The sequence below is a fragment of the Podarcis bocagei genome (assembly GCF_964188305.1).
Source record: "Podarcis bocagei genome assembly, chromosome: 17".
Classification (NCBI taxonomy): domain Eukaryota; kingdom Metazoa; phylum Chordata; class Lepidosauria; order Squamata; family Lacertidae; genus Podarcis; species Podarcis bocagei.
Genome location: NC_138143.1, coordinates 11,996,465 through 12,268,566, shown reverse-complemented (window position 1 = coordinate 12,268,566; position 272,102 = coordinate 11,996,465). Strand labels below are relative to the sequence as shown.

Here is a 272,102-nt window from a genome sequence, read left to right as displayed (position 1 = left end):
TTTGTTCAGAGTATATCACACCCATACCATTCTCAAATCCTTGGCCTACCCCCATCCCATGAAGATTCTTTTTCATAAAACTCCAAGAAATATTGTCAAAGGCTTTCTCCGCGTCCACAAAGATCAGCACTGCTTTGGTGTTTATTTTCACCTCTAGTAGTTCCAAAATGTCTATTATATTCCTTACATTGTCTGATAAATGCCTTTTTGGGAGAAAGCCTGCTTGGTCCTTATGAATCTTCTCCATCAACACTCTTTTAAATCTTTTTGCCAAAATGTCTGCAAAAATTTTATAATCCACATTAAGTAATGATATTGGGCGGTAGTTCTTAAGTTGAGTCTTTTCAGTCTCTGTCTTTGGTATGAGTGTAATCTAAGCTTCTTTCCACGACTCTGGTGCCTTTTCCCCCTCTAAAATCTCGTTGCAGACTTCCTTTAACGGTTGAACCAACCACTCCTTCAAAGCTTTGTAGTATCTGGAAGTCAGTCCATCTGGTCCTGGAGATTTGCCCAGTTGCATGTCCTGAATGGCACCCTCTATCTCTTGTTCTGTTATTCTCTGATTTAAATCCACCTTACTTTGATGAGAGATTTTTTGTAATCCATATTTATTAAGGAATTCATCTATGTCCTCTTCATTTTGTGGCCCTTGAGAGTATAGTTTTTTAAAATAACTCAAGAAACAGTTTCTAATCTCATTGGGTTTAGATATATTCTTTCCATCCACTTCTAGGCTTGTAACTGTATTTAGTTTCTGCCTTTTCTTCAATTGCCAAGCCAGAAGTTTGCCACATTTATCTGCCGACTCAAATGTCTTTTGTTTCATTTGCTTTATCTTCCACTCAATCTCTTGATTCATCAATTCCATATATTGTGTTTGATATAACTTAATCTCTCTTAAAATCTCCTGGGACTTTGGTTTTGATCTTAATTTTTTCTCTCCTTCTTTTATCTTTTCCAAAATCTTTTCCTTCTTCTCATTCTGGTTTCTCTTTTTTATTGAATTTTGTTGAATCAAAAATCCTCGCATCACAGCTTTGCTTGCGTCCCAAATCACTCTTTTTTCCACATCGGCCTTTAGATTTATTTCAAAATAGTCCTTTAAAGTTTTTTGGGCCTTCATGTGGATCTCCTCATCTCGAAACAGGGTGTCATTCATCCTCCATCTAAATTGACCAGTTGTTGTAAGTTTCATTTCCATCTTCACGGCGTTATGGTCGGAGCAAGTTTTTGGGCAGATTTCTACCTTCTTAATCTTAGGAGCCATCCCACTAGTAATCCAAATTTGATCAATTCTGGTCCAGGTCATCATTGCTTGAGAGAAAAATGTTCCCTCTCTCTCAAGAGGGTTCCTCGTTCTCCATATATCTATTAAGTCCATATTTTCAGTCATTTCAAAGAAGGTCTTCGGAAGTCTCCCTTCCTTGGAGATTGTCAGTCTTTGTGCCTTGTCCATGTTTGTAGAAACCACACCATTCATATCTCCCATAATTATTACATTGTAATCCAAGTAATCCATCAGAGTTTCATGAAGCTTCTTAAAGAATTCTGCCTTGCCTTCATTTGGTGCATAAACTCCAACTATTAGAAATTTTTCTCCTTGTGCTTGTATTTCAACTGCCAGGTATCTCCCTTGTTCATCTTTAAACATCATTTTTGGAGCCCATTTCTCTTTTACATAAATCACAACTCCTCTTTTCTTGACTTTGTCCGATGAAATAAATTCTTGTCCTAATCTTTTGTTTATAAGTAATTTCCTGTGTACCCTGGTTACATGGGTTTCTTGTAGGCAAATCAAGTCCAATTGTTCTCTTTTCAAAATATGAAACACTTGGCGTCTCTTCAAAGGCATGTTCAGCCCATTACAATTCCAACTAAGGAATTGCAGGGCCATCTTGTTACTTTTCCGTTACTCCTCCAACCGCTCCAAGTTGTTGCTCTTCCTCTGATGGTGGTGGGTTAAGTCCAAACGGTAGGTTCAGAATATCTAGTGCTCTCCTTTGTTCTGCAATTGGATCCACCGTTCCCTTCTGTAGGTCCTCTTGGTTGCTTTCCAAAAACTTCTCTTTGTCTTGGATTGTCTTTATTTTCACCTTCTTTCCCTTGTAGTTAAAGGACAGTCCTTGTGGAAACTCCCACCTGAAGAGGATGTTGTTCTTCTTCAGCAGGTAGACCAGATCCTTGTAGAAGGTTCTCACCTCCAAGATATATTTAGGGATGTCTTAAAAATTTTGTATAGGTGAATTTTCAATTTCCAAGGCCTTTTGGAAATGTAGTTTTAATATTTTGTCTCTTTCTTCCTTGGATCTAAGGGTAATCAGGCAATCCCTCGGGGTCCTTCTGTTCAATCTCCTGCCCAATCTAAATGCTGTTGTTATCTTAAATTCTTCCTCCTCCAAATCTTCCCAAAAATCAGCAAACTTTTGTGTTAGGAACTCCACCAGGCTGTCCCCTTCGCTCTCGGGAATTAATCTTAATTTCAGGTTTCTTTCCTTTCTCTGTAATTCCATCAAAGACAATGTTGCATCATGTTCATAAACCTTTTTAGCAATCGGTTCTAACTTCTCCTGTGTCTCTCCAGCAATACTTCTGGCTTCCTCTGCGATTTTACGTGTTGCAGAATTTTCTTCAATCAACCTGTTTATAGATTCTGTATTACTTGTCACACTTTTTGTGTTCAAGTCCAATCTCGCTGTTAGTTCTGTTAATTTCTGTGTATTTTCTGTACTCTGCTTTGTCAAAGTCTCCAAAGATTGATTTATCTTGAGTAACGCCTGTGTCACTGACTCCATGGAGGCAGCTGTCACTTTTTCTTGTCCTACTGTTCCTGTAGGAGTTAAACCTGAAATTGAGCCTCTTTTCTTTTGTTGCTGTTGTTGCTGTTGTTGCTGCTTAGCTTTGGCTCTGGTAGTTATCTCTTCTGCTGAGCCACTCATGTCCCAAGGACGTTCCCACAAAAACAATTTCCTGATGGAAAATCCCACTGTCTTAAACCATTGCAACCGTTACTTTCAGCCCTCTAGGGGGAGCAAAACAAAATGTCCAAGTGAGGAAACAAAGAAGTTGGAAACAAGTATATCAGGAGGCTTGAAAATATATGCTGCGACACTTTTTCCAGTAGATACTCTTTCAACACACTCCAATATACTGTAGCAGCAAAGTCTTAAAACTTTGTATCAAACAAAACTTCCACCATGTAACTTTCCAAAAAGTTTAAAGACAGTTCAGTGCCCTAATGTCTTATTTGGCAGTCCGTTTCAGGGTATTAAGACAGCGGAAGGCTTTTTTCTTTTAAATAAATCATGCAGGTTCTTAATGTCCCTTTTTCCTCCCCTCTGCCCTGCTTGCTAGAGGGGAAATCTAGATCCAATGTCAGGTTTAAATAATCGAAAGATACTTCATACGGATGCAGCTTTAAATTTCCGTTGCTTTAGCTGTCATGCAGTCGGGGGAAGGCAGACTTCCTTAATTTTCACCTTCCCCGTTTTCAGCCGAATTTCAAGTTTAAAATTTTTCAAATTGACGTTCAGTCTTACTCACAGGTTTTTCAGTCCCAAATTTACAGGAAGGAATCGGCGCTCTCCGTTCATGGCAACACGGCTTCACTCTGCGGGCTGGGTAGCGACTCTCAGCACCGCGCTCTCCCGATGCCGTTCCGGAGCCTTTAAAAAGGTGCCCACCGAGTCTCCTTGTTCACAGGCTTCTGCGCCTGTGATTTTAGGGGTCCCCCGCTTGCCGTAGCGGGTCAGACCCGAACTCGCAGAGCAGTCCTCCTCCGGAGCTCGGAAAGAGGACCGCCATTAACGCTGGCGCCGACCGGAAGTCGATAATGTTCCTACTCTCCAGGCCATAGGTGATAACCGCCCTGAGACCTCCGGGTATAGGGTGGTATATAAAATATTATAATAATAATAATAATAATAATAATAATAATAATAATAATAATAATAATATCAGCAAATCAGCAGGAAGGTGTCACTATTGGAATCAGTTGGATGCTGGAGGGGTATCAGGTCTGAACTAGCCCTAAATGGCCTTGGCCCAGTATACCTGAAGGAGCGTCTCCACCTCCATCGTTCAGCCTGGACACTGAGGTCCAGCGCCAAGGGCTGGTTTCCTAACCACAAGAAGCGAGATTACAGGGAACCAGGCAGAGGGCCTTCTTGGTAGTGGCACCCTCCCTGTGGAACACCCTCCCATCCGATGTGCCGGCTTCCATTCCCCTGTGGAAACACAAGCAAGCTTGCTGAGAGGCGATGATGGGCAGAACCAGTGCTTTTTTTCTGGGGGGGCACAGGGGTACGCACAGCCCTAAACATTTTGTGAATCTAACGGGACAAGAAACTAAACATTTTAAGGAAGCACCAGGGCTCTGGCAGGATGCTGGAGCCTTAATTGGAAACCCAGGTGGTGTTTGGGAAGGTGGCAGGAGGGCTCTTGGACCTACCAGACACCATAACGCCTCCCTCCCTAAGCTGGGCAGAGGTTTCCTGGGCTTTGGGAAGGAGGCGCCAGGGGAACATTTAGGGGACCAACCTTGTTCCCCTAATCCACTGCCAAGATCATTTCATATGAAGCAAACACCCTTTCTTGGACACTCGCCAGGGTGGGGTGGGTGGTTTATCTCCCTGGCAGAGAACACGTTCAGCATATACAAGGTCCCAGGTCTGAACCAGCTAAAATGATCAGTGTTCATGGAGGCTTCTGCCTGAGGCCTTGGGCTACCTTTGAAGGTGACCCAGAAATTACAACTAATCCAGAACCAAAGAGTGCTTGCCCCAAGCCTGGATCTCAGAATTCAGGAATTTTCCTTATTATATAGTGCTATGAATTTGGGGTGTACACATAATAGTTTTCTTTCTCTTAAGGCCAACTGACAAGAAAACAGTACCACTTATGTGATTAGAATACCATTTTTATATATATCTGATCCAAATGATTCAAGTTTTCTTTCCAAATGGAATGGTTCACGATGGTGGTTGGTATTTGCAATGCAGGAGATAGATTCCAGGACGATTCCTCCATCCCCATCCTCATGCAGGCATCTTTCCCATGTTATTTTTGGCTTTCTGCATGAAATTGCAAAAGACAAGAGATCCCATTATCACAGCAAGAGGTGGGGGCCTCGGCCCATGGAGAAAACCCACAAAAGGTTGCAGTTGTATTCCTCTGGACTTCTCTGCTCCTGGTCATTTAACAAAAGCCTGATTTGCCAATGTTTTCAAATGATAATGTTCCTACTCTCCAGGCCATAGGTGATAACTGCCCTGGGACCTCTGGGTAGAGGGTAGTACATAAAATCCTTATAATCTTAATAATAATATCAGCAAATCAGCAGGAAGATGTCAGTGTCAGATTCAGTTGGCTGCTGGAGGAGTCTCAGGTCTGAACTAGCTAAAATTATCAGTGTTCATGGAGACTTCTGCCTGAGGCCTGGGGCTACCTTTGAAGGTGTCCCAGAAACTACAACTAATCCAGAATGTGGCAGCTAGACTGGTGACTGGAAGTGGCCGCTGAGACCATATAACACTGGTCCTGAAAATCTTCATTGGCTCCCAGTATGTTTCCGAGCACAATTCAAAGTGTTGGTGCTGACCTTTAAAGCCCCTGGGACACGAGCCAGCCCCACCCCTGCCTGTCCCCCGGACCTGGAGCATGAAGCTCCGCCACTGCCTTAGATGTGTCTACTCATGAGTAAACACCACTGAATTCAATAAAGCTTATGACCTCCCAGGTAAGTGTGCAGAGGACTAATTATCTTACCTTTTCCATGTCTTCTTATATACAGAGATCTGTGGATGAAAAGAAATGCTGTCAGTGAATGAGCAAGATGTGGGATTGGGTCCAGGGAACAGAACAAGTTAAGGATGATGATGATGATGATGTTCCTTATGGGCCGTGCTCCATAGCCAACAATAAACTGGCTCTCAGATATCAGTAGGGTTTCTCTTTTTTAAAGGATCCATAATGCTTATCTACACGTGGAGAAAACCTTCTCTTGATAAAACCTCAAGGGCCGCTTTTCTCCACATAAACCAACCTGGATCCTGCAATCATCATGTGAGGCCTTTCTTCATGTGCTTCTTCCACAAAAGGTCTGATGTTTAGTTGGAATCCCCTTTCTTGTAATTGGAATCCACTAGTTCAAAAGCTAGCCTCCAGAGGAGAAATAATAATAATAATAATAATAATAATAATAATAATAATAATAATAATAATAATAATAATAATAATTTATTATTTGTAACCTCGCCCATCTGGCGGCTTCAACAAATACCAAAAATACACTAATATGTCATACATTGAAAACTTCCCTGAACAGGGAAGAAAAGAAGCTAACTCCATCTTCTGTGTGACAGCCCAGGAGACATTTGAAGAGGACTATCCCATCCTCTCTCGATCTCTTCTGCTCCTGGCTAAACACCACCCAATTCCCTCAACTGTTCCTTATCAGGCTTCATATCCAGATTCTAATAATACCTGGTGATCTCTAGAGTCCAAGCGGCTAGCATCATCACCACCATACCTTCAAACCAGGGCGGAGAAAATCTTAAGCATTAATTGCCCTTACTATTTTCGGATACATAGGCGATTGCTTCTGGATCGAATTGCAAATCTGTGGCCAAAGTTTTAAATTTTTCTTTCACTTCATCTGACACAGTCTGTTCCCTGCCTTAAGACACAAACAAGGAGTTGGCATTGAGAATCAGCATCATAGTCCAGGAGGATAGATCATAGAATGGTACAGTGGGGGTCATCTAGTCCCCTGCAATGCAGGAATCTCAGATAAAGGATCCATGACAGACAGCCATCCAACCTCTGCTTAAAAACCTCTAAGGAAGGAGAGTCCACAACGTCCTGAGGGAGTCCATTCCACTGTTGGACAGCTCTCACTGTCAGAAAATACTTCCGGATGTTTAGTCCGCATCTCCTTCCTTGTAACTTGAATCTATTGGATTGAGTCCCACCCTCCGGAGGAGAAAACAAGCTTGCTCCCTCTTCCATGTGACAGTTCCTTTCGATATTTGAATATGACTATCATATATTCTCTCAGTCTCTTTTGCAAGCAAAAATAAACACTCCCTCAACCATTCCTCATAAGGCTTGGTTTTCAAACCCTTGATCATCTTGGTTGCCCTCCTCTGCACACATTCCAGCTTGTCAATATCCTCCTTAAACTGTGGCACCCAGAACTGGACACTGTATTCCAGGTGTGGTTGGACCAAGGCAGAATAGAGTGGTCCTGTGACTTCTTTGGATCGGGACACAATAAATCTGCTGATGCAGCTGAGATTTGCATTAGCTCTTTTTTGCTGCTTCATCACGCTGTTAAATATCTTAACAAATACCTCTTGTGTGACTTCTTCCCTCCCCGTCCACTGTTTAAGAACAGTTTCAGAAGGAGGAGGTTTGAAATCAAAAACCAGAAGTGTAGGGCAGTGTTCCTTCTCCATTCTGAATTGTCCCATCCTGATGCAACCCTCAGGGGCTTGTGAGGCACATTTGCACAGAGCATGCCACCAGCACCTTAAGCTCCCCTGCCTCGCAGGGTTGGCGTGGGGACGAAAATTTGAATTGCCAGTAGATTACGGCAAATTTGTTGTTGACGTTTTATCGTGATGCTCCAATTATTCTGACAAATCTAGCTGTGGGGTGGTGGTGGATTACTCTATTGGCAATTAGTGGTGGTGTTTACATATCCCTAGACCAGGCATAGGAAACCTTCGGCCCTCCAGATGTTTTGGCCTACAACTCCCACGATCCCTAGCTAACAGGACCTGTGGTCAGGGATGATGGGAACTGTAGTCCAAAACATCTGGAGGGCAGAAGGTTGCCTATGCCTACCTTACACAAACTGGGAGGATGGGTGAGATTTTCAAAAGCTGACAGGTGTGCCCATTGTAGCCAAGGGCACCCAAAGAAGCTCCGGACATACCATAGAGCTGTAGCATGCCCATATGCTCCATTAGGAAGTGGATGATATGGTAAGTCTCATAATCTGTATCCACAATGTGTACTGTAGTCTTCTCATCTGTTGAAAAAAGAGCCGCCAAAGATCCATTAACAGCCATGAGAGTCACTTACACAGATGCAGAAGAAATGCCGTGCATGTGTTGATGGAGATAATGGAGAAATCTATTAAACTTACCTTCAGTATCAAATTCGGCCCGCTTTATAGGGTACAGAACAACTTTTTTACGCTTACAATCTCCATTTCTGGAAAGAAACGCAGGGTTGTCAAGTTGCTTCCCCACCCAATCAGCTCGCCCCCCTCCCCCAATCTCTGCACAAGATTTCACAGGGGTTCCAGGTGCTCAGCCAGCGTCATGTTTCCTCTGAGAATCAAGTTGTAGTTCCTTTAGGAAATATGGTTTCCTCTGTCCCAGCCTGCCAAGATGGTCCTGACCTTTGCACCCCTTCCCAGCACTCCCCCCCAAAAGAACAAATTTTCCTGTGACATCATCCCCATCAGCAGCTTGGAGTTGGCCAGTCCTGGAGTTCTGTGAGGGCCATTGCCCAGTTTCAGAAGAAGAGGGAGTAATGGGAAGCTGCCCAATAGACATTCAGAATCTCAGCTGATGTAACTGACTTTTGGGGATCAGGGATGCAGCTTAGGCCGGACCCCTGGGTGTACGACCTAGACTCCCTGCTGAAAGAGGCAGGGGTAGGTAGGCAACAGGCCAAGCCTCAGGACCCTATCCTTTATACTGTGAAGGTAGATAATGATCATAGCAGTGGATGCAGACTTACTTAGGAACATCAATTTTGAGGACCAGTTCTCCATTCTTTTGGGGCTCCATTAAATAGCCATAGACTTCTCTCGTCTGTTTGTCATACTGTACTGTTGCAATAGGAAACCACTTACCAGTGAGCTAGAAAGAAGAGGTTTGTTTGTGTGTTATTGAGAAAGACATTTTAATATATATTGTAGACTGGTAGCTAAAGTAGCATAGTGGTCTCAGACTTCCCACTCTGGGCCCCTCTTTCAGAATGGATTTTTTTTCAAGCCACATCTAGTTTTTATTATTATTATTATTTTTTTATTATTATTATTATTGATAAGAAATACATTGCAAAATGAAAAGAAGCAACTCCTAGCAGTGCTTGATTAAGAACACAGAACACAACTACTTTATAAGTACAGTAGCACCTTGGTTCTCAAACTTAATCAGTTCCTGGAGTTTGTTCGCCTCCCAAAACTGTTTGAAAACCAAGGAGCGGCTTCTGATCGGCTGCAGGAGCTTCCTGCAGTCGAGCAGAAGCTGCATCAGATGTTCAGCTTCCGAAAAACGTTCACAAACTGGAACACTTATTTCCAGGTTTGCAGCGTTCAGGAGCCAAAACGTATGAGTACCAGGGCGTTCGAGAACTAAGGTACAGCTGTATAAAACAATGCTATATATACATACTACACTGAAATGTTTAAACGTTTCTTTATTGGTCCTTGATTCTTCCTGCTAAACTTGCCATCCTCTCCTGCCACACCAGTGTAGCACAACACAGCCTTGGAGAACCACTGGGTTAGGGCATGGGAGAGACCAGGATTCGAATTCCTGTTCAGCCATGAAGCTCACAGTCACTGCCTCTCAGCCCAATCTACCTCATAGGGTTGTTGTGGGGATTAAATGAGGAAGGGGAGAACCATGTACCTTGCGCTCCATGGAGAAACAGGTGGGTTATAAAGAGGGCACAGTCAGCTTGCAAAGTCTGTAATCAGGTGAACAAGGCTGTGCAAGCTCGATTATTGATAAATTTGACACCATCCCTCGTTACAGTGGTGCCCCGCAAGACGAAAGCCTTGCAAGACGGAAAACTCGCTAGACGAAAGAGTTTTCCGTTTTGGAGGTGCTTCGCTAGACGAATTTCCCATGGGCTTGCTTCGCAAGATGACAATGTCTTGCGAGTTCCTGCGGGATTTCCCCCCCCCCTTTTCTAAGCCGCTAAGCTGCTTATCAGCTGAGCCGATAAGCCGATAAGCCGCTAAAAGCCGCTAATAGCACTAATCCGCTAATCCGTCAATGGGCTTGCTTTGCAAGACGAAAAAACCGCTAGACGAAGAGAATCACAGAACGGATTCTTTTCGTCTTGCGAGGCACCACTGTATAAGTGAAGGAGAAAAATGTTGCTGTTTACCTTCTTTAGATTCAAGTCTGGCACCATCGGAATGGGTACAGGAACCTCGTACTTAGGAACTGCTGAGCAGGTGCCAGCAAACACAATAGTAATCAGCACAATGTTCATCCTTGCAAGGCTTTGCAGCAGTTCAGGAACGTTTGAGACTTCTGCAGAGACCTTGGCTCTTCAAGCGATGCCTGGATTTATATCCCTCTGCTTATGTCCCCAAATTTCATCTAATGTAGTACAGCCCTGCCATTAAAAGAGGTCATGGGGTGTTTGAGAGAGGGAACCAGGTGATTTTCAGAACTAATTGTTATCCGTGGTGAGCACATTTTCTAAAAACCCTGGAACACTCTGCCCTTCGATGCTTGTTCTGAAGGACTCCAAGGCCTGTGGCCTCCCCTGTTAGTTGTGGGAGGTGGTTTATGGTGAACTTCACCACCAACGGAGGCCTGGGCTGCGATCAAAAGGAGCCGAGAGCCAGTTTTAACTAATGTTAGAATAAGGTTCGCATCTCCAGACCACATTCCTCACCTGGAACATCCCTGGGGCAGGTATTGTGGGAACAAAGGAAATTCAAGTTGCGTTGGCCTCTCCTTTTGGAGATAGCAGGGGTCCATCTGCTCCAAACTCCCAGGACTAATCTTTTGTTGTTGAAATCATGTCTTGCTATGGGCATAGAGACCCATCCAAGTTAAAATACAGTACAGTGGTACCTTGTTTCTCAAACGCCTTGGTACTCAAACAACTTGGAACCCGGGGGGGCCACCAGGTGGCTCGTTGGAAGATGGCCGACAATAACATCTCTCTGACCCATACGAGGTAATTAAGGGGCTGCTATGGGAAGTATGCAGTCTTCCTACCCCCCCCCCAGGAGACGGGGGGGCGCTGCCTTTGCCAGCAGTGTTCACAGTGCACCCCCTGATCCGAGAGATGGGGGTGCCGAACACTTGGCACGAGCCCTCGGTGAAGTCAGATCTTCCTGACGCCGATTCCAATTAGCGCATGCTGGTTAGCTTCAGCTCGGAATTATAATTGGAAACATATGATTGGAATGAAGCTGAAGCACATACATCAAGTAATGTTTGAGGATAAGACTGCTGATTTATGGATCTCTGTGACCAGGAGTGACGGATGGATAAGTAAATCTTCTGATGAATCACCACTAGGAGACTGTATGTTTGGAATGAAGGGGGGGTGGAGGAAAAAACTTTTTTTTTCTTTGCACGATGTGATATTAATAACCCTTCACCCCAGATAGAAATAAGATTGTTGCGTTTTTATTAATCACAATCAGGAATTCAAGAACTGTGTGGGATGGATTATAACAGGAGAGAGGATTGGTGAACGGTGAGAAAGAAGAAAATTTTTATCGCCAAGACAGGCTTGCCGGAGAAAGAAGGACAGGGGGAGGAGAATCAGGATCGTTCGAAAGAGAAGGAATGTTGGAACGCAAGCTTGATCTGACAGAGCCTCCTGATTCATTTGATTTATTTGGCAAGCCTGAGAAAAGTAAAGGACAGACCGAAGATTAATTTTTTATGGAAGCGTTGAACAGAGGCTGTCCCTGAGCAATATGATCTTTGAAGAGTACAAAACCCACACAGAGGATGCCTGTTTTCAATCTGCTTGTGAAAATTATCAGAGATCGCAAAGAAAGGAATATACGATAACAACAAGAAGAGAAAGAAAGTAATAAAGGACTATCTAGATTGAACTGGATAGAATTGTCTAATTAAAGCAGTAATATAAGTGATGGTTGGACTCGTGCGGAGTTTTGGACTCGTGCGGAGCTTGATGTATGGGTACCCCCAACAAAATTTAAAATTTGGCTGTATAATTTGGAACTAATGTGATTTGGATAATGTGATGTGATTGGCCTGTTAATAAAAATTATTTAAAAAATTATTAAATTAATAATTATAATTATAATTATAATTATAATTATAATTATAATTATTATAAATTAATTATTATTAAATTATTTTTTTAAAAACAAAACAAACAACTTGGAACCCAAACACCGCAAACCTGGAAGTAAGTGTCCCAGTTTGCAAACTTTTTTTCAGAAGGCGAACGTGCTCCATTTTGAGTCTTATGCTTCTGTTTTGAGTGCCACACGTCCGTTTTGAGTGTTATGCTGAGGTCTGTTTGTCTTTGTTATTTATTTTGCGTTTTTGTTTTTGTGACTCTTTTTTGGTTTTTGGAACGGTGTGGAACCCAGTTCAGCTACTGATTGATTGATTGATTGTGTGACTGCAGTACATTGTTTATTGCTTTCATTTTATGGATCAATGGTCTCGTTAGATAGTAAAATCCATGTTAAATTGCTGTTTTAGGGCTTGTTTTTAAAAGTCTGGAACGGATTAATCCATTTTGCATTACTTTCTATGGGAAAGTGTGCCTTGGTTTTGGAACGTTTTGGTTTTGGAACGGACTTCCGGAACGGATTAAGTTTGAGAACCAAGGTACCACTGTATGGAGTAAAAATTACAGTACCTGAAACGATAGTGTTTTTCTAATTTTACTATTACAGTCAAGCCAGTTGATCTCTTACATGCAAGGCATTTAGGAAACAGTTATATTCCTGCTCAGTGGTCCTCACAGCACACCTTGAGTCTGAATTGCTCCCCTATGTCAGTCACCACTCCTGGCCAACTTTTGTTATTGCTGCTGATCTGTGCACCAGTCAGGGTCAGTCTTCTTCAAGCAGGTCTGACAGACTGTTTTTGTTTATTTTCTGAGAGCATTTGTTCCAGGCTTTTCAACAAGAACAACAAAAATGGTTCCCAGAGCAGCTTGCATACTATCAGTTAAGATAAGGCAGCCCTGGTCCCTGCAGGCTTGCAATCTAAAAAAAAGAATGTGATGCACAAGAGGAAAGGTGCAGGGGCAGAAAAGGAGGGTAGTAATACTTTGGCACCAATTTGGAGGCCTTCTGCCTGGTTCCTTGTAAACTCGCTTCTTGCAGTTAGGGAACCAGCAGAAGACCCTCAGAGGAGGACCTCAGTGTCCGGTCTGAACAATGGAGGTGGAGACGCTCCTTCAGGTATACTGAGCCAAGGCATTTAGGGCTTTAAAGGTCAGTACCAACACTTTGAATTGTGCTCGGAAAGGTACTGGGAACCAATGAAGATCCTTTATGACCGGTTTTATATAGTCTCGGCTGTCACTCCCGGCCACCAGTCTAGCTGCAGCATTCTGGGTTAGTTGTAGTTTCCGGGTCACCTTCAAAGGTAGTCCCATGTCGAGAGCATTGCAGTAGTCCAAGTGGGAGATAACCAGAGCATGTACCATTTCTGGTGAAACAGTGTGCAGGCAGGTAGGGTCTCAGCCAGCATACCAGGTGGAGCTGGTAGACAGTTGCCCTGGACACAGAATTGACCTGCACTTCCATGGACAGCTGTGAGTCCAAAATTACTCCCAGGCTGTAAACCTGGTCCTTCAGGGGCACAGTTTCCCCATTCAGGACCAGGGAGTCCCCCACACCCCTGTCCCCCCAAAACAGTACTTCTGTCTTATCTTGTCAGGATTCAACCTCAATATGGCTAGGGGTAGGCTTTCCGTTACTTCCAGGTAGCCGTGGACCACAACCTGAAAATGCTCAACCTGAAGCAATTTCAACCCAAGGTATGACTATACTTTCAGAGGTTTGGGAATGGGCAGGGGCGGAGGAAGGGGGGCAGTGGGGGTGGGACACCCCGGGTGTCACTACTGGGGGGTGACAAAATGGCAGGCAGCACTCATTGTGGGGCCTGCAGCGTGCCCGAGCCATGCATCTCTCTTGGGAGTGATGGATTGGCTTGACTGCCCGCAGGTTCCTCACTGCCCCAGACAGTCCGCCATCCGCCTCCCCCTCAGCTGTAGATCGCTGAGTGGGAGGAGGCAGGCAGGCTTCTAGGAGGCCCAGCGGAGCGTCCTGCCCTGACTGGCCCCGCCCTGCCCTGTGGGTGACTGGCCCCACCACTGGGCGCAGGGCATGTACGCCAGGTGCCTGATTGGCTTGCTCCGCCGCTGGGAATGGGAAGTCCTTCACTGTGCAGAACTGGTTATGCTACTGTCCACTTCTTTTGCCCTGTGATGCCTGCGAGGCTTTGCTTTACACTAATGAGCACATCATCTTACATCAGAGATAATAAAACCGGGATGTCACGACTCAACTGCAGGTCATCGGTCCTGGGGTTGGTGTGTATGATGCAATATGACACCGTATGGTGCAATCAGGAGTATGAAATGCAACGTGGCCAAATGAAATCATGTACACAATGTGGACTGGGTCGTTTATACATGACCATCTTTGTATCTCCTCAACAGGAGCCAGTCAACAAATTTTATTATCATAGTTGTGTTCAGCACCTTGAAATTAGAAAAAGAAAGAGGCTGTTTAATTTCAGAGGCATTTTGTGAATTGTGAAATTTAGGAAGTTCCACTACTTTCTAACTAAGACAGGTTTTACTGCCTATGCAATTTTCTGAAGTCCATGAACCTGGCCTTTGAAGAGTTCATAAGTAAACTATGTTTTATTTTCCAAGCTTGTGGTCTCCTTGGGGAAGAAGGAAACTTTAGAAAGGTTTTTCCCCCCCAATGGGGACATTTTGGAAATCACTGTAGAGAGCATATTTTAAAGGTCCAACAACCGATATTTCCATGCTTTACTTTGCTGTGTATTTTGTGATCTCGACTGGAGTTCTCTCACCAGAGTGCTTGCCCCAAGCCTGGATCTCAGAATCCAGGAATTTTCCTTTTTATATAGTGCTATGAATTTGGGGTGTACACATAATAGTTTTTTTTCCTCTTAGGCCAACAGAAGAGAAAACAGTACCACTTATGTGATTAGAATACCATTTATGAATATATATCTGATCCAAATGATTCAAGTTTTCTTTCCAAATGGAATGGTTCACAATGGTAGTTGGTATTTGCAATGCAGGAGGCAGATTCCAGGATGATTCCTCCATCCCCATCCTCACGCAGACATCTTTCCCATGTTATTTTTGGCTTTCTGCATGGAATTGCAAAAGACAAGAGATCCCGTTATCACAGCAAGAGGTGGGGACCTTGGCCCATGGAGAAAACCCACAAAGGTTGCAGTTGTATTCCTCTGGACCCTCCGGGTATAGGGTGGTATATAAAATCAATTAATAATAATAATATCAGCAAATCAGCAGGAAGGTGTCAATGTCGGAATGAGTTGGATGTTGGAGGGGTCTGTGCCGCCTTCCATTCCCCTGTAGAAGCACAAACAAGCTTGCTGAGAGGCGATGATGGGCAAAGCCAGTGCTTTTTTTCTGGGGGGACACAGGGGTACGCACAGCCCTAAACATTTTGTGAATCTAACGGGACAAGCGACTAAACATTTTAAGGAAGCACCAGGGCTCTGGCAGGAATCTGGAGCCTTCCTGCCTGCCTCGGAATCCCAGGTGGTGTTTGGGAAGGTGGCAGGAGGGCTCTTGGACCTACCAGAGCACCATAACACCTCCCTCCCTAAGCTGGGCAGAGGTTTCCTGGGCTTTGGGAAGGAGGCGCCAGGGGAACATTTAGGGGACCAACCTTGTTCCCCTAATCCACTGCCAAGATCATTTCGTATGAAGCAAACACCCTTTCTTGGACACTCGCCAGGGTGGGGTGGGTGGTTTAGCTCCCTGGCAGAGAACACGTTCTGCATATACAAGATACCAGGTCTAAACCAGCTAAAATTATCAGTGTTCATGGAGACTTCTGCCTGAGGCCTGGGGCTACCTTTGAAGGTGACCTGGAAATTACAACTAATCCAGAATGCGGCAGCTAGACTGATGGATGGGAGTGGCTGCCGAGACCATATAACACCGGTCCTGAAATACCTACATTGGATCCCAGTACGTTTCCGAGCACAATTCAAAGTGTTGGTGCTGACCTTTAAAGCCCTAAATGGCCTCGGCCCAGTATTCCTGAAGGAGACGTCTCCACCTCCATCATTCTGCCTGGACACTGAGGTCCAGCTCTGAGGGCCTTCTGGTGGTTCCCTCACTGCGAGAAGTGAAGTTACAGGGAACCAGGCAGAGGGCCTTCTCGGTAGTGGTGCCCGCCCTGTGGAACGCCCTCCCATCAGATGTCAAGGAAATAAACAACTATCTAACTTTTAGAAGACATCTGAAGGCAGCCCTGTTTAGGAAACTTTCTAATATCTGATGTTTTATCATGTTTTTAATATTCTGTTGGGAGCTGCCCAGAGTGGCTAGGGAGACCTGGCCAGACGGGCGGGGTATAAGTGCTATTATTATTATTACACATCTTGTATTTCAAGGATATTTAAAGCACGCTAAAGAATCCTGGGAACTGAGATTTGTTCAGAGTGCGTGGAGTTGTAGCTCTGAGAGGAGACCACAGTTCCCAGGATCCTTTGGGGTGGGTTACGCAGCTGGGATCTCCCCAAGGGAGGGGTATCGCCTTTCAGTTGTGACCTGAAACCCTTTTAAATGTGCTTTAAGGTATGGTGTCCTGTATATGACCCTGCAGAGCTGGAGTCAAATCAGAGTAGGGTGCTTCTTCCTTGGGGACTCACAGCACAACCTTAGATGTGTCTACTCATGAGTAAACACCACCAAATTCAATAAAGCTTATGACCTCCCAGGTAAGTGTGCAGAGGACTAATTATCGTACCTTTTTCAGATCTTCTTATGCACAGAGCTCTGTGGATGAAAAGAAATGCGGTTAATGAGTGAGCAAGATGTGGGATTGGGTCCAGGGCACAGAACAAGATCAGGATTATTATTATTTTGTTCCATAGCCAACAATAGACTGGCTCTCAGATATCAGTAGGGTTTCTCTTTTTTAAAGGATCCATAATGCTTATCTACATGTGGAGAAAATCTTCTCTTGATAACACCTCAAGGGCCGATTTTCTTCACATAAACCAACCTGGATCCTGCAATCATCATGTGAGGCCTTTCTTCATGTGCTTCCTCCACAAAAGGTCTGGAAGGTGGCAACACAAGAACGGACCTTTTCTGCAGTGGCTCCCCATTTTGCGGGCATTCTCCCCAGGGAGGATCGTCTGGAACCACCCTTATATCTATTTAGACACTGGGCAAAAACGTTCCCTTCAACCAGGCCTTGGGCTGATGAACAGTCTATGTCCTTTTACATGTGTTTGTGGGAGGGATGGCTTATGGCAGGGGTGAGCAAGGTTTATCTTGCCTGGGCCGGTTCGGTCCCATGGAGATCTATCTGTGGGTTGGATTCTGCATGCACGTGAGCAGGCACACCCATGATTTTCAGCGTCTGCATCTGCGCAGATGTGATTTCCGGCATCTTCGCATGCGCAGACGCGATTTACAGCACCGTGGAAGTGAGTCCCTGCACTGCGCCGGTTTAGCGAGTGGGCAGCTTGGTTCGGGGGTGGGTCGTGGGCCGGTCAAACAACCTCCACGGGCTGCTTCTGGCCCATGGGCCTTAGGTTTCTTAGGGTTTGTTTTGTTATTGTTCTCCTTTTTATTATGTATTTTTATGTTTTTATATTGTATTTTTATACAGTGGTACCTTGGGTTAAGAACTTAATTCGTTCTGGAGGTCCATTCTTAACCTGAAACTGTTCTTAACCTGAAGCACCACTTTAGCTAATGCAGTCTCCTGCTGCTGCCGTGTGATTTCTGTTCTCAACCTGAAGCAAAGTTCTTAACCCGAGGTACTATTTCTGGGTTAGCGGAGTCTGTAACCTGAAGCGTCTATAACCTTAGGTACCACTGTACTGCGAACTGTCCCGAGATCTTCAAATTTAATAAATCATAATAATGTAAGAAAGTAGTTCCTGATGTTTAGTTGGAACCCTCTGTCTTGTAATTGAAATCCACTGGTTCAGAAGCTAGCCTCCAGAGCAGGAGAAAACAAGCTAGCTCCATCTTCCATGTGACAGCCCAGGAGACATTTGAAGAGGACTATCCCATCCTCTCTCGATCTCTTCTGCTCCAGGCTAAACACACTCAATTCCCTCAACTGTTCCTTATCAGGCTTCATATCCAGATTCTAATAATACCTGGTGATCTCTAGAGTCCAAGCGGCTAGCATCATCATCACCATACCTTCAACCAGGGCGGAGAAAATCTTAAGCATTAATTGCCCTTACCAGTTTCGGATACATAGGTGATTGCATCTGGATCGAATTGCATATCTTTGGCCAAAGTTTTAAATTTTTCTTTCACTTCATCTGACACAGTCTGTTCCCTGCCTTAAGACACAAACAAGGAGTTGGCATTGAGAATCAGCATCATAGTCCAGGAGGATAGATCATAGAATGGTACAGTTGGGGTCATCTAGTCCCCTGCAATACAGGAATCTCAGCTACACCATCCATGACAGATGGCCATCCAACCTCTGCTTAAAAACCTCTAAGGAAGGAGAGTCCACAACCTCCTGAGGGAGTCCATTCCACTGCCGAACAGCTCTCACTGTCAGAAAATACCGTACTTCCGGATGTTTAGTCCAAATCTCTTTTCTTGTAACTTGAAGCCATTGTTTTTGAGAACTACCTTCCAGAGCAGGACAAAACAAGCGTGCTCCCTCTTCCATGAGACAGCCCTTAAGATATTTGAATATGACTATCATCTCTCAGTCTCCTCTTTACCAGGCTAAAGATACCCAGCTCCCTCAACCATTCCTCATAAGGCATCGTTTCCAGGCCTTTGACCATTTTGGTTGCCCTCCTCTGCACACATTCCAGCTTGTCAATATCCTCCTTAAATTGTGGCACCCAGAACTGGACGCTGTATTCCAGGTGTGGTTGGACCAAGGCAGAATGGAGTGGTCCTGTGACTTCTTTGGATCTGGACACAATACTTCTGCTGATGCAGCTGAAATTTGCATTAGATCTTTTTTGCTGCTGCATCACGCTGTTAAGCATCTTAACAAATACCTCTTGCCTGACTCCTTCCCTTCCCCCCTTTTTAAAGAACAGCTTCAGAAGGAGGAGGTTTGAAATGAAAAACCAGAAGTGTAGGGCAAAGTTCCTTCTCCATTCTGAATTGTCCCATCCTGATGCAACCCTCAGGGGCTTGTGAGGCACATTTGCACAGAGCATGCCAACCAGCGCCTTAAGCTCCCTTGCCTCGCAGGGTTGCCGTGGGGATGAAAATTTGAATTGCCAGTAAAGGTAAAGGGACCCCTGACCATTAGGTCCAGTCACAGACGACTCTGGGGTTGCGGCGCTCATCTCGTTTTAATGGCCTAAGGAGCCGGCGTACAGCTTCTGGGTCAAGTGGCCAGTATGACTAAGCCGCTTCTGGCGAACCAGAGCAGCGCACAGAAATGCTGTTTACCTTCCCACTATTTATCTGAACTGCTAGGTTGGCAGGAGGTGGGACTGAGCAACAGGAGCTCAGCCTGTCGCAGGGATTCGAACCACTGACCTTCTGATTGGCAAGCCGTAGGCTCTGTGGTTTAAATTGCCAGTAGATGGTGGCAAATTTGTTGTTGACACTTTATCAAGATGCTCAAAGTATTCTGACAAATCTAGTGGCGGGGGTGGGGGTGGATTACTCTATTGGCAATTAGTGGTGGTATTTACATCTCCTTAGACAAACTGGGAGGAAGGGCAAAATTTTCAAAAGATGGGCACAACAGGTGTGCCCATCATAACCTATGGCACCCAAACAAGCTCCCATGGGCCAGTCTCCAGACATACCAAAGAGCTGTAGCATGCCTGAACGCACTGTTCTGAAGAGGATGGTATGGTAAGTCTCATAATCTGTATCCACGAAGTGTACTGTTGTCCACCCATCTATTGAAAAAGAGCCACAAAAGATCCATTAACAGGCATGGGAGTCACTTCCACAGATGCAAAAGAAAGGTGGGGGGGGGTAGAGAAAGCACATTTTCACTCAGCCCATAGTTAAACTATGGAACTCACTGCCCCAAGAGAGATTTGTGGAGGAGGAGAGGGCTATCAATGGCTCTGCCTCCACAGTTGGAGGAAGAAATGCTTCTGAATATCAGTTGCAGGAAACCACAAGAGGGGAGAGTTAATTAAGGAAACATTACTGCAGTTTGGAGACAGAGGAAATACCTACATTGGCTCCCAGTACGTTTCCAAGCACAATTCAAAGTGTTGGTGCTGACCTTTAAAGCCCTAAACGGCCTCAGTCCAGTATATCTGAAGGAGCATCTCCACCCCCATCGTTCAGCCCGGACACTGAGATCCAGCTCTGAGGGCCTTCTGGCGGTTCCCTCACTGCGGGAAGTGGGGTTACAGGGAACCAGGCAGAGGGCCTTCTCGGTAGTGGTACCCGCCCTGTGGAACGCCCTCCCATCAGATGTCAAGTAAATAAACAACTCTCTGACTTTTAGAAGGCATCTGAAGGCAGCCTTGTTTAGGGAAGTTTTTCATATTTGATGTTGCCGCTTTTTTACTATTAATATTCTGTTGGGAGCCGCCCAGAGTGGTTGGGGAAACCCGACCAGATGGGCGGGGTATACATAATTGAGAGAAGCCAAATATTCCATTCAGGCCCTTCTAGCTCTCAGGAGAAATCCATCTAACTCAATCCAGAAAGGAAGAGAAATCTGCTTCCGTTTCTGGTAGCGAACTTGGAAAGTTGCTCTCCCAGGTTCGCTGGAGCTTGAGGGCAGGGGGTGGGGGGTGGTGGCTTGGATGGAGATAATGGAGAAATCTATTATACTTACCTACAGCTTCGAATTCGGCCTGCTTTACAGGGCGTACAACAACTGTTTTACTCAGACATTGTCCATCCCTGGAAAGAAAGTCAGGGTTGTGAAGTTGCTACCCCCCCCCCAATTCAGCACGCCCCCCCCCCCAATCTCAGCACAAGATTTCAAAGGGGTTCCAGGTGCTCAGCCAAGGCCGTGTTTCCTCTGAGAATCACACTGTATTGCCTTTAAGAAATATGGTTTAATTACACATATTTACACCTGAGTGTAAATTTACACCTGAGCTTGAATGAACTTTATTACGGTCACAGACCAGGATTAAAAAAGCATATAGATAAAATAGCAGTTAGGATTTTTTGACCGATAATTGTTAGGGCAAATGAGGACAAGGAAACAGGCATAAAACATCCTAATAAAATACAAGATTAAACTGCCCAATAAAATACAAGATTAAACACAGATAATGGATGGATAAAAAACTAATAATTAAAACAGATAAGAGCTAAAAACCAACAAAGACACACAGTTAAAACAACTGTAAGAGCATAAGAGCTAAAAGACTCGCAGATAAAACAACTATAAGAGGCTGCAGAGTAGAAGCCTCTTAAATAGAGTTTAGATGGAGTTAAAATGAGTTTAGATGGAGGAGTTGCAAATCTGACCACACCGTCATCTCAGAAGGAGGCTTGTTCCCCACAGTGGGGCAACATTGGAATCCAAGGCATCCTCCCAGTCATCTCTAGGCCTCTGTCCCAGCCTGCCAACATGGCCCTGACCTTTGCACTCCTTCCCCTTCCCAGCACCCCCCCCCAAAAGAACAATTTTTTCTGTGACATTATCCCCATCAGCAGCTTGGAGTTGGCCAGTCCTGGAGTTCGGGGGGGGGGGGACATTGCCCAGTTTCAGAAGAAGAGGGAGCAACTGGAAGCTGCCCAATAGACATTCAGAATCTCAGCTGATGTAACTGACTTTCGGGGACCAGGGATACAGCTAAGGCTGGACCTCAGACAAAATGACCGCTCCCCACATTAACTGGGGGGTGGCTTTTGCATGGTTGGGCACAGTGCCCCCCCCAGGACTACAGTGGTACCTCAGGTTACATACCCTTCAGGTTACATACACTTCAGGTTACAGACTCTGTTAAAGCAGAAATAGTGCTTCAGGTTAAGAACTTTGCTTCAGGATGAGAACAGAAATTGTGTGGCAGCGGCGCAACAGCAGCAGGAGGTCCCATTAGTTAAAGTGGTGCTTCAGGTTAAGAACAGTTTCAGGTTAAGAACCGACCTCCGGAACGAATTAAGTACGTAACCAGAGGTACCACTGTACTAGACCCCCCGGCAAGGTAGTTGGCTTCACCGCTCCCCCCCCCCAAGCTGGATACCTGGAGGTTCCCGCCTAGCCTCGTCAATCAGCCAATCCTGGCTGGGGGGGGCACGTTGCCAAGGGAATTGCCCAGGTATAGTTAGGACCACCCACACTCACAATAGACGGTGTAACTTACCTGTTGGTCCTCCTGAACTTCTCCCACCCTGCCCTCCCTCAATTTATGCCTTCTTTCGCAGTTTAATCTTCTTCTTTACAGCTATGCAGGCACCGCTGCGGTCCTAGATGGTCACCGTTGAGGGACCGGGAAGGAATTCCCCTGCATTGGCAGGTTTCGCCTTCCCCGTAGCAAAACGTCACAACTTTGTATGCCTTGGGCAGAATCCTTTAGTCTATCTTCCCTCAATTGGGGGTGGAGGCGTGAAGCGGTGACCCACGCCCCCCCCCCGCGCCGGAAATTCCAGGGCTCCCCGTTAAAGGAGTTATTTTGAGGGGAGGCACTGGCCATAGGCCAATGGGTTGTCAGTGCTCTCTCCTACAACGCGGCGAAATGGGGGGTGGGCTCTCTGCTTGAACAGACGTTCTCCAGAGTCTGCCCAATCCCCACACACTTTGGATAACCCTGATGTTCCCCAGATCCCCGGCTGGGGACTGGGAGGGATAAACGCCCAATGCCTAAGCCAAGGTCTTCCTACGTCTGAGAATTTAATAAAATTGTAGCCAATTTTAATCCCATAACATGTTGTCAGGTGTCATTATTCCTCCCGGGGGATGCCTGGGGCTTGGGGGGTGTGTCTCTGCATGTCCAGGTAAAGTCCTGGGTATACGACCTAGCCTCCCTGCTGAAAGCCTCAGGACCCTTCTCTTTATTCTGTGCTGCGTGAAGGGAGATCATGATCACAGCAACGGAAGCAGACTTACCATGGATAATAAATTTTGAAGACCAGTCCTCCATCCTCTTGGGGCTCCATTGAATAGCCAAAGAATGGTCTCTTTTGTTTGCTATACTGTACCATTGCAATAGGAAACCACTTACCGGTGAGCTACAAAGAAGATGTTTGTTTGTGTGTTACTGTTTTTGTGTTGTTGAGAAAGACATTTCTATATATATTGTAGGCTGGTAGCTAAAGTGGCATAGTGGTCTCAGGCTTTCCACTCTGGGCCACACTTTCAGAATGAAAATTTGCTCAAGCCACATCAAGTGTTTTTTTTTTAATTGATAAGAAATACATCGCAAAACAAAAAGAGGCAACTCCTAGCAGTGCTTGATTACTAACACAGAACACAACTACTTTATAAGTACAGTAGCACCTTGGTTCTTGACCTGGAGTCCGTTCAAGTCCCAAAACCGTTCAGAAACCAAGGAGAGGCTTCTGATTGGCTGATTGGCTGCAGGAGCTTCCTGCAGTCAAGCGGAAGCCACGTCAGACGTTCGGCATCCAAAAAACGTTCACAAACCGGAACACTTATTTCCGGGTTTGCAGCATTCAGGAGCCAAAACCTATAAGTACCAAGGTGTTCGAGAACTAAGGTATGGCCATATAAAACAATGCTACATAGGAACATGACTCGTTCCCAAAATATTCTTAGAGTAGTTGGGTGCCACCCCACACTCTGCCAAGCAGGTTCCAGGCACTCACCTAGGGTTTGTGCTCCTTAGGAGAACTGAAGATGCTGTGAAAATATGATTTATTCACATATTTACTCCTTCAGTCTGCATGGAGGGAGTCCAGATCTTACAGCATGGTCATTTCAAGAGCGGCTTGTGCCCCACAGGGGCGCAGCCCTAGAGTCCAAGGCATCTCCCCAAGCCAGCCTTCCCAAGATGGGTCCCACTCTTTCTTCTTCCTTCTTCTTCCCAGAAAACCCTGCTAAAAACTCTCTTTCCCTGTCACCTCACACCCAGTTACCCTGGCAAACTCTCCAAACGCCCAGTCTCTGTTCACACCTCACGGCAAGGCAGGAGGACATTGCTTTTGCATCGCCAATGACTCTCAATGGCCCTGATATGCTTCTTAACGGCCTTGGCTTGGCCAGGTCATTTTGCATAGGCTAGCTCAGGAATCTCTTTACAGCTTGTAGTTCTCCCTTCACATCCCAAATAATCAAAATCCCACCATTTATTAGTTTCTAGGGTTTGGGGGGGTCCCCCCCCGGGGGGTCCCCCCCCAATCTATAACAATATAATTATAAACGAGCCTCTTACATATGTACCTTACATATGTTTACAAACTCAGTGAGAGGTGTGAGCTTGCATTTGTTTGGTAATCTCATTTTTATTAGGTGTAACATGAGACAAACAAACTCTTATTTCGTCAACACAAAGAAGCACTTCTCTTTTCTGAACTTTCGTATTTGTCAGAGTTGAAAATGTCAATGTTTCTTAGTACAGAAAGTATTGATCTGATGTGTAGAGATCTTTCCTATTCTGATTAGTTCAAGAGGGTTCTAGAAGGTTCCTTCCCTTTGTGAAAGAAACCGGCAGAAGGTTTTTGTTTGGCTTATTCCTTCAGAGAAGCTGGGTACAGCTGGTTGAAACTGGTTCTGTTATCCTTTTGTCAAGATAATACTGACCATAATAGTAAGACCAGGAGGAGCCTGCGCTTCACTCGTTTTCTCTTTTCTATCTGTTTAGTACAGTATGGTGTTCTGTATGCTGTAGTATTAAGGTTTAGACTTATTATAAGTTTGTAAGTTTTATTTTAAGTGCTGCAACTGGATATTTTTAATGGACTGTGCCAATCCTGAATGTTCTGGATTTGTGACCGTTATGCTTATTTTCCTTCAGCATCAGTAAATCTCTGCTGGATGCAGTACGATTGCCTCTGGTCTATTTTTTGGAAACTTTGCTATGTTTCTAAGTGTTTTCCTCCTCCGGTGCTGGCGCAACAGAAAAAATATATTTTGGAGATCTATAGAGTAGCCAAAACTCTTGAAGAGAGGTGTGGATACTGTTTTTGGTTTTATATTCTCTCTCTCCCACACAAACACTACACTGAAATGTTTCTTTATCGGTCCTTGATTCTTCCTGCTATTGCCATCCTCTCCTGCCACACCAGTGTAGCACAACACAGCCTTGGAGAACCACGGGGTTAGGGCATGGGAGAGACCAGGGTTCGAATTCCTGTTCAGCCATGAAGCTCACAGTCACTGCCTCTCAGCCCAATCTCCCTCATAGGGTTGTTGTGGGGATTAAATGAGGAAGGGGAGAACCAGGTACATCACCTTGCGCTCCGTGGAGAAACAGGTGGGTTATAAACAGGGCACAGTCAGCTTGCAAAGTGTGTAATCAGGTGAACAAGGCCATGCAAGCTCGATTATTGCTAAATTTGTCACCATCCCTAGTTATAAGTGAAGGAGAAAAATGTTGCTGTTTACCTTCTTTAGATCCAAGTCTGGCACCATCGGAATGGGTACAGGAACCTGGTACTTAGGAAATGCTGAGCAGGTGCCAGCAAACACAATAGTAATCAGCACAATGTTCATCCTTGCAAGGCTTTGCAGCAGGTCAGGAATGTCTGCGACTTCTGCAGAGACCTTGGCTCTTCAAGCGATGCCTGGATTTATATCCCTCTGCTTATGTCCCCAAATTTCATCTAAGCCAGTACAGCCCTGCCATTAAAAGAGGTCGTGGGGTGTTTGAGAGAGGGAACCAGGTGATTTTCAGAACTAATTGTTATCCGTGGTGAGCACATTTTCTAAAAACCCGGGAACACTCTGCCCATCGATGCTTGTTCTGAAGGACTCCAAGGCCTGTGGCCTCCCCTGTTAGTTGTGGGTGGTGGTTTATGGTGAACTTCACCACCAACAGAGGCCTGGGCTATGATCAAAAGGAGCCGAGAGGCAGTTTTAACTAATGTTAGAATAAGGTTTGCACCTCCAGACCACATTCCTCACCTGGAACATCCCTGGAGGAAGCATTGTGGGAACAAAGGAAATTCAAATTGTGTTGGCCTTTCTATTGCCTTTCTTCCCCTCCCCCCCCCCCTGCCTCTGCTGCTCCTTGTCCTCTTCATGGAGTAAAAATGACCAACACCTGAAACGATAGTGTTTTTCTAATTTTACTATTAAAGTCAAGGCAGTTGATCTCTTACACGCAAGGCAATTAGGAAACAGCTAGATGCCTGCTCAGTGGTCCTCACAGTGCACCCTGAGTCACGTGGGGAAGGGGAGCGATGTGGAATTTAGATTAGGCACATTACCAGTGAGACCATCAAACTGGTAAGAGCCACTTAAGGAGGAACCTAACGACTTTCCAGTTGGTAGAGCATGAGACTCTTAATCTCAAATTGGCAAAAATGTGTAAATTTAAATCAAATACATGTTGCAAATGTCAAGTGAAATAAGATTCTTTTTATCATATGTGGTGGTCTTGTAGTAAGGTTAAAGCTTACAGTGCTACCTCAGGTTAAGAACTTAATTCGTTCCGGAGGTCTGTTCTTAAGCTGAAACTGTTCTTAACCTGAAGCACCACTTTAGCTAATGGGGCCTCCTGCTGCTGCCGCGCCACCAGAGCACGATTTCTGTTCTCATCCTGAAGCAAAGTTCTTAACCCGAGGTACTATTTCTGGGTTAGCAGAGTCTGTAACCTGAAGTGTCTGTAACCTGAAGTGTATGTAACCCGAGGTACCACTGTATTGGGAAATGATATACAGTCATGCCTCGTGTTGCGTCCGCTTCATGTTGCGTCTTTTCGTGTTACGTCCCACAGCAACCCGGTAGTACCAGAACGGGTTGCTTCCGGGTTTCACCGCTCGTGCATGCACAGAAGTGCCAAATCGCGCCTTGCGCCTGTGCAGATGCGGCGCTTCAAGTTGCGGGCTTTTCATGTTACGGATGGGCCTCCGGAACGGATCCCGTCCGTACCATGAGGTACAACTGTATAATGAATTGGAAAAGATGTTTAAACTAATGTCTGTAAAAAAACCCAAGAACCCAGAAGCTTTCCTTATGTGAATTATAGAGAGAGAACTGCTCAAATTGTATAGAAATTTATTTCTGTATGCTACTACAGCAGCAAGAACGTTACTTGCCCAAAAGCGGAAAGAGGCAGAAGTCCCAATAAAGGAAGAATGGATACGAAAACTCATGGAATATGCACAAATGGTGAAAATTACCAGAGGATTAAGAAATAAAGATAACAAACTTTTTATAAAAGAATGGAAATGGTTTATTGAATATTTACAGATAAATTATAAACAGATAAAAACATTAGCAGGATTAACAACCTGCCATTTTATAAGAGTATATATCTATAGCTGATAAAGAAATGAGTAAGTTAAATGAATTTGGATATGCAGAAGACAGAAAAAATGAATTTAATGAACCGCATAAAGAGGGGGAAGGAAGTCAAAATTTGAAATCTTAAATTGAAAGGGAGGGTAGTAATACTTTGACACCAATTTTGTGACAGTTTTCTTATAATGTCCAGCTGGCATTATAAGTGCGTTCATGGGTTGGAGGTGCATGATGGAGGTGGTCTTTTGGCAAAGCTGATGCTTCCTCTCTCTTCCACCAAGGCACTTGAGGGAGAGGAAACTTGATGGAGGGTGTCTGTCACAACAAGAGCCAGCCCACCCATAAGCCAATGCAAAGCGAGCGCCTCAGGCAGCCGGATCCAGATTGGCAGCAGATCCTGTGCCCAGGGCAGCTGTCTACCAGTTCCATCTGGTACGCAGGCTGAGACCCTACTTGCCTGCAGACTGTCTCACAGGGGTGGCGCATGCTCTAATTATCTCCCGCTTGGACTACTCACAGGGATGTCCAACAGGTCGATCGCGATCTACTGGTAGTTCCCATGGAGGTTAAGGTTGATCGCAGTTTCTTGGGAGTTGGCCACCCCTGGACTATTTCAATGCGCTCTGTGTGGGGTTACCTTTGAAGGTGGCTTGGAAACGACAATTAATCCAGAATGCCGCAGCTTGAGTGGTGACTGGGAGTGGTCGCCAAGATATAACACTGGTCCTAAAGGACCTATACTGGCTCCCAGTATGTTTCCGAGCATAATTCGAATTGTTGGCACTGATCTTTAAAGCCCTAAACAGCCTTGGCCCTGTATACCTAAAGGAGTGTCTTCACCCCCATCGCTCAGCCCGGACACTGAGGTCCAGCTCCAAGGGCCTTCTGGCGGTTCCCTCGCTGTGAGAAGCCAAGTTACAGGGAACCAGGCAGAGGGCCTTCTCAGTAGTGGCGCCCTCCTTGTGGAATGCCCTCCCATCATATGTCAAGGACTATACAACTTTTAGAAGACATCTATCTGAAGGCAGCCCTGTATCGGGAAGTTTTTAATGTTTGATGTTTTGTTATGCTTGTATATGTGTTGTGAGCTGCCCAGAGTGGCTGGGGCAATGCAGCCAGATGGGCGGGGTATAAAAAAATAAAAATATTATTATTATTATCCAGCCTCTAAGGAATGCATCACCTGCTGCTGCCACCATGGTAGCAGCAATGCCTCTGGCATGAAGAACAATAAGAACAAGATTATAAAATAATTTTTCTTTGCCTTTGTTTGTGCATGTTCAGTAGTAAATATGGATAAACTGTCAAACTCAAAAGAACCCCCCCCCATTTCCCCCTCCCCATTCATTCCATGTGTACCCAAGAAATAACAAAAGCCAAGTTATACAAAAATACATACGTACATTGCAAAAAGGGTCAACTGTGAGCAATTATGGCTTTTAAAGCGGCAGCTTCTACCAACCGCATGACTTCATACTGAAAACAAGGAAGGCCTGAAACATGAGAAAAGAGGCCCCGTGGAAGGGGAGGAAAGAGAGGAAGCAAATGCATTTTTCCAGCTGTTGGGCTTAGGAATTTCATGTTTGGGTGTGTAATAGCAGTCAGTAATCACCACCGCCCCACAGACGTACATTGATCTGGAGGTTAAATCAGCAGATTTTGATATGGCCAGAGGTTTTCTGTAAAAATTTTTGGCTACAGTTCAGCTTAGGAAACAGAACTTAATGGAATTCCAGGAAGTTTTATACACCTCTACTGAAGGCATGGATGCGGGTGGCGCTGTGGGTTAAACCACAGAGCTTAGGACTTGCCGATCAGAAGGTCAGCGGTTTGAATCCCCGTGACCGGGTGAGCTCCCGTTGCTCGGTCCCTGCTCCTGCCAACCTAGCAGTTCGAAAGCACGTCAAGTGCAAATAGATAAATAGGTATTGCTCCGGCAATTGCTCACGCCGTTTCCATGTGCTGCTCTGGTTCGCCAGAAGCGGCTTAGTCATGCTGGCCGCATGACCCGGAAGCTGTACACCGGCTCCCTCGGCCCATAAAGCGAGATGAGCGCTGCAACCCCAGAGTCGGCCACGACTGGACCTAATGGTCAGGGGTCCCTTTACCTTTACTGAAGGCACCTCAGAAACAGAGGCGTCACATGGACTCTAGTCCTAGCTCTACCTGACTAAACTCCTCTAACTGCCCATTTGGCCAGATAGCCCTCGTCCCCGAAGACCTAGAACGGCTGGCTGAAGAAGACTTCTTCAGAGCCTCAGGACAAGGTGCAATCCGGTGACAGCAGCTTCACCACTACCCAAGTCAATGAGGGGGCTTTAAAAGAGAGATAGACAAATTCATGGCTCATAAGGCTATCAGTGGCAGCCAGGTTCTACCACCGCAGTCTCTGAATGCCTGTTGCTGCAAACCACAGGAGAAGCTCTTGGGTCCTGTTTTCAGACTTTTCGTGGCCATCTAGTTGGCCATTGTGAAAACAGGATGACGGACTAGATGGACTATTTCCCTGATCCAGCAGAGCTTTCCTTATGTCTTTATGAGAGCTAAACAAACCAACCCCTGTGCTGCAAAATATGAGTCAGCAATATCAAAAGCAACACGAAGGCCAGAAACAATAACAATGTGAAAAGTTTTATGGAAGAATTCAAAACATCAAAACTAAAAAACTGAAGTCTCTGAAAGTCTCTGAAAGTCCTTAAATGAATCACGGTGCCAGACTTTACCTGGCAGAGAGCAAGCTGTGAAGCTTTGTATAATCAGCAAATGTCCAATTCTGATGTCTAACTCTGAACTCTGCTGAACAGTATTTCCGGATAACAACTACTGTTTCGTTGAATTCTTCATCAGCCAATTAGTTCAACACTTGTAAGTGAGCATGAGCACTGTTCCAGAGTATTTTTCATTATATCTGTTCAAAAAAAAGATTGGTTAATGAAGAAATTACATATCTTTTCACTTTCCAGTTTGAATTATACCATAAAGATTTTCACATTGTTATTGTTTCTGGACACTGTGTTGCTTTATGAGAGCTAAAACTGACCCATGTTGCTGGCCTCTCGTTTCATGCTGTAACTGTGGGACTGATTTTTAAATGTATCCCAACAAACAAACAAGGCAAAAAAAGCATTAGCCCAGACTTCTCCCTGACATGTGGTTTTCTTTTCTTTTTTTAACATGTAGGGAAAATATTATAAGGGAACCAAGTCAAATCTTTCCCAATTTGCAGTGTTAAACAACACAGATTCGGGATTGCCATATCTGTCAGTTTCAGTTTCTCAGCTTTCCAGTCCCAGATTTTTTTGTTTGCTATATTTCTGCATCAGTTCTTACGATTTCCCTCCAAGCATTTTAGTGTCCATTTCTCCTATTTTTTGCAGGCGATATTTCCTAACACAATGCATTTTTATATGTTATTTTCACTTACTACTAATAACAACAATAACAACAACACTATTTTTTATTTATTGTGTCCTGGCAGAATGATGGGGGTGGAGATGCTCCCTCAGGTATACTGGGCCGAGGTCGTTGAGGGCTTTAAAGGCCTCATTTTGCTTTTTATACACATTTTCACCTGGTATATGTATTTTTGTAAACATTTTTTGGTTGAAGAACTGGTCTCAAAAAATTGCATAACTGACAGTTTGATACAGTGGTACCTCTGGATGCGAACAGGATCCGTTCTGGAGCCCCGCTCGCATCCTGAAGCGAACATAACATGTGACTGTGCATCTGCACGTGCACGGGTCGCGTTTCACCGCTTCTGTGCATGCATGTGACATCATTTTGAGCGTCTGCGCAAGCGCAAGCAGCAAAACCCAGAAATAACGCATTCCGTTACTTCTGGGTAGCTGCAGAGTGCAACCTGAAAACGCTTAACCTGAAGCATATTCATCCCGAGGTATGACTGTATTTCAGTCCGTTTGTTAAAATGCCCACCAAGCTGAATCTATCTCACGCCCCTTGTACAGACAGAGACCACATTGGGGTTTTCTGCTCTTCTGTTTGTGTCTAGTCTCATGGGAGTCATTTCTGAAATTCTTCACATTCCCTTTTTCCTATGTGACAGGAAGTCTTCCACGTAGCTGTAACTTAGCTGTTGTCCAGATGAGCAGATAAACCAGTTGGAGAGAGCGAGGAAGTGAACGGGTTTCACTCCACTGAGGCAATGATAGCCAGTTCAACCAGCAGCTGTGGTTATCAAACTATTGGCTTGGGGAGGCCTGGAGCCTTGGAAATACTGTGAGGTGGGGCGACTGCTGTCCCATTTGTGAAGCAAACAGGCCAAAATGCTTCCATCTCCTCCTACCTTTCGGCACATCTCTGTGGGCAACCTTTCTAGGTTCCCTCAGGCAACAAAACAGGTTGTGGATGTGTTTCTTTGCTTCTCCGAAACTGGCAAATGGTCCTTGTTTTGTTTCCCCATGGATGAGTTTTGGTTTTGCTGCCTGAAGTAGTTGCTGCTGTCTATATGATCATTTAAAGTGTAGATTTGTGTAAGTCTACCTAGAACTTGCCGATAATTCCCAGGAAGTGGCGTTTTCCAAGGCCCAGACCATATACCTGACACAATAATTCCATCAGCTCTGCTGAGGGACAAGCTCCACTAGGAATCCTCTTCCTCAAATGCCAGCTGGGAGCAGCCATTCCGTCAAGTCAAGGTGAGATTAAGTTGGGCAGGAGGCCCTGGTGTGGTTCCCAAAATAAGTTTGTCCCTGCTTCCCTCCTGCAAAAAGAGCAGGCAGGGGCTTCACTCAGCGACATGCTAAATTGCTGAGTGAAGTATCGTTGCTATATGTCCTGAATTTCCCAGACATATCCAGAATATTGCAGTTGGAAGCACTGTCTGGGCAAAAATTGCAATAACTTCTGGGAAAATCTGGATGTATGGCAACCCATGTCGGCAGTGACGTGTTTTTTTTATGATTTTCAAAAAAAATACATCAGATCCTTTTTTTTTTTTTTTTTTTGCAAACAAAAGCTCAACATCGTTTCTGTCTGGATTTTCACTATTTGAAATATTGCAACCTTAAGGTGAAGGGCCTCTCCCCTCCATTAAACCTTGCTGCAGGCATGCTTAATGGGGGAGAATTCCATTACATGGCTGTTGTAAAGATTTGAAAAGTGCTATAAGATGGCTGCAAAAGGGAACTTAGCACTTGTACAATGGACATCAAATTCAAGTTTCTTTAAGCAGATTGATGCAGCTTTGTTTTATAAAAGGCTTGTGTACAGTTCCAAGGCATCAACCAATCTTAATCTGGTCTGATTATTGTGTGTTTTAGGTCCCCAAACTCCCTGTAAAACCTCCCCCCCCCAAAAAAAAACACCTGCTCCCATTTTCCACTGTTCTGCTCTGGAAATAAGCAAGCCTAATCAAATGCATTTCAATCCAAGGACATTCAAAACCCACATTCAGGGATGAGTTTTAATGGATGAATACTAGTCTATTCCTTTTCAACTGAACAACCAAATACCAGTTTCTGTCCTTGGGTGGTGGTGGAGTGGGTTGGCTTTAATTATGGATTTAATTTCATTATTATTATTTTCACTTTCCTTTTCTCATTTCTTTCATTTCATTTTTAATGGCAGCATTTTGTTACAAAGAAAGTATGAGTGGGAATGCATAATTCAAGTTCCTTGCAGGAACGGAACTGTGTGAGTAAACACTATAGGGACATTCTTGGGATGCTTCCAGATTATGGCTTCATAGCGCATTTATCTGGATTTGTTTACAGGGAAAGTAGACAGAGCTGGCAACTTAATTAGTATTCCTTCTCATTTGTATGTGGGGAGGTTACATGCTGTTGCATCGGAGCAAGTGTTACCTCACACTTCCAAGCACATTTCCCCATCACGTTCCTTATTGTAACAAGCCTAGTTGTGGGTTGTGCAATACCTCCATATCAGCCTTAATTGCATGACCACAATTTGCCGGCTTGTGATGGAACCCCATTCCAAAATAGCAACAGTCTAGAAGAGACCTCGGTCATGGAGAAGAAGATTGCTGAGAAAATGCAACACTATTTGGAACGTATATGGAAGTTGCATTTTAATTCTGGTTCCAGGTACTGTACTTGCGAAATAGCAACATCTTAGCAGTGCTTTAGGGTTCTAGTGTGGAAGTAACTATACTCAAGCCCTTATTACCAGGGGGTCAGCAAACCTTTTCAGCAGGGGGCCAGTCCACTGTCCCTCAGACCTTGTGGGGGGCCGGACTATATTTTGAAAAAATATATATGAACAAATTCCCATGCCCCACAAATAACCCAGAGATGCATTTTAAATAAAAGCACACATTCTATTCATGTAGAAACACCAGGCAGGCCCCACAAATAACCCAGAGATGCATTTTAAATAAAAGGACACACATTACACATGTAAAAACACGCTGATTCCTGGACTGTCTGTGGCCCGGATTTAGAGGGTGATTGGGCTGGATCCATCCCCTGGGCCTCAGTTTGCCTGCCCATGCCTTATTACAGTCCAGCTGTGAATGTTCAGTCCCCATAGAGCTCTCCGTTTTGCATCCAAAAGCACAATTCCAAAAGTCACGTCTTCACATCTGTGAAAGGACTGAGCAAAACACAGGCTTGACTGCCACATCTGCACTCATGCTAAATATAGTCTGGGCATGGTGCCAATTTCTGTGCTCTCCCATCAGAGACAATTTTGAGCAAATATCTTCAGCGTAAATATTGTTCCAGGTGTTTTCTGAGGTTCTCTCGCCCCCTGGTGATAAATTGTTAAAACTGTGCTGCCCCCATTTTTCTCTCTCTCATTGCACTTTCTGTAGACATTTCCTCCTGCTTGCCCAGGCTTTAAGATGTAATATTTGCCTTCCCAAAATGAAAAGAGTTGCTGATTCTTTTGAATCCAAAGTGAACGTATTTGGATAAGAAAATTCATATATCCCTAAATAAAAAATTGTATATAAATATTTCCAGGAACATTTGTGCTAAAAAAACCCAAATTTCCTCCTGCTTGTCCAGGCTTTAAGATGTAATATTTGCCTTCCCAAAATGAAAAGAGTTGCTGATTCTTTTGAATCCAAAGTGAATGTATTTGGATAAGAAAATTCATATACCCCAAATAACAAATTGTATATAAATATTTCCAGGTACCTCGGGTTAAGTACTTACCGTAATTCATTCTGGAGGTCCATTCTTAACCTGAAACTATTCTTAACCTGAGGTACCACTTTAGCTAACGGGGCCTCTGCTACTGCCACACCGCCGGAGCACGATTTCTGTTCTCATCCTGAAGTAAAGTTCTTAACCCAAGGTACTATTTCTGGGTTAGCGGAGTCTGTAACCTGAAGTGTATGTAACCTGAGGTACCACTTGTACTACTTTTCCAAAAAAAAAGCAGCCCCAAGAAGCTGTAAGAGAGATTGTCTGTTTGCAAAAGCATCATTGGTTTCCTCACTGCTCAGGTTAAGGAAAAGAAAGAGTTTGGTTCATGTCTCAGCTCAGAGATTTTCAGAGATTGTGTATTTGCAGGTAGTGAGGCAGATGATGCTGGTGATGGTGAGATTTTTTAAGGACACAGCTGTACGCACTATCAACTTGCTATTAAGCGCTCCCAAGTTTGGCCCAGCAGCTACTGGAAAGCTGAAAAGTTGACATCCCTTTATGTGTGCAGTGTGAAATAAATAGTCAGTGCACAAGCACCTTTCAATGAGAGTTGCACAGGAGAACTTCTTGTTGGATTATGACCCACTTGGGAGTATGGAACTATCAGCATTTTTCTGGCACCAAAGTGTCACTGGACAGCTCTGTCACCTAGTGAACCGATAGAGGGAATTTTATGCTGAGTATTAATGCTTCCGAAGTATGTGGAAGCTAGTTGCTGTAGCAGCACAACATTAAATATTGAAACAGTGGCTATATTGGGTCTGATTCGACCAAAAATAAGCTGGCATGCACGAGAGAAACAGATGCTTTGCCGCCCCCCTCCTTTCCCCTTTTAGAGTACACATACTTTTAAAGCAACAGATCAGCATTTTACAGCTGCTTAATGTTTCACATTATAAAGCTCTTTCGGAATCGGTGCATCGAGAGAGGCTGAGAGTGCAGTTCTGCTAATGCAACCACAATAACAGATTGAGGCCTTCAGTGAAAGTGCTGCAGTGCAAGTCTGTGGAGAGTCTTCCAAGCATGGTGGGTCCATTGGACCGTAGGTAAGCTGCTTGCAAAGCTATTTCTTCATAAGGATGAATGTCAGCTGTGAAACCGCTTCTGCTTTTAGCGATCTGTGCCCTCATTCCTGAAGACATGTGCCTCTTTCCCCTGCCCACTCCATATCTTTGAAGGTCCCACATCTCTCTACTTTCTCCTCTTGAATCACCTTACTGCTGCTGCTGGAGAAGAATAATCAGGAATGGGAGGAAATAGACTATGTTTATGGGAAATGTGGACTTTTTCAACTGGGAAAAGGAACTCATGGCCATTGTTGCTTTTAGGAGCTGTGTCCAGTCCACTTTTATTTCCTCAAGCATTTTACAATTTGCTCTGTTCAGTCCTCATAGGCATACTCACACAACATTCAGAGCCAAAGTGTCCATTATAATTCCATTTTGGCACCATAAACGTGTTATCCAGGACCTTTCAAAGTTTTCTATTCTTCAAAGAGCTATCTATGCTATTTGCTGCCCTCCCAAATCCACACTCCACACACACCTTTGCTTGAATTCCTCATGCTGTGATTCCTTCTAAAGGTAAAGGGACCCCTGACCGTAAGGTCCAGTTGTGGCCGACTCTGGGGTTGTGGTGCTCATCTCACTTTATTGGCTGAGGGAGCCGGCGTACAGCTTCCGGGTCATGTGGCCAGCATGACTATGCCGCTTCTGGCGAACTCACCCCGTCGCGGGGATTCGAACCGCCGACCTAGAAGAAGCAAAAGTAATTATGCTGAATATGTGAAAAATTGCACAATTTTTACACTTGCATAAGGCAGCTTTTTGTGACCTAGAATGTGGGTTGCAGTGGGCAAGTCCACCCCTCTTTTCTTTAGCTTAAAGTACACACAGTCCCTCATTATAAACCATCATTTTAACTGATACAACAAGGGGCTACTAGTTGTTATCAGCTTGGGTAGCTATTATCACCTTGTCCCAATTGAGGGACCCTCCATATGTCAGCTTTCTTGAGAACTAGAAGGATGTACCTCAGCTTTTGGTGGACCTAGGTAAAGGTAAAGGGACCCCTGACCATCAAGTCCAGTCGCGGACGACTCTGGGGTTGTGGCACTCATCCCGCTTTAATGGCCGAGGGAGTTGGCATTTGTCCGCAGACAGCTTCCTGGTCATGTGGCCAGCATGACTAAGCTTCTGGCAAACTAGAGCAGCGCACGGAAATGCCATTTACCTTCCTGCTGGAGCAGTACCTATTTACACTTGCACTTTGATGTGCATTCGAACTGCTAGGTTGGCAGGAGCAGGGACCGATCAACGGGAGCTCACCCCGCTGCAGGGATTCGAACAGCCGACCTTCTGATCGGCAAGCCTTAGGCTCTAATTTGCAGACAAATTTGCAGGCAACCTCCGCATTGGTTTGCAGACTCTCTTAAAAGGCAGCAAGGAGATCTTCTCCCTTGGACACTTCTCAGAAAGTTTTCTGAAGCTCCGTAAGGTATTGCTTGCATCACTTTGTAAATCTAAAGAGACAGAAATAACCAGTTTAGCTATGATGATGTCCTAGCAACCTTTTTCTAAAACTGGTGTAACCTGTCCAGGATGCCAGAACTTCAGCTTTGATGGGACCCTTCAAGGTTAATTATCACCCCAAGGACATTGTAAGGGAAGAGGAATGGGACTGGCAGAAGCCTTGCTTCAGCCAATGTCAGGGGCTGGCTGGATTAGGAATAGTAGTGGGAGCTGCCTACCCAAGAGTCCCCCAGGGAAGGCACAGAAGAAGACGACTTAAATCCTGGATCCTGGTGGTGGGAAATTGGCCACACCTCAGAGAAGTGGACAAGCTGGGAGGTAGTAGAAGCAGGAAGAATGAGGGGTCACAGAAAGGCAGAAGTAGGCAGGTGGCCCAGCCCAGGGAAGGGTGATGAGGTTTCCAGTTTGGATTCAGACTCTGACAGAGACAATAGAGGGGAAACAGATCCTTCATCTCTCCCACAGCTCCCACAGGACAGCCTCTCTTGCCCCACTGACTCCCAGAACACGAAGGATATTACATGCTGCTGAGGAACAGGCCAGGCAGGTACATAGAGAGGCTTCTGGGGTTCATCGTAGAAGACTATTACAGAGGAGGAGCCCTCGCTAAGGAGCAAAGGAGGGGCTGGACGCCAATTTGAGCAACTTCTTCACTGGGAGGGTTGCCTTTATGAGCCTCCTTGCCTTTTTTCTGTTATCCTCACATCTCCTCTCTTACCCTCTCTGAAGGACCTGATCATCTTGTCAGCGCCTTGACAGCCAAGTGAAGAGAAAGGTCCTAAGAGTACCAATTTCATAGTTCTACAAGAAGGAAGGGATTTACAAATGTACTTACTATGCCAAAGATGTTTATTTTCCCCTCTGTTTTTAAGGGTTGGCTAATAGGTTCATTGCTTGATGAATGAAGAATCAAATGTGCATGGGCGAATGCACCACCACAGATCTAATACAACATTGTTGTTGTTGGTTTCTACTGATTTATTGGTTTGTTTGTTGCTTGTATAGGATATTTTGTTTTTTAATATTTGATGTTTTGTTGTGTTTTTATATATGTTGGAAGCCTCCCACAGTGGCTGGGGAAACCCAGCCAGCAAGATGGGCAGGATATAAATTTAAACATTATTATTATTATTATTATTATTAACAGAGATCTGGCTTTTGTGTAAGCCCAAACACAAGGATTTTCAGTGGAGTCAGCTTACCTATTTGTCTATTAATCATATAAAACAGGTTGACTTGTGTTACATGCATCACTTGCTTTCTTGATCCTTGATCACTGTACCCTTGAAGATGGGCATCAGAATGTGTGAGCTAACTAGTTGAGAAAAATAACTACACAACTTTTAGAAGACGTCTGCAGGCAGCCCTGTATAGAGAAGTTTTTAATGTTTGATGTTATATTATGTTTTTATATGTGTTGAAAGTCACCCAGAGTGGCTGGGGCAACCCAGCCAAACGGGCAGGGTATAAATAATAAAATTATTTTTATTAAAATTGTTATTATTATTAGGGTTTACTCCATAGCCTTTTCTTCTTCCAAAGATATGCTGTAAGGCAGGCATGGCCAAACCTGGCCTTCCAGATGTTTTGGAACTACAGCTCCCATCTGTTGAATGGTTTCTTTAAATTTTAGGTTTCATTATTGTTTCACAGGATGTGTTTGTCTTTAAGGGCCAGAGCAAATAATGTGACCTAGTTTTACAGCTGTGAAGCAGTATAGCAGATGCTGTTAAGTTGTGTTAATTAAGCTGTTGGGTATGGTATATAAAGAGCAGCATGTAGCTCTCTCAGTACCCTGGTGAATGGGTTTCCCAGCCACTCTGGACGGCTTTCTGGGTGACTCACAGCATATATCAAGACATAATAAAACATCAAACATTAAAAACATCCTGATAGGGCTGCCTTCAGATGTCTTCTAAAAGTCATATACAGTGGTACCTCAGGTTACAAACACTTCAGGTTACAAACGCTTCAGGTTACAGACTCCGCTAACCCAGAAGTAGTACCTCGGGTTAAGAACTTTACCTCAGGATGAGAACAGAAATTGTGTGGCGGTGGCGGTGCAGTTGCAGCAGGAGGCCCCTTTAGCTGAAGTGGTACCTCAGGTTAAGAACAGTTTCAGGTTAAGAACGGACCTCCGGAACAAATTAAGTTCTTAACCAGAGGTACCACTGTAGCTGTTTATTTCCTATTGGTCTCATCCACTCAATCTGCCAAAGCCTGTCTTCTCATGCAGGGGAAGTCCCTAAGTCACCAAGGATTTGAGACCCATTGGCTCCCCTCACCTGGCTTCGACAGGAACATGTAGCTGGGCTGAGAGGAACATGTAATTGGGCTGAGAGAATTAATTGGCACCTGAGTATTGTCTGTGAAGGGTTTTCATTCAAAAACAACCACGGAATGCTAAAGTCTTTGCTAACAGAACATAAAGGTTTCAGCAGATTGCATAAGACGTTATCGGGTTGGCATTTCTGCAAATGATGCCCATTGAAGCAACCAAAAGCATCTACAAAGAAGGAATTGTGTCTGACCTATTGAACATGCAGGCAGCTTAAGTTGCATACTGAAATGTGAATTGGAAGCCTTCAGCCGCTGGGTGACTTTGGCTAATTTTAATGCAGCAGAAATGATTGGACCTAAATGCCAAAGCACAGACCACACAAACACCTGATCCTCATCTAAAAGTAAACAAACAATGGCTCAGTCACTAACCCCCTGAAATAGTAGCCTGCAGAAACAAGTCCTCAGTGATAAGTGAAAATGCTGTTGGTCAAGAACTCTATGCAAATTCTTTCACATCCCACCTATTAATGTAACCTATCATTTTCTCTTTGAGGGAGAGATAAAACACTGGCCTCTGTTTTCTATGGTGTCATTGGTGCAATCAGAAAGGTCATTCATTCATTGAATTCCCTCATGCATAACATGCGCTGCTCACTACATCTATTTAGGAGAGAAACCAGCCCAGGACCCAAACAGGAAGGCTGGGGGGGACGAGTTATGCTTTGCCAAACTAAAGAACCGCGATCTGCATATCATAATACAGTATATAGGCATCAATTTAGAAATAAATACTATAATTTGAATAGTGGGGAAGGCACCAGGAGATCCCTGTGCCTGCTTAGTCTGTTGACCAGACCTGGACTGAGCAAATAGAGAACACCTTCAAATAGAGGACCGCCCTCTGTAAAGTGGGACACTTGGCAGGCACATTAAAAGACCTAGTGCCCTTCAATCTTAGCCACAGGCTGTTGGAAAGTACAAGTCATTTTATTCAGTAGAAATAAGGTGTGTGGTTTTTTATACATAAATTTATTTAATTTTCGAATTTTCGAATGTACAAACCATCATCAAGCAACCAAAACAAAAAGAGAATTCCATAAATTCCCATGGACTCTCTTCTTCCCCTTTGTGGGTCCTTATGTTAACTTTTTGCTCCTACATCTTCTCTGCTGATCCAATTCTCTTAAGTCTCCCTTATAAGCATAGTCCAACATCCAACCACAAAGGTCATTTCAATCCTACTAATAATTTTAATTGTTTACAGTGAGTTTTAAGATCAATTATATCTTTCCCCATTCCTTATTAAAATTTTGATCTCCCTGATTCCTAATTCTTCTGGTCATTTTTGCCATTTCTGCATAGTCCATCAGTTTAATCTGCCATTCATCTCTGATAGGGACTCTGTCTTCTTTCCATCTCTGGGCCAGTAACATCCAGGCAGCAGTGGCCGCATACATAAGAAGTCTCTTCTGGTCCCTTAGTATTTCCTAGAAGAAATGCTTTGGGGGGTTTTAAGAAAAGGTTATTTTTTAAAAAAAATTTCCATTTCTTTATATAAGGTAAAGGGACCCCTGACCATTAGGTCCAGTCGTGACCAACTCTGGGGCTGCGGTGCTCATCTCGCTTTATTGGCCTAGGGAGCCGGTGTGCAGATTCTGGGTCATGTGGCCAGCATGGCTAAGCCGCTTCTGGCGAACCAGAGCAGCGCACGGAAGCGCCGTTTACCTTCCCGCTGGAGCGGTACCTATTTATCTACTTGCACTTTGAAGTGCTTTTGAACTGCTAGATTGGCAGGAGCAGGGACTGAGCAACGGAAGCTCACCCCGTCGCGGGGATTCGAACTGCCAACCTTCTGATCGGCAAGTCCTAGGCTCTGTGGTTTAACCCACAGCGCCACCCGTGTCCCCTAGTTCTTTATATATCATCTCCCAAAATTCTTTTACTACTTTACAGGTCCAGCACTTGTGGTAAAAGGTGCCCTCTTTTTCCTTACATTTCCAGCATGTATTTGACCCAGTAGAAATAGGGTGTTAACAGGTGTGTGTCTGAACCCACACATGTGTCCTGCACTCATGTGCATTCCTGCATGCACAACTAAGATGTTTAGGACCTTTTGCTAAGGGTTATAAAATATGTTTGTTTTGGATATGTGCTTGCCCTTAACCTTATTCCCAGAAGAAGTTCACTCACAAGAGGAATAAAGAAAGGTTGGCTTATTACGAGAAATGAGTGTGACAGAATACAGTCATACCTTGGATCCTGAACACCTTGGTACTAGCACGTTTTGGCTCCTGAACGCTGCAAGCCCAGAAATGAGTGTCCCGGTTTGCAAACGTTCTTTGGTACCCGAACGTCCGATGTGGCTTCCGTGGCTTCCGATTGGCTACAGGAGCTTCCTGCAGCCAATCAGAAGCTGTGCTTTGGTTTCAGAATGTTTTGGAAGTCAAATGGATTTCTGGAACGGGTTCTGTTCGACTTCCAAGGTACGACTGTATATGGAAGCTGCTTTGGACAACAAAGTGATAATATAAGCAGGTAGTAACTCATGCTTGATTCAAAGAGTAGAAGAAGCACCTCTATCAAACACCTAAGGAGAGAGTGAAAGAGTTACATTTGTCGGAGCCCTCACACGAAAAGGAAAACAAGGGCATACCTGTCCTGAAGCAAGGCATAGTGTCAGGTGGGCCTTGAGACCTTAGGGTGAAAAGGGGGTCCATGTTGGAGCTGTAAGAGCAAGCCCGCCATTGAACATCTAGGGGTTTTGTTCTTCCATGTATATTGCATAAACTTTTAGACCACTGCAGTGCATAGGTGTTTGCATGCTCTGAAGGAGAAAAGGGAAAGGGGCATGATAGTAAGCGGCCAGGCCAGCTTCTCAGGACACACCTGCCTCTGTCCCAAAGCCAGCTTCTTTCACACCTGCTGTATTTGACTTTCCTTCCCTGTTCTCTGTGTGAGCCTCAGGTGGCGGATCATATTTCTTAAACACTGGGCATAGAGGCCACTTAAGAGTCACACGCCAGGCAGAATGAGGATATAAAATGAGGATCAGATAAGCTGAGAAGCAAGTTAAGGGAGACGTAGAGTCCTCCCTCTTCCAAGTTCCTGCTTGGACATTTGCGGTGCCCTCTGCAGGCAGGTCTCCACAGATATGTGGCTCTTCCTCATTCTCAGTGGCCTTGCTCCCTTCCTCGAGTTAGCTGGTGCAGATGACTCCATCCCGTAAGTTGTTATGTGGTTGGAAGACCTGTGATCTCAGGGAAACAGAATTATAGAGGACATGACTGGGAGGGAGAAGCTGGTCCTTATGAATTCAGAGTTGTGAGGGCCATGAAGAAGTATATTGAGCAGGGGGAGGGGGCTGTTAGGGTGAATGTATCACTAGGGAAAAGAACAGATGGAAATTTGCATCAGTGGTTAAGAAAGGAAAAGCAGAAGGGCTGAAGGAGGCACCTGCCTGCAAGGGAGAGTGAAGGAGTGAGGTTCACCTAGAGGGAATGCTAGGTAATAGTTGCTGCTTTTCCTGGAGCAACTTACAGTCTTCTGAGAGGAAGCTCAAAGTGGAATTTTATTTGTAATGTTTAAACTTTAATAAATATCTTTTTTTAAAAAACAAAACAAAGTGGAATTTTATGATGAAAAAAAGTAGCGTTGCTACCAATTTTCAGCTGTTGAAACATTTGGAGGCAAATTTGGAGGTTCCCATTTGAGTGAAACGTTAGAAGACTTTCTGAGGGAAGTCAAAAGTTGTAATGGAGATTATCAAAAGAGGTGGGTTGTCCATTATGTGTTGTCCAATCATGTAGCTGCACCATGTTTTTCAACCTTGGGTCCCTAGATGTTGTTGGACTACAACTCCCATTATCCCCAATCAGCTTAGCCAGTGGTCAGGGATGAAGGGAGTTGTAGCTCAACAACATGTGGAGACCCAACATTGAAGAATACTCCCAAGGCTGGAGAACAGTGATGTAGCAAATAGGCACAATGCCAGAGACTCACTGGGCTTTTCCACACTTCCTCTTGTCCCGCGGGGGAAACTGCTCTTTAGTGCTCAATCAGAGCAAACAGCAATTCACATTTTCCTGGTTTGCCATTTGTTCTGATTGATCACTAAAGAGCTGGTTTTCCCTGGGAAACGAATTGGGTAAGGGGAAAACCACTTGGACCTGTGCTTACTAGGCACAGGACAAGCAGGAGTGTGGATGAGCCCAATCAGATGGACCCCTGAGACAAAAGCAGTTTCCTAAGCAGAATTCTAATGAAGGGACAGCTTTGTTCATTTTCCACTTCATTTGAACACATGGAGCTGCTTTATAGCATCAGACTGTTGGTCCAAGACAAGCATTGACTACTCTCATAGCAGCTCTCCTCTAGAGCCTTGGACAGGCACCGGTTCTTCCGCAACTCTGCTGCACAAAATCTGTTCATCTGGAGAGTCTTGCAACTAGGAAAGTACAGATGCTGTTGCTGTTCTGTTTGTTGTTGTGGTTACACTTACAATTATTAATTATCCTGCCTTTCAGAATATAAATCCTTCAAAGGTGACTCATAAATTATACTGAGTACCACTCAAGTCTTGTGATGCTGTAGTTTCACAGCGTTGCTCATATATTCTGCTACTTTCTCCATTCTATCATGCTCACAGAAATTCAATAAACCCTGTAGGAGTCAGAAGAATTTAACCTCTCTTTCAGCATGAGGATCAAACATTTGGACCCACTACTTTTTAACCTTACTATGCCTGTATAGTTTTATCTGTGAACAGATGCCAATGTTATGTTTTGACCCACATACTGTATTCCTGTTTTCTCTGTATGCCTGTAAAGGTTGAGTTAAATTAAAATAAAATTAAAAATTAAAATACAATAAACAATAATCAGCATGTGCAAAATCATCATAGGAAAACATGAAGCTGCCGTAGACCAAGGCAGAGTGTTGGATTTCAGGCAGGAATGCCATTTAGAGTGCAAATAACTGGACCAATTGCCTGCCAATAATCTCTCTCTCTAAAGAAAGGTGTGTTCTTGTTCTTGTTCTCGTCTCTCTCCCTCTCATCTTCTGCATTCAGGAAATACATGCTGGTCCTTCCAGCCCGTCTGAACTACCCATCCAGTGATAAGTTGTGCATGGACCTGGGTGATGTGGAAACATCTGTAGTGCTCAGCATCACCTTGGAGACTAAGAACAAGACCCACGTTCTGCTGGATGGATTCAGATGGCATGAGAAACAGCTGAAGTGCCTGACTTTCACAGTGAGTGATGTATATCAGCAGTAAATCTGGTCTGGATACATGAAAAATAATAATAAAGTACAGAGTATAAATCAGAATCATCAACTGTGCTTGTGCAGAATGGTGTCCTTTGATCTATACCATGCTGCTTCACCTCTGACACTGATTAGCTGAGCTGGTGTGATGTCATGGAATGCACAAGAACATTCCACCTGCTCAGGATCGTTTTTAGAATTTTTGTAGTCCAACTTCTAAGAGGGCAGAAAAAAGTTGTCAGTTTGACCCAGAGTAGTGGAAACACTAACCTGAGGAAAGGAAGAGGTGGCAGCCCTCTGCCACTTACATGCTTCCTCCTGTAATTATTTGAATTGTACCCCATTTTATAGACTGTAGTCTCCTATCACTCCAGTCTGTGCCTGCCTGAACAGATGCTAGGAGTAGGGCTTTTTAATTTTATTTTATTTTATTTTATTTATTTTATTGTGGGGTGTTCCTGCCACAGAGTAAATGTGTCCTTGCTGCTCAAAGAGTGTCCCTTCAAAAGGGTTCACTCTTTCTTTTCCACACCCAGTGACACAAGGCTCAACACAAACTAACAAAAGAGGCAGAACCAGCAGATCAGCCAGACAACTTTTGTTATTGGGTGGTATATAAATCTTATTTATTTATTTTAAAAATATCTTTATTCCTCTGTGTCGTAAAAATATATATCCAAGTGGTTTACAGGAATGAAAGCATAAAACCACTGAGAGGTTAAAAACAGACATCAATTAGCCATTGTGGAAGAATGTATTCTTAACTGCCTGCATAAGTCTGGTGGAATAGAAAAGTTTTCAGCAGGAATGTGGAAGTTGGCGCAGAAGGTGCACATCAGTACACACTGAGAATGAATGAAACAAGTTTTAAATTAAAGGCACAGTAGCCCTTTAAAGCATGGAGTGCTTTGTCTACCACACAAAACACTGCAATTGTACTTTAAAAATCACACGCGGAAATGCCTTTTGTGATGGCCAAAGCCCTGTCCATTGGGGAAGTCATTGTGGTTTGGTGTTAAGGGTGTTGCTTTTGGCTGTAGATGTGTCCGGTTCACAGCTCTTCTCATCCATGAAATACATTGGGTGGTTGTGGGTCAATCTCCCTTCCTCTCAGCCTACTTGACAAGGCTAAATGGCAACAACCCCATAGATGCTGCTTTGAGTTCCATTCAGGGATGGAACATGCAATAGTTAAATCATGTTGCCACATGGAGGTCCAGTGTTCAGATTACTGGATCCTGCCTATTCTCTTCCTGATATGGTCTTTCCATCATGCTGTCCTTTGTTAGAAGTCCAGGACAAGAGGAAACATCTGTAGGGGGTTTGACCTATGTGCGTCACTGCCCTCCACCACCGCCCCATTCTCTCCATTTTCCAGCTCTTTCATTCACCCTTTCCTTTCAAATGCATGCATTTAATCCTTCCTGGATTGGGGAATCCTGTTAACGCTAAGTGACTTGTGTAAACCAGGTACCACCCCCTGCAGATGGCTCGGAGGAAGTTGCTGCCATCCGACTTTCTGATGCCCAGGGGAAGATAGATGAGCAGAAGCAGGTTCTTATTCAGAAAGCGGAAAGTGGCACTTTTCTGCAGATGGACAAACCCATCTATTCTCCAGGACAACTGGGTAAGGAGAAAAGAGTCCCTAGGGCTGGTGGGCTGGCTCTTAATATGTAAGCAGGGCTAGTGGCAGGCACTTTTGATAGTAATGTGATAGTAAAAGAGGGCATACCAGCCCTCCTTCATTTTGGGGCCATGACACCACTGGTTACTGCAGAGCTGTGCGTAATCCTAATGTATGTGTGAAATGTACTCGGAGTCCTGTAGTGATTTCATGCTCTTTACTGCAGCTTGTAAAACAGTGATTGACTTGCCTCCCAAACCTCAGGCTTTTATATACATTATTTACACAATGAGTCCCATCTGCCTGCCTGACTCTGCTTCCCTCCTGGAGCCTGATTGGTCTTTTCCTACAGGCCAATCAGTTGTTGCATTCTACGATCCTACGATCCTACCAGCCTAATAGGCTGAATAACTTCCTCCTGGAGCCTGATTGATCTTTTCCTGCAAGCCAATCAGTTGTTGCATTCTAGGATCCTACTTGCCTATTGTTTTAGGATCCAAGCTTAGTACATAACAGTTTATATATCTCTCCATTAGAGCATGTTACAGATATGAGGCAACAGACTCTATTAGGGAATTGTAGAAATCAATAAATGGGCCACTGGCAATGCAAGAGAACTGTGCTTGCCCTTGTCCTGAGTTATGAACAGAGACAGGTGATTTGGCAGGTTGTTGGGTTAATTGGGCGTGATGTCCTTGGAAGAGTTTGGGGCCTTAACAGGAGACTTGGGGGAGCTGAACAAAGATGAGAACAATCTCGGCTGGCAGATGGCAGGCTGGGAGAGACACCTTGGGCTCCAGCACTGCACTGTTGTGGGGAACGAGACCCTCTCGTAAGATCTGCACTTTAAGAGGGTCATTTTGTGCATTTGTTCTGTTGCAGTGCAATTTCGAATCATCACCCTGGATGAAGGATTTATGCCGTTGGCTACTGAGGTGAGAAAGGGGTGCGGAGGAGGGGGTGCGGGGAGGAATAAGCAAGACAAGATGGGCATGACCTGGGCTGGGCACTTCTCCTCCACCATTTATATTTCTCCTCACCTGAGTACAAAAGTATTTAGTGATGAGTTCAACAAATCTGTGCGTAACAAAACTCTTGACAGCCGCTTTTGTTAAAGGAAGTCTGCTCTGAGAGCAGCTTGCGCTTGCATGTAGTGATCGATGGTGCATTTAGGAGTTCCCAATCCACAAGATTGGGGGGATTTTTCAGAGCTTTTATTTTGGTGAAAGAGAGAGCCCAGCTCTTTCTTGCAAACTTTCTTTCTGGCCTGGTTCCAAAAACAGCAAGATTGTAGGTTTTTTTGGTAATCGCTAGAAACACGAGCTGACAATGTGCTCATAAGTGATAGGAATGAGAGGAAGGCTGAACCAACCTCCCAAATAGCTTTTATTTTATTTTATTTCCCACGCACCAGATGTAGAATCCGTGGAGAAATGGTTTGTTTGCACTCAGAACAGGTAAAAAAAAATAAAAAAGCCCCAACAAAGTTCAACAGATCTTCTGCACTCAGTTTTCTGAACACCTGGCAGCTTTGGGGAAGCTAAATAGGGAATCTTCAGTTGCTTGACATGACATTGTAGCTATGGCAACAGTATGGGATGTTCAGGAAGTTTCTGAATGGCTAGGATTTATTGACCCAGAGGGCATAAAATCCCAGAGTGTAGAGGCTGGGGTGCCATTTCATTGCAGATATTAGAAGCGGAGGAGCAAGAATATGCCTTTCCTCCTCTCTGCCTGCCTAGCAAAACGCGTTTGCAAGAAAAAAAAATCCATTATCTGCAGTTAAAGGTATTTGCTCATCCTTTGCATCTGCAGGAGTGAGCAAGCTGCAGCTCTCCCAATGTTCTTGGACTCCAATTCCTGTCAGCTCCGGCCAGCACAACCAATGGTCAGGAATGGTAGGAAATGCATTCCACCAACATCTGTAGGGCCACAGATTTTCCACCCCCTCCCCTAACTTGATGAGTTGCAGGATGGGAATTGTAGTTGGACGCATTACTCCTGCTGGAGACTAAAGGGATTGCCTTTTGTTTTTTTCTTTAGCATCAGCTGGTGGAGTTGCAGGTGAGTACCCTCACGTTTCCCAGGGATCTTCTTCAGATGTAATTTGAAACACACACACCAATGTGGGGTGGAGGGCAGGGGAGAAGACTGAGGATGTTGCAGAACTTCCACCCTTTCAGAGATGCTTCCTAGCCCTTCTGCAGGTATGTGCTGCAATAATTCATGTGTTTTATTTTTTATAAAAATATGATTGCAGGATCCTGCAGGCAACCGAATTGCACAATGGAATAATGTGCAACCAGACAATGGGGTTGTGCAACTGTCCTACCAGTTGGCTGCTGAACCAATGCTGGGGGTCTACAGAATCATTGTGGATCATGGGAAGGCTTTCTTAAGCTTTGAAGTGCTTGAATATGGTATGAAATGAGTTTTGGAGAAGCATTGTCTCTTCCATTCATCACTAGTTAGAACTCAGTTTCTATCAACAGATATTGGGGACAACATCTGCCTCAAAACGCTACCCACTGATTTGGGAGCCTACCTGCCTGATACCTGGTGAACAAAGCCTGTTTAAAGGTGGTAATGTTCCATTGGGCACACCTGGTACATGTTAAGCCATGGTTCTAGTTCAGACTCTGTTGATGCAGGATGAAGTTCTGTTTTGTAGAGTCCTTTCTACCTCTGCAACACAGCCTCCATAACAGCATCATAAAAACCTCCCAGGTGAAGTAATCCAGTCTCTGCTTATTAGAAAATGTCAGTTTGGAAAAGAATGCATGTAAACTTGTTAACTGCCTCTGTATCTAAGTTCGTAGTGCTTAGTAGAGCCAGTGTGGTGTAGTGGTTAAGAGCGGTAGTCTCATAATCTGCTGGGTGACCTTGGGCTAGTCACACTTCTCTGAAGTCTCTCAGCCTCACTCACCTCACAGAGTGTTTGTTGTGGGGGAGGAAGGGAAAGGAGATTGTTAGCCACTTTGAGACTCCTTAGGGTAGTGATAAAGCGGGATATCAAATCCAAACTACTACTACTACTACTACTACTACTACTACTCTTCTTCTTCTTCTTCTTCTTCTTCTTCTTCTTCTTCTTCTTCTTCTTCTTCTTCTTCTTCTCATAAGTAAAAAGGAAAGGCAACAGTTTGAATCAACCCACTTTAAAACATGCCAAATGCCAACACACCTTCTCTTCAAGCTGATTCATGGTGTACCGTGTAACAGTCTCTTCTCTTTCTTCTTCTCCAGTGATTCGCAAATTTGAAGTGGTGGTGGTACAGCCTGCTATCATCTATTCAGCAGACAGCAACTTTCCTCTAAAAGTCTGTGGCAGGTATACATATCAGAGCACTCATCACTTTATTTAGGAGGGCAGAGCAGAGCTCATGACCTCATTTGAGCGTTATTTAGCTGTTTATCTACTTTTTCTCTGTTGAAATGAGACTGGAGTAGTCCACACCTGCAAGTATTTGAACTTATCTATGAGGAACAATTTTGGTCTTTCCCGTTCATTCCCTTTTGTGTTTGCCCCTGTCTTTTGGTTTGTTGATTTTGTTATGTCGTCTAAATGCCAATAGGGCATGCAAGCTGCACATGCACCTTGTTTTGTTTTTTAAATTCCCAGGAAGTGCACAAAAGCACACAGTCAGGCAATTGTAAATTCCCAGCACACACTTTTGCAGTTTCCCGGTTTTGTGCAAATCTGATAGTTGCACATGCTCCCCAGTCTCTGAGCAAGGAGCAACTCCAGGGGTTTCCAGTGCTTTCCAGGGTCCAGTTTCCCTGGAATGAAGCTCAGCAGAGACTGTGATGTTTTTAGGATATATGGTTTTATTTACACATATCAACAACCTGAGCCTAGAATGGAGGGACTCACAGCATTAACACCATGGATGCAGACAAAGGAGCTAAGATGAATCTAAGCAGTGAATACAATTAACTACAAAGATCGAAAGTTTGATTCCTTTGGAATAAGGTTTATAAATAACTAAGAATGTTATTTTTAGCTGAAAGCAAAATAGTGGGTGGTTTTCAGGCTAAGTGGAGAAGTATCAATTAAAACACTGTCTGTGGAAATTCAAGGAGTATCACGGCATAGCTGAAGTCTGTGTGAGTGGCATAGCAGGGCAGAAATCAGATTATCAGCACACACACCCTCTGAAAAGGTACTCGTGTACCTTTAGCATTTGCGTGACAAGTACAAAATTTAACCAGGGAAGATTTCCCTTGCATTAATATAAAGCAATAGGGAAAGTTGCTCATCTTAATTTTCAGTCTTGATGCTATTAAAGACATAGGGGACCTGCCAAAGAAAAGCTGGCGACTCTAGGCTGGTGTACAGCACATAGAAAAAGGAAAATAAAAAGTAATGGCTGGATTTATCTCTACTCCCTGCCTCCCCCTTTCTAGGTACACATACGGCAAGCCGGTCCAGGGTTTAATGCAAATAGCCTTGTGCCAGAAAGCTTACCGTTATTTCTGGAGGTCACCAGATACAACAGCTCCACCGCCTACAGACATCTGCCAGGATTTCAAAGGGCAGGTAATGGTGATCAAGAGGGGTTGGTGGCATAGCTGTCAACTGTCCCTTATTTGGCGGGAAAGTCCCTTATCCCAGCGCCGTGTCCCGCTGCTGTCCCTTATTGATGATGTCCCTTAAATTTCCCGGGTTTCAAAGGAAGCAGGTCCTCTCCCTCCCTCCCTGCTGGCCAGGGAGGAGGGAGGCTCCAACTGTGTTGCTTGGCTGTGTTGCTCACCCAATAAGGAGTCTAAGAACGACTGGGGGGTGGAGCTTGCATGCTTTGTGCCGATCAAATCAGCCGTGTTGCCTGGGGACTCGCCTTTGCTCAGCGCTTCCCAGCAGAGAGGTGACAGTGGTTTTCCTTGCTGCATCCCCTTTGCCGGGTTGCTGCACTGTGGGAACCACCGCTTGAGGCTTCGTTTGGCTGCTGGTTGACTAAAATCCCTTATTTTGGCTGCTGATCCCTTATTTTTGAGGCTGGTCCCTTATTTTCAAATCTGTAAGTTGACAGCTATGCCAAGTTGGTGGTATGACTGGGAGAGAAAAAGCTCTAGGGCTGGACGACAGTGGAAATGAGGGGGCTCAGGAATAACCTGATGCTTCCAAAAATCTTAAATGTGCCATCCCAGGTGAGGCCCTGGCTTGGAAAGGAAGCTTATCCTGTATTTTTCCACTGGCCTGAAATTTTCTCTTCGGTACTCCAATTATTAGCTAGATTCTGACATTCATTAATTTCTACTATTCACTAATAGACTCTAGTACCCCAAATCTGTAACAACCTTTTGAGGAGTAGGAGGAAGGCTCCATGAATGTGTGTTCTTTCCCGAAGCCAATGATTGGCATCTTAGCTACCTTCACTGACTGTTTATTTCAGACTGACAGGACTGGCTGCTTCTCTGCTGTTGTGGAATTGTCACAGTTCAGACCTTCGAGCTACGAATACAGCCACAGCATAGATGTGGAGGCCTCCTTGGAAGAAGCTGGAACAGGTAAGCTCTGGTGTTTGCAGGGATATGAGGAGCGAGGGCTGTGTGTGTTGGAGTGCAGGTGAGAGACTGAGCAAAGGAAATGGTCTCCTTTCAAATCTGCTTGTGATTTGGGGAACACCCTCACCCAAAAGAGAGAGAGAACGCGATTAAAGGAAGGCAAGGTTATCTGTGGAGGTGAAGCCACAGGGCCATGTACACCACTCAACTTCAGGAGAAGAAAAGGCTAAGGAGTAAACCCCACACAAATCTGGAGTGGAGTCCCTAAGGCGGTCAGATGGTACCTTGTACACCTCCTTTTGGCAACTCCTGAAGCCAAGCTGGTGCCAAACGTATTGCTCTGATTTCCTTTTGTTGTAAACAAAATCTGCCCTTTTTCCCTTATGGGGTATCCAAGAGCCCGTATAGAGTCCTTACGTGGGTTCCGTATTGGCAGGAGAAAATAACAGGCCAACCAGAGAATATTGAGAAGTAAAGCAGCTAGTAAGCCTGATCTTTATTGAACTGTTGCAACAGGGTGCTCCCCTCACATGCAGGAAAGGAGGAGGACCCAGAACCCAGGTGTGCCCGCTCTTATATAGACATTTTAAATTCCCTGCCCTGGAGCTCAAGACCACCCCTCCATACATCATACCTACATCACAGCAGGGGTGTAACCCAAGACCACCCCCCACAAACATCATACCTACATCACAGAAAAGGTGGTCTACAACAGAAATTTGAATGCTGTTGTTTTTCCTGTCTGTCAGGTTATCTGATAATGCCTTATCTGAATGCCTTTCCTGGTAGTCTGGCCATTCCTTTGAGATGGTGATTTCCCAATTCCTGAGACAATGGGAAGGTTCCTTCACCCCCTCCCTCCTTGCAGAGAAAACATTTGGTCAGTTTGGGAGTCAAAATGGTTTCAGGTCGGTCTTCCTGTGCTGATCTATGTACGCGCTTGGTTGGTACATTTATGAACATTTATGATATATATAAGACCTTAAACTTTATTATTACACTTTGCACCACAACAGCAAGACCGAGAGGGCAGTCTTGTTGTCTGGGCAGACCAGGGTCTCCATACACACTGTCCCAGAGATGTCACTTTGGTACTGCTAACGCCGTGGTTTACTTCACCTCTGACTATTGAGACAATAGGGTGCCAACAATGAGTTGCTGGCCCAAATTGGGCATTTGTCTTATGCATTGAAAAGGTCCTGCTATGTTGCACAGTGAGCCTCCTTGTGTAGAACAGGCTCCTCGCTGGGCAAATGGTTGCCCTCCAACCCATGGAGCAGGAAATGGCAACAGGGGGTGGAGTTATCAAGCTTGTCCCTGCTCTCTCCCTTCCCCCACCCTCGTGTTGATTCAACACAGAGAACGTATGCCTGAATAGGGCTATTGACAAGAAGTGTTCTTTCTCCCTGTCATCTGCAAAGCCATGTCTTAGTTTCTGTTTCTTGGTTGCACAACAGAATGCTTCGAACCAACCTTTTTAAAAAGAGGAAAAAATAACCATACGTTGGCATCTACTGAGTGCCAGTACTCCGAGGTCTCTACTACCTATGGTTGAATAATCCACCATCATTGACTAGTTCTGGTCTGTATCAGTTAGGATTGCAGAGTATTCTGGTTAATATTGGAGCTCATTTTTTCCCCCAGGACGATGTGTGCATGCTGTGTTATACTTTGCAAAAATATCTGACACTACTAGGCAGGGTTTTCTGTGTTTGTTTTTTACAGGAGTACAAGCAAATGTTGCTCGTCAATTCTATATGTCTGATCAAGCTGGATCTATGAACTTTGTGGAGACAGATGATTACTACCATCAAGGTTATCCCTTCAGGGGAAAGGTAATGCCTATAATTTTTAAGAACTTCCTAGTACTCTTTGGTGCAATATTACAAATGAGCTCAATTGAACACAGGATTTCAAACAAACACTCTCCTGCCAAACCTCCTTGCCCTCCCTTTACACCTGGTGAAATCAGCCATCCCTTTATTCCTTGCCAACCCTTCATACCTCTCCCTTTACATCTCACCTGCCTCAGAACTTGCCATACTTCTTCATCTTGCCTGGTCTGTGGTCCTGGGTCACTTCCCTGCCTGTGTATCCATCCTCCAGTTCCCTCCTCTTCATCTCACCTGGGTCTGCATCTCCATCTCTCATCTCTTCTTGCCACACCTGTGCCATCCGCCCTCCTAGCAGCTCAGCAGCTCACCACACTAGACTTTGCAAAACCACCTGTCTGTGGCCAAGCAAACTGCAGTGTGACAACATCATTGCAATTTTATATATTGGAGAGAAAACCCATCTTCTCCCCCATTTTGGGAAGATTCTCTTTGCTCTGAAAGTCCTCTTTCTTTTGCATCTGATCTACCACCTAAACCCTTTAATAGAGGACTTGTTTTCTAAATGTTTCTTGAAGACGATGACGGATGTCATGAGGCAGCTGAGAAGCAACCGTGGATAATTTCAGTGATGTAAGTAAATCTCAGCTCTCTTCCTCTTTCTCCTCACAGCTCAAAGCCCTGCAAAGAGACGGCTCCATCATGAAGAACCACAATGTGTTCTTAGTAATTAATTTAAATAACAACCAGACCAACATGCTGCTTACTACTGACAGCAATGGCATAGCTGAGTTTTCGTTAGACACCGGAGCGTGGAATGGGAAAGGGGTCTCTCTGGAGGTGAGGATACTGCTCTGCATTCTGTGTACACCACATAGCAAGAAGCAAAGGCATGGCTTCAGAACAAGACTCCAAAAACATTCTCTCCAGACTTCTTTGCTTCCATGAGAAACCTTGAATGGAAAAGCCATGCTTGGAATTTGCTCCAGCTCCTAGACTATAACACATAGTAAAGTTTGATGGACAAATGGCTTTTTTCCTAGCTTCTCCTTCCAACTGCCTATTAATCAGCAGAGAACAAAGTACATCTGGAGGATAATTAATGTAATGCAGTTAGGGTGGTAAAAATTATTTCTATGCCACTTTTCTGCTATAGACCACCCCTCCCCCAAATCAGAATGTGTATGGTTTAAAATACAGAATAAGCAGTGATATCAAACTTTCATTAACATTCTATAAACCAGGCTTGTTCAACTTCCAAGAGACTGCAATCTACTCCCACTATAAAAAAAAACTGGCAGTGATCTACCCACTGGATTCTGGATTGAACAAAATTGTTGGCCATATAAACCATAAAACTCTGACCAGTTTGCCTAGCAGTAAGGTGGCGCTGTGGGTTAAACCACAGAGCCTAGGGCTTGCCGATCAGAAGGTCAGCAGTTTGAATCCCCACAACGGGGTGAGCTCCCATTGCTTGGTCCCAGCTCCTGCCAACCTAGCAGTTCAAAAGCATGAAGTACAAGTAGATAAATAGGTACCACTCTGGCAGGAAGGTAAACGGTGTTTCCGTGTGCTGCTCTGGTTCCCCAGAAGCGGCTTAGTCATGCTGGCCACATGACCTGGAAGCTGTACGCCGGCTCCCTTGACCAATAAAGTGAGATGAGCGCCGCAACCCCAGAGTCGTCCACGACTGGACCTAATGGTCAGGGGTCCCTTTCCCTTTACCTTTAAGGAAGCAGAATAAGACACAAGTCCTCAGCAGCCATACATGAGACAAGCATGGCGGGTGGAGCAGAGTCCACTCTGGATATATTAGCAGGGGATCAGATGCAGGAAGGGAATCACTAAGAACTGGGTGGGAAAGGAGGAGAAGCTAGGAACAGGAGCTGATCGTCTTTATATATTAGGCTTAAATTGCCTGTAAGCCGCTCTTGTGGTGCTTTATGGAAGAGGAAGCAGATGGGAGACATACTGTGAAGGAGCACTCTGTGCAACATGGGTCTTGCATTGTCAATACAATACAAAGCCATTTTGGAACAGAGATGTTCTAGGCCTGAAGTGTGATAGTGGCTGTATCCTCTTTCAAGACATAGAGGATCAGTTCTGCTTCTCCCCACTTCCCACCAGATGGTAGTGTTGCATCAAACATATCTTGAGTCAAGACAGCTGCTAATTTAATAGACACAAGCAGGGCTTTCTGCAGCCAGAACGCATCGGAATTCCATTCCAGCCCCTCTCAGGTGGGCTCCCCAGTCGAAAAGAATGAGGGAGGTGTTCATAGTGAGTTCCGGCACCTCTTTCTCTAGAAAAATAGCAGTGGACGCAAGCATCTAACTACGGCTGTCACCTGAATCAATCAATTAAATAACCCTGTATACAGTTACACATGAATAGAAAAATAATTTTGAAGAAAGAAATGCATACTGAATTTGGCTTTAGGTGCTGCTTGCTGCAACATATGCTCTCCTAATCTTAGGTCTTAACTTCACATGCCAAATGGTTAGCAATAAAGTTGTGATTTGATTTTTATTTTATTTTTTGTAAATTAAAGACCAGCATCATCCCCCTTACCCCAGATTGTTGTCACAATTGCAGCATATGGAGAGGGGAGGTTTAAACCTTCCCTCCCCATTCATTCCCCCCCCCCCAGCACATTTATCTTTCGGGGATCCTCCATTGGCACCAATGTATGGGGTGGGGATTCAGAGATCATGGATGGGGAGGGAAGCACTTAAATCTCCCCTCTCCATGTGCTGTGCTCCTGATAATAATAGGGGAGGGAAACCTAGAATTTATTTATTTTTTCACACACAACGTGATTGTTTTTGATTTGAGTTTCTACTGAAAGGAGAAGTGAAGGATAATGCCTCTTTTAAGAGAGTGAAGGATAATGCCTCTTTTAAGACTTTTAATATTTTTAAGATGAAAATTAAAGATTCCACATGTCTCCTGATTTCTTAGGGAGTCTTTTTGTTGGTAGTCAAAGTTTTTTTGATCAGTCACTTTAACTGGTTGTTTGACCAAAGGCTGCAACTTTATCTCTTTCCCAGGGAAGACTCCATCTGGAGGATCCAGTATATGAACCAGGGAAAATCAATCAGTACCACCAGAACGCTTTCCTCTATCTACAGCCTTACTACACCACGGCAAAGAGCTCTGTGAAAGTCCGGCGGGTGCCAGGAGTGCTGCCTTGCAATCAGGAGCAGGAGATTCAAGTGGATTACAGCATTAAGGACAGTGATCTAGACGAAGAAGGCAAAGCGAAAGGAATCACCTTCTCTTATTATGTGAGCATCCTGACTGAGGACAGAAGGCCAGGGTTGGCAAGACAAAAAAGCAACAGCCCAAAACTAGCTGGCCAAAGAGAGAGGACAGGACTTCAGTTTTCACCTTTCCTGGTTCAATTCCTGGAGTGTTTTCCAGGAGAATAATAATAATAATAATAATAATAATAATAATAATAATAATAATAATAATAATAATAATTTATTTGAACCCTACCCATCTGACTGGGTTGCCCCAGCCTTCCAGAATATATAAAAACATAGTAAAACATTAAACCTTAAAAAGTTTCCCTATACAGGGCTGCCTTCAGAAGTTTCCTAAATGTTATCTTCTTCCTCTTCTTCTTCTTCTTCTTCTTCTTCTTCTTCTTCTTCTTCTTCTTCTTCTTTTCATTCATTCATTCCCTGACCATCTGATGGGTTTCCCCAGCCACTCTGGGCAGCTCCCAACAGAATATTTTTAAAAATGGTAAAGCATCAAACATTAAAAACTTCCCTAAACAGGGCTGCCTTCAGATGTCTTCTAAAAGTCAGGTAGTTGTTTACTTCCTTGACATCTGATGGGAGGGCGTTCCACAGGGCGGGTGCCACCACCAAGAAGGCCCTCTGTCTGGTTCCCTGTAACCTCACTTCTCACAATGAGGGAACCGCCAGAAGGCCCTCAGAGCTGGACCTCAGTGTCCGGGCTGAACGATGGGGGTGGAGATGCTCCTTCAGGTATACTGGGCCAAGGCCATTTAGGTCCTTTCCTCTACTGCTTCCACACTAGTGCCCCAATGTCTATGGCATCAAAACATCTGCCGCCTGAGAAATATGTCTCTTAAGAGTGTCCCTTTCTGGATGTTTTCATTCTGTATATGCCTCTTCCTTCCCCAGGTGACAGGAAAGGGGAAAATCCTTATGCATGGACAAAAGAATGTGGGTAGCGATGGTGAAGGTAAGTCTATCTGTCAAATGCCTCCCCACTTTTGCAAGTTTGACTCGCTCACAACTGGGTATACATGTGGCACTGGGAAATAGTTAAATCAATCAATTTAAACTGCAAAAAGGAGCTAAGTCGGGGGGGGGGGGAAATGGCCTGAAAATAATGGGGAAACTTCAAAAATTGTGTGAAAAGAGTGGGGGAAATGGCTAGCAATCCCAAGAACCTTTGCAACTGCAATTCCACTAGTCTTTGCAGCAACCTTTGAAGCCTGTGGAGAGCTGGAGTTTCAGAAAGGAGGTTTGGAAGACCAAAATTTTAATAAGAAAATATATAATTTACCTTAAAAACCATTGTAAACAATTAAAAATTTTATTTGTAAGATTGCAATAATACTTGTAGTTTAATGTTGAATTTCGGGTATAATGGAGATTTAAAAAATTTGGATAAATAGACAAGATGCAGGAGGAAAATTTTAATATAAGGACCCACAAAGGGGCGGAGGGAAGTTCAGGAGACTTTTCAGAATTCTCTTTTTATGTTAAATAAATTTATTTTATTTTATTTTATTAAACTAAATAAAAAATTAAAGAGAGAGAGGGGGGAGGTTTGAAGGGAGCGTTTGTGATAGAGTTTGGTGGATTTCTGTGACTTTTTGGCAGAGTTTGGCTTTTTAGATGGTGTCCCCGCTAGACTACAGTATTATAGGGACAATACCTGGGAATGTAAGTGGAGAGAAAAAAGAGTGAAGGAGGAGAAGTCTGGGGTTTGATGTGGATTAAGGAGTCATACTGATGACTGAATTCTCCACTCAGAAACCTTCCTCCCCTCTTTCAGGTCTGCAAGGAACCTTCTCCATTTCGTTGACCTTCACCTCCGACTTTGCACCACAACCATCCTTGGTCGTTTATTCTCTCTTCCACGATGGAGGCGCCATTGCAGACAAAGTCAGCTTTGAAGTGTCCATGTGCTTCAAAAACCAGGTGAGCTGCAAGGCCATGGTTCCTAGTGGCAGAGTACTGGCAAGAAGGAGAGTGTTAGAGTTAAATGCCTGAGTGGATTCAGAATCAGAGAGACAGCAGAAATCGTTCCATCTAGCCTAGCAGATATTTTGCAGATGAGTTGTTTACTCTGGAATTATCACTCACTATTTATGAGACAGCCAAACGATGTCATCATCAGATTGTTGACCTTGAGAATTTCCCCTAGACTGCCTGTGTATTTTAGACCATAGAAAATATCCCCGCCCCCTTTTCCCCAAGTCCAATATCTCTGATGTGTGGACAGTCAGAAGCAGAGTTGAGGCTCTTGACGCAAAGGGCAGCAAGCTGTTAGTTATTTACGATATTGTTACTGTCTTTTTACTGCCAAGGAAGGGGAAGAGGTGCTTGTGGGAGGTACTATGTATCTTCTTGACTTGGGACACAATTTGCTTCCTCGGGCAGTAAAATGGCTTGAACCAGTCCTAGGAAAACCCAATAAGTAAACATAGGAATCGGCTATAGAGCTGCAAATAAAACGTTTTAAGTGTGTTGAAAAGTTCATTATACAAATGTGACACTAGATGGCGATGGTGAGCTATAGTAAATTCAATATACTTTTCAAAACTTTTTTTAAAAAAGCATTTTCACAACATTTTAAATATATGTCTAGATTCCACCACAGCCTGTTATGCATCTGTTAGTCACTACTGATGGGGAAGCTTGCTAGTGTTTATTTTGGGTGGAGAGTTTGTCACACGTGACATTTTGGTGGTTAGCCTCTAAAACCACACCCCTATTTCCAGTTGCTCCTCACCTGAGCACAAAGGAGCCATTTTGCATCCAGTGGCCTCCAGTACAAAAGGAGGGGGGAACTATTCCCATTGGTTGCCTCAAAGGACTCAATATGTCCCAGGTTCAGTTCCCAGAATCTCCAGTTAAGGTCAGGAGAGACGACTACCTTAAAACTCAGGAGGCCCACTGCCAGTCAGTGCTGAACCAGATAGACCTAGTGGTGTAACTTACTATAAGGCAGCTTCCTGTATTCATGTACCTGATTCAGAGGAGATTTTCTCTCAAGATCTGCAAACCGTAAACATGAGAGATTATCTGAGAGGCAGTAATCCCAGCCCATACATCTGGCACACACACACACCCTTGATATTGAGATCTTGCACAAGACCTCTTTATCACTTTTGCACTCTTGTGCAAGACCTCTGGATTATTTTTTTAATGAAAAACAAAGGGTAGCTCTGTTTTTTAATCCCTTCTTTGATAGCAGAGCTGATCTGAGTGTCCTATGACATTACAATTTCCTGCTTTCCTTTGTGTGAAGGGACAAAAGCCACAGACCAGGTACATTCCATCAAGACCCACTTACTGGTGTGGATGGCAAGCAGCAGAACTGAATGTCATCAGACATGACTGGGGGGAAATAACCAGAATATGTGGGTGTGACGTTAACATATGAGAGTGCTGGAGGTGAAATAGTTAAACAGCTTAACCAATCAGAACCCAGGGGGTGAAGTCAGATGGACTATAAAACCAGCTCTGGAAGGGGCGAAGGGGGGAGCTTGTTGGGAGTTGGGTGGTTGGTTGGAGTGGGAGTGAATTGGGATAGAGTCTGTGGGCAGGTTGAGTTAGTGTAGCGAAATAAGCTGAGTCAGGAACAGTTAGGGGCTAGGAAGACAAGTAAATATCTGAGAGGTGGTTTATTGAGTGAGAGCAGGAAACAGAAGTTATAGGTCTGGATAGGCACCCCATGAAAGTAATTGACTGATACCGTTTATGAAACCACATACTTGTTAAACTGCAATAAATAAACAGAAGTTTATGTTCCAATTTAACCCTGACTGGATTCAGTATTGTACCAGGTAGGGCCTGGGTGGTGGTAACGAGAAATCAAGTGGTGGCACAGGGATCAATAGACAGTGAAACGTCCAGGGACCCTGTGTGATCACCACAGGAAAGTGGCTCTCATGCGCCAATCACGTACCCAGACAATGGGGGGGGAGATCCGAGGTACCCCTTTGCAAGTACACCGCTGCCTTGAAGCACATGGAAACTTGATTTTAATTTTTTTTAAAGGCAGGGCAGGGTAAGGTTTTTGAAAAGTGGTGCTCAGGTCAGACGATTTATATCCTCCCCTCTCCCACCCACACATGTGTGTCACATCCACTAGTGTGGACAGAACATAGCAGGATGTGCAGACTCACAAAGTACGGTACCCCCAGCTGTGTGGAAAGTCAGTTGCAATTCCCCATGTCTCATACAGTGGAAGAGCAATGAATGGTGTTAGGAGCTACCATCAAAATTGGAAGAAATATTATTTGGGATTAATACACACACACACACACACACACACACAAGCGAGGAAGGAAGTAGCTGGGGCTGCCATACGTCTAGATTTTCCCAGGCATATCTGGGAATTGGGTTCTGAAAGTGGCGTCCGGGTGGATTTTTGCCAAATTGGCAAAATGTCTGGGATATCTTGGACGAATGGCAAGTAGGGTGATTAAAAATAAAAAAGCTTTAAAAATTTAAAAAGCCTAAAAACTTAATGAGGGGGGGGGAGAGATGTTCCCCTCGAAAAGCTCAAAAACTTTGTCCGGATTTTCACTTTTGGGAATATGGCAAACCTAAAGTAGCAGTATAGAAAATTAAGAGTTATTAAAGGGAGCTTATTGGGGGCAGGGAGATCTGACTTCAGGGACCTCCCTGAAGCGCATTTTTCCATGTGAGTAAACAGTAAAAATAGTCTATCCAGTCTTAATCTGTTAGTAAATGTTATATTTTCTTCTTCTTCTTCTTCTTCTTCTTCTTCTTCTTCTTCTTCTTCTTCTTCTTCTTCTTCTTCTTCTTCTTTATTTATATCATGCCTTTTTTCCAGACTGGAAGTCAAGGTGGCTTACACAAATTAAAACAACACAGATAAAACACACAGAGCTAAAATGGTATAAAGGATAATTGTGAAAAAGAAATTAAACTCTCATAGAATTAAAATAATATACAAATTAAATACATATAGTTAACACAACGTTTAAAGGTCAGAGAAAGTTTCAAGCACCAGTGCCACAACTGAGTCAGACAGATGTTTTCTGGGTTGCCCATTCTAAAATATGATTGTCTGCTTGGTAAATACTTGTCTGTGGTTTTATGCCCCCTGCTTTGTTTTGGCGCTTCTGATTCTCAGCATTCACTTCTGCAGGTCAGCCTGGGATTATCTCAGCAGCAGGAGCTTCCCGGAACAAGCATCAACCTTGAACTGAAGGCAACACCTGGGTCCCTGTGTGCCATTCGGGCTGTGGACCAAAGTGTCTTGCTCCTCAGGAATGACAGAGACTTCACCAACACAACCGTAAGGCAGAGAGAGAATGAATGAAAATGAGATATGATGGGCAGGGCTGGGCACTTATGCACTGTACATGTACTCCCGTTACACACAGAGAGACTCACTAACATAATTGCCATTCATAATAAAAGGGTGAACTGTTCACAGGATGAGAGAATAAACTTCTTAAGAAAACAGCTGCTGAATTTTCCACCCCAGTTCCTGGGCATTTGTGCATCAGGTTCGTTTGAGAGGAGCACAGAGAAAGGCGTTCTTGAGAAATTTTCTCAAGTTTTCCAAGAGCATTTTCCTAGCCATGGCGGTCTTTCTCCCCGAAGTCCTTTTCTGGGCAATAACATATCACTTGCTAGTGCATTCTCTTGCTTAATTTGAAAAAACCTCACTTGCACCCACTTGCTTTCCCCCCTGTAGATGGCTGGAAAATAAGTGTCTGTGTATTATTTTGATGTAGTGCATCGATTTCTTCTTGGGCAGCCTTTCTCCATAAATGAGCATTTGCTGAATTTCTTCGCAATCAGAGGATTCATGAGGCAGCACTGTCCTTGCACTGTAGGGCAATCTTACTAGTGGAATGCCATTACTAGTGCCTGTCGGGATGCTGTCAGCGGCTCCCGGCTGGCTGGCCCAGGAAAGTATAAAGACAAGGAAAAGTTTCTTACTGTCCTTTTTTATTTCAATCTTTACAGAGAGAGGCCATAGAGCCCAGCCTCTTGGATAGTGGCCTTGTCCCGAGTGAATCTCCACCCCCTTCTCTCCCACGTCCTCATTCGTCACTTCTACGGGTGCTGCTACATGCCCTCTGTCTTTGAGCTCTTTGCTCTCCTACTTTTAAGGCTTGCCGGGTTCTGGGAGATGGAGGGTCTAGAATGCTTTTTAGTGGCAACGTGTCAGCCAGCTGCCACTCTGATTCTGCCTCCTCCTCCTCCTCCTCCTCCTCCTCCTCCTCCTCCTCCTCCTCTCCCATTATTTCCCAACTTTCCCCCTCATCTGCCTCTGAGTTGTGACCTCCTGCAAACTATTGTAAATCTATACTGTCTTCCTCTTCCTCCTCCCTGGAAGGGTCAAGGTGGGGAGGTGGTCTCCACCATTCCTCCTCTGCCCAGTCCCTGACAGCGCCTGATATCCAGTTTTGAAACTGCATCAGTATCCTCATCACATTCAGAGTTTGGCGTTTCCCCATCCTGTTGTCCTTTGACCCCGTCATCATTACCGCTGCTGGGAATTTGGAGATCTTCTCCTTTCTTATCTCCAGATCTACGTGGGTGTAACTTTGGAAACTGAATTTGGTTATTCAGTTGTAAGTTTTGGGAAATATATGAGAACTTGCGATTTATTCTCTGATGGTTTAGAATTGTCAGATATAGATCCTTTCACATCTACCCTCAGCAACTTAATTCACATCCTTTTGCTTGACATGCCATGTGTTCCTTTGCAGGTATATGACAGGTTCTACTTCCTAGGAGGGTATCCTTATCAAGTCACCGAGTACGATCACTGCGATGGACTAGGACCAATCGGCGACCCTATGCCACTGGCACGAAGCAAGCGCTACAGCTGGAGGCCCTGGTTTGATGATGGTGGGGTAGACTTCTTCAGTTTCCTCAAAGTAAGCGCCCTTTATTATGCAGTTTTCAACTGGAATAGGGGAGTTAGTGTAGAAGAGGCACTGAACAGCATTCAGGGATTCCCAGATCCAGATTAAATTTAAGAAAAACCAGGCTGGCATTTTGATGATGAACCTGTGTGAAAATGGCACGTGCCAGCTGTTGAGGTTGCCCAGCAAACTCCCTTTTGGAAACAACCCATTTTTCATTTCATATCCCTTTAAGAAATCGTGTGTGTCTCTAACCCTAGAGAAGGGGAGAAGGAGGGAGGAAAGGAAGACATGAGTGCTGTGTGGATAGATGGAAGAAGGTATAAAAAAAGCTGGCACCATTGACCTGCACAACTAATGTGATTCCTTTCCTTGGTCTCTCTCACCACTGACAGGTTATGGGGCTGAAAGTCTTGTCAAACAACAAAATTAAGAAGCCAGCAACATGCAGGCACCACTACTCTCCCTATGGCATGGTTGCTTCAAGTAAGGAGGTTTCCAATTCCAGATTATTGGTGTATGTATCTGTGCTTACCATGTTGAAGGTGGTTTGACAGAGGGTTTAGCCACACTTATCTTTTGCCCCACACTTTCAAGGCAGAAGTCTAAGCATTTCTGTTTTGTTGGAGCAGGGTTGCTTGGAGGAGGTTTGCAGTCAGGGAGTAGACCGGCCCTCGCATCTGAATCCCGTCCTTGGTTGTCTGACGCAGATGTCGATGCTCAAGTCCGTCAGAACTTCCCTGAGACCTGGATCTGGAAGCTGTATAATGTTGAGTAAGTTTTGATTAATTCCTGAGCATGGGCATAGCCTGGGGGGCAGGGAGGGGCAGCTCTGTTACGATATAGTTCCATTCCACCTTAAAAGGGTACAGGCATGACTGTTGTGTGTCACATGCCCGTTCACTTCCAGCACAGATATTGCTGGGAACTTCCGTTTGTATATTGCTTTTGTGTTACTGCTGTTTTGTTGGAGACGAAGGGAAGCAGACATGTTTTCCTCTGTTCCTGAACTATGCTGAATAAAATGCTGTACAGTGGTACCTCGGGTTACATACGCTTCAGGTTACAAACGTTTCAGGTTACAGACTCCGCTAACCCAGAAATATTACCTCAGGTTAAGAACTTTGTTTCAGGATGAGAACAGAAATCGTGCTCCGGCGGCAGCAGGAGGCCCCATTAGCTAAAGTGGTGCTTCAGGTTAAGAACAGCTTCAGGTTAAGAACGGACCTCCGGAACGAATTAAGTACTTAACCTGAGGTACCACTGTACATTACGCTTACACATTTCTCTGTCCGCCTCTTCTGCTGTGAGAAGATTTACACACTCTGCTGACAGAGCATGCACGGGTCTCTAAATGTATCTGAGGCTCGTGTCACTGATTGATGCTGCTCCAAGGGAGACAGGCTGCCGGCCGGTGGCTGGAGCCAGCTGGGGGTCTGCCTGATGCCCCCGTCTCCCCGGCAGTATCCCAATAAGCTCCACCCCCAATCAATTAAAATCAATAAAATACATAGCAAACTGAGGTTCTGCCCCCCCCAAAGACCTGCCCCGACAACAAAAATCCTGGCTACGTCCATGTTCCTGAGATGGACTCCTCCCAGATCTTGCATTTAAATTACCGTATTTTTTGCCCTATAAGACGCAGCCGACCATAAGACGCACCTAGTTTTTAGAGGAGGAAAACAAGAAACAAGAAAGCAACGCAAAGCCTCTTGAGCGAAGAGGCAGGAGCGCTCCCGCTGCACTCAAGAGGCTCTGTGTGGCTATCCCTGAAGCCAGAAGAGCAAGAGTGATTGGTGCGCACCAATCCCTCTCGCTGTTCTGGCTTCTGGGATAGCTGTGCAGCCTGCATTCACTCCATAAGACGCACACACATTTCCCCTTACTTTTTAGGAGGGGAAAAGTGTGTCTTATAGAGCAAAAAATACGGTACATTTCTCCCAGTTTTAAGTGAAATAAATATGGCAACACTAACAGCAGCCAAATATATCACGCAATACTGGGATTTCTACTCGCATTTCTATTCAATGGTACATGCTCATGGTCAGTGCTTTTTTTTCTAAAAAAAATGTTTAGGGTTACTCTCATTTTGACTCAAGAAAATCACAATTTTCTAGTTCAAATTGGGGGAAATAAATACAATAAATGGACAAAAGTACAAAGATGCACAAAATGTTTAGGGGTATGCATACCCCTGCGTCTCCCCAGAAACAAAAGCACTGCTCGTGGTACATATCAGGAAGGAAGAAGAAAATACGAAGGTGACACTCATTCTTCTTGCAGCTTGTCCTAACTCCGGAAAATACTAAGGCCTTACATGACGCTAAATGTGCAGCTGCCAACCACATTTGAGGTTTTTGGTTTGCTTGTTTATTTAATAGAAAGCATGGAGGGACTCGGTTTTTATTGGGACTGCAATGCATGGGGAGGTTTTATCCTTCCCTTCCCCTATTACCAAATGCAGCTAAGGGAACTTTTGCAAGGGGCTTGATCCAGATTGGGGTTCTGCTGCAGCCCAGGATCCAGACCAGCCTCTCTGCCCCTGCTATTTCCATTCAGTTGTTGTGAATGGGAACACTTCATTCAAATAGCTGGAGAGGGAGGGGTAAAGGGTTAAATCATCCACTCCCACCCACCCTGTCCTCCCACGCCAGGTTCCTGACCTTGCTACAAAAGCCATTCATGCAAACACATCGAGTTTGGCAACGATTTTAGACTGCCCTTCAGTAAGACGGAACCTGATAAAAGGGCAACTTAACATTCAGTGCAAAGAAAAACGTATTTGCCTGGAACCAAAAAGTCAGTACAGCTGGTACTTCCAAATAGGTATACCTGGGGTGGACAGGGGTTGCCACCATATCAGTGTCCACCTCCCACCTGTGAGGTTACCCATAATTTGTCAAGGCCAGCCCTACCAGGTAAAGGGAGGTGGTACATTACAAGGTGGCAGGTTTCGGGATACCCCAAAAAGGAAGTGCATTGTCACCGATTCAATTTATCATTATATTTGACCTTCCTGAATGACAAGTGCCATTATTTGCCTCAAGCCTCAAAAGGTCTTATGCGATCTCTGGTCGTGTTCATCTAAGGGCCAAATTACATGGACTTTGACCATGTGCCCAGCTGCTTTTCTTCAACCCCCCAGAGTGGTGAAATGAGGAGGCTTCAGCCTAGGACTTGCCGATCAGAAGGTTGGCGGTTCAAATCCCTGTTCCTGCCAACCTAGCAGTTTGAAAGCAAGTCCTAGTGCAAGTAGATAAATAGGTACCCCTCCAGCGGGAAGGTAAATGGGCGTTTCCATGCGCCACTCTGGTTCACCAGAAACGGCTTAGTCATGCTGGCCACATGAACCAGAAGCGGTACGCCGGCTCCCTCGACCAATAAAGCGAGATGAGCGCCACAACCCCAGAGTTGGTCACAACTGGACCTGATGGTCAGGGGTCAGCATGGAAGAAGCAATTTAGTTTTTCCTATGGACAATCATGTTTTTGTTTGTTTCAATTATGCAAACAATAATGCAAATAAGTTGACACATCTTACACTATTCCCCAAACATATCAACAGTAAAAAGCAAGCAAGCAAACAAACAGATAGATAAATACATACCGTATTGGCCGGAATATAAGCCTCACTTTCCCCCCAAATTCCAACCTTGAAAAGTTAAAGTACGGCTTATATTTGTGACCTTACGGTATGCTGCCAGGAGCGCAGGGCAAACAGTGCCAGGAGCGCAGCAAAATGGTGGCGCCCCACGCATAGTCCCCCATCCTCTCCCCCAAGGCCGGGAAGGGGGAGAGAGAGTGCGAGGAAGGGGAAAGGCCGCTGGCAACACAGAATGGCTCCCCCCCCCGCCAAGTATGCAGCCAGGAGCAGCGAGGAATGGAGTGGCTTATATTTGGGTCTTTTTTTCTTTTTTTCCTCCCCCCCCCCTCCAATTTTGAAGGTGTGGCTTATATTTGGGCCAATACGGTATTAACCAAACGTGGCCATGCACTTTTGAAATGCACGACCTCTGTTGGGGCGGGAGGGGGGGCGGGGAGAAATCTCCCTTTTGCAAGGCAAACTGCCATCTCCTGCCCTCACTTCCCACATTCTTTTTAGTCCTTCAGGTGAGAAGTCAGTGGCGCTCACAGTTCCGGACACCATCACTGAATGGAAAGTCAGTATGTTCTGCGCCTCCCAAAGCAGTGGGTTGGGTATTTCCCCGCCGGCGAGGCTGACGGTCTTTAAGCCTTTCTTTGTGGACGTCACCCTGCCCTATTCCGTGGTTCGTGGAGAGTCATTTCCAATGATCGCCACCGTCTTCAACTATTTGAAACACTGCATGTGGGTAAGGAAGATCTTCACTAATTCCCCACGCGCTAAGAATTCAATTCCTTGTTAAGTAGAGCAGGTGTATCGCCTCTTTTAAGTCAGAGGGTTGACCAAGTTCCTCAGTGATAGGAGGGAGGGCAAGGGATGTGTAAGAGTTTACAGTAGCCCAGACATATTATTTTCCAATTTTGATAGCTGTTTTGGGATTTATAAAAAAAAATTAACAAAGCAAAACTAGATACAGGTATCGTTTTCATCTAAACCAAAAAGCTAATGAATGAATGAACAAATTATAAAAATGCTAATAGATACAATGTATACACACACACACAAATATATTATGGTATAAGCTGTTGTGGACTTCAAAAAATATTCTGAGTATTTGGAATTCCACATTTTAAACTCACTTAACTTATTGATTTTGCTCACTTCCTTGAGCCAGCTACCAGAACTCTCAACCTAACCTACAGTAGCTCACATGACTCTCAAAATATGATGTATAAGACCGCTGCAAAGAGGGAGTTAGTGCTTGTGTTATTGGCATCAAATTTTGATTCCTTTGCTTTCACGGGTTAAATAGTAAAGAAAAGCACAGAATCAATATTTCTCCTAATTGTTGAGTTTTAAAACGAAAATAAAACCTTCTCTCACTATCCTGTGTTCTGTCCCAATATCAAAATCACTGAGATAACAAACATCATTTTAGGGCGCCCTAAACCTGTTCTTGGGGGTTCTCCTGATCCTCTGGATCTGATTTGTGGAGGGTGGGGGCGGAGAGGGGAAGAGGGTGTTAAGTCGCATTGTACCAGCTGAAGTCATTCTGTTTAGGGTCTTGGGTATTGCAGGCATGTGCCCTGGTAAACTTGCTCCAATTGCACCATTATAATCCAGCCGTGAGCAGAATCCGGAGTAAAACGTCCTTCCCTCTTTCCTTTCCTTACTTTTGCATAGGTCCAGGTTATCCTGTCCAAGTCTGAAGATTATCAGGTGCAGCCATGCAAGGACTGTGAATACACAAGTTGCTTATGTGCTGGTGAAGCGAAGACTTACTCCTGGAATGTGAAGGCCTCTAAACTGGGTGAGGTGGCCTAAGGAGAGATGGGCAGAGAGAAGATGAATGCACCTGGTCATAATGGAGTTCCACCTTAAGCAATATCCCCATCTCCTTTCTGTATGGCAACCATTATGTCTTCCCACAGTCTGAGCCATTCCATCTGTGCATCTGTCACTAGGCTACATTCTGGAACTCAGAATTCCTGCATCCCTTATCTAGAACTCCTTTGCAAAATCTGATGCTGGAGGAGGGGAATGAAGAATCAGCTCAGCTGCAATAGCACCTGGGTTTCTGGGTGTTAATAGTTTGTTGCAATTGGGGACTTCCTCCTTGATTCTAACAGTTGTAACTTGGAAGTCGAATGGAATCCGTTCTGGAAGTCCATTCCACTTCCAAAACTTTCGGAAACCAAAGTGCGGCTTCTGATTAGCTGCAGGAAGATCCTGCAGCCAATCGGGAGACAATTGGAAGCCCCATCAGATGTTTGGGTTCAGTCAGAACACTCACTTCTGGGATCCAGGGTACAACTGTATTTGTTGATGTTCTGTGCCTCTCGCCCAGTGGCACAACAAAAGTACTGAATGGGGGAACAGGACAAATCCCTCAACAATCAGTGTGAGATGACAACTACTTTGCAACTGGGTTGTAATGGCCAAGCCCAACCAGGGCTTAATCTAGACGCATCAAAGAGGTGATTCAGTTAAACACGTTGCAAACTTCATACAGGGAAATCCTGTTGGCAGAAAATGGGACTCCATAGCTCCATCTGGTGTCACAGTGTTATAACACATGTAAAATGCTTTATCTTGACCAATGTAGCTGATTCCCAGATTCCTGTTGTGTAGAGCAGCTGGGACTCAGCTATACAGCTGCAAGTAAAACGTTTTAAATCTATTGTAAAGTGCAATATACAAAGGTGACACTAAATGGCAACAGTGAGCTATGCAACAGTCAATGTATCTTTCAAAACTTTTTTTTTTAAAAAAAAAAGTTTCACAGTATTTTTTATATATGTGTAGATTCCACCTAGGGGTCTGGTTCTGTCAGTCTTATTTTGATAGAGGGTTTTCCTGGCATGGTATAAGCAAGAACAGGTTGAGGGAAAGTCTCTTACACTCTCCTCTCTCTCTCAGACCCTTTACCAGATGACGTTGGTCATCACAACTTCTGTCTCCCTGAAACCAAAGGAATTTTAGCTTGTAGTTTCATTGACTTCAGTAGGACTGAATCATGGCTGACTCTAGATGGATTGGCCCTATATGACTAATGTTATAATCACTGGGCCGCTTACGCAATAGGCAGGCACTTCACAGGGAATAAATCCCATTTTTTCAGAAGTGTGTGCCTATTTCATGTGTGTTGGTAACATTTATATAATTACTACAAATTTTTTAAAAGTCACAATGTATAATTTTTTTAAAAAATGCCCCGTATTTCTTTTTGCCCTTTAATTTTGAAGTGAAGCAGAAGTGGAGTTATTTGCCTCTCTGTCTACTGAAATCTGAAATTACCCCCATCTTCTTGGGCTACAGTGTGGATAGTGTTATTATTTATTTATTGAATTTATTTACTGTCCTACACCCTCAAGGTCTCAGGGCGGTTCACAGAATAAAATCAGAATATAAAACCACAAAATACATAATCAAAATAAAAATAAAAACGACAAGAATTCTTCCCCTGCTTCCACAATAAGCCTGCTTCCATTGAGAAGCAATACCTTGCTGGTAGCAAGTGATCTGGTGTTGACTGGGAAATGACAACTAATCCAGAATGCTGGCAGCTCCAAGGGCCTTCTGGCGGTTCCCTCACTGCAAGAAGTGAGGTTACAGGGAACCGGGCAGAGGGCCTTCTCGGTAGTGGCACCCGCCCTGTGGAACGCCCTCCCATCAGATGTCAAGGAAATAAACAACTGCCTGACTTTTAGAAGACATCTGAAGGCAGCCCTGTTTAGGGAAGTTTTTAATGACTGGTGTTTTAATGTATTTTTAATATTTTGTCAGAAGCCGCCCAGAGTGGCTGGGGAAACCCAGCCAGATGGGCGGGGTATAAATAATAAATTACAGTGGTACCTCCGGTTATGAACTTAATTCCTTCCGGAGGTCCGTTCTTAACCCTAAACCGTTCTTAACATGAGGCGCGCTTTCGCAAATGGGGCCTCCCACTGCTGCTGTGTCGCCGGCACGCGACTTCCGCTCGCATCCCAGGGCAAAGATTGCAACCAGGAGCATCTACTTCCAGGTTAGCAGAGCTTGTTACAAAACGTGTTCATAAGGAGGACGGTACATAACCCGAGGTTCCACTGTATTACAGTGGTACCTCGGGTTACATACGCTTCAGGTTACATACGCTTCAGGTTACAGACTCTGCTAACCCAGAAATAGTACCTCAGGTTAAGAACTTTGCTTCAGGATAAGAACAGAATTTGTGCTCCGGCGGCAGCAGGAGGCCCCATTAGCTAAAGTGGTGCTTCAGGTTAAGAACAGTTTCAGGTTAAGAACAGACCTCCGGAACGAATTAAGTACTTAACCTGAGTTACCACTCTATTATTATTATTATTATTATTATTATTATTATTATTATTATTATTTATCACAGACTGTAAGACAAAGCCCTCTGGATCAGACCAAAAACCTATCTAGGTCCCACGTTCTCTTCCCACAGTAGCCAACCAGAAACCTCTGAGAAAGCCATCTGACAGCTTATCCACACTTACCACACTTTTTATTTTATATTTTATATTAATAAAATTACTCCACAGAGGGAAGCCTCTTGAAGCAGTCTATCACCTATCAGCAATTATGATCTGGGCTCATTAGGAATTATCAAGGAGATCAGGCAGGGAGGAGGGGACCTTATAGAAATTGTTCCTGATTTCTGAAACAGCGTGTTTTTGCAGGGATGAACGCATTTTCTGTCATTTGCCGTCAGGTGTGATGAACTTCACTGTCACCACAATGGCACTCAAAAGTGAGAAACTCTGTGGTGGTGAGCAGACCGCCGTTCCTGTAAAGGGCCGAAGTGACACCTTGATCAAGTCTCTCCTTGTCCGGGTGAGTCTATAATACAGCATTTCTTCCTACCTCTGCAAATCCCCCTCCCCGTGACTATATGGATAGCTCACCTGGTTAGAGCATGGTCTGATAACGCCAAGGTTGAAGGTTCAATTCCCATATGGGAGAGCTGCATATTCCTACATTGTAGGGGGTTGGACTAAATGTTCCTCAGGGTCCCTTCCAATTCTACAATTCTGTGATTCCCCCGACATGAGGCTACTTGAAGTATGAAAAGTGGGAAGTGACCTAATAATAATAATAATAATAATAATAATAATAATAATAATAATAATAAATTTTATTTATACCCCGCCCTCCCCAGCCAGAGCCACGCTCAGGGTGGCTAACAACAGTAAAATTACAGTAAAAACATAACAGGGAAAAGAAAAAGAAAAAACCCAATTTAAAATACAGGTTAAAATGCAATTTAAAATGCAGCCTCATCAAAACCATAAGGGGAGGGAAACATAAGGGTCAGACTGAGTCGGAACCGAAGGCCAGGTGAACAGCTTTGTCTTGCAGGCCCTGTGGAAAGACTAATATTCATTATATATAATACTCTCTCCCTCTCTCTCTCTCTATATATATAATATACTAGACTAGTATTCATGACTACCTGTGCTTCACCTGTTCTTGTGAGAAGGAGGACATGTTCTGAATGTTCATCAAGAGATGTAAAAGGGGGAAAGCGATTATTATTTTTGGAATGACCCCTAATTTCAGGAAAGAGCCTTTTCCTGGGGTTCCTTGGAGAAGTACTGTACACACTCAGAAGTGAATATATTTATTGTCAGCTCACAAGCAGAACTTGGCCGCAGAAGCATCAGAGAAGCTTGTGTCCATTTCCTTCTCAACTGCTAGCAAAAAGAATACCATCTTTTTATTGCTGCTTTCCACTGGCTGACATTCTTCCACCTTCTTGCACAAGGTGTCTGGGACTAACACTTCAGAGGAGCACATATTACTCTGCTGCTTCTGAATGACAAGGGTGAAGGGAGGGACCTTTTGACACCCCCCCCCCCGCATGAACACACCTGGTGTTTCAATCTGAAGGCTATGTGAATATGTTGATGGTTTGAAAACTGATTTTTTCTCTCTCCCCATCCCTGGCAGCCTGAGGGCGTCCTGGCTGAGAAAGCTCATAGCTCTCTGTTGTGCCCTGAAGGTCAGTAGCACCTAACACCTTTTAACCTAAGCGCCAAAAAGAGGTTTCAGGAATGAAAGGCAAGCTGCATTCACCACCACTTAGGGCTTATCCACACGTGTGTGTGTGTGTGTGTGTGTGTGTGTGTGTGTGTGTGTGTGTGCTGGGGGTGGGGAGTGCTCTTTAGCACTCAGTTGGCAATTCATGTTTCCCCTGAATCACCACTTTTTCTGATCTGTCACTAAATAGTGGGTTTTCCCTGATTAGGAAACAAAACAAAACACCAAATCGCTGGTGTAGGGGCAAGGACTGAGCTGGAACAGGGCAATGGCCTGGGCGGGGTTGAGGGAGAAACTTTGCCCTGCTGCAGCCTTACCCCCACCTCTGAATTGTTCCTGCCTAACCCTGCTAAAGGGACGCAGGTGGCGTTAAACCACAGAGCCTAGGAGTTGCCGATCAGAAGGTCAGCTATTTGAATCCCCGCTACGGGGTGAGCTCCGGTTGCTCGGTCCCTGCTCCTCCCAACCTAGTAATTCGAAAGCACGTCAAAGTGCAAGTAGATAAATAGGTACCGCTCTGGCGGGAAGGTAAACGGCATTTCCGTGCGCTGCTCTGGTTCGCCAGAAGCGGCTTAGTCATGCTGGCCACATGACCCGGAAGCTGTACGCCAGCTCCCTCGGCCAATAAAGCAAGATGAGCGCCGCAACCCCAGAGTCGGCCACAACTGGACCTAATGGTCAGGGGTCCCTTTACCTTTACCTTTTATCCCTGCTAAGCAGAATGAGAGGAAAGGCCCCACTGTTGCCAAGGGAAGAGCAGGAATGAGGACTGGGGGCGGTGAGGAATTCCACAGCGGTCAAATTTGGCTTTACTTGCAGAGCTTTCTGTGTGCACTTCTGTTACCCTCAAATTAACTACTTATTCATCTCATTGTTCGGCGGTTCTGCTTCAGATTCATTCTCCTTGGAGCTTCCTGAGGATGTTGTGCCAGATTCTGCCAGGGCCCAGGTGTCTGTTCTTGGTAAGAAATCGAGCTGGTTCTGCGCGCTAAGTTTTCAGCAGGTGTATACATACCATGAACAAATGTGGTAGATATAAGGAGATAATGAGAAGAGGTGCAATGAGTCTGTAGTCCCTGTGCACGCATTCCTCATGTGCAAGGCATAATTGAGTAGAGAGTGGATCAGGGCCACACACTGTCAGTCCTGGCTCTGGCGTCAGAACTTCTTTCTTCAACAGCCAAGTGTTGCATGTAGTTGTATGGTAAGCCCAAGAAAAACTTGTTCACAGGCTTCCTTCAGTTAGGAAATTGGCTGCTGAAGAACGAAGACTCAACCTTGGTGGCAGGGCCCTGCTCTTGTCTGTACAAGGTGCTGCCTTCCATTCAGCGGCAGAGCAAGCCGATCAAGTGCCTGGGGCGGCGTGCGTGTCCTGCGTCCAGGGGCGGGGCCAGCCACCCACAGGGGCAGGGCCAGCCACATCAACCCCAGGAATGTGGTGGTGAATGGTGGAACATATTATTATTATTATTATCATCATCATCGTCGTCATCATCATCATCATCATCATCCCTTCCTGCAGACTTGTAGGGTGTTATGTACTGAGTTGAATAGGATTCAGAATGTAGCAGTCTGATTGGTCCACAGGAGCCACCCAATCCAGCTCCATGTGGAAGTGAATCCGCAGCCTGATTGGCCTACAGGAGAATCCCGGAATTAGCCAATCACGTGGGGTCCATTGTGTAAATAATGTATATAAAGCAGACATTCTGGGGGAACTTCCATTCCTCCTCACAACTATGAGCTGAATAAAGAGCATGAAATCCACTCTCAACTCCAAGTATATTTCATAGGGCAAAAAGATGGCTGCCCCCAGGCACATATGGCAGCCATCTTCCTTTCATACAAGGATGCTGTGAGCTGCGTATTAGCCAGCCCAGGGAGAGAAAAAAAGCCTATTTAATTAGAGAGTGTTTATCTGAACTGCACCTAATGTGCTTTGCAAAGCTCTCTGGGAATCCATTTTTGTACATTTTCCAAGCCTAGTAGCCATGGTGTTGTGCCATTCAATCACTTCCTGGGAGCATTTTAAAAGGGAATCCCCTCTGCGTGACCACAGAGCTGCTCTAAACAGCTTGAAGTGTTTAAAAGTTCAAAGAAAGAAGGTTTGATAGAGCTTCTCCCCAGCTACATGATCCCAGCTAATGAGGGATTACACTGTAAACAGAAAATCTTACATTGCAAGGCAATCAAACCGAGCTGGTTATGTGAGGGCCATCACTGCAGATAAACACAATCAGCTGCAGACCCTATTTTCCAGGGACAATCCCAGATTTACAGAAGACATCCCGGTTTCTGATTTGATCCCATAATTTCCCCCTTTTCCTTGGGACATCCCAGTTTTCATTGGAGAAATGTTGGAGGGTATACAATTATTTTGCCCTCGCTGTGAATGTGAGGGAGGGAATTTATCCTTAATGCTGACGGCTACTGGGCTGATGCTCCTTCTTTTGCCACAATGTGCCGAGTAGGCACATAGGATGCTGACTTACACCGAATTACCATATTTTTCACTCTATAAGATGCAATTTCCCCTCCTAAAAAGTAAGGGGAAATGTGTGTGCGTCTTATGGAGTGAATGCAGGCTGTGCAGCTATCCCAGAAGCCAGAACAGCAAGAGGGACTGCTGCGCTCCCTCTCGCTGTTCTAGCTTCTGGCTTAGCCGCGCTCTGTCCCTTCCCCCACCTCCCGGAAAAGCCCGCAAGAGCCGCGCTCCCTTTAAAGAGCTGCGCGGAACGTGTGTGCGGCTCTTGGGGGCTTTTCCCCCTCGGGGAAAAGCCTGCAATTGCCGCACACACGCTCCACACGGCTCGTGAAAGGGAGCGCTGAACAGAGCTCTGCTCAGCACTCCCTTTAAAGAATATTTTTTTTCTTGCATTCCCCCTCTAAAAACTAGGTGCGTCTTATGGAACGAAAAATACCGTAGACCAATGGTCCATCTAGTTCAGCATTGTGTACACTGCTTTCATGGGTTCCAGGCCAGGTTCTCTCTCAATACAACCTGGGAATGGAAGGGATCGAACCTGGAACCTGGAACCCTCTGCCTGCAGAGCAAATACTCTACCAATGAGCTATGGCCCTTTGCTATTGGTTTCATGAAACTTTGGTCTCGTTGCCTGGCGACGGGATCAGAGTTCCACCTATCCTGCTCCTGAACATCATAAGCATTTCCACTTCCTTTTGCAAGGGGATTATTTTCGTTTGTGAAAGCTTCAGTGAAAATGCCTATGCCCTTCTTTTTATTCAGGAATACAGTACAGGGTAAGCGATGCGGGTGGCGCTGTGGGTTAAACCACAGAGCCTAGGGCTTGCCGATCAGAAAGTTGGCGGTTCGAATTCCCGTGACAGGGTGAGCTCCCGTTGATCGGTCCCTGCTCCTGCCAACCTAGCAGTTCGAAAGCATGTCAAAGTGCAAGTAGATAAATAGGTACCGCTCTGGCGGGAAGGTAAACGGCGTTTCCATGCGCTGCTCTGGTTCGCCAGAAGCGGCTTCGTCATCCTGGCCACATGACCCGGAAGCTGTACACCGGCTTCTTCGGCCAATAAAGTGAGATGAGTACTGCAACCCCAGAGTCGGCCACGACGGGACCTAATGGTCAGGGGTCCCTTTACCTTTACTTACAGTACAGGGTCGGTGAATGAATAGTGTGGCAATGGAAGCAAAGGCCCCTGAGTTGGGTGCATGCCGTTGGTGATGGGGAGGGGGCATTTGGAACAAATTCTGGGATAGGGTTCGTCTTTTGTGTCATGTGACCGAGGGGGGCAGAGCAACATCCAACCAGTCGGAAAGAGGGTAACTTTGCATTCACATCTGGCCAGGTGATATCATGGGGACGGCACTGCAGAACTTGGACAAACTGGTTCAGATGCCCAGTGGTTGCGGGGAGCAAAACATGGTGTTGTTTGCCCCCATCATCTACGTGCTGCAGTACTTGGAAAACACAGGACAGATGGATGAGGAGCTGAAGACAAAAGCGCTGGGCTACCTGCAGTCAGGTCTGTCATTTGCTTCTCTAGAGTCCTTTCTGTTGGGTATAATTCAGACTGAATTTCCCAGGTGTCAAAAAAAGGTTATTTGTGTATGCCACTACTGCAGCCCATGTTTTGTTAGCCCCCAAATGGAAAACGAAAGAGGTCCCAAAACAAAGAAGAGTGGCAACTTGACAGAATATGCACAGCTTGCAGATTTAACATATAAAATAAGAGAACAAGATGGAAGATGAAGTTAATGGACTATGCAGAATTAGATAAACTAACAGGAAGGATTCGAAACTGGCGAGACCAGAAATTCACGGAAGACTGAAGTAAATTTACAGACTATTTGAAAAGTAATTGTGAAGAACAGATGACATTTGTAGGGGTGCAAGAAGTTTTGTGAGGAGTATTATGAGAAGTATTGTAAAAAAGGACAAGGGGGAAGATGATTCGTTAAGAGATGTAAAGGCAATATAAAGTTAAGAAATGCATAATAAGTGGTTAAAACGGTGGATCATCAGAGGTGCTGATGGAAGTCCAAAAAGATTGTATAAGTGATAAGTTTTGTGGTGCATTTTATAATTTATATGTTAAAATTTAATTAAAAAAATAATTAAAAAATAAGAGAACAAGAAAAACATACGTTTAAAGAAGACTGGAAAATGTTTATTGAATATATGGGAAATAAATACAGCTGGAAACACTGGCAGCATCAAGATAAATTCACCTGTGTAAATAAGCTTTGATAGATGCAATAATGGAATACTGAATGGTATAGTTTTTGTAAAATATGCAGGGATTTATGATATGTAAAATGAACCATGGAAAGAGTTATGCTGCACAGGAAGCTCATGGTGCAAGCTCAGAGTTTTGCATCAATGGGCCTATATAACAATTGTGGGGCTGGGTGTGTGTTGTGTGTTGCGCAGATGTCCAAAGTCTTTCACCCTCCGATCCTCAGTTTTCTTTTTCTTTTCCCCCCACAAGGGTACCAGAGACAACTTCAGTACAAACACAGGGATGGTTCTTATAGTGCATTTGGAGAGAGTGATGGGCAAGGCAATACCTGGTGAGTCATAGAACTGTAGAGCTGGAAGGGACCTCATACAACTCCCATCAGCCCTAACCACCATGTCCAGTGGTCAGATATGATGGAAGTTGTAAATTAAACTTGTATAAGAGGGCAGGAAAACTTGAGGCAGCTGGAGGCGGTCACATTTGTGAATGGGGATAAACAACCTTTGAAAACAACCCAGCCATTATTTGCTTTCTCCATCTCTCCTCAAGGCTGACAGCTTTTGTGATCAAGGTTTTCAGCAAAGCTGAGGAATATACCTTCATAGACGATGAGGATATCCAGGCTGCTTTGTGGTGGTTGGCAAGTAACCAGCAGCCCGATGGCTCCTTTGCCAATGTGGGGAAACTCTTCCACAGAACAATGAAGGTAAGAGTTCAGAAAGGTGCAGTCTTTAATGAAAGTGCTTTCATTTGCCAGACATCAATGTACAGTGGAACCTCGGGTTATGTTATGTACTGAAGTTCTCACCCTGGGCCAGCAGGGGGATACTGTAGATAGTTATGCAAATGAAGGATCAAAAGTGACGTTCAGTGATTGGATAGTTTTAGAAAGTTGTTACAGTAACAAGGTACTGGAGCTCTATATAAGCAGGCTGACTGAGCCCTTCAGTTCAGTTCAGTTCTGACCTCAGAATAAAGAAGAGCTGTTTGAAGAATCGCTGTGTCGTCTGATATGTTCGCCCACAATTTAACAGGTTAAGTACTTAATTTGTTCCGGAGGTCTATTCTTAACCTGAAACTGTTCTTAACCTGAAGCACCACTTTAGCTAATGGGGCCTCCTGCTGCCGCCTCGCCGCCGGAGCACGATTTCTGTTCTTATCATGAAGCAAAGTTCTTAACCTGAAGCACTATTTCTGGGTTAGCGGAGTCTGTAACCTGAAGTGTATGTAACCTGAAGCATATGTAACCCGAGGTACCTCTGTACAATTCTTTTTCACAATCACAGTTGCTGCTCACAGCACACACTGTGTAGAATACAATGCCAGATCACCCTTGTATTGTGGTACATGCTGCTGCTAAATGCAATAAAAAGTGCAGTAGGTCATGTGTATCATATCTCTCTTTTTTTTAATCCCATGTATGTGCACCCCTCAGGAGTTAATGCAAGCTAATGAAGCAATACCTCTGTTAATTTGCACAGGGGAGAAGAAGAAACTGGATCCACAGAAATGGCTAGATAGGGAGCAATCTCTGTTAGAGAGAGGTGTTTAGAAGAGAGATTCCTCTCCCGTAGCAGAGTTAAGCATAATGATGATTGCTCCAAGCACATTGAAACTTGTTTAGATTTGTATCTGCCCTCAGCCACCTTTAAACTAATGTTCCCCACACAAAAAAACTTAGGCTAGAATAAATCACAGACACTTAGCTTTGCAAATAAGTGAATAGTTAACTCACAGAGTTTCCAGATGTTACAGCAGACAAGTCTCCATCCATTGGCAGTAAAATGAAGATGGGAAAGGTTCCAAGGATCATGTAATCTCTGAGGTAGCAAGATGCAGGCTATGAAATCTCCTTTTAGAGAGATTCAGATCACATGCAGGGAGCCAAGGACACATTGCTTCTTGCTTGTTCTAAGAAGCAGGAAGAAAAAAGGATTGAGAAGGGGTTGGGAGCAAAGTCGACTGAGCGCCTTCTAAGCCACACCCACTTGCAACCTGAGCTCTGGGCTGAGGTTAACTCATTAATGCATACAAGTGTGAGTCAATAACTGTATAGTACAACAAATTGTCTCCCACTCCAGCAAGGACCCTGTTACCCCAAGGGTCTCTGTGAGGGGCAGGACTTCACTTACCAAGGTGCCCTTCCATTGTAGCAAACATTTAACCTTGCGGTGTGGTTGTCACTCCTCCTTGCCACAGGCCTCTCTCTCTCTCTCAAGTCCTTTGCCTAAGGACAGCATATTGTACTAGACTAGGTTGAGCACTATAAATACTGCTGTCCCTACTGACTCCTGAAAGACCTTAGCATCCATGTTAATTGCTGTTTCATTTTTGCCCTTCATGCAAAAATCATCTCACGGTCTTGTTCCATCTTTCTCTCTTTTGCCATGTGCTTCACAGGGAGGTGTAAATAATGTGATCTCTCTTACTGCTTATATCATTGGTGCGCTCCTGGAGGCCAAAAAGCCACTTGAGGTGAGTGTTGCTCAGTCTCGGGCCATGTGCGCATGACCATTTGCTCAGTCCCACCACTGGTGATTGAAGCCAAGTGCACATGACATTAGCTGCAATCCATATGTATCCTGTAGATTCTTGAGACATACACTTGTCTGATGCTTTCCCCCTCAAACCAGCTCCCGTACAATTTGAAAATGCAAGTTGTGTCTTAGCTGAGACATGCGCATTTGAGGCGGCCATTGTGCATGGAGAGCTGACGGCATCCTTGAATATGAGTTCCATGGCTTGCAAGGGCAGGGAAATAAATGAGGCAGTGTCAGGGGCACCAACTCCTAGGAGCTGAGCTCCTTTGAGCTTGCTCCCCCCCCATATTTGTTAGCAGGGGCTAGGCCCCCTCAATGTTTGTCTGAGTGGGATGCCTTGATGTGACACTGTCACACATGATGCCTGGACTTTGCATGCTTGTGCAGGCCAAAAATGTGTCAGCTCTTTCTCCTCCTCTTCCTCTTCCTCCTGCCATGGCCGCGGCGTGAGGAGGAGGAGGAGGAGACGCCAGCCATGGAAGATGAGCTGGTGCATGACACCCAGATGTCTCTAATAATAATAATAATAATTTTTATTTATACCCTGCCCTCCCTGGCCAGAGCCGGACTCAGGGCAGCTAACACCAGTAAAACTACACTAAAAACATAATGGGGGGAGGGAACCGATTTAAAATACAGGTTAGAATGCAATTTAAAATGCAGCCTCATTTTAAAAGTAGCCCATAGATCAAAACCATAAGGGAAGGGAAACATAAGGGTCAGACTGAGTCCATGTATCATGGGCCATGTCCAGCATCTGGGTGCCACTGATGAAATCGTGACATTGTGTGTGATGCCCCAATATGACATTGTGTTGTTGTGCATGACATCAGCCCCCCCCCCATTTCTTTTGGAGTTGACAAGCCTGGGTAGTGTGCATTAGGAAAAGACACCCCCAGCCCCTATCTGGTGTGTGTACAGTAAGCGCAAATGCAACTTGAAATACAGTGGGTCCGGGAGGGGGTGGGAGAGCGACCTTGCTGTTTTGCTGTTTTAATCCTGACCAGTAGGGTGTTAGTTTGCTTGCAGAGGCTAAGAGCTGAATGTTTCGCTTCCTTGGATGCCTTAGAGCAGACATGTTCAACTGGTCGACTGCGATCGACAGGTTGCTCCCCGGGATGTTCCTGGTTAATCGGGGGTGTTCCTGGTTGACAGTGGGATTAAATAAATTGTCAAAGGAATGCCTTCACCACCACCACCCCCCATGCGAGATCTCTCTGCTGCCATGGCAGCAGCACAGGAAGCTGTGTTCGGCAGGAAGTGCAAGTAAGCGTGACGCTTCCAAGTGGAAGCACTAGTCAGGCTGATGATCAATCTTTTGCATCCTCCCCTAAAATTAAAAGCTAAGGAACCCTGCCCCCCCAAAAAAGCTTAAGTACTCTGAGCAACCCTCCCCCCAAAAAGCTCAACAACTTGGGGCAACCCACCCCACACATGCTCCTCCTCCCTCCAATTACAATGGCTAGATCACTTTCAGTTTTTTTATACTGGGAGTAGATCGCAGTGTCTTGCCAGTTGGACGTACCTGCCATAGAGTAAACAGTCTATTCAAATGCATGGCAAATTGACAGTCAGCCGAGACAAAAACAAGGCAAAACAAAACACTGCTTTCAAGATCATTGGATGCAGTCACTTCCCTGAAGTCTCTTCTGACTGGATACACGTAACAAAACGGGAATATTGAGTTTTCAGACTTGACATTTGGATGTGCTCTTTCTCATAAAAAGCTAAGGCAATGATCAGACATCGCCCCAGGGAAGTGCCACCCCACGCTTGTCCACACTTACCTTTCCAGGGCACAGGTCTGCTCTTTAAAGCTGAAGCGTAACAAACAGCAATTTGGGTTTTCGGCAGATTGCCATTTGCTCCCATTCAGCAGTAAAGAGCGGATTTTCACAAGGAAAGCTCTGAAGCGGGGAGAGGGGGAGAGAGTGTTGCAAAAGAATGGACCATGACTGGAAAGCACAAAGGAAAGGAGAGCGTCGATAAGCCTTCCCTTTAAATGAAGAACTCACTTTGCTGTCTGCAATCACAACTGAGGGCTTGGCCACACTTCTTGTTCTGTGCTTAGAAATCATGGTTCCAAGTGGCGCTTTGTTTGTCCTCCTGCTTCCCCTGGGGAAACATGCTGTTTACTGCTGGACAAGCGTCAGTTGGTAATTCTGCCCATTGACGTTTGTTCCGGGAGAAGCGGAAGTATGGACGAGGCCAGGAAGTGGAGTTCTAACAAGTGGCTGCCCTTGGGGTTTGGTGCAGTTCAGCAGATTCTACTTTGTCCTAAGGAAATAGCTGGTGTGAACATGCCTAGTGTGTTTTACCTTTCCAGTGGTCCACAATCATATTCAATCACAGCTACAAGGACAGGTCTTCTTAACACTTTGCCCTGCTACTTGTTTCTTTCTCTTCCAGGATTCAGTGGTGAAGAATGGCTTGGACTATCTCAAAACAACTGTCTCAGACACAGCAGATATTTACGTGCAGGGATTGTTGGCATATGTCTTTACATTAGCTGGAGATGTAGCCATGAGACAAATGTTGCTTACCAAGCTAGACCAGCAAGCCATCAAGTCAGGTACTGAGGAGAATATGATGTCAACAATCATGTTCTAATCGTTTGTCTTCAGATTGAAATTCAAGACACAATTCATACGATGCACTATTTCTGATTGTGTGCGTGTAGGGGTGAGTCCAGTCCTATTTTTCTAGAAAAAGAGGTGCCGGAACTCAATATGAACACCTCCCTTGTTCTCTTATAATGGCAATAGCGCCCACCTGAGAGGTGCCGGAACTGAGTTCTTGCGAGTTCCAGCTGAAAAAAGGCCCTGGGTGAATCACATATTGTGTATCACTGTCTTGATATTAAGTACATATTAAGTAAAGTGTGTTCTGTTCACCGGCTAGATACAGTGAACGCTCGGGTTGCCAACATGATCTGTGCAGGATGCACATTCGCAACCCACAGCATTTGCAACCGCAGCGGCACATCTGCGCACACTCGGGTTGCAATTCGGCGCTTCTGCGCATGCACAAAGCGCGATTTAGCACTTCTGTGCATGCACAACCACCGAAACCCGGAAGTAACCGTTCTGGTACTTCCGGGTTTTGGCGCGTCCGTAACCCGAAAGAATGCAACCTGAAGCGTCTGTAACCTGAGGTATGACTGTACTTTGTTTACAGTGCATTAAATAAGCCTATTAATTCCGAGCACAATTCAAAGCACTGACCTAAATGGCCTTGGCCCACTATACCTTAAGGAGTGTCTCCACCTCCATCTTTCAGCCCGGTCAGTGAGGGGGGGGGGCTGCCTCTGAAGGCGGTTCGGAAACTTCAGCTGATGCAGAATTCAGTGGCCAGGTTGCTCCCTGTAGCCAGGGGCAGAGGAAGGGGGGTCCGGTGGGTGTGGGTCGTCCTGGGTGTCACCACTGAGGGGGGGTGACACAATGCCAAATGGCACTCACCGTGGGGCCTGCACCGCACCAAAGCCATGCGTATCTCCTGGAAGAAACGCAGCGGCTTGGGTGCGCACAGGTTCCGCACTGCCCAAATGGTCTGCTCGCTGCCTCTCCCTCAGCTGTAGGGCGGCTGATTGGGAGGAGGCAGGCAGACTCCGGAGGCCCTGCAGTGTGCCTGCCCTCACCCCACCACTATGGGCGGCTCGCCTCACCCCTGGGCATGCTACCCCAGGCACCTGAGCAGCTTCCTCTGCTGCTGCCCTTTGCAAGATGGTTTGAGCATATAACCCAATCCTGTCTCAAGACCACATTACCTCAAGGACTACCTCTCCCCATGTGAACTGACCTGGAGCCTGTGATCATCATCTTTAACCCTTCTTTGTGTGCCTCCTTCATGCGATGTCTGGAGAGGAGAACAGGCCTTTTCATTGTTGGCTCTCCACTTGTGGGATGTTCTCCCCTGAAAGGCTTACCTGACGCCTTTTCTTTAGGTGCCAAGCAAAAGCTTTCCTCTACAACCAAGTCTTTGGCCTTAAGCTATCTGTGGCCTTTTAGAAGTGGGTGGGATGTTTTAAATATTTTTTTTCCCCTCTTGATTTTAATGTATCTATGTGGGTTGGTTGGTTTGGCTGGCTAGTTTTAAGCTGCTTTGGATTGCCCTGGGCAAAATAAAGCGACTAACATATTCAATAAGATTCAGCAAAATAAAATTCAATAAAATAAAATATTAAGAGTTTTCCCTGGATTAATCCTAGCATGAGGAGTGGGTTTAAATTCCATTCCTGAGCGCAGCTTCCCAGTGTCAGTGCATGTTCACAGGAGTAACTACAGGGCATGAGCTCGCCCTTAACCCAAAACCCATTTCACCAACCTCAGATTGGCTCTTCCAAACATACAAGTTTCATTTTTCTTTGGTAGGAGGGCAGATCTATTGGAGCCCCAGGACTGCCCCAGCATCCACCGAGAATCCTTGGTCCCAGCCTGAGTCTGTGAGTGTGGAGCTGACAGCATATGTGCTTCTGGCTAGGCTTTCGCCCCAAAATGTCAGCAAAGAGGATATCAAGAAGGCCACAGACATTGTGGCCTGGCTGGCGAAGCAGCAGAATGCCTATGGAGGCTTTGCCTCAACTCAGGTAATGTTTCCTCTCTCACGGCTGGAGCCTGTATATCCACTGTGACTTCCCCACCACATCTGGCTGCCTCATAATCTAAATTCTAGACCCACATCAGCTGGGTTTTTTAAAGTTACATTGCTGCTTCCAACCCACCCCATTTGGATTGAAGTGGGGAGTCACAGTGGATCATAAAATCATGAAATTGACCCTGAGGATCATCCAGTCCAATCCCATATGAAGCTGCCCCGTGCGGGGATCGAACCTGCAACCTTGGTGTGATCAACACCATGTTCTAACCAATTGAGCTATCCAGGCAGTGTAGGTGACCCGATGTAACAGAAGAAAATTGGCCAGAAATGAAAACATTTTCCTCATCTTAACAACAAGCCGCACCTGCCAAAATTCCCTCTTCCAAAAGACTCAGGATTTTCTTATGACAGTTTAAGTCCATCTATCCTCCAAGGAGGTGGCAGTTCATCCCATTTCCAATAGCCCTGCTCGGTAGGTAGGTTAGTCTGAAAGATAATTATTATTGTTGTTATTTATAAAATTTGTACATCGTCCTTTGCCTGAAGATCCCAGTGCAGTTCACAATGGAGCAGCAGATTAAAGCAGTGGCATTAGGACTAGGGGCAGAACTCTTTCCCCCTGAGCCCTTTCCCCAGCGAGTTCTCCAGCGAGGTGTTTCCAGATACACTGCAGAAATGATCCCTCTGCAGGATACATTTTAAGAAAATGCCAGTGTTCCTGAGAGGCTGGCCCTACTGCAGGGTGATAAAGCTGGGTGGGTAGACCCAGTCTTGCTTTCGCAAGGCAATGCACTGGACCCTGTGTAGTCCACTGAGACCCTACTTGCCCACGGACTGTCTCACCAGAGTGGTGCATGCTCTGGTTATCTCCCACTTGAACTATTGCAATATGCTCTACATGGGGCTGCCTTTGAAGGTGACCTAGAAACCACAAATAATCCAGAATGCGGCAGATAGATGGTGGCTTGGAGTGGCTGCCAAGACTACATAACGCCAGTCCTGAAAGACCTACATTGGCTCCCACTACGTTTCTGAGCACAATTCAGAGTGTTGGTGCTGACCTTTAAAGCCCTAAACGGCCTTGGCCCAGTATACCTGAAGGAGCGTCTCCACCCTCATAGTTCAACCAGGACACTGAGGTCTAGCGCTGAGGGCCTTCTGGCGGTTCCCTCAATGCGAGAAGTGAGGTTACAGGGAATCAGGCAGAGGGCCTTCTCGGTAGTGGCACCTACCCTGTGGAACGCCCTCCCGTCAGATGTCAAGGAAATAAACAACTACCTGACTTTTAGAAGACATCTGAAGGCAGCCCTGTTTAGGGAAGTTTTTATGATTGATGTTTTTAATAACTGGTGTTTTAATGTATTTTTAATATTTTGTTGGAAACCCAGCCACCTGGGCAGGGTATAAATAAATTATTATTATTATTATTACTACATTGCAACTGTTCTCCTTTCCCAGGACACAGTGGTTGCACTCCAAGCCCTCGCCAAATATGGATCAGTCACATACACTAGATCTGAAGACCTATTGATAACGGTGAAATCTGGCAGCAGCCAGTCATTCTTCCAGCAGTCATTCCATGTGGACGACACCAATCGGTTGGTTCTGCAGCAGGCTACCCTCCCAGATATACCTGGGGAGTACGCCATGCAAGCCTCTGGCAAAGGCTGTGGATATGTCCAGGTGAGTGATGGTTCTTCAAGGAAGGCAAGGCAGCAATTGGTCCTCCAGAAATAGACTGGAAAGAGAAGTTGCTGAATTGCAACTTATTACCAAACTTAAAACCATGGAGAGACCTGATCTGAATAGAGGCATTGGATTCTTATCTCATTATACACGATAAAGCTATTTTTAGCCATCTCACCCCTTGCTTTTTCCTGTAAGACCAATTGCAGTCATTAACTGTCATCAACAGGTTTACCACACCTATCAGTCAATCACCCATTTCCACCACCCTTCTGAGTAATACCCCTCTCACTATATATAAGGGTCTGGTGACTTCTGTTTCAATGTATCTGAAGAAGTTTACATGCACATGAAAGCTCATACCAATAACAAACTTAGTTGGTCTCTAAGGTGCTACTGGAAGGTATTTTCTTATTTCTATGTGTGCCTAATGCAGAATACTCAAAACTACAAACACAGTAAAAACAGAGGTAGGTAAAAACAGAATAACTTTTCAAACATGGGCACACATTGTTTAGAAAGCTTTGCAAAGATGCTGGTTTGTTATTTAAAGGAACTGAGAGGGACCCTTGCCTGAAATCATAAAGGATTTCACTGTATCCGAAAAGCTTTTATCCTGATGCACTGAGGGGTGGAAATGAGTGACTGGTAGATGCAAGGACCCTAAAACATTCCTAAAAGGCGTGAGCTTTTGAGAGCTCCAGCCAGACTGCATGTTATCGTTATGCAACTCTGCAACTGTTGTGTTTTTGGTGCCTGTCCCATATCAGGCAGTCTTGCGATACAATATCCCTCCCTCGAAGAATGAAGACACCTTTACCCTGGATGTGAAAGCAGTAGGGAAAGGATGTGAACAAGAGGCTGCCCCTCACTTCCTGACCCTTCACATCAGTGCAAGGTGAGAGGCAGCGAGCCTGCCAAAATTCATGTATGCCTATAATAATAATAATTTATTATTTATACCCCACCCATCTGGCTGGGCTTCCCCAGTCACTCTGGGCTGCTTCTGACAGAACACCAAAATACAATAACCTATTAAACATTAAAAGCTTCCCTAAACAGGGCTGTCTTCAGATGTCTTCTAAAAGTCTGGTAGTTGTTTTTCTCTTTGACATCTGGTGGGAGGGTGTTCCACATGGTGGGTGCCACTACCAAGAAGGCCCTCTGCCTGGTTCCCTGTAACTTGGCTTCTCGCAGCAAGGAAACCGCCAGAAGGCCCTCGGCGCTGGACCTCAGTGTCTGGGCAGAACGATGGGGGTGGAGACACTTCTAAAAGTCTGGTAGTTGTTTTTCTCTTTGACATCTGGTGGGAGGCAGGGGCGCCGACTTATAAAAAATATTGGGGGGGCCCATACCGGGGTCCTGCCGCTGGTTCGCTCGGGTAGCCGGGAGAACGCAGTTCGAGGTGGCGGTGTTGGGGAGAGACCCTCGCTCAGGGCGCCACTAGACTTGGCGGCCGGCGGCCTATCTGGGGGGTTTTGGAGCGTATTTCGGCGGAGCGATTGGGGAGGAGGGGGCTTGTTGCCGGATTCTTCAGCTGGGCCGGAGATCCGCTGCTGGGGGGTCCCTGGGCCGAGTTGTGAGCACGGCCTGCTGAAGGGAGATCCAGCCGATTGCGCGACGGGGACGGCCGGGGCTCTCCGGCTAGGGCGCGCGGCTGGCTGGCTGGCGAGGGAGCAGGTGGGGAGGAGGCGGGGGTCCTCACTCTCTTAGGAAACGCACCCGCGCGCCCGATTGCCACGAAGTCCGAAGGGTGCGTGTGTGGAATTAAAAAGCAAAAACGAGATACGGGCAGGGCAGGCAAAGAGTTTTCTGCAAGAGGATGGAGGGCAGGTTGAAGAGAAAATCACTCAGGATGAGACAGTCAAATCAGCCATGATAAAATGGGCTCAGGATATTGGGTATAACATCATGTTTGAGGACTGGGAAAGGTTATGGACCACCGGAATGAAATTCACGGCATGTAATGCCTTGAAGGAAAATATTATGAAAATGATTTATAGGTGGTACATGACCCCAGTCAAGCTTGCAAAAATATATCACCTGTCTGATAATAAATGTTGGAAATGTAAGGAGGCTGAAGGGACATTCTTTCACCTCTGGTGGACTTGTCCAAAAGTGAAGGCCTTCTGGGAAATGATCTATAATGAGTTAAAAAAGGTATTTAAGTATACCTTTCCCAAGAAACCAGAGGCCTTCCTCTTGGGCATTGTTGGCCAGAAAGTGTTAAAGAAGGATAGAACTTTCTTTATGTATGCAACTACAGCAGCAAGAATACTTATCGCAAAATATTGGAAGACACAAGATTTGCCCACACTGGAAGAGTGGCAGACGCAATTGATGGACTACATGGAACTGGCTGAAATGACTGGCAGAATCCGAGATTTGGGAGAAGAAACAACGGAAGAGGACTGGAAAAAAATTAAGGACTATTTACAAAAACAATATAAGTTGTATGAATGTTAAAAATTTACACGATTCAGAAACTATAGCTTCAGCAATTAGATTTGGGAAACAGGAAATTATATTTTAAGTAAGAAAAGGTCAAAATCTAAGGTAATACTATGTTTAATTTAAGATATAAGTAACTGATGAAAAGTATGTTAAATTTAGAGGTATAGTATTTGAAAAGTACAAAATAAGGTACGAAACAAGGTAATAATTTGCTGATATCTTTATTATAAAGAATGCAGGGTAAGGGAGATGCGAGGAAGTCCAGTTAGTTATATAAAAAATGTGTTGAATGGTTGGTTTTCTTTTCTTCTTTTTCTTTTTTTCTTTTTCTTGTTCTTTTACTTTTTTCTTCAGTGTATGTTTCTAACTTTGTATTTGAAACCTTAATAAAATATTTATAAAAAAAGAAGAAGAGAAAATCCTTTCGCTTTTCTGGGGCGCAGGGAAGTCTCAGAGCCGGAGGTTGGGGAAGGGACCCCCTTTGCTCTGCCCTCTTCTCCCGTCTTAGATTCGCATGGGGGTCCCCGCCCGAGCTTGCCTGGCCACCGGGCCACACAAGGGCCGCGCTCTACGCGGCACACCTTGCTAGCCGCGCAGCTGTCCTCCGCGGCTGCGGAGCGGCCCTGCGCCGGTGCCCAGCCCCTCTGGGCGCCCGCTGCGCTGCCAGTGACAAGCGGGCGACGTCGCGGGCGGGGAAGGCGTCGCTTTCTTTCCCGATCCTGCATCCTCCCAGTCTTCCAGCCCTTTTTTGGGTTGGAAGCTCGTCTCGTTCGCCCTTCTCCTTTCTTCACCCTGCGCGCAATTTTCCTCCCTCGTCTCCCTCCCCATTTCTCCTTCCTTCCTGACTGACTGACTGACTGACTGACGGGCTCGGGCTCAGGCTCGGGCTCGGGCTTCGGGTAGGGCTCGGGCTCGGGCTCGGGCTCGGGCAGCCTGAGCTCGGGCTCGGCGGTGTTGGCGATCGGCGGCGCGGGGGGATGGCCCTCCCGGGGGAGCCGGCGCTGCTCAATGGGGTTGCCAAGGAGACAGGCCGGCCGCCCCCCTCCCCCCGCCGCGCCGGTGCCCGTTATCGGGCGCCCTATAAAAGCCGCGGACGCGCCCACCGCCGCCCGAGATTATTGGGGGGGCTGAGCCCCCCCAAACGAATTTTTGAGGGGGCTCGGGCCCCCTCAAGCCCCATGGAGTCGGCGCCTATGGTGGGAGGGCGTTCCACAAGGCGGGTGCCACTGCCTAGAAGGCCCTCTGCCTGGTTCCCTGTAACTTGGCTTCTTGCAGTGAGGGAACTGCCAGAAGGCCCTTGCCACTGGACCTCAGTGTCCGGGCAGAACTATCCCTGAATATAAACTTGTTCAGCTGGTAATGATCAGTTCGACTTCAAATTGAGCACTGTTTACCTAGAAATCTTGCTTGGGTTGTAATCAAACCAGGCCTTGGGCTGATTAACATTCTGTGGCCTTTTAAATGTATTGTGGGAGGGGGATTGTTGGTTTGTTTTGTTATTTTCCATTATCTTTCATTCTTATCTTCACCTTTTGAAGACCGGTGGTAGGCAGGAATCCCCTTTCTGATCCCCCAGAGTCTCTTGGGTAGGGCGTGTCCCCCCGCCCCGGGAGAATGGGTGGTGGGGGTGAGGGGAAAAGCCTGGAGGAGGAGGCTGGCTGCTTGCCAACGCCTTTGGACCTCTCCTTGCCACTCTGCAGAGGAAGAGGGGCTGGATGCATTATCCTCTGTGACCCACTTTGAAGAGCTTGCGGAGGGCAGGGGGAAAGCCAGTCAGGGTCTCAGTCCATGGCGGTTGGTAGAACAGCCCCCTGTTTGACCTGAGAGGTGCCGGGGGTGGGTTTTTTTCACCTTGTTGAGGTATGGGATGTCTTGAGAGGTGCTAGCATTATGCATTTTGATTTTTTTATATATTGCAAATTTATGTTGTGAACCACACTGAGATCTATGGGTGAAGAGCGGTATAATTTTTAAAATAATAATAATGCCACCGAATTGTAAGAAATGTCCATTGGTTTTTCTGCAGATTGCTAGAGAGAGAGAAAGAGAGAGAGACTGAGAGAGACTCTTGAGTAAGGCAACTTCTAGAAGGACCTGCTTATTGAACATTCAGCCTGATTTGTTTGCAGATAGATTAGGCTATTTAATGAGCACCCATTCTAATTTGCTTGCGGGAAGGATAGATGACACTGCGTCAAGGGAAGCGTTTGTTGGACTATTCTAAAAAGACTCAAAGAATTGATCTTGAACAGGTTGCTAGGCAACCGAAAAATCTACCCAGCAACAGGTGCCTTTATTAAGGGCATGTGATCAATAAGGGTCAGTGTAAAAGTGTCAGTGTATAAATGAGCGTGAGTCAGCATTAGGTCTCTGGCCAGATGGCCAGAAGAGGAAAGGATTGTGTTATTTGTATTCAACCAGTGTTGATTTTTGTAAATAATAAAGATGCTCATTTAAAAAAGTAAACTCTGCTGCAAGTCTATTCAAAGAAGAAAACCCAAGAGTAGATGCTGCACACACATCAACAGTGTTCTCCCTCATGTTCCAGGGACTGAATCCCACCTGAAAATAGTGACAGCCTGGAAGTGCCCTAGAAGTCAACAGTGCCATGGGGAAGTTGGTGGCTGGGACTTGAAATGGCTTATGTGCAACTCTCCCTTTTCTCTTTACAGTTATGTGGGCAGCCGTGGCACCTCCAACATGGCCATGATAGAGGTGAAGATGTTGTCTGGATTCCATCCTGTCCAGGGAACTAACCATGATGTAAGTCAATTTTGCCAGCGGCGCTGTGGGTTAAACTACTGAGCCTAGGACTTGCCGATCAGAAGGTCGGCAGTTCGAATCCCCGCAAACGGGGTGAGCTCCCGTTGCTCGGTCCCTGCTCCTGCCAACCTAGCAGTTCAAAAGCACGAAGTGCAAGTAGATAAATAGGTACCGCTCCGGCAGGAAGGTAAACGGTGTTTCCGTGCGCTGCTCTGGTTCGCCAGAAGTGGCTTAGACATGCTAGCCACATGACCTGGAAGCTCTCTGCGGACAAACGCTGGCTCCCTCAGTCAATAAAGGAAGATGAGTGCCACAACCCCAGAGTCGGTCACGACTGGATCTAATGGTCAGGGGTCCCTTTACCTTTTTAACTACCGGTACCTCTTGTCTGGGGATGAAGGAGAAATTTTATTCAGTACACATTCAAAATCAAATCCTATTAAATATCCACTTTCCCCAAAAAAATATGTGGACCGGAAGGCAGCTATTCTTCAGTTCAGTTCAATTTATTGTGTTTAGCGAGCAGCCATTATAGATATAAAAATAATAATAACAAGAATGCTGCTACTAATAGTGGTTTACATTTCTACTCCCTGACCTTTACCGGATAAATGATTTCCCATTCCCCCTTTAAATTTTATTACATGAATTTGTAAAGCCTTGGCAAGAAAACTGGATGTTCTAAAATATATATTATTCTCTAGATCAGACGACAAAAAACAGGTCTTTGCAAGAGACATCCTTCCCTTCTGCGATCTTAACAATGGTGGATGTGATTGTTTCTAAGGTCATTTTAAAAAGGTCATTCAAGGAGTACATGAGTTATGTCTTCTATTGACACCGTTGCAGCTGCAAACTCTACCCTTCTTAGGAACTCCTTTATCAGCTGTTCTTCAAAATTTGCACATCTGAATTTTGCGATGCAGTTCTCCATGCAACCAAAGTTTACAAACTGCACATTGTACAGGAAACTGTGCCTAAAAATGAAGATGTTACTGAAAATAACATACAAAAAATGCATTGCATCGGGGAAAGCTGCTTGCAAAAATGTGTACATGAGTCAAAACTGCGTGTAAAATGTGTTTATTAGGAGAAATCCATACCAAAATGCTGGTGAATTTTCGTGAGGATTTTTAAATTATTATTTTTTAAAATTTGCAAATTGCTGCAAAATGCGAGAAATGAATTTAAGATTGGTAAAATGAGAAACAGAGAGAACCAAAACTGAGAGATCCTTCCATCCCTCTGTCCCTTTCCTCCCCTACGTGACAGAAATCAGTTTAGAAAGACAAAGTCCCTTTCGATGAACATAGCAGGTTTCAAATAATGTATTGAACAGGAGGAGGGGTGGACAACGGGGACAACTTATTGCAGATAGGACTGAAGCCAACAATAGGCTGGGCCTGGTACAGGGTCAAAAATGGGTGGGGCTTTCCATTTTCTCTCTCTTTCTAACTCCATTTCTCTCACATTCTTTCCACTATCCACCATCCTCTCCCTCTCTCTCTCATGCACACATACTCACCTGTTCCTCTACTTAGTGGGCTGCTGAGAGAGAGAGATCCCTCTTACCCATGGTCTGAACAGATTGCTTGCAGAGGGATATCAAAATATACAATTTTGCAAGGGGCATAATTCCTGATCCCCTTCTTTCAAAGATTTGCCACTTATTCCTCAAACAAAGCAAGCAACGAAAGACCTACGAAACCTCCCTTTGGTGACAAAACTGGCGGCATGTTGGGAAGGAAGCCTTAATTCTTTCATTCTGTATCCTCAGCTTAAGCAACAGCCCCTTGTGAAAAGAGTCGAGATTGGGGAGGAGCACCTCACAATCTACCTTGACCAGGTCAGTACAGGGAAAAGAAACACAGCTTTGTAACAGGCAAGCACACACATCATTCGACAACTGGGCCCAATGGCACTGCTTCATTGTAGTGGCCCCCTTCACAAGTCGCCTCGCCAGGCAAAAAAGAAGACCAACGGTAACAGAAAAGGGCATTTCAACAGGTCCAGCTTGGCAAGTAAACAGCACTTTCTCGAATTTCCTCTTCTGCTTGCAGCATTCTTATGAGAACAATCCAGGCCTGTTAATAAGGAGAGTTGTTTAAATTGTCAATTTAATTATTGATCTAATTAATAATGCATTAAATTGTCACAATGGAAGGAGGAAGAAGAGCAGCGAAATGCGGATCAAGGTAACTTTTCCATCTGTTTTTTGCTCCCACGCTCTGGTGTGAGTCAGTTAACCCACAGTACTGCTCGGAACCAAAAAAATGTGTGGCTTTTGGCCCCGCGCTCTGTCGCGGACAGACTGCAGGAGCAGTCTATTATATATAAAATCTGTTTTTATTCTATGAATGTTTCATTGTTTTTATGATGTTTTTAGTGAATCTTGTTTTTATCTGTAAAACACCTTGAGTCTCCGTCGAGGAAAAAGGCAGGTTATAAATAAAAATATAACAACAACAATTCAAACAGATGTCCTCTGAAACTAGAGCCATGGATTTTCTGTTACTCTGTTCTCATGCAGAAACTATCCTATCTAAGCAGCCAGCATATTTGTTTCTGCGGTTTCACCTCCGATGGAGGTGATTGCAGGATGGCCGAACCATTTTGTGCTGACCTCAACCCCACCTTGTCCTCAACTTCTCTTTACATCCAAAGTCTTTCTCTCAGCTAGGAAAGGAGAGGCAAATGTATACCTTGGCCATGAGCCAAGACATTCCAGTGAAGGACCTGAAGCCAGCAGCTGTCAAAGTCTATGACTATTATCAGCCAGGTAGGTTCTTCCTCATGTTGAAAAATAGTAACATTTTTAATTCATTGTGTTTCTCACAAGTCTGTGCAGCTTGTGACCTGTCCAGCCAAATATAGCCCACCATCTATGTACTGTGGCCTTCAGGTGTTCTGTAATCACCCTGTATTTACAGTCTCAGTCAATCAGCAAAAATTTGTGGGCCATCATAGGTGCCTTCAGCTTAGGGGAGACCACACGTTATGACGTCTAAGTTCCAGTTTGGTTGATGGGAAGCCAACAAAGTTCTAGGCCTAATAGATGGAATAAGGTAAAGGTAAAGGGACCCCTGATCGTTAGGTCCAGTCGTGACCGGCTCTGGGGTTGCGGTGCTCATCTCACTTTATTGGCCAAGGGAGCCGGCGTACAGCTTCCAGGTCATGTGGCCAGCATGACTAAGCTGCTTCTGGCGAACTAGAGCAGCGCACAGAAATGTCGTTTACCTTCCCGCCAGAGCAGTACCTATTAATCTATTTGCACTTTGACGTGCTTTTGAACTGCTAGGTTGGCAGGAGCAGGGACCGAGCAACAGGAGCTCACCCCATCATGGGGATTCGAACTGCCAACCTTCTGATCGGCAAGTCCTAGGCTCTGTGGTTTAACCCACAGCGCCACCCGCGTCCCAATCGATGGAATAGCAACCGGCAAATTCTTTGTTCTGGGTGGTCTCCATCCAAGAGTTCTCCACGAACTCAAATGTGATCTTCAAACAAAAATATGCGTCAGGAAGTGGCTAAAGTAGCAGGAAGCAGAGTGTAGGAAAAAATAGACAGCTCTCCTTCTGGAGGATGTGGGAAACAGAGTTCCCCAAGGTTTGGTATTGGGACCTGTGGTTCTTAACTTGTTAATGATTGATCTAGAGTTAGAAGTGAGCAGTGAGATGGCCAAGTTTGCTGGTGGTACTAAGTTGTTGAGGGTCATTAAAACAAAAACAGATTGTGAAGAGCTCCGAAAGGACCTAAGTGAATGGGCTGTAAAATGGCAAATGCTAAGGATGCTGTCCCACCAAGAATTATCTTGGGTCTCTCCAACTAGTTGCTTCATGTTGCCTTTCTGCATTACAGAGGGTTGGACTAGATGACCCCCAGGATCTCTTCCAACTCTACAATTCTGTGGTTCTATGGAAGAATGAAGAGAGGCATAAGGAAGTGAGGATATCGTGATTGTGGCCAGTGCTGAGTTTAATGATCTGCCTTAATTTCTTTCAGATGAACAGTCCACAGTGGAATATGAAGACCACTGCTACTGAGGTGAGTCATTCATAGGCCTGAAGTCAGACATCTATGCTTTAGGCCTCTGTGCATATAGCGGTTTTGCCTTCCCCACGCCATTTCCTCCTGGAAAACCCACTCTTTAGTGCTAAATCGGAACAAAGAGCAATCCACAGAAAACCCCATTGCTGTGTGTTCTTACTTGGCTCTAAAGATCAGGTTTCCCCAAGGGTAATTGGTGGGGCAAATGGAGGTATGGACAAGTCCTATGTCTAAAATGCTCTGTGATGCTAACAATGAACTTCTTTATTTATCCTAGGCTAATTTGCATTTCATATAGTGGATGAGATTTCAAAGATATATAAGGCCTTTTCCTTCAGACTAGTAGGCAGTCCTTCAGACTATCCGGATTTATTATGTTCCCCTCCCTATTCCAGGAGAAGAAATGTGACTTCTATGTGCCCTAAAAGGATCCATTCCTGCATCTCCCACTCTGGATTCCATATTGAAGAGAACTTACATTTCTTTTTCTTCTTCTTGGTTTAGATGGAGAAATTCCTATGGTGCAACAGGTACAGGATGGGAAAGAAAAGGAATTCAGATGAGCCATACTTAAGGAGCTGGGAACTGTTTGGGGAAAAAGTGGCCCTGTCTTTTACAACATGAACCATGCAATGGAACTCTAGTTCAGAAAATAAACAGAAACTTGAATTGCTTCTGTGGTGCTTTCTTCTATCAGATACCTTTGGTTAACTATTCCCTCCACAGGTTTATATAAAACCTTATAGACTGCAATTGCCTCATCACTTAAGTTCTAGTAGCCTTGCCAGCTATTGAACCCTGACTGTTCAAAAGCTGATGCCAATCTCAATGTACTATAGGTAGTCTGGCCAGTCACTGACCCACAGATCGCTCTCCCTCCATGTTTACCTGTCCTTCTTAGCATGTATAAAGTTCACTTTGAATCTATTCCGTATCATTCAAGGCACACGTACATGCAGTGTCATAATCAATCAATCCATCTGGGAGCCTCCTTCCCGACAGGAGGCAGAGTACAAACAAGCCAGCTGAGGGGGCCTGAAACTATTATTCAGCACGTCCAGTCCTTGCAGTATGCAAACCACATAGCCTGAGCTCATTTTTTATTGGTTTCTCCACCCAGAGGGGATGGAGAAATAGTGGAGGGTTTGCATCCAAATTACACAGACCGTATCTTGAGCACACATTTTGCAAGAGTTCTAAATAAAAGGAGATAGTAGAGCTTGTGCAGGTGTTGTTATCTGCTTAGCCAAGTAAGTTCTATCAGTTCTGGGTAGCACTCCTGCAAGCCAGGGTATCTTTTAGTTGTTGTTTTAAAAAGAAAAAAGCTCCCAAAAAGAAATATGGATAGCTTTTTTGGAGTCTGAAGGACATTTGGCCATCTGTCACGGATGCTTTAGCTGAAATTCCTGCATTGCAGGGAGTTGGACTAGAGTTGGACCTCTACAATTCTATGATTCTATGAACATATTGCCCTACCCTTTTGATTCCCAGGCCTACAAGGATTTCCCACAGTTATCCAAGCACTATCTAGCCATTGAACACATCATATATCTCAATAGGATGATTCTTGGTTTCTGAATATCTTTTCCCTCTCCGGGTGATGAAATCACAGAAACACTGTAGGCCTGTGGAAACGGGTATATATGTGTTGCCATTTGGTTGGCCTTCCTTAGATTCTGGTTTGATGTTGTTGTTTAGTCGTTTAGTCGTGTCCGACTCTTCGTGACCCCATGGACCAGAGCACGCCAGGCACTGCCTCCCGCAGTTTGGTCAAACTTATGCTGGTACCTTCAAGAACACTGTCCAACCATCTCGTCCTCTGTCGTCCCCTTCTCCTTGTGCCCTCCATCTTTCCCAACATCAGGGTCTTTTCCAGGGAGTCTTCTCATGAGGTGGCCAAAGTACTGGAGCCTCAGCTTCAGGATCTGTCCTTCCAGTGAGCACTCAGGGCTGATTTCCTTAAGAATGGAGAGGTTTGATCTTCTTGCAGTCCATGGGACTCTCAAGAGTCTCCTCCAGCACCATAATTCAAAAGCATCAATTCTTCGGTGATCAGCCTTCTTTATGGTCCAGCTCTCACTTCCATACATCACTACTGGGAAAAGACAAGACAATCTGCTGTCTTGTCTCCATGGACGAAGACAACAGATTCTGGTTCACACCATTTCTAATCCCTTCTCAGTTTGCCTTGAAGGCTGGCAAGGAGTGAGTGGTCTCTCTTTCATCTGAAGAGTCACAGCCATCTCCCTGCATGGAGTTGAAGGGAGGAGCCTCAGGGACATACGGTGTTTACTCTGAGGAGGAGGAGAGTCAATATTGACTCAGATGAAATTAAGTTCATGCGCCTCGTGGGTGAACAGAGGAATCACTGGGCGACTATTTAGGTCTCTACACCAGCGCTGGCTGTTCTGAGCACCAACGGAGATCTGGTCTCTGCTGCCCATCGCAGCTCCAACTATGGGGGCAGCTATGTTCCTCTGGGCCCTGGCTCTGCTTTCACTCACAGCTCCAGTCATTTCAGACCCGTAAGATGTTTATTTTTCATTTCTATTTCCTGGGCAGATTTTTAAGTGGGATGTGAGTATTCCTCTAAATACCACTTGCTGGGGATCACAATTGGAGAGAATGCTGTGGTGCTCGGGTGCTTCTTCCAGGCATCTAGTTGGCTCCTGTGAGAACAGGGTGCTGGTCTGGAGGGGCCTTTGATTTGCCACAGTAGGGCTCTTCTTAATAATAATAATAATAATAATAATAATAATAATAATAATAATTTTATTATTTATACCCCGCCCATGTGGCTGGGTTTCCCCAGCCGCTCCAGGCAACTTCCAGAAGATATAAAAACAGAATTATTGTGGTCTTGGGTGGTTATTATGAAATTGCTACTCTTTGTTTTCACTTTTCTTCTGGGGAATGTCATCATCAAATTGTTTCCCTGGGCTTTTCCCATTACTTTTCGGAGCAAGGCTGGAGCTAGACCTCGGAGGTGCCGCTTACGGGTGCCTCACCCTCACAGACAAGGCAGAGCCCTTGCCCGCTACCACATGCAAAGGCAGCAAGACCCCCACTCCCAGGCCACCCCACCTCCCAACACCCATGACAGGAAAATTGAGATGACTGCTGCTGTGCACCATCCATTCCTCCTGCTGGGATGACAGATCCATAGATAAATGTACAGATTTTATAGATCTACAGCCTCAGTATAAATTGATCTATATATGTTCTAGGTCTGCAGTCCGAGTACAGTGGTACCTTGGGTTAAGAACGTAATTCGTTCTGGAGCTCCGTTCTTAACCTGAAACTGTTCTTAACCTGAAGCACCACTTTAGCTAATGGGGCCTCCCTCTGCCACCACGCTGTCGGAGCACGATTTCTGTTCTTATCCTGAAGCAAAGTTCTTAACCCGAGGTACTATTTCTGGGTTAGTGGAGTCTGTAACGTGAAGCATCTGTAACCTGAAGCGTCTGTAACCCGACGTACCACTGTATAGAAACACGAGTAGTTAATGGTACAAGTGAGAATAGCAGTCTCCTTGAGCCTACTCGGAGTATAGAAACATTTCTCATTACATCATTCAAAGAAGCAAGCAAGCTATTGCTGGCCAAAAGACATTTAGATCCATTTTACCTTGGCACGCTTGTGCTCAGCTTAGCATCCTGGCATATACGGTAGCTTTATTCATTTCTAGATACATTCAACATTTGCAGTGTCTGCATGTCCTTGAAGATCTGTTGCAAACGCTTATTGTGCTTTGTGCTCTGTACCATGTATTTGTGTGCTAGCGTGATAAGGATTTTAACTGTTCTCTGCCCCATTGGGGCGATGGGCGCTTGCAAAGTGAAAGGGATTCTCAGCAGTTCCTCAAAGCGATGTTGTTGTTGTTGTTTAGTCGTGTCCGACTCTTTGTGACTCTATGGACCAGAGCATGCCAGGCACTCCTGTCTTCCACTGCCTCCTGCAGTTTGGTCAAACTCATGCTGGTAGCTTCGAGAACACTGTCCAACCATCTTGTCCTCGGTCGTTCCCTTCTCCCATCAGGGTCTTTTCCAGGGATTCTTCTCTTCTCATGAGGTGGCCAAAGTATTGGAGCCTCAGCTTCACAATCTGTCCTTCCAGTGAGCCTCAAAGTTCTTCAATGGCCCTTTCTTCTTCTCTTGCAGCCACTATCTATTGACCTTCCCGGCACTCATTCACCATCCGGATACTGAAGAGTTTTGTGTGCTTCTGAGCAACCTCCCGGAGACAGTCCACCTGAAAATAACATTAGAGATGACGTTGCAGAACCACACCCTGCTGGAGAAGGATGTGGAGAAACCAGGGACCTATGAATGCAGCAGCTTCCAGGCAAGTTTCATCCATTGCAAGCAACTCAATGGCTTCCAGCTCCCGTCTGCCCCAATTAGTATGGATAATGATCAGGGATGATGGAAGTTGTAGCCCAGTGATATCTGCATGGCCACACTCCTGCAACAAGGGGAGCTCTCTTTCACATTATCTTTGTTTTTCAAATTATTCTTATTAATTTTCCAAATTATCACAAATCAAACCTAATGACTTAAATTTAATACAATTTCTTAAAATCAAGTTTCCTGCTCCTGTAGCAAACATATGTTGATCATTTCCTCCCGTAGCAGCATCATTTCTTATTTAATGTCCAGTTTTTATCCTTCACTTGCCATTAAACCATTCTTCCAGTCGACCGCTTTTTCCTCTTTACAAACAGTGCCTCTGTTACATCTTATAAATATAAAATCCATTTCATGTGTGTAGTCTGTTTCACATTTTCTTACTTGTGCATAATAATCATGAGCTACCATGTGAAGGCTGCTGGGAATAGCCTTATTATTATTATTATTATTATTATTATTATTATTATTATTATTATTATTTCCATTTGTAGACCGCTTACTAGCCAAAGATCTCAAAGTGGTTTACAATAGATAAAATACAATAAGTAAGTAAAAATGCATAAATATATACAAGCATAATAAGTGCGATAAAAAACTATGTCAAATGATTTGCATTAAAATAAAAAATGCATAAATAATATCAATATATAAACACAATATCAATATAAATAAAGTCAGAGAATGGGACAGCCATGTCAAATCAACCCTACATCCTGGACTACCTGCAGAAGGGATACCTATCCACAGTAGTGCATGCCCCTTTCTTTTACCCTCTTGTACTCACTGCCAATAAGAGATTAAGAGATCAATTATTTGCCAGGCTGCCCCTTACCAAACAGCCTACAAAATTTCCCAGGGGTCTCTCTGAAACCTCCTTTGTTGTTGTTTAGTCGTTTAGTCGTGTCCGACTCTTCGTGACCCCATGGACCAGAGCACGCCAGGCACTTCTGTCCTCCACTGCCTCCCGCAGTTTGATCAAACTCATGCTAGTAGCTTCAAGAACACCATCCAACCATCTCATTCTCTGTCGTCCCCTTCTCCTTGTGCCCTCCATCTTTCCCAACATCAGGGTCTTTTCCAGGGAGTCTTCTCTTCTCATGAGGTGGCCAAAGTATTGGAGCCTCAGCTTCACGATCTGTCCTTCCAGTGAGCGCTCAGGGCTGATTTCCTTCAGAATGGAGAGGTTTGATCTTCTTGCAGTCCATGGGACTCTCAAGAGTCTCCTCCAGCACCATAATTCAAAAGCATCAATTCTTCGGCGATCAGCCTTCTTAGGTAGAAACCTCCTTAGGTAGGGTGAAAGTAAAACTGCAAGTGTTGAGAGTATTTGGAATAGTCAAAGACCACACAGGAACAGGAAAATAGTGTATAGGATGAATGGGAGCAGCAGGAAGCGATGAAGTATAAAACATGCAAATGTTACAGAGAAATTACAGAATATTCCCTTTGGAGCAAAAACAAACTAAAATTGGTTATATGCAACCCACTTGCCCTAGTTGAAAAGAGTCCCTAAATTCACTAGGCTCTTAGTAGGATTCCTTGTTCATAGGTAGGCCTTTGTCCCTTGAAACCTTCCTCCCAAGCTCAACAAAAAGTTCTGCAAGTTACCCGAGGCCACTTTGATCTACTCACCTCCTAGGTATCTATCTTTCCCCCCTAGACCTTCCTTGTCAATCATGTGCTCCTCCCCTTGGAACACCTGCTCAGAGAAGTTTTCAGATTTCCTGTCTTTGGAAAGAGAGAACTGTGCACTTAGGCGCATCAGCAATGGTGGACACCTATGCCTTGGTTTTATGAACTTCAGGGCACCAGCAGACAGGCAAAAATATGCATTCCCATTTTATACACAGGCGGTCCAGAACATTAAAGACCACATCCTTTACAGAGAGCATTATGTACAGCTGGAGCAAAATTCCCAGACAGAGCTAGTGAAGAGGTGGATGTGGGAATGGGTCTAGGAATGATGGTGGGGTGGGGAGCAGGGATAGATTTATGGATGAAGCCAATGGCCTCAACTGAGCCCAGGACTAGATGGCCAAACTCCTCTATAGCTAAAATGTATTCCATGCCCATGGTAAAAAGCAATGGTTCCTCTACTAAATCATCTTTATAGGTTAAATCTACCCAGTTTTCACAGATGCTTCTCATATGTTTTCTGCTTTAATCTCTTACCTTTGTTGTACTTAACCCCTTTTCTTCCATCCCTCCTATGGGATATAATCCATTGGAAGTCAAGTGCAACACTCCTTATTTCCCTAGAGTGGACACAGGCAAGGGGATGTTAGTGTAACTTCCTGTTCCACTGGTCTGGAGCATCCTCCACCTGCATGTGATCTGGGAGATGGGCGTGGCCCTGGCTGATTCCATAAAAGAGCCGAGTCACGCAGCCATTTTCTCTCTCTTAATGCTGATCTCTTGCTGCCATGCTGCTCTCCTGCAGCCATTTTGTTCTCTTAATGTAATTTTGCTGTCTGCTGGCTCCCAGCCAGCAGCACATGAGCTCAATCTCCATATGAGACAAACTCAGACTTTGTTATGTAACTACTAAGTAAAGCCTGCCTTTCAGGGATCAAATCGTGAACTGAAATGTGAGTAAACTTCTTGTTACTTTTAAAGGAAAGACTCGTCTCTTTATTCTTTTAAGAGGGATAAAAGGGGACACCAGGAATAATCCATCTGGGCAAACCAGATTGGATTACTTAACTAAAGAGATTCAAATGAATCTGCAAATTAGCTTCCTGCTATATTGAGGGGTCCGTATAGTTAAAGCTATGGTTTTCCCAGTAGTGAAGTATGGAAGTGAGATCTGGACCATAAAGAAGACGAGGACGAGATGGTTGGACAGTGTTCTCGAAGCTACCAGCATAAGTTTGACTAAACTGTGGGAGGCAGTGGAAGGCAGGAGTGCCTGGCTTGCTCTGGTCCATGGGGTCACGAAGAGTCGGTCACGACTAAATGACTAAACAACAACAACAACAACAATATTGAGGGGAATCTGCTCTGCTACATCACTCAGTAGCGTGAGTGAAGGAAGGATAATATTTATTCAGTATATCATTTCCTACTATCCTTAACATTCCCACACCTCCATCTTGCCCTCTTCAGGTACCAGCCTTTGTTGCCCGGAAAACAGAGAGCTACTATCTTCCATTGGTAAGTCTTGCATTTCCCAATCATTCCCTTTCTTTCATGCACCCTTGGCACTAGGAGAATTTAAATTAGAGAGGAAGGGGGGAATGAAGAGGAAAAGAAGAGAAGGGGATAGAGGAAAAGAAGAGAAGGGGATAGAGAAGCGGGTGGAGGTGGAACTGTACTGAGAGAACATGGATGAAAGAGAAAACCAAGATGGACATGCAAAGAGAGAGAAGGGGGTGTGTATCTATTGGGAGGGGGAGTAATAAATGGAAGTGTGTGTGTGGTGTTGACTCCCTGATCCCTAGGGGAGAGCGAAGTTGGTAGAAGAGCAAGGGGCAGTTTTTGAGACATACCCTCTCTACTGCAAAATACTTTTCTGTTCTTGGTCCTCCTGCTAGAACATGTTTTGCTTTTCTCTTTGGCACTGTGAAGGAAGGAGAAATGGCCCGTGTTCACATCCTAGTCCTACAGGGTGACAGCGTAAGCTTTAAGGGCTCCAAGAAGGTGCAGGTCAAGAGCTCTCCCACAATTAACCTGATGGATCTAGACAAGCCCTTTTACAAGCCTGGAGAGAGAGGTGGGTATCGGAGTGGCCCTGGAACCGGGAGGATGACTGCAGCTTCTGTCCCATCTTTGGGGATGGAACGGTGTCCCCGGCAAATAGGAATCAAATAAGCAAACTCAGTGTTCCAAGAACTAAGCTATTAAACCAAAGCCGAGTGCCTTTCAAGAGCCCAGATGCTCTACAGATCTGCATACAATAATAAGTTGACATCAACAATTTGCCTTGCTAATTCAGCAGGGGGTGAAAATCTAGTCCTTGGTTTTAAAATGCAACAACATGAAGGAAGTATGTGGGAGCAACAACAAAAACCAGAAATGAATAATCTCTCTGTTTCTTTGTTTCCCCCCTTCAGTAAAACTTCGAATTGTGCAGCTTGATGATCAATTTAAGGCCCGCAATAAATCTGTAAGTATTGGTCTCTTATTATGATCGCAGACTATCAATTCCTCAAAATGTCATAAGCCCAGGAAGGTCTCCTTACTGGACCCAGAGACAAATACTTTGTTATTTCTCAAGTGGAGGAACATCTTTAGGAGTTTCTCATGCTTCCATTCGCTTGTGAATTGGGCCCAGAGATTCTGCGGGACATTAGCTCTGTATTAAAATGCACTGAGGAGCATTGCAGTGGTGATGAAACACGAGGAATTAGTACCCAAACTTCACTATGCAAACTGCAGATTCAGATATCTCAGGCACGTCCAACAGGCAGATTGTGATCTACCGGTAGATCACTGGCAGATCACTGGCACCCCCCAAAAAAGCTAAAACAAGGTCCTCCTCCCTAAAAAAAGCTCAACAACTTTGACCTGAACCCCCCTGATCCTGATCACTGCCAGTTTTTAACTCTGTGAGTAGATCGCAGTCTCTTGAGAGTTGGCCATCCCTGAGATATCTGAACAGCCAGATCTGTGTGTGGTGCTGTAAACAAATAAGCAGCCTTAAACAAGCCTTACTTTTTTGTGTTTTGCTGGTTCACGACAACCGTTTCACCATAAACCATGTTGGAACGAAGGGGAAAGGTCCCCCCCCTTCTTTCTTTATCTTTCCAAGGGTTTTCCTATTTTCCCCTTTCATTTTGGGGTCAATATTTCACGCATTGGAAATTTCCCCATAGGAATCAAATCGTCAACTTGTTATGTGAACGCTTGCCTAAAAAACGATTTCCTGAGTTTGGATAGTGGGACTTGTGTGGTGCATCCACCAATCAGAACCCTTTCATTACATGCCCTCTAGTGGTCACATGATCAATATCAGCATGATGGGGGCTGGTGCTTGAACAGATGTTCCCACATACGTAGGTCTGTAGGGGCAGGTACGGTCTCCCTTGGGTAATGTCAGTTCGAGAGTGCAGGCAGGACAGAACTGTCATTTCCTTGGCTGGTTTTACAGAATGCTGGGGGACTTGGAAGCTGCTCTGTTCCTCATTGACACTGACATTGTCCCTCTCTTTTGTCATTTGCAGATCCCTTTGCTAGAGCTGAGAGTAAGTACCAGTAACTAGCATTGGTCGTGATGTTTTCCTTTTGTTCCCATCCTGTCCTTTGAGACCACTTGAACATCAGGGCATGTCTACACTACACATTTAAAGTAATATGGTTGCAATTGTAAACCTAGGAACTATAGTTTTGGCTTGGAGAGGCTGCTGGACAGGGAAAACAACCCCAGTTGTCCCTTCTGTGAGTTGCTCTTGTTAAAATAGATTTGCTTTTGGCTTGAACTTAAGTAGGCATACCATCAAAGAGCAGTGGGTGTGAAATGTAGGTCTAAGCTGCCCCTTTCTATGAATATTGTCATTTATTAAGTACTTACCACCTGTTAGGCTACAGGGAATCCTATCCCTCCCACGGTGGCAGTCAAGAAGCAGATAAACAAGAAGAGTTCTTACCAAGTAGTTTAGTCAATATTCACAGAGAGAGACGCAGGAATACGGTCTTTCTTAGATAATGGTTTTGCTCCAAGTAAAGTCCCACCCTCTCTGTCTCTCCTATTCTATGTCATCCCTGCTCTGGCTGATCTGTGCTTTCTGCCTCTGAGCTTTCTGTTCTACTACTCTCAATGCACGCCAGGTCCTGGGAGAAGGGGAGTCAGGAATGCTTTCCAAAGACACTGAGTCTGTCAGCTGTCTCTCCCCTGGTGGTGCTTCTTCTTCTTCCTGCTGTTCCTCTCCCACTATTTCCCAGCTTCTCCCCTCTGCAGCCTCTGAACTATGCCCTTCCATAAACCACTGTTGCAAATCTATACTGTCCTTCTCTTCTTGGGAACGTTCATGTTAAGTTGTGGGTGAACATATCAGACGACGCAGCGATTCTTCAAACAGCTCTTGTTTATTCAGAGGCCAGAACAGAACTGAGCTGAAGGGCTCAGTCAGCCTGCTTATACAGAGCTCTAGTACAACGTTACTGTAGCAACTTTCTAAAACTATCCAATCACTGAACGTCACTTTCGATCCTTCATTTGCATAACTATCTACAGTATACCCCTGCTGGCCCAGGGTGAGAACTTCAGTACATAACAGTTCAGGAAGGGGAGGCGATCCCCACCATTCCTCCTCAGTCCAGTCCCTGACATCACCATGCATAGATATTCACATGATAAGCCAGTTGTCTATATTTCCCTGCCAAATTATGAGAACTGAGCCATACACCTGTACTTCTGCATTCTCCTATTCATGGGATGCAATACAATAGTGGAATTATCCTCAACCTGTCGTAAGACTCAACAGAAGGTTATATGCCCCCACTGTGGTAAATGTTAATAACTATTTGGTCAACGGTTGCCTGCATTCACCCCAACACCCGCCAGCAACTGCTAAAGCAATATGAGAAGTGCCACAAGAAGATGCCAATTGCCTTTCTGAATTGGCCCCCAAACTATTGCAAACTAAATGTGATGTTAATTGCCTGAATGCAATCAAAATGTACATTTTTACTATATAAATGGCAGCCTCAGGACTGTGAGGATGGAGGCAGGGAGCGGGGGATTTAACTTTGTCACCCTGCCAAGTTCCAATAAAAGAAAACACCTCCCCAAAGCCGCTTTTTGGTTTTCAAGGGAAGATTCCATTGGTAAGCGTGGAAGCGTCATTTGAAATGCAAATATAGCGCACCTGCATCATACATGCATATTATTAGCGTGAATTCAGCTGTGGCAGCAGGAGGAAGGGGAGGGACCAAGGCAGAAGGGAAGAGAAAGAAATCTGTCTTTTTTGGCTGCAAGACGAGGATGGAAGAGAGTGTCTCCTGGGAAGAGAGATTGCCTGCTAAATGACTCTGGGAATGGTAGCTCTGTGAGGGGAATAAGGGGATCTCATAAGGACTCTCAGCACCCTTAACAAATGACGGTTCCCAGGATTCCTTGGGGGAAGCCATAGTGGCATGATACTGTTTTGAATGTGTTATACAGGGGTAAGGGGATTCCATTGCAACAGAAAAAATAAATATCTGCCTTGCTTTTCTTCTGCTGGTTATAGCCTCCATGCCTTCTTCTCTGGACTTAGGGGACTCTGAGCCCCTTGGGGAGTTGGGCTGTAAAGGCCACCCCCCAATTTTGTACAACAAGTATATGGTGCAGACATGGGTGTAGCTAGGATTTTTGTTAGGGGAGGGAAGAAACTGAGCTATGCATTTTTATTTATTTTTTATTGATGGGGGGCAGCTGCCTCTCTCTGGCACTCCTGGGCTATGCCAAAGGGTGCAAATGGAGACAAATCCATTCCGTTAGGAGAAATTGCTTTGCCAAAGTGTGCATGTGTGGAGAAACTTGCACCAAGATGCTGATAAATTTCCACAAGGGCTTTAAAATCATCCCCATCATCTAATGTGAAAATGTAAAGAACTAAAGATCGGGGAAAGTTAGAAACTGAGAGGATTCCTTTATCCCTACCCCAAATGCAGCTTAGGACTAAGATGGGTCTCAGGTTGGAAAAAGTTGAAGACTGCTGCCATAGAGGACTGTCCTGTCATCTTTGTTGACTCTACAGTCATACCTTGGTTGTCGAACGCCTTGCAACTCAAACGTTTTGGCTGTCGAATGCTGCAAACCCAGAAGTGAGTGTTCCAGTTTGCAAACATTCTTTGGAACCCAAAAGTCCGCCACAACTTCTGCAGCTTCCAGTTGAGTGCAGGAAGCTCCTGCAGCCAATCGGAAGACGCACTTTGGTTTTCGAACATTTCCGGAAGTCAAATGGACTTCCGGAACGGATTCTGTTCGAGAACTAAGGTATGACTGTACTGCCAGTCTAGTCAGCTCCTGCTCACGGTTTGCAGGGACGGGAGCTCAGGCAAGAGCATTTCTTGGGATAGCCCAGCCTTCTTCAGGATGTGGTTCATCTGGTTATGTGAACATTGCTATTGCTGCAGCCAAGGGGACGAACCTCACAGTCCTTTTGGTCTTATCCCAGGATCCTAATGGGAACCGAATTGGCCAATGGGTGGACGTGAAGCCTCACCATGGCATTGTGGATCTGTCTTTCCCTCTGGCCTCGGAAGCGGCCCTAGGATCGTACACCTTCAAAATGGGAGAGGGCTACAGAAATAGGAAAGAATTCACTGTGGAGGAATACAGTAAGTTTCTGGGGAAGACCACATGGCTTGTGAGAATCGTTCTAAGAATAAAAGGAAGCATATGTTCAGGGAAGTTTTTAATGGTTGATGTTTTGTTGTGCTTTTAATACTTTGTGGGGAGACGCCCAGAGTGGCTGGGGCAACCCAGTCAGATGGGTAGAATATAAATAATAAATTGTTATTGTTATTGTTAGGTTCCATGTCTACGGGGCTGAGGACAGCTCAGCCCTACCCCAAAGTATGTGGGGATGGGCCTAAGTCCTTCCAATCTTGAGTGGCTGAGCCCCGTCGGGCCTCCCCACAGCAGCAGAGGGCCCCATCGTCCCTCCCTGGTGTGGCAGAAGGCCCCATGTCGGCAGGATTCAGAAGTAATGCCCTTTTGGGGGAGAAGAAATTACTCTAAGCAAGGAAAGGGTAGTCAGAGCCACATCTGTGGTTGGCCTAGCACAGATGCTTGGAGGCCAGTGGCTCAAGTCTTGAACCAGCTGACCCCGCCGGTGTCTTGGGAAGCCGAGATAGCTGAGTTTGGACTGCCAACTCCTAATGCCATGCTTAAATGCTTGGAGGCAGCAGGAATGGGAGAGAAAGCGGGGCAGGGCTTGGATGGTTTTTGCTGACTGCTCTCCGAGATGTGTGGCAGGAATTGGAAGCTACTTGGAAGAAAGGTCAACAGCTGGCTGGCAGGGCGCCCATAACGTCATCCGTATCAGCAACTCCTCGGAATACACATATCTTCCGGATAGATTGCTCATATACATGGGGCCATCTGCTGTGGTAGCAGGCCCCGCCTGGCCTCCCCATGCTGGTGGAGGGCCACATCAGGCCTCATGGCTTCCTTCCGATGTGCTTGAACTTGGCGCTTCTGAAAGGAAGAGAGATTTGCCTGCGCTGAAGTCCCTTTCAATACTGCCGTTTTCAGCTGTTCAAAATGCAGAAGGCAAACACAACAGCAGGGATCTCTCTACACTTTGGCCGTTAGGTCATAAAAGGCTCATGAAAAGACTCATGCAGAAAAGACTCATGCCTGTACAGTAAGCCTACAGCTTACACACATTTAGCTTTTGCACATCCAGCTTTATGTGCTTGGCAAAAAAATTAAATGGGGGGGGGCAGAAAGGGGGCAGGTGTCCGGAGGGGGGCGGAGAGACTTTCGCGATCCCACCCACCATTGAACCCAATGTATTTTGACTAGATTTGATTTTGGTTTGGGGCTGATCACTGGAACATAACCCCCGCCATAAGTTGAGGGCTTACTATACAACTGTGGAGGGGGGGTCAGGGGGGCTCCTGCTTGTGTTGCCCTGTGCACATGCTCATTCCCCATGCTAATTCTGTCTAAATGTTGTGAATGGCAAAGTTAGTAGCTCTTTAATATGTTGCTGTCTTTCCTGGAACAAAATGCAGCAGTGACGTTCTAGAGAAAAGATCTAGAACATTTAGCTGATTGTGTGTGTGTGTGTGTGTGTGTGTGTGTGTGTGTGGACGCGGGTGGCGCTGTGGGTAAAACCTCAGTGCCTAGGACTTGCTGATCGTAAGGTCGGCGGTTCGAATCCCCACGGCGGGGTGAGCTCCTGCCGTTCGGTCCCAGCTCCTGCCCACCTAGCAGTTTGAAAGCACCCTTAAGTGCAAGTAGATAAATAGGAACCGCTTACTTAGCGGGAAGGTACCGTATTTTTCGCTCTATAACACACACCCGACCATAACACGCACATAGTTTTTAGAGGAGGAAAATTCGTAGGCATGCCACCCGTAGGCATTCCCTCCATAACACGCACAGGCATTTCCCCTTACTTTTTAGGAGGAAAAAAGTGAGTGTTATGGTGCAAAAAATACGGTAAATGGCGTTTCCATGTGCGACGCTGGTGCCGGCTCGCCAGTGCAGCTTCGTCACGCTGGCCACGTGACCCAGAAGTGTCTTCGGACAGCGCCAGCTCCCGGCCTCTAGAGCGAGATGAGCGCGCAAACCCTAGAGTCGGTCACGACTGGCCCATACGGGCAGGGGTACCTTTACCTTTACCTTACATAGAGAGAGAGCTACATTTATATCCTACCTTTCCTTCAATGAGCTCAAGGTGGCATATATGGTCCTGTGAGGTAGGTTAGGCTGAGAGGCAACAATTGGTCCAAAGTCACCCACCCATGGCGGAGTTTGGGGGCGGGTTCAACTCTGGTATCCTTGGCCCTTATCAAACACTCTAAGCACTGTACTGGCTCACAAATGCATCTCATGCAATGTCCCAGTGAACACGGTTGGTGAAGAAATGCATACTAATTTGACACCTGTCACTTTGCAACCATCCCACATGTGACAGAGGAAAAATGAGGAGATCAAAGTTAGGTAAAAACCTTATTGCATTGCCAGCTGGCTATGATAATATAATGCTAAAAAATGACCCTGAAGGAAGGCAAAACAATGCCTCCTTTTCCTTCCACCCACCCGCTAAATTATAGCACCTACATCTATAGGTGTGTGCATTTTAAGTTCAGTTTAGGGTCAAGCAAGATATGATATGCAAGATCCATACAGAGGATCTCTTCTGGTTTGGAGTTTTGTTAATTTGCTTTTAAAATCAAAATACGCTACAGAAGCAAAATCTGACCAGACAGCAGCACTTGCTGGAGTTAACGTTCTCCTCTCGTATCTTTTAATACAAATGCAATTACCCCAGAACTATTGGTCTTGGTGCTTTTAGCAATCTGCTATTCCAATTCTTCTTCTTCTTCTTTTTAAAGCATCCCTTACTGCTCTTCTTCTTCTTCTTCTTCCCATTGCAGTGCTGCCAAAATTTGAAGTGCTGTTTGAACTTCCGCAATTTGTCACCAGAGCAGATGAAGAAGTTCAAGTCAAAGTGCTTGGCAGGTGAGCAAAATCTTGTGTGTCCTCAAAGACCATGCCAACGGTTGATGGAGAATATTTCATCCCCAATAATGAGGACAGAATAGGCGGGCATCAGAACTGTGTCCTTTTCCCCTGCTCTGTTTCTGGAGGACTAAATTGCAGACGAAAAAAAGGATATTCCAAGCACCTGAGGTATTTGGTAAAGCAAATCTGTCTGTTCCAGTCCGGCTTCTTTCCTTTCACCTTTTTCTCTCTTTCCCTTCCAGTGACCTATCAATTATGGTCTAGTTTTTTGTCTGTCTGTCTGTCCAGAAAGCTTCTTTTCCTTTCCTGTCACTTTGCAGAAAAAGTCAAGCACCACGTCTTCCCTCCCTGGTCCCTCATACACATACTTTCCACATTTCCTGCATTTCTCCACAACAGGCCATCAAGTAATCTTTGCATCTGCATGTGAAACATTATTGGGAATGATTCTGTGGCAACTGTGGAGAGGAAAAGCTATAACGACTAGTGAAATTTTCATTCCATTCAGAAAGTCTCTGGGTGGTATAAAAGGATTGTTCTGGCATGCCTGCCTCCAGTCTTTTCTCAGACAGCGTGGGATCGGGTCAGGAGTTCCAGCTTGGCCCCACGACTGTGGGTGCCCAGGGCTGTGGGTGCCATGCAGCGTGCATGGCCCTGGCACCAAAATTTGTGGGTGCCCGGCCCTTCATGGGGAATTTTGTGGGTGCTCAGACACCCAAGGCCCCAGGGAATCGGCACCTATGGATCAGGTGTTCTTTCCTTCAGTGTGAATTCACGGGGGAAATCTCTCCCTAAGGCTGGTCCACTCTTTCATTTACCGTATCCAAAATGCATGAGCTTTGCTGTGATAAAATGGCTGATGTGTTGTTTCTCAACTCAGCTTGGAAACCCTGAAGCCTTTCCTAGCTCATCTGTAGCCAAGACATGAAAACACCTTTTTATAGGGATAAAGCAGGGGTCAGCAAACTTTTTCAGCAGGGGGCCAGTCCACTGTCCCTCAGACCTTGTGGGGGGCCAGACTATATTTTGGACAAAAAATGATGGAAGAGCACCACGAGCCCTGGTGGCTGCTTACCTGTGTCTTGTGAGCGACAGGGGCTGGCGGTGGCGATGGCGGAGGGACGATGAGCGGCGTGCAAAAGGGCTTTGGAGAGGGGCTGCTTAAAATGGCGGCTGCTCGAGCGCTGCTGCTGCTGCTGGCACCAACAAAGCCCAGCCCCCTTCCTCCTCTAGTAGAAAAAAGACAGTCATGGAACCGAGAAATTGCACAAAACAAATGAAATACCATGAAAATCCCTGAAATGAGAAGTAATCGACTAGAAATCGATCCCGTTAAGGCTTTGTTCAACTTTAGGTTTTTCTATTTTTATTTTATTTTATTTTTAAATAGCTTTTATTTTGCTCAAACAGGTACATATAAATATAAACAACCAAAAATTACAAAGGAAAATTCCTTAATAGTAATGAAAAAAAACTACAAAAAATATCGAAGTACATGACACAGAACATAAGCTACTATGGGAAATATAAAAGAAAAGAAAAAAGGAAGATGAACCAAAGCAGGAAAGCTCATCAATTGTACACTTCCTTCTATTTTTTCCCTTAAACTTTTTGATTTTTATTATTTAATTTATTTCCATAAGACAATATTTCTAGTCGATTACTTCTCGTTTCAGGGATTTTCACGGTATTTCATTTGTTTTGTGAGGGAGGGAGGAGGCGCCGCTGCTGCCGCCGTGTGAGGGAGAGGGAGAGAACGCCCGTGCTGGCAATCCACATGGAAATTCCTGGACCGTCCACGGGCCGGAACCAAAAGGCAATTGGGCCTGTTCTGGCCCGTGGCCCTTGGTTTGCCTACCCATGGGATAAAGACATCCCTGCCCTGTCAATGTCCATAGTGTGTTACACAAGCAGAAACAAATCTCACACTGTTTGAGGCGTGTTTATGTGAACAGCTGGGAGGAAAGTACTGGAGAACTGCAACTTTGCTGTGCTCAAAGGCAGTAATGTGAACAACACACCCTAAAGTGATTTTCCTACCACAAACTGTTCAATCAAGAAGTCTCTCTGTTTTTTTTGGTGCTACCAGCTCCATTTCCACCACCACCACCCCGACAAATTAAAGCTGACTGTTTACTTTAGGGGGTTTACTTCATGATACTGTTCCCCCACCTTCTGCTGCAGGTACACATATGGGAAGCTTGTTCGTGGGAAAGTAGATCTACATGTAACTCGAGAGATATCATACTTTTTTTACGATACGCCAGTGAGTCAACTCGATGCAATTCAAATGCACTACACAGGCCAGGTAAGCTAACTGAAGGGCTGAGACAAGGGGCTATACTCCTGCCCTGAAATGCCATTCTGCTGCCCTTGGCTCTAAAATGAGAGTCCTTAACCAGCTGCCTTTGCCTCCAAATATAATTTTTCATCTCTGTTTCCTCAGACAGACAAGAATTGTTATGTTTCTTTCACAATTAATGCAACCGATTTAAAGCTGCCTGAGAGAGGCTATGTGCATTATGTTCAGCTTTCTGCGGAATTTGAAGAGGAAGGAACAGGTACAGAAATGGGGAAATAGAGGTTTTGATGTTTAGTAACCTTCCTTTGGGATGCGGGTGGCGCTGTGGGTTAAACCACAGAGCCTAGGACTTGCCGATCAGAAGGTTGACGGTTCGAATCCCCGCGATGGGGTGAGCTCCTGTTGCTCGGTCCCTGCTCCTGCCAACCTAGCAGTTCGAAAGCACGTCAAAGTGCAAATAGATAAATAGGTACCGCTCTGGCGGGAAGGTAAACGGTGTTTCCGTGCGCTGCTCTAGTTCGCCAGAAGTGGCTTAGTCATGCTGGCCACATGACCCAGAAGCTGTACACTGGCTCCCTCGGCCAATAAAGCGAGATGAGTGCCGCAACCCCAGTCAGCCACAACTGGACCTAATGGTCAGGGGTACCTTTACCTTTACCTTTAACCTTCCTTTAGACCTCATACTCTTGTTTCATCTTCTCTTTCTCCCTTTCTACTTTCACGACATTTTTACAGTTTTTAAACAGTAGATTTGGGGAGGTGGGCATTGCTTCTGTGCGCTGCATTTTCAGGGCCTCAGATCCTTCAAGTGTCCCTGTTTTCCAGGAACAGTCCCAGATTTACAGACATCATCCCAGTTTCTGATTTGATCCCAGAATGTCCTGCTTTTCCTTAGGACATCCGTATATTCATTGGAGAAGTGTTGGAGGGTATGGAGCTATCCAACCCCTGAGCTGTCTGAAGGCAGCCCTGAATGGGGAAGTTTTTAAATGTTTAATTGTGTTTTTATATATGTTGGAAGCTGCCCAGAGTGGCTAGGGCAACCCAGTCGGATGGGTGGGGTAAAAACAGTAATATAATAATAATCATAGAATCTTAATGTTGGAAGGGACACTAACGGTCATCTAGTCCAACCCCCTGGAGGAATCTCAGATAAAGCATGCATGACAGATGGCCATCCAACCTGTATTTAAAAACCTTCAAGGAAGGAGAATCCATCACCTCTCGTGGGAGTCTGTTCCACAGCTGAACAGCTCGTACTGTCAGAATGACCGCTCACCGCATAAAACGGGGGCGGGGGCAACCTTTGCGTGGACGCGCACAGCCCCTGGATCTGGAGCGGCTCCATTCAGCATAGGCTTGGCTTTGCCTTCCCTCAGGTGGGATACCTGGAGGTCTCCGCCTACCCCAGTCAGTTGTCCAATCCCACCTGGGGGAAGCGTTGCCAAGGAGACCAGGCCAGGTAGGGGAGGGATTACCTGCCCACACAATAGAGGGAGGATCTTACCTGGGAATCCTCACTTGGCTCCAGAGCTTCTCCCACCCTACCCACCCTCAGTTAATGCCTTATTTTGCAGGTTAACTTTTTCTTACAGGTATGTGGCGCTGCTACGTTAAGGTCGCTGTCAAAGGGTTGGAATTTCCCTGCATTGGCAGGTTTCACCTTTCCCGTAGCAAAACGTCACAACTTTGGCAGTATCAGGCCTTGGGCAGAATCCTTTTGTCCATCTTCCTCTTGCAGCGGCGATACCAGGGTTCCCCGTTAAAGGGGTTTCTGAAGGGAGGCTTTGACCATACGCCGAAAGGTCGTCATTGCTCTCCCCTGCGGCGGCGGCGTAACGGGGGCGGCTATCTCTGCTTAAACATATGTTCTCCAGAGCCGGCCCATCCCCCACACAAACACTGGATAACCCTGATGCTCCCTAGGTCCCCGACTGGGGACTGGGGAGGGAGAACGCCCAATGCCTGAGCCAAGGTCTACCCTATTTGAAATTAAATAAAGTTGTGGCCAATTTAACCCCATAGCACGTTGTCTTGAGTCGTTATTCCACATGACGGGGAGGGGGGCCGCTCGGGACCTGGGGACCCCGCCTGTCCATGCAAAGTTTTTCCAAGTGTTTAGTTGGTATCTACTTTCTTGCAACTTGAAGCCCTTGGTTTGAATCCTACCCTCCAGAGCAGGAGAAAACAAGCATGCTCCCTCCTCCATGTGACGGCCCTTAAGATACAGTGGTAGCTCAGATTACAGACACATCAGATTACAGACGCTTCAGGTTACAGACTCCGCTAACCCAGAAATAGTACCTTGGGTTAAGAACTTTGCTTCAGGATGAGAACAGAAATTGCGCAGCAGCGATGCAGCGGCGGCGGGAAGCCCCATTAGCTAAAGCGGTACCTCAGGTTAAGAACAGTTTCAGGTTAAGAACAGACCTCCAGAATGAATTAAGTTCTTAACCCAAGGTACCACTGTATTTGAAGATGGCCATCATATCTCCTCTCAGTCTCCTCCTGCAAGAACAGTGACAGTAAGGTCACTGTTGTTTCTCTCTTCTACAATTTTTACCCGTATACTGTCAAACTGCTTTTCATTCTCCAGGCCATAGATTTCTTCACAAGTGTACATATCCTTTATATACAATACTGCTACTCCTCCCTGGTGTGTGTGTGTGTGTGTGTGTGTGTGTGTGTGTCACACACTTCCCACAGCTGCGCTGAGTCCGGATGTCACCTCTCTTTTTCAGGAGTGAAAGTCGCAGGAACCGGTGGCTTCTCTGTTGTCGCCAGAGTAGCAAACGTGGAGTTCCTAAATCTCAATCCATTCTATAAGCATGGATTTCCATACACTGGAAAGGTGAGGTCCTAAATACAGCTTTGCCCAATCTCTCTCTCTCAGCCAGACAGCTGATGAGACAGCTCAGTCGCGTAAAATAGCTCAATATCTGATTGGAAGGTTGGGGAGAGGATGTTTTCAAAGGTGAGGCTCAAGGTTTGAAGAGTGGGGGCAGCAAAGAGATAAGGAAATAAACAAATATTTCACCTGGGAGGGTGTCCAGCGTGGTTTAAATGCTAATTTCTATATTCAAGCTTACATGACCAAAACCCATGTATTTTAGGAGCATTTGCCATATAGAAAATGTTCTGAACCAAGACCACTCTTTTGTTTCTGTGAAGAGACTTGTGCCTTTGGTGTGCATGCATACCTAGTTCATAGACCCTCCTAGTGTGCAAAACTGTATCTGTCTGCTTGGAGGTCACCCTCACTGAGTTAAATGGGACTGACTTCCCAGCAACAGCATACAGGACTGCAGACTTAATCATATATTTAGTTCAACTTTACTTGAAAGAGCCTCTTTCAACAAATTATTTTTATATTTCGTGCAATTTAAGAAAGAGGAAAGTTGTTTCAGTAAATCCAGTTACTTCTTATAGCCCACCTAATTGCCATCAGAGGAGACTAACATGGCATTAATTCCCAGTTTGTTCTTGCAGATGAAATGCACCATCAACGGCGCACCCTTCAAGAATGAGGCGATCTATCTTACTGTCGATGTCAATGACATGGAGACAAACCTTCCTTACCGCACAGATGAGAATGGCGAAGTTGCTTTCTCCTTGGACACAACAGAATGGAAAGATGCGGTTTCTCTACGGGTGAGTCATGAGCATATTGGCAAAGGAGCAGCATTGTAGTGGCAAATTCAGAAGCGCAGAGCCAGGGACGCGGACTTATAAAAAATATTGGGGGGGCCCGGGAAAGCTCATGAATAATAAATAAGCTCATGAATATGCAAATAAAGTGGCGCCGCCTCCTCGTGAGCGAAAAGGGGAGAGCGTGCTGCGCCTATTAATCAGCTCCGAAGGAAATTAGGTGGAGCTTTTGCTCGGGAAGGAGGGCAGGAGGCATGCAGCCCGACCCTGTGCATTTTGGGCTGGGGGAGGGGCGGCGATGGCGCTCTGCTGGAGGGGCGCTGGAGATTATTGGGGGGGCGGAGCCCCCCCAAACGAATTTTTGAGGGGGCTCGGGCCCCCTCAAGCCCCATGGAGTCGGCGCCTATGCGCAGAGCCACACCCTTTCACAGCTGTGCCCCTTCTAAATTTGTAAGTTTGTGCTTTTCTTAAGATGTTTAGCATGGATTGGGGTGTTATCATGGTTGGTTTGTATCCAAGCTCTGTTACTTTATTATGGGGGGGGGGGTGTATGAAAAATTATTTTGTTGTTGTTGTTGTTGCTAGCAGCTTATAATTTGAAATAACAAATAAAGGGTTTATTTTGTTCCTTTTCACTTTTGCTTATTTATCCTATGCATGTGCCTGCTGGAACTTTTGCAAATGAGCCTTAATACACTTTCCTTTTATCATTAACCTATGTCATCGTTGACAACTCATCAGTACAATTAACTTTCCAATTTCTTTTGTATTTTAACCTCTGACATGCATCTGGTTCTTTCAGTCACCAACCAAAAACATTTGACCTATTGTTTGTTTCTGATGCCTCCTGTCCCTTTTTGCTTTCTAGGGCAGGTACACTATTTCAAAGCAGACTGAGCCCATTTCCTTTGACTTCCTGGCGACAATACGGAATGAAGCTTTCCTATGGCTGATGCCCTTCTACTCAGAAAGCAACAGTTTCCTCGAGATCCAGCATGTGGAGGAAGAGCTGCCCTGTGGAAAAGACCAGGAAGTGCTGGTGGATTACATCCTTGATCGGAAAGAGCTGGGCCCGGAAGCCGACCACGTAGATTTCTATTACTTGGTGAGTGTCTAGCAATTGGTGGAAACGCCTGGAGCAATATGAGAAAGAGAAGCAAATCCTGTACGGGGGGGGGGGGGAGGAAAGAAAAAAAGGAAGAAGAAGAAAAATGCAAGCTTGAAGAAGAGACAGTATTAAAGAAGGTGAGAAAGAATCTCAGCAGAGAGAGAGAGAAAACAGAAGACTAACAGGAAAACTGTGGGAATGTTCAGGGATGCAGGAAAGGATATATTGTTTGATTATATCCTTTCCAACTTGTGTTAACAATTTCTGCAATTTAGCAGAGTAACATTCCCCTTTTTAAACTTGCACAGCGGATGCGTTTGCTCAGACTCGCTAAAGCCTCCAAAATAACTATCCTTGGTAATTTCCCCTTTAGTCCCTCATAAAAAGATAGACACGACACAATCTTCTATAAAGTATAAAAAGAGTTTACTCACTCACTCATTCTGTTCACAGATGGATCCCAGAAGGCAGACTTAAGTTACAAAAGTAATATACCTGGAATCTATCCCATAGAGAGACAGCTCCTTTGTCCTCTCTTGGCTGGAAGCCAAGAGAGCACCTTAGGATAAGCAGATGTTGCTTCTTCGACGAATGTAGTCAGAGAGATGGCGGCCTCCACTGAGGTATTTTGTTACCTGCATAGGTGAGGCCACGCCCACCTCTGGTCACATGTAGAGGAAGTCTGTCCCAGCCTAGGAGGAAACAGTTCCAACTGGCTGGTGCAGACTTCCCCTTTTTATGTTCACTCTAGGGATGTTGTACTTGACTGCTCTTGTGTTTCACATCCCACAAAAACTGCTAAAAAGAGCTTTTGCTCAAGCAGAGATTTTTCTCAGACTTATGTTGATGGGACACTTTGCCACTAATAATGACCTGAAAGAAGTAGAAAACTTGGGGAGGGGCAGAAATAAGACATCCTCTTTACTGCACATTCATGACCATTTATGCTCATGATCCTATTTGGGCGGCTGCAAGCAATCCCATTTCCAATACTGTTTGCACTTGCGAAAGTTTTGGGGTAGTCACACCACTTCACTTCCAATCAGTGCACATCCTGTAACTTCCTGCTGAAACCCCATAACTTTATATACCACCAGTGTTTGGGTTTATGTTTGTTCTTTTGCTGTGCTATAGCCCCTCCAGACAGCAATACAGTGGTGCCCCGCAAGACGAATGCCTCGCAAGACGGAAAACCCGCAAGACGAAAGGGTTTTCTGTTTTGGAGGCACTTCGCAAGACGAATTTCCCTATGGGCTTGCATCGCAAGACGAAAGCCCATAGGGAAATGCTGGCGGTCGGGAGCAAAGACTTTCGCCCACAGCCGGCCTTCAGAAGAGGACCTCTTCTGAAGGCCGGCGGGGGGCAAAAGTCTTTGCTCCCCCCCGCCTGCCTTCCCCCCCCCCCCCGCCTGCCCCGGGCGATCTTAAAATGCTGGCGGGCGGGAGCGAAGCGTTCGCTGCCGACCCCCAGCATTTTAAAATCTCCAAGGGACAGCAGAGAAGTCTCTGTCCCTGGGAGATTTTAAAATGCTGGGGGTCGGGAGCGAAGCGTTAGCTGCCGACCCCCAGCATTTTAAAATCTCCCCCTGTCCCGGGGAGATTTTAAAATGCTGGGGGTCGGGAGTGAAGCGTTAGCTGCCGACCCCCAGCATTTTAAAATCTCCCCCTGTCCCGGGGAGATTTTAAAATGCTGGGGGTCGGGAGTGAAGCGTTAGCTGCCGACCCCCAGCATTTTAAAATCTCCCCGTGTCCCGGGAAGGTTTTAAAATGCTGGGGGTCGGGAGCGAAGCGTTAGCTGCTGACCCCCAGCATTTTAAAATCTCCCCCTGTCCCGGGGAGATTTTAAAATGCTGGGGGTCGGGAGCGAAGCGCTGCCGACCCCCAGCATTTTAAAATCTCCCCGTGTCCCGGGAAGGTTTTAAAATGCTGGGGGTCGGGAGCGAAGCGCTGCCGACCCCCAGCATTTTAAAATCTCCCCGTGTCCCGGGGAGGTTTTAAAATGCTGGGGGTCGGGAGCGAAGCGCTGCCGACCCCCAGCATTTTAAAATCTCCCCGTGTCCCGGGAAGGTTTTAAAATGCTGGGGGTCGGGAGCGAAGCGCTGCCGACCCCCAGCATTTTAAAATCTCCCCGTGTCCCGGGGAGGTTTTAAAATGCTGGGGGTCGGGAGCGAAGCGCTGCCGACCCCCAGCATTTTAAAATCTCCCCGTGTCCCGGGGAGGTTTTAAAATGCTGGGGGTCGGGAGCGAAGCGCTGCCGAACCCCAGCATTTTAAAATCTCCCCGTGTCCCGGGGAGGTTTTAAAATGCTGGGGGTCGGGAGCGAAGCGCTGCCGAACCCCAGCATTTTAAAATCTCCCCGGGACACGGGGAGATTTTAAAATGCTGCTCCGAAGGGGGGGCGGGGACACCTGCCCCAGCCGCCCCACTTCGGAAAGCTGTTCCGAAGTGGGGCAGGGGGGTGGGGACACCTGCCCCCGCCGCCCCACTTCGGAAAGCTGTTCCGAAGGGGGGCGGGGGGCGGGGACACCTGCCCCCGCCGCCCCACTTCGGAAAGCTGTTCCGAAGTGGGGAGGGGGGCGGGGACACCTGCCCCAGCCGCCCCACTTCGGAAAGCTGTTCCGAAGTGGGGTGGGGGGGCGGGGACACCTGCCCCAGCCGCCCCACTTCGGAAAGCTGTTCCGAAGTGGGGAGGGGGGGCGGGGACACCTGCCCCCGCCGCCCCACTACGGAAAGCTGTTCCGAAGTGGGGAGGGGGGGCGGGGACACCTGCCCCCGCCGCCCCACTTCGGAAAGCTGTTCCGAAGTGGGGAGGGGGGGCGGGGACACCTGCCCCAGCCGCCCCACTTCGGAAAGCTGTTCCGAAGTGGGGAGGGGGGGCGGGGACACCTGCCCCCGCCGCCCCACTTCGGAAAGCTGTTCCGAAGTGGGGAGGGGGGGCGGGGACACCTGCCCCCGCCGCCCCACTTCGGAAAGCTGTTCCGAAGTGGGGAGGGGGGGCGGGGACACCTGCCCCCGCCGCCCCACTTCGGAAAGCTGTTCCGAAGTGGGGAGGGGGGGCGGGGACACCTGCCCCAGCCGCCCCACTTTGGAAAGCTGTTCCGAAGTGGGGCAGGGGGCGGGAACACCTTCTGAAGGCGGGCAGGGGGCGAAAGTCTTTGTCCCCCCTGCCTGCCTTCCCAGGGGCTTTTAAATCGCCCCGGACAGCGGAGAAGTCCTCCGCTGTCCGGGGCGATTTTAAAATGCCGCCGCCAGCATTTTAAGATCGCCCCGGACAGCGGAGAAATCCTCCGCTGTCCCAGGGTTTTTTAAAATGCTGGGGGTGGGAAGAAAAGCCCTTGTCCCCCCCCCCCAGCCTTCAGAAGAGGTCCGGGGGCAGACTGTCCCCGGACCTGGTCTGAAGGCGGTTTCCCTAGGAACGCATTAATTGATTTTCAATGCATTCCTATGGGAAACCGTGCATCGCAAGACGAAAAACTCGCAAGATGAAGAGACTTGCGGAACGAATTAATTTCGTCTTGCGAGGCACCACTGTAATGTGGAAGCATTGCAGAACAAACTAAACAGAATAAATCCACCATCCTTAACACACCATTACTGTGTCAAGAACACACTGAGGAATACACCCCCAATAAAATACTACTGGGCTGGAGTGGCCCTTGATTTACATCAGATTGAATATCATGTGTAAGGGATGTGGGTGGCGCTGTGGGTTAAACCACAGAGCCTAGGGCTTGCCGATCAGAAGGTCGGTGGTTTGAATCCCCGCGATGGGATGAGCTCCCATTGCTCTGTCCCTGCTCCTGCCAACCTAGCAATTTGAAAGCACGTCAAAGTGCAAGTAGATAAATAGGTATCGCTCCGGCGGGAAGGTAAACGGCATTTCTGTGCGCTGCTCTGGTTTGCCAGAAGCAGCTTAGACATGCTGGCCACATGACCCGGAAGCTGTACGCCGGCTCCCTCAGCTAATATAGCGAAATGAGCGCCACAACCTCAGAGTCGGCCACGACTGGACCTAATGGTCAGGGGTCTGTTTACCTTTACCTTTAATATCATGTGTGAAGTTTAAACCTGCATATATTCTCCAGAACATCCAAATATGAAAGTGTCAAGTGCCATAAGTGCTGTGTGTATGTGTGTGTGTTAGGGAGGGGCAGACAGGTACGATTTAGGGGAAGTGGGCAAGGTTTGATGCCACTAACCTGAGGTTAAATTAAATGGTAAAAGAGAGATCTAAGAGCAGGGGTCGGTAACCTGCTGCCCATGGGCCACAAGCAGCCCACGGGGGTCATTTAAACAGCCCACGAGCTGCCCCTGAACCAAGCCGCCTGCTCGACGAGTCCCTGCATGCTGTGCTAAACCAGTGCAGTGCAGAGCGGGGACTCGCTTCCCCGGCGCTGGAAATCACGCCTGCGCAGATGCGATCCAGCCCCCGGAGCGATCTCTGCGGGAGTGAAGCGGCCCAGGTGAGGTAAACCTTGCTGACCCCTGTCTAAGAGTATTTGTTGTGGTTACTTTTTTAAACATTGTAAGGCTGATATCAGTGTTATCAGTATAATATGAACAGTATAATATGCTTTTCAGAAGCAAAGGCATTTTGCTCTTAGCACGCACACCTAGTATATAGGGGTTTCAAAATCACAATAACAAGAAACAGGGAGCTTGCCAGACACAGAGATGCTGCTGAGGAAAAAGCTCATTTGACCATCCCAGGTCAGCTCTGTTCTCTCCTCCAGTCCCAGTTGATTCCTGTCAGCATTCGTCTTCTGTCCTCTGGGTCTTGCTACGATGCTCTTACTTCTTCCTTGACTACCTCACTTCCATCTAACCTCTGCAGGGGCGCTTCAGAAATAACATTGTGTGTGCTCTGAAAGCAATAAAATAGAATGAATGCCATTCATGGTGTGGAAAGGGTGTGTGTCAGGACTAAGGCGCCGGGACAGAGGTTTCCCCAATCAGTGCACCGTTTTCCCAATTAGCATTTTTCTTCTTCCACAGCTGCATTTGCCATACTGGTGAAAATATATAGTTATCAGTATTCCCTGCCTCTCTGATCTGGTGCTCTCCTCCTCCACCTCCTCCTCTTCTTAGAAAATTGGGAAATCCTGATCCCATATCTCCTGGGCTACAAGTAATTTGGCCCTCGGGTGTTCTCCCTAAAAATGCATTGTGTGAATAAGACAAATGTCTTTTCAGACACCTATATCAGACACGCAACTGCCATGGTATCTGTACTGTGACCACATCTTTCCAGTGGCATAGCGTGGGGGGTGCAGGGGGGGCTGGCCGCACTGGGCGCAACATCTGGGGGTTAGGGTTAGGGGGCGCAAATCCATGGGTTAGGGGGCGCAAATTACTTGCCTTGCCCCGGGTGCTGACAACCCACGCTACGCCACTGCATCTTTCTCTCCCTCAGAACTCAAGATATCTCAAAATCTCACTGCTAGCCTATGGTCTTCCTACAGCAAAATCCATGAGTCTAGTCTTTCCCTGTCTCACTCCCCTCTCCCTTTTTCTGTATCTCTAGTGCCAAAGAGGTGAGGGCTGGCTCTTGCTTTTGTCCCTGGCCTAACATATTGTCTCCCTGCAGATTGTGTCCAAAGGGAAGATTGCTTTCAGTGGAAAGAAGCAGGTGCCAATTGGCCAGGATGAGAGTAAGTGGGAGAACTATGCTGTTCCATCAAATAAGCCTCATGGGAAGCACAATGTGTTATCAAGATGAACTTGCTTGGTGCGCCTGATCTGCCTGGTCTGGTGTTTCTTTCAGTTATTATTTATTCCATTTCAAACCCACCTTTCAAACAGGCCATTTCAGATCTGCAAGGCAACCTATGATAAGAGCAGAATAAAATAATAACACCATGCTAAAAATACTATAAAATTTCAAATTAAGGTATCATATCAGAAACAGTCATTGCCAGCAGCATGAGATCTAGTAAAACAATAGCACAAAACATAGAGTTGATGTATGAACTGAGTCCTAATGTTATGCTTTCTTCTTTGGCCCATTATAATTATACAGCAGAAGATCTGAACTGACATGAAAAATCCCAAATAATCTCCCTATTTTAATTGTCCCTCCGTGTGTGGGTGAGACTGTCATCACGCAGCAGTTTGCTTGGCTTCCAATAGGTGGCATTGCAAACTGCAGTGTGATCACAGCCTTCTGAAAGCTGCTGAGCGATCTTAGCAGCTTTGGAGTATGAGAAGAGAAACAGAGGCGGGAGACAGAAGTGGGCATTCCAGGGGCGCTGGAAGAGGCAGTAGGTTTGGTGAGAGGGTTGGGGTTTGGTGCAGAGTTGGTGAGTGAAGCGACACAAGCAGGGGTGCAACCCCAGCTTGGAGAGCATGTACAGTGATAGACATAACTTCCTGACACTGAGCAGAATTAAACCTTAGGAGCGATTCCTGAGGTTTTTCACTTGGCAAAGATCTCATTCTAAAGGTTTTGTTTTTAAGCAGTTGTGGGTTAAACCACAGAGCCTAGGACTTGCCGATCAGAAGGTCAACGGTTCAAATCCCTGCTCCTGCCAACCTAGCAGTTCAAAAGCACGTCAAAGTGCAAGTAGATAAATAGGTACCACTCCGGCGGGAAGGTAAACAGCGTTTCTGTGCACTGCTTTGGTTTGCCAGAAGCAGCTTAGTCATGCTGGCCACATGACCCGGAAGCTGTACGCCGGCTCCCTCGGCCAATAAAGCGATATGAGCACCGCAACCCCAGAGTCGATCACGACTGGACCTAATGGTCAGGGGTCCCTTTACCTTTACTATCAGATCCACAGTCAGTGTCTTCAGGTAAGGTGAATTACCAAAGTGGACTGCTAGGCGGACCTAAACAGATGGAAACAGGTTTATTTTAGAACTCACCACGTGGTGCAGAACGGAATTTCTTCTTGGCAAGAAACCAGTTATTAGGTTGAAGACATGAGGGTTGGAATACTCCTGCAATGCGCAGGTGGGCTGGCTGTGTTTGGGGTGGGTCTCTTTGATTTCTTAGCTTTACTACCATCTGGTAGAAGTGAGATTCACAGGGATGTTTTTTCTCACGCTGTAAGACATGGTTGCTCTCCTTCTCTTTCCTTTCCCACCATTCTCCCTTCCCCCTGACCCAGCTCTGAAAGGAACCTTCTCCCTCACCTTGTCTACGAGCTCTGACCTGGCACCCACAGTCAGGCTTCTGCTGTACGCTGTGTTTCTGGATGGCGAGGTGGCGGCTGACGTGGATAATTTCAGAATAGAGAAGTGCTTCAAACAGAAGGTTAGTACATATAGTTCCTGGGACAGCTAAGTGGCGCACAGGGCAAGAAGGGAGCACATATTATACATATAGATTCAGGTAGGTAGCCGTGTTGGTCTGACGCAGTCAAAATATATTTTTAAAAAATTAAAAAATTGTCCAGTAGCACCTTAGAGACCAACTAAGTTTGTTCTTTGTATAAGCTTTCATGTGCATGCACACTTCTTCAGATGCCAAGGACAAACTTAATTGGTCTCTAAGGTGCTACTGGACAATTTTTTATTTTTTATATATATGTTATGCATATGTGTGGCTCAAGGCAGATGGGCTGAAAGTTCTGTGATCGAGCCATCACTCTCCATATTTGCACCCATTTTGCTTTCTCACTAGGATGGTTTAAATCACACACACACATTGGCAAGCATTACAATAGTGCATGACATTCAGTGGTGTAGCATGGGGGGCATGGCTTTGCTAGTCCTGCTCAGCGGGACCTGAGCATTGTCCATCGCTGTGGCTGGAGAGAGCAGCGTAAGATGGGGGAAAGAGCAGGAGAGTCCCAGGAGCCACAAACTCAGCTGCCGCCACCTTCTCTCCAGTCCACTCCAGTGTGGTGTAGTGGTTAAGAGCGGTAAACTCGTAATCTGGTGAACGGGGTTCGCGTCTCCGCTCCTCCACATGCAGCTGCTGGGTGACCTTGGGCTAGTCACACTTCTCTGAAGTCTCTCAGCCCCACTCACCTCACATAGTGTTTGTTGTGGGGGAGGAAGGGAAAGGAGAATGTGAGCCACTTTGAGACGCCTTCGGGTAGTGATAAAGCGGGATATCAAATCCAAACTCTTCTCCTCTTCTTCTCTTCCACTCGTATCCTTGACCTGCTCCATTCTGGCCAACAACTGGCCACTTCTGTTGCTCTGCCTCTATTGTTAGCTCATTCTCTGAGCATCCAGCTACTGCTTTGCCACTGTAAGAAAGAAGGAAAGGAATACACTGGGGTGGTGTTTGCAAGGTGGATTCCAAGTAGGAAATGCACAGAGTTCTGTGAGATACAGTGTTTAAAAATAAAGCAAGCAATGTATGTTGTCAGGGGTTCAGGAGCAGAGGCGAGGGCAAGGGAGGAAACAGAGAGCGAGGGGGAGGAGTCCGAAGGAAAGATGAGCGATGACGAAGACCCAAGATCTCCGAGTCTTTCCAGTGAATCGGAAGATTCACAGAAAGGAGCGCCAGTGGCCAGAGCGAGGGGGGAGATTAAGGGGACACCCCAGGAAAAAGGGACAAAAGGGGGTTCAGAGAGCAGCAGTTGGAAATCGCGGCCAACGTCCCCAACAGAGCGCAGTGGGGAGGAAGGGCGCCAGGTATCGGGATCCGGCGGCTCGCCGCAGGGGGGAGGGCATGAGTCAGGAGTGGCCACACCTCCATCGGGGAGCGAAGGAACGGTCAAGCGGAAAGTGGGAGGTTGGGCGCGCGCGCCAAGTTCAAATGCACAGGAAGGCGGCAGAGTAAGCAGCCCGGAAAGGGAGCCAGGTCCTAAAGCCCGCCGCAAGGAGACAGAAGGGTCCGGGGGGTCAGCGTCAGAAGAGTCCAGGAAGGAAGAGACCACGGGGGGCAGAGGGACCCAGAGAAGGAGGGAAAGGCGGAAAAGGTGGAGTAAGGCGAGGTTATTAAGTTGGTGTACAGGAGGCGGGGACTCAGACGGAGCTTCGCCGGTCTAGCTGATAAGACGTAGGGCTGCATGCGGCAGTTTGAAATTGGAAACTGTAACTCAATAAAGACTTTTATAAAGTGAACGCTGGCTAGCGTGATCCTCTGTGAGCTAGGATCTGGAAGCAGCCCTGACATATGTGAAACAATCCTGCAGTACACTGGAGCATTGCTTTATGTACAGTGGTACCTCAGGTTAAGTACTTAATTCGTTCCAGAGGTCCGTACTTAACCTGAAACTGTTCTTAACCTGAAGCACCACTTTAGCTAATGGGGCCTCCCACTGCTGCCACGCCGCCAGAGCACAATTTCTGTTCTCATCCTGAAGCAAAGTTCTTAACCTGAAGCACTATTTCTGGGTTAGCGGAGTCTGTAACCTGAAGCGTATGTAACCCGAGGTACCACTGTATTTTAAGCACTGACAAAATGAACAAGGATTGTTCCGCACTTCGGTTCCCAAACATGGTAAAATTTACAATCTCTGGATTTCTGCAAATATTAACTTCACACACACACTTCCTAAATTAAGTACAGCCATACCTTGGTTTTCTAACAGCTTAGTTCTCGAACGTTTTGGCTCCCCAACGTCGCAAACCCAAAAGTGACTGTTCCGGTTTGCGAACTATTTTTGGAAACCGAACATCCAATGGGGCTTCTGTGGCTTCTGATTGGCTGCAGGAGCTTCCTGCAGCCAATCAGAAGCCACACTTTGGTTTTTGAACGTTTTGGAAGTCGAACAGACTTCCGGAATGGATTCCATTTGACTTCCAAGATACGACTGTAATGCTGTTGACCATGGTTAGGCTGGGTTTCACTGGAGTTGAAGACGTAGGGTAACACATAATCACCAGCAACTTTACAGATCACCCCTCTGAAATAATAGTGTGTTTCACACCTGAATAAATAGCACTGTAATTATGGCGAAAAAATTTTAAAAGTAAAAGTAAAAAAAACCTAGATGACGTGACAATAGTGGGGAAACATAAATGCAAAGGAATGCAGTGATCAGAGTAAACATCATCTAGATCAGTCAGTGCAACCTGCTGCCCTCCAAATGCCTGGGGCTGATGTGAGCTGTAGTCAAAAACATCTGGAAGAAGGGTACCAAGCTGATCTAGATTCTATATAAAAACTGAGTGAATGAGAGGAGAAAAATAGTAGTCTTCCCTCTGCATCTTTTCTTTCTTTGGTGTTCTAAATTAATGCTTTTCAGTTCAGGTTTTCCATCTGAAAATCTGTCTCCATCTGCAGGTGACTCTGGGCTTCTCTGAGACAGAGGAACTTCCAGGGGCAAAGGTCAACCTGCAAATCGAAGCTGCCCCTGGCGCACTGTGCTCTCTCCGTGCTGTGGACAAAAGCGTCGCGCTGAAGGAAAATGCAACACTGACCCCAGAGGAAGTAAGAGAGCCCATCCTTCCCACTTAGGCTCAATCAATTCCACTATTATTGCCTCTGATAAGGCCTGATAAGTTTTGATGGATGCAATAATGGAATACTAAACGGTTTAGTTTTTGTAAACTATGCAGGGATTTATGATATGCAAAATGATCAATAGAAAGAGAAGAAGGGAAGTCATTAATATTTTAAGATTGTTTAAATGAGTTTTTTAAATTGTAAAACAGAAATTTAATAAAAATTACATTTTTTAAAAAAAATAATAATTCTAATTCCAGTATTATTCCTCCTCTACCATTGACCTAAAAAAAGAGGCAGGCTACATTATAGTACAGGAAGAACACTTGTCAACTCAAATACAATTTTGTGGAGATAAGTACCTCTGTAGTTATATTCACCAGAATGAATATAAACACAGCAGATACCACAACTTAATCCCAAGAATGAAATTAAATGGGCGTGACCTGGAGTAAGATGGAATGAAATTCAAGGTTATGCATTTTGGGATAAAAAATGTTCATATCAACTGTGGGACATGTTAACTGGTCAGCTCAAACTCAATCCAGAAATCTCTGCTTTCAGGTGTATCAACATATTGAGTCTAGTCTGATTGGCTCCAGAGGGTTTTACTTTGACCTGGAAGACTTTGAGCCATATCCTTGTCTACCTTCTGAGCATCTAAAGACAAAACGGGCCATTATGGCCCCCTGGTTCCAAACCCAGGCTGATGCCTACAGCCTGTTCAAAGTGAGTACCATCTGTTCCTAATCCAGTCTTCTCTGAAACCTCCTTTGTTTTGGGTTGTCAGTGGCATACATTGTGATGGTTCCAAGGATCATTAAATAAGGAGGAGCTTCCAAGGTTTGTCCTGTGATTTACAGCTCATGGTTTTTCTGGGACTGTTAAACTATGAGCCCAGATTCAGATGACACACTAAACCAATCTATAGATAAGCTCAGCGCAGCAACAACTGAGGAGCAAAGAGAACTCAGTGAGTCAGGAACTCTCTAAAGCTTGCATTTTGCAGGTATGTCATATAATCTGGATGCCATATAATTGTAACAGAGACGGAGATGGTTGAGGCTAGTGCATCATCTTGTCATGTTGCTTGAAAGCATGTTGTTTGTCATGCTTTCTGCTTATGCATGCTGAGAATGTAGATAGTTTCCTTGAAGGGATGAAGCCTACCAGCTGATCCTTGCCCTTCTTGGCTAGTGAAATCTGCCAGACCTGGGCAGGGATGTGGACTTCAGAAGTCCTCCTGAAGACTTATTTCCAGTCTGGCTTCAGACTCAGTTTTGGAACTGAAAAGGACTTTTCCTGCTTCTCTTGGATCTTTCAGCAGCTTTCAGTACTATCAACCATGGTATCCTTCTGGACCACTTGTCCAGTCTACAGCAGCTCCAGTTCTTCTTGGAGAATTGGTCTCAGAAAATGGCGTTGGGGGATTTCCATTCCAATGGGATTTCTTGGGGTTCTGTTCTATTGCCCAAGCTTATCCGTATCCACATGAGAAGTCATTTGGAGGTTTGGGCTGAAGTGTCATTAGTATGTAGATGGAACCCAGTTTCCACCTGCTTGTCCCAGGAGGGCTGTTGAAATTATGAATCAGTGTTTGGAGACTGTACAAGGTTGGAAAAGCGTAAACAATTGGAACTTAATCTTGATGAGACTAAGGTGCTGTTGGTGCTACTTGGGAAAGCTTATATGATGGTGTTGGCCAGGGATGCCTTATTACCAGCGTCATCTGTTATGCTAGCTGTAACCCTATTTGGAGAGCACCAAATTTACAATTGTTGTCCATGCACTAGTGACTTCCAGGCTAGACAAGTGCAGTGCACTCTTATTTTGAAGATGGTTTAGAAACCTCAACTATGGCAGAATGCAACCGCCTGACTACTAGTTAAGGCTGAGTGGCTGAATATTGTGCCACTAAGGCAGGGGTAGGCAACCTAAGGCCCGTGAGCTGGATGCGGCCCAATCGCCTTCTCAATCCGGCCCACGGATCAGCGTGTTTTTACATGAGTTTTTGCATGAGTAGAATGTGTCCTTTTATTTAAAATGTATCTCTGGGTTATTTGTGAGGCCTGCCTGGTGTTTTTACATGAGCAGAATGTGTGCTTTTATTTAAAATGCATCTCTGGGTTATTTGTGGGGCATAGGAATTCGTTCATTTCCCCCCCAAAATATAGTCTGGCCCACCACATGGTCTGAGGGACAGTGGACCGGCCCACGGCTGAAAAAGGTTGCTGACCCTCACTAAGGCATTTCCAGGCCAAGCTCAAAGTCCTGGTTATAACCTTAAAACCCATTAATGGTTGAGGACCAGGTTCTCTTAAGGACTGCCTGCACCTGTTACAATCTGCCCATACTTTAAGATCCTATTTGGAGATTTCTGGAGTTGCCAGTCTGTGCAAATAATTAGGCTGATGGACACACACAACAGGGCCTTTTCAGAAGTGGCTCCACAATTATGGAATATGTTTCTAAGTGAGATCAGGCAAGCATTAAGGCCCATTGCTCATTTTTAATGGGCCTTAATGACCCTTTTTATCATGAATTTGGGAAGCTAATCTGGATTATCAGTGGTGGCTGTTGTGGTGATGGCTGTTTTAGAGCTAGATGAGCTATTTTGTTGGTTTGTATGTTCGCAGGATAGAATTGGATGTTTTGATTTTTCAACTGCCTTTCCTGTTAGATTTTATGAATTTGAGAGGCAGCTTGCCTGAAAAGTGGTCTATAGGCCATTCAAATATAAATAAATAAATAGTGTTCCACAAAGAACGGGGGGGGGGGGACATGATACAATGCACATGAAGTGGGAAGCATAACACACCAGTGTGTTTCTGTGAAATGTGTGCCCGTGCGTGCCTATAAATCTGGAGCTACATTTTGTAATCTTAAAAGAGGAATGGGCTTCTGTTTTGTGGTCTATATGTGCATTCTTGTAACGTGGGAATATAAAGTAGTGACCTAAAAATGTCAATTTCAGAGTCTTCAGAGAAATCGTTTTCCTTGAAGCAAAGATATGAAGCCAACAGGGCCAAAAATATTGCCTAGCTGATCTTGATGAGAGCCAAATGAGCTTTCAGATAAACCTCATCTCCTCCTCTATTTCCCTTGATTGACACCTGAGCAGAGATTAATGTTGTAACACAACGTAATATGCAGCGTGTGAGTCTCAAATCATTTCTGTGGAATTGTGGGTCAAACCTTGTACACATCCATTATTGGAACGCAGAGCATTTTGCAATGATTTCCCTGCCAGAGATTAAAATGACCTTGCCTCATAGAATTTTTCTTTCATTTCATGTTGCTCTCATATGCCATCCCTCACTTTTCTCTTTGATTTTTACAGCAATTAAATATGAAAGTTATAACCAACACCAAAATTAAGAAGCCAGTGTCCTGTAAATTGCCAGAAATGGAACCTGTTCGCTATGGCTTAGGTGAGAATCACAATCATAATTTGACAGTTTCTCAACTGGAGCCTCCCTTTGGCAGGGTGGGATATAACAAGACTCATCCTTTTTATCTACCGTACCTTTCCTTTTATTGAACCCTTGGCTAGAGACAGATCATGCTTTTAAAGAGCTGTATAGGTTTTTGAAGCATTGCAGAAGCGCAAGCATGCAAAATCTGTGAACAGAAATAATTATGGGAGGAATTTGCAAATATTTATCATGGGAAATGATTGCCCATCAGATTCCAGGAAGGGGATGGATTTCCATTCCCAGTTCTCTCCTGCTTGACCGTCTTTGATTTCTGCTTCTTTGATTTCTGCAAAGGAGTAGGAGTAGGTGGCATGGCACCGGGTGCGCCTAATGTTGTTTCCAGGAGTGAAGTGGTGCCTGAGGCTTTTTCTTCGGTCCCCGGGAAAGGAGAGGAAGCCAAACCCAGGACGTACTTTCCAGAGACTTGGGTTTGGGCTCTGGTCCCTGTCAAGTAAGTAAAACTCTGCTGGGGAGGGAACCAAATGCCATGTAGGAACAAGAAGTATCTTGCTTGGCCATCACTTATTTAGCGCTCACCTTTTGCTCCATGCTTCCCAGGCACAGACCCACAATCTAAAGCTCCTTCTACAAGCCTTTGCTTTTGTTTGGCTTTGTTGCTCTGGAGCTTTTTCCACCAAAAACTCGGCCTTTAAAGTTGAAGTGCAACAAACATCTATTTGGGTTTTCTGAGGCTTGATGTTTGCTCCGATTTGACATTTTGCTCTTCTTCTTCCACTCAGCTGGCATTATCTTAAGGCTGTATTTTGTATTGTACATTGGCGTTTTATATAATAATTTCAAAAATGCATCTTTCTAATGTTTCTCTGAAAGCCTGCCCAGTGCCAGAAGTTTATGCTTATATCACTTACGAACCGGAGGTGAGCATTTGTAATTTTGTGGGGCTCGAATGGTGTCATTATACTGCTCATTATCATGCAGTATATACTTGCTCTACGGGAGCACAGGGGACGGGGGGTGGGACTCTAGTAAAGTGGAAAATTCCACATAAATAGGCAACTGTTCTGTTCTTCCCACTGATTGCAAGTTTGTACCAACAGCGGGGGGGACGTGGGTGGCGCTGTGGCTTAAACCACAGAGCCTAGGGCTTGCCGATCAGAAGGTCGGCGGTTTGAATCCCCGAGATGGGGTGAGCTCCCGTTGCTCGGTTCCAGCTCCTGCCAACCTAGCAGTTCGAAAGCACAACAAAGGGCAAGTAGATGAATAGGCACCGCTCCAGCAGGAAGATAAACGACGTTTCCATGCGCTGCTCTGGTTCGCCAGAAGCGGCTTAGTCATGCTGGCCACATGACCCGGAAGCTGTACGCCAGCTCCCTCGGCCAATAAAGCGAGATGAGCTCCGCAACCCCAGAGTTGGTCATGACCGGACCTAATGGTCAGGGGTCCCTTTACCTTTACCTTTACCAACAGCAGGAGTGCAGACCTCTCTGTAATATATCCTGAAGAAGGTTTCTCTTTTCTTGAGGCCCACAACATTTTCACAAACACCAGTGGCAGAGAGTATAAACTCCTATACTGCCGTCTCCAAATTCCTCTATTCTGATTGAGACCTAGCACAGAACTAGAGGCTTGGTTAAACTCATACTCGGAGGTGTGCTCCTCTTACCAAACAAACTTATATTCTGGTGATATAGGTTTTGCCTTAGCAGTGAACGACTCAATTTTCTTGTCACTGAGGGAGTGACCTCTCTTCCTGTTCTTCAGCGAGGAGGGGAAAGCAACTTACCCGGTCACCGCTCCAGACACGATCACGGAGTGGAACGCTGATGCCTTCTGTGTGGCTGACATTGGCTTCGGACTCGCCCAGCAAGCCAAGTTCCGGGTCTTCCAGCCATTTTTTGTGGATATGAGCCTGCCGTATTCTGTGGTCCGTGGGGAGACCTTGCTGCTAAAGTCCACTGTCTTCAATTACATGAAGGAATGTATCCAGGTTAGTGACCATTGAGAACAAGCAAACAAGCTTCCCTTATATGTGTATCCAGAAAGAAAGGGATGGGGGGAACCCCACAAGATAGAGATGGAGGCTGGGGGGGCTGGACTTCACCAGGGCCTTGCCCTTCCTACACCTGCACTCACATGTCTCTCCCAAGGGACAGGTCAGAATTTTTCCCTCCCCCCCCCCACTCTGCATTCAGTGTTGAGGGGACAGCTTGCATTTCTTGCTGTGGGTGAGGAAACAGAAGCTCCACTTTGGATGTGCCACAGAAGTGTGGACAACAGGAAGCGCAAGGCAGCCCCATCCCCTTCATGGCAGAAGAGGTCCATAGAGCACATTCCCTCCTGGGAACCTGCAGTTTTCCTTCCACAGCAACCCCTGAGTGTGCTTTAAATGTGTGGTGTGTGCACAGCCCCATATGCAACACAGCCTTATTGCTGCAAGAGACTAGAAAGCCACCCAGTCTGATCTGCTGCCAAGGCCTAGGGATGCCCATCTACTGCCCCCTTCCTCTTCCCCACAGCCGCAATCCAGGCCACCAGCTGAAGAGCTTCATGAAGGGCTCACAGAACAACAGCCATGAGGGGTTTGTGTGAGGAAGCCAAGCCACCCACTCGAATCCCAAAGGTTTTTGATTAGAGGTCTTCCTGTAAACTTTGTTGAGTGAATAAATCTCACCAGTCTGATCTGGGGTGGCCTTCCTCACATGTTAATATGGTACCCCCAAAGATCAAGGAGACCCCACTCACTGAGGTCTTACTGGAAACAGTCTACGCCCTACTCAGCTTCCCAGTGTGGGAATGTGCACCCTAGGCATGGGGCTCTGGATCTCACTCCTAGCATAGGGCCACCTCCTGTGCTGCCCGTGCCTCTTCTCTGAATGTTTGCCCCTTGCCTTGGATTCGCTGCTCTGCCTGCCTCTCTGCCTCTCTTCACGAGGGTCATTTTGCTGCATCTCCCAGGTGAGAGTGAAGCTGCTGGAGTCGCAGGAGGTGGATGTGAAGCCTTGCCCGGCCTGCCAGTTCAGCACCTGCCTCTGTGCTGAGGAGGCCCACACCTTCTCCTGGAACGTGACGGCGACTCAGCTGGGTGAGGTTGAGGCACCTGAGTGGGTGGGAGGAGACTTGTGGGGTTGAGGCTGCCAAGGGTCCCTCTCTTTCTTCCCCAAAGACCTTGTCATCTGAGGACACTTGGCAGAACCAATGGATTCTTCTGTTTGGAAGCCAACTGGGCATTAAGTGGAATATGGAAAATAATAAAAATGCCGCCTGCTGCATGTGCTATGGGTTTGTTTCCTCCCCATCCCAGATGGTGTCCCTCCCCAATTTCTGCTAATGGCAGCTGTGCATCAGGGCAGATTTGGGGACTGGGCTACAAAGGAGAGGTTGGGGGTCCGTCTCCATTCAAGAACCCCCTATACTCCGACCTCTGTCCCTTACATCCTTCTCCAGACTGAAGGCACGGTGGGCATGTTGGCGAATGTGGGGCTGGACTAAGGCTCTGGCCTCCAAGCAGCCTCTTCCCCTCCCTGAGCTCCTGGCACTCATCATGAGTCTGTGCCAATTTTGCCTTCCTCTAGGGCACGTCAATCTCTCAATCACCGCCGAGGCAGAGGAGACGCATGAGCTGTGTGGCAATAAGATTTCCACCACACCTGCGCGAGGCCGGTCAGACACAGTGATCAAATCCCTGCTGGTCAAGGTCAGTGTCTATGTGGCCTTCAGCCCCTGATGTCCAACTTTGGCTCACAGTTATCAAGTGCCAGCAGCTGATTCAGAACTCTGGGTCTCCCCTAAACAGGTGTTGTTGTTTTTTTTTTGGGGGGGGGAGAATTGTATTCATTGGGTGCTGGGCAGGAGAGGGCCTTTGGATTTTTGCAGCGCCTCCCTGTTTCCAGGTCTAAGGCGATGTCAGCCAGGGGCTGTGATCAATTGGAAGGCCTGGCAATTGCGAGAGCAGGGGAAAGGCAGAGAAGGTAGAAGGAGATTATTCCCCTGAGAGAGCAGCCCCACTCACCATCCCATTCTCTTTTCCTCCCACAGCCAGAAGGCGTCCTTGAAGAAGAGACCCACAATGTCTTCCTCTGCTCTTCAGGTGTGCTTAGGCTGCATCCCTTGCTCAGGGCACCTTGGCTTGTGATGGGGCCCCAGAGAACGCAAGTTGGAGAGAAGACGAAGTGTTGCTCTGCTTGTCACTGGGCTGGAGACGTGTCTCTTCCCTAGGGCAGTAGCGGGATGCAAAAGAGACCAAAGACACACACTCTGTCTCTCTGCTTGCCAAGGGGAGTAGGGATGGGATGGAGAGGGGGTGGAAAAACAGTTGAGAGAACACAGTAGCTAAAAACAGACTCTCTGAGCTAGCAAGCTCCTAGTCCCATCTTTGCTGTGTGCAAGTCCAACTGCAGATTATGACCACTTGGTTAGTGTATTCAACTGCATTAATTCCTGTTCTCCATCTCCTTTCAGGGGACCCAGTTCATGATGAGGTTTCTCTAAAGCTGCCTGGAGCTGTTGTGGAGGGCTCTGGCCGAGCTACCGTCTCCTGCATTGGTGAGGAAATTTGCCCCCACATTCCTGCCCCATCTCTGGCCACATGAGAGATGAGAGTCCATTACCAATATTCAAACCACGCAGAACAAAGATGGATAAGAGAGAGAGGCAGCCTGGGGGCAGGCTCTGTCCTGTGCACATTCCTTTAAGTGTCAGAGGAGAGCCAGCACAATCAGGAATCCCGGGGTCTTGATCATAATCTCCACATGTTTAAATAAAAGTGCATAGTGTTGGAGGAGAGCCTGTTGTCTCCATATGCACGTTAAACAAAAGTAATGTCCCCCGCACAACTTCCAAGGCAAAAACATGCTTTACAGGATATTCCAGATCAGATGCCCATGTTGATGCTGACAAGGCCTTGGATGCATGGGAACTTCTTGACAAGTCTGGCCATGCAGATGCTGGGCTTATCTAAGCAGATTTTATTGGACACAGTTCTTTGAATTTTAGGTGGCAGGTTGCTAGCAGAGAGGAGATTTTTCCTAGATTCTCTTCAGGAGTTTGGGGAAAGTGCTCACAACGTTTTCTTCCATCGTTTTGTCAACATCCAGGAGACATTATGGGTGCTGCGCTAGAAAACATAGACCAGCTACTTCAAATGCCCTTTGGCTGTGGTGAGCAGAACATGGTAAAATTTGTTCCCAACATCTTTGTCCTCCAATACCTGGAGAAAACGAACCAAGTGACTCCTGAGATCAAAGAGAAGGCAATAGAATACATGAAGAGTGGTGAGTAGAGCATTTCTCTGTCAGAAAAATGAGGAGAGGGCTGGCATGGACTGTGCAGATAGCAAAGGGGGATGGAATAGCAGTGCTATTTTTCTAGAAAAAGCCCCATGTACACCAGCTGTTAATTGCAAGGATAGGATACAAATGAGAGCCACTGTGATGTAGCGTTTAGAGTGCTGGCCTATGCGCCTGTCCCTGTTTACTGTGCCTTCTGGCAGTTTCCGCACTGTGAGAAGTGAGGTTACAGGGAACCAGGCAGAGGGCCTTCTCGGTAGTAGCGCCCGCCCTGTGGAACGCCCTCCCATCAGATGTCAAGGAAATAAACAACTACAGTGGTACCTTGGTTCTCAAACTTAATCTGTTCCGGGAGTCTCCCAAAATGGTTCAAAAGCCAAGGCATGGCTTCCGATTGGCTGAAGGAGCTTCTTTCACTCAATCGGAAGCCGCGTCGGACATTCAGCTTCCGAAAAACATTTGCAAACCGGAACACTCACTTCCAGGTTGGCGACGTTCAGGAGCCGATTCATTCAGGAGCCAAGCCATTTGAATACCAAAGTACCACTTTATCTGACTTTTAGAAGGCGTCTGTAGGCAGTCCTGTTTAGGGAAGTTTTTAATATTTGATGTTTTTTTGTGTTTTTAATATTCTGTTGGGAGCTGCCCAGAGTGGCTGGGGAAACCCAGCAAAATGGGCGCGGTAGAAATATTATTATTACTACTACTACTACTCACTGCATCCAGCAAACCAGCCTCATTAACTTGCATATTCCCAAACCGATAGTACTGATTCTTCCCTGTTTTCTGTAGGGTACCAACGTGAGCTCCTCTACAAACATGACGATGGCTCCTACAGTGCCTTTGGGAAGAGCGATGCTGAAGGCAATACCTGGTGAGTAAGCTGAGCTGGTGCCAGTTGGGCAAAGCTGTGGCTGTTGCTTTGAGTGGGTCTGAGACTGGAGCTGATTCTCCTCCTCCACTTTCTGTCCCGCTCCGCTCCCTTCCCCGCTCTGCAGGCTGACAGCTTTTGTGGTTAAGGCCTTGGGCCATGCAAATGCCTATATCTCTGTTGATGAGAAGCACATTCAGGAGGCTGTAGGCTGGCTGGGGAAGCACCAACTTCCCAGCGGCTGCTTTGAAAGTGTGGGGAGTCTCTTCAACAATGCCCTGAAGGTAAGAGCAGTGTGAATTATGATAACAGCACCATACTGTTAGAAAAGTTTGGTTCCTCCTCTCTGCTGAGCAGTAGCAAACTTACAGGGGGTTCCAGGGCCTGTGATCCTTTGGAGAATTGAGACGTGTCAAAGACTCTCATAACTTTAAGAAATATGGTTTATCCACCTACTTCCACTTTTCGTCTGCATGGAAGGAGACCAGATCTTACAGTATGGTCACTTCAAGAGGGGCTTGTTGTCCACAGCAGTGCAGCCATGGAGTCCAAGACATCTCCCCAAGCCAGCCTCCCCAAAATGGAACCCACTCTTTCTTCTTCCCAGAACACCCTGCTAAAAACTCTCTTTTCCTGTCACCTCACACCCAGTTACCCTAGCAACCTTCCAAACCCCCAGTCTCTGTTCACACCTCAGGGCAAAAGGGGGTCAGTTCTCTTGCATTGCCAATGGCTCTCAATGGTTCTGATTTGTTTCTTAATGGCCCTGGCTTGGTCTGGTCATATTGCACAAGCTAGCTCAGGGATTCCTCTGATGCCCTGTGTGTGAAGCTTCTTGAACATGCTGTTAAAGCCACGACAGATATTTGTGGTAAAAAGGTAAAAGGTCAAGGTCAAGGACCCCAGGACGGTTAAGTCCAGTCAAAGGCAACTATGGGGGTTGCGGCACTCATCTCACTTTCAGGCCAAGGGAGCCAGAGTTTGTCCACACACAGCTTTCTGGCTCATGTGGCCTGCATGACTAAACTGCTTCTGGCGCAACGGAGCACTGGGATAGAAAACAGAGCGCAAGAAATGCTGTTTACCTTCCCACCGCAGCGGTACCTATTTATCTACTTGCGCTGGTGTGCTTTCAAACTGCTAGGTTGACAGGAGCTGGGACAGAGCAACAGGAGCTCACCCTGTCACAGGGATTCGAACCACCAGCCCTCCAATCGGCAAGCCCAAGAGGCTCAGTGGTTTAGATCACAGCACCACCCATGCTTATTCATGGTAGTACCAAGCAGCACTACATGTATAATAAAATAAACAGTGTCTGTCAGAACACCTGCATTGGCACTTGTCCAAAAAACATGCTCACCTCAGTAAACTCTGCCTCTTTTTGTGCTGTTAATGTAGACATCCATTCATAGAAACTTGGAGCAAAAATCTCTGTACACCTGAAACAGGAAGCTGATAGGTAAAGGTAAAGGGACCCCTGACCATTAGGTCCAGTCTTGGATGACTCTGGGGTTGCAGCACTCATCTTGCTTTACTGGCCAAGGGAGCCGGCATACAGCTTCCAGGTCATGTGGCCAGCATGACTAAGCCACTTCTGGTGAACCAGAGCAGCGCACGGAAACGCTGTTTACCTTCCCGCCGGAGCAGTACCTATTTATCTACTTGCACTGGTGTGCTTTCGAACTGCTAGGTTGGCAGGAGCAGGGACCGAGCAACGGGAGCTCACCCCGTCGCAGGGATTCGAACCACCAACCTTCTGATCGGCAAGTCCTAGGCTCTGGGGTTTAACCCACAGTGCCACCTGTGTCTTTTTTACTTGGAGTAAAAATCTCTGTACACCTGAAACAGGAAGCTGATATAAGCCCATAAATCCGTCCCCAGGTTAGACCATGCTGGTGCTCTCTTAATAAAGGGGTCCAGAGGAGCAATCATTAGCAATGTTCCTGTTGCCTTTTGTCTTGAGAAGTGCAAGAAGGGAGCTGCCTGTCCTCTCTCAGCATCCTTACAAGGTCAGCAGTGGAGGCTGAGGGTCACTCCCACCCTGCAATTGCGTTTCTCTGTCAGGCAGAATCTCTGGTGCAGAAGAAGGCAGCTTGCTATTTCCTTCCTGTGAAAGCCACTTCCGAACTAGAGAGGAGGTGGGGTTGCAGGCTTCAAGTCCCTCCCTGTGATACTAGGGGAATCCTTGGCCGCGTCATTCCCCCCAGCCAGCCAATCGGCTAGACCGGGGGGCGTGGCCCGCCATATTTAGGGCCAGCATGGCCGAGGACCGCCCTCTTTGGATTGCCGTGCTACAGCTGACCGGGTTTTCCCACCCCACCCACCCGTTAGGCTAGGTTTTCCGACCTTGCTATGGACTGCGGTTGGTCGCCATCAAGGCGCCTGGTAGGAATTTTTCCATTTGGCAAATTGGCACCAGCCAACTGGTTTTCGCCTACCTCGTAGCAATCGTCACAACTTCCTGGGCATTGGCTGTTAGGCATTGGTAGGGGTATTGTTATGCAGATTATAAGGGGGGGAAGGACTACCCAGATCGAAGGGTAGTCCGGTAAAGGATTCAGGGGAACGTGGCCTTGTCCTATGCCTATGGAGGTGTGTCTTTATTTCCCGGGGGGGGGGGCGGGAACTCACCACGCAAACAGCAGTAGCTGATGAACAACCAAGGCCCAATATGTTTTGGTGCCTTTGTCAGAAAATCTCGATTAACAGAAAGAAAACAAATTATAATGAATGTAGTTTTACAAGATCTCTCTCCTGCTTCCTGTGCTGCATGACCGATTCCTCCTGACTAAGGAATGTTTTGGCCACTCCTTGTATAAACGTCCTTGGGGCGTGAGCGATACCTTGCAATTACCTTTCCTGACATTTAAGGTGGGAGTTTCACACAGACAGGAGTGAATCATGTTGGTGCTTATAAGTGATGCTTAAAATAGTCATATACTCAAGGCCTGATCATTGTTTTCCAAACTGCGAGGAAATGGCTCTCATAGTCCCCTGGCTTGACTTCTCTCTTCCATTCTTAGGGTGGCGTGGATGATGACTTCTCACTAACAGCTTACATTGCTGCCTCACTGCTGGAACTGGGCAAGAATGTAAGTCCCCACAGAGTTCTGGGCCTTCCTCATTAGTCCATTGTTAACCCAGGATCCAAAGGATGAACATTATAGACAAGGAATAGACGTGTTTACTGGAATAGACACATGGGTTGTGTGCACATTCAAAGGACATTTCCCACCTCAAAGAATTCTGGGCCCTGTAGTTTGTTAAGGGTTGCTGGAGTTAGAAGAGATAGATAGAGTTAGAATTGCCCAGATTTCTTTGAGGAAAAGAATGCGCTTTGAGTGTGCTTTAAAAATATTTATACATGCCACCCCAATCTCCATGCAGCAAGAGATTTCTGGGGTTCAAGCACTTGCCCAGAGGTCAGATTCCTTGGAATGAAGATCAGCGGGGACTGTCTTTAGGATATACAGTTCTTTTTACCTATATATACAACCTGAGCGTAGGATGGAGGAGCATTCACACCCCAAAATATATTGCTTCTACATTAGTGTGAGCTTTGGAAGCAGCACAGAGCAAGCATGTCTCTGTGTGTCTGTTTCTAGCAACTCGCACAGAACTCTCTGGTTGCTGATTGGCTGCTCCTGCAGGCCAGTTAGGTCGCTGATTCACTTCCACCTGGAGCTGGATTGGGTGGCTCCTGCGGACCAATCAGACTCTCTGTTTAGGGAAGCTTCTAATGTTTAATAGGTTATTGTATATTAGTGTTTTATTGGAAGCTGCCCAGAGTGGCTGGGGAAACCTAGCCAGATTGGTGGGGTATAAATAAATTATTATTATTATTATTATTATTATTATTATTATTATTATTATTATTTTGTCCTTGAAATATACTCGAAGTCGAGTGTGGATTTCATGCTCTTTATTCAGCTCATAGTAGCAATGAATGAAACTTTCCCCAAAACGTCTAGCTTTATATACATTATTTACACAATGGGCCCTGCGTGATTGGCTAATTCCGGGCTGCTCCTGTAGGCCAATCAGGTTGCGGATTCACCTCCTTCAGAAGCCTGATTGGCTGCTCCTGCAGGCCAGTCAGGTCACTGATGCACTTCCACCTGGAGCTGGATTGGGTGGCTCTTGCGGACCAATCAGACTGCTGCATTCTAGATCCTGTTGTTCTAGGATTCAGCTCAGTACATAACAGTCCTCCTACTTAGCAGTTAGGTGAGGGGCAGGGAAGGGCCCATTCATTTGTTCTATGCCAAAGAGCAACTTCTTTTGTTATGTTCCTCATGGTGCTTAGCTAGTCAGCCAAAGCCATTAGCTGGACAAAGGAATTGGTTTGGCAAGCTTGCTGTCATGCATTCTACCATAACAGATACAGGATTCCGAAAATTGGAAGGGACTCAGGGCATCATCCGGACTGACACCCCACCCCCACAACTCATAACAGTATGTTTGCAACTGAAGCCATCAATGCAACTGAACTGATTCATCCATTTCCTGGCATTTAGGCAGTTGAGTGAGCACTGAAAGCCCTTAACATGCTAAACCTGGCTTCCTCAGCCACAGCCCTCCAGATGTTTTTTACACTGCAATTCCCATCATCCCTGACCACTGGTCCTGCTAGCTAGGGGTCATGGAACTTGTAGGCCAAAAAACATCTGGAGGGTCGAGGTTGAGGAAGCCTGTGCTAAACCATGGGTAGGCAAACTAAGGCCCAGGGGCTGGATCTGGCCCAATCGCCTTCTAAATCCAGCCTGCGGACTGTCCGGGAATCAGTGTGGTTTTACATGAGCAGAATTTAAAATGCATCTCTGGGTTATTTGTGGGGCCTGCCTGGTGTTTTTACATGAGTAGAATGTCTGCTTTTATTTAAAATTGCATCTCTGGGTTATTTGTGGGGCATAGGAATTCGTTCATAATTTTTTTTTCCAAAATATAGTCCAGCCCCCCACAAGGTCTAAGGGACAGTGGATCAGCCCCACGCTGAAAAAGTTTGTTGGCCCCTGTGCTAAACCATGTTTATTCCGTTAACTGAATTTGATTACAATTTGAGAAGGCTATGCCAAAAACTTGAAAATTAGAAGCTGGTTTGTTGGGTGACCTTAAGCAAGAGGTCATTTGGCCTTCATGCTCTACAATCAGCCCAGTTTATTTCTCTGCTTCGTGTGAATGTTAAAGGTGCAGGAGCATGCCTGACTGGGGATTTTCAGGTCAATAGGAAAGAAAAACGTGCACCGCTTGTCAGCTTGTTGGGTTTAAGTAATTTCTTGCTCAGCATCCTGAAGCTTACCTCTCCAACAATATACATAAGATGTAGTAATATAAAGCCTGCCCCCTCATATAGGATATTATGAAATCATATCCAAGCTGCAAGCTAATTGAGTCATTCCATTTTTTTAAAAAAAAAATTGCTTTAAAGGATACCATGGTAGAGAACGCCTTAGCCTGCCTTAAGAAGAACTTAAGTTCTGCAGAGAACAGCTATTCCAAGGCTTTGCTAGCTTATGTCTTCACTTTGGCTGGAGACACAGAGATACGGCATCAGCTCCTAACAGCCTTAGATGAACAGGCTGAAAAAACAGGTAGGAGGGATTATTTCATTCAGTACAATCTTTGTTCTGGAGGTTGCTGTTTTGCAAGCCTGGTTTCCAGGCTTCCTTTTCCGATGCCCCATTCTGAATATTAGCCCTTTCCTCTGAAGGTGCTATGGGATAACCAGCCTCATATAAACAACATGCTTAAGTCTACTTAATGCATGAAGGGGTTAATACCATAGAGCAAGCTGTCCTGCCAGGCTTAGTGAGGCTACTTCCCCTTACCTTGGGAGGAAATAGGTAATCAAGCCTTTTCACTCTAGTCTATCTGAGAAGCTCAGCTTGTAAAGAGGTTTGAGCTGATTGAGTTAAACTGCATGGCTCTCACAAACCACTCTTGAGTTCCTATATTCTGAGCACGTCACTTGCTGCCTTTCCCATCTAAACTTATACATATGTCAATTCATGTCTTTTTTCAATCTCTGCGAAATAAGAAAATAAACCCTCCAGAATTATCAGGGTCTTTGGATTCTCAGGAATAATGGAGAAGGATTTGGGCTATTATGGAGCAGTAGAGCTGGCTTACTTTTATGTTCTGTTACTGAACGATGTTCTCCTTCATTCTTTCCACCTCCTTTGTAGATGGGGCCATATCCCTCTCAGATGTAGAGACAACAGCCTACTTTCTCTTGAGTTACCTCTCCAAACCAGAGGTGTCCACCGATGAAATCACATATGCCTCCCAGATTGTGCGTTCCCTCACCAAAGCACAGAATCCATACGGAGGCTTTTCTTCCACACAGGTAACAGGCAAGATCTTTCCTCTGTAGAAAGGGGAGGCATCTCAGACAAGGAGAACTCTTCTTTGCCGAGTACATTTTGGTGTTTCCATGTGAATAACACAAATATATTCTGGCAGCGGAGGCTTGTCACATTAAATTGAAGGACTTGAATTTGCCTCGGCTAATGCAATCGGTATTGGTGACAATTTTTGTTTTAAAATGTTTGTTTATTTGTTGAAATTATTGAACATGATACTAAGTGAACCACATAAAGTAAAGTGTCATGGGATGCAATAAATGAATAAGGGAACTGGTTAAATTTTAATCTTTCGGCAAATTACACTATTATATGCCTTGTGTCAAACTGGGCCACAAAATCATGGCATGGAAAGAAGACCCATAAAAATATGATGAAGAAGGATAGCATTTGGAACACTATGGAAAAGGGGGATAAAATATAGCACAGGACTGTTCCATGCAGATATGCACGTGAAGATGTGCAGTCACATATCTAAATAATCAGTAACCGTGCCTGTTTATAATCTCCCTGCACATTCATTCATTGCAAACAGCTACGCTTGCATATGCATGAGAATGATTGCTACATGTTGCCAAAATTACCAGTAATGGGTGATTTACCTGATGGTTTTAAAGAAGAATCTTGCACCTACCACACCCAAGATGACAATTTGCTTTCCCCAGGACACAGTGGTTGCCCTGCAGGCTTTACCCAAGTACGCAGCCTTGACCTATCGTGAAACAGGCGATGTGAAGGTCCTGGTGAAATCCAGTGGGGGTTTCCAGCACGAATTCCATGTGGACAAGCAGAACCGTCTGGTGTTGCAACAGGCGCCTCTCGCAGAGGTTCCTGGTCAATACAAAGTGGAGGTGTCAGGAGACGGCTGTGCTTATGTGCAGGTAATCTCATGGAAATCACAGGGGATGAGTAGCTATGAAAATAAAGGTGTTTCATTGAAATTCTACTCGATATTGATCCAAAGCAGAACTCCAATGTATAGTTAGCAGCGTAAAAAAATAAACATGTTGCGGGATTCCCTCCCCCCAAAAATAGACCAGAGGCAATTGGATTTCATCCAGCAGAGCTTTACTTCCACTGAAGGCGAATGAGCACAATGGTCACAAATCCAATACATCCAGGATTGACACTGTCCATAAGAAATCCAGTTGCAGCAGACTTCACGTAAACTTATAATAACTTATAATAGGACCAAAACTCAACACTATTGTCAGGGGTTTAGGTGCAGAGGCACGGGCAAGGGAGGAAACAGAGAGCGAAGGGGAGGAGACAGAGGAAAGGATGAGTGATGACGACGACCCGAGATCTCCCAGTCTTTCCAGTGAATCAGAGGATTCACAGAAAGGAGCACCAGTGGCCAGGGCAAGGGGGGCGTCTAGGGAGGCACCCCAGGAAGATAGAGCCAGAGGAGACTCAGGGGGGAGCAGCTGGAAATCGGGACCAGCGTCACCGCCAGGAAGCAGGGAAGAGGAAAGGAGCCAGGAGGGAAGCGCTGGCAGCTCACCACAGGAGGGAGGGCAGGAGTCAGGAGTGGCCACACCTCCATCGGGGAGCGAAGAAACGGTTAAGAGGAAAGTGGAAGGTTGGGCGCGCGCGCCAAGTTCAAATGCAGAGGAAGGCGGCGCAGTGAGCAGCCCCGAAAGGGAACCGGGTCCTAAAGCCCGGCGCAAGGAGGCAGAAGGGTCTGGGTCAGCGTCCGAAGAATCCCGGAAGGAAGAAGCCCCGGGGGGTAGAGGGACCCAGAGGAGGACAGTCAGGAGGAAAAGGTGGAGCAAGGCTAGGATATTAAGTTGGTGCGCACGGGGCGGAGACTCAGACGGAGCCTCGCCGATCTAGCTAGTAGACGTAGAGTTGCAGACAGCAGCGTGAGAATGGAAACTGTAATTCAATAAAGACTTTTACTTAATGACCGCTGGCTAGCGTGATCCTCTGTGAGCTAGGATCTTGAAGCAGCTCTGACAGTAGGCTCCGTCTCCACATTGTGGGCATCTGCAGCCTCGAGGAGAGGAGAGAAACAGGCGCCCACTAGCGAGCTCACGAACGGCAGGAGACATGACGGCTGAGCAGCAGATAGAGGACCTCAGAAAAGCAGTGGCACAACTGAACGCCGAGGTTCTCGCATCCAGGAAGAGAGAGGACGAGGCAGCTGCCGCCTGCAGGGATCTCCAGGTCAGGTTAGACGTACTGGCAAAGCAACCACCCCGGCAGGAGGGAATTGGGTTGGCGAGACGGACAGGCGGGCTGCTCTCTCACTTCGATGGGAACCTGCAACAGTATCCCAACTTTAGAGCCGACGTACTGTGCGCACTGCAACTGTTGCATAAAGACTTTAGAGATGAACAGGAGAGAGTGGGGTTCATCATGTCCCATCTGCATGGGGAGGCGAAAGCATGGTTGCGCAATTTATGGAGAGATAACGATCCGGCGCTCCAGAATGCGGATGCCTTTATTAAAGCGATGGACGGGTGTTTCTTATCAAGTATTGACATTGATCTTGCACGGAAGGAGGTGCATGGGCTGAGACAAGGGAGGGCCAGCGTCAGACAGTATCATGCACGCTTTTTCGCCTTGGTCAGCGCCCTGGAATGGGACAGAGATTCGGCTCCTGTAAGAGACCTCTTTTGGGAGGGACTGCACAACTCGATTAAAGATGAGAGAGCGAGGGGGGAGAGACCCCGAACCACCCAGGAGGTCGTTCAGAGGGCACTGGCCGTGGGGGTGAGGCTGGAAGGACGTCCGTGGAGCAAGGACGAAGGACGTGGAGGGCGCGAACCAGCCGGGGGCCCCTCCTTCTTTCCCAGAGAAGCAGCGCGAACGCAATCCACGCCTCCGCCAGGAGGAGGAGCCGAACCTATGGAGGTTGGAGGTGCAAGGGCTCAGTCAGCAACCAGAGCCCTAGCACCGGCAGCAGTGAAGGCGAAGCCTCCTAGAGGGACCAGGAAGTGTTACGTCTGTGAGCAGCCAGGGCATATGGCGAAAGAGTGTCCCCAGAGGCCCCACAAGCTTACTGCAGCCTCAGCAATGGTGACTGCAGCAACGCAGCAGGGAGGACCACAGCAGGGAAACGACAATGTCTGGCTGGAGGAAGAGGCACTGGGGCCCAGCCAGACGTGTTAGTGACGCAGTCCCCAGAAATTTTACAGCCAGTGAACCCCCTCCCGCCCAAACCAGTAGTGAGGCTCACAGCATCTCTCCAGCTGCCCAATGGAATCACCATGGACGTGCCAATCACCATCGACTCCGGCAGCAACGCGGACTTTATAGGGCAGGAATTTGTCGACAGGCACGCTGTGCAGTTGCTGCCGGCCACACTGCCCCTGCAGGTTGTCACGGTGGATGGCAGGGAGCTGCTAGGGGGGCAAGTGGTGAAGCAGACGCCACCAATGGTGATGCGACTTGGGAATCACAGGGAAGTCATCAGCTTCAACGTCACTCAACTGTCTGACACGCCCATTGTATTGGGTATGAGTTGGCTGGACAAGCACAGCCCAACGATGGCTTGGTTCCAGAGGCAGCTGGTCTTCGGCTCTTCCTTTTGTGCTGAACACTGCATCGTACCCAGGCAGGAAGGAGAGGAAGAGGAGTCACAGCTGCTGCTAGGCACGCTGCAAGCGATTCCCCACAAGTACGCAGAATTTCTGGAAGTTTTCTGCGAGAAGGAGGCGGACAGGCTACCCCCTCACAGACCATATGACTGCAAAATTGACCTGCTGCCGGGGGCGGCGCTGCCTAAAGGGAAGCTGTATTCCATGTCTGAGGACGAACTGCAGGAACTCAAAGACTTCATCGCTCATAATTTGGAGCGCGGTTTCATCCGGGAGTCTAAGGCAGTGGGGGGCAGTCCTGTATTCTTTGTTAAGAAGCGAGACACGCCCCAAAAAAGACTCGTAGTGGATTACAGGATTTTGAACAGTGTGACCAAGCCGTCGGACTTCCCCATGCCCCGCATCGACGACCTCCTGGCGAAGGTACGGAAAGGAAAGGTGTTCACCAAGTTGGACCTGCGGGGGGCGTACAACCTCATTCGCATGCGGGAAGGTGATGAGTGGAAGACAGCCATGTTCACGCCACTGGGTACCTACGAATACAGAGTTATGCCTTTTGGACTACAAAATGGCGCTCACGTTTTTCAAGCATTTATGCATCACGTGTTGGCGGGACTTCTCTACAAGACGTGCGTCTGTTTCTTGGATGACATCCTGATCTTTTCGGAGTCGCAGCAAGAACATGACAAGCACGTCAAGGAAGTGCTGGGCAGGCTAAAGCAACACAGGCTCTACGCCAAGCTGGAGAAGTGCCAATTTGACGTGCCGGAGGTGGATTTTCTGGGCTACAAGCTGTCTGCCAAGGGGCTCGCCATGGACAGCGCCAAGGTTCGAGCGGTGTTGGATTGGAAGAGCCCACGCAACCGGAAGGAGGTCCAACGGTTTGTCGGCTTTGCGAACTTCTATCGCAAGTTTATCAAGGGCTTCGCGATGCAGACGGCGGCCATCACTGACACCCTTAGCTCCAAGAAGAAGAAGTTCATCTGGACAGAGCAGGCGGAGCAGTCCTTTCAGGCCCTCAAGCGTCTCTTCGCGTCGGAAGAGCAGCTGCTTCATGTCAACCCCAGCATGCCGATGAGGGTGGAGACAGACGCTTCGGACAGAGCAGTGGGGGCGGTCCTGCTGCAGAAGGACCCGCAGGGCGTGTGGCGGCCGGGAGCGTTTTACTCCAGGAAGCTCAGCAAGTCCGAGCAGAACTACACCATATGGGACAGGGAGTTGCTGGCCATTCATGCAGCGTTCAAGGCGTGGAGGCACTTTCTGATCGGCGCCAAGCACACGGTGCAGGTTTGCACGGACCACAAGAATCTGGAACACTGGCGCACGGCACAGTTCCTGAACCAGAGGCAGATACGTTGGGCTGAGTTCTTTGCGGACTTCGACTTCCGAATAGAGTATGTCCCGGGGGACACCAACATCATGGCAGACGCTCTCTCCCGCAAGCCACAGTATCTGGAGGACGCAACACCAGCGGCCGCCATGCACATCTTTGCACCGACAGTGTGGGCGTGCGCCGCGGCGACCGTGGACCTAGAGGCGGTGCGGCGAGCGTTGCAGGGGGACTCCTTCGCACAAACGAAGATGGCAGAGGTGCGAGGGGGCAAGGCAGCGGCCGACGGTTTCCAGCTACGAGATGGCTTGCTCATCCGTAAAGGGGCCATCTACGTGCCGGGTGACGAACTTCGAGCCAAGGTGCTACAGCAGCTGCACGACGCACCCACGGCCGGGCACTTTGGCAAGGAGAAGACGGTGGAATTAGTAGCCAGGGATTTCTGGTGGCCTGGAATGAGAGGGGAGGTCGCAGACTACGTAGCGAGGTGTGACACCTGCCAGAGGGCAAAGCCGGTGCACAAACCGCCGGCTGGACTGTTGGAGCCGCTGCAAACTCCGGTCGAACCTTGGGAAAGGGTGGCTCTGGACTTTGTCACGGATCTGCCCAGCTCAAGGGGCAAGACGGCAGTGTTGGTGGTGGTGGACCTGTTCTCCAAGATGGCGCATTTCATTCCGTGTGCTAAGGTGGCCACGGCGGAGCAAACCGCCAAACTGTTCATAGACCACGTGTTCAAGGTTCACGGTCTGCCACGGTCTATTCTGTCCGACCGCGGGCGGCAGTTCATCTCGAACTTCTGGCAGAAACTGATGGGCTTCCTAAACGTCAAGATCAATCTGGCGTCGGCGAGACACCCGCAGACCAACGGGCAAGCGGAGCGAGCCAATGCCATCATGCAGCAGTACCTGAGATGTTATGCAAACCAACAGCCTGCGACGTGGGTGGATTACCTGCCGCTTGCAGAGTTTGCCTACAACAACACGAAGCACGTATCCACGGGCGTCACGCCGTTCTTCGCCAACAACGGGCGGCACCCTAGAACCTTTCCGGGACTGGAATGCAGGGGAGAAGGGGAGCCGCAGTCAGCAGATGCGTTCGCGTCGGAGCTGCAGGAAGTCCACGATCAGCTGCGGCGCCACCTGGAGCTGGCTAAACACGCATACAAGGTACAAGCGGACAAACACAGAAGGGTTGGCGAAGAGCTCCACGTGGGAGACTGGGTCTGGTTAGCAGCCCACGCAGTGCCGGCCAGGTCGTTGGCCAAGAAGAAACTAGGGCATAAACAACTGGGGCCCTACCAAGTCGAAGAGCAGGTCAACCCGGTGGCTTTCAGGCTGGCGCTTCCGGAGGGTTCCAGAATGCATCCGGTGTTCCACAGATCGGTGCTCACTCCCTACAAGGCACCGCACAGGTTCCAGGAACCCGGAACGGCGCCGAGTCCGCTCAGAGAAGGAACGGGGCACGCGGGAGTGGCACAGGAGGAGCGCATCAACGAAGTCACGGAGATTTTGGACTCCAGATGGGGGGAAGAGGGAGTAGAATACTTTCTCGCCAGGGAGGGCACCCCGGCCAGTGCGAACAGCTGGGTGCCGGGCTACGCTTTAGACGAACCTCTGCTCAAAGACGAGTTTCATGCCCTCTTCCCACATAGACCTATGCCAGCAGACTTTTTCGACGACTGGCTTTTCACGCCCACGCTTTCGGACAGCACGTTCAGGGGGTTCGACTCGGACGAGGAACCAACACGAGACGTCCGTTCCCCGGAGGGGTCACCCTCGGGATCTGTCTCAGAACCCTCGTATTGGTGGGACGATAGGCCGGAGGAGCAGTTCCGCAGGAAGTGGCTGGACTGTTCCGGCCGAGCAACGCCGCCTGGAGGAAGTGCGGGAGAGACGGACATGGACATTTTCGGGGACGACCCTGGTTTCGAGCACGGCGGCACAGAGATGGAAGAGGAGGTGACTGTCGTCAACGAGAGCAGAGAGGAAGACCTGGAAGAGTTCCGCTGGAGGCCTGCCACGGGAAGCGACCGATATCCGACGTTCGTCCCTTTGCAACAGCAGCCCCCAGCTCCAGCACCGGAAGGAGGGGAGGGGGGACTGGGGGGCTTCGAGGGGGGGATGGATGTCAGGGGTTTAGGTGCAGAGGCACGGGCAAGGGAGGAAACAGAGAGCGAAGGGGAGGAGACAGAGGAAAGGATGAGTGATGACGACGACCCGAGATCTCCCAGTCTTTCCAGTGAATCAGAGGATTCACAGAAAGGAGCACCAGTGGCCAGGGCAAGGGGGGCGTCTAGGGAGGCACCCCAGGAAGATAGAGCCAGAGGAGACTCAGGGGGGAGCAGCTGGAAATCGGGACCAGCGTCACCGCCAGGAAGCAGGGAAGAGGAAAGGAGCCAGGAGGGAAGCGCTGGCAGCTCACCACAGGAGGGAGGGCAGGAGTCAGGAGTGGCCACACCTCCATCGGGGAGCGAAGAAACGGTTAAGAGGAAAGTGGAAGGTTGGGCGCGCGCGCCAAGTTCAAATGCAGAGGAAGGCGGCGCAGTGAGCAGCCCCGAAAGGGAACCGGGTCCTAAAGCCCGGCGCAAGGAGGCAGAAGGGTCTGGGTCAGCGTCCGAAGAATCCCGGAAGGAAGAAGCCCCGGGGGGTAGAGGGACCCAGAGGAGGACAGTCAGGAGGAAAAGGTGGAGCAAGGCTAGGATATTAAGTTGGTGCGCACGGGGCGGAGACTCAGACGGAGCCTCGCCGATCTAGCTAGTAGACGTAGAGTTGCAGACAGCAGCGTGAGAATGGAAACTGTAATTCAATAAAGACTTTTACTTAATGACCGCTGGCTAGCGTGATCCTCTGTGAGCTAGGATCTTGAAGCAGCTCTGACAACTATATACAGAACACCACACCAGAAGGAAGAGAGATCAAAAAAGAAAGTGAAACCCAGGCTCCTTCTAGCCTTCCTTTTATAGTCAATGTTACCTTTCAGAAAGAGATAAGAGAACCAGTTTAAGCAGCTGTACTCCGCTTCTCTAAAGGAATAACCCAAACATCATGAGCCTTCTGCTTGTTTCTTTCACACAGAGAAGCTTCCAGAACCCTCTTGAATTAATTAGAATAGGAAAGATCTCTACACATCAGATCAATACTTTCTGTTCTAAGAAATGCAGACTGGCAAGAATGATATGTATGTTTCATATGCATGCAAGCACCACAGCTCTATGCAAATATACCACCCCTAGATCTGTCCACTGTGCTTTTTAAGATTGCAAGGATGAAAAGCTTTTTCTGCACAACGTAGTACAGTACTTGCTTGATATTGTTGCTACAAGGTAACAGGAGCTGGGAATAAAAACATTCTTTTTTTTCTCCACTAGACTACCCTTCGATTTAACTACTCACCTGAACAGACCAATGTTTTTGCTTTGAGTGTGGAGACGTCGCCAAAGGAATGCAACCAGGCTTCCAGGAAATTTTTCGACATCCAACTACAAGTGAGGTATGGAATTTTACCCCGGTTGGTTCCTGAGCTCAGATAAACACAGGGAGAAGCAGCCTGTAAGGTTTTAGTGGCATGAAGAATTGCACCCAGCTCCCCTAGGAAGCTGTTAAGAAATGCTAGCCATTGAGCCTCATCTCCCCCTTGGTTGCTTTCTTTACTGAAACTTGACTCATTTCCTCCGATAGCTACACAGGTCAACGGAAGACAAGCAACATGGCCCTGATAGAAGTGAACATGGTATCAGGATTCATACCGCTGAAGAAGTCTGTGAAGAAGGTGAGAAAGTCTTCCGAACCTCCATCTTCTGCCCTTCCTCAGTGCATGCAAGATGCATTTCTAACATTTGTTAGTGGTCATATAAATTGTACACTAGTAATGATCTGTTAGGGGACACGGGTGGCGCTGTGGGTTAAACCACAGAGCCTAGGACTTGCTGATCAGAAGGTCGGCAGTTCGATTCCCCTTGACGGGGAAAGCTCCCGTTGCTCGGTCCCTGCTCCTGCCAACCTAGCAGTTCAAAATCACGTCAAAGTGCAAGTAAATAAATAGGTACCACTCTGGCAGGAAGGTAAACGGTGTTTCCATGCACTGCTCTGGTTTGCCAGAAGCGGCTTAGTCATGCTGGCCACATGACCTGGAAGCTGTACACTGGCTCCCTCAGCCAATAAAGCGAGCTGAGCATCGCAACCCCAGAGTCGGCCACGACTGGACCTAATGGTCAGGGGTCCCTTTACCATTAATGATCTGTTAGGAGATGCTGCTTTAGGCTTGTTGTGAAAAACCAGTTATGGCCATTGTCAGGGAACTGCCATCAGTACTGGAGGGGGAGAGCGAAAGCCAGAGGTATTCCAGAGAGCGTCCAGGGATCGGGAGGAGCAGCCCATCTTCTGGGGAAGAGAATCAGCGTAGCACCAGGGGAGAAGGGGGGCAGCTGGGGGAAGTGGCGAGGCAGTCTCATGACTCCTTGCCTAGGACCAGCGGGGAGAGTAGGGGTCCTCCATTGCCCACGCCCTCCCTGCGCAGAAGGCTTCCGCGCAGAGAGGGTAGGCGGAGACTAGGCGTCAAAGAACTTCTTTGCTGGAAGAAGTTTAAGAAACGCCCACTGACGGATTCTGCCAGCAATTGAGTCAGCCACGGGTGAGTGGCTGTCCGGACAGAAAAGGTTCACTTTGGCAACCCAGCCAGGTGTTTGCACCCAGCCGGGGAGATAGGCACCTGCTTACGCATGAGCAACCCCTAGAACCATTACAGCCATTTACCTCAAATCCTCTCAGATTGGCACCATATCTGGCTTGCTGGAAGCATCTACCCACTGAAGAATCTGAAATGTTCCCCTGGCAAAAGAAAAAGGAGAACGCATGTCTGAAGTGTTGCTTATACAACCCATTAGGCGTCCTTTCCAGTGCAAGATGAGATAGAGAGGCACTTGCTCGAAATTGCTCTCTTATGTCCTGTCTAGGCCAAAAACAGTGTGCAATTTCTGATGGCAAGCAGCCCTCTCAGGCGCAAAGGTCTTGGGGCATTCTCCTCCTTTGAACGGAGAAGGGTTTCTGCCAGGTGGAATGTATGGAGGCTCAGGTCTGCCTAGCAAAAAGATGCAGCCAGGGAAGTAACGTGGTGGAAACAACCTACAGGCCACAATTTGGCCATCCCTAGTATTAAAACAAAGATGCAAATCTGTAGATTGAGCAGCCCACACCTCACCTTTTGCATGAATGCACAGATCTCATGAGTGGCTGCAGCATAAGGCTGGTATAAACAAAATCACAATCAAGATGTTCCTTAACTGTGTCCTGCTGTTCTATATTCTGACAGCTGGAAGGGAAAGCCAACGTAAAGAAGGTGGAATTTGACCCTGACAAGATCAGCATCTACCTGGATCAGGTGAGAACTATGGTATGAAACTTGGACCAGGAGTACTTGGGATGGGGTGGCTTAAGAGACTTCATTTCAGAAGTCTAGGAATGTGGAAAAGCAGGTATGTATAATAGGGTTGTGTTCTGTAGGAGTGGTTGCAAGAGCTAGATCTGATATTTTGCCCCACTCTGTTTCTCTTTAGTTGGACAGCACTGTTCAAACCTATGTTTTCTCTGTGGAGCAAGAAATTGACGTGCTGGATCTTAAGCCAGCGATAGTGAAAGTCTATGATTATTACCATCCAGGTAAGCATCTGACTGGTTACTCCCCATTAATATGCAACTGCATCATGACTCCGCAGTCCTGACTTTTTGCTCCCACAGAACTTTGCCAGGGCGCTTCAGTCTCTCAGCTGCTCTGTTTCTGTGGTGGTTTTTTTTAAAGTTGTTCTTCCCCAGTACTTGGCATCCATGGGCAGCTGCCAGGGCTCTCCACAGCTTGACAGGGTCCACTGCGGCTGAAATTTACCCTGGGCTCTAAGTAGCCCAAGATCGCTGGGTTCTAAGCTGCCATTTTAATTTCCCACCATGCTCCCAATGTTACATCATTCCAGGACATTGCAAGAAATGTAATTAGTAGGTGCTGTGGTTTAAACCACAGAGCCTAGGACTTGCCAATCAGAAGGTCGGCGGTTCAAATCCCTGCGATAGGGTGAGCTCCCACTTCTCAGTCCCTGCTCCTGCCAACCTAGCAGTTCGAAAGCATGCCAGTGCAAGTAGATAAATAGGTACCGCTGCGGCGGGGAGGTAAATGATGTTTCTGTGTGCTTTGGTTTCCGTCATGGTGTTCCATTGCGGCAGAAATGGTTTGGTCCTGCTGGCCACATGACCCAGAAAGCTGTCTGTGGACAAACGCCGGCTGCCTTGGCCTGAAAGCAAGATGAGTGCCACAACCCTGTAGTCGCCTTTGACTGGACTTGACTGTCCAGGAGTCCTTGACCTTGTTTTCTAATTTTGGGGGGTTGTTTTTTATTGCTTTCAATATGTTACTGATATTTTGCTCTCTTAAACGTTGCTGCACGTTTTATTTCATTGCACTGGGATTTGGGGCTGCGAGGTGGCATAGAAATAAAGGAGAACGTAACATCTCACAGGCAATTCTTCTCTCTCGCTCAGATGACCATGCAGCTGTCGAATATAATGCCCCCTGCAGCGCAGGTATGGAACAAAGCAGCTCTTGTGACTTGCTGGTTTGTATGGGTTGAGTCGCTTCTCAAGAACATTAGAAGCTGCCTTACACCAAATCAGACCATTGATCCATCTTGCTCTGTATTGTCTACACTGGACTGGCAGCCGCTTTCCAGGGTTTCAGGCAAGGATCCTCTCCCAGCCCTACCTGAAGATGCTGAGGACTGAACCTGGGATGTGAAGTTGAACCAGACCTATTCAAGCACCCTGTTTATTTATTTATTATTCTTCCATTAGCACTTAACTCTCCATAACATGGGAGTCCTCCCCTCCAGCCCCCCAAATTGCTATCTTCAAATTTCTTTTCAATGGAAGTTATAGTCCAAAATACCTGAAGAGTATCAGGTATGGGAAGGCTGCTTTAAAGTGTCCTGTGATCTGTAAAGGGGAGGTGAGGGGTATTTTTTTATCTTATCCCCCACCCTTAGTCCCCCTTACCTTAGTGTGCTCAGCTGCTTTGAACTACATCATTCCTCCTTTCAAGAGCACTTAACTTTTAATTACAGTCATGCCTTGGTTTTTGAACAGCTTAGTTCTCAAATGTTTTGGCTCCTGAACACTGCAAACCCGGAAGTGACTGTTCCAGTTTGTGAACTATTTTTGGAACCCGAACGTCCGACGGGACTTCCGCAGCTTCCGGTTGGCTGCAGGAGCTTCCTGCAGCCAATCAGAAGCTGCGCTTTGGTTTTGGAAGTCAAATGGACTTCCGGAACGGATTCCATTCATTTTCCAAGGTATGACTGTAATTCCATTGTATCATTAAGAACAACAGCACAAATACATGATGGAATCGTAACTTTTAAAAGCACAAGGAAAGGGCAGGAAATCCATTTGCCTCCTTTACAAAAAAACAACAACAGAGCCACTCTTGACAAGAACCTGCAAGTGCTTTAGGAAAGGAAAGCAGGGTGAGGAAGAATGTCTCCTTCTCGCTCATATAACTATTGTTACAAAAGTCTGCCACCTGTCCCTCTCTCTGCCAACCTGTGGCAAGAGCGCATAATAGGATCTCAGGCGCCTACATAGGGTCTGTGTCCCTTTTGAGAATAGAAGACACAGTGGTGACCGTTGTGCTTTAAGTAATAGATCCCCCCCACCTATTTACACCCTCGGTCTGCATGGAGCGGGTCCAGATCTTACTGCATTGCCCAAAGCATTGCGGGCAATCCTTCCTTCTCTCTCGCCAAGATGAAGCCCACCCTTTCTTCTTCCCAGAAGCCCCTTGACCTCCCCCAGAGCAGTTATCCTGGCAGCCTTCCAAATCTCCAGACTCTGGTGTCTTGTTAACGACCCATAATGGCTGTCTTAACTGCCCTAGTTTGGCCATGCTACCCAGGAATTCCTTTGCAGCTTATATTCTCCCCTCACATCACAAATAACCCCAAATCCTAGCATTTATTAATTCCAGTGTTTAGGGGGACACCCCCTTGTGTAACACCATGTTCTGTCCCCTAGAGTGGACAGAGCACTGCAGCCTATGCAGAGGTGGGGAACTTGTGACCTTCCAGATGTTGTTGGACTCCAACTTCCATCAGCCCAGACAGTGTGACAGATGGTCAGGGATGATGGGAGTTGTAATCCAGAAATGTCTCGAGGGACGCAGGTTCCTCAGCCCTGCTCTAAAGCCTTGGTAGTGTAGAAAGTCAATTGCATATTTTTTTACAGCTTTCAGTGGTAGTGTTAAAGGCTTCCTGCTGGAAGCACCACCAATCCACGAAAATGCATGATATAAAGTTGAGGTATTGTACTATAGACTGGTGTACGTATGCATGCTTTGAAAATAAACTTGTGTTTCTTTCCACAGAAACCACAAAGGAAGATAACCACTGAGACAATCGACCATTGTAGCTGAAACACCCCAGTGAACAAAGAAATTGTTACAAAAGACTGTTCTCGTTGTGTATCATTTTTTTGGGTGCTGGGGGGTGGGCTGGGGTGGGTCTGCTTATTTTTTTATCACAAAAGCACTAAACAGTAGAGCTGGAAATTGTCATGGAATTTTACTCAATATTGATCCAGGGCAGATTCCAGCGTATAGTTAGCAGAGTAAAAACTTAAACACTTAACTTAAACTTACAATAACTTGTAAGAAGTCTAAACCTTAACACTAAGCAAACTATGTACAGAACACCACACCAGAAAGAAAAGAGATAGAAAGAGGAAGTGAAACCGGGGCTCCTCAAGCCTATTTTTATAGTCAGCATGACATTGACAGAAGAGATCAGAGAACCAGTTTAAGCCAGCTGTGCTCTGATTCTCTCTGAAGGAATAACCCAAACTTCATGAACCTTCTGCTTGTTTCTTTCACACAGAGAAGCTTCCAGAACCCTCTTGAATTAATTAGAATAGGAAAGATCTCTACGCATCAGATCAATACTTTCTGTACTAAAAAATGCAAACTGACAGAAATATCTGAGGATTGTTTTAGTGATAAGATCCATCTGGGTATTTAGTGGGAATGACGTTTAGAAAATCAAACCCAGAAATCTCTTTTTTTAAAAAAAATTATTGATTTTACAGAATTTTTATGAACAATACAAACAAATAAAAAGACAAACAAACATGTATAATTTCATATCCTTTTTTTCATAAACCTCACTTCTCGGACTCCCCCAAACCTCCCCTTTCTACATCCCAATTTCCAAAATTATTTCGGCAAATCCTAAACTTAATTTTATCAAATGTGTTCCTTCTTTATTTTTTTCTTTAACTTAATCTTTTGTCGCTGTAATCTCCTTTTCTTTCTAAAAACCTCAACATTTTAGCATTCATCAATTTTGTAATATTTCTTAAGATAGATTTTGAATTTCTTCCAATCTTCTTCCGCCGTCTCTTTCCCCTGATCACGGATTCTGCCAGTCATTTCGGCCAATGTCATATAGTCCATCACCTTCATCTGCCCAAACCCAGAAATCTCAAGTGAAGAGGCACTGGCACAAAACACAGGAGACAGAGACTTGCCTCTGTCACATCTTTCTCATTTCAGATGAAGCTTGGTGCTGGAGGATTTTTCCATTCATATTTTTACCTTTCCTTCAGAATCCTGTTTTGGATTCTGGATCACCTGGCTATGCTAATGAAGTAGACTAGACTCTGTCGCTGCAGGAAGCTTCAACACAGGTTTGCTTCCCTCAAACAGTGGGTACAAGCAGAGGACAGGAAGTGCTGGACACTGGATAAGGTATTGCAATAATGCAGGGACACACACACACCAAATCGGTGTTGGGTGGAAGGAACGATCCACTCCGGGCACTATCGTGGGAACTGGAGGAACACTTGTCATTTGAATGCTGCTATAGTGGTACCTCGGGTTACAGATGCTTCAGGTTGCAGACTCCACTAACCCAGAAATAGTACCTCGGGTTAAGAACTTTGCTTCAGGATAAGAACAGAAATCGCCTGGTGGCAGCGGGAGGCCCCATTAACTAAAGTGGTACCTCAGGTTAAGAACAGTTTCAGGTTAAGAATGGACCTCCAGAACAAACTAAGTTCTTAATCCGAGGTATCACTGTGTCTGAAAAACAGGAAAGTGCTAGTTTAAACAGTTTATGGAACAGACAATAGCAGGACAAGCTTCGCCTTGCCATTCTGGAGGAAAGTTTGGAATGGAATGAGTTGCCAACAAAAGTGTCTGGATTCTCTGCCAAAACGGAAGGAGTGAAAGACGGCCACTTCAGAAAAAGGGGTCTCTTACACTAAATGCTCATAGCCAACAGAATCATAGAATGTAACTAAGCCAGGCTTCCTCAACCTCAGCCCTCCAGATGTTTTGAGACTACAATTCCCATCATCCCTGACCACTGGCCCTGCAAGCTAGGGATCATGGGAGTTGTAGGCCAAAAACATCTGGAGGGCCAAGGTTGAGGAAGCCTGAACTAAGCTGTATAAAGAGTGTAAACACACCATCAAAACCTGTGCAGGATTTGGAATTTGATTCCCCTGTAGCTTCTTACTGCAAACTAAATAAATCCTCTTATTTCCCCCCCCACCCACCCTGGTGTGGTTTATTGGGCTTGCCACCACAGCATTGGACCTTCTGTCTCACAACATTTCTGGCAACGTGGGGTAGGTCTTTTGTTCACCCTTAGTGTCCAGAAGTGGCTTGAGTGAAGAGCTTGCAGCCGCCATCTCTTAGCGCACACCAAACTGATTATTTGGAAGATCTGCCATGAGATGATGATGATGATAATGCCAATGATGATGATGATGGTAATAATAATGATGATGATAATTAATTAATTTTATTCTTTATACCCCGCCCATCTGGCTGGGTTTCCCCAGCCACTCAGGGCGGCTCCCAACAGGGCACTAAAAATAGAATAAAACTTCAAACATTAAAAACTTCCCTAAACAGGGCTGTCTTCAGATGTCTTCTAAAAGTCAGATAGTTGTTTATTTTCTTGACATCTGGTGGGAGGGCGTTCCACGGGGTGGGAGCCACTACTGAGAAGGCCCTCTCAAACTTTTCACCCTCTGAGCCAAGAGCAGGGGGGAACTTACTAGTTGGAGCCAAAGAGACCTGTGCAGACTGAGGGAAGAAGATGAACCTAAGTCCTGAAATGACAGAGTTTTTATGTGTCCCATGTTCTCACATTCAGGAGGTGGGGAAGAAGATAGCTCTGGGTGGGTTTGTACTCCCCTGGAAGGAAGTTAGGGGCTGTGTTGCTTACAGGAAGGGTAAATTCTCTGCTCTGGCCCTCCAACCCACCCCCCTTACTTTGCAATTGCTATTACTCCAAAGTTAGCCCTCCTCAGAGCAAACCCAGTCAAACTTATGGACATGACTAACTTAGGTACATTAATTTCACTGGGTCTTCTCTTCTTGAATTCTACCCTAATCCTTGACCCCAGGGCTGCACAGGGGCGCGGACTTATAAAAAATATTGGGGGGGGGGGCGGGAAAGCTCATGAATAATAAATAAGCCCATGAATATGCAGATAAAGTGGCGCCGCCTCCTCGTGAGCGAATAGGGGAGAGCGTGCTGCGCCTATTAATCAGCTCCGAAGGAAATTGGGTGGAGCTTTTGCTCGGGAGGGAGGGCAGGAGGCATGCAGCCCAACCCTGTGCATTTGGGCTGGGGGAGGGGCGGCGGTGGCGCTCTGCTGGAGGGGCGCCCGAGTTTATTGGGGGGGCGGAGCCCCCCCAAACAATTTTTTGAGGGGGCTCGGGCCCCCTCAGGCCCCATGGAGTCGGCGCCTATGGGGCTGCAGGCACCATTGGCCAAGACTCCAAGGAGGTGCCATGCCCCAATCTGGTGTGCCCACCTCATGCTCTCTCTCACATAGTGGAACAGGTTTGCACATGCACACACACAGGTCCATCAAGCAATCTGGGAATCCATCAAGCAATGACTGGGAAGGGAGGCCTATCAATCAATAACCACGATGGCTATGCTCTGCCGTCCACAGTTGGAGCCACTAAATGCTTCCGAATACCAGTTGCTGGAAATCACAGGAGGGGAAAGGGCTCTTGTGCGCGAATCCTGCTCCATGGCTAACCACAGGCACCCGTTTGGCAACTGTGAGAGCAGGATGGACGGAAATCCCCTCACGCAAACTGTTCTCAAACTGTCATGCATCGCTGAAGTTCTGTGTCAAATCTGGGTGTGGTGAGAGGTGCTCTGAGGTAAAATTCCAGTTCTGTGGGTGGATTCAGTGAGGGCACGCTTTTTTCTCATCATGCAATGAATTCTCGCCTACACACACACACACACACACACACACACACATTGCACAATTATCACTTTTGCAGTCCCTCAGTAGTTGAAATACAGCACGTGATGAACATACTTACAGTGGTACCTCAGGTTACATACGCTTCGGATTACATACGCTTCAGGTTACATACGCTTCAGGTTACAGACTCCGCTAACCCAGAAATAGTGCTTCAGGTTAAGAACTTTGCTTCAGGATAAGAACAGAAATCGGGCTCCGGCGGTGCGGCAGCAGCAGGAGGCCCCCATTAGCTAAAGTGGTGCTTCAGGTTAAGAACAGTTTCAGGTTAAGAACAGACCTCCGGAACGGATTAAGTACTTAACCTGGGGTACCACTGTATATGGTAACATCCTGGCAGTCCATAGGGTATTTTCACACATACCTTTGAAAATCTCTTACCTTTTCATCATAGATCAGTCTATTATCGTGAATCAAGGGCCCGTGAAAGGCAAATGTGCTGACCAGGGCCAGTCCCAGGATCAAGAGCAGAGCTTGTATGGTTTGGCAAAGGGTCTCTCACACTCAGTCAGAACTGGGAAGCTAAAGGGATGACTCAGCCCTGCAATAACCCCTGGCTTTATAATCCCTTGTCAAAGGTTTTGCCAAGTGGCAGAAGGAGGGAGCGCCACACAGAGAGAACAGGATTGTCTTGAGACAGGGCAGGGGCATCATCCCCTGAAAACTCAGATATGTTCAGCATACAATGACTTGTTCTTCAAGCTGCAGGTGGCTCCCAACAAAAGATTAAAAAGACATTAAAACGTCAGATATTAAAAACTTCCCTAAACAGGGCTGCCTTCAGATGCCTTCTAAGCATCAGATAGTTGTTTATTTCTTTGACATCTGATGGGAGGGTGTTCCACAGGGCAAGAGGAAATTGCGGGCACACGCACTAAACCCTGTCTGTGGTGCCTACACCTTTACCCCAAATGATGAGACAAGAGACCAGAGTATGGGTTCAAATTGGCCACAACTTTATTGAGCTTCGGAAGTGGGAAACTTGGCACAGGCCTTGGCAGGTAACCCTCTCAGCCCGCCTGGCTGAGGATATGCAGGCAGATGAGGTCCAGTGAGACGGGACTGCAAAACGCAAACTTACACAGCATGCCCTTCCACCGACCTCATCCTGGGAGTTTGACCTACATGCCGCTGCTCTAGGGCCAGGGACTCCCGGTTTTTGCCCTTTAACGGGCCCTGCAAGCGTCACCGCATGGGGGGGGAGCATGAATGCATTCCCCCCGACTTGATGTTAGACTAAAGGATACCTTGCCAAGGCCTAAAACCCCCATAGTTGTGACAAAATGCTACTTGGAAGGCAAAACCTGCCAATGCAGGGAAAATTCCTTCCCGGTTCTGAATACAGCAACCATCTTACGACCGCAGCAGCACCCGCTTGTGATAGGAATTTTGAGGTCTTAGATATATGTTAAATGTTCATAAGTGTACCAACCAAGCACATACATAGATCAGCACAGGAAGACTGACCTGGAACCATATTGATTCCCGAACTGTCTCAAACTGACCAAATGTTTTCTCTGCAAGGTCGAAATGTAGCCTTTCTAAGCCCTTTTAACTATGGATAGGAAAATGTTGCACCCGAGCAGAGACGAAAGGAGCCAAACGACACCAAGGGGTTAAATCCAGAGAAAGAGCTTTTTTATTCTGCCATCCCGGGGAGGGCAGAGGAGCAAGTGTGATAACTCACAAAAACATGCACGAGTTCACATGCATGTACACAGAGTATATATCCCTCTTCCAGTTCCCTCCCCTTTCTCCTCCCATGTGTCTCCTGAGCATGAACAGAAAGCTGCTGTCTTGGGACTACAGTGGTGCCTCGCAAGACGAAAAGAATCCGTTCTGTGATTCTCTTCGTCTAGCGGTTTTTTCGTCTTGCGAAGCAAGCACATTGACAGATTAGCGGGTTAGCGCTATTAGCGCTATTAGCGGCTTTTAGCGGCTTATCGGCTGATCGGAGCAGCTGATAAGCGGCTTAGAAAAGGGGGGGGGGAAGGAAAAAAAAAACCGCAGGAACTCGCAAGACATTGTCGTCTTGCGAAGCAAGCCCATAGGAAATTCATCTAGTGAAGCACCTCCAAAATGGAAAACTCTTTCGTCTAGTGAGTTCTCTGTCTTGCGAGGCATTCGTCTTGCGGGGCACCACTGTAATTTGGACTCTTCCCAAGAAAGGGGGGTGAGAGCCTTGCGCTCAGCGTGTCCAAAGATGTGTTACTTTTCTGTTGCTCTAGTGGCACAGTTCCAGGAATGAAAAGTTGCAATCTGGTTAACAAGGCCAACTAGCTTGAGAAATGAAGAAAGCATTGTTCTATTCAGCTACCTTTGTTACAGCAGAGCGGAATGTGCTTAGCTAATGTTTTTTGTCTTAGAGGAAATGCAGTTTTAATGCTTGAGGCGAGGCCTGGCTTGGGGGGGGGATTCACAAACAATTTTAGGGCTTTTTGGGGTAACCCTAACTGTTCCCCTTCAAAAGGAAAATGGAAAAGCCTCCCCATTGTCTTTTCCTTCACAAATCCTGTCTTATGGGTATGTCAGTGTTTGAATAGGGTGTGAGCCTGTGACATGACCCAGGAACTAAGTATTTATCATTACAAAAGACTGGCCAGGCTCCCCAGGAAATCCAATCAAGTAACCTGCCAGACAGGAGATAAACAATGACAGGAGAAAAACAACATTCAAATTTCTGTTTAGACCGCCTTTTTTGTGATGTAGGTGTGATGTATCTGAGGGGTGGTCTTGGGTTACTCCCCTTCTGTGATGTATGTATGATGTTTCTGGGGGTGGTCTTGATCTACAGTGTGGCAATTTCAAAAGTCTTTACAGTGGTGCCCCGCAAGACGAATGCCTTGCAAGACAGAAAACCCACTAAACGAAAGCGTTTTCCGTTTTGGAGGTGCTTCGCAAAACGAATTTCCTATGGGCTTGCTTCGCAAGACGAAAATGTCTTGCGAGTTCCTGCGGGTTTTTTTTCCTCCCCCCCCCTTTTTCCCAAGCCGCTAAGCCGCGTATCATCTGATCCTAAGCCGCTAAGATACTTAACAGCTGATCCGCTAAGCCGCTTATCAGCTGATCCGCTAAACCCGCTAAGCCGCTAATAGCGCTAATCCGCTAAGGGGCTTGCTTCGCAAGACGAAAAAACCACAAGATGAAGAGACTCGCAGAACAGATTCTTTTCATCTTGCGAGGCACCACTGTATAAGGCTTTGCGCGCCATTTTTCTGAGTTCCTCGTCTCTCCTGTGGGTGAGGGGAGCACCCTGTTGCAACAGATCAATAAAGATCAAGCTTATTAGCTGCTTTGCTTCTCAATATTCTCTGGTTGGCCTCTGTTATTCTTTCCTACCAATAGGGAACCTATGTAAGGACTCTATATGGGCTCTTGGATACCCCATAAGGAAAAAGGGCAATTTTTGTTTACAACACGCTGACCTGGAACGCAAAATATTAGCCTGTAAGGAAAGACTCATTAACTTGAAGACCGCTGACCTAGGATGCAATTATGGAGGCAATAAATTATTAATTTGAGGGAGGGTGGGTGGGTGATCCTGGAAGGAAGAACAGCAAAAGAGGCTTGGACAATGGAGTCGGCCTCTTTTCTTTTGGCCTTAGGTCCACCCCCGGCCGGCCGTCCATTGTCCTCCCTGGCCAAGGGTGGGTCAAAGGCCAGCCTAAGCAGGTGGGTGGTACCTGCCCAGGTGAGCCCCGCTCGGTGCCGCAAACCCCATCCACCTGTGGGGAAGGGAGGGCGGATATTACCTCTTCAGGCCTTGCACACATGGCAGTGGCAATGCCCCAAGAGCCAGTGTGGTGTAGTGGTTAAGAGCGATAGTCTCGTAATCTGGTGAACCGGGTTCGCGTCTCCACTCCTCCACATGCAGCTGCTGGGTGACCTTGGGCCAGTCACACTTTGAAGTCTCTCAGCCCCACTCACCTCACAGAGTGTTTGTTGTGGGGGAGGAAGGGAAAGGAGAATGTTAGCCGCTTTGAGACTCCTTAGGGTAGTGATAAAGTGGGATATCAAATCCAAACTCTTCTTCTTCTTCTTCTTTATCCCTGAAGCTGGTTTGTGAGTTGGTCAAAGAACAGAAGGATCACTTGGTTAGGCAGGAAGAAAGGAACAAAGGACCAAATGCCCAAATTTACAAGCTCTTTTCTAAAGAGCTGGGTCCTCTTTTTCAGGTGGCCACCCTAGAGGGAAAGGGGATGTGGACCCAGCCCCAGGTCTGTGAAGAGATTTGGAAAGGGTTAACAGTTGAGAGTCAGCTGGGAGAGGGTGGAATCAGTGGGTGCTCTTTGTGGGGTGGAGGGGAGAGTGTTCAACAAGGAAAAACTGTGAGACAGTAAAGGGTTGAGGAGTTGGAAAGGGATTATTGTATGGCAGGGAGAATTCAGTTCCTATCTTAATGTGAATATATCTAGTTCTCCCTTGAGTGACCAAAACACAGCTTGTCCTTTGAAACATATGATTTTTGAAGTGCAGCAATCCAACCCCACAATGGGTATATTTGGGGGATGCAAATATTTCACAAAAGTCTGCAAAAAAAATGCAGATATCTGCGAGAACATCGTACACAGATGCAATATTTATTGGGGGGAAATGCATTGCAAAAATGTGAGAATTATTAGGAATTGCTGTTGTTTGCCATTGTTTATGGTGTGAATGTAATTTGTATTTCTCCATAATTGCGGTGCTTTTGTAACCTGCCCTGGGACTTTCTGCTGAAGGATGTGCTATTAAATAAATGAGCAAATAAATAAATAAGTATATGCTGGAGTTTCGTTTGTTACCATGAGCCCTTTCTAGGGAATAGAAAGTGAAACAAAGAATGCTTCGTATATAAGAAGCAACAAGTCCAGATGCGGGAAGCACAGCAAGATGGATCAACAGCTGCTGACAAGAAGAGGTAAAATTCCAGTTCTGTGGGTGGATTCAATGAGGGCATGCTTTTTTCTCATGAATTGTCATGAATTCTCAATGAATTCTCACCTACCACCCCCCCATTGCACAGTTATCATTTTTGCAGTGGTTGAAATACAGCATGTGATGAACATACTACTTGTGGGTGGCACTTGCTCTTAGCCTTGCTGATCGGAAGGTCAGTGGTTCAAATCCCTACAATCCTCGTTGGCCCAAGTAGGACAAATTCAGCCAGATAGCCCTGGTGGTTATCTAATGCTTATTAGATGGATTTTCCCCAAATTGGTTTCTGAACTTTGAATTTTATTGTTATTCATGTTTTTATACTGTATTTTATGCTGCTTTTACAATAAGTGTTTTAAATTTGTTGTTAGCCGCCCTGAGCCCGGTTTTTGAACTGGGAAGGGCGGGGTATAAATAAATTTTTATTATTATTACTACTACTACTGCTACTGCTGCTGCTACTACTACTACAATGGGGTGAGCTCCCGTTGCTCTGTCCCAGCTCCTGCCAACCTAGCAGTTTGAAAGCACGCCAGTCCAAGTAGATAAATTTGTACCTCTGTGGCAGGAAGGTAAATGTCTTTTCCGTGCATTCTGGCTTCCATTACGGTGTTCCATTACGCCAGAAGCTGTTTAGTCGTGCTGGCCATGTGACCCAGAAAGCTGTCTGTGGACAAACACCGGCTCCCTCGGCCTAAAAACGAGATGAGCACCACAACCCCATAGTCACCTTTGATGGGACTTAACCATCCAGGGGTCCTTTACCTTTACTATATGGCAGCACGTCCAGCTCCCAAGAGATTGCGATCTACTCCCAATATAAAAAAACTGACAGTGATCTACCCATTGTCGTTGGAATTCTTTAGCTTTTTTTAGAGGGGAGTGGCCAGAGTTGTTGAGCTTTGGGTGGGGAGGGGGGAGGAGTTTTTTAATCCAGTGATCGCTAAGGATCCCGTGATCGACAAGGATCAACAGGTGATTTACCGGTTGGACATGCCTGCTATATGATAACATCCTGGCAGTCCATAGGGTATTTTCACACATGAGACTGAGGCGCTGTAGTTTGGTCAGATTTGTAATAGGGAGATATTGCCTACGTTAACCAGAATACTGTAAAGGGAAGAGGTTGCCTTACAGTCAAATCCTGCCTGTGAAATTGCATCGTGTATGCATATATGTGTATGATCTTGCAGATAAAGCTGTTTGGCTTAAGGCTCAATCAGACTTCCACTTGTTTTGCCACTTTCTCCTCGGGAAACCCAGTCTTTACTGCTGAATCGCAGGGCAAACAGCAAACCACTTGGACCCATTCTTCCTAGACACGGGACAAGGAGAAGTGTTGACAAGCCCATATATATGCATCTTCGTCAATATATATTGTTTGTCTGTATGTCTACATGTATATATAATCCATGAGCAGATCCTAGTACAATAAGAAGTATTTTTGCTGGTTGTCACCTATGACAGCATCAGCACCATTCTGTAGTCCTTGAAATGCTGCGTGGGTCTTCTGTTTTGCAGCTGTATTGCCCTACATTCTGATTTATAGCCATTTCAAAATTCCCTCTGTGTGGTCTTTGGCTTCCGACATTCAGTACAAATCATACAGGAAAAGGGAAGTCAAAGAGAAAACTTGTCATAATGGGGTTGTACATACTTAAATGTCATCGATTTCAATATGTGTGCATAACTGTGCATTGCCTTGTAGCCATTATTTTTAAAGTGACAATTCTTTAGAAGGTTTGAAAAGCTGTGTTGCTTAATTGTGTAATTTACTTCCAACAGGTTCATTAGTCAGAGGCAACAAGCATAGGTAAGAAAGGCAATTTTGTATATTGCACTCGAAACATAGAAAGCAACTCAGTCGTTCAGCCCGGACACTGAGGTCCAGCTCCGAGGGCCTTCTGGTGGTTCCCTCACTGCGAGAAGTGAGGTTACAGGGAACCAGGCAGAGGGCCTTCTGGGTAGCGATGCTCACCCTGTGGAACGCCCTCCCATCAGATGTCAAGGAGATAAATAACTATACAACCTTTAGAAGACATAGGGAAGTTTTTAATGTTTATTGTTTTATAGTGGTACCTCAGGTTAAGCACTTAATTCACTCCGGAGGTCCGTTCTTAACCTGAAACTATTCTTAACCTGAAGCACCACTTTAGCTAATGGGGCCTCCTGCTGCTGCTGCCGCGCCGCCGGAGCACGATTTCTGTTCTCATCCTGAAGCAAAGTTCTTAACCCGAGGTACTATTTCTGGGTTAGTGGAGTCTGTAACCTGAAGCGTATGTAACCTGAAGCGTATGTAACCCGAGGTACCACTGTATTATGTTTCTGTATATGCTGGAAACTGCCCAGAGTGGCTGGGGCAACCCAGTCAGATGGGTGGGGCACAAATAATAATAATAATCTACATTGAGGAGACAGAAGCACTAAGAACCAGCTTCAAACAAATTATGCAGTAACTAGAAGTATCAGATATTTCTCTTTGCAAATGTCCACTTCTGTATAGTACAGTAGTTCTGTTCCTTTTTGTGTTAGTTTTTGCTTTTGCCTTTTTCATTGCATTTCTTTACCTTTCTGCTTCTGAGTTGTTTCAGTGTCAGGGAGTGGACAGAGGAGGAATGGTGGAGACCTCCCCTGCCTGACCCCTCCAGAGAAGAAGAAGACAGTTCAGAATTACAACAGGGGTTTGAGGGATGCCACAGCTCAGAGGCAGATGAGGTGGGAAGCTGGGAAATAAGGGGGGGGAGCACCAAGAGGGCAACAACTGACGGGCACAGTGTCTTTAGAAAGCATCCCAGACCCTCCATCTCCCAGAATCCAGTGAAGAAGAAGAAGAAGAAGAGAAGAGTTTGGATTTGATATCCCGCCTTTCACTCCCCTTCAGGAGTCTCAAAGCGGCTAACAATCTCCTTTTCCCTTCCTCCCCCACAACAAACACTCTGTGAGGTGAGTGGGGCTGAGAGACTTCAAAGAAGTGTGACTGGCCCAAGGTCACCCAGCAGCTGCATGTGGAGGAGCGGAGACGCGAACCCGGTTACCCAGATTATGTGACTACCGCTCTTAACCACTACACCACACTGAGCCTTGAAAGTAGGAGAGCAAAGAGCTTAGAGGCAGAGGGCACATAGCTGCACCCGTACAAGTGATAGGTGAGGAAGTGGGAGAGACAGAGGGGGTGGAGATTCACTCAGGGGAACGCCATTATTCCAAGAGTCTGAGCCGTGTCCGACTGGTATTGGGGTTCTTTAGTCAGGAGTTATATAGCAGGTATAAATAATAAAATTATCGTCGTCGTCATCATCTGTGCAATAGGTCACTCCACTGAGTAACCTCACTGCAACATCCTGCACCAGTGACAGCTTCTGGATCAGTCCTAAGGGAAGCCCTATGTAGATTAAGTACATTACAGTAAGACAATTTAGAGATTACCAGTGCATGAGTCACAGTGGCCAGCCAAGCCTGGTCCAGGAACAGTTGTAGCTGGAATAGCAGCCAAAGGTGGAAGAAGACACTTCTGGTCACTAACAGTTGCTTGGGCTTCCAAGGGCAGAAATGAATCAAGGAGCACTCCCAGGGTGCATACTAATCCATTTAGGGGGATTCAAATCCAGGCAGGTTGGGCACATTACTCTACTCCTAGACCTGGGAACCACCCAGCCATAGGAACCAGACTTCCCAGTATCCAGTTTCAGTTAATTGTCCATTATTGCATCCAGACACTGGTTCGGAAAATGCATGGCCTTATGTGATTCGGACATTGATGAGTGATGAAACGTTGACTGTCTGTTGTCTCATTTGCCCTAAAGGTGGCAACTCGAACCAGATGCGTTTTGGCGGAATTACACCCCTATAGGACGACCGGAGCGTACTCATCTCCTGTATGAAATCCGCTGGGGACAAAGTCGCAGGTACTGGAGAAACTGGTGTACAAGCAACAGCACCCACCATGCTGAAATCAACTTTTTGGAAAATGCCTGCGAGGAGATAGACCGTCGGACAACCACCCCATGCACTGTCACTTGGTTTCTAACATGGAGTCCTTGTGGTAAATGTAGTGGCCGTATAAAGCAATTCTTGCAGGAACACCCAAATGTGACCCTGGAGATACGTGCTGCAAAATTATTCAATCATAATTACAGGTGCAATCAGAAAGGCCTCAGGGACTTGGCTAATTTTGGAGTCCGGATATACATCATGCAGCTGGCTGGTAGGTTGCAAGCTTAATTTATAATTAGCAAATGGGTGGTGGACAAAAGACTAGGCAGGGGGTTGGTAAACAATACATCTTATATAGTAAACCCATTTCCCCATACCTTTTGTGTCAGGGACTGGACTGAACAGGAAGGCTGGGAAGTGTCCTCTCGGACTGCTTGGCTCCTCTTGGGAGAAGAGGGGGAGTGGGAAGGTTCACACCCCTCTTGTCTTCAGCAGTTTCAAGTGGAGGAGGGTTGAATTACAGCTGAATGAAGAGATGCCTAGTTACGAGATAGTAGAGGACGGGGTGGAGGGAGGGAGAGAGCAGCCAGCAGAGACCTCCCTGGAGAGTCTGGGGGTACCTCATTCTCCAAGGAGAATAACAGAGAATGCAAAGGAGTGTGACTCTTGGGAATTTGCATAGGTACTCAGGATGTTGTTGGGGATGGAAGAGGAGGGACTCATAGTAGGCAATGTCTCCTTTGCGTGGAGACATGGATTCTTTGTCTTGCACCCAGACGACTGAATAAAAACCATAAATACTAGGGGAGAAGGGTATTTTCCATGCCTGACATTTTGCAAGAAGGAAAATTATGAGCGGTCGGGTTTTCCATGGGTTGACATTTGCTCTGATTCAGCAGTAAACAGCAGTGTAGCGTCTTTTGCTGGTGCCCGGGGCGTTCAGGTGTCGGGTGGGGAACAGAGGGTGAATGGAGCCCACCACGCCGGCCCAGTCCTCACTACCGGAACCAAGCAGGGCTGTGCTGTGCTTCCTGCCCACCTGTGCAGGGGGGAACCCAGCCAGCTGATGTGGCCCTTGGCGAGTGAATCCACTGATGCCCATGGAGAGGAACACTGGGCCTGCTTCCCTACACCTGTACCCGTGGCCACTCACCATCCAAGGGAGGAATGAGCGAGTACTAGCCAGGCAGCCATTCAGTAAGGGGGCCAGGGACATGGTGGTGAGGCCAGGCAGGACTCTGGTGCCCAGGGACCTCCAGCAGCAGGCAGGACTGACAGGCATCCCCGCATGGGGGTGCCTGGTTTGTGCCCTGTCAAAATTGTATGCCCAGGACCACGGCCTCTCTTGCCCTCCCCCCCAAATGCTACACCACTGGCAATATATAGTGTGTTTTTCAGGGGGAATTATGGGACAAAGGCAAAATTAGTATTATTATTATATTATTGTTATTGTTATTTATTATTATTTATACCCCGCCCATCTGACTGGGTTTCCCCAGCCACTCTGAGCAGCTTCCAACAAAATACTAAAATACAATAACCTATTAAACATTAAAAGCTTCCTTAAACAGGGCTGCCTTCAGAAGTTTGGTAGTTAGTGTGGTGTAGTGGTTAAGAGCGGTAGTTCCGTAATCTGGGGAACCGGGTTCGTGTCTCCGCTCCTCCACATGCAGCTGCCGGGTGACCTTGGGCTAGTCACACTTCTTTGAAGTCTCTCAGCCCCACTCACCTCACAGAGTGTTTGTTGTGGGGGAGGAAGGGAAAGGAGAATGTTAGCCGCTTTAAGACTCCTTAAAGGGAGTGAAAGGCGGGGTATCAAATCCAAACTCCCCCTCTTCTTCTTCTTCTTCTTGTCTTTGACATCTGGTGGGAGGGCGTTCCACAGGGCGGGTGCCACTACCAAGAAGGCCCTCTGCCAGGTTCCCTGTAACTTGGCTTCTCGCAGCAAGGGAACCGCCAGAAGGCCCTCGGCGCTGGACCTCAGTGTCTGGGTAGAATGATGGAGGTGGAGACGCTCCTTCAGGTATACTAGACTGAGGCTGTTTAGGGCACACTTTGAATTGTGCTCAGAAACCACTTGGACCCATGCTTTCTAGACACAGGACAAGCAGAAGGGCGGACAAGCCCTTAGACTGACAACCTATTTATTCCCTCAGATTATTTATATTGTTGGAGAACATTTGTAGCTCACCAAAGGAATGAAGAATACATTTCACCACTGTGGGATTTCTTGACTTCAATAGAGTTTTATTCCCAACAACTGGACTCCATCCTCAGGTAAGTTCTACTTTGAAAGAGATGAGTCCAAAACGTGTGAAATTTCTTTGAGTGAACTTGCCTACCCTTCCATACTGCTATTCCCAAAATGCCTGTAGTTACTTTCAGGAGGAGGAGGAAAAAGACTCCCTGGGCGTCTGGGTTGCCCGAGCTTTTGATAGAGCCACCCCAATCCTTTTGCCTCTAACTTCTGCCCACTAGTATCCTATGAACCTTGCTCCTTTTCTCTCTGCAACAGCTGTCATAGAAGAATCCTGCTCCACCCTAAACTCTCCAACTTCATCTCTCTTCACAGGCCTTTCTGAGTTATCTCAGGTGCTGTGGACCATTACCTTCTGTCATTAGAGGATCTGTGATCTCCTTAACAGCAGAAAGTTCTGATGATTCTTTTGCCAAGCCTTAAATATCTTTTTATTTCATGGGCAAACTAGACGCGATAACAAACACATTTATAAAGACATTGACCAACGACAGGCCCAAGACAGCACCCCACTTGTCGCTTTTTTCCAGGATGACAAGGAAGCATTAATGAGCAGTCTTTGGGTTCGGCCAGTCAACCAGCTACAAATCCACCTAACAGTTACCTCGTTCAACTCACGTTTTACAAACTGCCTCGCAAGAATATTATGAGGGATTTTGTCAAAAGCCTTACTGAAATCAAGATACACTATGTCCACAGCATTCCCCTGATCTACCATGCTTGTAACTCTGTAAAAAAAAAAAAAAGATATGAGAGTCATCTGGCATGACTTGTTTTTGAGAAACCCATGCTGGGTCTTAGTAATCACAGCATCCTTTTCTAAGTGCTCACAGACTGACTGCTGAATTATCTTTTCTAGGACATTTTCTGGTATTGATGTCAAGCTCAAATTTGTGGAGGACAAGGCTTTCATTGGCTACTAGGCAAGATGTCCTTCTTCTACCTCCTCTGTCAGAGGCAGTATGCCTCTTAATTGCAGTTGCTAGGAATCACCAGTGGGGAGTGCCCTGTTGCTCTCATGTTCTGCTTGCCTGAGTCCCATCTGGTTAGCCACTGTGAGAACAGGATGCCGGACTGGATCGGCCTTTGGCCTGATCCAGCACAGCTCTTCTAATGTTCTCATGAAGGTAACCTCTGAAAATCACTGTTAGGCACAATTAACTTCCCTTTCAAGGGTAACAGCAACTGCAGGGTGTGGAATGGGTTCTTCAGATCACAGCAGGGCAGTAGGATAAAACCTCCCCTACCTACTTGCCTGCAGCAGTCCCAATTAAAATTGCCCCCAGACCTGCTATTAATTTTAAAATGGACATTGATACAATTTAAAATAATGTGTTTAGCATCTCGTTTGTCTACTTGTGTCTTCAAATGATTGTTATGCTTTTTAATAAGTTAGGAATTATTTTTATGATGTATGCACTTAAGTCCTGATTTTTCTGTCTCAAACAGTAATGTTCCTCCAGTCAAACTTCTAAAAATAAACTTTACTACTTTTCTTATGAACTGTGTGACAGACAGGGCTGTCTTAAGCATATCTGGCGCCGTGGTACAAAGCTCCCTCCACCCCCACCCCCACCCCGGTTTCCCAGAGTTTTTTAGGGAGGACAGCGCTGCCGGCGGGGCTGGAGGAGGAGGGCAGTGGCTAGATGTGGCACCTCCCGGCTCAGCTGGCTGCTTCGTGCCACAGCAGATGGAGGCTCCAGGCGCGGCGCTGCTTTGGTGCAGCATGGTGGAGGCGGGCGAGGGCGGTGACCTGATGCCAGGAGGTGCCGCATTCAGCCTCCGCCTCTTCCCTGGCACCCTCCAGAACTTGGCGCCCTGGCACCCCGTGCCACTAGCCTCTATGGGTGTCAGACACCCTTGCTGAACTGTGGCTTGGTTCCCAAGCTTCAGCAAAATGTAGGATCAATGATATGGACTCTAATACCATAGCAGTACAAAGAGGCACAAAACAAGGGTGCCCACTGTCTCGCTTCCTATTCATCCTAGCAATCCGAATCCGGGCAGCCCCTGACATCAAGAGAGTGATAATAAAAGGCAAAACCTATAAATCAGGGTTCTTTGCAGATGACCTGATGGTCACAACACCAGACCTCACAAACACAGCAATCACACAACACATTCAGAATGGTGTTGGGCTTACAAATAAAACGCAAAGTCCCAGGCTATGTGTTTCAACACCCCACCTCATATACAAAAAGAATTTTCCAACATCAGAAAGATAAAACTCTGCCATACCAAATTCAGACACTTTGGGGCACAAATAACCAGAAACCTCAACAAACTATACCTCCACAACTAGAACCTCCTGTGGCAACAAATTAACAATGGCCGGAGGAGATGGAACAATACTAACTTCACTCTCTCGGATGAAATAGCCATGATCAAAATGATCACTCTTCCAAAACTGACCTGCCCTATTCCAAACCCTTCCAATCTGGATTCCACCAACCCAACTCCACAAATGGCAGAAAAGAACACACTCGTTGATTTTAAAGAGCTGGACATGGCTGCCTGCAGCTCTGTAGCTGGCTGTTGGTTCTCCATCCCATGACTGCCATGCGGCAGCTGCCTTAACAGAATCCTTGTGCAGACACCGATTCCATTTAAAAATACTAATTTGCCTTAACATGCAAAAACCATCTCTTAATATGTGATAATACAGCTTCAATTTAAAGAATGAAAGTGTGCCGCTCTGTTAAAATGCCACTTCCTGTTGGACTGCCATCATGGGATTGTGGGCAGGTTGGAGGTGGCAATTTATTGTTTCCTCCTCTACATTGGGTGGTTGTTGCATAGGGGGTGGTTCTACTCTCCTGAGATACCTCTAACTCTGCCCAGTTTGGGTATCTGCTCTGGGGTAGCAGATGTGTAGCTTTCCACCAGCACATCTGAGCAGTTGTACTGGTTCACGTTGTGGCAGTGGTACTTCTGGCAGTGGTACATCTGGCATCGCACCAGCATAGTGGGTCTCCTGCCATAAATGCTCAGCACCTTATCCAGAAACACTCTTTTTTATTTCAGAAAATAATCATCATTGCAAGCACTATAATTGGACAAACTCTTCAATAATGTATCTTCGTTATACACAGCAATTTTCATAGTGACTGTATGGCAAAGCTATTTCGAACCCATATTATAACCAGCCCCATCCAAGTACCGTAAATAATACATCTTTGAAAGTAGGAAGCATAGCAAACCCCACTCCCCATCAGAATCAGTGTCTGAAAATTCCAGAGCTTCTCTGTGAGCTTAATAGACTTCAAAAATTGGAAAACTTGCATGCATCAAAACAAACTTTCCAGCTCTTTTCCTATATTCCAAATGCATCTGCCTGTTTTCAAGCACTCGGCTTCTTTCAGCCAATTCAGAAGGTGGAGTGAGGCAAGTGAGAAGAGGTGCCAGAGGTTATATTGTACAGAGGCTCTGGATTCAGGATTCAACGTACCTGGGAAATTGTAGTCTGCATTCTACAACATTTGAAAGCACTTTCTCAACATGAAGCCCTAAGCTTTTTCCTGCATAGGAACCCAGTCAAATGGCACAGCAATGTTATCATTACTGCAGTCATACCTCGGCTCCCGAATGCCTTGGCAGTCGAACATTCAGGCTGCTGAACGATCAAAACCGAGAAGTGAGTGTTCCAGTTTTCTAACATTCTTTTGGAAGCCTGATGGGGCTTCTGTGGCTTCCGATTGGCTGCAGGAGCTTCCTGAAGCCAATCAGAAGCCACGCTTTGGTTTCTGAACATTTCAGAAGTCAAACGGACTTCCAGAATTCAGAAGTACAACTGTACTACATCTCAAACAGCAATATGAATTGGCTCTCAAAATACTACTTTAAAACACTGCTTTAAAAAGTGATGCATTCACTGTTCTGAAAGAGGAAGTAGTTTATAAAGCCTTAAGTATTTAATAACTCAGACATCAGAGAACATCTGAACCCCCTAAGCCCCAGTTTCTATACTAGCTTGGGAGGGAGGCATGCGGGGGTCCCCTAATGGTCCAGCCCACCCCCAAACCGTCACATCTCTGTGACCTAGATGTGTTCTCTCACTTGCTTCTACCAGCTGCTTTTAGTAAAGGTAAAGGGACCCCTGACCATTAGGTCCAGTTGTGACCGACTCTGGGGTTGCGGTGCTCATCTCGCTCATCTCGCTTTATTGGCCGAGAGAGCCGGCGTACAGCTTCCGGGTCATGTGGCCAGCATGACTAAGCCACTACTGGCGAACCAGAGCAGCGCACGGAAATGCCGTTTACCTTCCCGCCGGAGTGGTACCTATTTATCTACTTGCACTTTGACGTGCTTTCGAACTGCTAGGTTGGCAGGAGCAGGGACCGAGCAACGGGAGCTCACCCCGTCGTGGGGATTTGAACCACCGACCTTCTGATCGGCAAGTCCTAGGCTCTGTGGTTTAACCCACAGTGCCACTCACATCCCTACCAACTGCTTTTAGAAATAGATTAATTGCTTAAGGATGAGGGACGAAGGTGACCTAATTTATTCCAGGTCATCACATGATTCTAATATGTGTTCAGACAATTTTTCTGAACAGTGGGGACCATTATGAAACTGGGAACTGGTCATACATACATTACAGAGATGTCTCACTGGCGGGAGGGGGAAGGCTCATTAACTTTCCGTCCTAAATCTGAACCCTAGTCGGACCTGGGATGTGTTTGAAATTGACTAGACCAGTTTGTTAGTAACTTCTGGTCTAGTCAATCTCACTTGTCGTGAGCATTATCCAATAGGCACCTGTAACATGTACCTATTGCAAATTTGCTGGTTTCTCTTCTGGGGATATATAGCAACTCTTTCAAGACACTACAGTGGTACCTCAGGTTACATACGCTTCAGGTTACAGACTCTGATAACCCAGAAATAGTACCTCGGGTTAAGAACTTTGCTTCAGGATGAGAACAGAAATCATGCTCCGGCGACATGGCAGCAGCGGGAGGCCCCATTAGCTAAAGTGGTACCTCAGGTTAAGAACAGTTTCAGCTTAAGAACGGACCTCCAGAACAAATTAAGTTCTTAACCCAAGGTACCACTGTATATGTGCTGTTATAAACACCTGCAAAACTTGTCTGATCAGAAAACAATCTGGGGTCTAAAGAAAAAAGAAAAAAGAATTTGTATACTGTAGTCAATTATGGCAATAGCACCTCTGCACATGTGTGGAAAGCTGCCTGTTTCCTCCCTTAACTGCAGGGGGGGAAGCTGCTTCAGAGGGTTGGCAGAACCTCCATGGAGCAACACATGAGGCTGCATTTTAGGAGGTGGAGGAACTTCAAGCAGGAGGGGGGAATCAGTGGGCTCCCCACATACATGAAGAAGCTGTTATGTAATGAAGTTCTCACCCTGGGCCAGCAGGGGGATACTGTAGATAGTTTTCACTCAGGTCCACATATGCAAATAAGGGATTGAAAGTGACGTTCAGTGATTGGATAGCTACAGAAAGTGGTTACTGTTGCGTTGTAGTGGAGCTCTATATAAGCAGGCTGGCTGAACCCTTCAGTTCAGTTCTGTTCTGGCCTGTGAATAAACAAGAGCTGTTTGAAGAATCACTGTGTTGTCTGATATGGTCACCCACAACTTAACAGAAGTGCTATTCTTTAAAAGTTTAAAAGGCGCAAGGAGATAGGATAATATTATATTAAGGATGGAATAACAAATAAAATGAGTAACGCAACAATAACAAAAATAATAGTAGGCAAAGAAGATCGCCCACGGGTGAAGTACTGGGTTGTGGGGGAGGGAGATGAAGGGATTAATTGAAATTGTTAAAGATTGGAATAGGATTTAAGAGATTTAAATTCCATAAAGATTCTATAAGGAAAGCAGGAAGCAGCAAGAAATATCAAGTAAAGGTATTGGAAAGGAGATCAGTGTAAATTAAAACATGAGACTTATGGTTTTGCTATATATGATTTTATTTTGGAGTTGTCTGTTGTAAAGAATGTATATTATGTGAATAAAATAATAAAAAATTAGAAGAAGAAGAAGAAGTGCCTTTGTGCTTGCACACAGTGATCTTTGGAGCCAAGACATCATCTGTACATGACCTAACAAAGCAGACTCAAAACAATGACCTAAGATGGGAGATCTCCTGCAGCAATTGTGCTGTTCATCTGGGTTTGCTTCACGCCTCAGATGCAGAGCTAGTGGTGGTCTTTCTTTGTGCTCTCTGTGGGAAGAAATGCGAAGAAAATAAGGCACTATATCTTAAGCCTTTGTGGGTCCAGGCCAGCCACCCATCATGATGTGGAGGGAGGGGAGTTCTTCTTGCACAGTGGATGCCTGCACGATTCCACCTAAAGCTCACCAGCGGCCATTATGAGCATTATGTGACTCTCCTTTCTGACGTGCCCAAGCCTCGTTCCATCCTTACCTGTGCTGCAGGGAGCGTTATATTCAACTTCCGCACTGTCTTCTGTGTATGAGAGAGAACAATTCATGAGACAGAGATCGAGCCCCAGAGCAAATCTCTCTCCCACCCCCATCAGCAGGAAGTCAGGGTCCTCCAAAAGTTTCTGAACTACAACTACCATCATCCCTGACAATTGGTCGTGCTGGCGAGAGCACATGGGAGTTGGAGTCCCATGGCATCTGGAGGACCTGAAGGATAGCTGAAGGATAACCTGAGACTTCTAATCCCAGGGTCATGGCTTTGAGCCTCACGTTGGCCAAGAGATTCCTGCATTGCAGAGGGTTGGTTTAGATGACACTTGGGGTCCCTTCCAACTTTACAATTCTATGATTCTGTGTCCACAAGTTCCTCATCCCTGTTGCGGAATCCCACTCAGGGAGGGCGGTGTGAGAAGGACACAATGCGCCCTTCCACCCCAGCCTCACCCTCAAGGGGCTGGTGTCAGGGAATGGTCTGAAGATGAGGACTGGGGAATGCATTCCATGGCAGACCAGCTTCTCTCTGATGGAGAGCTGGAGGGGGAAGAATTGCGCGCTCACCCCCTTGCCCACAGCATGTTCAGAGAGAGGCAGAAGCTGAACAGCTTGGGGGGGAATTACCCAGTTATGAGATAATGACGACAGAACAGAAAGGAGGGGGCAGCTATAGAGACATCTCTTGAGAGCGTGGAGGGCTCCCCTCCCCATGGACTTGGAGGTCTGAACGTATCAGAGAACAAAGGAGTCAGAGGGAGGGAGGAACTTCTCATCAGCGCCCAAAATGCTGCGGAAGCCAGGATGATTAGATTAGGCAACTGTTCTCCTTGCGGAGAGCTGTACATTTGTGCTGGCAACATGACGCTGTAATAAAAGGACTATAAATCTATCAGCTGCTTGTTAATTCTGATCTGTGAAGTTAAAAAAGGGAGGGGAGGACTCTCCACGCCTGACAGCTGGGATCGAAGGGTGTACGGCTGCTGAAATCCTTCTCACGCCGCCCTCCCCAAGCCGCGTTGCGAGGCTGGGATCCGTTCAGATCGCAGCATCACAATGCAGTGCAGGGATGGCTCAGGGATGGCAGTGTGAGTAGCGCTCTCCCCCACCCCGATGCACCCAGGGCAATCGCCGTGGCAGAACCCACCACCACCACCCTTGGCAAAGGTAAGTGTGGAGAAGTCCAACTAGCATGACTTCACACATGCAGATGCTTGGCATGAAAACAGACATAGAAGGATCGCAATGAAGGGTTACTGAATGTCCCTGGCAGAGTTCTTTGGAGCACGTATGCTTAGGGAGAAGGGGATTGGGAGACAGGCAGGATTGTGGTGCACTTTGTGATGAATGGTACCCATTTCCAGCAATGAGATGCTTACCTGGATGGTAATAATCATACACTTTTACTATTGCTGGCTTTAGATCCATCACTTCTGTTTCTTGTTCCACAGACACGCTGTAGTTTTGAACTTCACTATCCAGCTGAAGACAGGAAAGAGGGGTAGGAGATAAAAATGGCAGGAAGTGTGTTCGTCCATCAGAAGGGGTGGGGTGGCAAACAAATCTAATTAGGATCAATTACAATGTGGGCTCGTCCACACATCCACTGCACACATCCATTGCCCCACTGCTTTTGCCTCCAAAGAAATCTGGGGTTTACCGCTGAATCAGACCAAATGGCAATCGGGTTTTCCATGGCTTGATGTTCGTTCTGACTTAGCGGCAAAAAACAGGTTTTCCAGGGGAAAGCTGCTCAAATCCACATCTCCACCCCCATCATTCAGCCCGGACACTGAGGTCCAGCTCTGAGGACCTTCTGGTGGTTCCCTCCCTGCGGAAAGTGAGGTTACAGGGAACCAGGGCTGCAGGGCCTTCTCAGTAGTGGCGCCCTACCTGTGGAACGCTCTCCCATCAGATGTCAAGGAAATCAACAACTACCTAACTTTTAGAAGACATCCGAAGGCAACCCTGTCTAGGGACGTTTTTAATATATGATGTTTTATCGTGTTTTAAATATTCTGTTGGGAGCCGCCCAGAGTGGCTGGGGAAACCCAGCCAGTTGGGCGGGATATCAATAAATTATTATTATTATTATTATTATTATTATTATTATTATTATTAGCAGAAGACAAGCAGAAAACTGCTCAGAACTGTACTTTCTAGGCACGGGGCAAGCAGAAGTGTGGATGAGCCCTCTGATAGGCAAGTTTTTGAGTTCCCCAGGACACTTCTTCTGGCTTAAGGAAAAAGAGGGAGTAAGGAAATGTCTCCCAGCTAGGGCGGGCTTTGCTTTGGTCCTTACTTCCATGCCCTCCTTGCCTGACTCAAAGGTAGAGCATTACCCCAGAACCCCTTCCACATATCCCTGATCTTTGTCAATCTGATAGAGATCTGAGTAGGCCTCACCTGATCCAGGTAGATGTGGATCTTGTCAGGCTCAAACTCCACCTTTTTGACGAGGGGCTTCATTAGGAGCTGTCAGTATATGGAAGAAATGGGCTCTGTGAATGAACAAATCAAGCCAGCAGCCCTAGGCCACCACTGGTGGGCTGCCATCCCATAAAACGTGGGCTTGTACAAAACAAGGACAATAGTTTTATAGATCCTCACAATTGTTGCACAGAAAATGACTAGAAGGTTCAGCACTCTGAGACACCTTACTGCGGAATATGATACATATACGATATACAAAAGAGAAAATAAGGATAAATATGAGTACACGGGACACTTTATAACATGCTTAATACAGGAACAGGGCACTGTTTGAAATGTGGAACTTCCCACACCTAGAAAAGTAGGGGCTCAGTGTCACTTTCAATTGCGGGGACACGTAGCAGCAGACTGTCACCAGACACCTTAATTCTGTCCACATCTTTGTCAGGATTGGCTACTTGGGGAGAGGAGTGGGCCACAGAACCTGTGGGAAATCTGGGCTTTGGGCATTTCTCTTGCCATCCCACCTTCAGAAGGACAAGGACAAACACTCGCCTTCTTGGGCCTGGGTTCAAGGCCAGTGCCCTTCCATTCATTTGCAACAAGAGTTGTAGGAAACAACCCAGCAAAGAAGTTTTGCACTGATCAGATAGGTGTTGTTGGTGGATAAATTCCATGTTGCATATTATGCAGTGCAGCAGCAGCAGCACATCCGGAAAGAACGTGATTTGTTAAGAGAGGATAGTAAAAATACATATACAATTTTACCTAAAACAGATGCACACAAAGACACACGTCAAGCAAGCAGCAAAAGCAGGGAATTGGTACAAACAGACTGCCCTCTACACATCCAGACAGTCTACTTCCTTGCCTGATTCCGAAAGAAGAACAGAGAAGAGAATGAAATATGTGGAAGGACCCGGGGAGAAGGATGTGCCTGAGAACTGGAGATCAGCTGGTTTAGGAGGAGGAGGCTGGGCAAGTGGGGATGGAGTCTGAGGATTAGACCCTGGGAGCTGGGCAAGGGAGGAGGGATGAAGAGAGATGGATGAATGGCTGAAGCAACCTGGAGCTTGTGTCTCTTCCTGAAAATGGACCCTCAGGAGCCAAGATCTCTCCTGAAATGCTCTGCTAACAGCTTAAGCTGTTTTTCGGACATCTTAATTTCATTCTTCAGTTCTTACTGTTGCTTGTGGATCTTAATTTTGCTTCTGCCTTATAGAAGCCGTTCTGAATGACTACACAGCAGTGTCGTGGGACGAAACAACTAAAACAAAAGGATTACTGAAAGATTGGGTGAAGCCAAGCCAAATGGTCTTACCTGCTTCGCAGACTTCTTCACAGGGATATACCCAGACAGCATATGCACCTCTACCAGGACCATGTTGGTTTCATTGCGCGCCCCTGTGTAGCTAACGGGGGAAAGGGAAAGAGTGGCAGCTGAAAAATCATCTGGGGAGATTTGGATCCAGTACAGTCATACCTTGGTTCTCAAACACCTTGGTACTTGTACGTTTTGGCTCCTGAAGTGTCCGGGTTTTTGAATGTTCCTTGGAAGCTGAACATGGCTTCTGTGGCTTCCAATTGAGTGAAGGAAGCTCCTGCAGCCAATCGGGAGCCGGGCCTTGGTTTTTGAATGGCTCCAGGAGTCAAACGGACTCCCAGAAGGAATTAGATTCGACAACCAAGGTACCACTGTAGTGAACTTCCTTCCCCACTGCCTCACAAGTGAGCAGCCTGGAGGATGGGTTTAATCAATGTCTCGCTCTAGGCAGGGCCACCCTGAGGTGATTGCTGATGAGACTCATTACCCAGCTTGCTGCTGAGACAGCCATCAGGGCAGAGCGCTCCTCTCAGCCTGGGTGGCTGTGACCAGCAAGCAGAGGCCCGTCACTCCAGAGCCTTCCCCTTGCTTCCATTCAGCCTGGGGCCTAAATTGAAAGAGCAGACCTCAGAAGATGCAGGGCCTCAGGCATACATGCTACCGCCTCCATTCCTGTTCTTCGCAAGTGTCCCCCCCCCCTTCCCTTCCAAATTCTCAGGCTCAGGGACTTAAAAGCAAAGAGCGAGAAGGCTTGCAAAAGCCTTTGCTAGTCTTTCCCTCCCTCCTTTCCCTTATAAGCCTCCATTCCATTGCAAGTACCGGTATAAGGGATTTTGACAAGTGGGCAGCCCTATTAGTTTAGACAGAGCTCGTGATTCTAAAAACCAGCTCCAGGGGAACTCCAGCATGGGATGAGCTGGGAGGCAGAATTTTTTATTTTATTATTATTATTATTTTGCAAATATGTTGTAAATAGGCAGAATATATTTTTGCATGCAACTACAGTGGTGCCTCGCAAGAAGAAATTAATTCGTTCCGCAATTCTCTTCGTCTTGTCTTGCGGGTTTTTCGTCTTGCGATGCACGGTTTCCCATAGGAATGCATTGAAAATCAATTAATGTGTTCCTAGGGAAACCACCTTCAGACCAGGTCCGGGGACAGTCTGTCCCCCGACCTCTTCTGAAGGCTGGGGGGGGGACAAGGGCTTTTCTTCCCACCCCCAGCATTTAAAAAAAACCCGGGACAGCGGAGGACTTCTCCGCTGTCCGGGGGATCTTAAAATGCTGGCGGGCGGCATTTTAAAATCGCCCGGGACAGCGGAGGACTTCTCCGCTGTCCGGGGCGATTTAAAAGCCCCTGGGAAGGCAGGCAGGGGGGACAAAGACTTTCGCCCCCTGCCCGCCTTCAGAAGGTGTTCCCACCCCACCACCAGCCTTCGGAGGAGGTCCGAGGACAGTGGGGAAGACGCGCTGCGCTTCCCCGTTGTCCCGGATATTTCCCTATGGGCTGTCGTCTTGCGAAGGAAGCCCATAGGGAAATTCATCTTGCGAAGCGCCTCCAAAACGGAAAACCCTTTCGTCTAGCAGGTTTTCCGTCTTGCAAGGCGTTCGTCTTGCGAGGTACCACTGTATTCACATGTTCCCAAAGCTTCACAAGCTGCTTCACCAGAGATGTGATTTTTGGAGCCCCTTCAGAAGCAGCTTAGCAGAAGTACAGTACCTGACTTGTACATGAACATCAAAATATTTCCTGGTAGTCTGGTTGCATTCCTCTGGTGATGTCTCTACACTCAGAGCAAAAGCTTCCGGCGGTGGAGGCTCTTTGTGGTATCGAAGAGTAGTCTACGTGGGGAAGAAAACTGCTGTATTCTGGGCTGACTTCTGGCATCTTCTGTGATGTGTATTATAATGCTTTCATCAATAAGGCCCACTATCTGAATGATAACCTTGCTCATTTGATTGCCCTTTTTACACATCACTGTCTTTTTATTTGTATATATTGCTTGTTTTATGTTGCCATGGCCGTTGGCTAATGCGAATAAAGTTTATCTTATCTTATCTTTCATCATGTGTGCTATACAGTGGTGCCTTGGTACTCAAACGCCTTGGTTCCCAAACGCCGAAAACCTGGAAGTAAGTGTTTTGATTTTCAAACGTTTTTTGGAAGCCGGACATCTGATGCGGCTGTCAGCTATTGTTTCTGGGGCGCCTGAACCAATCAGAAGCTGCGCCTTGGTTTTCAGACATTTCAGAAGTCAAAAAGACTTCTGGAATGGAATTAAGTTTGGCACCTTTGTTTTTGCTATTTGTTTTGCGTTTTTGCTTTTGAGGCTTTTTCGGTTAATTTGTTTTTGTGACTTTGTGGAACCCAGTTCAGCTACGGATTGATTGATTGTGTGACTGCGGAAATGGATACAAGCCCCCCACCCCACCCCATCCAAACAATGACTATCATCAGTGCATAATTGTAATTTTTATCATCTACAATACTGTCTTATTTCTTTTACAGTATAGTACACTGATTATTGCTTTCATTTTATGGATCAATGATCTCGTTAAATAGTAAAGCTCATGTTAAATTGCTGTTTTAGGGGTTGTTTTTAAAAGTCTGGAACTGATTAATCCATTTTGCATTACTTTCTATGGGAAAGCGCACCTTGGTTTTGGAACGCTTTGATTTTGGAACGGACTTACGGAATGGATTAAGTTTGAGAACCAAGGTACCACTGTAATATGTTTTTAAGACCTCTCTGTTGTTTGTTTGTTTGTTTGTTTGTTTGTTTGTTTGGGGCTATAACCCATATTTGGCTGACCAATAAAATCTGATAATGATTGTGATGATGATATACAATATGGGCCACTCAATGAGTGTTCCATCACATTGTTTTCACCAGGAACTCTGTTGGAACTCTGCCCTATCCTAGCTATTAACTGTTGGCCAACTTATACTCCAATTTATTTATCTAATTATTTCTGTTACTGACGTTATTAACATCCCATGGCAAGAACCACCATCTGCTGAATCTGTGCTAAGGAATTGCCTTTCCCTTCAAACTTGCAACAGTCAGTATGTTTCATTGGATGTTACCCAGCTATCCTGCTGTGGAGCATGATGAACACGAATGCTCTTTGCATTTTCTCAGGACTGCTCAGGATCTGAGACACGCCCCCCCCCCCCGCACCTCTCCTTCCTCTGTGACAATCTGAAAAGTGCCTCAGTCTGTTGCTTCTATCCTGCTCCCCGTGGATCAAAGGTGAGCCTTGTTTGTGCCTTTGTCCCCTGAGATTTCCATGGCTTACCTGCACATAGGCACAGCCGTTCCCTGACACCTCCAGCTTGTATTGACCAGGAATCTCTGCAAGAGGGGCCTGTTGCAACACCAGCCGGTTCTTCTTGCCCACGTGGAACTCGTGCTGGAAACCCCCACTGGATTTCACCAGCACCTTCACATCTTCTGCCTCACGATAGGTCAAGGCTGCATACTTGGCTAAAGCCTGCAGGGCAATCACTGTGTCCTGGGGAAAGCAAACAGTCGTCTTGGATGGTGGGGTGGAGATCCAGGAGACAAATTTTAACACTTACTGAGATCTTATAAACAATAACTCCTTTTGTCCCTCATCCTGCCACACCACTGCAGCCATTGAACATAGGAAACCTCAAACGATGATTTTCGAGTGCCCGATAATTTTCACTCCACTTAAACACCAGCCCTGTGCTAGAATGTGCATTTCAAGGTGAATAATACCCAGGGATAACTGCAAGCAATAGCAAGGGACAGTGGGCACTCCCCCTAAATACTCCCTCTAACTTTTTGGCAGAGTATATTCAGGTGGATTAAATCTTTCCTCCTTTAATCCTTCCCATCTCTTTGCTCCCCCCAAGCTAGTTTTTGTTCTGGAGTCATCCCTGCATTTGGCACACCTAAATACGGAAATTTGGTACCCTGCCACACCTCTTCCCTTGAGAAACAGCTGTCGCTACCTGTGAGGATGAAAGTCCTCCATAAAGATTCTGTAGGCTGGTGAGAGAAGGCACAATTTCAGAGGCATGGTTGAGGACATCTGTGGACACCTCAGGTGTGCTGAGGAGAGACAGCACATAGTAGACTGTTGTTTCTACATCTGACAAGGATACAATTCCATCTATAGAGGGGAAAGAAAAGAAGGTGGGCTCATTTCAACTCCTGTAATAATAACTCAGAGCAATAATTGGAGTGGGAACTGCTGATGCTACTAAGCCTTTATTTATTTATTTATTTATTTATTTATTTATTTATTTATTTAGCTAGCTAGCATTACTAGGCTGCCCCCTTGGATTCATTCATTCCAGGCACCAGGGATGGGAGCAGAGATTTAAAGTCTAATCATCCCAGCCACCAGCTCAGTAAATATTGAATCTTCTCCATATACACAGTACAGCAATTAGCATTGGGGGGGGGGGAGGCTCCTGTTGACCCCAATGGAGGCTTTTCCTGGCGCAAATTGTCGCAGCTGCATGCAGATGTGATTTTTACTGAGATGGCCGTGGAGAGAAGACTTATAGTTCCCCGTCCTTTTCAAAAAACTAAGCAGTGGGATTGCCGGGTTGTTGCGTCAAGTGTAGTTAGGCCCAGAGGTCATTCAGACTTGTTCTCTGCAGTGAGTCATGTTGGGCAGGGCACTACACCTTGAGTCTAGTCCCAAACCCCAGCAGAAAGATATCTTTGTAAGGAGGCTGGAAAGGGGTACTCCCCTGTGTGAGTTGAGGGCCCTGCTCCTGCCACTCACCATCTGGCCCAGGGCGGGGCCTGAAGCCTCACAAGGACGGTTGCTGTTACTGCTGCTGCTGTCCAGGAGGACTCGGAGGGGCGCAGAGTTCTTTTTAAAATGTTTTTAAATTTTTCTTTTTTTGTATGTGGGGGGGTGGGGGTGGGATGGATGTTTGGTTGGGCTTGGGAATTTGTTTGATTTTGATGTTTTGTAACTTTTACAGTTTTTTTGTTTGTATTGTTTTATTGGGTTTTTGTTTATTTTTAAGGTTTTATTTTGTTCTTAAGGGGAGGGGTCAGGGCTGCCGGGGAGTGGGTCCCAGCCAACAAAATGACTGGGGCATGTTCCACAGAGGGGGATGTGCTGGGACAACCGATCTCAGTGATCACAGGTAGGAGGAAGAGTTACGCTAAGACCAGACCATGTCATTACAGAGGAGGCAGGTTTAGTCGTTGTTTGAGGACTATCCCTGCCTCCGGGTCTGGTCCTAACCGGATGGATACTAGAATCAGCAAGGGATACCCACATGACTTGAAGGTGCTGCTGTGCAATGCCAGGTCAATGATTCATAAGACCACTGGTATCCATGACTTGATCATGGATGGAGGACTTGACCTGGCATGTGTAACAGAGACTTGGTTGGATGAAGCAGATGGGCCTGTCCTTGCCACTGCTTGTCCACCAGGTTTCTCTTACGCACAGCAACCCAGGCCTTGTGGGCAGGGAGGGGGGGTTGCAGTGATTTTTAGGAAGTCATTAGTTTGCACCAGGTGTCCTATTAGGAAGACCCAGTTCTCTGAGTGCATGTTCTGGAAGTTGGGCAATAGGGGCAGTACAGGATTCCTTTTGGTGTACCGACCTCCCCGCTGCACCAAGGATTCCTGCCTGAGCTGCTTCAGGTCATGGCAGATGTTCTCCTGGAGACACCTAGTTTGGTTGTCTTAGGGGATTTTAACATCCATGCCGACACGACCTTACAAGGGGCCGCTCAGGACTTCATGGAAAGCATGGCCTCCATGGGGCTGTCCCTGAATAAGTTTGGCCCAACCCATTGCCGCGGACATGCCTTAGACCTGGTGTTTACCTCTATGGATGTTGGTGATCTGATACTAAGTAAAAGCGAAGCGAAAGAAGTGCCATGGTCAGATCACTTCCTGGTGCGACTGAACTTCTCCGCGACCCATCCCCTCTGCAGGGAGGTGGGACCGATTTGGATGGTCCGCCCCCGCCACTTAATGGATCCAAATGGCTTCCAGAGAGTGGTAGGGGATGCTTTATCCCATGTTGATGGCCTTTCAGCTGATTCAGGGAAGTTTTTAATGTATGATATTTTAGTGTTTTTTTGGTTTTTGTGGAAGCCGCCCAGAGTGGCTGGGGAAGCCCAGCCAGATGGGCGGGGTACAAATAAATTATTATTATTATTATTATTATTATTATTATTATTATTATTATTATTCCCTGGTGGCCCATTGGAATGTGGAATTAACCAGGGCTATTGACTGTTTGGCTCCGAAGCGCCCTCTCTGATTGCATGGAGCCCGGACAGCCCCGTGGTTCTCCATGGATCTGAGGGCAATGAAACAATCGTTGAGACGGCTAGAGCGCCGGTGGTGGAAAACTCATTCTGAAGCTGACCGGACACGGGTTAGAGCTCGATGTCAAGCCTACCAAGTGGCGGTAGCGACAGCGAAGAAGACTTTCTTCACTGCCTCTATTGCATCTGCAGAAAACAGCAGCAGGAGACTTTTTCAGGTGGTTCGCAATTTAGCAGAACCACCTGCTCCATCGGGGCCCAGTATGGGCCACATGATCTCCTGCAATGATTTTGCAGTTTTTTGCAGATAAAGTCGCTCAGATTCGGAAAGAGGTAGACTCCACCGTGGGAACAGGGCAGGGGCGGGAGAGTGCTAGAGTCCTGTCTAGTCAAGTTGTGTGGGATCAATTCCAATCTGTTACCTCTGAGGATGTGGACAGGCTGCTTGGACGAGTGAAACCAACCACCTCTCTCCTTGATACTTGCCCATCCTGGCTTATAAAAGCTAGCTGGGAAGGGCTGGGCAATGGGCTTCGTGGGGTGGTGAATGCTTCCCTCCATGAGGGAGCCTTCCCAGACCCGCTGAAAGAGGCGGTTATTAAACCGCTTCTTAAAAAACCATCTTTAGATGCGGCCACGATGGCCAACTATCGCCCAGTCTCAAATCTTCCATTCTTGGGCAAGGTGATTGAGCGAGTGGTTGCTGAACAACTCCAGGCATGCCTGGAAGAAGCGGACCATTTGGATCCCTTCCAGTCGGGATTCAGGCCTCATCATGCGACTGAAAGGGCCTTGGTCGCACTGGTTGATGATCTCTGGCAGGCTAGGGACAAAGGTGAGAGCTGTTTCCTAGTTCTGCTGGATCTCTCAGCGGTGTTTGATACCATTGACCATAACATCCTTCTGGACTGTCTTGAGGGGCTGGGAGCTGGGGGCACTGTCATACAGTGGTTCCGCTCCTTCCTTCTGGGCCATGTTCAGAAAGTGGTGGTGGGGGATGAGTGTTCAGGCCCCTGGGCTCTCACTTGTGGGGTGCCTCAGGGTTCTGTCCTCTCCCCCATGCTTTTTAACATCTACATGCAGCCGCTGGGAGAGATCATCAGGGGTTTGGGCTGGGTGTTCATCAGTATGCGGATGATACCCAGCTCTACCTCTCTTTCAAATCAGAACCAGTGAAGGCGGTGAAGGTCCTGCGTGAGTGTCTGGAGGCGGTTGGAGGATGGATGGCGGCTAAGAGATTGAGGTTCTGACAAGACAGAAGTACTGTTTTGGGGGGACAGGAGGTGGGCAGGTGTGGAGGATTCCCTGGTCCTGAATGGGGTAACTGTGCCCCTGAAGGACCAGGTGCGCAGCCTGGGAGTCATTTTGGACTCACAGCTGTCCATGGAGGCACAGGTCAAATCTGTGTCCATGGCAGCTGTTTACCAGCTCCATCTGGTACGTAGGCTGAGACCCTACCTGCCTGCGGACTGCCTTGTAAGTGTGGTGCATGCTCTGGTTATCTCCGGCTTGGAACTACTGCAACGTGCTCTATGTGGGGCTACCTTTGAAGGTGACCCGGAAACTACAACTAATCCAGAATGCGGCAGCTAGACTGGTGACTGGGAGCAGCCGAGACCACATAACACCGGTCTTGAAAGACCTGCATTGGCTCCCAGTACGTTTCCGAGCACAATTCAAAGTGTTGGTGCTGGCCTTTAAAGCCCTAAACAGCCTCGATCCAGTATATCTGAAGGAGCGTCTCCATCCCCATCGTTCTACCCGGACACTGAGGTCCAGCACCGAGGGCCTTCTGGCAATTCCCTCACTGCGAGAAGCCAAGTTACAGGGAACCAGGCAGAGGGCCTTCTCGGTAGTGGCGCCCTCCCTGTGGAACGCGCTCCCACCAGATGTCAAAGAGAACAACAACTACCAGACTTTTAGAAGACATCTGAAGGCAGCCCTGTTTAGGGAGGCTTTTAATGTTTGATGTATTACAGTATATTTACATTTTTTTTGGAAGCCACCCAGAGTGGTTGGGGAAGCCCAGCCACATGGGCGGGGTATAAATAATAAATTATTATTATTATTATTATTATTATTATTATTATTATTATTATTATTATTATGGCTTATATCGCTATCTGTAAAATGGGAATAATAGTGGCAGGTCTCAGAAGACTGCCCTTACAGATAAACAAGACGAAGAGTTGGAAACATATGAAAGCACTCTGAAATGCTTCTATCATCACAGTAATTGTGGATAATTCATTCTGGGTCACCAAAGGACTACCTGAATTGACACGTTTGTTTAGAAATAATAGAAACTACTGGGGATCTCAGAATTTACCCCAATAGCCTAAACAGAAAAAGTTGCTACTCCAGATGTGGCAAAACAGCCGTCTCTGGAACAAGGGCTGTGTACACACGCCTGTCTTCTCTGCATACACTGCACTCCCCCTGCTAGTTTCCCACCAAGATCAAATCCTGTCCATGGTGAGAAAGAGCACAACCTTGTTGCATTTTAGGTCAGTTAATGGGCACACAGCCTTCCTTTGCTTTGAATGAACCCCTCCTACCTGTTTTGTCAGCCCCTTCACGCAAGTCTGTCAGGAGGTTCTGCCGTATCTCTGTGTCCCCAGACAATGTGAAGACGTAAGCCATCAAGGCCTTGCGGTAGGCATCGTCCACAGAACTCAAGTTCCTCTTCAGGCAGCCCAAGGCATCATCTACCATTGTACGCTTTAACACAATTTTAAAAAGACTCTGTTAGGTTGCTGAGTGGGAGAACTGCACTTCTCTTAGGAGGTCCTGGGGGTCTTCTCACCAAAGCATAGTTCCCCGGGAATCCACAGGGGAGGCCATGAGAGCTATAGTGGAAAGATATACAGTGGTACCTCGGGTTACGTATGCTTCAGGTTACATATGCTTCAGGGTACAGACTCAGCTAACCCAGAAATAGTACCTCAGGTTAAGAACTTTGCTTCAAGATGAGAACAGAAATTGTGCTCCGACGGCGCGGTGGCAGCAGGAGGCCCCATTAGCTAAAGTGGTGCTTCAGGTTAAGAACAGTTTCAGGTTAAGAATGGACCTCCGGAACGAATTAAGTACTTAACCCGAGGTACCACTGTACAGTGGAACCTCGGTTTTCAAACGTAATCCATTCCGGAAGACCGTTCGACTTCTGAAACGTTCAAAAACTGAGGCGCAAAGGGCAGTCTGCCAATTCAATAGAGAAAATTGTGGGGAAACAACAGATACACACAGTGGAAGCCATTCAACCTCTGAGGCACGTTCGAAAATGGAAGCATTTACTTCTGGGTTTTCAGCGTTCGAAAACCGAAACGTATGGCAACGGAGAAGTCCAAAAACTGAGGTACCGCTGTATAATTATCAGGTCAGACATCTCCCTGGTGTTTCTTAGATGGACAGAAGGTGGAGATCATGTACTCCTGCCCTCTTTTGCAGAGACTTCCAGGCTACAAGGAATTCCCTTCCAGCATCTGGACACAAGCTGAACATAAGCACATACCAATGACTCAGCAAAGAGTAGCATTTTATGACACATCGGTTGCAGATGTGGTAATTTTGTGCCCATTATCTACCAGTACCACCATCCTACAAACTGGGGTCAGAGACGTTTCCCCCCCCCCAACTTGAGGGCTGCATTCCCTCACGGACAACCTGCCAGTAGTGTTCAGTGACCTGACATCCTTCCGCAGGGCCTGCAAGACAGAGCTGTTCCACCAGGCCTTTTGTCAGGGCGCAGCCTGACCCCCTCCTCCGGCAATCTGCACAAAACTTTGCTTGATGGTTGCCATTAATTTGATTTTAATTTGATTTAATTAATTTTATAATGAATGTTTTAGAATGTTGATCTATTCAATTGTTGTTAGCCGCCCTGAGCCCGGCTTCGGCTGGGGAGGGCGGGATATAAATAAAATTTATTATTATTATTATTATTATTCAGGGCCAGAGGCAAAAACTGGACAGAGCAATGGAGGGAGCTTGTATGGTAGGCTACATTTGAGGCATGCAAAGCCAGGTTTCTACAGAAGCATCAAGAGGCATCATGACTACAGTTTGAGGCATGTCTCTTCATCCAGACAAGCTGAAGGCACACCAGACAGGGTGGGTGGCCAGTTACTAGAACCTGTGTTGAAAATCTTTGCCAGTAAAGTGGTTTCCCAGATGCTTCATGGAGTAGCGATATGGGGCATGGACCCAAATGCTAACAGAAATAGTGCAAATACTGAGCTGATAGTTCAGCCCTGAGCTTTGAGTTGTACAAGGGCTGATGGGGAGGTCACAAACATTTGTGGAAATCCTAAGGAAGGACTTACATTCTCCTTCATGTTGAGCTCCAGCAGTGAGGCAGCAACGTAAGCTGTTAGTGAAATCTCATCATCCACACCACCCTAAGGATGTCAGGGGAAACACAAGAGAAAAGTCAAGGCGCTTCCAGACTCCCACTGTTTTGAGTGGGATTCCATGACATACCAGAAAAATGGAAGTTGTGCGATTGAATTAGTTTCGAGACAGCAAAGCTGCTCCCCACCTCTCCCCAAACTGGACCTTTCGTGATCAGGAAAGTAACAGGAAAATACATTGGGAAGTGTGGGATAGTAATTGCTTGATCTCATGTTGTATAACCTCCCTGCAAGCAAATGAATGCTCAGTGAAGGTACCTTTATGGCATTGTTGAAGACTCTTCCCACACTTTCAAAGCAGCCACTGGGAAGTTGGTGCTGCCCCAACCAACGCACAGCATCCTGAATGTGCTTCTCATCAACATAGACATAAGTCTTGGCATGGCCAAAACCCTTAACCACAGCAGCCGTCAGCCTGTAGGATTGAAGCAAGAATAAATTTTAAAATGAGGGGCAACTCAGCTTCTGAACTACAAGGGATCATGCCCCACTATTTTTCATCTCAGCTTTTCTCCTGCAGCACTCAACAGAAAACAACAAAAGTGACAGAAGCCGTAAGGAGAAAGCTACTAACTGATGTTGCATGGGGACTTCCTTCCATCATGGCACTGACTTAAATTAAATAGGTAAATCAATGTGGGGAAAGCAAAATGTCACTTAGAGAAGGATCTGAAATAGTTTCCTTGAAGCTTTAAATTGTTTTATTTTTGATTGTTTTGTTTCATGTGTTAATGTATTGTAAAGCGCTTGGAGATTTTTTCCTTTAAAATATAAAGTGGTATAGAAATGGAATAATAATAATAATATAAAATAAAAATATAAAAATAATAATAATAATAATAATAATAATAATAATAATAATAATAATAATAGAAGAAGAAGAAGAAGAAGAAGAAGAAACATGTTGATCATAAGGTTAGGCAATGCTGCGCAATAAAATGCTACACTAAACCTCAATTTTAATTCCCATTCCACCTGATTCCAGAAGTAGTAGTAGTTTGATTTTGCCTCTTAGGGGACACCCAAGACCACCACCCACCCACCCACAAATTGATGGTAGGCTTCTGCCTCTTTAACAAGCAACATCACCATGAGGCCAAAAAAAGGTGCTAACTGGGAACAAGGGCTGGCAGATTGCGGGCTGCAGGGCTGCCTATATCACCTCCTTCTCCAATTGCTCATGACAGCAAATTGCTCAGCCTGAATGGCCACCCTGACAGCTTGGGCTGGCTGGTTCTAGCTCTGCTGCTAACTCACCAGGTATTCCCCTCAGCATCATGCATCCCAAAGGCACTGTAAGAGCCGTTATTGCGCTTGTAGAGCAGCTGGCGTTGATACCCTGGCAGAAGAGAAGAACAAAGTAGCACTGGCAATGCTAGGAGGGACCCTGATTTTACCCGCTTATATATCTAAGGGATTTACAGTTTTTTAAAAACCACCTAAGTGGCCGACGAAGTTAAAACAAAACAACAATCAGCACAGAAAACAATGTAGGACTGCAGCAGTGGGAAGATGATTATAAACCAGTTACATAGGCAGCTCAGCATCTTAAAAGGCCTGGGAAAACAAAATAGAAAGAAGTGTTCTTCCGGTGCCGAAAAGACATCATGCGCCGCACAGGCAAGGTTTTGTTAGGGCAAACCTTGTATTAAGTGTCTATGAGACATTTGCAGTGAAAGATTTGGCTGGTTATATTTGGCTGTTTATACTACATAGGGCTCATAAAGAGAAAACAGCTCCAGGCTGTAATGGAGGCTGTGGGGAGAGAGAGACCTCTGATTTTAGGTCTGTTTAGAGTTATTTTAATTTAGTAGGAAGATAATCCCGTGCTGGACATGCACATGATGCTATTCAACTACTTAGAGGTATCATTATTTGTTTCCTGCTCATAAAACTATAAATCATTTCCCCCTTTCCCCCTTTCCTTGTTTTTCTTTTTTCTGTATCACTTTATCTCTTTATAATTGAAATTCCTTCAATAAAATATTAATACCCAAAAAGTGGACCAAGGGATAAAGTGGTTGTGGGCTGGGGAAATTATAGGACTACATCAGTATCTATCAAATGGTGAAAAGAACCACAAAAAGCACAATGGATTGGGATTGCAAATTCGCCATGAAATCTCCACTCCCAGCAAACACTTTTTGATCTATGAAGAAGAATCATGAATACATCCTACAGATAAAATGGAAATTCCTTTCTCCAAGGCTTCCAACGTCTTCTCAAGAGCACCTTCCATTTGCATGAACAAATTCACAACAGTCTCCTCAACTTCCCTTCTCATTCGGCCAGTGATCTTCCAGACTTTTACTATTCGCACAGTTCTTGCCAATGAACACTTGCCTTAAGCCACATTCTGAGGAGAAAAGAGAACCTACTCACCACTCTGTATGTACTTTATTACGTCCTCTTTGAAGGTGGGGGTTGCCTGGTTGGTATTCTCCAAGTACCGGAGTATGTGAATGTTAGGAACAAACTTCATCAAGTTCTGCTCACCACAGCCCAGGGGTCGCTGAATCAGAAGGTCTATATGTTCTATTGATGTGCCCATAATGTCCCCTAGATGTTGAGAAGATTGTTATCATTACCATTACCACCACCACCACCACCACCATCATCTGGAAACCAAGACTTTTGAGGAAAGGCTGCAGGAGTTGGGTATGTTTAGCCTGGATAAGAGAAGACTGAGAGGAGGTCTGGTGGCCATCTTCAAATCCTTAAAGAGCTGTCACATGGAAGATGGAGCAAGCTCGTTTTCTCCTGCTCCGTGGACCATATGAGGAAAGGAATGAATGGCAGCCAGAATTCCACATGGGTAACTTGCATTATGATGTAGTGGAAAGAAAAGTCTCCTCCTCTCCAGATCTCTCATATGGCCAGAGATGGGGAAGAAATGTGGGGGCAAATTTCCTCACCAATGCAGGAGACGGTAGCTCGGCCAGAGCCCTCCACAACAGCTTCAGGCAGCTTTAGAGAAACCTCATCATGAACTGGGTCCCCTAAAAGGAGATGAAGAACAGGAATTAATGCAGTTGAATACACTAACCAAGTGGTCATAATCTGCAGTTGGACTTGCACACAGCAAAGATGGTACTAGGAGCTTGTTAGCTCAGTGAGTCTGTTTTTAGCCACTCTGTTCTCGCAGCTGTCTTTCCACCCCCTCTCCATCCCATCCCTACTCCCCTTGGCAAACAGAGAGACAGAGTGTGTGTCTTTGGTCTCTTTTGCATCCCGCTACTGCCCTAGGGAAGAGACACGTCTCCAGCCCAATGACAAGCAGAGCAACACTTCGTCTTCTCTCCAACTTGCGTTCTCTGGGGCACCATCACAAGCCAAGCTGCCCTGAGCAAGGGATGCAGCCTAAGCACACCTGAAGAGCAGAGGAAGACATTGTGGGTCTCTTCTTCAAGGACGCCTTCTGGCTGTGGGAGGAAAAGAGAATGGGATGGTGAGTGGGGCTGCTGTCTCAGGGGAATAATCTCCTTCTACCTTCTCTGCCTTTCCCCTGCTCTCGCAATTGCCAGGGCTTCCAACTGATCACAGCCCCTGGCTGACATCGCCTTAGACCTGGAAACAGGGAGGCGCTGCAAAAATCCAAAGGCCCTCTCCTGCCCAGCACCCAATGAATACAATTCTCCCCCCCCCCTAAAAAAAAAAAAACAACACCTGTTTAGGGGAGACCCAGAGTTCTGAATCAGCTGCTGGCACTTGATAGCTGTGAGCCAAAGTTGGACATCAGGGGCTGAAGGCCACATAGACACTGACCTTGACCAGCAGGGTTTTGACCACTGTGTCTGACCGGCCTCGTGCAGGTGTGGTGGAAATCTTATTGCCACACAGCTCATGCGTCTCCTCTGCCTCGGCGGTGATTGAGAGATTGACGTGCCCTAGAGAAAGGCAAAATTGGCACAGACCCATGATGAGTGCCAGGAGCTCAGGGAGGGGAAGAGGCTGCTTGGAGGCCAGAGCCCCAGTCCAGCCCCACATCTGCCAACATGTCCACCGTGCCTTCAGTCTGGAGAAGGATGTAAGGGACAGAGGTTGGAGCATAGGGGGTTCTTGAATGGAGATGGACCCCCAACCTCTCCTTTGGTGAGGGACACCATCTGGGATGGGGAGGAAACAAACCCATAGTACATGCAGCAGGCGGCATTGTTATTATTTTCCATATTCCACTTAATGCTCAGTTGGCTTCCAAACAGAAGAATCCGTTGGTTCTGCCAAGTGTCCTCAGATGACAAGGTCTTTGGCAACCTCAACCCCACAAGTCTCCTCCCACCCACTCAGGCGCCTCAACCTCACCCAGCTGAGTCGCCGTCACATTCCAGGAGAAGGTGTGGGCCTCCTCAGCACAGAGGCAGGTGCTGAACTGGCAGGCCGGGCATGGCTTCACATCCACCTCCTGTGACTCCAGCAGCTTCACTCTCACCTGGGAGATGCAGCAAAATGACCCTCGTGAAGCAGGCAGTGCAGTAAGTCCAAAGCAAGGGGCAAACATTCAGAGAAGAGGCACAGGAGATGGGCCTATGCCAGAAGCAAGAGCCAGACCACATGCCTAGGGGTGCCCCACACTGAGAAGTTGAGTAGGGCATAGACTGCGCCCAGTAAGACCTCGGTGAGTGGGGTCTCCTCGTGCTTTGGGGGCACCATATTAGCATCTATGAGGAATGCCACCCCAGATCAGACTGGCGAGATTTATTCACTCAACAAAGTTTACAGGAAGGCCTCTAATCAAAAACCTTTGGGATTCAAATGGGTGGCTTGGCTTCCTCACACAAACCCCTCATGGCTGTTGTTCTGTGAGCCCTTCATGAAGCTCTTCAGCTGGTGGCCTGAATTGCGGCTGTGGGGAAGAGGAAGGGGGCAGCAGATGGGCATCCCTAGGCCTTGGCAGCAGATCAGACTGGGTGGCTTTCTGGCCTCTTCTGGCCTCTTGCAGCAATAAGGCTGTGTTGCATATGGGGCTGTGCACACACCACACATTTAAAGCACACTCAGGGGTTGGTGTGGGAGGAAAGCTGCAGGTTCCCAGGAGGGAATGTGCTCTATGGACCTCTTCTGGGATGGGGCTGCCTTGCGCTTCCTGTTGTCCACACTTCTGTGGCACATCCAAAGTGGAGCTTCTGTTTCCTCACCCACAGCAAGAAATACAAGCTGTCCCCACAACACTGAATGCAGAGTGGTGGGGGGAGGAGGGAAAAATCCTGACCTGTCCCTTGGGAGAGACAGCTGAGTGCAGGTGTAGGAAGGGCAAGGCCCTGGTGAAGTCCAGCCCCCCCCCCCAGCCTCCATCTCTATCTTGTGGGGTTCCCCCCATCCCTTTCTTTCTGGATACACATATAAGGGAAGCTTGTTTGCTTGTTCTCAATGGTCACTAACCTGGATACATTCCTTCATGTAATTGAAGACAGTGGACTTTAGCAGCAAGGTCTCCCCACGGACCACAGAATGCGGCAGGCTCATATCCACAAAAAACGGCTGGAAGACCCGGAACTTGGCTTGTTGGGAAAGTCCGAAGCCAATGTCAGCCACACAGAAGGCATCAGCGTTCCACTCCGTGATCGTGTCCGGAGCAGTGACCGAGTGAGTTGCTTTCCCCTCCTCGCTGAAGAACAGGAAGAGAGGTCACTCCCTCAGTGACAACAAAACTATGGATCGGTTTTCTGAAGGCTGAAGTTACATTTCCAAGGGTAAAGCAGACTCCAGGCTATGAGAAAGCCCAGGCTAGTCCAGACAGGAATCTGTGGAAAATAATTCTGTCTGATCCTTACACTGAAGAAGAGCTTGGATCTCAAAGGGTTCACCCCCCACACCTCACACCCCCGCTACTGATATCCCAGGTAGATGGCATCATCTCAGCGGTTATCGTCCTTCCCTAGCACAGTTCACTTACTTCACTGATACTAAATCCCAGACCCAGGTCTCTGGAAAGTGTGTCCTGGGTTTAGCTTTCTCTTCCTTCTTGCTTTCTGTAGAATCAACAGCCTGAGGCTTCTCGGAAATCACATTCTCATGCTGAACACTTGTGCGCAGGCCTGGAGATAGTAGAAAAAGATCTCAAGTCCATCAGTAAAGATGAATCTGCAGCAGTGTGGCCAAATTTCTGAGGGAGATTATGATGGCAGTGATACAGCGATGCACTGCACCCAGCAACGAAACCATTGACTCAAGGGATGGGATGTCGAGAGGGAGATCCCGCAGGAATCAGTGGAAATAAAAGCCTTGAAAGGCAGAAACAACAAAAACTGATTTCTCTACTTGGGGACTTTCCAGCAGCGAAACAAGCAAATGACTGTGATTCTCACCTGTTTCAAAGCCACTTTTTAAACGTCTTGTTACTGGCAGGTCACAGGAAACAGGCTTTTTAACTTGCATGTTGGTGAAAACTTTCATTCGCATAAGCTGTGGGAAACCAGGAGAGTGGAAAAGTGAGGTGTGAGTATTTGACTCCCAGTAAATCAGCAAAGATGTATAAAACTTCAGGTTACAGACGCCTGAAAGCAGAGAGTTGGAAGGGAGGAAACACGTAACTATACAGTGGTACCTCAGGTTACATACACTTCAGGTTACATACGCTTCAGGTTACAGACTCCACTAACCCAGAAATAGTACCTTGGGTTACGAACTTTGCTTCAGGATGAGAACAGAAATTGTGCTCCGGCGGCACCACAACAGTGGGAGGCCCCATTAGCTAAAGTGGTACCTCAGGTTAATTACAGTTTCAGGTTAAGAACAGACCTCCAGAACAAGTTCTTAACCCAAGGTACCACTGTGATTCAAATATGTGTTGGAATTGCAAAGAAAAAGAAGGCACCTTTTATCATATGTGGTGGACTTGTAAGGAGATAAAAGCATATTGGTAAATAATATATAATAAGTTGAAAAAGATGTTTAAGATAACCTTCATTTTAAAAAAACAGAAGCCTTTTTATTGGGAACAGTAGGCGCAGAGAAACCCAAGGGAGTACAAAAGACTTTTTATGTATGCAACGACAGCAGCCTGGATAGTCCTAGGCCAAAGATGGAAAGAAGTCAAAATACCTACAGAATAAGACTGGACAACAAAGCTGATGGACTATGCAGAGATGGCCAAAATCACTGGAAAAGTCAGGAACCAGGACGATAAAAACTTCAATAAAGACTGGGGAAAGTTTGTAATATATTTGAGAGCACAATGTAAACAATTAAAAACATTAGCAGGGTTGAAATAACACTTGTAATGTGAGAAGAACTATGGATTTAAATAGAGTATTATGAAAATCTGGAGGAAGATATGATATGCAGTGAAAATGTTAATAAGAGGACTCCAGAGAGGGGAGAATGGAAGTCCGTGAATTCAGAAAAATTCTACAATTTATGATTTTATTTTGTGTTTGAATGTAAATTTGCATTGCAAAGCTAATAAAAAATGATACAAAAAAAGGAAAAGTAAGGTGTGAAAGACCCAGCATTAGGAGGTGGTCCAGTCTGGCACCAGTTCCACCTCCCTCCCAGTCACGATGTCGCCCCTGCTTCTGCTGGGGTTCTCCCATTCTCCCTCGTGGGGGAAGGAAGTCCTGCATATTTGCCTAGAGCAGATTTCAATGGGCAGAGGGGTGAGAGGATGAGAGAGAGGAGTCAGGGCCACCCATCAGATGTGGTTTCTTTAAATCTGGGACCGACCCTGGAAAATAGGGGCACTGAGAGGGTCTGTAGGATGCATCTCATGGAAATGAGCAAGGCACCTTTCAGAGAAGCTAAACTCGGGAGCAAATTCTACTCACCTTGAACAGGCTAAAAACATCGGCCTCACTCTGAAACCAATTGGCTACCTTCAGGGCCCTCTTTTGCTTTTGGCTTGGAGCCAGAGGAGGCAGGCAAGGATATGGCTCAAAGTCTTCCAAGCGATAGGGAAATCCTCTTCCAGAAGTTAAATACAAGTAATCGTAACTAAAATGACCAAACACCTGAAAGCAGAGAGTTGGAAGGGAGGAAACACGTAACTATACAGTGGTACCTCAGGTTACATACACTTCAGGTTACATACGCTTCAGGTTACAGACTCCGCTAACCCAGAAATAGTGCTTCAGGTTAAGAACTTTGCTTCAGGATGAGAACAGAAATCGGGCTCCAGCGGCATGGCAGCAACGGGAGGCCCCATTAGCTAAAGTGGTGCTTCAGGTTAAGAACAGTTTCAGGCAGTGGCGTAGCGTGGGTTGTCAGCACCCGGGGCAAGGCAAGTAATTTGCGCCCCCTAACCCGTGGATTTGCGCCCCCTAACCCTAACCCCCAGATGTTGCGCCGGTGCGGCCGGCCCCCCCTGCACCCCCCATGCTACACCACTGGTTTCAGGTTCCGGAACGAATTAAGTACTTAACCCGAGGTACCACTGTATTCAGTGTTGATGAAGCCAAATCATACTGGTTGAGCCCCAGGCCAGACTGAAGCCCCTTTTTGTCTGCTGACAAAAGGGAGGCCACAGAGGCAGTTGCCCTGGGTGCAAAATTTGTTTCGGGTGCAAAATTCCAATACACAGAGCTGCATCAATACAGCCACATGCTTTCGTCACTGGGCTCCACTGCAAATGGTTTCTCCATGCAAACTAGGAAGTTACATCTCTAGGCAACAAATCGATTCTATGGCTGTGATCTCCTGGGTGATGCGGATGCTTTAAGCAGTTGAATGTGCATATGTACTCTGTCCGTTTCCGTTTCCCTCCCACCCTCCACCCACCTCTGCACAGCCCCGGCAGCTGCTAACCCACGCTACGCCACTGTGAATCAGTATTTCATTTGTAAATGCAATTGCGCCACTCAGGCACTGCACTGCATGGACTACAACGCTGTGTCTCCCTTCTTAATGATGTGCTTGTCAGGCAGCAGAGGAACCAACCCCCCACGGCAGGTTGCCAGGAATGGACAAGACAAGGGAATGTCCTTACCATCTGCTTTTATTCAATATTCACAGAGAGTGGCTTGGGAATGTGACCTCTTGGAATAATGGCGTTGCTCCAAGTGAATCTCCACCCCCTCCCACTTCCTCACGAGTCATCTCTACGGTGCTGGGATGTGCCCTCTGCTCTCCTACTTTCAAGGCCCGTCGTGTTCTGGGATAGAGGGGGTCTGGAATGCTATGCTTTCTAAAGACACTGAGTCCGTCAGCTGTTGCCCCTCTAGTGCTGCTTCTTCCTCCTCTTCCATTATTTCCCAGCTTTCCCCCTCATCTGCCTCTGAGCTGTGATCTCCCTCAAAGCTCTGATTTTGACCTTTAAAGCCCTATGAGGCCTAGGACCCACGTACCTACGGGACCGCCTCTCCTGGTGTGCCCCGCGGAGGACCTTAAGGTCCACAAATGACAACATTTTGGAGGTCCCAAGGCGCAAGGTGGTTAGATGGGTCTCAACTAGGACCAGGGCCTTTTCAGTACTGGCCCTGACTTGGTGGAACGCTCTGTCACAAGAGACTAGAGCCCTGCGGGACTTGACATCTTTCCGCAGGGCTTGCAGAAGAGTCAGGCTGGGGAGGCAGTCTGCACCATTCTTCCTCTGCCCAGTCCCTGGCAATGCTGTCATGCTACACACCATAGTATATCATGGGTAATACAATAAAAAAAATGGGAGGTTCTTAGCATGGACTGTACAGTGGTACCTCGGGTTACAAATGCTTCGGGTTACAAACGCTTCAGGTTACAGACTCCGCTAACCCAGAAGTAGTACCTCAGGTTAAGAACTTTACCTCAGGATGAGAAGAGAAATTGCGCGGCGGCAGGAGGCCCCATTAGCTAAAGTGGTACCTCACGTTAAGAACAGTTTCAGGTTAACTTTCAGGTTAACTTTCAGGTTAAGAACGGACCTCCGGAATGAATTAAATTCTTAACCAGAGGTGCCACTGTATCAAGGAAGGCCTTAAAGATAACAGAAGCATGGAAAGATGGGGTGTGGTGAGGAATTGAGGAGGGATGGAAGGAAGGGTTGCTAAAATGCTACAAAGGCAGAAGGGCTGCTGGGATTCATAACCAAGACCTCTGCTGCAGCTCATGACATGGAAGGGAAAAGGCAGAAGCTAAATAATGGAACCAACCACCTGCCAGTCCAGGAGTGCTAACTTGAATAAAATATTGGGGGCAGGAGGGGATGGGAAGCCCTGCCCCACAGAATTGATCACATGACATGGTGCGCGCACACGCACACCATTTGAATGGCAATGCCCATCAACTGGGGGGGGGGGGTCGGTCAGGGATGATTGTGGTGTGTCACATGCCTCTTTACTTCCTGCTCACTGGGAGTTTCCGTTTTGTATACAGCTTTTGTTCCTTCTGTTTTCCTGAACACGGAGGCAGGCAGACATGTTTTTCCTTTTACAGATAGGTAGCCGTGTTGGTCTGCCATAGTCAAAATAAAAAAATTCCTTCCAGTAGCACCTTAAAGACCAACTAAGTTAGTTCTTGGTATGAGCTTTCGTGTGCATGCACACTTCTTCAGATACACTGAAACAGAAGTTGCCAGGTCCTTCTATATAGTGAGAAGGTAGGGAGGGGTATTACTCAGAAGGGTGGTGGGAATGGGAGATTGGCAGATAGCTGAGATGAGTCTGTTGACGACTCTTAACGACTGCAATAGGTCTTACAGGAAAAGGCAAGGGGTGAGGAGGTGTTTTTCCTTTGTTCTGATCTACATTGAATAAAGCTGTAAATATGCTCTCCTGTCTGAATCTTCCGTTGTGGAGACTGCTGAAAAGCGTGTGCACGAGTCTTGGAATGTCTCTGAGGCTCGTGTCGCTAATTGACTGATACTGTTCCACGGGAGACCGGTGATCGTCCAGAGACGACGTGGAGGCCTGCCTGATGGCTCCGTCTCCCTGGCAGTATCCCAATAGGCTGGCCCCCTCAAAAAAATTATTGGGCGAAAATTTTATTGGGCAAAGATGCCCGGCCCCTAGGAGTTGGCTCCTATGCATCAGCCTGAAAATGAAGAGAAAAGAATAGGGCACAGGGAAGGAACACTAATCTAATTAAGCAGCCCCAATGTATCTATGTGGAGTTTGCTGTCTGTTTGGTCGTGAGTTGCTTTGGGTTGCCCTGAGCAAGATAATGTGACTGACAAATTTAATAAAGAATAATAAACTAATTATTAGCAGGGACGCGGGTGGCGCTGTGGGTAAAACCTCAGTGCCTAGGGCTTGCCGATCGCATGGTCAGCGGTTCGAATCCCCGCAGCAGGGTGAGTCTTTCGGTCCCAGCTCCTGCCCACCTAGCAGTTCAAAAGCAACCTTAAGTGCAAGTAGATAAATAGGTACCGCTTTATAGCGGGAAGGTAAATGGCGTTTCCGTGTGCTGCGCTGGTGCTGGCTCGCCAGAGCAGCTTCGTCACGCTGGCCACATGACCCCGAAGTGTCTCCGGACAGCGCTGGCCCCCGGCCTCTTAAGTGAGATGGGCCCACAACCCTAGACCCGGACACGACTGGCCCGTATGGGCAGGGGTACCTTTACCTTTAATAAACTAATAATAACTGAGAAGGATGGGCATTCTTACTTGCTTTGGTGTCAGCGTATCATCTTCCATCAGGAGGACACTCTTATCAACAGCACGGAGAGAGCACAGAGCACCAGGAGCAGCCTCGATTTGCAGACTGACTTTTGATCCTGGAAGCTCCTCCGCCGCAGAGAAGTCCAAATTCACCTGTGGAAGGATGCGAACAAAACAGGAATGGTCAGTTAGGAAACCTGCGGCGACGAGAGTGGATAACAGGCAGCACCAGGGCAAGAATGTCACGGAGGATGGTGGAGAAAGAGCGAGTATTGTGAACAGCAAAAAGGATCTGAAGATTTGCAGGATGCAAGGCCTCACCCTGCCCCACTTGCTTCCTTACCCACCTTATGTTTGAAGCACTTCTGTATCTCAAACTGATCCACGTCAGCCACCACCTCGCCATCCAGAAACACAGTGTACAGAAGAAGCCTGACTGTGGGTGCCAGGTCAGAGCTCGTAGACAAGGTGAGGGAGAAGGTGCCTTTCAGAGCTGGAGCAGGGGAAAGGGAGAATGGGGGGAAAGGAAAGAGAGAGAGAGAGAGAGAGAGAGAGAGAGAGAGAGAGAGAGCGCATTCATGCAGTGGCGTAGCGTGGGTTGTCAGCACCCGGGGCAAGGCAAGTAATTTGTGCCCCCTAACCCGCGGATTTGCGCCCCTAACCCGTGGATTTGCGCCCCCTAACCCTAACCCCCAGATGTTGCGGCCGGTGCGGCCGGCCCCCCCTGCACCCCCCACGCTACGCCACTGCATTCATGACTTACAACATGAGAAAAAAACATTCCTGTGCATCTCACTTCTGCTAGATGGTGGTAAAGCAAAGAAAATCAAAGAGACCCACCCCAAACGCAGCCAGCCCACCTGCGCATTGCAGTATTCCAACCCTCATGTCTTCAACCTAATAACTGATTTATTGCTAATAACAAATTCCATTCTGTACCACACAGCAAGTTCTTTTTAAAAAAACAACAAAATCCTATTTCCATCTATCAGTCCGCTATGGTAATTCGCCTTACTTGGAAGACACTGACTGTGAATCGTATGCCAACAAGCACTTTAGAATGAGATTCTTTGCCAAGTGAAAAAAACTCAGGAGTCATTCATGAGGTTTAAATCTGCTCAGCATCAGAAAGTTGTGTCCAGGATATGTGTGTGTGTGTGTGTGTGTGTGTGTGAGAGAGAGAGAGAGAGAGAGAGAGAGAGAGAGAGAGAGAGAGAGAGAGAGAGAGACATCGGATGTGCATTGACTCCTGACAAATTCTGGATGTTGGGGCTGTCAAAAGCAGGGGAGGAGGGTAGCCAAGCAATCATCTGTTGAATCTGGGCTTTAAACCCTGAGGGTTGTATTCAATTCACTTTTACTCAGAGTACACCCACTGCAATCAAGGGCTATGACTAACTTAGGTCCATTCATTTCAGTGGGTAAAAATTAGTTGCATGCAACCTTCATGAACCACGCGGTTGGCAGGGGATGCAGATGTGCAGGTGAGAGTCTCCCACTTGTGGTAACTGCATGTTTAATTATGGTTTCACATCTGAATCAAACTTGGAGTCGTGGAAGGCCCCAGTTCAGACTGGGCCCGATCTGAGGTGTTGAACCTGATGGGGAGACAGACAGCTGGGTAATGTAAGCTGAGTGGTTAATACATTTTAAAAGTTTCCTCTTTTGAAGTCAAACGTGACTGTGCTAGGAGTGCTTGGTGATGGTCCACCAGGCACAGTGGTGTCTCCAATTGGTTCAACGCTCTCATACCATGTCCTGGGTGCTACTAAAATTCGTGGCCATCTCCTCATTCTTGAAAGACACACCAGACTACACAGATAAGGCCCACCAAACATTATCAGCTTGGCCAAGTGTGGTGCTTCTCCGATGGATCTCTCACTTACTCTCATCCTGGCCAACAGGAACAGTCTTCTGCCCACTGGAGACAATCTTCCCTTTGGACACAATCTGCAGGGAGATGGTTTGTTAGGCCAGGGGCAAAAGGAAAAGCCTCCCCACCCTCTTTGGCAGTAGAAATACAGGAAAGGGAGAGAGAAATGTCGGACAGGAAGCACCCTGCAGAGACTGTGCGATGGGTTTTGCTAGGGGAGGCTCATAGATTAATAGAAACCGCACTTGCCACTTCAGAACGTGAAATTGGGGGCAATAACCAGGAAAGCCTGCAGCTCCCTGTCTTCTGCGCACTGGGCACAACAGCAACTGTTGCGTGTGAAGCCCTTCACTTTCATCTGAGATCTCAGCAAAGCTTTCCACGCAACAAGCCACGGATGGAATGAACCACTGAGGCTGATCTATCTCAGCTTCTGCTATATCTCTGCTGATGGCTGGACAACCCATACAGGAGCCACAAAGGCCACTGGAAGGTCCCTGCTGTTTGGATCCAAACAGATTCACAATGGGCAAGAGAAACAGAAATACTGGTACACACTGCAACACAAATACTATTCTCAATTCTGCCCTTTTCCGTCTTCTTGTTATTTTATTCCATTTTCATTTCTCCATTTCATCCGTTTCTGCTGTGTTGCCTTCACTAATCATTTAATTTTATTCCCATTTTTTCTCTCTCTTTTTTCCTTTTGAACTCCCCTTTCCTTTTGCATGTACCCATTATTCCTCCACACACAGTTCTCCACTGTCCACAAAGAATTAGAAGGGGGTGGCCCAGCTACAGCCCAATCCGTAACCTCAGTCTAATTTCAGCAAGGAGAGGGGCTGGAGAGAAACAGAGAGAAAGAAGGAGAGGTATACCTCACCATTGGCAGAGCATATGCCCACGGTGCTTGAGACATGCAGGCATGGAGGGCACCCTCCCGTGCGCTACAGTCCGGGGGAGGGAAAGAGCAGGGAAGCTGCTGCCCACTCTCCTCCTGCCCTCTGCCGCTAGGCAAGGCCTGACCCGATGGCGGAGCTGCTGCAGCTGGGTGCACTTCGCCATGAGCAAGGAGAGCTGATGTAATCCACTGGGAGCAGTCAAGTACAACATTCCTTGTAATACTAGAGCAGACATGTGAGGGAATGTTTGGTCCAGCCAGTCGAAACTTCCTGTTCCTCCTGGCTGGAACATCCTTCCTTTTGCATGTGACAGAAGGTGGGTGTGACCTAACCTGCCCAGGTAACAAAAGGACGAGTCACGCAGCACCTCTCTCTCTCTTTTCCATCTTCCTTTCATCGTGTGAACTGCCGGACTTCTAGCTTGCAGTCACTGGGATTATTCCCCCATATGGGGTAGATCCACATGTACATATTTGTAACTAAGTCTGCCTTTAGGGATCCAACTGTGAACCGGTGTAAGTAAACTTCTTTTATTGACCTTAAATAAGATTGTGGCGTCTTTATTCTTTTAAGAGAGATTCAAGGGAACTTACCAGGAACTTACAATTCAATCTGAGACAGACTGAACTGTATAATCGTCAGAGGCTCACACGAGCCTGCAACCAGCTATCGGCTGTGCATTGTAAAGGGGAAGGCACTCTGCTAAGTAAAGGAACTTGCTAACACAAGTTAGGAAGGATATAAATAAACAATATATCCTCTACTGTCACCATTAACATTCCCACACACACACCCTGGGTCAAGCGTGACCTGGGGACAGAGCTACTGCCAAGCCTGAGCGCCGCAGCCTAAGTGCAGTGTCTTCTTACTTGGAGCCAAACTCCAATGAAGGAGCCTGCTGTGGCTAGGTGCCTGTTTGCGCCCCCTCACAAAATTGTGCCCAGGGCCACGGCCCCCCTCCACTATGCCCCTGTACCTCACTCACAGACTCCCATGGGAGGCTGTGGACTCTCCTTCCTTGGAGGTTTTTAAGCAGAGGTTGGATGGCCATCTGTCATGGATGCTTTAGCTGAGATTCCTGCATTCCAGGGGTTGGATTAGACCCTCGGGTTCCCTTCCAGCTCTACAATTCTATGATTCAATTCTGGCTCTGGCCCCCAAATAATATAGTCCTCGACTTTCCCTAGACCAGATGCTCACCAAATAATAGAAATCGACATGGTCAGCATCCGGGCCCAGTTCTTTCCGGTCTATGATGTAATCCACCAGGACTTCCTGGTCTTTTCCACAGGGCAGCTCTTCTTCCACATGCTGTATCTCCAGGAAACTATTGCTCTCAGAGTAGAAGGGCTTCAGCCACATGAAACTTTCGGATTCCGACATCATAAGACTCTCAAAGCCAGTCACATTCTCAAGGGTGTATCTACCCTATGGAGCAAAAAGAGAACAGCAAGGATTGGGGTGACAATCAACAAGAGACAACTGGGTGGCAATACAAGGCATGTGAACCTAACACTAGGGAACAGTATATACTACACATGTAAACCAGTCTTCATATCTTTGTAACTGTCGTGGCTCCCAGCTAAGAATCATAGAAGAAAGTAACAATCTCTTCAAGGACTTCCTTTTCATTGTGGTGATTTGTGCTTGCAATGGCATTGAGGCAGTTCTGCACGATCCTGCTTTCGATATTATCTGTACCTGCCCAGTGTTTTGGAGCAGACATGCTGCTTTGTTTGCAACTACTACATGCTCCTAAGCTTCCTACGGAAATCCTTTAACTATGTAAAAGGTAAAGGTAAAGGAACCCTGTACGGTCAAAGGCGACTATGGGGTTGCAACGCTCATCTGGCTTTCATGCCGAGGGAGCAGGCGTTTGGCCACAGACAGCCTTCCAGATCACGTGGCCAGCATGACTAAACCGCTTCTGGCACAACGGGACACCGTGACGGAAACCAGAGTGCACGGAAACGCTGTTTACCTTCCTGCCGCAGCAGTACCTATTTATCTACTTGAACTGGCATGCTTTTGAACTGCCACATTGGCAGGAGCTGGGACAGAGTAACGGGAGCTCACTCCATTGCGGGGATTCGAACTGCCGACCTTCCGTTCTGCAAGCCCAAGAGGCTCAGTGGTTTAGATCACAGTGCCACCCACGTCCCAGTAACTATATATACCACAAATGCTCCCATGCCCAAGAAATTGGCCAATTGCCTACCCTCAATGGTGTTGTACTCTGCCCGAGGGAGCAGATTCACTGTGGTGCTTCTGGACCCAGCTTTGTCACTGAAAGTTCAGGTACTGTGAATAGAACGGGGTGCCCCAAGGCATTTCAGCACCAACTTAAAGATTCTACTTTTGGTAAATGAAACCGTTAAAAGCTTGGATCCAGTTTCCCTGTGAGATCGTCCTGTTTCATATATGCCCACTCAACTGCTGTGATCTGTGGAACTGACACAGTTACATGTGCCACACGCTAAGAAGACCAGGAGAAAAGAACTGGATAAAATAGTGGTCAATTGCAAAGGTGATTCGGACATTTAAGCTGGCACATTCTATCTGAGAACACCCTGCTATTCTATCGTATGCAACAAATGATTTCTAGGAGACGTGACCGTGGTGTATTGTATTTGCAGTGCCTGATGTTTTGGTGGTTTTTATGGTTATTGTTGTTGGTTTTTTTGCTTCCTTTGCGAATGGTGCCATGGCCTTTGGCTAGTGCAATCAAGTTGATGATGATGATGTGCCACACAGTATTCATGCCGCATTTGCAAAACACCAACCTTTTAGTGTGGTAGCACTTTGGAACCCCCAGCCTATTGACATCCCAGAATAAGCAGAAGTGTGGACAAGCCCTAAGTTCCAAAAGTAAATAATAATAATAATAATAATAATAATAATAACAACAACAACAACAACAACAACAACAACCTATAGGAAAAGCAACCCTAAGGAAGGTGGGGTGGGGGATGCACAGAAAAATGCATCTCCTCGCCCCACCTCTTCCTTAAGACATGTCCAAATATTTAACTCACCCTTAAGGAAACCATGTCGTGCCACTTAGTTGTGTCCAGGGAGAAGGAAACTTCACCATTCTCATCTGTGACATAGGAAGTGGTTGTCTCCACATCATCAACGTCAACTGTGAGATAGACAGTCCTGTTCTTGACAGGCACTTTATTGACTGAAACCATCATCTGCGTGAATAAAAGGGAAATAAGCCAACCACCTAACTTCTTTACAGCCAACTGTTCTCGCACGCAAAAATATATATATATATGCTGAGGCATTTGTTTACTCCTGTGGGCAAGAGCACAACACCACTATTCAGATATTGCCCCTCAAGGTCTAATGATAAGAAGAGGGGCTGAGCTATCTCGGGATATGAATGCTCTCCTCCAGGTTGTCTGTCTGTCTGTCTGTCATGGACTGTAAACTTTCGTAGGAGGGCTAGGTCACAAAAGGTATCGTTTCAGTGCCTACTTCAAAAAGTAAGAGCAAATCTATCCTAAAGACTGCTTTATTAAACAGAAAGGATAGGATGTTACCTCTCCTGTGTATGGGAAACCTTGTTTGTAGAATGGATTGAGTTTGCTAAACTCCACCTTGACTTCCTTTGCGGCAATAGGCAAGACACCATATCCTGTCTGAGTCACTCCTGCATAGGGAACAGACAAGTTGGTTTAGCACAGCAACTGGAATGCTACAAAAAAGACAGCGGTAAGTTTGACATTTCCGCAAAAGTTCTAGACACATTGTTAACTAGACCTTACACAAACTGCAAGGACGACTTCCGGGTTGGTGCCATTGGCAATGGCGGAATTCCTCTGACCGGGAGGAATTTGCCCCGTGGGAAATCAGGTCTTGCCGCCACGGTGAAGGCGGAGACCCGCAAAAAATCACAGGCGGGAGGAGCCTGTGAACGTGGGATTCAGCGGGCACCTTCTGCACCTCCCCTACTCGCGGGGAAACCCGATTTCGGGGCTCCAGAGCAACGTGGGGTGAGTGGCGCGGTGCTTCGAATCATCTGCTTCTTCCACGGAGCGAAGCCGCATAGCTGTTGCTGGAGAGCACTGACTTTTTCCTGTGGACAATTTGACTCTAAAGCAATTACCCGTGAGTAGAGCTGAAATGGGAGAATCGGATTTCTAAACGTACAATTTGGTATCGAAGCGGGGAGGTTCAATACAGGAAGTCCGCCTTCCCCTTTTGTAAATAGATTGAAGCAAAAAGGCTATAAGCTGAAGCCTTGGAAAGCCCTTTGTAAAAAACTAAACTTTCAACGGCAAATAACATTTAAGCCCCCCTCGGGGGCAGGAGAAGAGGGGGGGAGTTGTGGACTGAGTATGCCTGCAGGAGAGAGTGAAGAGAGTCAGAATACTGCCGCTCTGACCCTGGAAACGGGCTGCTATTAGGACTGACGTCTTTTGGATGTCCATTGACAGCGTTTAGAATGTTCACTGACAGCTAGCTAGGTAAGAGAAATACATTGTTTCTACAGTCTCTGGCTGTTTCTAAAAAGGAGTAAATAGTAACAGAAAACTGAAACTAACTTTGGATTGTTTGAACTGTGTTTAAAAAGAGGACATTATTGATCAATACAAATAACATAAATAGAAACTGTTTCCCCCTAGTGGAAGCTTTTGAAACTGGTTGTTTTACAAGAGTTTCACAAGAGTTGGGCTGGGGGAATTTCCAGCTGCAAGATAAAAAACTGTGAGACTCTGGGACTGGCCTTGAATCTTCTAAGTGTTCTGGCAAATGGAAAGGAAAAAACAGATCTGCCAACTGCTGAAAAAACATTAAGGTCTGGGAAGATTAGGCAGCAACCCAGGAGAAGTTCAATACCAGACCCTCTTCCTCTGGCTGCTGCTGTGTCTATATCAGCACGACCAAAATCAAGAGGAATGCTGCCAGAAGAGGTATTAGCGGTTGCATTAGGTAAGATAAATGACTCATTGGAACAGCTTAACAAGAAAGTGGGTGCTGCAACTATTAAAATTGACTTAAATACGGAAAGCATAAACAATCTGGGACTAAAGGTGAATACCAATACAGAAACTATTCAGAAATTGATACAGGAATCCACTCTGATACGGCAGACTGTGGAGGAAGCTAGGGAGAAAGCTGCTGCTGTTGAATGTAAAGTAACACAACTGGAGAGAGAGAGAGTCCCAGCCCTACAGAGGCAACTTGATGAACATAAGTTGACGCTTGCTATGATTGAACTTAAAGAAAAACAGATGAATCTGAGGATCAGAGGCCTACCTGAATTCAAGAAGGAAAGTTTGATAGACTTTCTTACACAGGAATTTGCTAACTTTTGGGATTTGGACGTGGGACAAGAAGAGTTTAGAATTGTGAGGGCCTTCAGACTTGGAAGAGGAGGGAAAAAAGAGAAGAATACAATAAGAGACTGCTTGATTACCCTTCGAACTAAAGAAGAGAGAGATAGAATTTTGGGTTGGCACTACCAGAAGAACCTAGAAGTACAACAGTCAAGAGTGGTAATTTTTAAAGACGTCCTGAAATATATTTTGGATCTTAGGCCTGACTATGAAGATATTGTTGCCCTGCTGAGAAAGAATAAAATTATTAGGTGGGAGTTTCCTCAAGGTTTATCTTTCAGTTTCAAAGGTAGGAAAATAAAAATAAGATCAGTAGAGGATAAAGCGAAGTTTTTGTACAAATACGAAGAAGATCTGCAGAAGGGACCTGGAAAAGAGCCAAGAGCATCGGACAGAAGATCACCAGATAGAGGATTAGAGCAGAGAGCATTGGATAGAAGATCACCAAACAGGGGAATATTGGATATATCAACATTGTCTTTTGGATTGGACTCCCCACTGAACGTGCCACCATTACCACCAACAGAAGAAGAGCAAGCATTGAGTGCAGTTGGAGGAACATCAGCGTAACTACATGATGGCGTTGCGGGTCTCGAGCTGGAATGTGAATGGACTAAATTCCCCAGAAAAAAAGGCGAAGAGTCTTTCATTTATTGAAAAAAGAACATTTGGACTTGATTTGTTTACAAGAAACACATGTGATAAGGCTACAAAGGAAGATATTGAGTAATAAAAGATTGGGCCAAGAATTCATTTCATCAGACAAAGTTTAAAAAAGAGGAGTGGTCCTTTATGCAAAGGAGAGCCTATCACCGAAATTCTTATTTAAAGACGATCAAGGAAGATTTGTAGCAATTGAAATTCAATCACAAGGAGAGAAATTCTTGATTCTAGGTATTTATGCACCAAACGAAGGAAAACCAGAATTCTTTAAGAAGTTACATGAGACTCTGATGGATTACATGGACTATAATATGATTTTGATGGGAGATATGAATGGAGTGGTGTCTACAAATATGGATAAGGCACAGAGACAGGTAGTCACCAAAGATGGTAGACTACCAAAAACCTTTTTTGACATGACTGAAAATATGGACTTAGTTGACATTTGGATAATGAAGAACCCTCTGGGAAGAGAGGGAACTTTTTTCTCTGAGGCCAAAATGACATGGACAAGAATTGACCAAATCTGGGTAACCAGGGGATTGGCTCTGAAGATCAGCAAAGTGGAGATTTGCCCCAAAACTTGTTCTGACCATAATGCGGTGAAGATGGAAATAAAATTGATGCCAATTGGTTCCTTTAGATGGAGGATGAATGACACTTTGTTTAGGAATGAAGAGGTGACCAAGAAGGCCCAAAAAACTCTAAGAGATTACTTTGAGATAAACACGAATACTACAGTGGGGAAAAAAAGTAATTTGGGATGCAAGCAAAGCGGTTATGAGAGGACTCCTAATACAACAGAATGCAATTAAGAAGAGCTCAGAATGAAAAAAAGGACAAAATCCTGGGAAAGATAGAGGAAGGAGAGAAGAAACTGAGAGCAAAACCAAAGTCACAGGAGATTCTGAAAGAGATAAAGTTATATCAAGTACAATATGCGAAGCTGATGAATCAGGAAATAGAATGGAAGATTAAACAGATGAGGCAAAAGACATTTGAATCGGCAAATAAATGTGGGAAATTGTTGGCCTGGCAAATGAAAAAAAGACAAAAACTCAATACTATCACCAATTTGGAAGTGGAAGGAAAAAATATACAGAATCCAGTGGAGATTAGGAAGTGTTTCCAGAGGTATTTTAAACAACTTTATACACAGGAGAAGCAGAAAGAAATTGACATTGATTGATTTCTGAAAATAAATGGACTACACAAAATCTCTCAGGAAAAACAACTGATGTTGAATTACAAAATAACGGACCAGGAAGTGGAAGGGGCTATCCAGAACATGCAATTAGGTAAATCTCCAGGACCAGATGGTTTGACTTCAAGATATTACAGATATTTGAAAGAATGGTTAATACAACCATTGAAGGAAGTCTGTAATGAAATATTGGAAGGGAGAAAGGCACCAGAGTCGTGGAAGGAAGCTTATATTACACTTATACCGAAAACAGAGACTGAAAAGACACAGCTTAAGAACTACCGCCCCATATCACTGCTAAATGTGGATTATAAAATTTTTGCAGACAATTTGGCCAAAAGATTAAAAAAGGTGTTAGTAGAAGAAATTCATAAAGATCAAGCGGGCTTTCTCCCGGGCAGACATTTGTCTGACAATATGAGGAATATAATTAAGATTTTAGAAAAAACTTCAAGTGAATATTAATACTAAGGCTGTCTTGATATTTGTGGATGCGGAGAAAGCCTTTGACAACATTTCCTGGAGCTTTATGAAGAAGAATCTACAGGGGTTGGGGTTGGTCAAGGTTTTGAAAATGGTATAGGTGCAATTTATTCAGAACAAAAGGCAAAATTAATTGTGAACAATGTAGTGACAGAAGAGTTTAAGACTGAGAAAGGGACATGACAAGGTTACCCAATTTCTCCACTGTTTTTTATATCGGTCCTTGAGGTTTTGTTAAACATGATAAGAAAGGACCAAGAGGTCAAAGGTATGCAAGTGGGAGCTAAACAGTATAAACTGAAAGCATTTGCTGATGATTTAGTATTGACCCTACAGGAGCCAGAATCTAGTACAGAAAAGGTATTGGAACTGATTCAAGAATTTGGGCAAGTAGCAGGTTTTAAGCTGAATAAGACGAAAACTAAGGTTTTAGAGAAAAATTTAACTGTGAATGAGAGACAGAAGTTTCAGGAAGAGATAGGACTAACATTGGTTAAGAAAGTGAAATATTTAGGGGTTAACATGACTGCTGAAAATGTGAATCTATTTAAGGATAATTATGAAAAATGTTGGATTGAAGTGAAAAAGGATTTAGAAATATGGTCAAATTTGAAGTTATCATTGTTAGGCCGAATTGCTGTGATAAAAATGAATGTGCTGCCAAGGATGTTGTTTTTGTTTCAAACATTACAAATTTTGGATATGATGGATTGTTTCAAGAAGTGGCAGAAAGATATTTCCAGATTTGTTTGGCAGGGCAAAAAGCCTCGAATAAAATTTAAGATATTAACTGATGCTAAAGAAAGAGGTGGATTTGCCCTACCAGACCTCAAACTTTATTATGAATCAGCGGCTTTTTGCTGGCTGAGAGAATGGCTGCTTCTTGAAGACACTGACGTGTTGGATTTAGAAGGTTTCAATAATGTATTTGGCTGGCATGCATATTTGTGGTACTATAAGGTAAAAGTACATAAAGCGTTTAAAAATCATATTGTTAGGAAAGCATTGTTTAATGTATCGATAAGATATAAAGATATGTTAGAAAAGAAAACCCCAAGATGGTTGTCACCAATGGAAGCGAAGGCACAGAAAAAACTCAATATGGAGGCCAAATGGCCGAAATATTGGAAATTCTGGATCAAGATGGAGACAGAATAAAATTGCAGAGTTTTGAAAAATTGAAAAATAAAGTGTGAGATTGGCTCCATTATTATCAAATAATGGAGGCATACAATTTGGACAAAAAAGTTGGTTTCCAGGTGGAAAAATCAAAATTGGAAACAGAATTGCTAGACTCAAAATTTAAGAATTTGTCAAGAATGTATAACTTGCTGTTGAAATGGAACACTCAAGACGAAACGGTGAAATCAGCTATGATTAAATGGGCACAAGATGTTGGACATAACATAATGATGGCTGACTGGGAACAGTTATTGACCACAGGTATGAAATTTACGGCATGTAATGCCTTAAGAGAGAATATACAGAGAATGATATACAGGTGGTACATGACACCAGTCAAGCTTGCAAAAATTTACCATTTGCCCGAAAATAAATGTTGGAAATGTAATGAGACTGAAGGCACATTCTTTCACCTTTGGTGGACATGCCCAAGGATTAAGACATTCTGGGAGATGATTTATAATGAAATGAAAAAGGTATTTAAATATACCTTCCTGAAGAAACCAGAGGCCTTTCTCCTGGGCATGGTCGGCCAATTGGTGCCAAAGAAGGACAGAACTTTTTTTATGTATGCAACAACAGCAGCAAGAATACTCATCGTGAAGTATTGGAAGACACAAGATTTGCCCACCCGGGAAGAATGGCAGATGAAGTTGATGGACTATATGGAACTGGCGGAAATGACTGGCAGAATCCGAGACCAGGGAGAAGAGTTGGTGGAAGAAGATTGGAAAAAATTTAAAGACTATCTACAGAAACTCTGTAAAGTTAATGAATGTTAGAAAAATGTTGGAATGAAGTTATATGGCTTTAGTAGAAATGTTATAAGGAATTAAGTACAGATAGGTTAATAGAGCATTAAAGGAAAAAATAAGGTTAGAATGAGTTAAGATAATTATAGGATAGAAAAAAGAGGAAGATGGTAAGGAATTGCTGAAATAATTAACAGAAGTGGAATACAAAAAGGGAGGTGTGAGGAGGTCATGGAAATAAGTGAAGGAAAGATGGGATAATGAAATTGTTTGATTTATTTTATTGTTTTTGTTTTGTTTTGTTAATTTGATGTGTTGTATTGTATTGTGTGTTTTTTTTAGTGTTTAAGTTTTTGGAAAAATAATAAATATTATTTTTTAAAAAACCTGCAAGGACGTCACTCTCGTGAGCATGTCTACAGGGAGGCTTCCAGCACTTCCAGTTCTCTTAAACAAAAAACTGGTCACAGCTCACTGAGTCAGATATAACGACTTGTGAGAAATGCCATTTCTCTTGAGGAAACTGTACCACCAGGACAAAATTTGTTGTGTGAGCTGCAGAGGATCCCTAGGTATTTGCAAGGCAAGTCATGTGTGCCTTGAAAAATCAGATGAAATGCAGGAATGAACCCAAGCCCTGTAAATAGCCTGATACAAAAGCAACTTTCAATAGCCTAAGGGTTTGAAAACAGTTGACTGGAAAAAAATCAGAAAGGCAAGGCTATCAAGGGGGGTGTGGGGGTGTGGACTGATTTGCCAAAAGTGAAAACTGTATGTTCCCATTTCTTGTTATTTTCTTTGTACCTGTTCCTTTCTCCTCCAGTTCTGCCACAAAGTTGACATACTCATTATAGCCGCTTTGAGAAAGATTTAAATCAGACCCATTGATGGTAAAATAAGCAAAGCCGGTCTCATCTGTCTGGAGATACAAAGAAAAGAAAGTACATTAGAGACTTCCTATTTGTCTGCCATGGCGAACGGCTGCGTCCATTTCATGCAGAGTTCAAAGATAATATGGGAGTAATTAATGGGCAGCTCCACCCACTGATCATCCAACACCTGCTGCCCATCCGGAAGGAAGAAGGAGCAGGAGGCACTGGGTGCAATGTACCGTACGTTATTGGCAACTCTCCAAAGTGAGGGTCGCCGAAGAGAAATGTTGGATCACAACAAGAAGATAAATAAAATAAAGAAGAAAAACTAATTTCACACAGAACTACATAGGACTAATCCGCTCCCAAAATGAATTCAGAGGCTGTTAAAAATAAATGAAGGATCAACATCAGGAATGTTTTATTGGGACGACCTGGGTTATTTAAGGAACGCAGCGCAATGTGAGATCATCACTCCCTGAACTTCGGAGCATGGGAAGTCACCCAAAGATACAAAAATTGGCATAAAACTTGGTCTTTTTGATTGTATTATAATTGGGAATATTTTTAATGTGGTTTTTATTGGATTGCTAAAATGGAAAATTTAATAAATATTGTTTAAAAAGAAAGCACATTAGCAAAGCTGTACGTGTAGATTCTGAGATACTGAGCTGCCGCACCAGCTGTCAATCAAGTCAGCCTATACACTATCTGGATGGGATGGAGCAGAGGAAGTGCAAAGGAAAGGTGATCTGAAGACACAGGAGACCATCCCCTGGCTGAAGCTGAGCAGGTCTGAGTCTGGTGGTGGGATATAAACGCAACACAAGAAAATAAATAAAGTAGCCCTCCCTGGTTGACTGCAGCCAGGGTAACATTCCATAAGGCATCATGCGGTAAAACTTGGTTGGTTGGTTTCTAGATCTGGTGTGCCTTAGCCTTGCACATATTTTTTTTTTCCAGACTTGCAAAACAAGAAGCACGAGTCAGGCTCTGTTGTGGCAAATGCTCATTTTCCCCGAAAGCAACAGCTGTGCATCTTGTTCTCCCTTCTCTTGCTGTGACATTAACGTGTTATCGCCACATCCACCTAAGCTACTATTGCTATTATTATTATTACTTATTAAATTAAATTAAATTTCTATACTGCCCTTCATCCGAGGATCACAGGGCAGTTTACAATTTACAATATGTATTAAAGCAGAGACATCACCTTGCCGACAAAGGTCCGTATAGTTAAAGCTATGGTTTTCCCAGTAGTGATGTATGGTAGTGAGAGCTGGACCATAAAGAAGGCTGATCACAGAAGAATTGATGCTTTTGAATTATGGTGCTGGAGGAGACTCTTGAGAGTCCCATGGACTGCAAGAAGATCAAACCTATCCATTCTGAAGGAAATCAGCCCTGAATGCTCACTGGAAGGGCAGATCCTGAAGCTGAGGCTCCAATACTTTGGCCACCTCATGAGAAGAGAAGACTCCCTGGAAAAGACCCTGATGTTGGGAAAGATGGAGGGCACAAGGAGAAGGGGATGACAGAGGACAAGATTGTTGGACAGTGTTCTCGAAGCTACGAACATGAGTCTGACCAAACTGCGGGAGGCAGTGGAAGACAGGAGAGCCTGGCATGCTCTGGTCCATGGGGTCACAAAAAGTCGAACACGACTAAACGACTAAACAATATGCAAGGTGCAATAATCATGGTCCTCACCTTTAGAAATAGCATCTTGCATCTGTTACAGAATCACATGATTAGGGGTGTGAACCACACCTAGCCAAATAGGCATTGTTGTTGTATGAGGAGCACTGAATGCTCACTACCAAATGGACAAAATAAGATACTGAGGCATTCTCCCTACAGATCAATCTGGCACATGGCAGATGTTTCTGATCCTCTCCATCCACCTTCTTCGTGGACATAGAGAAATGGAAGGCGAGCGCAACAGGATGAGGCCGCCAGTCTCTGAACCAAAGGGTAGGGGGCAGATAACTCATCCCAGCCTCCATTCTGTCCAAAGACAGCCCCCTCCCATTTATCTCACCTGAGCTGTGTACTCGTGTTCAATGTCCGATAATGTTTCATTTGTATTACGCATATGGAAAAAAAATGATAATCCTCTAATGACGCGGAGCTGCACATTTCCTTGAACACGCTTCCCATATGTGTACCTAAGGCACAGGAGAGAGGGAGTGGAGGGAGATGGAGAGAGAGAGAGAGAGAGAGAGAGAGAGAGAGAGAGAGAGAACACCGATGAAAAAAATATGTTTTAGTCTAAAGCAATTTGTCTTCAGGAGCTCACTAGAGGTCATTCAATAAGATTATCACCAGTGGCATAGCAGGGGGGGCAGTTGCCCGGGGCACAAAATTGTTAGGGGAACAAAACATCAACACCCGGTGCTGCCTCAGTACAGCTACACGCTTCCGTTGCTGGGCTCCGTTGAAAACAGCTTCTCAATGCAAATCAGGAAGTGACTTTTACAGACAATGGAAGACGCTTCTTTTCGTATCTCTGCGACTGTGATCTCCTGGGTGATGCAGATGCTGTTAGACAGTTGAATGCACATGCATACTCCATCCGTTTTCCTCCCACACATCCCCTCCACGTAGCCCCGGGCACAAGCAACCCATGCTATGCTACCCACAGAAATCCATTGTCAATGTGCAAGGAAGAATTCCCTGATAGACAATTTGATGTGCAGAAGGGTTCTCTGAATGTAAAAAGCTTGGGGGGGGAGCACAAATGCAAATGAACAGCTGCTTCCATAAACAGAATGAAGTGAGGCAAAATAACCGTTTTAATACAGAGGGGGAAATCTTGGAAGTTTGGGCGCCATAGCACATAGTTTTATTTTCATTTTTAGAAGTACAAAAAATGGGGGTGAGAGGAGACAAGAGCAAACAATATACTGGTGCTACCTTACAAATTTATATTGGTTCTACTCTGATTTGACAGCCATAGTTTTACTCTCTCTTCCAAAAAAAAAGCCTGAAAATCATAATTTGGCTCGGGTGCTAAGCATTCTCTAGCAGATTGCTTCTTTCTTGTGGTTCCCGCCAGGGAAGGAATAGCAGTTAAACAACTATGTCCCCGCATTATAAATGTGCATTGAGACAGAGAAGGAGAAAAAGAAATAGACCCAAAGGGATGAAGAAACACATGTCAACACAGTAAAACTGTGTCTGGAAAGGTCCCATTTTAGGAACATTGTTTACCATGAAATTTTACTTACTTGGCACACACTTTGACCTGGAATTCTTCATCCGCTGTGGTGACCAATTTCGGAAACTCAATCACAACTTCAAATTTAGGCAGCTCTGTAATGAGTCAGGAAGAGAGACGGAGAAGAAAGTGAGTGCATAAAAAGTTCCACATGCCGCAGCTGCATCACCAAAACTGAACACTGCTCCTTCTGCACTTTTAATTATTTTAATTATTTTATTTATATACCACTTCTCTGATAAATTGGCTTCTAAGTGATTTGAAAGTAACAAAACATCTTTTTTTAAAATCATACATAAATAAAATGTACATTAAACCAATTCCATCAAAATAGTAAAGCATGCATAGTTAAAACATAGAATAAAGCAAGCCCATTAAAAATCATAGCAATTAAAACAGTTAAGAGAACAATTAAAACAGGCATGTCCAAAGTCTTTCAGGGGCCTAATCTGGCCTGCCAGTTGGTTTAATCCAGCCCCTGTGGCAGTTTATAATCTTGGGTCAGCCCTCATGCATGTTCACTTCATCAAATCTGGCCCTCTTTGAAAAAAGTTTGGACACCCCTGAATTAAAACAATTAGATAAGGAAGTTCAATTTGAGAGGAATGCTTGTCTATACAGGTGTGTCTCTAAGAACCGGCAGAATACCAATACTGATGGGGTTTCTCGTATTTCAGCAGGGAAGGCAGTCCACAACACTGGCATCACCAGTGAAAAAGCCCATTCCCATGCTACCGCAAGCCAAAAATATCCAGGCCATGGAAAAGCTATCCATTTCCCATTTCCCAATCTTAAATGCCTTCACTGGGCAGTGGAGGATTAGGGAGTTTTTCTAGTATCCCCATCCAGAGTTGTTTAGGGCTTTATACGTAAACAATAGGATCTTAAAACTGGTTCAGTAGTTAATAGGCAGCAAGTGCAAATCCCTTAGCACTGGCGTGATATGTGCTAATAATTCACATTTCCGAATTCAAAGTCAGGAATCATTCCTAAGCTTTTGAAGGAGCATTTAAAAAAAAAACCTCCTTCACCTGTGTCTGATGCTTACTCAACATTGCTCAGGACAAGTAAGTATAGGGCTCTGCACTGGGGTGCTTTCACGTGGTTCATACTAGGGGTTTACTCTGAAATTACTTTTTGTTCACTCACTTTTTTATGCGGCATTTACATGAGCTGGTCACCAAATTATTTCACCCCTCGTTTTCCCTATGGCCCTTATGACTCTTTTGAGACCTCACAGAATCTGACTGTTGTTGGAAAGAAAGGAACAGCTATGTAAATTGTGTTTGCACTATTCTTTCATCTGTTGGAAGGGGTGTGGTTTCACCATGTGCGGTGCCGTGGCACCCTGGGGTGCCTTGAATGATGGTCAGGGGTGCTGCGGGCAACTCTGGCCTCTGTCCCTCTTTCCTTCCCTCCCTCTCCTCTGATGCCTTCTTGCGTCTCTGCCTCCCAAAGGCTTGTGCAACTGTTGTGCAGCCCTGGCTACAAGCTCCACAGGCAAATGGTGCCTCTGCGGCTGGTCAGGGAGTGCTGGTTACTAGGAGCTGAGGCGGACTCCGAGTGAGTAAGCAAGCAAGCAAGGTGAGGAAGCCTAGTCAGCCAGTCCCCCTGCCCTTGCTTTTGAGAATGGGCAGACAATTCCCGGGCATCTATGGGTCAGTGTGAGGAGGCACCTCTCTTTGAGGCGGGTGGGGGGCAGCTCAGAGACCAGGGGCGGCAGCACCAGAGGACTCCCAAGGAGAGGGGAGAGGAAAGGAGGCCGAGGGAACACTCCCCAAGGGAGGGTGTTCAAAAACGGGTGAGCGGCTGCCAGCTCTGCAGGCAAGGGGCGACATAACTGGGCTCCTGAGCCCCACAGGGGTGCTGCGGGAAGAATGTGGTTGGTCTCACATTCGTGGACTCAAAAACGTTGAAAACCTCTGCCCTGGGGCAATTCCTTTGGCAGAATTTCCCAGAGCTTTGGAGAACATCACTAAGGTCAACTGACATCTGTCGCAAGTGGTGTGGGAATGGGGGAAAGTCTGTATCTCTGCACCAGTAGTTCACATCCTGGGTTCAGATTATAAACAGATGTTGGTGAAGGGAGCTTCTCCCTCCATCTCTCTGCCCACGTGGCAATGAGAGGAGAAACGGCAAGCAATGGCACTGAGTGATTTCAGTTTTACACCGCCATCTTTTGTGTGCCAACTCACATATAAGAATAACAGTTTTTAAGATGGGAGTCTAATTAAGGAGCTTGCCTTTCTCTGCGGGGGGAAGAGGTTCACTTTTTATTTAATAAAATAAAATTTAAAAATCCAAATATCTAAGGCAACTAGGATTCCTAGCCAGGACAGGTATGCTGTAAATTCAATCAATAACAAAAATACTGTATCCCTATCGCTACATATTATACCAAACAGAGTGAAAGGAAAGAATAATAATAATGTAATAGCCTGTATTCCTTTTCTTGTTAGCACATGCGTGAGCACACACACACACACACACACTGCAACCCAAGTGGTCTCCCTTTGAAATCTCACCGTATTCTTCCACCATGAACTCTCTTCTTGAATCCTCACGTGCAAAAAGTAAACTTCCAACTGCTATGAGGTATCGTCCCATGACTGCTTCGGAGGCCAGAGGAAAAGACAGGTCCACAAAGCCATTTTGAGGCTTCACATCCACCCACTGGCCTATTCGGTTTTCATTAGGATCCTGGGCACAGGGATAAGACCAAAAAGACTGTGATGTTTGTGTGGTTTGTAACATCAGAAAAGCAGTCAAATACAACATTTCCTGTTTGCCCAGAGCGGACACACAGGAGAATGTTGCTCCAGCCAGGAGGGCTTCCTGTCACACCTGGTCTGGAGCATCCTCTCCCTGTATGTGACCAGGTAGATGGGTGTGACCTTCTGAGACCCCATAAAAGGGCTGGTCACACAGCCATCTTTCTCTTGATGCTCTTCCTCTTGTACTATCTTAATACTTTTTGCTTTGTGCTGGCTCTCGGCCAGCAGCACATGGGCTCATTCCTCACAAGAGGATGAACCCACACTTTTCTCCGTATCTGTAACTACAAGCTAAAGCCTGCCTTCAGGATCACACTGTGGACCGAATGTGAGTAAACCTTATCATTACTTTAAAAGAAGATAGTAATCGTCGTCGTTGTCGTTTTAAGAGGGAACAAAAGGGGATTTACCAGGAACAAATCCAATCCGGACAAACCAGACTGGATTGCTGAACTCAAGTGATTTTCACGAATCCAGTCCATTAGCTTCCTGCTATGTACATGGTAATGCTACAAGCTCACTAGCGTGAGTGAGGAAGGATAATATTAATCAATATATCCTCTCCTACTGTCCTCAACATTCCCACAGTTCATTCACTTGGCTGCAGTCATCAGCAATACTGAGGCTGTGCCCCAACAGAGCACTGTGCAATTGGCCCACAAAAGTCGACATACCGTATTTATCCGTGTATAAGACGCCCCCGTGTATAAGACGCCCCCTACTTTGGGGCACCCCAAATTTAGAAAATGGGCATATGCACTATCCGTGTATAAGACGCCCCCACATTTTAACCTTATTTTAAAGTAAAAAAAACCTAGTCTTATACACAGAAAAGTACGGTACTTCTGTTTTTTCAGTCAGCATCTTCCTTGATATTCTGCCGCTTGCCGTCTACGCCGGCGGATGGGGCTTGGCGGGGGGGGAAATATCCTAGCCGTGGGTTTGCCACCTTGCTTGTTTTTGCACCCGCAATCATTTCCCTTCCATTCCACTACTCTGTTGCTGCGATCTTTATCAGCTCCATTCCTTTACCCACCAGATCCTAATATCTGTAGCTATATGACGGACTGATAATTATTATTATTATCTGCTATTGCACCCACTTCTGAGTGTACCCGCAACACTCCCTCCTCTGCGAAGGGGCAGAAAGCAAAACTCATGCAAAGGGGTTTTATCTCCTGGGATCTGTGAAGGAGTGAGAAGAGAGCTGTCACAGGGGGAAGATGCTATTTAATATTGTTGCATAATACACTCTGGGGGAAAAAAACATGGAAGGGACAGTATTGCATACCGTATTTCACCGCCTAATGATCACATTTTTGGTGCTGATTTTTCCTTTGCAAACAAAGGGGTATGTGCAACCATTACATGAGGAAAAACCTGGTGACCATGTAGGGTTGCCATATGTCTGGAATTTCCTGGACATAGCCTGGATTTGGCCGTTGGAAACAGTGCTGATGGAATTCAAGTGAGGTCCCAATCAAAGAAGAATTTAATCAACTTAAATTGATGGAATATGCGCAGCTTGCAGATTTAACATACAGAATAAGAGAACAAGAAGAATATACATTTAAAGAAGACTGGAAAGTGTTTACTGATTATTTGGGTGAAAGTTGAGTACATTTAAAAACACTGGTAGCATTAAGATAAATTCAGCAGTGTAAATATGTTTTGATGGTGTAACAATGGATTACTGAATGGTTTAGTTCATGTTAAAATATGCAGGGATGTATGGTGTGCAAATGAACCATGGAAAGAGAAGAAGGGAAGTCATTAATTTAAGGTTGTCCAAATGATTATCTTGATATGCAAATTAGAAAAACATAAGAAAAACTATTTTTTTAAAAAAGGAAACTGTGCTGAAATATCTGGGAAACATATGACAGCCCATGTCGGTTGTGTAGATTTTGGCAAATTTCCTTTAACAACAACAAAAAGCTTTGCCCAAACCAACTTTTGTGTCTGGATTTTCACCTTTTGAAATATGGCAACCCTACATGATGTGGTGAGGAAACAAGGTGCTCCATGCCCAGGCTGGATTTAGGTTTGATGAGACCCTAAGCTATTGAAGGTAATGGGGCCCTTTATATGTCCAGCTGTCCTTTGTCAACAACAAATTGTTGCAGGTTTTTTTTGTGTTGAATATATGTGTCAGGGGTTCAGGGACAGAGGCACAGGTGAGGGGGGAGACGGAGAGCGATGGGGAAGAATCCCAGGACTGTGAGGAAGAGGAGGACAATGACTTGAGGTCTTCCATGAGTCTCTCAAGTGAATCGGAGGATTCCCAGAAGGGGGCGCCCCTAGTCAGGCCAAGGGGGTTCACAAGGGGGACATGCCAGGGGCAGGGAAGCAGCAGGGAAACCCCGAGTGGGAGTGGGAGATCGGGGCCAGCTTCCCAGCAGGAACGAAGTGAAGAGAGTGGAGCTCCCAGTGTGACACACGGAGCAGAGCAGGAAGGAGACAGGGGAAGGAGATCGGGGCAGAACGTCCTGCCGGAAGAGGCGGAGAGTAGTACAGGGAGTAGTGTAAGTGTCAAGAGGAAGGTCAGGGGTAGCGAACGCGCGCCAAGTTCAAATGTGGAGGCGCGCGGAAATGGAGAGAGCCCGGAGGAGGAGCCTGGCCCCAAAGCACGAAGGAGGGGGGGACAGGCATCTGAGGAATCCGCTTCAGGAGAGAGCAGGAGGGAAGGGACCCAGGGGGGCAGAAAGACCCTGCGGAAAAGGAAAGACAGGAAGAGGTGGACTAGCACAAGCCTCTTAAGCTGGTGTAGGGGCGGGACCGATTCAGAGGGGACTTAAAACGTCCAGGCTAAGAGACGCGGGGCTGCACGCCTCGGTTGTGGAACCAATAATGAACTGCAATAAACATCCTTGTATATAAGAAGAACCTGGCGTTGGTCTTTTGTGAGCTGAGACCTGAGGCAGCCCTGACAATATGCTATATGGTAATTTATGGACCTAATAGGTATCTAAAGCCATTTGCACATAACAAAATACATATTTTATCAAAGAACCTCCTGGGGTTTTCTTCCTTTATTATTTTTTTTTTTGAGCCCCAATAGAGTGGAGCCCTAAGCTATAGCTTGTTTAGCTTATATGTAAATCCAGCACTGTCCATACCTTAATGTATCCACCGTACAGTTTAGATCTCGTGGGAAGAGGCAAGTCTTGTGAGTCTCTTGTGCCTCACTCTCCCCTCTTGCTTGCCTGCCTGCCCACCTCCACCTGTTGCCTTCAGCCAGTAAGAGCATGTGTGGTGAAAGTAGCCCTGCAACTATTATGTGGGGACTACTCTGGGACACGGATGCCGCTGTGGGTTAAAGCACAGAGCCTAGGACTTGCCAATCAGAAGGTTGGCGGTTCGAATCCCCATGATGGGGTGAGCTCCCGTTGCTCGGTCCCTGCTCCTGCCAACCTAGCAGTTCAAAAGCACTTCAAAGTGCAGGTAGATAAATAGGTTCCACTCCAGCGGGAAGGAAAACGGCGTTCCCGTGTGATGCTCTGGTTCGCCAGAAGCAGCTTAGTCATGCTGGCCACATGACCCGGAAGTGTACGCCGGCTCCCTCAGCCCTTTACTCTGGGACCATTTTTGGGGTCAGAAAAAGGAGGGAGTGACTATTACGGGGTGGCGACTTGGATGTGATTAAATACAGCACTTCCGCACGGTTTGTTACTATAACAAATAATTCTCAGTCTCTCATATAGCTACAATTATTGGGATCTGTATATAAATTTTGTAATTTATGATTCAATCGCTCTCCCCTCCCCCCCCCCCGCCATCTTACATTTTATTGTGTAGATATGCAAAGAGGTCTCAAAAGGCATGGAGGTTGCACACTGGGTCAGTATGCACGTGCGTGAAAGTGAAACGCCCCTTTCCACCCCCATTCCACCCCCGCCCCACCCTTTTCATGACATCTTTTATGACATTTCCAAGTCATTTCTGGATTTGGCACTGTGCGCGTGTGCACGATTGTGCACCTAAAACGGCAATTGCCTGTACTTACAGTCAACTGTATCAAAGGGATCTGCAAAGAATGAAGGAGAGAGACAAGAGTCAGAAAGAGCACAAAATCAGCCTCATGAGGAAAAGGATAGCCTCCAGTTCCCGCAAAATTCTGCAAAGCCAGCAAAATAATTTAGATCAAGTGAACCTGCCTTGCGTAAACCAGTCGTTTCTGACCTGCTGCCCTCCATACATTTTGGACTACGATTCCCATCATCCCTAGCAAGGCCAGCCTACCCATGAGGCAAGGTGATTGCCTTGGGTGACAGAATCCACCAGGACAGCAGATCCCAATGCGGATCTTTCTTTCCCCCCATTGTTCCTGTTGTAGATCTCCCCTCACGCTTTCTTCCTTGGTAAGGAAGGAGGCGCCATTTTGGCCTCAGGTGCCATAATGTCTTGGAGCAGAGAGGCAATGACAAGACCCTTCTGGTATGAATGTTTCTGCACAGACCTTGAATGGAAAGCCTTTGCTCCTTGTGATACAGGGAGTAATACTCACCGCTTCATCAATGGCCTTAAATTCTTCATCAAGCCTCACAATGCGAAACCTGACTAAAAAAAGCAAATGCATGCATGTTATTTGCTATTGAAAATAATTTTTTAAAGAGTAGATGTTCTTCTGTCTTAGGCTCTGTCTTATTTGAGTTTCATTCTCTACTTCATGTTGCTGTATATATTTTTTCAAAAAAGAAAAGAAAACAGAAGTAGGTGCTAATCTTTCGTTTCCCCTTCACTTCTGTTTTTCCTGCTATGTTATTTGCAACATAGATTTTGCTTATGCTAATTTAGCTTGTGTGAGCTTATGCTCCCCTGCAGATGATCAGGGTCTACTGTGGCTTAGCAGCTTAGCTTTTACAATGCTTATTGTAATAGTTTCACATCACCCCACCCCAAAAGATGAAACAGCTGCTTCAGTCACCTTCCAGGTTCTTCTGGCCACTCATGCAGACCCTCCAAGTGTCCCTATTTTCCAGGGATAGTCCCAGATTTACAGAAGCCATCCCTGTTTCTGATTTGATCCCAGAATGTCCTACTTTTCCTTAAGGTAAAGGTAAAGGGACCCCTGACCATTAGGTCCAGTCGTGACCGACTCTGGGGTTGCAGCGCTCATCTCGCTTTACAGGCTGAGATAACTGGCGTTTGTCCGCTCCGCAGACAGTTTTTTCGGGTCATGTGGCCAGTTTGACTAAGCCGCTTCTGGCACAACGGAACACCGACATTGCACTTTTTGGCATGCTTTCGAACTGCTAGGTTGGCAGGAGCTGGGACCAAGCAACGGGAGCTCACCCCGTCACGGGGATTCGAACTGCCGACCTTTTGATCAGCAAGCTCTAGGCTCAGTGGTTTAGACCACAGCGCCACCCGCGTCCCTTTATTATGGAATAGGACATCCCTGTTTTCATCAGAGAAATGTTGGGGGGTATGATCATGCCTACCTGTCTCTCCAGGCTTGTAAAAGGGCTTGTCTGGCTCTATAATATGCCTGACATAAGCGTCCTGAACCAGCACCTTCTTCCTTTCCAAAAAGATGGTGTTACCCATTCGTATTATGACATGCACACTGGCCAATTCTTCCTTCACAACATAAAGGAGGGGGAAAAAACTGTTTCAACAGCAGGAGGACTGAGGAGAGAAGCATATTTTGCAGCTGGAGAAGATACCAGAGCATCCATCCAAAATTGTGACCCTCTTCCCCCCCAGGAAATAGGGAAACAAGATCAAAAATTCTTCCCTTTATTATCCACACACAAAAGCTTTCTTTGCTTCCCTCTCTGCCCAGACACACTGTGGTTTGCTCCTCCATCCTTGTCTCTGCCACCCCATTTCCTCCCCCCTCCGCCTCACTGTTCCCTCTTCCTCCCGAGTTGTTCATACAGTCTCTCCCTCTTCTGTTACGCAAATCCTTCCAGTGATCAGAAGGAAGGAATGGTTGGAAGCAGCAGCAAAGACTTACGGGTGATTGTTGTTGTTCCTCCACTGGCTTCTTCCTGGGAACAAAGGCTGGGACCTAAAGAGAAAGAAATTGATTGGTGGACGAAAAAGAGGGGAGAAAAGTAAAATTCTCACAGAACTTCACCTGTGCCATAGAATTGTAGAGTTAACAGGTACACCAAGGGTCATCTAGTCCAGCCCCCTGCAATGCAGGAATCACAACTATTGAACCTTAATCATATTATCACAATCAAATTCAAAAATGCACCTAAATAAAATTCTAATACAGTGGTACCTCGGGTTACATACGCTGCAGGTTATATACGCTTCAGGTTACAGACTCCGCTAACCCAGAAATAGTGCTTCAGGTTAAGAACTTTGCTTCAGGATAAGAACAGAAATCGTGCTCCGGCCGCGCAGCGGCCGCAGCAGGCCCCATTAGCTAAAATGGTGCTTCAGGTTAAGAACAGTTTCAGGTTAAGTACGGACCTCTGGAATGAATTAAGTACTTAACCCGAGGTACCACTGTACATTACTTGGCAGCGTTGGTTTTATTTTTAAAGGTACGCCCAGCTATTTTTGACCTCAGAACACGTTCAGATTGGTCCACAATAAATACATCCACATGAAACAGGCTTGTAAACAGGAACTTGCCTATTTGCCTGAAAGTGGTTCTGAGGATGTGTAACAATTACCATTTACTCTGGCTCCAACATGCTCTCGCCACTAGTGTTTGAAACCGAGTACACATGGCGTGAGCAGCAATCCATCTGAACCCTGTAATTCCTGAGAAATACTGGTGGTTGGTTTGCTTTCCCTCGAACCCGCTTCCATCCAATTTAAAAAACACAAGCAACAGCTAAGCTGAGGGGTGTAGATTTTCAACATCCATTCTGAATGCAGAAATAGATGATGGCTTCACTGCATCGGAATTCACAGGTGGCTAGTTAGAGCTTTTTCCGTCCTTTCTCTTTCAGGCTATGGGTGTTTGCCCCAAACAACTTACACTGATATTTCATTTCTTGCATTTATATCCCATCCTTCCTCCTGAAACAGCAAACAGGTCCACATTTTTAAAAGCATCCTAAAACAGTTGGAACATTCTAACCAATTCAAAGTGTTGGTGCTGACCCTTAAAGCCCTAAACGGACTCGGCCCAGTATACCTGAAGGAGTGTCTCCACCCCCATCATTCAGCCCGGACACTGAGGTCCAGCACCAAGGGCCTTCTGGTGGTTCCCTTACTGCGAGAAGTGAGGTTACAGGGAATCAGGCAGAGGGCCTTCTCGGTAGTGGTGCCCGCCCTGTGGAACGCCCTCCCTTCAGATGTCAAGGAAATAAACAACTATCTGACTTTTAGAAGACACCTGAAGGCAACCCTGTATTGGGAAATTTTTAATGTCCAATGTTTTACAATTTTTTATGTATTGTAATCCACCCAGAGTGGCTGGGGAAACCCAGCCAGATGGACAGGGTATACATAATAAAATTATTATTATTATTATTATTATTATTATTATTATTATTATTATTATTATTATATTGCTGGACCCTCGACCGGACACCGATATGACTATTTCCACAGATAAACTGTTGCCCCTGCAATATTATCTCTCACCTACCCTGCCCCCCACTTCTTGCCATAGGTTTACATGGGTTGGGCTAGGGCAACTCGCCATCCGATCATGGCACCAACTCACGTGGTGTGTTGTACTAAGCCTTAGGAGGGTTCACTGCAGCGATGGCAATCTCTACCACAGCTAGTGTGCTGCCTTGTTCCGTCCTTCACTGTGACCTGCTGCCCTTATCTAGCTAAGAAGCGAGAGCATCTTCTACTGAGTGGCTTGCAATGGATGAAACTTGCCTGGAAGCTGATGCATTCGTGGGTCCCTGGCTTCTCCACATCCTTCTCCAGCAGGGTGTGGTTCTGCAACGTCATCTCTAATGTCACAGACACGTGGCCCGTTCCTGGCAGGGACATCAGTTGCACACAAAACTTTTCTGTATTGGGATGGCGGATGATTGCAGGGAAGGCCACCAGATAGCGGCTGCGAGAGAAAAGAGAGGGGGACATCCTATGATCTGTAAGGCCTTTCCTGACAGTTTTGGAGAAATTGTACTTTAGCAGTTGCTGCAAAGTTGCTCTGTGGGATCCAGACAATTTTAATTAAGTTATTTTATGTTTTAAAAAATTATTAGTTTTACATTAATTTATACATAACATGGGTCGCACTGTGGGTTAAAACACAGAGCCTAGGACTTGCCGATCAGAAGATCGGCGGTTCGAATCCCCGCTCCCGTTGCTCGGTCCCTGCTCCTGTCAACCTAGCAGTTCGAAAGCATGTCAAAGTGCAAGTAGATAAATAGGTACCACTCCGGTGGGAAGGTAAATAGCATTTCCATGCGCTGCTCTGGTTCGCCAGAAGCAGCTTAGTCCTGCTGGCCACATGACCCAGAAGCTGTACGCCGGCACCCTTGGCCAGTAAAGCGAGATGAGCGCTGCAACCCCAGAGTTGGCCACTACTGGACCTAATGGTCAGGGGTCTCTTTACCTTTATACATAATAACTTTAACCATTTCAAATCATAAAAAGAAAAGGTTCTTTCGAACCTTCAGATCTCCTCCCTTCCCTCCATGGGTTCCATTTCGCCCCAAAAATATTCTTTTTCTTTTACCGTTATCCATCTGTTATATAATCGTGGATACCAAAGTTCATTTCACATTACAAGTGTCATTGTATCCCTGCCAAGATTTTAATTACGTTACAGTCCCTTATCGGGGGTGGGAGGGGACATTACTCAGTAATTGCTAAGGCCTTTGGCCAAACAATAAACTGAAGCAAACAAACAAAACAACCTAAAATAAAAAAAACTTTTTTTGTCATTGGGTCAGGGATGCAATTCTCCTGGGCAGCTGCAGGGTGTGGCAGATAAATTAGAATTATAGAATTGGAATTAGAGCTGGAAGAATTAGAGCTGGAAGGGACCCTGATGATCATCTAGGCCAGGAGTAGTCAACCTTTTTATACCTACTGCCTACTAATCCATCTTTCTTGATGGTAAAATTTCCTTACCGCCCACCAGCCTCAATGGAAGGAGGATTCAGCTTGTGCCATAGAGAACCCCCTACTGCCCACCTAGAATCCTGAAATACCTACTAGTGGGCGGTAGGGACCAGGTGGACAACCCCTGATCTAGGCTAACTCCCCAAAATGCAGGAATACGCAGCTGTCCCATACAGGGATCAAACCTGCAGCCCTGGTGTTATCAGCATCATGCCCTAACCACCTGAGCTATCCAGGCTCAGCTTAAAGGTTAGGCATGAGGGAAAGTCACAAAATTGGGGCAGGAGACTAGTTTAGATTATGTATGGTGTGGGGTAAGTTTTCTCCTAGAACCCAACGGGGCTGAATGTTGCAAGAAATAACTCCCCACAGCATACAGTTAAGCTATAGAATTAGCTCCAGCAACAAGCAGACTTCTATGTCATTCAGTGGGAATTGTTTCTGAGTAAACGTGCATAAAACAGAGCTGCATGACTGGGAATAGAATACCAGGAGGTTCTCCATTCAAAACAATTCAACAAGTCAATTTAAACCCGGTGCCTGAAAGTGCTCTAAAATCTGCCTCTGTGCAGAAGATAACCTGAACCAATGCGACCCACATATGAAAGGGAGCTCAGCATTGTCACTCTCTGCCCCATGTGCCCATCTGCATTCTTTCTTTCTATTTAGTTTTTTATTTATACTTTTCAAATTTATACATCTCATTAACTTTACATTCCATTTAACATTTCGAAATTTGGCTTCCCTCCCCCCCTCTTTCTGCGGTTCCTTAAATTTATTATTTCATATCTTCTGCATATCCAAATTCATTTAAGTTACTCCTTTAATTGTCTGCTATAAATATATACTCTCATGAAACTGCAGGTTATTACAATAACACTGCTAATGTTTTTATCTGTTTACAATTTATCTGCAAATATTCAATAAACCATTTCCATTCTTTTATAAAGAGTTTGTTATCTTGATTTCTTATTCTTCAGGCAAGTTTTGCCATTTCCTCATATTCCTTAAGTTTTTGTGCCCGTCTGCACTCCTATTCCACTATGAAACTGGCTGAGCAAAGAGAAATGGAAAATTAAAATCTTACGGGTCTGATATGACTGGAGCTGTGAGTGAGAGTACAGTCAAGGCACAGAGGAGTGGGGCTGCCCCCATGGCTGAGGTGTGATGGGCAGCACAGGCTGATTCTCCAGACACCCAGCACTGGAGATGCAGAGATCTAAATACCCTCCTAGTGATCCCTTCGTGGGTCCACCCCTGTATTTACTGTATTTACTTTGCTAAGTAATCAACGTCCTCTCCAATGTCTATGACGACAGGGCAGCATCGTGCAGCTAATACAGCCGATAATTTCTTGTCAATAGGGCATTGCGAAAAATTTGGTGCAGTTTGTCTTTGAGATGCATCTGAATTGAGCAATGCAAAGGGCAGCATGCAGAGAGACTCATGGAATATCTGTGACACAGATACGCCATTTACCTTCCTGCTGCAGCAGCACCTATTTATCTACTTGCACTAGCATGCTTTTGAACTGCTAGGTTGGCAGGAGCTGGGACAGAGCAACAGGAGCTCACCCCATCACAGGAATTTGAACCGCTGACCTTCCAACTGGCAAGCCCAAGAGGCTCAGTGGTTTAGACCACCACACCACCTACTTACTAGAATACGGCAAAAATAGTGTTGGAGCAGAACAAACAATGTACAGTATTTGACGAGAAGAGAAGAAGAAGAGTTTGGACTTGATATCCCGCTTTATCACTACCCGAAGGAGTCTCAAAGTGGCTCACAATCTCCTTTCCCTTCCTCCCCCACAACAAACACTCTGTGAGGTGAGTGGGGCTGAGAGACTTCAGAGAAGTGTGACTGGCCCAAGGTCACCCAGCAGCTGCATGTGGAAGAGCGGAGACGCGAACCTGGTCCACCAGATTAGAAGACTACCACTCTTAACCACCACGCCACACTGGCAAGGAGCAACCCCCCCAAGCCCTTATTTAGAACCAAGAGAGAGGGTGTCTGTACAGTTAAACTGGGCTGTTGTAGTTCAAGGGACATAGAGATTTTTCCCTGTGTGACATGCTTTCCTGAGAACTACCAGTCTCAGAGTTCCTTATGCAAAGGAGGAGGGAGGGGGAAAGCGTCACGAATGCAGATTCCAGGGACAATGGAAGCAGTGCTGCTGGAAGGACTTACAGGATAGATAGATAGATAGATAGATAGATAGATAGATAGATAGATAGATAGATAGATAGATAGATGATAGATGGATAGATTCTATTTTCAGTTATGTGTACATAAGGATGTGCTGTTTTGAGGAACAACAGAAAAGCCACCAGTAGTTATTTCAGATATAGCATATTTACTTGAGTCTAATGCACACATTTTTTTCCAAATTAGGCTATGAAAAATCGGGTGAACATTAGATTTGATGGTGCATTAGACTTGAGTAAATATAGGACTTGCATCTGAATAAACATGCCTGGGATTGCGCATTGCTGTCCTTCTGGAAATATGTTATGTCCTTTCAACTCCAGAATGTAAGGGAACATCTGCCTGAAAACTACCTACCGTACTTTTCCATGTATAAGACTAGGTTTTTTCCAGTAAACATTATGCTAAAAAGTGGGGGTCGTCTTATACATGGGTAGTGCATAGTGTAGACGTTTGATTGGTTGCTGCCATTGCTCTCAATGGCTTTTGTGCGTTATTGGTTGCTGTGTGGGTGGTGCTGATTGGGCGACGCTGTGGCAATTTGCAGCCTCTGCTGGCTTGGGGACAGATGAGAGGCGGATTTAGCAGTGCGTGCTGGTGAGCGATTGTCAGCATAAAAAGCTCAACAACTCTGGGCAATCCTCTGCAAAAAAGATCAACCAGTTTGTGCCATCTCACCCCATTTTCTAAATTTGAGTCCCCCAAAATAGGGGACGTCTTATACATGGGGCGCATTATACACGGAAAAGTACGGTACATTTCCGGTTTGGGAATCAAAATCAAGGGATAAAAATGTTGGGGTGCAGGAAAACTTCCTGAGCTCTGCATTTCATCCCACAAAAATCAGCAGTAACATCAGGCTCGTTTACTCTCAGCCTGCTGTTTATGGAAGTTTAAATAAGGATCCGGGATCTATGTGACTGTATGTCTTGGAACAGATTTAGAAATGTGAACTTTATACTTGCTGAGAAGGTTAGTTAAACATAGCTGGAAAGTACGATGGGTCAGTGACTCCCAGTCACTATATCAAGATTGGCATCAAGGTGAAGCCTTCAGATTCAATCCCCCACAGATGTTTCAAAAAGCTTTGATAAAGTCCCTCACAGCAGGCTCCTATAGAAACATTAGCATTTATAGACTGAGGGCCAGTCTTCTGACAGACAGGAAGCTGGTTGGGGATGCAGAAACAGATGGTCGGAAGAGTTAAAATGGAACAAACGGTAGTGTTCCAAGCAGGGGTACCAACTTGAATAAAACATTCAGTGGAGCCAGGAAAGCCCTGCCCTGCATAATCAATCACAGATGCACACCACTTGAATGGCAATGCCCATCAACTGTTTGTGGGGGAAGCCCCTTCAAATATTTTATTGGGTGGGAGCAAAGGGACCTTGGCCCCCTAGGAGTCAGCTCCTATGGTTCCAAGGAAATAAAGATAGTCAGAAGGCAGAACAGGGAATAGGGATTGAGCCTGGGCTGGATGGGGGTCACACTGCAGACACAGGTTTGCAGTTTAGGTGTGCTCCTAGATACCCAGGTCTCTGTGGTGGCCAGGAGGGCATTTGCACAGTTATAAAGCTAGTGTGGCAACTGCGCCCCTTCCTTGAGATGTCTGATTTGGCCGCAGTAAAACACACTTTAATTGCATCCCATTTGGAGTACAGCAGTACCTCGGTTTTCAAACATCTCGGAAGCTGAGAGCTTCAGTTTCTGAATGCCGAAACCTGGAAGTAAATGCTTCGGTTTTCAAACATTTTGGAAGTCAAACAGTCTTTTGGAATGGATTATAGTGGTACCTTGGTTTACAACCATAAGCCATTCTGGAGGTCCGGTTGTAAACCAAAACAGGTTGTAACCCAAGGCGCACTTTCACCAGTGGGGCCTCCCAAAAAAAATGGCTTGTAATCCAAAAAAAGGGACACACACTTCCGGGATTGACGTGGTTGTAATCCAAAACAGTTGTAATCCAAAACGGTTGCAAACCAAGGTACCACTGTGCAAGATTCCAGGTGCATACCCGGGATTCTTGTTTCATTTTGAAAATGAGGCACAACAGAGACTGTGGTGTCATTATGGCATATGGTTTATTTACACATATAGACAACCTGAGCCTATGATGGAGGGGCTCCAAGAGGGTCTTGTTTCTCTTATAGTTGCAGCCTTGGATTCAAACAGGAATCAAACATTGTGCTCCGCTTCTCTGGCTTTCCAGCTTGCAGGGTTTTTTGTTGTCGCATCCAGCTGCTAGCTCACATAACCCATAACCCTCTAAGCCCTGTTACAGATAGGTAGCCGTGTTGGTCTGCCATAGTCAAAATAAAAAAATTCCTTCCTGTAGCACCTTAAAGACCAACTAAGTTAGTTCTTGGTATAAGCTTTCGTGTGCATGCACACTTCTTCAGATACACCTGGTGTATCTGAAGAAGTGTGCATGCACACGAAAGCTTATACCAAGAACTTAGTTGGTCTTTAAGGTGCTACAGGAAGGAATTTTTTTATTTTCTCTAAGCCCTAGTTCTTCACATTGCTCTCTGACTCTCTCTCTGTCTCTCTATAGGTCACATCACTGATTCCCTAAACTCTGGCTTTATCTGTTGATCCCTTGACCCTTTGTTCTCTTAATGGCTCCATCTTCCAGGTGATTAATGGCTCCATCTCCCAGGTGATTACCATAACATAGGAAGGTTGTTGTTTGTTGTTGTTGTTTAGTCATGTCCAACTCTTCATGACCCAATGTACCAGAGTACACCAGGCACTCCTATCTTCCACTGCCTCCCGCAGTTTGGTCAAACTCAAATTAGTAGCTTCGAGAACACTGTCCAACCATCTCATCCTCTGTCATCCCCTTCTCCTTGTGCCCTCCATCTTTCCCAGCATCAGGGTCTTTTCCAGGGAGTCTTCTCTTCTCATGAGGTGGCCAAAGTATTGGAGCCTCAGCTTCAGGAACTCTCCTTCCAAATAGGAAGGTAGCCTGACTCCCGCTTTTACCACAGCTGCAACAGTGTGAGCTCTGACTGCAGTAAGCAGGTTGGGGCATACAGTAGTATTGTGAGGGGCAACGTTTGGCTAAACAAGCCCTGAAAAGGCTTGGAAGGAAGCTCAAGTCAAAGGAACTTCGGCAGTGTCTTTTTGGAGTCCCAGCACCCCTCGCCAAAAGAAAAAAACGGCTGAGGTGGGGGGGGGGAATCCAGGCACAGAGTTGAACATTAAACAGACCGGTGAAAAGCCTCACATCACTGAAGCAGCGACAAGATGGTAAAATCTCTATTTCTATATTAAAATAAACGTAAAGTGGTAGTAGCAGCAATAAAACCTAAAAGGAAATAAGACCGGGGGGGAGGGAACCCGGGGGGGGAATCCCTCACGGAGCGAGTAAACCCAAAACAAGATAAAGAGTAAAAATAGCGGAGAAGTAATGCTACCACAAAAGTAAAGGGAAGACAGAAGAACAGAAAAAATATGGAGAGAGTGTGAAGAAATCACTCAGATTGCAATTAAACTATTTGAAAAGCACACTATCTGAAACGGACTTACTACAAGCCCTGGTCAAAACTTTGGCTGCAGCTCTTTTCAAACTTTTCAAAATTCAGCCCCACACAGAGTGCAATTCAGTACAGTGGTACTTCGGTTCTCGAACCTACAGTGGTACCTTGGTTTGCAACCGTTTTGGATTACAACTGTTTTGGATTACAACCACGTCAAACCCGGAAGTGTGTGTCCCTTTTTTTGGATTACAACCCTTTTTTTTTTTTTTGAGGCCCCACTGGCGAAAGTGCACCTTGGGTTACAACCTGTTTTGGTTTACAACCGGACCTCCGGAATGGATTATGGTTGTAAACCAAGGTACCACTGTAATCCATTCCAAATTACTGTTCGACTTCCAAAATGTTTGAAAACCGAAGCATTTACTTCCAGGTTTCGGCATTCAGAAACCGAAGCTCTCGGCTTCCGAGATGTTTGAAAACTGAGGTACCGCTGTACTCCAAATGGGATGCAATTAAAGTGTGTTTTTTGAAACATCTATGGGGGATTGAACCTGAAGGCTTCACCTTGATGCCAATCTTGATATAGTGACTGGGAGTCACTGACCCATCGTACTTTCCAGCTATGTTTAACTGACAAGTATAAAGTTCACATTTCTAAATCTGTTCCAAGACATACAGTCACATAGATCCCCGATCCTTATTTAAACTTCCATAAACAGCAGGCTGAGAGTAAACGTGCCTGATGTTACTGCTGATTTTTGTGGGATGAAATGCACAGCTCAGGAAGTTATGCTGGATTTTCCTGCACCCCAACATTTTTATCCCTTGATTTTGATTCCCAAACCGGAAATGTACCGTACTTTTCCATGTATAACATGCCCCCATGTATAAGACGCCCCCTATTTTGGCAGACTCAAATTTAGAAAATGGGGTGAGATGGTCAAACTTGTTGACTTGTTGATCTTTTTTGCAGAGGACACACGGACCACTAAATTCACCTCTCGTCTGTCCCCAAGCCAGCAGAGGCTGCAAATTGCCACAGCACCAGGGTTGCAGGTTTGATCCCTGTACGGGACAGCTGCATATTCCTGCATTTTGGGGAGTTAGTCACCCCCATTTCTGATTTGATCCCAGAATGTCCTACTTTTCCTCACATCTTTCCCCACACCATACATAATCTAAACTAATCTCCTGCCCCAATTTTGTGACTTTCCCTCATGCCTAACCTTTAAGCTGAGCCTGGATAGCTCAGGTGGTTAGGGCATGATGCTGATAACACCAGGGTTCCCTGTATGGGACAGCTGCGTATAAGACGCCCCCTATTTTGGGGAACTCAAATTTAGAAAATGGGGTGAGATGGTCAAACTTGTTGACTTGTTGATCTTTTTTGGCCAGCAGAGGCTGCAAATTGCCACAGCACCAGGGTTGCAGGTTTGATCCCTGTACGGGACAGCTGCATATTCCTGCATTTTGGCGAGTTAGTCTAGATTAGGGGTTGTCCACCTGGTCCCTACCGCCCACTAGTAGGTATTTCAGGATTCTAGGTGGGCGGTAGGGGGTTCTCTATGGCACAAGCTGAATCCTCCTTCCATTGAGGCTGGTGGGCGGTAAGGAAATTTTACCATCAAGAAAGATGGATTAGTAGGCAGTAGGTATAAAAAGGTTTACTACTCCTGGCCTAGCTGATCATCAGGGTCCCTTCCAGCTCTAATTCTTCCAACTCTAATTCCAATTCTATAATTCTAATTTATCTGCCACACCCTGCAGCTGCCCAGGAGAATTGCATCCCTCACCCAATGACAAAAAAAGGTTTTTTTATTTTAGGTTGTTTTGTTTGTTTGCTTCAGTTTATTGTTTGGCCAAAGGCCTTAGCAATTACTGAGTAATGTCGTCGTCGTCCCCGCCCCCGATAAGGGACTGTATCCATGATTATATAACAGATGGATAACGGTAAAAGAAAAAAAATATTTGGGGGGGGAAATGGAACCCATGGAGGGAAGGGAGGAGGTCTGAAGGTTCGAAAGAACCTTTTCTTTTTATGATTTGAAATAGTTAAAGTTATTATGTATAAAGGTAAAGAGACCCCTGACCATTAGGTCCAGTAGTGGCCAACTCTGGGGTTGCAGCGCTCATCTCGCTTTACTGGCCAAGGGAGCCGGCGTACAGCTTCCGGGTCATGTGGCCAGGATGACTAAGCTGCTTCTGGAGAACCAGAGCTGCGCACGGAAACGCCGTTTACCTTCCCGCTGGAGCGGTACCTATTTATCTACTTGCACTTTGATGTGCTTTCGAACTGCTAGATTCGCAGGAGCAGAGACCGAGCAACGGGAGCTCACCCCGTCGCGGGGATTCAAACCGCCGACCTTCTGATCGGCAAGTCCGAGGCTCTGTGGTATAAATTAATGTAAAACTAATAATTTTTTTAAAAAAAAATAACTTAATTAAGATTGTCTGGATCCCACAGAGCAACTTTGCAGCAACTGCTAAAGTACAATTTCTCCAAAACTGTCAGGAAAGGCCTTACAGATCATAGGATGTCCCCCTCTCTTTTCTCTCGCAGCCGCTATCTGGTGGCCTTCCCTGCAATCATCCGCCATCCCAATACAGAAAAGTTTTGTGTGCAACTGATGTCCCTGCCAGGAACGGGCCACGTGTCTGTGACATTAGAGATGACGTTGCAGAACCACACCCTGCTGGAGAAGGATGTGAAGAAGCCAGGGACCCACGAATGCATCAGCTTCCAGGCAAGTTTCTTCCATTGCAAGCCACTCAGTAGAAGATGCTCTCGCTTCTTAGCTAGATAAGGGCAGCGGGTCACAGTGAAGGACGGAACAAGGCAGCACACTAGCTGTGGTAGAGATTGCCATCGCTGCAGTGAACCCTCCTAAGGCTTAGTACAACACACCACGTGAGTTGGTGCCATGATCGGATGGCGAGTTGCCCCAGCCCAACCCATGTAAACCTATGGCAAGAAGTGGGGGCAGGGTAGGTGAGAGATAATATTGCAGGGGCAACAGTATATCTGTGGAAATAGTCAGTGTCCAGTCGTGGGTCCAGCAATATAAATATAATAATAATAATAATAATAATAATAATAATAATAATAATAATAATAATAATAATTTATTTATACTCCGCCCATCTGGCTGGGTTTCTCCAGCCACTCTGAGCGGCTTCCAACTGACTATTAAAAACAATACAGCGTCAGACATTAAAAGCTTCCCTAAACAGGGCCACCTTCTGTTGTCTTTTAAAAGTAAAATAGTTGTTTATTGCCTTGACATCTGCTGGGAGGACGTTCCACAGGGTGGGTGCCACTACTGAGAAGGCCCTCTGCCTGGTTCCCTGTAACCTCAACTTCTCGCAGCGAGGGAACCACCAGAAGGCCCTCGGAGCTGGACCTCAGTGGTGAATGATGGGGGTGGAGACACTCCTTCAGGTATACTGGACCGAGGCCGTTTAGGGCTTTAAAGGTCAGCACCAACACTTTGAATTGTGCTCGGAAACGTACTGATTCCTCCAGACCTTTGTGCTCAGTGCAGAAAAAGCTGGAGTTTGAGCTGATGAGGATGTTGCAGGCCTGGCTGGCATTTCTCCCTCCACAACCTCTGCATGCGTTGGCATAGTATACAACAGAGATCAGGCCAATCCCAACTTTAGCAGGAAATTCAGTTTAGTTTTCTGTTCTTACAAAGTTCACTAGGTGGACAGGGGAGGGAAAGAGGGAGCAACGGTCACCTGTGGGAGGTTATAGAGGAAAGTCGAATAAATTACACTGGGCAACAATTTTTTACTTTTTGAATGTTGTCTAGATTTCTACAACTGATTTAGGGTATTTTTGCACTGCTGAATCTGGAAATGGCATCCGTTTCTCTCCATCAGGTCAGGTTTACTGTAAACTGAATGGTGGGCATTGATAAAGGTAAGTACACGTAAATTGCATGTTGCTTCACCATTTTTCAAACTTCAGGGCTTGAACTTCCGTTTCTTGGAACTCCTGGAATGCTCAGCGGCAGGGAGGTCTCTCTTCAGAGTCCAACAGTAGTCAGCCATCATGACTGCGTCCCAGCGACCTTGATACCTGGTCTCCATCTCTTTCATGTCCTGATGGAATCTCACCCCCTGCTCGTCACTCATTGAACCCAGGTTCTCAGGAAACCAGTCCATATGTGAAAATAGGTAGTGCATCTTGACGCTCATGTTGCAGCCCAGGTTTCTGAAAGCAGTCAGCATGTTGTTGACAAGTTCTGCGTAGTTTCCGGCCTTATTGTTGCCAAGAAAGTTCTTCACTACCAGAACAAATGCCTCCCACGCTTCCAGTTCCACTTCGTTCATTGAGTTTCCGAACTCTGGATCTCTGATGAGCTGACGGATCTGAGGACCGTCAAAGATGCCAGCTTTCAACTTCTCCATGGTCAATCCTGGAAAAGCCTGGCACAAGTAAGTGAAGCAGTCACCATCCTTGTCCAGAGTCTCACTATTATTATAGTGCAGGCAGCCTATGTGCAGCAAAACAGAGACCTGGCAAGGTTCCCTCCAAGCAGTCTGTTGCACCAGGAGGGGGATGCACTTGGTGGCAAGGGCTCAGAAAGGGAAGAGTGACGTGAGACTCTGCAACAGAGCCTTCGTGGTGTGCCCCCACCTTACCACCGGTAGGGGCTGCCCCTTCCCCACTTGAGGAGGGTGAGAAGGGCTTAGGAGCACCACCTGCTCTGACAGAGAGGGGAAGTTTAGAGAGTTGTGTGGGTCCAATGCTGTTTCCCAGGAGAGGAAGAAAGAAAAGAGGCGATTCAGGCCCCCAGGTTGGAGCATCCGCCTGCTGGGATTTCTACAGAGACAAGGATTCTCAAGAGTTGCTGAGTGTCCTCTGCTTCTGCTCCTGGCAGGCAGATGGTGAAACCCGCAGGCCCCAAGCCGTCTTGGAACTCTGGCTATGAATTTTAGACTCCTGAAGCTTCGTCCTTGCTCTCAAACCCGACTTCCTTACACCCTTGCCTTGCAAGAACAACTGGACTAGATTCTGCTCTTCCCTAGCTGCTGAGTTGGTACCATTATTATTATTATTTTAGTATTTCCCCCCCATTCTTTATAATCACACTTTCATCCAGGGATGTCGAATAACTTACAAAAAAAATCATTCAGTCGAAAATCTAACAATAGCATGCATCAAAAATCATCTTCCTATTAGTTATACATAACAGTATATAATTCTGTCCCTACTCATTTATCCTAATTTTCCCCCTCCGTCCCTCCCCTTTAACCCCTCCCCCCAAAAACTTGTTCTCTCTTCAGATCTTTAACCATGTGCGCAGATTATTCATTCTAATTTGGATGCTTAGGTTGGCTTTCCCCCGTGCTATCCAATTCCTATAACTTGTCCATTTGTTCAAAATCTTTTGACATTTGTTTTCCCATGTATCTTCCGTCATTACCTGTTCAAATATATCAGATTGTATGTATTCAAAAACATAGTCATTCCATTTTTCCATTGTCCATTTATCCTTTTCTTTCCATCCTAATGCAATAACAAGCATACCTGCTAAGATCATAATTTTAGACCAACTATAGTAAAAGTTCCGTGCTTTACTTGCAAGTAAGCGCATCCATTGTTGGTTATGGGCAGGAGATAGGGCACTATCACACAAAACACCCCTCAAGTTGTAGCAAAGATTATCCACTCAAATCTCCCCTGGGTTCCGGATTATGTGAGAAGCCTCCTCAAATTCACAAAGCAATGGTGAACAGGGTTACTCAGTCCTATGGCTGTTTCCTTGGATGTTAATCCTGCTGGGTTCAATGGTGCTCATTTCAAAGTTAAGTGTGCTTGAAATTGAGTCCTAAGAGTGAGATCCAAACCCCATTCTAATGCTCTGGACTGGGGGAAGTATAGATAAGGCAAGAACCTTCTGGCAGTGGACAACTTAATAGAAATTTAATAAACAAGAGGGAGGAGAGTATAAATTAAAAGAATTTAGGAATTATGTGGAAAATTAACAACATGCTTACAATATCATCATTGAACGAAGTATTTAAGAAAGATAGGGCACGAGGGTTTAGGGAACAAATATCACAACTGGAGAGAGACCTGTTGGAATGGAATGTAAAAGAATGGAATGGAATGTAAAAGTGTTGTCTAAAATGTATAAACTGTTATTGGAAAGGGAGACAAGGGATGAGCAAGTAAAATCCTCAGTGATACACTGGACAATAGATATAGATACTGTATAGATTCCATAATACAGATATGGAAGCATGGGAACGATTGTGGAATATGGATATAAAATTTTCAGCATGCTATGGTTTAAGAGAAAATTATATGAAAATGATATATCGTTGGTATCTAACATCAAGTAAACTGGGGAAAATGTATAAATCTAAATCAAACAAGTGTTGGAAATGGGAAGAGAAAGAAGGTTTTGTTATCATATGTGGTAGTCTTGTAGTAAGGTTAAAGCTTACTGGGAAATGATATATAACGAATTGGAAAGGATGTTCAAAACAACTTTTGTAAAAAAAACAACCAAAATACAGAAGTTTTACTTTTGGGAATTATAGGGACAGAGCTACCTAACTTGTACAGAAATTTTGAAAAATAGCAAGAATGCTACTTGCCCCAAAGTGGAATGGAGCAGAAGTCCCAGCAAAGGAAGAATGGCTACAAGAACTTATGGAATATGCAGAAATGGCGAAACTTACTGGAAGAATAAGAAATCATTTTTTGTAATAAAAGAATGGAAATGGTTTATTGAATATTTACAGATAAATTGGAAACAGATAAAAACATTGGCAGGATAATTGTCATAACCTGCAGTTTCATAAGAGTATATATTTATAGATAATTAAATGAGCAAATTAAATGAATTTGGATATGAAGAAAATATTTTTTTACAAAAATATTGAAGGAACCGCAAAAAGAGGGGGAAGGAAATTTGAACTTTGAAATGTTAAATTGATTGTAAAACTAATGAAACTAATGAAATGTGTGGGGATATATATATATATATATATATATATATATATATATATATATATATATGCTTTCGTAGATTTTCACGGGTACAGGAATGTAGGTTTTGGTGTCTTCGGGTGTCTTCCCGTGTAAGAGTTGGGGTGTCTAGGCGACGTTTCGACGAGGTCTCACTCGTCATCTTCAGGCTGGTGCTTTCGGCTTCTTGTTACTAGAACAGAGCAGGATCTCAGTGTTTGAGTTCCTATAAATACTGTTGAGGGGGTGTGGTGTATAGCCTCCAACGTTCTGGGCAGAGAGGAAGTTCCTAGGTTAATGTGCCTTTTCTTCTTTTGTTCATTAATTACTTGAGGGATATCTTGAGTGATTACTTGAGTGATATTTTGAGTACCACTTAGGAGGGTCATTAGGTGTGGATTAGTTGCTAAAGCTTTCGTGTCTTGACCTCTTGACCTTGTGAAGAGTTTTTCTGAGAAGATGGCTGTACTGCACTTAGTTGTGCTCTGGCTTGGCTTCGTGTATAGGGGCGAGCTGTGGTTTTGTGCCCTGTGCCAGCCAGATCTGTGTAGGGATTGCAGGGGGTGCAGCATCCGGAGGTGCCACTATGGTTTGGCTACTGGATGGTGTCTGTAATTTATCTGTGGAGAGGGTCTGGGTTTGGGTCTGGTGTGGTTGATTGGAGATGGCGTTCTGTGTGCCTCTGGTTCTGGTGTCGGTTTTTGTGGGGAGGGCTAATTTCCAGATGTCTGGCAGGCGGGACGTGTCGTCACGCTTGTTCATGTTGTGAGGGTGTTTCTCTATCTCGATGGCTTCCATGATTATTCTCTTGTGGTGATGTTCCATGTTAAAGAGCAATTTGGAATCTGCAAAATTAATTTCGTGTCCTGTTTCTTTCATGTGTTGGTAAAGAGAGGAAGTTTTTTCTTCTTTTTTGACGGCATTCTTGTGTTCTGCGATACGTGCATTTATTCGTCTGTTTGTTTGTCCAATGTACGTGGCTGGGCAGACTTTGCAGGGTATTTCATAGACCCCTTGGTTTTCTAACTGGATTTTATCTTTTGGGTTTCTGAGGATATTGGCTATTTTTTGGTTGGTGCAAAAGGCTGTTTTGATATTGTGTTTATGGAGGATTTTGCTAATTTTATCTGTAGTGCCCTTGATATAAGGAAGGAGGGCCATGCCATTGTTTTCTTCTGTGTCTTGGTTTTTGGGGGGTGTTTCTTTTTGGATTAGCTTCGTAACCCTGTTTTGCTGGTATCCGTTGGCGATTAACACATTTGAGAGATTCTGTAACTCAGTTGTCAAGTGGTCTTTGTCAGCCAGGCGTTTGGTTCTGGAGATGAGAGTCTTGGCTACGGAGTTTATTTGTGCAGGGTGGTGGTGTGATTGTGCATGTAAGTAGCGGTTGGTGTGTGTTTTTTTCCGGTAGATAGTGTGTCCTAGGGAGCCATCAGGTTTTTTGTAGATTAGGACGTCAAGGAAGGGAAGTTGGTTGTTGGCTTCTATTTCCATAGTGAATTGTATTTTGGGGTGTAGGCTGTTGAGATGTGTGAGGAAGCTATCTAGTTTTTCCTTCCCGTGTGGCCAAATTACAAAGGTGTCGTCAACATATCTGAGCCAAAGTTTGGGTTTGTGTTCTGACTTGTCTAAAGCATTGGTTTCAAAGTGTTCCATGTACAGATTTGCGATGACCGGTGAGAGGGGTGATCCCATAGGTGCTCCTTCTATCTGTTTGTATCTTTGTCCATTGTGGATGAAGTACGTGTTGGTTAGGCAGTGGTTGGTCAGGTCCAGGATGTATTCGGGGGGATTGTATTTGTTTTGAATGGCTGTCAAGGCTTCATTAATGGGCACTTGTGTGAAGAGAGATACAACATCGAAGCTCACAAGTAGGTCATCGGGATGTAGGTTTTGCTTCTTTATTGTTTCTATGAACTGGAAGGAGTTTGTAACGTGTGAAGCGATAGATTCTGCATAGGGCTGAAGTTGCTTAGCGAGAAATTTAGCGAGATTTTGTAGAGGTGAGCCTATGGAGCTGACTATTGGTCTGAGTGGTGTTCCTTCTTTGTGTATCTTGGGGAGACCGTAGAGTTTGGGGCATCTGGATGATTTTTCTCCAGCTCTGTTCTAGTAACAAGAAGCCGAAAGCACCAGCCTGAAGATGACGAGTGAGACCTCGTCGAAACGTCGCCTAGACACCCCAACTCTTACACGGGAAGACACCCGAAGACACCAAAACCTACATTCCTGTACCCGTGAAAATCTACGAAAGCATATATATATATATATATATATATATATATGAACCCTCTGGCAGAGAGGACCTGGCAGGTGCTCCTTCAGAGCAAGAACTCATCCTCCTGCCCATGGACAGGCCAGCAGGCAGCTGAGACATCCTCCAGCTATTGGGCCAGGAAAAGTCCACAAAAAGGGGCATCCCAAGGACACGGAAGTGCCATGGCAAGGGGTGGGTGCAGTTCTGCCACATCCAAACCCCTGTAAGATGCTGGCCACTCCCTCGCAACCCGGCAGATCCTCTGCTATTGTCAGAGCTGGCCGAAGGAGAATAGACCTCGCGAGAAGGCCCAGCAATGTGTGCGAGGGCTCCTCTTTGCTTGCGCTGTCTGCTTCTGGGTCTGTTTGGGCTGCGGTAAGCATTTCCGCAATTCCAACCAAGGCCTTTTTGCCATCTTAAATGGCAGCAAATGTCAGTCAGATTAAACTGCCCTTCCAACCACGAACGCAGGGCTCAACTGCACACAGAAGTGAATTGTGCTCCTCTTACTGGCATGCGGGTGCATTGCACATTTTTCCTTTTTTTGCAGATAAAAGGGTAAAGGTAAAGGACCCCTGACAGTTAAGTCCAGTCGTGAACGACTCTGGGATTGCGGCGCTCATCTCACTTTACTGGCCGAGGGAGCTGGCTTTAGTCCGCAGACAGTTTTTCCAGGTCATGTGGCCAGCATGACTAAACCCCTTCTGCACAGGTGAAACCAGAACAGTGCACAGAAACAGGGGCGCCGACTTATAAAAAATATTGGGGGAGCCCATGAATAATAAATAATGAATAATAAATGAAAGCTCATGAATAATAAATAAGCTCATGAATATGCAAATAAAGTGACGCCGCCTCCTCGTGAGCGAATAGGGGAGAGCGTGCTGCGCCTATTAATCAGCTCTGAAGGAAATTGGGTGGAGCTTTTGCTCGGGAGGGAGGGCAGGAGGCATGCAGCCCGACCCTGTGCATTTTGGGCTGGGGGAGGGGCGGCGATGGCGCTCTGCTGGAGGGGCGCCAAAGATTATTGGGGGGCAGAGCCCCCCCAAACGAATTTTTGAGGGGGCTCGGGCCCCCTCAGGCCCCATGGAGTCGGCGCCTATGCACAGAAACACTGTTTACCTTCCTGCCAGAGGGGTACCTATTTATCTACTTGCACTTTGACATGCTTTCGAACTGCTAGGTTAGCAGGAGCAAGGACCGAGCAACGGGAGCTCACCATGTCACGGGGATTCGAACCACTGACCTTCTGATTGGCAAGTCCTAGGCTCAGTGGTTTAGACCACAGCGCCACCCGCAGATAACCATTGTCAAAAGTGAAATGGAACCATGTCGCGCTTATGGGTTCCTCAGAGGCAGATACAGGTTTTTGATACAGGTTTTGTTTCCCCCCATTATTTCCTTCAAGGAAACTGCTTGGAGCACTGGCTAAGCAAAGTAACTTCAGACACAAACACCTCACAGGGCCATGTCATGGTTGCTTTAGCCAAGTTTCCTACATTGCAGGGGGTTGGACTAGATGAATTGGGGTCCCTTCCAACTGTACAGTTCTATGATTTCCACTACCAGAGAAGTTTGTATATTATTATTTATTGACCATTCATTTCTGGCCACAGAGGGCAGCAGTACATTGGCTTGGTGGGAATAATTTATTTATTTATTATTCATTCATTCATTCATTCATTCATTCATCATTCATATATTAAAAATACAATAAAACATCAGACATTAAAAACTTCCCTAAACAGGGCTGCCTTCAGGTGTCTTCTGAAAGTCAGATTGTGGTTAATTTCCTTGACATCTGATGGGAGGATTATTTTCAAATTTTCTACCTTCCTTCAACTAGTTTAACTTTGGACACTTGCAAGTGCTATACAAGTGTTATTGCTTTAGGAAAGAATGGCTGTCAGGCTACTTAAAGAAATATTATAGTACGATGAATTCACAAGCAGGATTTGAGCTATGAGCAACAGAAGTAATGAGGTTATTGTATTGTGGTTATAATTTAAGAATTAGAAGAGGAGAAACTACAACTCCATGGAAAGCAGGGTGGGAAGTCTACAAAAAAAAGAGAAAAAACGTAATTGTGCGTTGGATTGTATATGTTTAAAATGGTGCAACTTAATAAAATGTATTCATTTTTAAAAAGTGTTATTACTATTATTATTTCTGCTACAATCAAAACATAGCACCAGGAAAATAGATGACACCTTAAGGAACAGTGTAGCAAAACATACAAGTTACAATAAAAAGTCTACACTATGAACACAAGGGAACAATAGCAGCAGCAGCAGCAGCACATAAACATGTAGAAAATAAGCAAGAAGAAAGCTGCTCTCCAGATGAACTTCTACCTGCCTTGCAGCTGTTAAAGAAACATACAGTAAGCAAGGTCAATACAAAAAAACAAACAACAACAACAGAAAGCCAAGGAGCAGCCTTCTCTCCATGGCTTCCCCTCCCTTTATCTTTTTATCTGCTCCAACAAAAGCAGGTAAACTGCCTTCTTCCTTCAGTCCCAGACATTCCCCCACCACTTCCATTCCACAGCGGAGAACTTTTCCAAGCCTCCATTCAGATGGAGAGGAGCTATTTGGCCAAGGAGCCTGAGGCTCAAGTACTTGCTAATCGGCTATGAATGATGCTTGGGTCAGAAGAACCCAGGCTGGGATGTGGGGTTCCACCAAACACAGGGGGGGCTGCATAATATTTGGGATCTTTATTTTATTATCTCCTTGAGTGAGAAGCCCAAAGGCACCTGGTGAAAGGGACAGCAGGTTGAAGTCTGAATCCTTGTTTATTTGTAGCCACTGAATTTGGTGGAGAAAAGGAATGCAGCATGAAGGCACCGTCTTATGCACATTTACTCAAAAGTAAGTCCTCTTTATTTCAAAGGGACTTGTCAAGTAAGTGTGCAGAGGCATGCAACCTGATCTCTTTCAAACGCGTTGCAACATATTGAATTAATTTTATTATTATTATTATTATTATTATTATTATTATTATTATTATTTATTTGTACCCCACCCATCTGGCTGGGTTTCTCAAGCCACTCTGGGCGGCTTCCAACAAAGTTTAAAAATACATTAAAATGTCACACATTAAAAACTTCCCTAAACAGGACTGCCTTCAGATGTCTTCTAAATCAAAATTAGAGGCAAAATAAAGGAAGTAATCATATTTTAACTTAAACGTAGGGAAAGTGCCATATAAATACTATGCTTTATAAGATAAATACTAAGCTTTATAGTAACTATTGTCAAAATAAAGCACATCTGAGGGCTGCAAAGCAAAAGACCAATTCATTGCCAAGCAGTGCTCTTGCTTAAAATTAATAATGTGACATAATAGTTCATAATTTCTTTAAAAATCATCTCAGTAAGGTCTGTATTATACAATCTACTGCTATGCACCATTGGGAAGTTAGGTGCTTATTTATAAAAGCAATTTGCAGTGCAGTCCCCTATATATACTTACCAATGGGTACGTTCCATTGAACATTGTAAAATGTAAACATACCACAGAATTACACTATTTAAAAAACAAACAAACAAAGTTTTATTGGTTTTTAAACAACTACTAATACAATAACCATTCTGGGATGTAAACCCTACAGTCACATCATACAATTCAACCACTTTGCCCATTTCAGATGCTTGGAAACATGGTAAAAACATGTAACAGATTCCTATTTCTTCTTCATTATGATTTCTTAACATTTTCAATTTAAGTTAAAATATTGTACGTGGTTACTTTAATTTTGCCTTTAATTTCGATTTAATTTCATATGCTACAGTGAATTTGAAAGAGATCAGTCTATAATCCTCCACACTTTGATAAGTCCCTTTGAAATCAGCAGGACTTATCTTTGAGGAAATGTTCTCGAAATAGGAGTGAGCAAGAAGGTAGCAATGCTTGATAACAAATCCTTCAAGGGGGTAGGTACTTTGTCAAAAGCTTTTTGAAACTCTAAGTATACAATATTCATAGGATCACCTCTATCTATATACTTATTGGCAATCTCAAATAAAGATTAGTGAGACAGAACTTAGCCTTGTAGAAGCTGTATCTGAACTTTGTGAAATGTTCTCCGATTCCATTAAAGAAGCTGTACTGAACTGTCCTTCTTTGGCAAAAGAGAGCAGCAGGTCCCTGAGAGGTGTGAGGTTGGCATAAAGATCATGGAGCCTGTTATTGCTGCAAAGCACTAGGCTCTTGTAAACTGCTTTCAGGAGCTGGGAGTCAGGAGCAGGTCAGCAAGAAAACACCCAGTGTTAGCGAAGTTAATTCTTTATTCAAAGGAACCAAAACAGCTCAGGCCTAGTGGTCACAGCAACTCTTCCCAGTAGGTCTTGCCCCAACAGGGCAGTTGCGAGGACTGAAGATCCCCACCTTTCCACCATTTTCTAAGACTTCTCACCTGGGTCCTTCCCCAGCAACCTGTAGAAGCCATGCCCGTTCTCCTTGGGCAAGACTTGTTCTTCTACAATAGTACCTCGGGTTAAGTACTTAATTCGCTCCAGAGGTCCGTACTTAACCTAAAACTGTTCTTAACCTGAAGCACCACTTTAGCTAATGGGGCCTCCTGCTGCTGCTGCGCCACCGGAGCACGATTTCTGTTCTCATCCTGAAGCAAAGTTCTTAACCTGAAGCACTATTTCTGGTCTAGCAGAGTCTGTAACCTGAAGCATATGTAACCTGAAGCGTATGTAACCTGAGGTACCACTGTATATACTTCTATATATAGTTAAGTATTTTCATGAGTTTTCCCAGGAAAAAAATCTTTTAACTAATGGGCTTCTGGTTTCCAGGATGCCCCCTGGATCCCTTTTTAAAGATTGGTGTTAATCTTGCCTAATAATAACAATGATAATAATATTTATACCAAGAAGGCCCTCTGCCTGGTTCCCTGTAACCTTGCAGTGAAGGAACTCCAGAAGGCCCTCGGAGCTGGACCTCAGTGTATGGGATGAATGATGGGGGTGGAGATGCTGCTTCAGATATACTGGGCCGAGGGCTTTAAAGGTCAGCACCAACACTTTGAATTGTGCTCAGAAACGTACTGGAAGCCAATGTAGGTCTTTCAGGACCGGTGCTATGTGGTCTCGGCAGCCGCTCCCAGTCACCAGTCTAGCTGCCGCATTCTGGATTAGTTGTAGTTTCCGGGTCACCTTCAAAGGTAGCCCCACGTAGAACGCATTGCAGTAGTCCAAATAACGAAACAATAACATCAGATGACATTGTAACATAAGAGGGAACAATTTTAACTATTCTCACAAATGTGTGAGTTATTTCAGGCTCAGTATTTGCGCATCAAGTTAGAAAAAAAGGAAAGAGGCAAGATAAAGGAAGGAAGGGCAAAGAAAACTAAGATTGGTGCCTTCATTATACTACCTATAGTTACCAGGCAAATGAGAGTCAGCTCTCCAGATGCAGGTGAGGGCCTCCTCCTTCTCCTTGCAGATGGTGTCCATCAGCCACACATTTTGAGGCGATTTTGGCACTTCTCAGTCGGAAAGCCTCTGTTACCTATGTGTCAAGTCACCACTTGACTTTTTTAAAAAGACAAAGGTCACAGCCAGTTACAGTGGTACCTTGAGTTAAGAACTTAATTCGTTCCAGAGGTCAGTTCTTAACCTGAAACTGTTCTTAACCTGAGGTACCACTTTAGCTAATGGGGCCTCCCGCTGCTGCCACACAATTTCTGTTCTCATCCTGAAGCAAAGTTCTTAACCTGAGGTACTATTTCTGGGTTAGTGGAGTCTGTAACCTGAAGCGTCTGTAACCCAAGGTACCACTGTACTGAGATCTTGGCACACAGTGACACAATTTTTCATTTTGAGTGCAGAACTGATCCCAGGGTCTGCTCTTCTAAAAAGGTCCTTTGCTCCACTTTTCACACTAGACAGTGAGTGGCTAGTTCTGGCCATTCATAATCAGGGTCAGGACAAACTCTTGACTAGTTACCCAGTGTTATGGTGCTAAATCACCTTGTTTTATGTGTCTAACCTTCCAAACCCTCCAGATGTTGCTGCTAGATTCCAGCTGCCCTCCTCCCCCTACTCCATGACATCTGACATCCCGGATCTGCTGTCTAGGGCTGATACTGTGGGCAGGTTTACTTTAGCAGAGTTAAACAATCCTCTTTATAAGTTTATGCAGCGATCAGCTTGTTGCTGAGTTGTCTGAGTTCTACTAATAAAGATGCCTTCCTGGTTAAAAATCCCTTTGAATTCCTTTTAAAGAATACACACACAAATCTGATTCGTGTTAATATAAAACTATTTTACCCTCAGATTCATTCAGGTTTACAGAACTGCACCTGAAGGCAGGCTTAGGTTACCGTATTTTTCGGACTATTGGACGCACCGGTCCATAGGACGCACCTAGATTGGGGAGGGGGGAATAAAGGCAAAAAAAATTTATCCCCCCCCCGCCAGGCGCGGGGCTGGGGCGGGGAAGCCCGAGCTTCCCCCACCCCCAGAACGGGACCCAGAGCCATGCTTTGGCATCGCTCTGGGAACTTGCGGGGCTGGGGGAGGAGGAAGCCTTCCGCCAGCCTCCAAACCATGTCGGGAGACAGCGGGATGGCGCGCTGCGCCTCTCCCGCTGTCCCCCGAGCTTGTGGGGCTGGCGGTGGGGCTCTCCTGAAGCCGGGAGGTTGTGGGGATGGTGGGGGGGGAGAAGCAGGCTTGCTTCTCCCTCCCCCAGCCTCCCGATCAGGTCGGGGAAAATCGGGATAGCGGAGCGCCGCCATCCCGCTTTCCCCCGACCTGATCTGGAGGTTGTGGGGATGTGGGGGGGGGGAGAAGCAGGCTTGCTTCTCCCTCCCCCAGCCTCCCGATCAGGTCGGGGAAAAGCGGGATAGCGGAGCGCCGCCATCCCGCTTTCCCCCGACCTGATCTGGAGGTTGTGGGGCTGGTGGGGGGGAGAAGCAGGCTTGCTTCTCCCTCCCCCAGCCTCCCGATCAGGTCGGGGAAAAGCGGGATAGCGGAGCGCCGCCATCCCGCTTTTCCACGACCTGATCTGGAGGTTGTGGGGCTGGTGGGGGGGAGAAGCAGGCTTGCTTCTCCCTCCCCCAGCCTCCCGATCAGGTCGGGGAAAAGCGGGATAGCGGAGCGCCGCCATCCCGCTTTCCCCCGACCTGATCTGGAGGTTGTGGGGCTGGTGGGGGGGAGAAGCAGGCTTGCTTCTCCCTCCCCCAGCCTCCCGATCAGGTCGGGGAAAAGCGGGATAGCGGAGCGCCGCCATCCCGCTTTTCCACGACCTGATCTGGAGGTTGTGGGGCTGGTGGGGGGGAGAAGCAGGCTTGCTTCTCCCTCCCCCAGCCTCCCGATCAGGTCGGGGAAAAGCGGGATAGCGGAGCGCCGCCATCCCGCTTTCCCCCGACCTGATCTGGAGGTTGTGGGGCTGGTGGGGGGGAGAAGCAGGCTTGCTTCTCCCTCCCCCAGCCTCCCGATCAGGTCGGGGAAAAGCGGGATAGCGGAGCGCCGCCATCCCGCTTTTCCACGACCTGATCTGGAGGTTGTGGGGCTGGTGGGGGGGAGAAGCAGGCTTGCTTCTCCCTCCCCCAGCCTCCCGATCAGGTCGGGGAAAAGCGGGATGGCGGAGCGCCGCCATCCCGCTTTTCCACGACCTGATCTGGAGGTTGTGGGGCTGGTGGGGGGGAGAAGCAGGCTTGCTTCTCCCTCCCCCAGCCTCCCGATCAGGTCGGGGGAAAGCGGGATAGCGGAGCGCCGCCATCCCGCTTTTCCCCGACCTGATCTGGAGGTTGTGGGGATGTGGGGGGGGGAGAAGCAGGCTTGCTTCTCCCCCCGCCAGCCTCCCGATCAGGTCGGGGAAAAGCGGGATAGCGGAGCGCCGCCATCCCGCTTTTCCACGACCTGATCTGGAGGTTGTGGGGCTGGTGGGGGGGAGAAGCAGGCTTGCTTCTCCCTCCCCCAGCCTCCCGATCAGGTCGGGGAAAAGCGGGATAGCGGAGCGCCGCCATCCCGCTTTCCCCCGACCTGATCTGGAGGTTGTGGGGCTGGTGGGGGGGAGAAGCAGGCTTGCTTCTCCCTCCCCCAGCCTCCCGATCAGGTCGGGGAAAAGCGGGATAGCGGAGCGCCGCCATCCCGCTTTTCCACGACCTGATCTGGATTTTGTGGGGCTGGTGGGGGGGAGAAGCAGGCTTGCTTCTCCCTCCCCCAGCCTCCCGATCAGGTCGGGGAAAAGCGGGATAGCGGAGCGCCGCCATCCCGCTTTCCCCCGACCTGATCTGGAGGTTGTGGGGCTGGTGGGGGGGAGAAGCAGGCTTGCTTCTCCCTCCCCCAGCCTCCCGATCAGGTCGGGGAAAAGCGGGATAGCGGAGCGCCGCCATCCCGCTTTTCCACGACCTGATCTGGAGGTTGTGGGGCTGGTGGGGGGGAGAAGCAGGCTTGCTTCTCCCTCCCCCAGCCTCCCGATCAGGTCGGGGAAAAGCGGGATAGCGGAGCGCCGCCATCCCGCTTTCCCCCGACCTGATCTGGAGGTTGTGGGGCTGGTGGGGGGGAGAAGCAGGCTTGCTTCTCCCTCCCCCAGCCTCCCGATCAGGTCGGGGAAAAGCGGGATAGCGGAGCGCCGCCATCCCGCTTTTCCACGACCTGATCTGGAGGTTGTGGGGCTGGTGGGGGGGAGAAGCAGGCTTGCTTCTCCCTCCCCCAGCCTCCCGATCAGGTCGGGGAAAAGCGGGATGGCGGAGCGCCGCCATCCCGCTTTTCCACGACCTGATCTGGAGGTTGTGGGGCTGGTGGGGGGGAGAAGCAGGCTTGCTTCTCCCTCCCCCAGCCTCCCGATCAGGTCGGGGGAAAGCGGGATAGCGGAGCGCCGCCATCCCGCTTTTCCCCGACCTGATCTGGAGGTTGTGGGGATGTGGGGGGGGGAGAAGCAGGCTTGCTTCTCCCCCCGCCAGCCTCCCGATCAGGTCGGGGAAAAGCGGGATAGCGGAGCGCCGCCATCCCGCTTTTCCACGACCTGATCTGGAGGTTGTGGGGCTGGTGGGGGGGAGAAGCAGGCTTGCTTCTCCCTCCCCCAGCCTCCCGATCAGGTCGGGGAAAAGCGGGATAGCGGAGCGCCGCCATCCCGCTTTTCCACGACCTGATCTGGAGGTTGTGGGGCTGGTGGGGGGGAGAAGCAGGCTTGCTTCTCCCTCCCCCAGCCTCCCGATCAGGTCGGGGAAAAGCGGGATAGCGGAGCGCCGCCATCCCGCTTTTCCACGACCTGATCTGGAGGTTGTGGGGCTGGTGGGGGGGAGAAGCAGGCTTGCTTCTCCCTCCCCCAGCCTCCCGATCAGGTCGGGGAAAAGCGGGATAGCGGAGCGCCGCCATCCCGCTTTTCCACGACCTGATCTGGAGGTTGTGGGGCTGGTGGGGGGGAGAAGCAGGCTTGCTTCTCCCTCCCCCAGCCTCCCGATCAGGTCGGGGAAAAGCGGGATAGCGGAGCGCCGCCATCCCGCTTTTCCACGACCTGATCTGGAGGTTGTGGGGCTGGTGGGGGGGAGAAGCAGGCTTGCTTCTCCCTCCCCCAGCCTCCCGATCAGGTCGGGGAAAAGCGGGATAGCGGAGCGCCGCCATCCCGCTTTTCCACGACCTGATCTGGAGGTTGTGGGGCTGGTGGGGGGGAGAAGCAGGCTTGCTTCTCCCTCCCCCAGCCTCCCGATCAGGTCGGGGGAAAGCGGGATAGCGGAGCGCCGCCATCCCGCTTTCCCCCGACCTGATCTGGAGGTTGTGGGGCTGGTGGGGGGGAGAAGCAGGCTTGCTTCTCCCTCCCCCAGCCTCCCGATCAGGTCGGGGAAAAGCGGGATAGCGGAGCGCCGCCATCCCGCTTTTCCACGACCTGATCTGGAGGTTGTGGGGCTGGTGGGGGGGAGAAGCAGGCTTGCTTCTCCCTCCCCCAGCCTCCCGATCAGGTCGGGGAAAAGCGGGATGGCGGAGCGCCGCCATCCCGCTTTTCCACGACCTGATCTGGAGGTTGTGGGGCTGGTGGGGGGGAGAAGCAGGCTTGCTTCTCCCTCCCCCAGCCTCCCGATCAGGTCGGGGGAAAGCGGGATAGCGGAGCGCCGCCATCCCGCTTTTCCCCGACCTGATCTGGAGGTTGTGGGGATGTGGGGGGGGAGAAGCAGGCTTGCTTCTCCCCCCGCCAGCCTCCCGATCAGGTCGGGGAAAAGCGGGATAGCGGAGCGCCGCCATCCCGCTTTTCCACGACCTGATCTGGAGGTTGTGGGGCTGGTGGGGGGGAGAAGCAGGCTTGCTTCTCCCTCCCCCAGCCTCCCGATCAGGTCGGGGAAAAGCGGGATAGCGGAGCGCCGCCATCCCGCTTTTCCACGACCTGATCTGGAGGTTGTGGGGCTGGTGGGGGGGAGAAGCAGGCTTGCTTCTCCCTCCCCCAGCCTCCCGATCAGGTCGGGGAAAAGCGGGATAGCGGAGCGCCGCCATCCCGCTTTTCCACGACCTGATCTGGAGGTTGTGGGGCTGGTGGGGGGGAGAAGCAGGCTTGCTTCTCCCTCCCCCAGCCTCCCGATCAGGTCGGGGAAAAGCGGGATAGCGGAGCGCCGCCATCCCGCTTTTCCACGACCTGATCTGGAGGTTGTGGGGCTGGTGGGGGGGAGAAGCAGGCTTGCTTCTCCCTCCCCCAGCCTCCCGATCAGGTCGGGGAAAAGCGGGATAGCGGAGCGCCGCCATCCCGCTTTTCCACGACCTGATCTGGAGGTTGTGGGGCTGGTGGGGGGGAGAAGCAGGCTTGCTTCTCCCTCCCCCAGCCTCCCGATCAGGTCGGGGAAAAGCGGGATAGCGGAGCGCCGCCATCCCGCTTTTCCACGACCTGATCTGGAGGTTGTGGGGCTGGTGGGGGGGAGAAGCAGGCTTGCTTCTCCCTCCCCCAGCCTCCCGATCAGGTCGGGGGAAAGCGGGATAGCGGAGCGCCGCCATCCCGCTTTTCCCCGACCTGATCTGGAGGTTGTGGGGATGTGGGGGGGGAGAAGCAGGCTTGCTTCTCCCCCCGCCAGCCTCCCGATCAGGTCGGGGAAAAGCGGGATAGCGGAGCGCCGCCATCCCGCTTTTCCCCGACCTGATCTGGAGGTTGTGGGGATGTGGGGGGGGAGAAGCAGGCTTGCTTCTCCCCCCGCCAGCCTCCCGATCAGGTCGGGGAAAAGCGGGATAGCGGAGCGCCGCCATCCCGCTTTTCCACGACCTGATCTGGAGGTTGTGGGGCTGGTGGGGGGGAGAAGCAGGCTTGCTTCTCCCCCCGCCAGCCTCCAGATCAGGTCGGGGAATAGCGGGGTGGCGGCTCTGCGCCTCCCCGCTGTCCCCAGCTTTTGGGTGCAGGCTGCTGCCCGCAAGCCTTGCGAGCCCGCGGTACATCCCGCCGGGCTTGCAAGACTTGGGATAGCTTCCTGAAGCCTGGAGAGCGAGAGGGGTCGGTGCGCACGGACCCCTCTCGCTCTCCAGGCTTCAGCAAAAGCCTGCATTCGCACCATAGGACGCACACACATTTCCCCTTCATTTTTGGAGGGGAAAAAGTGCGTCCTATAGTGCGAAAAATACGGTACATAACAAGCAAATAAACCCCAGAGGGAAGTTGGTCCTGAGGTGACTGCAATGGAGCAGTTATTTTTCAAAACTACCAGCAACCGACAAACTGGTTGTCACAGCAACCGGTTAGAACACGGGTGTCAAACACAAGGCCCGCGGGCCGAATCCGGCCCGCCAGACCTCGTCATGTGGCCCGTGTAGCCGCCGCCGGCCACCAGCCTTCACCTTTTATTCTCGCTTTTTTTTTTGACACAAGAAAGCCGCCTCTTCAGCGCATGCGTGGCAGCCGACAAGCCAGAGAACGTCTGCCCTCTAGCGGCGCCGGCCGTTCTACACAGGAAACCTCCACTTTACATGCATTCAGGAAACCTCCACTTGTTTTTATATTGAGCGCATATTGAGTCCTATAGATACAACCGGCCCTTTGAGGGTGACCAAACTGCTGATGCGGCCCCTGATGAATTTGAGTTTGACACCCCTGGGTTAGAACATGGAGGCCGTTAGTCCTCTGTCAGTATGTTGCACTTGACTGCACCTTTACATCCCCCAGATAGGCGTTGGGGGTTGAGAAACTAATTCAAGATGCTGGAAATGCACCCGATGGAGGGAATACTTAAGGGTGCAGGTGTGAGCCCTGCAGAGGTGGGGGGGTGTATTTTAGGGCTGAGTGAAAAATGAGCTCCTAGAAATTCCTATTTGTGGGTGGTGAAACTGAGGGCAGGGGGAGGATTTGACTGATTTTTTTGGGGGGGGGAGGTGGCAATTCTCCCGACATTTGTGGGTTTTTTTTTATAAATGTTTTATTAAGTTTTCACAATAAAAAACAGAAAAAATACAAAATCACAAAAAATACAATACAAAAAATACAAACATTAAACACATAAAGGAAAAGAAAAAAAGAGACATAAGAAAAAACATAGATAAAAAGAGAATATTCACTTTCTTAAATGTTGTTTCCATAACCCTCTTTCTTGACTCCCTCACATCTCCCTTTTCTGTGTTCCCGTTTACAAAATCTTATTCAGCAACATTTCACCTTTTTTCAAATCTTATTTTATGTTATACACTTCAACTATTATGTCTCCAATTTTTCCCTTTTATTATCTATTTTTTTTAGCTTGACATAATATTGTTCCAATTTTACTTTTATTCTTTTAAACCAATTTTGCATACTCCTTTCAAATATATCACTAATGCCACATTATCTTTATATCCTGCATCATTCTAACATTCATACAGCTTACAATACTTTTGCAAATAATCCTTGAATTTCTTCCAGTCCTCTTCCACCGTCTCTTCTCCCAGGTCATTCTGCCAGTCATTTCTGCCAATTCCATGTAGTCTATCAGTTGCGTCTGCCATTCTTCCAAGGTGGGCAAATCTTCTGTCTTCCAGTGCTTTGCGATAAGTATCCTTGCTGCTGTTGTCGCATACATAAAGAAAGTTCTATCCTTCTTTGGCACCATTTGGCCGGCAATGCCCAAAAGGAAGGCCTCTGGTTTCTTAAGGAAGGTATATTTAAATACCTTTTTTAGTTCATTATATATCATTTCCCAGAAGGCCTTAACCTTTGGGCATGTCCACCAAAGGTGAAAGAATGTTCCCTCTGTCTCTTTACATTTCCAACATTTATTGTCTGGCAGATGATATATTTTTGCAAGCTTGACTGGGGTCATGTACCACCTGTATATCATTTTCATAATATTTTCTTTCAGGGCATTACATGCCGTAAATTTCACACCGGTGGTCCATAACCATTCCCAGTCAGCAAACATAATATTATAGCCAATGTCTTGCGCCCATTTTATCATAGCTGATTTAACCGTTTCATCCTGAGTGTTCCATTTTAACAGCAAGTTATACATTCTTGAAAGTACCTTAGTTTTAGGTTCTAACAGTTCTGTTTCTAATTTCGATTTTTCCACTTGGAAGCCTGTTTTTTTATCCTTATTAAAGACCTCCCTGATCTGACCATAGTGTAACCAATCTCACACTTTGTCCTTCAATTTCTCAAAACTCTGCAATTTCCATGTGTCTCCATCTTTTTCTACTATCTCCCAATATTTTGGCCAATTGGCCTCCATATTGAGTCTTTTCTGAGCCTTCGCTTCCATTGGTGACAGCCACCTTGGGGTCTTACTTTCAAGTAAGTCTTTGTATCTTATCCAGACATTAAACACTGCCTTCCTGACAATATGGTTCTTAAAGGCTTTGTGAGCTTTAACCTTGTCGTACCACAAATAGGCATGCCCAATTCTCCCGACATTTGGATGGAGACAAATGAAAAACTCAGAAAATTAACCAGAACACTCCCTGGGAGCATGGGATTTATGAAGGTCAAAAAACCAAGGAACATCTTTAAAAACTGCCCATGGGGTGGGGGGAGAAGAACAAGGCTTCAGAATGTCTCCCTTCTTCCCCACTTACCTTACCTTCTGTGGCAGTAGGGGAGGCAGAAGACCATTCTCTGGGCTTTCAACTGAGCCAAAGATAGTTGTCCGAAGGAGACACATGTTTCTGATGCCAACTGATCCAAAAAAAAGACAGTTCTCTGAAGCAGACAGACATCTGCAGTGTCAACTGATCTGAAGGAGACAGTTGAATGAGCTTTTAACTGATCTCAGGATGCTTTCAAACAACTCACCTGGTTTCCTGGGAAACAAAACATGCTGCAGCCCATTGTGAAGTCAGATCTTGGCCAAGGCCTTGCCCAATGGACTGTGGGCTTTCTCTCTGTCTCCATCTCAGGCCCATGTCAACACTTGGTATCTTCATCCAGCTTCCAAGCACTTGCCCTGCCCCTTGATTTACCCCTCACCAGGAGGGCCAGGCTAAGCTGCCCCCAATACGGCTGCCTCAAATACGGGAAGGAGTATGAGGCTATGACCAAACTGCGGGAGGCAGTGGAAGACAGGAGTGCCTGGCGTGCTCTGGTCCATGGGGTCACGAAGAGTCGGACACGACTAAACAACTAAACAACAACAACAGGAGGGCCAGGGCAGCTGGATCTGAGCTTCCCTTACAGTTTTGCACCCCCAGCCTCCCAGGGAATAAAGTGGGCCCTGACTGTGATCCAGTTTCCACCACCTCATGTAAACTCACCTCCCTGCCCAAGATGTTGGCTGGCCGGCTTTTCCTCATTTAGTCATTGTGTATTATCTGTTCCAGTGGTTTGAAAGTTCTTGCCTTTTCATTTTAGGGTGTGGGCTACACCTCTCTCCACCTGGCTAACTCACCACCTCTAGGCAGCTTTCAAAAACCACATTTGTACTCTCAGGGGATCTTCCTTGGTGCCTTATTTTCACTTGAACACCACACCCTTCCTCCAAGGAACTCAAAGTGGTATACATGGTGTGATTTCCCTGTCCAACTTATCCTCGCAATAACCCTCTGAGGTAAGCTAGACTGCCTCCAATACTGGAAGGAGTATGAAGCTATGGTGGCTTTGAATGATGCCCCCCACACCCTGGGGTTGGGGGTGAAAGCTGGGGGAGCCCCATCTCAGATTTTGTTCAAATTTTTTGTGTGTGTACATACCAATGAGATAACCTCAAATTATTTTTTAAAGAGTTTTTGGTCCAAAATTGGGTGCAGGAGAATTTTTTAAAAATTTTGATTTTTGTGCGATTTAGGCAAATGCAATTTCTGTGTCAGTTTAGAAAAAAACCTCCTGTTCCGCTTATTTTTCAACCAGCTGGGCTTATTTTGGTATCAAAATAAAGCTATTTTTTGTCTCTTTCAAAATAAGGTATAAAAATGGTATTAAGTGCCACAGAAAAGGGTCACCAACTATTCAAAGTGAATGTTAGATATTTTCTACCTTGGTTGGTTTGATTAGCCATAGCACGCAAACCAAAACTAACACGTATCATACTTTTTTAGTAGAACGGGCTAACCATGTGCTTGCTATGTTTTAAAATAAGAAGGGGTTCTTTGTGGTTAGAAAATATTTTTAAAAGTAAGTTTTATTAATTAATAAAAACAAAATACGTATCAGAACCCTTGTTCATTTTATTGTGTAAAGCACTTCTGCTAAACACCTGAGTAGAGGAAAGGGATGCTAAAGTTCAGTTCATGCATCCACCAAGTCGTTCACCAACATATTTCTGGCCAACTAAGAATGACTACTGCTGGGTGCCCTATGAAAATGTAATCAGAGAAGTTCCAGTTCCTTCATCATCAACAGTATCAGGAAGGCCATATGTAATAGATGATAAGGTCCACAAGTGCAGAAATTGGCAAAAAGTATGATGTAGTCTTTCACTACAAAGGTAAGCTAACAGTGAAATAATAATAATAATAATAATAATAATAATAATAATAATAATAATAATAATAATAATAATAATACCCTACCCATCTGGCTGGGTTTCCCCAGACACTCTGGGAGGCTCCCAACAGAATATTAAAAACAAGACAAAACATCAAACATTAAAAACTTCCCTAAACAGGACTGCCTTCAGATGTCTTCTAAAAGTCAGATAGCTGTTTATTTCCTTGACATCTGAAGGGAGGGTGTTCCACAGGGCAGGGGCCGCTACCGAGAAGACCCTCTTCCTGGTTCCCTGAAACCTCACTTCTTGCAGTGAGGGAACCACCAGAAGGTCCTTGGAGCTGGACCTCAGTGTCTGGGCTGGACGATGGGGGTGGAGACACTCCTTCAGGTATACTGGACCGAGGCCGTTTAGGGCTTCAAAGGTTAGCACCAACACTTTGAATTATGCTCAGAAACATACTGGGAGCCAATGCAGGTCTTTCAGGACCGATGTTATATGGTCTCGGCAGCCACACCCAGTCACCAGTCTAGCTGCCTCATTCTGGATTAGTTGCAGTTTCCGGGTCACCTTCAAAGGTAGCCCCACATAGAGCGCATGGCAGTAGTCCACGCCAGAGATAACTAGAGAATGCACCACTCTGGCGAGACAGTCCGCAAGCAGATAGGGTCTCAGCCTGCATACCAGATGACTCCCATAACAACACATGCATGGAGAGCTGTGCAACTTGTGGATTGGGGACATGTTCTGCAGTACATGTTACCTCCCCTGTGCTTTTGCAACATCTGTACAGGTGAAACTTGAAAATTAGAATATTGTGGAAAAGTTCGTTTATTTCAGTAATTCAACTTAAAAGGTGAAACTAATATATGACTCATAACATGCAAAGCGAGATATGTCAATCCTTTATTTGTTATAATTGTGATGATTATGGTGTACAGCTGATGAAAACCCCAAATTAACAATCTCAGAAAATTAGATTCTTAAATGAAATCAGAAAAACAAGGATTGCAAATAGACCAATATTGGACCTCTGAGAAGTAGAAGCATGCATATGTATTCAGTTCTTGGTTTGGTCCCCTTTTGCATCAATTACTGCCTCAATGTGGCATGGCATGGATGCCATCAGCCTGTGGCACTGCTGAGGTGTTATGGAAGACCAAGATGCTTCAATAGCAGCCTTCAGCTCTTCTGCATTGCTCGGTCTCATGTCTCTCATCTTTCTCTTGGCAATGCCCCATAGATTCTCTATGGGGTTCAGGTTAGGCAAGTTTGCTGGCCAATCAAGCACAGTAATCCCATGGACATTGAACCAGGTTTTGGTACTTTTGGCAGTGTGGGCAGGTGCCAAAGTCCTGCTGGAAAATGAAGTCAGCATCCCCATAAAGCTCATCTGCGGAAGGAAGCATGAAGTGCTCCAAAATCTCTTGGTAGACGGCTGTGTGGACCCTGGACAGTGGACCAACACCAGCTGATGACATTGCTCCCCAAATCAACACAGACTGTGCAAACTTCACACTGGACTTCAAGCATCAGGCATTGTGTGCCTCCCCATTCTTCCTCCAGACTCTGGGTCCTTGGTTTCCAAATGAGATGCAAAAGTTGCTCTCATCAAAAAAGAGGACTTCAGACCACTGAGCAACAGACCAGTTCTTTTTTTCTTTAGCCCAGGTAAAATGCTTCTGACGTTGTTTATTATTCAGGATCAGCTTGACAAGAGGAATACGACATTTGAAGCCCATCTCCAGGATCTGTCTGTGTGTGGTGGCTCTTGATGCACTAACTCCAGCCTCAGTCCACTCCTTGTGAAAGTCCCCAACACATTTGAATGGTCTTTTCCTGACAATCCTCTGCAGGCTGCGGTCATCCCTGCTGCTTGTGCACCTTTTTCTTCCACACTTTTCCCTTCCACATAACTTTCCATTAATGTGTTTCGATACAGCACTTTGGGAACATCCAACTTCTTCTGCAATTACCTTTTGAGGCTTTCCCTCCTTATGGAGGGTCTCAAGGATGGCTTTCTGCACAACTGTCAGGTCAGCAGCCTTCCCCATGATTGTGTTTCCTACTGAACCCATTGCAGGTGTTATGGATTGAATAGCTGCTGCACCTTTTCACAATATTCTAATTTTCTGAGATTGTTAATTTGGGGTTTTCATCAGCTGTACACTATAATCATCACAATTATAACAAATAAAGGCTTGACATATCTCGCTTTGCATGTCACGAGTCTATCTCATATATTAGTTTCACCTTTTAAGTTGAATTACTGAAATAAATGAACTTTTCCACAATATTCTATTTTTTTGAGTTTCATGCCATAAAGTCTCTCTGCACTGAAGCACAGGGCAGGAGGGGGGCATGGAAGAGCAGGGTGCTCCAATCCTTTGCCCATTAGCTGCTCTGCCAACCTGTGCTTTCCCCTTTCACTCTCTTTTCACACTTGCCCAGCCAAAGTCTTGTGCCCCAGGCTAGATTTTGACCCTGCATCTCCAATGCCAACAAAAGCCTTAATGGTTCTGTGATGTTCAGATAATCAGGAGTCTGAGGCTTTAATGGCAGGGGAAGCTTGTCCTCTCAGTGACCTGACAGCCCCAAGGACAAATGGGAAGCAACTGTTCATATGCATAAAAATTCCTTTTCCAGGAAAGCTGCTGCAGGGGAGAGCAATGGGAGAACCCCCAGGACTGGTTTGGCCTGGTAGTTGTATTCATCCAGGGAAAGGATTACCTGGTTTCCTTAAAATTTAAAAATTAAGGGGGGATTAAGAAAAACAACAACTTTTTTGTTTTGATCTGGTGCCTTAAAAATGCAGGTGAAGGAACTTACTTGGCTCCTCCCATAAGCTGCAGAAATGATGAATAAAGCTATTTTGAAGGCTGTCCATCAGACCAGGTGAGAAGTATCCATGCCACTGTCATGACTCCCTCCACCACAGATACCTGGGACTTCCAAGTGTTCTAGACAGCAATGTGAGATGGGGAAGGGGGGAAATCCATCAGTGTATTTTTCCACTTAAATGTTTCCACTTTTAGCAAAGCACTGAAGGAGCATCTCCACCCCCATCGTTCAGCCCGGACACTGAGGTCCAGCTCCAAGGGCCTTCTGGCGGTTACCTCACTGAGGTTACAGGGAACCAGGCAGAGGGCCTTCTCAGTAGTGGCACCCACCCACCACTCCCTTCAGATGTCAAGGAAATAAACAACTACCTGACTTTTAGAAGACATCTGAAGGCAGCCCTGTTTAGGGAAGTTTTTAATGCTTGATGTTTTGCCATGTTTTTAATATTGTGTTGGGAGCCGCCCAGAGTGTCTGGGGAAACCCAGCCAGATGGGTGGGGTATAAATTTATTACTATTAGTAGTAGTAGTAGTAGTAGTAGTAGTAGTAGTAGTATTCCATGTAATGAATTTGTCATGTTGTTGTCATACCCCGCCTATAGGGCTGGGTTTCCCCAGCCACTCTGGATGGCTCCAAGCACATCTAAGAACATAACAAAACGTAAAACATTAAAAACTTCCCTGCTTTCAGGTGTCTTCTAAAAGTTGTATAGTTCTTTATCTCCTCGACATCTGATGGCAGGGCGTTCCACAGGAAGGGGAAGGCCCTCTGCCTTGTTCCCTGTAACTTCACCTATAACATGAAATAATAATAGCAAACCAGTGATATTTTAGGGAGCAGGCTAGCAGGCGGTGCCAATGACTTGCATCACAGGAGCCTACACAACACAAAACACTGTTGCTGTAAGTAGGTTTTATTTTATTTGTTTTTTCTCTTATATTTTGGAAATGTACATCCATGTTTTCTTTAATTTTTTTTTGGGGGGGGCAAGAGAGTGGGGCCCTAAGCTATAGCTTGTTTAGCTTATACGTAAATCCGGCACTGGGGTTATAGGTGGTTTTTCTTCTTTGCATTAAACGTTTCTCCAGCATGCTGCAGCCTCCCACCTGCCAGTGCTTCCTGATCTCAATATCAATCAATCAATCAATCAATCAGTCTTTATTACGGTCCAGAGACCCAACAAATCATTACAAATCAATACACAATTCATATAGCCTACCTCCAGGTTAATTAAGCATTTTGTTTAGAATACAGGGCTCATTTGTTCTTGCAACCACCGATAAAAACTCTGCCACTGCCAACGTTCTAGCTTTTGTCCGGTCTTCCAGTAGGAACCTGACATAGTGAGCCTCTGGTTTTCCCGGGAAAGGAACCAGCAAGGGTAGTATCAGTTCTGGTTTCTCTTCAGATCGTATAAATCTTTCGCCTTTTACGAAAGATCTCAATATCATAGAATCTTAGAGTTGGAAGGAACCCCAAAGGTCATCTAGCTCAACCCTCTGCAATGCAGGGATCTCAGCTAAAGCATCCATGACAGATGGCCAGCCAACCTCTGCTTAAAAACCTCCAGGGAAGGAGAGGCCACCACCTTTCGTGGGAGTCTGTTCCACTGCTGAACAGCTCTTAAGGTCAGAACGTTTTTTTGAATGATTAGTTGGAATCTCCTTTCTTGTAACTTGAAACCAGTAGATGCCTCAGTCGAGATCCCTGCATTGCAGAGGGTTGGGCTAGATGACCTTTGGGTTCCCTTCCAACTCTACAGTTTTATGATTCTATATGCAGTTTTACTTATTTGGTATTTATCTATCAATCGCCTCTCTATCTATCCATCTATACAGAGGAGCATAGGGGACAAAATAGTAAAAGGTGGGGTTAAATGGCAATGAAAGTGGAAACAATGTAATAATTAAATTAAAGCCCATCAGTAAGTGGTGGTGATACTATCATCATCACGACTAACAGTGCAATTCTTCGTATGTCTACTCAGAAGTAAGGGGTGATATTCAACTAAATTCTAGCCAAAGTAGACCCATTGGCATTAAATTAGCCGTGTTCATTCATTTCAATAGGTCTACTCTGAGTATAATTTAAGTAGGCTACAACACACTAATTTCATCATGCTCTTGCATGTGTTTGCTTGGAACAGTAATACACAAAAAGCTGGTTCCATTAGATTTGGCTAATGTTGCCTCTATTCAACTTGCCTGATTTGAGTTCTGATTGGTGTCCATTAATTACCTGAAAGAGCATCTCCACCTCCATCATCCAGCCCGGACACTAAGGACCTCCTCTGAGGGTTTTCTGGTGGTTCCCTCACTGCGAGAACAAGTTTCTAGAGACTAGATTATACGTCTTTGTAAGTTGTGTTTCTAAAGGAACTTTTGTTATTGCCAAATGCCAATGTGTTTGCATTATTAAGTTTGTTATGAATAAAAAATCATTTTAAGTTAGAGCTTGATAATTATTTCACTATTAATATACTACTTCTTAATTGTATTTCACTATTAATATACTTCTTAATTGTATTTCAGTTCAACAATTACTTTGATAATATACAAATGTTGTTATTTGCAAATGGCTTTAGATACCTATTAGGTCCATAAATTACCATGTAGCATACATTCAACACAAAAAAACCAGCAACAATTTGTTGTTGACAAAAGACAGCTGGATATATAAAGGGCCCCATTACCTTCAATAGCTTAGGGCATCATCAAACCTAAATCTGGCCCTGCACAACCCATTTGCAAGGATAATACAAGATCAATCTCAAATTGTGAAGCAGCCTGTGAAACAGTCAGAAAAATGGGAGACTCTTCCACAGGTGGAGAAAACTCTGGAGAAACTGGAGAGCAGGCTTTGGTGGAACACTAGATCAGACCAAAGGCCCTCCATTCTTACAGTGACCAGCTAGATGCCAAATAGAAACTCTTAAGTTTGCTGCAGTAAAACAAAACACAACCCCTGGTTTGGAAGCCATACATGCATTGCCTGAGTTGTTCCTTCCATGCAAGGAGCAACTAGCCCAGATAAGCAAGTTCATGGGAAACTATTAGCAGATTGAGGTTGCATCCTGACAAGACAGAAGTACTGTTTTTGGAGGACAGGAGACGGGAGGGTGTGGAGGACTCCCTGGTCCTGAATGCGGTAACTGTGCCCCTGAAGGACCAGGTGCGCAGCCTAGGAGTCATTTTGCACTCACAACTGTCCATGGAGGTGCAGGTTAATTCTGTGTCCAGGGCAGCTGTCTACCAGCTCCATCTGGTATGCAGGCTAAGACCCTACCTGCCTGTGGACTGTCTTGCCAGAGTGGTGCATGCTCTAGTTATCTCCTGCTTGGACTACTGCAATGCACTCTATGTGGGGCTACCTTTGAAGGTGACCCAGAAACTGCAATTAATCCAGAATGCGGCAGCTAGACTGGTGACTGGGAGTGGCCGCCGGGACCACATAACACCGGTCCTGAGAGATCTACATTGGCTCCCAGTACGTTTCCGAGCACAATTCAAAGTGTTGGTGCTGACCTTTAAAGCCCTAAACGGCCTCGGTCCTGTATACCTGAAAGAACATCTCCACCCCCATTATTCAGCCCAGACACTGAGATCCAGCGCCGAGGGTCTTCTGGCGGTTCCCTCATTGCGAGAAGTGAGGTTACAGGGAACCAGACAGAGGGCCTTCTTGGTAGTGGCGCCCACACTGTGGAACACCCTCCCTTCAGATGTGAAGGAAATAAGCAGCTATCTTCTCTTTAAAAGACATCTGAAGGCAGCCCCGTTTAGGGAAGTTTTTAATATTTAATGCTGTATTGTTTTTAACACTTGATTGGAAGCCGCCCAGAGCAGATGGGGAAACTCAGCCAGATGGGCGGGGTATAAATAATAATAATAATATTAATAATATTAATATTATTAATAATAATAATAATAATAATAATAATAATAATAATAATTCTTATTATTATTATTATTATTATTATTATTATTATTATCATCATCATGAAAGACAGGTCGCTATTACGATCCCTAGATTGCCATTGGGAATGTGCTGTGGCTGAGCCTTGAATGAATTACTAATGTGTTCATCCATTGACCCTAGCAGGAAGTGACTGAGCAGAACCAACCAGATTCAGTGCAGCCTGGCTCTGAGTGAGAAACCAAGGGGGCGCTGCAGGTGACACAGAGCATGTGCAGACCACATAGCAAAAGGTCCAGGTGGGGGGCAAAATATGGCCTTGCACAGGGCGCTGCTGAAATCTGGAAGATCGAAGTCCACCTCTGAGATGAGCCTTTCACAAACTTGCTCTTCCATCCACCCTTCTTCTGCCCTCCAGGACAACCCAGTTCAGACCCCTACATTCCACTCCACATGGACATTGCAGGGGGTTGGACTAGATGACCCTTGGTGTCCCAACTCTACAATTCTACGTTTCTAACACACACAGGCAACCTTGCATTTGTGTTGCCCATAAGGTAACTCACCAGAGAGCTCAAGGGTCAACTGAAGGTGGTGGGAGGCAGATTTTCGCCTCTCCCTGGAGTTCCTCCCTTGTGCCTTGACTCTTTTAATTGGAAGCAGGTGGTGGCAGTGAGGTGGAGAGGGCTCAAATCTTCATGTTGCATTTAGAA

At 46.2% G+C, this 272,102-nt stretch overlaps 6 protein-coding genes across 13 annotated transcripts in view; 3 read left to right on the top strand and 3 right to left on the bottom strand.

Annotated features, from left to right (window-relative positions):
• Positions 1-10,325, bottom strand: part of LOC308576955 (major urinary protein 3-like) — a 17,980-nt gene extending 7,655 nt beyond the window's left edge. Inside the window, exons 1-7 of one of the 3 annotated variants that reach the window (XM_081177078.1) lie at positions 10,135-10,325; positions 8,752-8,873; positions 8,150-8,217; positions 7,937-8,032; positions 6,572-6,673; positions 5,764-5,792; positions 4,928-5,069 (exon numbers count right to left, since the gene is read on the bottom strand). In XM_081177078.1, the coding sequence (XP_081033204.1) occupies positions 5,779-5,792; positions 6,572-6,673; positions 7,937-8,032; positions 8,150-8,217; positions 8,752-8,873; positions 10,135-10,242 (510 nt within the window). In that variant the 5' untranslated portion in view covers positions 10,243-10,325 and the 3' untranslated portion in view covers positions 4,928-5,069; positions 5,764-5,778. Of the gene's footprint in view, positions 1-4,927; positions 5,070-5,197; positions 5,277-5,763; positions 5,793-6,571; positions 6,674-7,936; positions 8,033-8,149; positions 8,218-8,751; positions 8,874-10,134 lie in introns of those variants that run through there. The other 2 variants (XM_081177080.1, XM_081177079.1) reach the window with 2 other exon arrangements.
• A 4,620-nt stretch (positions 10,326-14,945) lies between these two features.
• LOC308576957 (prostaglandin-H2 D-isomerase-like) lies at positions 14,946-25,713 on the bottom strand. Its single transcript, XM_081177082.1, has 7 exons — positions 25,460-25,713; positions 23,003-23,124; positions 20,774-20,841; positions 19,776-19,871; positions 18,222-18,323; positions 16,760-16,788; positions 14,946-15,122 (listed from the first exon to the last, which is right to left on the bottom strand). Exons 1-6 carry the CDS (start codon positions 25,565-25,567, stop codon positions 16,775-16,777), a joined length of 510 nt encoding a protein of 169 aa, XP_081033208.1. The 5' UTR covers positions 25,568-25,713; the 3' UTR covers positions 14,946-15,122; positions 16,760-16,774.
• Positions 25,714-42,334: 16,621 nt separating this feature from the next.
• A2ML1 (alpha-2-macroglobulin like 1) lies at positions 42,335-96,722 on the top strand. The gene is made up of 36 exons (XM_081176109.1): positions 42,335-42,488; positions 44,335-44,518; positions 46,003-46,159; positions 47,039-47,091; positions 48,200-48,220; positions 48,417-48,576; positions 49,403-49,487; positions 50,564-50,696; positions 51,550-51,664; positions 53,387-53,496; positions 54,166-54,333; positions 56,544-56,780; positions 57,654-57,714; positions 58,537-58,682; positions 61,888-62,037; positions 63,467-63,637; positions 64,021-64,111; positions 64,258-64,399; positions 67,727-67,955; positions 68,891-69,017; positions 71,922-72,043; positions 73,160-73,212; positions 74,129-74,211; positions 77,069-77,245; positions 78,212-78,293; positions 78,512-78,668; positions 80,363-80,437; positions 82,912-83,074; positions 84,873-85,087; positions 86,557-86,781; positions 87,555-87,682; positions 91,911-92,001; positions 93,779-93,847; positions 94,678-94,780; positions 96,004-96,045; positions 96,553-96,722. Exons 1-35 carry the CDS (start codon positions 42,418-42,420, stop codon positions 96,042-96,044), a joined length of 4,395 nt encoding a protein of 1,464 aa, XP_081032235.1. The 5' UTR covers positions 42,335-42,417; the 3' UTR covers position 96,045; positions 96,553-96,722.
• A 1,691-nt stretch (positions 96,723-98,413) lies between these two features.
• Positions 98,414-158,298, top strand: LOC308576598 (alpha-2-macroglobulin-like protein 1). Of its 2 annotated transcripts, XM_081176159.1 has the most exons (37): positions 98,414-98,573; positions 100,209-100,392; positions 103,563-103,610; positions 104,025-104,169; positions 104,510-104,562; positions 105,620-105,640; positions 108,557-108,719; positions 111,495-111,579; positions 113,767-113,890; positions 114,029-114,143; positions 116,626-116,735; positions 117,374-117,535; positions 118,401-118,637; positions 124,227-124,290; positions 125,749-125,894; positions 128,826-128,972; positions 129,552-129,716; positions 132,328-132,418; positions 132,758-132,914; positions 134,186-134,411; positions 135,380-135,506; positions 135,997-136,118; positions 136,460-136,511; positions 136,883-136,966; positions 137,518-137,694; positions 138,502-138,583; positions 138,708-138,864; positions 141,604-141,672; positions 144,009-144,171; positions 144,766-144,926; positions 145,608-145,823; positions 153,185-153,306; positions 153,495-153,585; positions 155,125-155,193; positions 155,369-155,471; positions 156,342-156,383; positions 158,218-158,298. In XM_081176159.1, exons 1-37 carry the CDS (start codon positions 98,506-98,508, stop codon positions 158,241-158,243), a joined length of 4,374 nt encoding a protein of 1,457 aa, XP_081032285.1. In that variant the 5' UTR covers positions 98,414-98,505; the 3' UTR covers positions 158,244-158,298. The 2 variants fall into 2 exon arrangements, with proteins under 2 accessions (XP_081032285.1, XP_081032284.1); XM_081176158.1 differs by lacking the exons at positions 98,414-98,573; positions 100,209-100,392 and having other exon boundaries at positions 103,480-103,610; positions 132,764-132,914.
• Positions 158,299-166,482: 8,184 nt separating this feature from the next.
• LOC308576943 (C->U-editing enzyme APOBEC-1-like) lies at positions 166,483-174,751 on the top strand. Of its 2 annotated transcripts, XM_081177056.1 has the most exons (5): positions 166,483-167,046; positions 168,849-168,876; positions 170,867-171,267; positions 173,153-173,273; positions 173,569-174,751. In XM_081177056.1, exons 1-5 carry the CDS (start codon positions 167,019-167,021, stop codon positions 173,576-173,578), a joined length of 588 nt encoding a protein of 195 aa, XP_081033182.1. In that variant the 5' UTR covers positions 166,483-167,018; the 3' UTR covers positions 173,579-174,751. The 2 variants fall into 2 exon arrangements, with proteins under 2 accessions (XP_081033182.1, XP_081033183.1); XM_081177057.1 differs by lacking the exon at positions 168,849-168,876.
• A 4,420-nt stretch (positions 174,752-179,171) lies between these two features.
• On the bottom strand, positions 179,172-267,495 carry LOC308576586 (alpha-2-macroglobulin-like protein 1). Of its 4 annotated transcripts, none has more exons than XM_081176084.1 (38): positions 267,467-267,495; positions 262,796-262,948; positions 232,686-232,869; positions 230,845-230,898; positions 230,327-230,465; positions 229,390-229,442; positions 228,889-228,909; positions 224,634-224,808; positions 222,119-222,203; positions 220,930-221,056; positions 218,821-218,935; positions 211,933-212,042; positions 211,420-211,581; positions 209,585-209,812; positions 207,496-207,559; positions 205,957-206,102; positions 205,616-205,762; positions 201,870-202,052; positions 200,412-200,508; positions 200,000-200,141; positions 199,486-199,711; positions 198,409-198,535; positions 197,872-197,993; positions 197,477-197,528; positions 197,022-197,105; positions 196,489-196,665; positions 195,364-195,445; positions 194,365-194,521; positions 194,020-194,094; positions 192,256-192,418; positions 187,397-187,557; positions 186,715-186,930; positions 185,135-185,256; positions 183,413-183,503; positions 182,065-182,133; positions 181,038-181,140; positions 179,648-179,689; positions 179,172-179,443 (listed from the first exon to the last, which is right to left on the bottom strand). In XM_081176084.1, the coding sequence occupies exons 1-38, from the start codon at positions 267,478-267,480 to the stop codon at positions 179,418-179,420; spliced, it is 4,494 nt and encodes a 1,497-aa protein (XP_081032210.1). In that variant the 5' UTR covers positions 267,481-267,495; the 3' UTR covers positions 179,172-179,417. The 4 variants fall into 4 exon arrangements, with proteins under 4 accessions (XP_081032210.1, XP_081032209.1, XP_081032211.1 ...); XM_081176083.1 differs by lacking the exon at positions 267,467-267,495 and adding an exon at positions 263,008-263,132; XM_081176085.1 differs by lacking the exon at positions 267,467-267,495 and having other exon boundaries at positions 262,791-262,948.
• Positions 267,496-272,102: the final 4,607 nt, after the last annotated feature.

Excerpts from the sequence above, each read along its gene's own strand:
- LOC308576957 (XM_081177082.1), bottom strand. The coding sequence starts at position 25,567 with ATGAACATTGTGCTGATTACTATTGTGTTTGCTGGCACCTGCTCAGCA. Across the intron at positions 23,125-25,459 it reads CAGACTTGGATCTAAAGAAG|CTCACCGGTAAGTGGTTTCC; the intron begins GTAAACAGCAAC and ends TCTTCTTTGTAG. Across the intron at positions 20,842-23,002 it reads TTCAAAATTTATTATCCATG|GGATGGACAATGTCTGAGTA; the intron begins GTAAGTCTGCTT and ends CTTTCTTTCCAG.
- A2ML1 (XM_081176109.1), top strand. The coding sequence starts at position 42,418 with ATGTGGCTCTTCCTCATTCTCAGTGGCCTTGCTCCCTTCCTCGAGTTA. Across the intron at positions 48,221-48,416 it reads ATCAGCTGGTGGAGTTGCAG|GATCCTGCAGGCAACCGAAT; the intron begins GTGAGTACCCTC and ends ATATGATTGCAG. Across the intron at positions 72,044-73,159 it reads TCAAGTCTCTCCTTGTCCGG|CCTGAGGGCGTCCTGGCTGA; the intron begins GTGAGTCTATAA and ends CATCCCTGGCAG.
- LOC308576598 (XM_081176159.1), top strand. The coding sequence starts at position 98,506 with ATGGGGGCAGCTATGTTCCTCTGGGCCCTGGCTCTGCTTTCACTCACA. Across the intron at positions 132,419-132,757 it reads ACCTGTTCGCTATGGCTTAG|GAGTAGGAGTAGGTGGCATG; the intron begins GTGAGAATCACA and ends ATTTCTGCAAAG. Across the intron at positions 145,824-153,184 it reads ACGGCTGTGCTTATGTGCAG|ACTACCCTTCGATTTAACTA; the intron begins GTAATCTCATGG and ends TTTCTCCACTAG.
- LOC308576943 (XM_081177056.1), top strand. The coding sequence starts at position 167,019 with ATGGATCAACAGCTGCTGACAAGAAGAG. Across the intron at positions 168,877-170,866 it reads GTCAGAGGCAACAAGCATAG|GTGGCAACTCGAACCAGATG; the intron begins GTAAGAAAGGCA and ends TTTGCCCTAAAG. Across the intron at positions 171,268-173,152 it reads ATACATCATGCAGCTGGCTG|ATTATTTATATTGTTGGAGA; the intron begins GTAGGTTGCAAG and ends TTATTCCCTCAG.
- LOC308576586 (XM_081176083.1), bottom strand. The coding sequence starts at position 263,117 with ATGGGCCTGAGATGGAGACAGAGAGAAAGCCCACAGTCCATTGGGCAA. Across the intron at positions 228,910-229,389 it reads TTAAGGCCATTGATGAAGCG|ATCCCTTTGATACAGTTGAC; the intron begins GTGAGTATTACT and ends CATTCTTTGCAG. Across the intron at positions 187,558-192,255 it reads TGAAGGGGCTGACAAAACAG|ATGGAATTGTATCCTTGTCA; the intron begins GTAGGAGGGGTT and ends TCCCCTCTATAG.